Source organism: Paramisgurnus dabryanus, chromosome 8 (genome assembly GCF_030506205.2).
Source record: "Paramisgurnus dabryanus chromosome 8, PD_genome_1.1, whole genome shotgun sequence".
Taxonomy (NCBI): domain Eukaryota; kingdom Metazoa; phylum Chordata; class Actinopteri; order Cypriniformes; family Cobitidae; genus Paramisgurnus; species Paramisgurnus dabryanus.
The window spans coordinates 21,363,038-21,651,395 of NC_133344.1; the positions used below are offsets into that span (position 1 = coordinate 21,363,038).

The 288,358-nt window shown below is 37.9% G+C and overlaps 13 protein-coding genes and 2 long non-coding RNA genes across 33 annotated transcripts; 7 read left to right on the top strand and 8 right to left on the bottom strand.

Annotated features, from left to right (window-relative positions):
• Positions 1-16,399: 16,399 nt before the first annotated feature.
• Positions 16,400-24,035, bottom strand: LOC135770967 (uncharacterized). Of its 3 annotated transcripts, none has more exons than XM_065280948.2 (5): positions 23,879-24,035; positions 19,366-19,595; positions 18,817-19,266; positions 18,662-18,715; positions 16,400-18,520 (listed from the first exon to the last, which is right to left on the bottom strand). In XM_065280948.2, exons 2-5 carry the CDS (start codon positions 19,502-19,504, stop codon positions 18,027-18,029), a joined length of 1,137 nt encoding a protein of 378 aa, XP_065137020.1. In that variant the 5' UTR covers positions 19,505-19,595; positions 23,879-24,035; the 3' UTR covers positions 16,400-18,026. The 3 variants fall into 3 exon arrangements, with proteins under 3 accessions (XP_065137020.1, XP_065137019.1, XP_065137021.1); XM_065280947.2 differs by having other exon boundaries at positions 23,875-24,035; XM_065280949.2 differs by lacking the exon at positions 23,879-24,035 and adding an exon at positions 22,693-22,783.
• Positions 24,036-24,821: 786 nt separating this feature from the next.
• On the bottom strand, positions 24,822-32,197 carry LOC135770970 (synaptosomal-associated protein 25). Its single transcript, XM_065280952.1, has 8 exons — positions 31,995-32,197; positions 30,194-30,277; positions 28,224-28,265; positions 27,269-27,317; positions 26,198-26,309; positions 25,652-25,789; positions 25,368-25,512; positions 24,822-25,237 (listed from the first exon to the last, which is right to left on the bottom strand). The coding sequence occupies exons 2-8, from the start codon at positions 30,263-30,265 to the stop codon at positions 25,172-25,174; spliced, it is 624 nt and encodes a 207-aa protein (XP_065137024.1). The 5' UTR covers positions 30,266-30,277; positions 31,995-32,197; the 3' UTR covers positions 24,822-25,171.
• Positions 32,198-32,337: 140 nt separating this feature from the next.
• Positions 32,338-37,821, bottom strand: capns1b (calpain, small subunit 1 b). 2 transcript variants are annotated; one of them, XM_065280950.1, is made up of 11 exons: positions 37,626-37,821; positions 37,163-37,244; positions 37,006-37,042; positions 36,666-36,758; positions 35,020-35,077; positions 34,840-34,904; positions 34,664-34,732; positions 34,391-34,469; positions 33,017-33,133; positions 32,878-32,936; positions 32,338-32,773 (listed from the first exon to the last, which is right to left on the bottom strand). In XM_065280950.1, the coding sequence occupies exons 1-11, from the start codon at positions 37,801-37,803 to the stop codon at positions 32,747-32,749; spliced, it is 864 nt and encodes a 287-aa protein (XP_065137022.1). In that variant the 5' UTR covers positions 37,804-37,821; the 3' UTR covers positions 32,338-32,746. The 2 variants fall into 2 exon arrangements, with proteins under 2 accessions (XP_065137022.1, XP_065137023.1); XM_065280951.1 differs by having other exon boundaries at positions 37,163-37,219; positions 37,626-37,749.
• Positions 37,822-39,936: 2,115 nt separating this feature from the next.
• Positions 39,937-51,752, top strand: LOC135770972 (transmembrane protein 87A). Of its 5 annotated transcripts, none has more exons than XM_065280957.2 (21): positions 39,937-40,311; positions 40,624-40,696; positions 40,789-40,886; positions 41,024-41,143; positions 42,090-42,140; positions 42,447-42,509; positions 42,986-43,054; positions 43,133-43,244; positions 43,374-43,435; positions 45,265-45,448; positions 45,790-45,889; positions 47,227-47,320; positions 47,873-47,941; positions 48,390-48,498; positions 48,957-49,015; positions 49,114-49,217; positions 49,310-49,383; positions 49,652-49,713; positions 49,852-49,904; positions 50,945-50,975; positions 51,441-51,752. In XM_065280957.2, exons 1-21 carry the CDS (start codon positions 40,174-40,176, stop codon positions 51,480-51,482), a joined length of 1,767 nt encoding a protein of 588 aa, XP_065137029.1. In that variant the 5' UTR covers positions 39,937-40,173; the 3' UTR covers positions 51,483-51,752. The 5 variants fall into 5 exon arrangements, with proteins under 5 accessions (XP_065137029.1, XP_065137028.1, XP_065137031.1 ...); XM_065280956.2 differs by lacking the exon at positions 47,873-47,941 and adding an exon at positions 47,455-47,526 and having other exon boundaries at positions 39,941-40,311; positions 42,989-43,054; XM_065280959.2 differs by lacking the exon at positions 47,873-47,941 and adding an exon at positions 47,455-47,526 and having other exon boundaries at positions 39,941-40,311; positions 42,453-42,509; positions 42,989-43,054.
• Positions 51,753-52,866: 1,114 nt separating this feature from the next.
• On the bottom strand, positions 52,867-58,625 carry LOC135770971 (uncharacterized). The gene is made up of 3 exons (XM_065280953.2): positions 58,422-58,625; positions 54,464-56,465; positions 52,867-53,757 (listed from the first exon to the last, which is right to left on the bottom strand). Exons 2-3 carry the CDS (start codon positions 56,286-56,288, stop codon positions 53,753-53,755), a joined length of 1,830 nt encoding a protein of 609 aa, XP_065137025.1. The 5' UTR covers positions 56,289-56,465; positions 58,422-58,625; the 3' UTR covers positions 52,867-53,752.
• Positions 58,626-63,842: 5,217 nt separating this feature from the next.
• On the bottom strand, positions 63,843-69,059 carry LOC135770973 (uncharacterized). Of its 3 annotated transcripts, none has more exons than XR_010542819.2 (5): positions 68,528-69,059; positions 66,080-66,175; positions 65,423-65,552; positions 65,281-65,340; positions 63,843-64,755 (listed from the first exon to the last, which is right to left on the bottom strand). It is a non-coding gene; the product is annotated as an uncharacterized lncRNA (long non-coding RNA). The 3 variants fall into 3 exon arrangements; XR_010542818.2 differs by lacking the exon at positions 68,528-69,059 and having other exon boundaries at positions 63,843-64,349; positions 64,453-64,755; positions 66,080-66,479; XR_010542817.2 differs by lacking the exon at positions 68,528-69,059 and having other exon boundaries at positions 66,080-66,479.
• Positions 69,060-71,183: 2,124 nt separating this feature from the next.
• On the bottom strand, positions 71,184-100,906 carry LOC135770974 (nesprin-2). Its single transcript, XM_065280960.2, has 13 exons — positions 100,651-100,906; positions 88,613-88,887; positions 88,372-88,522; positions 87,630-87,812; positions 85,838-85,975; positions 84,499-84,693; positions 80,311-80,530; positions 79,996-80,102; positions 79,328-79,379; positions 78,757-78,920; positions 74,994-75,158; positions 74,630-74,694; positions 71,184-72,504 (listed from the first exon to the last, which is right to left on the bottom strand). Exons 2-13 carry the CDS (start codon positions 88,864-88,866, stop codon positions 72,258-72,260), a joined length of 1,941 nt encoding a protein of 646 aa, XP_065137032.1. The 5' UTR covers positions 88,867-88,887; positions 100,651-100,906; the 3' UTR covers positions 71,184-72,257.
• A 4,760-nt stretch (positions 100,907-105,666) lies between these two features.
• Positions 105,667-106,589, top strand: dharma. The gene is made up of 3 exons (XM_073815467.1): positions 105,667-105,979; positions 106,192-106,376; positions 106,476-106,589. The coding sequence occupies exons 1-3, from the start codon at positions 105,667-105,669 to the stop codon at positions 106,566-106,568; spliced, it is 591 nt and encodes a 196-aa protein (XP_073671568.1). The 3' UTR covers positions 106,569-106,589.
• A 766-nt stretch (positions 106,590-107,355) lies between these two features.
• Positions 107,356-121,747, bottom strand: clip3 (CAP-GLY domain containing linker protein 3). Of its 3 annotated transcripts, none has more exons than XM_073815603.1 (14): positions 121,598-121,747; positions 118,821-118,970; positions 118,576-118,715; positions 114,072-114,165; positions 113,691-113,852; positions 113,373-113,491; positions 112,295-112,531; positions 111,648-111,783; positions 111,404-111,550; positions 110,708-110,842; positions 110,444-110,567; positions 110,070-110,131; positions 109,508-109,580; positions 107,356-109,385 (listed from the first exon to the last, which is right to left on the bottom strand). In XM_073815603.1, the coding sequence occupies exons 2-14, from the start codon at positions 118,948-118,950 to the stop codon at positions 109,331-109,333; spliced, it is 1,614 nt and encodes a 537-aa protein (XP_073671704.1). In that variant the 5' UTR covers positions 118,951-118,970; positions 121,598-121,747; the 3' UTR covers positions 107,356-109,330. The 3 variants fall into 3 exon arrangements, with proteins under 3 accessions (XP_073671704.1, XP_065137035.1, XP_073671703.1); XM_065280963.2 differs by having other exon boundaries at positions 107,356-109,388; XM_073815602.1 differs by having other exon boundaries at positions 107,356-109,388; positions 118,821-118,992; positions 121,598-121,737.
• A 2,267-nt stretch (positions 121,748-124,014) lies between these two features.
• On the top strand, positions 124,015-138,666 carry LOC135770977 (cytochrome P450 2M1-like). Of its 2 annotated transcripts, none has more exons than XM_073815604.1 (9): positions 124,015-124,280; positions 125,090-125,252; positions 125,458-125,607; positions 126,255-126,415; positions 127,731-127,910; positions 131,849-131,990; positions 135,791-135,978; positions 136,151-136,292; positions 137,604-138,666. In XM_073815604.1, exons 1-9 carry the CDS (start codon positions 124,089-124,091, stop codon positions 137,699-137,701), a joined length of 1,416 nt encoding a protein of 471 aa, XP_073671705.1. In that variant the 5' UTR covers positions 124,015-124,088; the 3' UTR covers positions 137,702-138,666. The 2 variants fall into 2 exon arrangements, with proteins under 2 accessions (XP_073671705.1, XP_065137036.1); XM_065280964.2 differs by having other exon boundaries at positions 124,017-124,280; positions 137,517-138,663.
• A 3,181-nt stretch (positions 138,667-141,847) lies between these two features.
• Positions 141,848-153,891, top strand: LOC135770980 (cytochrome P450 2M1-like). Its single transcript, XM_065280969.2, has 9 exons — positions 141,848-142,071; positions 143,240-143,402; positions 143,612-143,761; positions 144,543-144,703; positions 145,239-145,418; positions 146,466-146,607; positions 149,954-150,141; positions 151,026-151,167; positions 151,373-153,891. Exons 1-9 carry the CDS (start codon positions 141,880-141,882, stop codon positions 151,555-151,557), a joined length of 1,503 nt encoding a protein of 500 aa, XP_065137041.1. The 5' UTR covers positions 141,848-141,879; the 3' UTR covers positions 151,558-153,891.
• Positions 153,892-153,903: 12 nt separating this feature from the next.
• gipr (gastric inhibitory polypeptide receptor) lies at positions 153,904-186,981 on the bottom strand. Of its 3 annotated transcripts, none has more exons than XM_065280968.2 (14): positions 186,961-186,981; positions 163,952-164,109; positions 163,746-163,842; positions 163,110-163,217; positions 161,537-161,658; positions 160,880-160,986; positions 160,106-160,259; positions 158,205-158,364; positions 158,033-158,093; positions 157,858-157,927; positions 157,357-157,445; positions 155,493-155,631; positions 155,289-155,330; positions 153,904-155,121 (listed from the first exon to the last, which is right to left on the bottom strand). In XM_065280968.2, exons 2-14 carry the CDS (start codon positions 164,006-164,008, stop codon positions 154,768-154,770), a joined length of 1,560 nt encoding a protein of 519 aa, XP_065137040.1. In that variant the 5' UTR covers positions 164,009-164,109; positions 186,961-186,981; the 3' UTR covers positions 153,904-154,767. The 3 variants fall into 3 exon arrangements, with proteins under 3 accessions (XP_065137040.1, XP_065137039.1, XP_065137038.1); XM_065280967.2 differs by lacking the exon at positions 186,961-186,981 and adding an exon at positions 186,098-186,410; XM_065280966.2 differs by lacking the exon at positions 186,961-186,981 and adding an exon at positions 185,259-185,503.
• LOC135770978 (uncharacterized) lies at positions 171,620-176,975 on the top strand. Of its 3 annotated transcripts, none has more exons than XR_012337207.1 (3): positions 172,094-173,562; positions 173,765-176,072; positions 176,720-176,975. It is a non-coding gene; the product is annotated as an uncharacterized lncRNA (long non-coding RNA). The 3 variants fall into 3 exon arrangements; XR_012337208.1 differs by having other exon boundaries at positions 172,095-173,192; XR_012337206.1 differs by having other exon boundaries at positions 171,620-176,072.
• A 24,705-nt stretch (positions 186,982-211,686) lies between the features above and the next one.
• Positions 211,687-230,933, top strand: eml2 (EMAP like 2). Of its 2 annotated transcripts, XM_065280971.2 has the most exons (22): positions 211,687-211,866; positions 215,046-215,231; positions 215,493-215,619; positions 216,721-216,825; positions 221,283-221,311; positions 222,645-222,774; positions 223,075-223,224; positions 224,097-224,166; positions 224,360-224,470; positions 224,621-224,716; positions 225,058-225,192; positions 227,058-227,157; positions 227,263-227,417; positions 227,723-227,848; positions 227,963-228,094; positions 229,006-229,073; positions 229,326-229,414; positions 229,515-229,612; positions 229,703-229,790; positions 229,872-229,967; positions 230,084-230,214; positions 230,302-230,933. In XM_065280971.2, the coding sequence occupies exons 1-22, from the start codon at positions 211,797-211,799 to the stop codon at positions 230,425-230,427; spliced, it is 2,418 nt and encodes an 805-aa protein (XP_065137043.1). In that variant the 5' UTR covers positions 211,687-211,796; the 3' UTR covers positions 230,428-230,933. The 2 variants fall into 2 exon arrangements, with proteins under 2 accessions (XP_065137043.1, XP_065137044.1); XM_065280972.2 differs by lacking the exons at positions 211,687-211,866; positions 215,046-215,231; positions 215,493-215,619; positions 216,721-216,825 and adding an exon at positions 219,548-219,677.
• A 10,934-nt stretch (positions 230,934-241,867) lies between these two features.
• On the top strand, positions 241,868-287,122 carry gpr4 (G protein-coupled receptor 4). Of its 2 annotated transcripts, none has more exons than XM_065280137.1 (2): positions 241,868-242,123; positions 284,798-287,122. In XM_065280137.1, exon 2 carries the CDS (start codon positions 285,165-285,167, stop codon positions 286,254-286,256), a length of 1,092 nt encoding a protein of 363 aa, XP_065136209.1. In that variant the 5' UTR covers positions 241,868-242,123; positions 284,798-285,164; the 3' UTR covers positions 286,257-287,122. The 2 variants fall into 2 exon arrangements, with proteins under 2 accessions (XP_065136209.1, XP_065136210.1); XM_065280138.1 differs by lacking the exon at positions 241,868-242,123 and adding an exon at positions 254,550-254,723.
• Positions 287,123-288,358: the final 1,236 nt, after the last annotated feature.

The following is a 288,358-nucleotide window of genomic DNA, read 5'->3' on the forward strand; positions in this document are numbered from 1 at the left end:
TGCTATTTCTTTCACTATAGAGTCTGCCCTCTGGTGGTTAGAAGATAAAGTTGATGTTTCAGCACAATTAAAAAACATATATTTTGTTAATTGAAAAAAATGCCTGTGGCTAAAACAGTATGAAAACAGAAAACATTTGACCTCAATATAAAAAGATAACGTTAAAAACTGTATTTTCCTATTAAAACAGAAAACCGTATGAAACTCAGTGATGGTAGTTACCTTTCTGCGTTTGGGTGATGATGGGGAGAGATATCCCATAAATTTGGTTATTTTACAACAAAAACATATCGTCAACTACTTTTTGCACTTTAATCACCTGCCAATAGAAGGAAATAAGAGTGTGGTTAGAAGCTATTTATGGACAAGATGTAATGAAACACATATGGAAATCTCAGCATGCATGTCTGCAGAAATAAAAATATTACTAGTACAGGTAAAATACAGCAAAATTCGGAGCATCGTACCGGTTAATGTTTCTCTAATGTTTTCTTTAAATGCAGAATTTTCCCAAATCATTATCACGTGTCGCCTTACAACCAGACTGCCTTTATTGACCGCGGTCAAGCCAGCCGCTGTTCGAAAATACATGGTCAAGCCAGCCGCATTTCAAATTAAGCGTGTGCGCCTATTACTATACATACGGTAATTTCAAGAAAAGCAGAAAGAACGCGCTTTTCAGAGCGCTTGGTTTCCTCTCGCTCGCTTTCTCTCTCTCTCGCTCTCTCTCTCTCTCTCTCTCTCTCTCTCTCTCTCTCTCTCTCTTTGTCTCTTTCTTTCTTTCTCTCTCTCTCTGTCTGTCTCTCTTTCTCTTTCTTTCTTTCTCTGTTTTTTTCTCTTTCTTTCTCTCTTTCTGTCGTTCTCTCTCTGTCAATTTTCAATTTAAAGAACTTTATTGGCATGATTGTGTCACTTACTATATTGCCAAAGCATTATACATAAAACAAGAAACATACAGTAACACAATATTAACAAACATTAAGGTGCAATTAAGCTAAGGTGCTGGGTGATGGATGAAGTACTACTGCAAATAAAATAAAGTAGAATCAGAGGATATTTGCAATATAAAGTAGACTTTGAAATATAAACATATGAAGTATACAAATGTACATTTATGGAGGCACATGAGAGGTAAAATAAAAGTACTGTACAAGATCAGGGCTGTAGATTATTTCTGATGGTGTGTAACTGATTAATGAATTTAGCAGCAGCTGATGGGTGTCTGTCTTCCCCCAGTAACATCTTCATTTGATCTGAATCTGAAGAGCTATGAAACTCTGCTATGAGCTTTGAGATTTTGTCTCTCTCTGTCCCTTTCTCTCTCTATCTCTCTTTCTTTCTTTCTCTCTCTCCGTCTCTCTCTCTTTCTCTCTTTCTTTTTTCTCTTACTTTCTTTTTCTTTCTTTTTTCTCTCTTTCTTTTTCTCTTTCTTTTTCTCTTTCTTTCTCTCTTTTTGTCTTTCTCTCTTACTCTCTCTCTCTCTCTCTCTTCCTTTCTTTCTTTCTCTTTCTTTCTCTCTTTCTGTCTTACAGTATAAACACTTAATTTAAATAAAGTATAAAAAAAACTATGATCTGTTTTTGAAGGGGACGTCCCATACAGTATGCATAGCTCATATTTAACCATTTCACTGCACCATTTTCGAAATATATACCATCACTCCACTTCAGAGGCCTATAAACACTTCATTTCAAAAGAGTAGAAAAAAAGGATGATCTGTTTGTGAAGGGGACGTCCCATAGAGTATGCATACTTCATATTTAACCATTTCACTGCATCATTTTGGAAATATATACCATCACTCCACTTCAAAGGCCTATAAACACTTCATTTCAAAAGAGTAGAAAAAAAGGACGATCTGTTTGTGAAGGGGACATCCCATATAGTATGCATACCTTATATTTAACCATTTCACTGCATCATTTTCGAAATATATACCATCACTCCACTTCAAAGGCCTATAAACACTTCATTTCAAAAGAGTAGAAAAAAGGATGATCTGTTTTTGAAGGGGATGTCCCATACAGTATGCACACCTCATATTTAACCATTTCACTGCACCGTTTTGGACATACTGTATATACCATCACTCCACTTCAAAGTCCTATAAACACTTCATTTCAAAAGAGTAGAAAACAATTATGATCTGTTTTTAAGGGGACGTCCCATACAGTATGCATACCTCATATTTAACCGTTTCACTACACCATTTTGGAAATATATACCATCACTCCACTTCAAAGGCCTATAAACACTTCATTTCAAAAGAGTAGAAAAAAAGGATGATCTGTTTGTGAAGGGGACGTCCCATAGAGTATGCATACTTCATATTTAACCATTTCACTGCATCATTTTGGAAATATATACCATCACTCCACTTCAAAGGCCTATAAACACTTCATTTCAAAAGAGTAGAAAAAAAGGATGATCTGTTTGTGAAGGGGACGTCCCATAGAGTATGCATACTTCATATTTAACCATTTCACTGCATCATTTTGGAAATATATACCATCACTCCACTTCAAAGGCCTATAAACACTTCATTTTAAAAGAGTAGAAAAAAAGGACGATCTGTTTGTGAAGGGGACATCCCATATAGTATGCATACCTTATATTTAACCATTTCACTGCATCATTTTGGAAATATATACCATCACTCCACTTCAAAGGCCTATAAACACTTCATTTCAAAAGAGTAGAAAAAAGGATGATCTGTTTGTGAAGGGGACATCCCATACAGTATGCATACCTTATATTTAACCATTTCACTGCACCATTTTGGACATACTGTATATACCATCACTCCACTTCAAAGGCCTATAAACACTTCATTTCAAAAGAGTAGAAAAAAAGGATGATCTGTTTGTGAAGGGGACGTCCCATAGAGTATGCATACTTCATATTTAACCATTTCACTGCATCATTTTGGAAATATATACCATCACTCCACTTCAAAGGCCTATAAACACTTCATTTCAAAAGAGTAGAAAAAAAGGATGATCTGTTTTTTAAGGCGACGTCCCATACAGTATGCATACCTCATATTTAACCATTTCACTGCACCATTTTCGAAATATATACCATCACTCCACTTCAGAGGCCTATAAACACTTCATTTCAAAAGAGTAGAAAAAAAGGATGATCTGTTTTTTAAGGGGACGTCCCATACAGTATGCATACCTTATATTTAACCATTTCACTGCACCATTTTCGAAATATATACCATCACTCCACTTCAGAGGCCTATAAACACTTCATTTCAAAAGAGTAGAAAAAAAGGATGATCTGTTTGTGAAGGGGACATCCCATACAGTATGCACACCTCATATTTAACCAATTCACTGCACAATTTTGGACATATACACCATCACTCCACTTCAAAGGCCTATAAACACTTCATTTCAAAAGAGTAGAAAAATAGGATGATCTGTTTTTTAAGGGGACGTCCCATACAGTATGCATACCTCATATTTTACAATTTCACTGCACCATTTTCGAAATATATACCATCACTCCACTTCAGAGGCCTATAAACACTTCATTTCAAAAGAGTAGAAAAAAAGGATGATCTGTTTTTTAAGGCGACGTCCCATACAGTATGCATACCTCATATTTAACCATTTCACTGCACCATTTTCGAAATATATACCATCACTCCACTTCAGAGGCCTATAAACACTTCATTTCAAAAGAGTAGAAAAAAAGGATGATCTGTTTTTTAAGGGGACGTCCCATACAGTATGCATACCTTATATTTAACCATTTCACTGCACCATTTTCGAAATATATAACATCACTCCACTTCAGAGGCCTATAAACACTTCATTTCAAAAGAGTAGAAAAAAAGGATGATCTGTTTTTTAAGGGGACGTCCCATACAGTATGCATACCTCATATTTAACCATTTCACTGCACCATTTTGGACATATATACCATCACTCCACTTCAAAGGCCTATAAACACTTCATTTCAAAAGAGTAGAAAAAGAGGATGATCTGTTTTCTAAGGGGACGTCCCATACAGTATGCATACCTCATATTTAACAATTTCACTGCCCCATTTTCGAAATATATACCATCACTCCACTTCAGAGGCCTATAAACACTTCATTTCAAAAGAGTAGAAAAAAAGGATGATCTGTTTTTTAAGGGGACGTCCCATACAGTATGCATACCTTATATTTAACCATTTCACTGCACCATTTTCGAAATATATAACATCACTCCACTTCAGAGGCCTATAAACACTTCATTTCAAAAGAGTAGAAAAAAAGGATGATCTGTTTTTTAAGGGGACGTCCCATACAGTATGCATACCTCATATTTAACCATTTCACTGCACCATTTTGGACATATATACCATCACTCCACTTCAAAGGCCTATAAACACTTCATTTCAAAAGAGTAGAAAAAGAGGATGATCTGTTTTTTAAGGGGACGTCCCATACAGTATGCATACCTCATATTTAACAATTTCACTGCCCCATTTTCGAAATATATACCATCACTCCACTTCAGAGGCCTATAAACACTTCATTTCAAAAGAGTAGAAAAAAAGGATGATCTGTTTTTTAAGGGGACGTCCCATACAGTATGCATACCTCATATTTAACCATTTCACTGCACCATTTTCGAAATATATACCATCACTCCACTTCAGAGGCCTATAAATACTTCATTTCAAAAGAGTAGAAAAAAAGGATGATCTGTTTTTTAAGGGGACGTCCCATACAGTATGCATACCTCATATTTAACCATTTTACTGCACCATTTTGGACATATATACCATCACTCCACTTCAAAGGTCTATAAACACTTCATTTCAAAAGAATAGAAAAAAATTATGATCTGTTTTTGAAGGGGACATCCCATACAGTATGCATACCTTATATTTAACCATTTCACTGCACCATTTTCGAAATATATACCATCACTCCACTTCAGAGGCCTATAAACACTTCATTTCAAAAGAGTAGAAAAAAAAAGGATGATCTGTTTTTTAAGGGGACGTCCCATACAGTATGCATACTTCATATTTAACCATTTCACTGCACCATTTTCGAAATATATACCATCACTCCACTTCAGAGGCCTATAAATACTTCATTTCAAAAGAGTAGAAAAAAAGGATGATCTGTTTTTTAAGGGGACGTCCCATACAGTATGCATACCTCATATTTAACCATTTTACTGCACCATTTTGGACATATATACCATCACTCCACTTCAAAGGTCTATAAACACTTCATTTCAAAAGAATAGAAAAAAATTATGATCTGTTTTTGAAGGGGACATCCCATACAGTATGCATACCTTATATTTAACCATTTCACTGCACCATTTTCGAAATATATACCATCACTCCACTTCAGAGGCCTATAAACACTTCATTTCAAAAGAGTAGAAAAAAAGGATGATCTGTTTTTTAAGGGGACGTCCCATACAGTATGCATACTTCATATTTAACCATTTCACTGCACCATTTTCGAAATATATACCATCACTCCACTTCAGAGGCCTATAAACACTTCATTTCAAAAGAGTAGAAAAAAAGGAGGATCTGTTTGTGAAGGGGACATCCCATACAGTATGCATACTTCATATTTAACCATTTCACTGCACCGTTTTGGACATACTGTATATACCATCACTCCACTTCAAAGGCCTATAAACACTTCATTTCAAAAGAGTAGAAAAAAAGGATGATCTGTTTGTGAAGGGGACATCCCATATAGTATGCATACCTTATATTTAACCATTTCACTGCACCATTTTGGAAATATGTACCATCACTCCACTTCAAAAGCCTATAAACACTTCATTTCAAAAGAGTAGAAAAAAAGGATGATCTGTTTTTTAAGGGGACGTCCCATACAGTATGCATACCTTATATTTAACCATTTCACTGCACCATTTTCGAAATATATACCATCACTCCACTTCAGAGGCCTATAAACACTTCATTTCAAAAGAGTAGAAAAAAAGGATGATCTGTTTTTTAAGGGGACGTCCCATACAGTATGCATACCTTATATTTAACCATTTCACTGCACCATTTTCGAAATATATAACATCACTCCACTTCAGAGGCCTATAAACACTTCATTTCAAAAGAGTAGAAAAAAAGGATGATCTGTTTTTTAAGGGGACGTCCCATACAGTATGCATACCTCATATTTAACCATTTCACTGCACCATTTTGGACATATACACCATCACTCCACTTCAAAGGCCTATAAACACTTCACTTCAAAAGAGTAGAAAAAAATATGATCTGTTTTTCAAGAAGACGTCCCATACAGTATGCATACTTCATATTTAATAATTTCACTGCACCATTGGTATGCATACTGTAAGGGACGTCCCCTTCACAAACAGATCATCCTTTTTTTCTACTCTTTTGAAATGAAGTGTTTATAGGCCTTTGAAGTGGAGTGATGGTATATATTTCCAAAATGATGCAGTGAAATGGTTAAATATAAGGTATGCATACTATATGGGATGTCCCCTTCACAAACATATCGTCCTTTTTTTCTACTCTTTTGAAATGAAGTGTTTATAGGCCTTTGAAGTGGAGTGATGGTATATATTTCCAAAATTATGCAGTGAAATGGTTAAATATGAGGTGTGCATACTGTATGGGACATCCCCTTCAATAACAGATCATCATTTTTTTCTACTCTTTTGAAATGAAGTGTTTATAGGCCTCTGAAGTGGAGTGATGGTATATATTTCGAAAATGGTGCAGTGAAATGGTTAAATATGAGGTATGCATACTGTATGGGACGTCGCCTTAAAAAACAGATCATCCTTTTTTTCTACTCTTTTGAAATGAAGTGTTTATAGGCCTCTGAAGTGGAGTGATGGTATATATTTCGAAAATGGTGCAGTGAAATTGTAAAATATGAGGTATGCATACTGTATGGGACGTCCCCTTAAAAAACAGATCATCCTCTTTTTCTACTCTTTTGAAATGAAGTGTTTATAGGCCTTTGAAGTGGAGTGATGGTGTATATGTCCAAAATTGTGCAGTGAATTGGTTAAATATGAGGTGTGCATACTGTATGGGATGTCCCCTTCACAAACAGATCATCCTTTTTTTCTACTCTTTTGAAATGAAGTGTTTATAGGCCTCTGAAGTGGAGTGATGGTATATATTTCGAAAATGGTGCAGTGAAATGGTTAAATATAAGGTATGCATACTGTATGGGATGTCCCCTTCAAAAACAGATCATAATTTTTTTCTATTCTTTTGAAATGAAGTGTTTATAGGCCTTTGAAGTGGAGTGATGGTATATATGTCCAAAACGGTGCAGTGAAATGGTTAAATATGAGGTGTGCATACTGTATGGGACGTCCCCTTAAAAAACAGATCATCCTTTTTTTCTACTCTTTTGAAATGAAGTATTTATAGGCCTCTGAAGTGGAGTGATGGTATATATGTCCAAAACGGTGCAGTGAAATGGTTAAATATGAGGTGTGCATACTGTATGGGACGTCCCCTTAAAAAACAGATCATCCTTTTTTTCTACTCTTTTGAAATGAAGTGTTTATAGGCCTCTGAAGTGGAGTGATGGTATATATTTCGAAAATGGTGCAGTGAAATGGTTAAATATGAGGTATGCATACTGTATGGGACGTCCCCTTAAAAAACAGATCATCCTTTTTTCTACTCTTTTGAAATGAAGTGTTTATAGGCCTCTGAAGTGGAGTGATGGTATATATTTCGAAAATGGGGCAGTGAAATTGTTAAATATGAGGTATGCATACTGTATGGGACGTCCCCTTAAAAAACAGATCATCCTCTTTTTCTACTCTTTTGAAATGAAGTGTTTATAGGCCTTTGAAGTGGAGTGATGGTATATATGTCCAAAATGGTGCAGTGAAATGGTTAAATATGAGGTATGCATACTGTATGGGACGTCCCCTTAAAAAACAGATCATCCTTTTTTTCTACTCTTTTGAAATGAAGTGTTTATAGGCCTCTGAAGTGGAGTGATGTTATATATTTCGAAAATGGTGCAGTGAAATGGTTAAATATAAGGTATGCATACTGTATGGGACGTCCCCTTAAAAAACAGATCATCCTTTTTTTCTACTCTTTTGAAATAAAGTGTTTATAGGCCTCTGAAGTGGAGTGATGGTATATATTTCGAAAATGGTGCAGTGAAATGGTTAAATATAAGGTATGCATACTGTATGGGACGTCCCCTTAAAAAACAGATCATCCTTTTTTTCTACTCTTTTGAAATGAAGTGTTTATAGGCTTTTGAAGTGGAGTGATGGTACATATTTCCAAAATGGTGCAGTGAAATGGTTAAATATAAGGTATGCATACTATATGGGATGTCCCCTTCACAAACAGATCATCCTTTTTTTCTACTCTTTTGAAATGAAGTGTTTATAGGCCTTTGAAGTGGAGTGATGGTATATACAGTATGTCCAAAACGGTGCAGTGAAATGGTTAAATATGAAGTATGCATACTGTATGGGATGTCCCCTTCACAAACAGATCCTCCTTTTTTTCTACTCTTTTGAAATGAAGTGTTTATAGGCCTCTGAAGTGGAGTGATGGTATATATTTCGAAAATGGTGCAGTGAAATGGTTAAATATAAGGTATGCATACTGTATGGGACGTCCCCTTAAAAAACAGATCATCCTTTTTTTCTACTCTTTTGAAATGAAGTGTTTATAGGCCTTTGAAGTGGAGTGATGGTATATATTTTGAAAATGGTGCAGTGAAATGGTTAAATATAAGGTATGCATACTGTATGGGATGTCCCCTTCACAAACAGATCATCCTTTGTTTCTACTCTTTTGAAATGAAGTGTTTATAGGCCTTTGCAGTGGAGTGATGGTATATATTTCCAAAATGATGCAGTGAAATGGTTAAATATAAGGTATGGATACTATATGGGATGTCCCCTTCACAAACAGATCATCCTTTTTTTCTACTCTTTTGAAATGAAGTGTTTATAGGCCTTTGAAGTGGAGTGATGGTATATACAGTATGTCCAAAATGGTGCAGTGAAATGGTTAAATATGAAGTATGCATACTGTGTGGGATGTCCCCTTCACAAACAGATCATCCTTTTTTTCTACTCTTTTGAAATGAAGTGTTTATAGGCCTTTGAAGTGGAGTGATGGTATATACAGTATGTCCAAAACGGTGCAGTGAAATGGTTAAATATGAAGTATGCATACTGTATGGGATGTCCCCTTCACAAACAGATCATCCTTTTTTTCTACTCTTTTGAAATGAAGTGTTTATAGGCCTTTGAAGTGGAGTGATGGTATATATTTCCAAAATGATGCAGTGAAATGGTTAAATATAAGGTATGCATACTGTATGGGACGTCCCCTTAAAAAACAGATCATCCTTTTTTTCTACTCTTTTGAAATGAAGTGTTTATAGGCCTTTGAAGTGGAGTGATGGTACATATTTCCAAAATGGTGCAGTGAAATGGTTAAATATAAGGTATGCATACTATATGGGATGTCCCCTTCACAAACAGATCATCCTTTTTTTCTACTATTTTGAAATGAAGTGTTTATAGGCCTTTGAAGTGGAGTGATGATATATACAGTATGTCCAAAACGGTGCAGTGAAATGGTTAAATATGAAGTATGCATACTGTATGGGATGTCCCCTTCACAAACAGATCATCCTTTTTTTCTACTCTTTTGAAATGAAGTGTTTATAGGCCTCTGAAGTGGAGTGATGGTATATATTTCGAAAATGGTGCAGTGAAATGGTTAAATATAAGGTATGCATACTGTATGGGACGTCCCCTTAAAAAACAGATCATCCTTTTTTTCTACTCTTTTGAAATGAAGTGTTTATAGGCCTTTGAAGTGGAGTGATGGTACATATTTCCAAAATGGTGCAGTGAAATGGTTAAATATAAGGTATGCATACTATATGGGATGTCCCCTTCACAAACAGATCATCCTTTTTTTCTACTCTTTTGAAATGAAGTGTTTATAGGCCTCTGAAGTGGAGTGATGGTATATATTTCGAAAATGGTGCAGTGAAATGGTTAAATATAAGGTATGCATACTGTATGGGACGTCCCCTTAAAAAACAGATCATCCTTTTTTTCTACTCTTTTGAAATGAAGTGTTTATAGGCCTTTGAAGTGGAGTGATGGTACATATTTCCAAAATGGTGCAGTGAAATGGTTAAATATAAGGTATGCATACTATATGGGATGTCCCCTTCACAAACAGATCATCCTTTTTTTCTACTCTTTTGAAATGAAGTGTTTATAGGCCTTTGAAGTGGAGTGATGGTATATACAGTATGTCCAAAACGGTGCAGTGAAATGGTTAAATATGAAGTATGCATACTGTATGGGATGTCCCCTTCACAAACAGATCATCCTTTTTTTCTACTCTTTTGAAATGAAGTGTTTATAGGCCTCTGAAGTGGAGTGATTAGGGGTGGCACGGTTCACAAAACCCTCGGTTCGGTTCGTATCACGGTTCTATGGTCACGGTTCTCGGTTCAGTACGGTTCTTGTTGTTATTTTTTCTTTAAATTTTTAACACTCCAGAAATTTATTATCTTATTAATGTATTAATTATCCATAATTTAGGATACAGTATTAAAAAAAAGTTATATCATGTAATCATGCACAAACTGAATTTGACTTTAAGCACATTATTGGGACCATCTCTGAGGAAAGCCAGGTGAGATTTTGATAGAGCAAGAGGGAAGACATTGATGATTTCAACATGCTTTTCATTTATTTGGCAAAAAAGAGAATGTGTATTGCCATCTACATGAACTTTATGTGCATTTTTAGCACACAAAGATAACTTGCATTTATTAAAATGCCAACTTCAGTGTAGCTCTTAGATTTATCACTGAGAGGCTGCTTTAATACTGAGAGTATATGTGGACGAGAGAGAAACATAACCTTTACACCTGTAATATTTAAATCCGTCTCTTTTGTCCACTTCTGTCCTGTTCACTTTGAGGGGCAATTTCTGAAATAAGATCGCGCAACTTTCACACGCTAGCAAAATGAAACTACGCGGAAATCAGCCGCTTTCGCTTTATCAATGAAAGGCTAAAAATAGCGCTGAATAGGAAAAGACGTAAAACATTGTGTTCAGTACCTCAGATAAATGGTCGGAGAGAAGGCGATCTCCTGTGGCAGTTCGAGCACATTCAACCCATAGACTGCAGTTCAATCTATTGTTTTATTTCCGATGTCATCATGGGTAACATGAAATAAAAATATGTTTCCACACACCAAACTTATACGACGCTGGCGCATCCTCCAACTGCGGGCAGACTTCCTTTTCTCTCCCACTTGCCATTTCTACACGTAACATAACCTGCAGTACTTATACTCCAAACCAGTCACCTCTTCTTTCGCGCGAAAGGGAAACACGCAATCTGAGGTCACATACAGGGCATGAGACTACATTGCGCATGCCATGAACCGTTGAACCGTGCGGTACACACGCGCTCCGAACCGAGACAAGCGAACCGAACGGTTCGGATTTTTTTCATGGACCGTGCCACCCCTAGGAGTGATGGTATATATTTTGAAAATGGTGCAGTGAAATGGTTAAATATAAGGTATGCATACTGTATGGGACGTCCCCTTAAAAAACAGATCATCCTTTTTTTCTACTCTTTTGAAATGAAGTGTTTAAAGGCCTCTGAAGTGGAGTGATGGTACATATTTCGAAAATGGTGCAGTGAAATGGTTAAATATAAGGTATGCATACTGTATGGGATGTCCCCTTCAAAAACAGATCATAATTTTTTTCTACTCTTTTGAAATGAAGTGTTTATAGGCCTTTGAAGTGGAGTGATGGTATATATGTCCAAAATGGTGCAGTAAAATGGTTAAATATGAGGTATGCATACTGTATGGGACGTCCCCTTAAAAAACAGATCATCATTTTTTTCTACTCTTTTGAAATGAAGTATTTATAGGCCTCTGAAGTGGAGTGATGGTATATATTTCGAAAATGGTGCAGTGAAATGGTTAAATATGAGGTATGCATACTGTATGGGACGTCCCCTTAAAAAACAGATCATCCTTTTTTTCTACTCTTTTGAAATGAAGTGTTTATAGGCCTTTGAAGTGGAGTGATGGTATATATGTCCAAAATGGTGCAGTGAAATGGTTAAATATAAGGTATGCATACTATATGGGATGTCCCCTTCACAAACAGATCATCCTTTTTTTCTACTCTTTTGAAATGAAGTGTTTATAGGCCTTTGAAGTGGAGTGATGATATATACAGTATGTCCAAAACGGTGCAGTGAAATGGTTAAATATGAAGTATGCATACTGTATGGGATGTCCCCTTCACAAACAGATCATCATTTTTTTCTACTCTTTTGAAATGAAGTGTTTATAGGCCTCTGAAGTGGAGTGATGGTATATATTTCGAATATGGTGCAGTGAAATGGTTAAATATAAGGTATGCATACTGTATGGGATGTCCCCTTCAAAAACAGATCATAATTTTTTTCTACTCTTTTGAAATGAAGTGTTTATAGGCCTTTGAAGTGGAGTGATGGTATATACAGTATGTCCAAAACGGTACAGTGAAATGGTTAAATATGAAGTATGCATACTGTATGGGATGTCCCCTTCACAAACAGATCATCCTTTTTTTCTACTCTTTTGAAATGAAGTGTTTATAGGCCTCTGAAGTGGAGTGATGGTATATATTTCCAAAATGGTGCAGTGAAATGGTTAAATATGAGGTATGCATACTGTATGGGACGTCCCCTTAAAAAACAGATCATCCTTTTTTCTACTCTTTTGAAATGAAGTGTTTAAAGGCCTTTGAAGTGGAGTGATGGTATATATGTCCAAAATAGTGCAGTGAAATGGTTAAATATGAGCTATGCATACTTTATGGGACGTCCCCTTAAAAAACAGATCATCCTTTTTTTCTACTCTTTTGAAATGAAGTGTTTATAGGCCTCTGAAGTGAGTGATGGTATATATTTCGAAAATGATGCAGTGAAATGGTTAAATATGAGCTATGCATACTGTATGGGACGTCCCCTTCAAAAACAGATCATAGTTTTTTTTATACTTTATTTAAATTAAGTGTTTATACTGTAAGACAGAAAGAGAGAAAGAAAGAGAAAGAAAGAAAGGAAGAGAGAGAGAGAGAGAGAGTAAGAGAGAAAGACAAAAAGAGAGAAAGAAAGAGAAAAAGAAAGAGAGAAAAAAGAAAGAAAAAGAAAGTAAGAGAAAAAAGAAAGAGAGAACGAGAGAGAGAGAGAAAGAAAGAAAGAAAGAAAGAGAGATAGAGAGAGAAAGAGAGAGAGAGAGAGACAGAGAGAAAGTGACATAGAGAGACAAAATCTCAAAGCTCATAGCAGAGTTTCATAGCTCTTCAGATTCAGATCAAATGAAGATGTTACTGGGGGAAGACAGACACCCATCAGCTGCTGCTAAATTCATTTATCAGTTACACACCATCAGAAATAATCTACAGCCCTGATCTTGTACAGTACTTTTATTTTACCTCTCATGTGCCTCCATAAATGTACATTTGTATACTTCATATGTTTAAATTCCAAAGTCTACTTTATATTACAAATATCCTCTGATTCTATTTTATTTTATTTGCAGTAGTACTTCATCCATCACCCAGCACCTTAGCTTAATTGCACCTTAATGTTTGTTAATATTGTGTTACTGTATGTTTCTTGTTTTATGTATAATGCTTTGGCAATATAGTAAGTGACACAATCATGCCAATAAAGTTCTTTAAATTGAAAATTGACAGAGAGAGAACGACAGAAAGAGAGAAAGAAAGAGAAAAATACAGAGAAAGAAAGAAAGAAAGAAAGAAAGAAAGAAAAAAAGAAAGAAAGGAGAAAGAGAGACAGACAGAGAGAGAGAGAAAGAAAGAAAGAAAGAAAATTATATATTAATGAGTTAGCAGTGTTACTGGAACAATCCAGCACACCCGGCCTCATCCTACACAACTCAGAGATTAAAGCTCTTCTGTATGCAGATGATCTGGTGCTATTGTCAGACACTGCACAAGGTTTACAGCAACACCTGGACCTGCTGGAGAAATACTGTCAAAATTGGGCCCTGACGGTCAATCTGAAGAAAACTAAAATTATGATTTTCCAGAAAAAAGCAAGATTACAAGATAACAGATACACATTTATTCTAGGAAACACTGCACTAGAACACACCTTACACTATGACTATCTTGGGTTAAAAATCAGCGCATCAGGCGGTTTTGGTCTCGCGGTAAATGCACTTAAAGAGAAAGCTAGACGAGCATTCTATGCCATCAAAGGCAAATTTAAACAAACAGACATTCCTGCTACAGTTTGGTGTAAAATATTTGATAGTGTAATAATGCCCATAGCTCTGTACGGTTGTGAGGTTTGGGGTCCACAATGCCTAACAGATTACTCCAAATGGGACAAACATCCAATGGAATCCCTGCATGCTGAATTCTGTAGAAATATTTTAAGAGTTCAGAGAAGAACACCTACTAATGCATGCAGGGCTGAATTAGGCAGATATCCCCTAATAATACACATCCAAAAACGCTCCCTTAAATTCTGGTCACACTTAAACTCAAGTCCCCCGAACACACTTCAATATGAAGCCCTTAAAACCCAAGAGAAGAGACCTAAAACCAGTCCCATCTGTCAACTGGCTCTAAAACTCCAGACCAGCACTAATGAACGCAAACAAACCACAATAAACCAAATCATTAAAGAAAGTCAAACTTTATATTTGGATCATTGGGATAATGAAAGTAAAAACCAAAGTAAACTAGAATGTTATCGGGCACTAAACAGAAAATACAGTCTGTCAGAATATCTCTCCACAGTTAGAGATGTAAAGCAGAGACGAATCCTCACTAAATACAGACTCAGTGATCACAGTCTGGCAATAGAGAAAGGCCGACATAGACAAACATGGCTCCCAAAAGAAGAGCGAATCTGTGTCCATTGTGACAGTGGTGAGATCGAGACAGAGACACACTTTCTCCTTTACTGTGGTAAATATAAAGAGCTTAGAGAAAAACACTTTGACAAAATCTCAAAGCTCATACCAGAGTTTCATAGCTCTTCAGACTCAGATCAAATGAAGATGTTACTGGGGGAAGACAGACACCCATCAGCTGCTGCTAAACTCATTTATCAGTTACACACCATCAGAAATAATCCACAGCCCTGATCTTGTACAGTACTTTTATTTTACCTCTCATCTGCCCCCATAAATGTACATTTGAATACTTCATATGTTTATATTTCAAAGTCTACTTTATATTGTAAATATCCTCTGATTCTATTTTATTTTATTTGCAGTAGTACTTCATCCATCACCCAGCACCTTAGCTTAATTGCACCTTAATGTTGGTTAATATTGTGTTATTGTATGGTTCTCGTTTTATGTATAATGCTTTGGCAATATTGTAAGTGACACAATCATGCCAATAAAGTTCTTTAAATTGAAATTGAAAATTGAAATTGAAAGAGACAAAGAGAGAGAGAGAGAGAGAGAGAGAGAGAGCGAGAGAGAGAGAGAGAAAGCGAGCGAGAGGAAACCAAGCGCTCTGAAAAGCGCGTTCTTTCTGCTTTTCTTGAAATTACCGTATGTATAGTAATAGGCGCACACGCTTAATTTGAAATGCGGCTGGCTTGACCATGTATTTTCGAACAGCGGCTGGCTTGACCGCGGTCTTTATTGTGACTGAAGTTAGGATGTGTATCAGACCAGCTGCAGAACTTTCTGGATTATTGAAATTCCTGCATTAACAGCATAGATAGATATACCTGCACATAACCTACTACAGTAACCACTGCGTAGCGTCTGTACACCCCATGGTAGCCAATACATTTAACATGTTACGCTTCAAAGAAACAGCGGCAATGCACATTTTAAGAAATGTAACTGAATGTTCTTACCATCTCAGGGTTAATGTCCGTGTGATTAGGATTGTACATTTATATCCTTTTTCCTATTTATTGTCCGCTGAGAACATGTGTTCTTCGTTCGGCACAAGAACTGACAGGTGATGACGTCAAAACATCGCGAGAGCTATTCGAAATAAGACGCCTCCGTATGATTCCTCGAATCGCTCTCGTGGTAATTAGACGTCATACGCCTGTCGGTTCTTGCGGTGTCTCACGAAGTTGAACACAGCCATTTCGTTCTAGCTGTACTCATTAGATTCCCTAGTGAAGCCACATTATCCAATCACAGGTTAGACCTAGATTTCGACCCAGCCCATTGGTTGAAATCAAACCAATAACAGCACTACTTTCTTGAAAAACATTATTTAATTAAACAAATGTGTAAATACATAAGTCAAGTGCAAGACTGATAGATGTCCGATAAAATTCTGCAGGCAGGCAATTGTACACACGAGGTGAGTTTCTGGATAGGTTTCGTATTTATTTAGGAGAGCTTCAGGTATGCATAGCGTAAAATGTAAAGAAACAAAAGTCACACAAGCCCATTAGTTAAAGCCATTGACACAAACAGTAAAACACTTTTGTTACAGTGACAACTTTTTGTTTATCAATCTTTAGTGTTATATATTTAACTTACTCTAGGAATCATTCAAGTAAAAACTTCAAGCGATATTTTAAATTATGTTTATTTATCATCATCATCTTTCACACAGGATTTTGATCTAGGAGAATTTTTTTAACAGTGTGCCGACTTACTTTTCGGGAGATTAAAAACAGATTTATGGGTTTTAAGGTAAATTCACCTTCATTCAATTTTAGGAAAAAAACCGTTTAACCTCATAGGAGGCAAAGTACAGCACTAAAATGAATCACAGAAAATTCAAGTTATAGAAACTTTTACAGCAGATCTGTTAAATAATTATTTAGGCAGAAATTAAAATAAAATGTGGAGAACAAAATAAAACAATTGCAATTTCATAAACAGCACCACATATATATAGTTATCGGTCAACTTTTAAATAACTACGCAATAGCACATAATTGGTCCACAAAAGTCTATAGCTGGCTTTCCATCACTGATTTTTTGCGCATTTTGAAGTATCAAATAAAAAACGAGTGATGTAAACGCCAAATTTAGGATTAAAAATCCCTTAATTTGCAAAGCCATCACTGATTTTTTGCGCATTTTGAAGTATCAAATAAAAAAACAAGTGATGTAAACGCCAAATTTAGGATTAAAAATCCCGTAATTTGCAATAAAGTTTTTGCGCCTGCTTGAGGTTGGTATTACAGAGCCCCTAAGGGGACATGGAGCAAAAATTAAATAAAGTTTGGCATCACATGCGCACGCAAAACTAAACTTTAGATTTTTTCGGTAGGTTTTTGACTTATACAAAAAAAAAAACAAGTAAGAGTAAATGTGAATAATGGGAGATGGAAACGCATTTGCCGAATAAATTCTGATGTAGCAAACATTAAACCCACGTGACGTTGTCTTTCCCATATATGGGAAAGCTGCAAGTGCCAGCATCAAAAATTCTGGATTTCTTTTTTCTGTGCACAGCATATAAGCTTTACTGCTAGTAAATTTATAACTTACTAAATCGTAACTAAATGCAGTCCTGTCTTCATTTTCTAAGCGAGCCTTGTTTTGTTTACAGTTGGTTACCAATACCAACCGTTATTCGTTCAAACAACTTGATGGAAACGCACATAATTTGTATTTGTTTTCATTTTTTAAGCGAATTTTGAAAAGATTCGCTTCACGTTTCGATGGAAACCCAGTTTATGTGGTCTAGGCGTCAACTAAAAATATTCAGAAGGTACCTAGGAGGAAAGAACCTACAGGTGTCAATATTATTCCAACTCCTAATGCATTTCACTTCGAATGCATTTTTTATTTTGTTATCATATAAATAGATACAAATTTTCGCAGTCCTGTCCTGACTTTCATAAAGATTCAAAGTAGGACTGCCATAAACTCTAGATTATAATCTCACAATATTTTCGTATAACTTTTTTGTAACTTTCTGTTACCAGTAGTAGTTCTAAATGGCCAGAAAACTTGTTGGTAGTTCACGGATTACGGATGGCCATTGGTCTTGTCTTGAAGAAGAGTCAGGGCGCTGGAAGAGAAGTCACGCAGGACATGTAGCGTGTTGCGCTGCATCTGTAAGCTGTCACGTGAAAACTGCTTCTGGGTCTGAACCAAACGTTGCATTGATTCTGCAAGGGACTCAAGGGAGCGAGAAAGCGACCCTATCAGCTGTGTAGTGGCCTGCTGCTCCTGCAGGCTGAGTGAGGCACTTTGGGCTAAATGCTCCCGTAGGCTGGGCTGATCCGTGGGAGATGGCCGGGGAGGAGGTGGAGGCGGAGCTGGAACTGAATGTGATGAGGATGCTCCAGAGGGTGGAGTCAGGGTTGCAATACCGATTGCTGGACGACCGTTGAATGTGCTGTGATTTGGTTGTTCTCGCATATTGCTTTTCTCACCACTGGGATGGCTGAGGAATCCAAGAGGATTTATAGTATTCTGATCTTTTTGGCATCCTGGTTCAATAAATGGCATGATAGTGTCTGGATCAACAACAAAACAAAATGTAGGCATATGCATTGTAAATACACAAAGTATCACTTAATGTTTAAACAGTAGTAGCAAAATTTTAACTAGTAAAAGAATATACAAATATTATAGCGAGTATTCCTGTTGTGTCCTACCTTCCTTTTCTAAGGTGTCCGTCTCGAAGTCCGTAAGCGGCACTGCTGAATCATCTATTATTTAATTTCAAAACAATTATATTTTAGTGAATCGGACATATAACAAACACGCAGTAAATAATTTACTTATTCAACTAAAATAAAACGAAACTCACAGCTATACATCATATCTGTAGGTGGCACAACATCTCTTTTCCCTGGGATCCTAGTATGGATAGGAGGTGGCATTGCTAGGCCAAATGAATGAGGCATACCATTTGCAAAGCCCGAGGAGCTATGTGGTATCTCAGAAACACCTAGACTATCCTCATTGTCGTCATCCATTTGCTCATCAGTTGCCATAGCTGTCATGTTTTTGCTAGACATCTGAAGGATCTGATGCACCATGGCTTCCACAGGTGAAAGCTCTTGCGCAATATAGGCAGGCGTGGCTCCCGCCGCCTTCATGGCTGCCACTCTCCGCTTGGTATCGCATTTGAGATCGGCCCATTTTTTGATGACTTCGATGACCTCTCTGTGACACTCGCTGACCTCATTGATACGGTCCGTCAGAGCAGCCCAGGTATGGTGTTTGAGTTCCTTCGAAATGCCCCTGTTGAACCGCCCTGTTTCAGACATTAGTATATTAGACTATTTTAAAGGTAGAGAGGTTCCTTATTAAAACTACACAATGCATAATAATGCTGAAAATCTAAACGCCTTACCAACGAGAATGTGCCGTTTTCTCTGTACCTCATTGAGAAGCAGCTCAACCTCCTGAAACGTGAACCGTGACTTTCTTTTCTTAAACCGTGTCAAACTGCCATCTGGTCCCCTGTAGTGGTATGGTAGAAACCCAGACATTCTCCTCTGTGTAAGGTCTCAGTGGTTTTCATTCACAATTAAACAGGGCTTCTAGATAACATCCATCAGAAATATGGCTTGAACTGTTTGTCTGAAAAAATAAAAACAGATGCAATTTACATTTCTCTTTGAACAATTCGATTAATTACTTCCTCTTTTTGCCTTGTTCAGCTAATGCCTAAAATGATTAAAAACAACATTTAGACAAATATAGAAATTTGTCTTACATTTATTTATATACACACATGCAGCTGGCACATCCATTTATTTAAAGCAAATAATATTGCAATTAATCTACAGACGGGTTTTTTTTCGGTCTGTATTTATTTATCGTCTGGCTAGTGGCTAAACTGTTCTCTGAAACAATCCCATGTCAAAAATAAAATATGTTAGTTTGCTAAAGACGAGGGGAGACGGCGAGCATGGATCACAACTGCGAAGAGGTAGATTTCAAAGACCTGTGGCTAACATTGTATACATTAACTTAATATTAAAGAGTAACTAAACCCCTGGTCAGAGCCTGACTCCACCCACTGGGAATATTTGAAAAATGCAAGAAAAGTGGGCAGATTCCAACGAAGATATAGGGGACGAACTAAGCTCGTATCAAGTGTGTAGTGAGATCGTAACAAGGGCGTGGTGAGAATCAATGAACAGCATTAATAAAGCATCATTCTTACAGATCATTTACTAAAAAAAGTTGGTTTAGGGTTTAGTTACTCTTTAACTCAGTGTGATATGGTATATAAACGAAAGTAATTTACTTGTCATTTATTTCCCTTATCATCGGTATTAAACTACTGTAAAATGACTTTGTTGTTATTGATTCTATGTGGAAGTCTACCAGAAGTTGCATTTAGTCCACAAAAGCCGTTTGTTTATGTTGTTGCTGCTGAAACCGTCTATATACATTTCCTTCAGTATGCGTGTTATCTAGTATCGAACCTACACTGTTTTGGAATCCTACCATAGTTAATATTAAAGTATATTGCAGTATTATTAATACAATTTAATAAATTCACTATCCACCTTATTTTTGACATAAATGTGGGCACTGCCATTTTTGGGCTCCTTTGTGTAAGCCACTTCCGCTGAGCCACTAAAGCTATGGTAGTCGTATTGCAAGGGACACGAGTTTGCCGCTTTAACAGGCTTTTTAATATTCATTATGATATAAGGGAAGACCGGCGTAATTTGAGAAGTTAGGGGTTCCTATAATAGCTGGTACAAATGCAGTAAATTTCAAACAAAACGTTTGTTTTAACAATAATCCACACACCAGAGCTGAATGTGTATGTGGCACACGTGCACCCATGATCTGTAACATCCATTGGTAAAACCTTTCATAGAAACGGCCACTACACAATAAATTAGGGATGCGCGATAATTCGCATGTGATTGTCATTACGCATCTTGTAGGTGAAGCCGGTTCCGTGATTAGTAGTAAATCGCCATACCCCGCTTTCAGATGGAGCAGCATTTACTACACAAAGCCGTAGTTCACTGACAATCGAGGCAATTTTGCACTAATTATTGTGGACATATTGCCCACGATATGTATGCAATATGGCCCAGATTGTCAGTGAACTACGGCTTTATGTAGTAAATGCTGCTCCATCTGAAAGCAGGTGATGGCGATTTACTACTAATCAAGGAACCGGCTTTACTGACGAGATGCGCATGATATTGCATGTGAATTATTGCGCATCCCTACAATAAATACAATAATTGTTTATAAAACTAATATTATGCTGATAAAAAATGCTGATTAAAGCTGCATTCAGGGACTAGCAGTAGCAGAGCGACGCAATCTCATTGATTTCAATGGAAGATTGGCGACAAGAGCGACAGTGAGTGCGTTTACATGCACAGTCTTACGCCGATTATGCTTAATAAACTGATAAGATGTGGGGTCATGTAAATGCGTTAAACGGGTTTCCTTTATCGGGGAAAGCCCATAAATGGCGTAAGCAAAAACCGATCGGCACAGGTAGTTTTTTGCTCATTACGCCGATTTCACGTGGCATGTAAACACCTTAACCGTCTTTCTCACAGTTTTGTCCATGTGCGCATGTCTCCGCGTGTGAAAGAAACGTCAGACGCGGAAGTAAGCGCAAAGTAACGCATAAAAGTCTCCGCTCGACTAAAGCAGTTGGCAGAGAAAATGTTAAAATAGAAGCTCATATTACATTTACAGGTTCTGCAGACACGAGAAGAGATAAAACAGTACAGCTTAAGACAGATATGCCGTTGGCTTTTTGAACGACTATTGTGTACTACAGGTGGTGACGTCACTGCCTGCGAGAAAACTGATAATTCTTCAAGTCCCTAGTAAACGCAGTTATCTGCATAGCCGGCTTATTGATTTGCATGTAAACGCATGAAAACAGTTTTCTGTAATAAGCAGATTTTTGATAGTTATCCACTTATTCTGTGCATGTAAACGTACTCAGAGACCGTTGGCAACTAGATGGGGTGTGTCCAGTCGTGCAACAAAGTTGAGAAATGTTTAAATTTATGCAAATTATAAGCGACTTTCGAAAGCGACTACCAAGGAGAATGAAGCAGTAGAGTTCACGTCATCGTCAGTTACTGGAGTGGACGGTATTCATTTGTTTACGACAACCAAATTTAGAAACGCCTCTTTTCAAAGAGACAAGCAACACACAGCGACAAAGTCGCTTATAATGTGCATGTACCTTTAGTTGGTTTATTATTCTGCATATATTTTTATTTATTCTATATATTATTACAGTACAATATATACACACAAAATAAAATGCTTATTAGTTAATGTTTATAATAGTTCTTAATGTGTTTGCACATAATTTTGTTATGTTTTAAATTAAAACGCAAATAATTTTTATATAAGCAAATAAGCAGCTCATCTCCATCTAGTGCATAAGAAGCGATGTAATAATATTTTCAAAAAATTAAAACAATACTGAATAAATGTATTAGTTTAATGTTTATAATGGTTTGTTCAAATAACTAACAATGCATTAAATGAGAAAGACGCTGCTGACTGTCGGACCGTGTGAAGCTTGATGTGTTGCCATAAAAACTCAAACAAGTCAATTAAAATTGTTGTCACATCGGAGGGACAACTCTGACATTTACAACCATTGCCTGAAAAGGTCAAAAACACAAATTGTTGGTCTATTTTGATGTACAAACACTCAACTGACTTTCTCACTGTCCAGATACTGGTATGCCTCTGTGATTTTATAGTTGCGGACTGAAGACCCGTCACCCCAGAGCAACAACACACAATTATTGAATATATTGTCATATGATAAAACAGGCCATTTCTTAATTTCATCCTCCCACTGGTTCAAACATGGCAGGTGTAGTAAATATTTACCATAACTGTTTAAATTATGTTTTATGCGTGCTCCCACTACACTATTATTGAAACGGACGTCTCGCACAAAAAAGGGAAACAGGTAACATTACTTACTTCCGCGTTTGAAAATATGGTTAACACTACAGAATACTGTACAAAGTGTAGTAAATACTATCATATACTGAGGTACATTTCAATTTATTCAAGTTTACCATGCAAACACAAAAGAATAGTACAGTATTTTTTCCATATATAAGGTCAAAAGATTATAACCATCAAGTTACAAACAATAATTTAATTCTAAATATTTATCGTTATTCAAGAATATAAAGCACACATACATACAAGATGGTGTCCTAAAATCAGATAACTAACAAAAATCAGCATTACAATTTGAAGGACAACTCTGAAAAGTCGCACGCACACACCTAATAATAAATCATTAGATATAAACACAACATGAAGCCTCAATAGTGATGCTCTTGTGACGCGTGCCCTTTAAAAAGACAGCACAGGCAGACAGATCCAAAAGGAAAAGACAGATCCATATTTTCTAGGCTCCTTTTACTTTAAATTAACTGTTACAACTAATTGCAGTGTGATCTCACAGCGCCTCGCCGGTGTCTCCATATGCTTCCTGCTTCTTTGTTGTTTTCCTGTCTAATCTTTGAGGGCAACCGAGAGAAGCGAGCGAGCGAGCACAGAACACATCACGCGTCTCACGTATTCATTTCGCCAAATACGCATTAATACAGAAAATATATTTTTTTGCACGTCAATAACACGCTTTACGCGTACATATTTATGTATTTCTAGTAATAAGCACGAAGTCCTTCCGAATGCACAAACCGAGTCGTATTTTGTAGCTTTAGCTAGCAAGCCTAGTGGAAAAAGGGAGTACGCAAGCTTTTCGCAGACGCGTTAACGAACGAGTTTTACGCAAATCTGAAAGACGGGCGTTGAAATATGGACCCTTGTCGAACTTTCTTAGTATTGATATAGTGATAGATTAAGTTGTATTTACCTACATTGAGGCCGAACGTGTCCTAGGATTTGTCGCTGTAGTGTTGGCCGATAAACTTCGCAGGCGGCGATCCCCTGCGTCGCGCAGACTCAGTTTACGTGTTTTTCCCCCTCCGCGAAGATAGTTCGCCAACATTCTATAGTAATCCTGCCCTGTGCCTGTATGGAAGCAGACCTAACAATTATATGAACACTGTGGCCCGATCCAAACTGCAAACTATTTCACGTACAGTTAAATAGAATGTAATTTTAAGCACAATATAACGCGTATTTTTTTATTGTTTTTGTACGCATTTTTTTCCCAATCTAATATAGACCACATATGGGAGTAAGTTAGCAATCAAAGATGGACTTCTGTACCAATCAAATTTTGCTTATAGAATATATAGATTTGTGTTATACTGTAATAATAATATTAATGTATTATTAAATATAAAGTAAACTATAATGGATAGAGTTAACAGTGACATTTTGACTTTAAAAATATATATATTTTCTTCCCTGACTTTAATAAGGTCTCTGTTGTCATATTGAATTACTGGACGTTGAGTATAATATGCATAAATAAAAATATAATTTGGGTGGTTCCAAAAAAAACCCTGATATGTAAAATATGATCACCATTTATGCAGTTCACCAATAAAGTTGCCACGCAGTAACTATCGCCACCATTTTGAGCTTCTCTCCCAAAGCAGGGAAGTGGCATTGTAATTGAAACACATAACCTGTAGGTGGGTGTAGTGAGGCTCCTTTAAAATTAGTCTGAAAAATCTAATAGTTGCCTACGTTCTTTACTATCCAGGCTTGTTTGATCGATGTGTATCACAATAAAATAAGGTTTAAGGAAAAAATTATATTCTACGTTGATAAATTGAAGTATGCATTTTTAAATATAACAATTATGCAAGTGGCACATATAGCAGAAAAAACATTTTGTGCATCAGAAAAAACAATGTATAAATTGATTTATTACTTTAACGGTTGCTTAAAGCGGACAAAATACATTTACCAATACAAAGACACAGTAAAAGTGGTCATTTCTCATTCATGATGATGTGTTCTGCAGGTTTAAAAATCAAGAATCTAAAATTTTATTTACATACAATACATGCTTAAATTACAAATACAAGGCACACTACGATGACATAGGCATTATATTGGAATTCATTACATTTCTCTTTGTTTATAATTTGCTGTCACATCAATAGACAAACAATTACGGGAAAAAAGTTCCATAAAATCATTATGTGTGCACAAGAACATATATAACAAATTGTTTAATGGCTAGCATTCTGTTTTTATCTTGATATTAGCTTTGTGGCCCTCTGATTGGCCTCATTTATCCGGGATTCATTTACCATGGCCTGCCAAAACAAAACATAAAACAGCCATTAATATAAACTGAACCAAAGTAAAATTTATATAACTTCAGATTCTCTTGGTAATATAATAATTTCTGTTCAACAAACAAATAATCCCATTTCAAACACTGACCTTGTTCTGTATGCGGTCTATCTGGTCATTCTGAGTGTCGATTTCATTGCCCATGTCAATAGCCATGCTTCGGAGGTTGCCAAGGATACTGCCGACCTGAGCCAAGTTTTCTTCCATTTCGTCCTCTCTTGCATCATTTGTCACTCTGTTGAACAGATTCGGTGCACAATATTTAGGTTCACACACTGATAAATCACTGTCAACCCTTCATAGTTTATGTCCATAATTATATCTGAACGCTGTTATTGCATTAACATATTTCAATCTGAGTAAAAGTCTGGAACCTTTTTATGTATCCGCCACTCATGGTCATCTTCTCCCTCTCATCCACCACACGGGACGAGGGCTGGCTAGACACCACCCCATCCTGATTATTACCCCAGACTTTCTTATAGGCCCCACTTGCTTCAAAGTCCTTTAGCCTGTGGAAAGCCACGTGAGAAAGACATAAGGTTGAACAGATTAAATATATCTGTCCCCAAAAACCTTGAGAAATGATCTGTAAATGTTGGCTGTTATCGCATATGATTTAACACTGACTGCTGGAGACGCTATTGGTTTGTGTTGCATCCTTTCTGAATGAACCACACAAGAATCACAGTGCTTATTATTTGGATGAAGGCTCGGAGTTGATACAACCTTACTGCTGTAAGTTAGATTTGGTGAGGGCACACAATTTTTAGAGGCTTAAGGCTTAATTTATGACAAAAAAATATGACTGTGATTTTGTAAGTTCAAACATTTGCCACAAAATGACCAAAACATGCATGTTTTCGTGCAAGCACACCTACATGCCCCTGAAAGCAAAGCCCCTCCATCACACCACATACTTATCACAGGAGCACAGACCGCAGCATTTGCCCAGATCTGTAAGGTTTTTCTCGGCTTCCCTCATGTCCTGGTTGATCTGGTCCAGCCCTTCCTCAACCCGCTCCAGCTGCTCTGGATGACGGAAGGTGGGATTACAGAGTATGGAGGTTTCAGGGGTTAAAGTACGGGGATAAGATAAAAACACAACAACAGTTTTCTTAACAAGCGACACAAGCCCACAAGCAACTAAACGTTGTAGCTCTGACACAAAATGACAATACAAAACTAATATAAACTTAAAAAAAATGTGTTAGGAATATGACTGAAATGTGTTAAGAAAAACAATGGCAACTGTTATGTGAGCATGGGTTGTACAACAATTAGGTTAATTTTAAACAACAACAAACCTCTGCTCACATAACTTGTCCATGATGACAAGGACAAATCTAAAGGGAACTTCAATGCAGGACAGGTTTAGTGATTGGACAGAGGCATGGGCAGAGAGGTGGCATGACTGACAGCTTGATAGCCGACTACCAAAGCCCAGCCATGGCTCAGGTGTCTGGGAGGAGACCTACTTTGTACATGGCCAGATGCACAGACCGCAGCATCTGGCCATGTCAGTGAGATTTTTCTCAGCCTCCTTCATGTCCTTGTTGATCTGATCCAAGCCCTCTTCAATGCGGTCCAGTTGTTCTGCCCATGCAAGGGAGACGGGGGCGGGTGTGGGAGGCAGTAGGAAGGGTGAATTGAAAGGGGTAGATATGTGCGAGCATGCACAAGCAAACACATACATTTTTGCATATGTACAAAATCATATAAAACTACATTTATATGTCGTACTGAAGAGACAAGTAAATAACAGAGGAGGAAGAACACAAGGGATGTTCACCCACATATGCAAGATTGTGCATAGTCTGTGTTATTAGCATAGAGATAATAGCTACCTGTCACACAGATGCAATTGCTATTACACGATTTAAATTCAGTGGCTGAACATCAAATGATGCATTTACAAGTTTTTAAATAAACTGCTGTAGATTCTTCATTTATTTATCTATAATACAATATCTAAGGAGATAACTCATTACCTCCCTGTTCATCCAGCATAACCAGTGTCCTGATTCCTGCATCTTTACTCTGTTGAAAAGCGTGAGGTAAAGAAATCAATATGAAAGCAGATCGAAGTAGACAAAGCTAAGATGAGAAAAGCAAATAATAAACACAACAAATAAAACTTGTTGGTACTCATCAATTTATATTGTGCCAGAACACTCTACCTGGTGCTCTTCTATTTTGAAAATACTTTTAAAAAATGTATAACGTTATATTAATCATCATGACCATTAACAAAGTAAAAAGTGGAATATCAGAATATCATAGAACATTATATGCTTTAATGACTTAGTCAATGTAGTTTGCTTTCATTGGGTCTCATTCATAATACAGATGTTTTAACTAACAAATTATAATTTAATAAAAACTTTCATGCTAAAATTTATTTTAAATGTATTCAAAAACGTAAAGAACAACTTAGACCACACGTTTGTTATAATCATGAACAGGGAAAAATATATAATATATATATATATATATATATATATATATATATATATATATATATATATATATATATATATATATATATATATATATATATATATATATATATATATATATATATATATATATATTATAGGGTTCTTTTTTCCTGTTCATGATTATGACTAAGTTGTTCTTACATTTTTGCAAACATTTATTAGAAATTTTAGTATGAAAGTTTTTGTTGATTCATGATTTGTTAGTTAAAACGTCCAAACGCATATTTCACAAACAAATTCATGCGTACGCATGCTTAGTCAATGAGACCCATTGTTTTGAATAAACCACTTTTTTTCGTATGTTATAATGTTTAAAATTCTTTAAATTCCTTTAACTAGACTTGCATTTTGAATCTTAGATTCTTGTGTAATCAGAGTAAATCCTATATGATTAGAGTCAGGGTACTATTTACTGTAGTAGCCTACTCCAGTTTTGCATACTCACCTCCTCTAACAGAAGCTTCATGTTTCTGGTGATCTCTAGAGACTGATGGAGGTAAAAAAAAACATTGTCTGTAAAGTATTTATTCAAACCTATATATCCTTCTCTATATCAACTTCAGAGCAATCCATTAAATATAACAAGTGGCAATCTAATACCACCTGCTGTCATTATTTGAAGAGCCCCTGTTTTACAAGTTAAGATAAAAAAAATGGTGTGTAAGTGTGTTACTACATGTTAGCGATCTGCAAAGTACACTTTACTTGAAGGGGTGTTCATAAGACTGACATGACACCTTCATAATCATGACATGGCACATGAACATGAAGGAGATTTTATGCACATAATTATTTAATTAATAATGTAATTAACTGTTTTTTTTATGGGATATGGACCCAACGCTGCATGGCTTAACCCATCATTGTACCTCATTGTACCTCATTGTACTGTTTTCATTAATTTTAGGTGAATCAGTCTACAAATATTAATTATAAAATAAACTAAAGTAATAAAATATGATTTTATCAATTTTTATTTTTATTAGTGGATGGTTGATTTTATTTGTTAAACATATGGAGCAAACTAAAAAAAAACACTATGAACTGAAGAATATTTATGATGCTGTTATAAAACTGTTTGACTGAGTATTAACACTTAATGACATTTTAATGACAAATTGTATTTGTACCACTGTAGTTGAGGTCAAGAAAAATATTTATGATGCTGTTATAAAACTATATGACACAGTATTAACACTAACTGATATTTTAATGACAAATTCAATTTGGATCACTGGTAAAAAGTGGTCAGTTATGTTGTGTGTTTATGTGCCTACAATCTCTTTCATGTTCATGACGTGTCATTTCATGATTATGAAGGTGTCATGTCAGGTAAAGTGTTACCAAAATCCCTTTAAGTTATCACCTATAACTGACTTCAAATGTCTTTTCTTGGACTATAATGAATGCAAGGATTGTAGGCAACAGTTTACTTCCACAGCCGATTGATGTGGACTCCATGGACATTATCTTAATTCTGCCCACTTTTGACTCACAGCCTGTAAGTACCCTATGTTTCATATTTAAAGAATTTACTAGTGACTATTCAAACCATGATTTAAACATGAGTTTTCAGCAGTGCAGAGTAGCACTTGTTGTTACTATGATCACAAATGCAGACATGGTTTTATGTTTTAGTATCTTTACCTTTCCAATTTAAATGTTCTGCTCAAGCCACGCTGGCAAAGTTAATCGATCAGCTTGGTAATCTGCATTTACTATATTAGATTCGGGCTCATATTGATAAGGTACTCAAGACAAGATTATCTCCTGTTTGAAACTGATCTTTCAAATATGGTAATGAGCATTACATTTCCTTTACTCACTTGAGGTATTCAGCCAATCACAATGCACTAGATAGCTGGCCAGTTAAAACACCGCGCTTTTCAGAACGATGAGCTTTGAACAATTCCACACGTTTCAGAAAGGCGGGGCATAGAAAAGCAACAATAATTTACGGTATGTGGAAAATTATTGAACCATAAACCATGTGAACACAATGGATTACTCCAAATACACAAAATAATGTTCTTTTTAGCAATGAAATAGGGGCTCTTTAATACCAAGCAGAAAATCAGGCATAATAAATAAATTCATTTATAATTTACATAACTTAGTCACAACAGGAATCAATAATACTGCATGCAAGTGCATATATAACATGTTCAGCGCCATCGTCCTAGCAGCTATGTACCATGGGGATAAGAGTGACCTGTAGCAACCTTAACAGGATAACAGGGAAAATGTTTGATGTCATCACTGTACAGCTTGTTGATAAGTGAGTTGAGGTTGTGCAATGTCATCAAAACAAAAACAACACTAACAGGGCACACACTGTTAGCTGAAGATAAGTAAGAATCAATACCACAAGCTAAAAGTTTCCTACTTTTAACATTTGTTTGTTGATGGCATTACCTCATCTGTCACCTGATTGGCTCTCCTCTGCAGCTCCTCTACCTCAGACCTCACTGTGGAGTCAGCAGCCATCCCAGCAGAGTTCTGCAGTGGGGGGGGGGCAGGTTGAGGGAAGCAGTTATTCTTAGAGCAAAGGCTTTATAAACTCAGCATGCCTCAGACTGACAGCAATAATTGGCATACTATGACGACGAAGAGAAGAGAACACATGCTGAAATTGTTTGCATAAAATCTAATGCGGGCAAATCTCCTTATGCAACACCGAAACCATTATTCATTAATTGCTAGGTGTACATCAAAATTAGCATGCCTTCAGAGCACGAGGGTGGAAAATTATATAGCGCTACAAATCTTAACCAATCCTGGAACAAACCTCTTTGGAGGGTGTGCTTAAGTTGTCAAAATGTCTTTCACACTGTGTGTGTGTGTCTAAAGGATCACAGCAGCATGTGCTTTTAAAACAAAGCAGATGCATTTGTTGAATAATTTTGTTGGTTCTTTTAAGGAGGCTGATGAAAATTAAAAATGAATATGAAAATAAATATGAATACAAAATATGAAAAAAAAAACACACACACATTTTCCTCAGAGGAAACAAACAGATTCTGCCTCGTTGGGCAGTTTTAATTAGTACATCATAAGCTTATTTATAGTCTATGATTTTAAGAAGGCTTTTTTTTCTTTTTGCAAACACCTTGTGCAATCTGGATGGAAAATAATTATGCAAACTTTTCATAACTCATCTAAATTATACCTTATCTTAGATAGCTAATGCTTAGCCTGCAAGAAGCTTTTGATTATACTGTATGCTGTCCAATAAACAATTATGTTCACATCTGAGGTGGTATACAAATGATTAAATTATATAATTATTCTAAGAAAGCATGCTTTGCATTATTAGCTGGAAATTGTAGTCTATCTTTAACTAAAATTACTAATTAATGTTTATACATATATTACTAATGAGCAATAAATAGATTACCTGTAAATATAGCCTACCAATGCAGAATATGAAAGTTTTCTCCAAAATGTATATAATAAAACAATGAAAATAGAAACTTGTTGCTGAACAGTACAAAAAGCACTGTTGTTCCACACAGATAATGTTATGTATTATTATAGGTACAGTAATAATGTTTTTATTGTAATATTTGTTAAAATAAAAGATAAAAGTTATTCATATGCATTTTCCATATGTCATTTTATATATGCTAAGGAGAAGGAACATACTAATACTAAATATCTAAGACGTGTAAATGTCAAATGACTCTGAAAATGGTTAACAACAAGCTTACATGAGCATACAGAAGAGATTTCATCCGTACAGTACATCGATGAGGGACTGTTGTTCAAAGTGAATGACAGGCAGTGGACCTACCGTACCAATTTTTAAATCAAAGCGCAAGATAAATTGTTGTTTACACATGAGTATATGACTTTAAAAACAGAGATACGATTTGTATTACTATTCTTAAAGTACGGTTTATAAAAATCCTTTATTGTAACCTAAAGTACCAAATTTAACCCGTTGTTATGTAAGGTAACGTTAATTGAACATTTTGAGCTTGAATAATTGGCAACGTGCCCGACGAACTTCAGGTGAACACGGATAAAACCTGTCATCAAAACATGTGCAACCTCAGAAATCATAAAACAAACACGTAGCTTGTACTTTTTAACCTACTAGGGTATACAAACCCAATCAAATTGTCAACATATAAAGTAACAACTCCAAACACTACACATATAAAAACGCCTTTCCAACTTTCAATGAAAATTTCTTTAATTTGACAAAACTTACCGTACGAGAGAAATTACAGGTTTAAGTTTTTACTTCCCCGGAGAATGGCGCAAAAACAATGCCCGCTTTGTTCACCCGGTTGCGCTTAACACCTGTGTTTGCTCATTGATCTGATTGAGCATCATCTCTGCGCAGCAGCCAGTTCTCTCAGGTAAATCAGTGGGCACGCCCTTTTGCGAAGAACTGTCATGCTATTGGCTGCTGTAGGAATATTATCTAACGCTCGATATTTTAAATGGCTGCTTTAACTGTCAGTCATTCTCAAGCCCAACCTCCCCCCAAATGAGGATAGCTTGCGTTGCTCGGGGCAACCGGTGTTTGAACACGTAATGAGTCAGTCTGCTTTTGTATGTCCAGAACAAATAATGTTTATTTGTGCGTCAGCGTAATAAAAACCACTTTAAAACTTTATTAATTCATATCTTCAATGAACTTGCATGCTCGGTCTTAATATATATTATCTCTAAAAGGATAGATTTTCAATCTTTGGTTATGCACTTCGTTAAACGATGGTGGTTGTTAAACAGAAGACAATAACGCAAATGCTTTGTAACAAAAACTGCGGTAAACTACACATTTAGAGGTCAAAATGCTAACAAGTATCTTATTGCAGCAAAGCTGCCACCTAGTGTCAGTGAAGCATGTTTATTTCATGCTTTTTAACTAACAATAAAACAAATAATAAGGCATGTTATAAAAATGACAATGATATTCCACAAGGTAGGAGAACAGACTGGAGTATTCCTGTTTGTTTAGGAGTACATAGTCAACTGCAACCACTGTGGATGAAACAAAAGACAGAATAAATGAAACATAAAGCTAAGACTATAGATTATAAATGAATTATGAAATGCAATTAAATAACAATTTGCAGTTTACACACCTCCTGAATGTCAACTTTAATGGTACCATTGTTGTCCTTGTCAAGTGTCTTGAAGGCACCTGTAAATGTACATAAGTAAGATACATCATGCCAAATATGAGCACTAGAGAGAATAAAGACAAACAGAAGTTTAACTTACGGCACATAGCATCTAGACGAACAAGACACCCAATGAAATTGTCAAAGTCCATGTTGCCATCAGTGTCACTGTATCTTCTGACAATCATCTGGAAAAGCTGATCATTAAGTGGGAAACCTAAACAAAGGAAGATTTTTTTAAATTAGAGATTAGACCCATGAGATATCTATTCCACGTTGAGTCATACATTGTCAAGAAAAAGCTTATGATGGCTAGGAAACCACTTCCGGTGAGTCACTAAAGCTAATGATAGTCGTATTGCGAGGGAGCCGAGTGTGCAGTTTGACTGGCTTGTTAATGTTTATTATGAAATCCTGGAAGACCGGCATAACTTGTACAGTTAGGGTTTGCCATAATAGCTGGTACAAATACAGTCAATTTCTAAAAAAACATTTTCTTTTAACCATAATACACGTACAAGAGCTGAGTGTGTATGTGGCGCAAGTGCACCCATGATCTGTATCCACCTATTTTTTTACAGTCTATGGTATCCACACATCCATCCAGTAAAACCTTTCATAGAGAGTGCCAGTGAACAATAAATACAGTAATTACAGTTTTCAAAAATATCTAATATTATGCTGATAAAATATGCTGATTTAGCTGGCTTATTTATTCTGCTATTTTATAATGTTTAATGTGTTTGCACATACTTTTAACACACATGTTTAAAAAAAAAAAGCAAATCATTTCATAAGCTCGGGTCTTACCTAGTGCGTAAGAAGCGATGTAATAATATTTTTCAAAAAACGAAAACAATACTGAATAAATTTAATCACTTAATATGTTTATTTTGGTTTCTTCTAATAACTCACAATGTGTTGAATGAGACAGATACTGCTGCTGACTGTCGGACCGCGTGAAGCTTGATGTGTCGCAATAAAAACTCTCAATTAAAAAGTCAATTAAAAAATGCAGTTTTAAAAGAAACTCACACCAGAGGGACAGTTGTGACATTTTAAACCATTGCCTGAAAAGTTTTTAAAAAATAATTCTGTGTCAATTCCATATACAAACAATTGACTGACTTTTACATTTTAAAGATACTGGTATGCCTCTGTCTTATGTATTTGCTGATTGAAGATTCGTCACCACCGAGTAGCAACAAAAAATTATTTAATATATCTTCATATGATATATCAGGCCACTTCTTCATTTCATCCTCCCACTGGGTTATACATGGCAGGTGTGCTAAATATTTACCATAACTACTTTAAACATGTTTTATGCGTGCTCCCACAACACTGTTCTTCCGGCCGGCAATTGAAACAAACGTCTTGCACAAATAAGGGAAATATGTCACATCACTTACTTCCACGTTCGAATATAAGGTGGATAACTTCATACCTATTTTAGCATGACAACACTTCTTACCTGCTTCTTTGAAAGCTCCGGGCAGCTCGGAAGCTCCAATCATACCAGAGCGGTCTGCATCAAAATTCTTGTAAATGCCCTGGATTTAACAAAAAAAGGTTTATAAGAAACTCAGCTTTTTTGATATACAAAATGGAAATCTGTATGACAAACCAGAAAGCTCATTACATTATGTAGACATAGGACAGAGGTAGTCTGTTTTGCACACAACCATTCATTCAAGATGTCAAAAAGTCAATTACAGCTTTAAAAATACTTTACGAACACTTTTACCTGCCACCTCTTGATGTTATTCCAAAGATACTTGAACTCCTCAAAGCCTAGCTTTCCAGTACTGTCACTCTGAGAGAGCAAACTGTCAAGGCGAATATCAATGAATCTGATACTTTGCTTAATGCAGCAAAATTACATTCCCACCCCCCCTCTCTTGATATTGTACTGAAGGATACATCCATTACTGCCACCATGCTCCTACAGGACTCAATACTGAAACCATCTGTCCTGAGATCACCACCTAGAGAAGAGAATAAGTAAACATTTTAACATCTTTAACATTGGGGCTCATTCATGTCATCTATACATGTAAAGAAAATGAATCTTAACTTGTTGTAAACATAAGATAGACTTACGTTTGGTGATAATCTTGTTAAGAATATTCATGAGTTCATTAGGGCTCACCTCCATATCCTATTATGAGGAAATCAATATAAGATGTAAGAACGTCCTCTCTGCTTTCACAACATAACAGCATTTTTTTATAATTATCATAGAAAATACAGATATTTACTTCAAAAAACGCTTTCTCAATCAGATTTTTTTAGAGTAAACACAACGCCATTGCTGCATCCCAATTCACCTACACTATGCACTTTAAGAGAACATATCATAAAAATCTGACTTTTTTCATGTTTAAGTGCTATAATTGGGTCCCCAGTGCTTCTATGAACCTAGAAAATGTGAAAAAGATCAATCCAGTAACTTAGTTTTGGCAAAACATTCTCTGCAAGCATGTGAAAAAATAGGTCATTGAAATTTGGCTTCCCCTGGGATGTCATACAGCCCCTTAATCTGCACTATCCAACCATGGCACTGCCATTTAGTGCAGAGATCAGCTCATTTGCATTTTAAAGGACACACCCAAAACCGGCAAATTTTTGCTCACACCTACAAAGTGGCAGTTTTAAAATGTTATAAATAATAAATTATCTATGGGGTATTTTGAGCTAAACTTCACAAATGTACTCTGGGGACACTAAAGATTTATTTTACATCTTTAAAAAGTCTTCTGAAATTTTCCTTTTAAAGTGTCTATTCATTTCTGCATACTTATGCATGCATGGAGAAATATTATGCATGTACTGGTACATATTAATGCATAAGTGACCACTGTTTATAGCTTTTCTTCATTCATTATTTCTTATGTAATTTATTCAATATAAAGTTAATTTTAATGACCACACATTGGTATTACTGCATCATTTTGGTGATATTTTTGATGTTGTACATCATACAAAATAAGAATGAAAAGTCACTTTTAGTACAAAATACCTGATTTACTCAAACTTTTCATCATACAACAAGGAAGTATGTCTTTACGTTATAGGGCAAACCACTTTAACCAATGCCTCATATACTCAGCATGCATGCACACCCCTCTATGACTCAACACAACCCAGCGATACAACCTCCAAAACAATGGCAGGAATGTACAAGCGGAAGAGCCAGTCATGTTGCTTGACTGTATTCAGAGACAAGCCGCCATATAATTTTGTATGATATAGCCACACCTCTGTTGTCTGTTGTTGGATCAGAAACTCTGAATATGCCCTACTAAACTGTGTGTCAATAAACTGTTCTGAAATCAGAAGAAAAGGCACACACATGCTGGGTGGAGCAAAACGGTGGAATGTAGACAATCCCTTGGTGTGGAAGCTTCTGGCTTTAAACGTAAATGTGTTCACCTGACACATTTCACAACTTTTTTGATTAGTGACACCATACTTAAGATACCTCAAATACCTTGATGATATGCAGGGACAAAGGGAATGATAAGTGTTCAGACTTTAGAGTAGTAAAACTCCCAAAAGGTGGGGGAAGTGAATATAGCCCCTGGGCATAAACCTGGCTGAGCCTAGCTATGATCTTGTAAGAAACTGCACCACTGCTCCCTTAATGTGAAGCAGCCCTGAGAGTAAATACTTTGTATACACCATCTGGCAAATAGATATACAAATATAAAGAGGGAATATTATATTCTCCATAAAAGCCTACTCACATCCCCTGCAAGTTGTTGAAAAACTTTGCGAAACTGCCTCTCCTCATCAGTTTCATTGGGATTGGCATATGCTAGTGGTCTTCTGGGAGGTGGCTGGAACAAACAGAGCGAACACTTTGAGAAATGCATTTAACATTTTCATATGCCATAGCAAGAATCAATGAACCACTCTATCTGAACCTCAGGATTACATTTACATTAACACTTATGCATTAGGCAGACATTTGTGTTTTATTAAGATGTGTGTTCCCTGGGAATGTTTTTACTGCTATGACATAAAAGCTTTTTACTCTTAACATTACCATTATGAAAATAACAAAACAATTATACTCAAACTTACAGGATCAGATGGAACAAATTGGGCTGGATCGATGTTGCTATGATGCAAATATGGAAAGAGGCAAGAAAGACAAAAATAAGACTGCTGAAAACACAAATTTTGCATGCTATTGCAGACTTACGAATTATGTTAAAGTTAACACTGGCAGGTTGCTTACCTTACAACATCGATGAGCCCTCCAATAAGTTTTTTGGCCAAATTCATTTTGAGAACTCTGAATAAGGCACAAATGAAATGATCTAAAAAAAAAAGTCAAATATGACAAGTTTTTTCACTTACACAACTCTCATGCACTCGATTAATATAAACATTGATACTGGGAAAGTCAGGACACTACAGTATTCCGTAAAGTATGGGGGTTGCCCTGATAAAACAGATTTGTAAGGGTTAACACGACTGTCCTCCATTAAAATGCTTGCCTAGTTATGTGATTATTTATAAACACTTTAACCAAATCACCCTTACGTGAATTATAACGCATACGACTATGCGGTTGTACTGATTTTGTTACAACGATAATAATAATACTCTATTTCAGGCCGTGTGATTAAATCATGACGCATACAAAAAATAGCAAACGTATCGTTTAATACAGGGTTAGGTGAAGTATGAAAACTTACTAGAACAAAGACGTTGAAGAGACCCACTGGAAAGTAACAGAGAAGAAAAGGATCTGTTCCTCAGGTAAACAGAAAAGTAAACCTGTTTCCAAACTGCAGTCTCATATGGATAGAACAGCGCTCCACACCCAGTATGCTCATCGGTAAACGTCTGGGTCCTAAAACCTGCCTCGTTCATGAACGGCACTGGATGAGAGGCAGGGTACTACAGCATCTATTATACACTTTTGGTATAATACAGCTGAAATAACCAATCAAATTGTATCATTTGTCAGATTTCATGAAGGAAAAAAATACAGAATGTCTGTTCTCCTCATGGCTATTTTTTTACGAATCACACTATTTATCCGAATAATGTAGCTTCGTTGCTAATGTGCTTCCACATGAAGAATTTTTTTGGTATTTAAAGTTTCTAGTATACACATCCAAGTATACAAGCAGTACATATTATAATTAAAAAATATTATTATTAATATTATTATATAAACATAATTAACATATAATACAATAAAAATAAAGAGCAAAATACATATAAATATTTAAAAAGGCAATTGTACAGAACAAATATATTCTGTGAAAATATATAAATAAATACAATAAAAATGCATTGTGTGTAAAAATGTTTAAAAACCTCTAACAATACCAGCAATATCACTTAAAGGGGTCTATTTTCCATATTTAAGTGCTATAATTGGGTCCTCAGTGCTTGTATAAACCTAGAAAATGTGAAAAAGAACAACCCAGTAACTTAGTTTTTGGTGTGAAAAAAATGTAAAAAGAAAAAAAAAATTAATTGAAATTTGGCTCTTGTGATGTCATATACCGCCCCCTAATCTGCATTAAACAACCATGGCACTGCCATTTAGTGCAGAGATTAGTTCATTTGCATTTTAAGGGACACCCAAAAACGGCAAATCTACAAAGTGGCCATTTTTGAGCTCATATGGGTAAAACTTCCGGTGAGCAACTACAGCTAATGGTAGTCCTAATTTGCGAGGGATACGAGTCTGCTGTTTTGACTGGCATTTTAATGCTTATTATGAAATCCAGGGAGACCGGCATAACTTGTGCAGTTGGGGTTGCCATAATAGCTTATACAAACGCAATAAATCTCTACAAAACATTTGTTTTAACCATAATACACGCACAAGAACTGAATGTATATGTGGCCAGTAAAACCTTTCATAGAAACTGACAGTGAACAATAAATACAATAATTATTCAAATACAACTAAATTTATGCTGATAAAAATATGCTGATTTTGCTGGTTTATTTATTCTGCTACTATGTATTGTTACAAAAATGAGATTACAGTACAGAATATATAGCCTACGACATAAACTGCTTATAAGTTCATGTTTATAATAGTTTGTGACGTGTTTGCGTGTAACGTTACTTTTGTTATGTTTTTAATGTTTTTTTAAATAAGCAAATAATTTTATATCTACTGCATAATCATTTTCCATAAAACGAAAACAATACTGAAAACATGTAATAGTTTAATATGTTTATTACAGTTTGTTTAAATAACTTACAATGTGTTAAGTGAAAAACTGGTATGTCTCTGTGCTTTTATATTTGCCCATTAAGACCCGTCACCCCCGAGGAACAACATGAAACGATTGAATATATCTTCATGATGTATCAGGACACTTCTTAATTTCATCCTCACATTGGCTCATACATGAAATTATGACCGTAATCATCATGGAAAATGCTGGTTCCGTTCAGTGACAGTAGGCGCCGGAAGTGGCGCCCATAATTCGCGCAAAGTGTCATGGGGCATAGGAATAGTGGATAATAAATTATCTATATGGTATTTTGAGCTAGAACTTCACATACTACTCTGGTGACACCAAAGATTTATTTTACATCTTAAAAGTCTTGTAAAATGTCTCCTTTAAGAAACAACATCCAAAACCAGGCGTCTCTGCTTATGACACATAGGCCTGGTTTCCCAGACAAGGCTTAGCTAAAGCCAGGACTAGGCCTTAGTTAAAATAAGATATTTAAGCATCTTTAATAAACATGCTTAGAAAATGACATTACTGGTATGTATACAAATTAATGGGATTGGTTTATTTTAAGATCTGTTGAGACAGCTCAAACATAGTCTTCTAGGTCTGTGAAAACAGGTGATATGATGTTATGAGCAAAACATGCAAATGAATGATCGAGTACGACCCCGCCCACGGTGGGGATGCCAAACCGCCACCGGAAGTATCGCCGCATCGGGAAGTAATGCTGCGTTCCAGGCAACCTGTAACCCGTAACTCACGACTTCAAAACCACGACTCACGACTTTGAACTGGGAGTACATCGATCTAGTACGAGTTCACGGGTGGGAAGTCACGGGTTTGACTGCCGTTCCAGAGCACTTTCACCGGTAGAAGGTTGTAAAAACACGAGTTACAGGCTGCCTGGAACGCATAGGGTCGTGAGTCGTGGTTTTGAAGTCGTAACTCACGGGTTTAAAAACCTGCCTGGAACGCACCATAAGCTGCTTGCTTGCGCAGGAGTCGTCACGTCAGTTGCTTCCTTATAGCAATGGCGACCGTCACGACCGAATTATTGGTATCAACAAAACTTAGAGGAATATTACTAGTCGCAATTTTTCATTTCGTGTTAATTCGACCGCTGACTGCTATATCCGAACCGGGTATATGGATCCTAGACCTCGACAACGTAAGTGCATCTCTTGCTTGACAGGCGAGAGTGAGGTCTTGACTTCACTTTGACTAACGACAGACAGTTCATTGTCTTTAGAGGCCCTTTAAGAATCAGCCAATATTGACAAAAATGTTTGCTAACATGGCATTATACATGTACCAGTCAGCCCTGGAAACTAAAGAATAGATGTCTGTCTGTGTTCAAGCTGTTTTCTTGGTCATGCCTTAGCAAGCTAGTATTGCTAACTTACACAGTGGTCATCACATTTTATGTGTAATAATATGCATCCTACTAATAACTGTTTTAAAATAATGTTGTCTGTTTCAGGAAATCTTAAAGAAGCAACAACACTTTTTGTTTCCCAAGACCATGTTCAATAACACTAACATTGAACTGAAGTGTGAGTATACGTTTTTACATTTCTTTTTCAATGTTAGTCATTTTTAATGATGAAGTTTGTTGTATTGCTGGGTATGTTTGCTTTGTCTGCAGTTGTAGCGCTTAGTGAAAAGTGCAGCACCCCTGTAGATCTGAAAATATCGTGGTATTTGCGAAGTTCCCCTTGTCACGATGAAGTGTTTGGACTAGATGTAAGTCTTCTGTTTATCATACAGTTTAATGTAAATTTTCTGCAGCTGTTTATCATCTAAAAAAGCTATTAATATTATAATATTATGAATGTATTAACAACATATTAATGTGCATTATTTTCTGCTCCTCCGTACAGACTGTAACGGCACCACAGTATTTTGACAACGAACATGTACTGCGAGAAGGAGGCACTGGCTTCTACATATCCCACAAGTATTCTCCAATAAAATGCCAACAACACATGAAAGGAAATGTGGTAACCTCCCTTTATTATAAGTGGTTTACATGTTGTTTTTGTTTATTGCTGTAATAATGGGAAGTTGTGATGAAAATGAAAATCCTCTCATAATATTCTCACCCTTATACCATCCCAGAAGTACAAGACTTCCTTTCTTTAGTTGAACACAAACAAATGATTTTATATTAAAATGCTATAATGTTATACAGGATGAAAATGACAAAGCTCCAAAAAGGACACATATTCATCATAAAGATATTCCAGCGACTCCATGACTGTTTTCATATAAATGTACTATTTTGTGTTCAACCCATAAAAGGAAGTCATACATCTGGGATGGCACTATGAATGTCTTGCTTGAGCTATAAAGTTATTATTTGTTTAGTTAAGTCAGATCAGACTTTGACTGCAACTCATGAAAGATAATTTGATTTAATACTTACAGTATTTTTTATTTACATAAATAGCAATAGATCTGTTTTTTTTTAAAGGGGACATATCATGAAAATCAGACTTTTTCCATGTTTAAGTGCTCTAATTGGGCCCCCAGTGTTTCCATCAACCTAGAAAATGTGAAAAAGATCAACCCAGTAATTTAGTTTTGGTAAACTATTCTCTGCAAGCATGTGAAAAAATAGGTCACAGGATATTGGGCCCCCTTGTGGTGTCAGAAGGGGATAAAACCGCCCCTTTATCTGCACTTTCCAACAAGGACACTGCTATTTATTGCAGAGATCAGCTCATTTGCATTTTAAAGGACACACCCAAAAATGGCACATTTTTGCTCACACCTACGCAGTGGCAATTTTAACATGCTTTAATAAATTATCTATATGGTATTTTGAGCTTGAACTTCACATACATACTCTGGGGACACCAAAGATTTATTTGACATCTTAAAAGTCTTGTAAAAAGTCTCCTTTAATGTTTGTTCCCTTTTTTTTGTTTTGTTTGGACACCACAGTTTGGAGTTAAAGATCCTTATACTCCAATAAAGTTGACTCCACTAGAACAGGTGAGATAAACTTTACTTTAAACTTTATGTGGGTTTTGGATCTGTCATGTTGATCATTCTTTTTTTGAATTACGTAATTATGTTATTACCCTATAGCTGATAGAGAGTGTTTGACGAGCAGGTTTTTATGCTCGCCTGAATAACCAGTACCATGTCATTGTTAATTTGATTGTCTGGTTTAACTAGTAGATTATTGGTACTTGATCTTTTTTGTCAGTTGCTTAGTCACAACAAGGGTTGGATATAAAACTTATGAAATAGGTTAAATAAATGCATGCAATTTCTGATTATCCCTTTTTGTTGTAGTTTCAGGCAACCCCAGAAGAAAAAGGCAGACGAAAGAGAGATGAGAAAGATGAAAACAAAGATGTTAGTTTCACAACAGTTCAAATGATTTTACACTTAAGGTGTGTGTACACCAAAAGTGAATTTATTACTTGCGTGAGTAGATCACATACAAAGTCAATATAAAAAGGGCGCCTCAATTGGCTGACATGATTGCGTAATACTAAAATACTCAAAATACTTTAACTCGTGCGTGATATTCTCATGCTGCTTTATCATGGCAGCCAGTCAGCAAAGAGCTTATTGACCTATCCAGTTTGACATGTCCAGTTGTATCAGAAAATTTGAGTAATATATTGTAAGTAACATGATGCGCATATTCGCTTCGCTTTAAGTGCACACACACCATTAGACCATTAGGGTACGGCTGGGTAGATACCATGTTTGACAAATATATATTGTGCATTAGTGAGAATTTGTCAACGGGTAGCGATCCAGCTATAGCATTAATAGCACATACAACATTGTTTTATATTTATTATGCCTTTTTCCAATGTTAGCAGAAACCGGCTGCTGCAAATCCACAGACCACTGTAGTAAAGACCGATTCTTTATTACCAGTTACACTGGTGAGTATTATAGCACAAAATCACGCTTCACAAATACATTTTAAATGCTTCTGTTTACAGTATTTTTTGTCGTGGCAGGTGCACAAAACCGAAAGCACGGTGGCACAGACCTGGGAGGACAGTCCTTATATGTTCATCATCCACATTGAGGGAGATCAATCTGCCACAGAAATTCCATGGAGCATACAGCGTAAGATTGTGATTGGACTTACTTTAAAAGCAGTAGTACTTTGTGCAGAGTCAGATTTGAACTCTTACTGTGCTTCTGCTTAAGAGCCCACCTATACAGTTTGTTGTCTTTTTATTTCTCAAATCACAGTGAAGGTCAGCATGTTTGGCCCCTATGAATACATCTCAGCATCTGAGTGGCCGTTGATGATTGTAAGTTCACTTTGTTTTTTTGCTTATTTGTATAATCACTATTATATTAGAGATTATTTTTATAACTAGCCACGACAATGATGAGTAACAAGACAATTGTTTTGATAAATCTGTTGGTTTCGTGCTGCCCAATCCTACACTGTGTCACTAAACATTGCACATCAAATATGTGACCCTGTCTGTAAAATCCAGGCTAAAATCTCAGAATCTTATTATAAGATTAGGAGCATCAAAGTTTGATTTTATTTATTTTCACTTTAATTTTAATCTTTGACATGGCCTTACTCAGTCAGTATTATATCAGGACATTGGGATTATTACGTTATTTAGGATGATTTTATGCAGAAAAGAGAAAATCACAAAATTCAGCTCCCTTGTTGTGTAGTAAGGGCACTTATCAGGCAGTCGTCCATTTTAATCTTAAACGCAAAATCTTTCCAGTGCACTGGAACAATCCTTCCTAAAATGTATTGAACTTTCATTTATAAAGACGTGAAACTCACCGAGTGGTCAGGGGTGTTCACTGATATGCTCACACAAAAATTGCTGCAAAAGATGATTTCCAACAGCTGTTTGAGCATTCATTGTTAACTTGTGGACCTATTTTTCCAAACGCCTCACACCCGTATATTCTTCCGTTGAGAGCTTGAATAATAGACACTCCAGCCCAGTTGGTGGCGCTAATCCGCCATTGCCGATTGCAAGAATAGAAACAAAGTTCCCGGCGCGGAGTAATACCATACCTCACAGCACATCTAATACAAGTCAATGGAGTTGGACAAAAACTACGATAAAACCTGTTGGAAAGCATCTTTTGCAGCGATTTTTGTGTGAGCATATCAGTGAACACCCCTGACCACTCGGTAAGTTTCACGTCTTTGTAAACGAAAGTTTTATGCATTTTAGGAAGGATTGTTCCAGTGCACCTATGCAGCCATTGTAGAGGTGGGGGGTGATACAACAAACACCCGAAAATTCACGGGCCAGCATCATATGTCCAAATTTCAGTCAAAACTGTTCTATTTCATCATAAACAATCTGAAAACAGGGCTTTAAGTGTAAAATACCGAACTTGTCCTTTAAAAATTCCCACAATGCAACTCATAAACCAGTGAGCATTGATGGTCCCTAGGTTCCCTTACCGGAAATCAATTGACCTTTTCTAAAGCTCTCCAACTAAAATCATGCAACCCTACTCGATAAACTTCATGAAACTTTTGAAAAGACAAATATTTGTTTTAGTTTTAATATAAACACACTTTGCTAGACTGGAAGGGGCCGTAATCTATTTTATATTTATATGTAATATTCCCCCAAATTTAGGCGCGGGTATGTAAGAGAATAATTAAACAAGTGTTTAAAAATTAAGTCAGAGAGATGTTGGCTATGCCGGTTGTTGATGAATTACAGCTGTGAATTATCACAGCGCACTTAAGCGGTCACATCATAGGAAAATAAGTGAACACTGTGCCAATGAAGAGTGAGCTGTGGTCCTTACCAGTGCCTGAACCCATGTACACGATATACTGATTCATGACCTCTGGAGCTAGGGAACTATTTGAGACACACCCGATGATGACTTACGCTAGGTTTTTACAGACTGAGTCACATATGCTGTGATTCAGTGTAAGTGTTTCACCCCAAGAAGTAGTTTCACAAAGTATTTGCTGCAAAATATGTTACGTTGTGGTTGGATTGGATTGTTTCATAAGTTATATAAAAGTTTAATTTGCAATAAGTTGCACATCTGTGTCTTGGGTATTGTATGGATTTTTTTCTTTTACCAAAACTCCCTCCTCACTGTGTATATCAATGGCTGTTGTCCTCAGTTTTACATGGTGATGTGCATCATCTATGTGCTTCTGGGCGTACTTTGGTTGGTGCTCTCGGCTTGTTACTGGAGAGACCTGCTGCGGATTCAGTTCTGGATTGGTGGAGTGATTTTCCTAGGCATGCTGGAGAAGGCCGTATACTACGCTGAGTTCCAGAGTATACGTTATGATGGCCACTCAGGTGACACAAGGCTTTCAATGAAATGGATGTCGCTCTTTTTTTAAAACCGGTTTATCAACAAGTTATTCATTTCTTTCTCCTGGCAAATAAACAAAGCAAACACTAAACACAACTCTGAACTAAGACAAATAAAGATGTAAGATATGGATTTGAAATTCTTATATATTATGTAAGAAGAACAAAGAGATAAAGCAAACCCAGTTATGTAAAATAGTCCATTGTGTGTGAACTATGGGTGCTTATCTTTGATGCCCCTGGTTGTTCTTTAATAGGTCCTGATATATTTTGCTAGGATTACTACTGTTAATGTAATCATTGTGTGTAATTGTTTGTGTGTACAGTTCAGGGTGCTGTGGTTTTCGCTGAGGTGCTTTCAGCTGTAAAAAGAACCCTGGCACGAGTGCTTGTTATCATCGCTAGCCTTGGATACGGCATAGTCAAGTAAGTTATTTATATCTAGAAGTAGTTGCCTCATACTTGGAAAGACATTAATGAACCATATTGTAGATTAAGCTGTTAAATGCAGGCGTGTTTTTTACTCTGATTTTGAGTAGGAAACCTTTTACCCTGTTAGGAGAGATGGCATATGGGTGATTCTCACGAAATACAGATTTAGAAAGTGTCCAGCATCAGAATTTTTTTTGCACATTTAAGATTAAGGTCTTAGTATAACCATTATTTTTAGAGGATTTAAAAAATATTTCCTATAGAATTATATACATATTTTAGATTATCATTATCAAAAATCATATACTCACCACCATGTCATCCAAAATGTCTTTCTTTGTTCAGTCGAGAAGAAATTATGTTTTTTGAGCAAAACATTGCAGGATTTTTCTCATTTTAATTGACTTTAATAGAGCCCAACATTTAACACTTAACTCAACACTTAACAGTTTTTTCAACGGAGTTTCAAAGGACTCTAAACGAGCCATAAGGGTCTTATCTAGCAAAACGATTGTCATTTTTGACAAGCAAAATAAAAAATATGCTCTTTTAAACCACAACTTTTCGTCTAGATCCGGTCGTGATGCGTCAGCGTGACCCCACGCAATACGTCATGACGTCAAGAGGTCACAGAGGACGAACGCGAAACTCCGCCCCAGTGTTTACAAGTGTGTTGAAAGAGGACCGTTCCTACGTTGTTGTATGTCAACTGATACTAATTATTGTCTTTGTGTCAGTTTATTGTTACTAATGGTCCGCAAATGTGCGTTTTATATATGTAACACGTGACCTCCCTACGTCACTACGCATCACGTTAGGTCACGCTGGACCGGATCTAGACGAAAAGTTGTGGTTTAAAAGAGCGTTTTTTTTTTTTTTTCTTGTAAAAAATGACAATCGTTTCCCTAGATAAGACCCTTATGCCTCGTTTGGGAACCTTTAAAGTCCTTTGAAAGTACGTTGAAAAAACTGTTAAGTGTTGAGTTAAGTATTCAATGTTGGGCTCTATTAAAGTCCATTAAAATGAGAAAAATCCGACTGAACAAAGAAAGACATCAACATTTTGGATGACATGGTGGTGAGTAAATTATCTGGACTTTTCTTTTAAGAAAATGGAATATTCCTTTAAGTCACTTTGGATGAAAGCATCTGCCAAATGCATAAATTAAAATAGCTTAACCATTTGTATTTAGTTATGATGTTGGTAACACCAACAAGGTAATACTTTCAAAATCATTTTAAGAGTATGAAGTACTGTATGTTTTGTGTGTAACATTAAGTCTGTTTTTTTTACATTTGTATTTGCAATAACTCCTCCTTATACGCTGCAGACCAAGACTAGGAGCATTGCTGCACAGGGTGGTGGGAGTTGGACTACTCTATCTTGTCTTTTCTATCATAGAGGGTGTCCTTAGAGTAAACACGGTAAGGAGGAAATCACCACAATAAAATTATAAATAGATACTTGTAAAACAACCTCCAACTTTGCAACAGAATTCCCAATTAAATGTGATGTGATGCACCAATGTCACGTGAAGCCTAATATTTCTCTCTCGCAGGAGCATGGCGGTTCAAGCAGACTGCTTTGTGACATTGTTATGGCCCTCATTGATTCTTGTATAGTGTGGTGGATATCCTTTCACAAGTCGATCGTCCATTGAGGCCATGTGTACTGTTAATGCAGTTCTCATTTTGTACTGTTGGTGCAGGAGTGCATGCTTGCACGGTCTACATTAGGACAGATGGATAGGAATGTAGAATGAGTTTATTTATAAATGATCTTTGAGGATATACAGTTTGGTGATATTGTTGAATATTCCCCTCTTCTTTACTGTCTTTCTTGCAGCTTACCTTGCAAATAGCATGACACCTTTCAGGAAAATGGCTTTGGTTTGCCGGATGTGAGCATTGATAGTTGTGTGTATGATGGTCCTTCTCTTCTCTTTCCTGTTTCTTCCCCCTATGTTGTTCTGCCAGGCTGAAGATGACCTGGTGTTGCTGGCTGCAATCCCTTTGGCTGTTCTCGACTCTACCCTCTGCTGGTGGATATCCTACGTTTTTTCTCCCATTGCTCTGTTGGTGCATTCATTTGCCTTTCTCTCTCCCTCTCTTTCTCTCTCTCTCTTTGTAGCAGTGGCCCTGTATATGGGAATATCAAATATCCCTCTTTTTACCCTCTTTCTGCTTGCAACTCCAAGGATTTTCTTTTCTTTTTTCACAAAGCTTCAGATCAAAGACACGTAAGGGACAAACTCATCTACATTATTGTCATTTGGTCTGGATGACTCTACAATGGCTTTGTGGCAATCATTGGGGGTCATTAAAATGTTATTATCTAGCGATCTGTTTTTATTTTGTTTCTCTGTTATCACCAAGCTTGTTTAAAAAAAAAAGATTTAATTATATATTTTTTTAACTGCTAAGTGATGTGTATATTAATGTTAGAAAGATGATAAGCTCAGGTTCATTGATGTAGTCCTTGACACCCAGTCACATCTTCATAAGCCTGGCCCAGACTATGAAGCTCCTTCGACTGAGGAAAAACTTGGTCAAGCTTTCCCTTTACCGACACTTCACCAACACACTCATATTCGCTGTCATCGGTAAGCTTATGTTTTTTTATTACTCTACTGTGTGAAATATTTATGGTTGCCAGTTTCAATTAAGTTTCTGATGGCTTAACAAACATTTATATAGCGTGCTACATCTGTTAATGTTGTAAGATTACATGTACAGTATATGTTAAAGTTTAATACAGTTAAAAATCTCCTATTGACTTTCAATTGACTTTTGCATGCTGAAATCGTCTGTCTATATAAAACATTTGGGTTACATGATTTATAATTGGAACGTGAACCACAATTGAAGTGGCTCAGTGTCTCTACCTCTTTTTATCTATATTTAGGACTAATGTTTTATACTAGAATTTTACCTAAAACTTCATCACTGACTTTTCTGCCTTGCAAGCACAGGTGTTTCTTAATTAAATGCAAATTTAGTTAAAGAAAAAAATTAGCTTTTCCCCTATGGTTCTCATTATGGTATTCTGATTCTCTTTTAGCTTCGGTTATATTCATTATATGGACAACGAAGACATTTAAGATGTCCAAGTGCCAATCTGTAAGCATTCCTTATTTATTTAAATCTCTGGTCCACACAACCATTTTTCCTTATATTTAAATTCATGTGTTGCTTTTTTACTTTATCTGCTCTTATAGGACTGGAGAGAGCTTTGGATAGATGATGCCTTCTGGCGCTTCCTCTTCTCCAGTATCCTGCTTGTCATTATGTTCTTATGGAGACCATCAGCCAATAACCAGAGGTAAAAAAATGTTTACCTCATCTAAGCAAATCATTTTGGTACATTAGTAATACAGCATCGATTTTAGATCACTGTTTATCTGAACTTTTCAGATATGCCTTCACTCCACTGGTGGATGAGGATACAGAGGAAGAGGAGGAAGAACAGCTTGTGAATGAAGCCTTTGGTAAGAGTCCTCATTAACAAATTAGCAGGTGTTAGATTGCACTCTGTATTTAAGGATAGGGAAAAACATGGTCTGTTAAAATGCCGATATATTTTGACATATTTGGCGAACATGTCAGAAAGACATAGAGAAAACTAAGAAAGTTTTCATAGCTTCAGATGAAGTCAGGACACCTGAGTCCGGCCTATCAAGTCTTTAGATTTCTTTGTTCCCTTTGGTTTTCTTTAACTGTTTGGCCGGTTCTAACCAGTTATGCTTGAATCCACAGAGGGTGTGAAAATGAGAGGAATGAAACCGGAGACCAACGGAAATGTAAAGCCTAACAAAGTGGTAATGGATTCCAGTATTGTTCCTATAAAAATGAAATTTTATTATGAATAAGCTATTGTTAAGTGTTATGGTCATATCAGAATTCCTCTCCTGCCCCTGCCTTTTGTTCATAGTAAATGTGCTTTGTGGTCCATTTAGGATGAAGATCTCAAATGGGTCGAGGAGAATATTCCCTCTTCAATGGCTGATGTGTAAGTCTAAAGATCCTATTAAGACCACATCTGCGAACACTATATATATATATATTATCAAAGTTTTAATGCCCATCCATATTTATTTTTATATCTTTTTTATTAAGATACAAACAGAAAATACAGGAAATATGTACACAAAATTAAAAACAAAACAATTTTCAGAACTAAATGTCGTCTTCAGGCATCAGTCAGTATTTAGTGTGACCTCTCTTGGCACGAAACACATCTTGAGCTTTTTTGAAGAGACTGAAGTACTGAAGAAATTTGATTAGGATTAGAAATTAGGATTTAATTTTATTTAGGTTTAATAGATCCTGCAGCTGCCTGCTATTGCTCAAGTGGAAGGGGAGTTTATCCTAAATACTTGACACTTCAGCTTATACTTTTATACTGTTTTTAATACTACATAAACATTTCCTTTATTTTCTGGTTTTATTCTAATAAAGAGACTGAGAAATAAATATAATATGATCACTATACAAGTGCATAAACAACAAATCTAATGGTAGCATGGTGCCCTAATGCTCTTGCAGAGTACTGTATTTTAACTAAAAATGTAATTTTTAAAAAATTTCTCGTATTCAGTGTGCATTAGGAAAGGGATCATGTACATCCAGCTGGTATATCGCTGGATATAAAGGGGTTTATTTTGCAATAACATCGGCTACATGTACAGTATTGCTCTTATTCCACGGCTATTTATCACATGAGTGTAATAAGCAAGAAATATTGATTTGAAGTATTTTATTAGTTCATCTGAAACAAATTCAAACCTGTCATGATGTAGCAAAGTGATTTATTAAACATGTAGTACCCGGATGAACGGAGTGTTATCGGTTTTAGCGTTGTGTTGACTGTATAACAACAGACCAATCAGAATCAAGTATTCCAGAGAACTGCGTATTTTGTAACTGTGGACATTGTTAGAAATAGACGTTTTACATAATAATATAAACATTATTTGTTTGTAATTCATTATTAGCTTGCATATTAAGCTTCCAGTATTCCACAAAATATTGTTGTGATTTGTTTTGCAGTGCGCTGCCGCCTCTGTTGGACTCAGATGAGGTATGTGTGTAATATTCTGACACGTCAGCAGTGGGCGCTCGTGACGCTTCATAAACAGTCCGTCACGTCACAGTCTCTCTCTCTCTCTGTCGCGCGCACACTCCCTCACTTTCTCACTCCCTCTCTCTCTGTGGGTTGTTTTTATTCTACGTGGAACAAAAGGAGCGCTGGGGCTTTTGTGGTTTTGTCTTGCTAATATGAGCTCACTTGAGCTCATGTTCATTTCACACGCAGACAATATGGACAAACCTCTTAATAGAGGAGACTCGGTACAATGCATGCTGACTACATGCATATGCGGACTGTTTATACGCGTTTACGAAACCGTGGTGGTAATTTAGAAAATAGGACTTTTGTATACAGTAATTATTGAATTAAACAATTTTTTAAAGTGTGCTGCTTGTTTGAAAATCTGTTTTATGCCACTACTAATGAATTAATACAATATTTTGTCTTTTTCCTCAGGAGATAATGACCACGAAATTTGAGATGTCCAAAATGGAGTAGGTCTATAAAGCTGTATTGTATTGTACATAATGTGTATGTCGGTGCACAACTGCTTTATCCCAAATGTTTGAGATTTTCATAAGCGGTGTGTAAATATGTGGGATGATGAGGTAATGCACTAAAGCACTCCGTTTTATTTTTAATTGCTTGTTTGTATTTATATTTTCAAAAAGTATGGTGTAAAAGTTTCTTAAACTTAACTGTAAAATGCCTTTGAATGTTGTATACATATCTAAAGTACAAAATGTGATTAAAACTCTTTGGTTTGTGCATAGTGCTTTTTCAGTATGAGGCATTTGCACAACAATCCTCTTATTAATCATAAAAAGATAGGAAGGCATGTAAGATAAACACTCTTTTGTGGGTTTTCTTTCATTTGTCAGTGTGCTTTCACAGATTGAGTGCCTCACTGACCTACCTGATGATATTTTCAGTAAAAGTGACCATTAAGTGTCATCTTGCTGGCTTGTAAACCATTTAGCAGATTGGCTTTCAGGGGATTTTTTGTTTGTTTGTTTGTTTTAAAGCTCTGTGTGTTATGGTCAGTACACACTCACCTGCTGTTTTGTGCAGTTATGACTAGGGGAATATTAGTTTGCAGTGTTTTGACTGTGAACACTGACAGGGCAGAGATGGTTGTTTTACCAGCTGATTTTTAACACTTTTGTCATACAGTTTAATATGTGAACATTTAGTTAATGCTATAAATATACAGTGTTTATTATATAATGTAAATTTATGCATAATGACTTCATATAGACAAATGAATGTTAATGTCTTATGATTAAACATTAACAATATACATTTAATTTTATGTATAAACCTTCATTAATTTACACTAATAAATTTGCATAATTTTTTTTATTTCAGGACATCCAATGTATTAAGTCATGTTAATAATTTTTTATTTTATTGTAAAGTGTGACCTTAAGAAACCCTTAAAAAATATTTGTTTTCTTTGACCCAGTTAATCTCCTGACCAAAGAAAGATCTTGCAATATGTGCAGATGTCTGTTTCATATTTAAACCTTTTTATAGCCCGGAGCAAACAAAGTGATCACTGTTGACTCTTGTTAAAATATAACAAGAGATTTATTGCTTTGACAGTATAAACCAAAGCCTGTAAAGTCCATCTGGCTTTTGCTGTTGGTACATATTGATTTAGTCTCAAAGCCACATTCATTGTCTTTTATACGGATTGTCAGTTTCACCTACTTGCCAATACAGTCTGAATATCTGTGAGCCATTCTGTCTCTGTTAAGTGTGGTCATTATCTGTTAATAGTTCCACATTAACCCCCACTGTGTGTGGAGCTATTAAAAAAACCTGTTGTGATACCTTTTACGTGGCATTTTGGTAATCTGCAGTTAACATGCTAATGATAACATCATCCATGAGAATTAGGACAGGTCGACAATAATGCAGTCATGATCACCTATAAATTTAATATAAATACTACAATTAGAAATGAAGTGGTATATGCACAACATTGTGATTAATTATGAGGTGTGTGTAATTCAGTGTGTTTTAATGTAATGTTTTTACATCAATGTATTCTTTCATTGATATGAATATATGGATTTATGAATAATATCAAGCAAGTTTTTGTTGGAGGGTATGCAATTTACTATTTTGCTTTAGCAAAATCACTCGAAATGCCAAGATGAATAAATTTGTTATTACTTGCCAATTCTGCCATTTTCAAAAATCTACAAACAAATGCATAATTATTTTGCAATAAAACACAGAATTATTTACAGTTTAATGGAGGTTTATTCATGTACACAAGGTAACAGACTAAAAACAAAAACACAGATTAGCGCACATTCCATATTGAATTCACAATTGATGGGGCAATCTGGCGGGCTGTTATTTCATATGTGTATCACATAGGTATATCTAGTAAAAGGAAAACTACAAACAGAATGGCAATTAATATAAAACTAACAGTCTTTATGATCACGATACCTTGTGATCACTGAGATTAACATTTCAAAGGAATGTCATTTATGACAATATAAAATCTCACTAGTAGACAAGCAAAACATTTACAGTGACGGAATGGTAGCAAAGACTGCACTGATTGATGAATCTGAATTATTGCTTTCAAGATTTTTTTTTTACTACGTGGATTGCATCTCTCACCATGGTGAATCGTGGCGTAAACATGTGATTACTCCATATTTTGGGGGGAGGGGGAAAAGCTCCTCGCTGAACGAATCCCATGCAGAATTAATCCTCTTTGTGTGGCGTCACACGTTTCCCGCCTTTTATTCTGGTGAACGATAACAGAAAAGATGAAATATATTACTATGTAGTTGTACATTTAACATTAAAATACGTTTTACCAACACATTTGGTTACAGAGAAGCTAAATTTTGACTTAAAAATAAATTGTGAAAACAGACCAGCAAACGCTACACAAATAAAAGTGACAGCATTTTTTGCTTAAGTAACACTTAGTTGTAGTTGACTGTACTGTAGTTTCCCTAAATAAATTCATTATATTGCACCTGTACCTTCCTTTATGTTCACTAACCCTAAATTCACAAGTTTTTAATATGTTAAAGGGGTGATGAGATATAGCATTGGCTTTTTGTGTACACAAACACTAAATAAAGGTGCTCAGTATCACCCAGATATCCCTGATTCAAAGTAATATAAAAAATCTGTGTAACTGCTACTGTTTTAAGGTTAAAAACAATTTAGACTAGTGTCCAGAAGGTCATTTTCCTTGGCTAACTGTTCAGTGGCAGAGGACAAAACTGTACGAACGATGGAAGCTGCAACCTCATAGACCATCCTCTTCAAAGCCTCCTCTTGGTCACCTGTATTGGTTGCCCCTGACCCAGAAAGAGACCCTTCACATTGAGTTGCCCCATCCTCCCCAGTCTCTACCTCAACACTAGTACCTAGTCTTACTTTAGACTCTGATTTGTCATTTCCATTTTGCTGAAGATCTCTTGGTGCTTCAAACTCACCGCTTTGGGCAACTGCATTGACCGTATCACACTTTCCATCTTGATTGAGAACCTTTCCATCCTTCGGACAAGATTTGCCACTAGAGTCTATAGTCTCTTGGTTGGTCTCCTCATCTTTCACATCATTCTGGGTAGTTGCATCATGATTGTGTGCTGTGGTGTCTTCTGACGTAGCATCCGAGCATCCGTTCTCACCGTTGGCTTTAGGCTCTGTCTGGCAGCCGTCCTCTGATGATGGATCTACGGGATGAGACTTGTCTGATGGCTCAACAGATGGTGTGCCAGTGTGGGACTTCTCTTCTCCATCTGAACTTTTGTGCTCGTCTGCCACCTGAGCTTCATTATTGCTCTCACTCTGAGCTTCAGTCTGTTCCTCCGATACAGTCTGTGGGACATCGGCTGCCCCAGTTGCATCATCAACACCGTCCGTGTCTTTAGCTTGACCCTCGCCGGTACCATCACCCTCCTTCTGCACAGTCGAACCCTCCCCCATGTCCACGCTGGTACTCTTCCCCTTTCGCATTATGAAGTTCTTTAGTGACACAGCACGGTTAAAGTGTGTCCTTTTTGCCTTGGCTGTCTTGCCCGAGTCTTTACCCGGCTGTGGTTCATCGGTCTGCTCATGCTCACCCGCTGGTTCCTCCTCTGTTGCACCAGTGTCAGCTGCCTTCTTTGACTTGGGAGTAACTCGTTTTTTGAAAGAGGTCCAGATCTCATTTGCATGATGGTCCGCAGGTTTTGCATGCTGTGTAGTAGCAGTGGCTCCTTTCTCCTCTTCACCCTCAGCATTAGTCTTCTCCTGTGTTTCTGCATCGCTGGCTACCTTTACATCTTCCGTACCCTGTTCTTCCTCGGCTGCATTTTCATCCTTCACATCCGAAGTGTCTTTATCTTTAGGCTTGTGGATCCCAACAACTGATGAATCTCTCTTTATGCCTTGAAATGTCCAGGATCTCTTCAGTTTCCACCTTTTTTGCCCAGTGGGTTCTGACTTTGTGGTGGAATCCAACGTACTAGTGTCACCTGCTCCATCTGTGCTGGTTCCGTCTGCCCCCTCTGCATCCTTGGGATCATCTGTGCTTTTCTTGTGACTTTTCTGAGCCATAAGTTTCTTAAAAGAGTGCCAGCGTCTCACATGTCTTGTTGTTTGAGAGTTAGACTTGTCTGGCTCATCTGCACCCTGAGTGTCCTCTGTTTGATCTGCCACAACTGCGCTGGCATCAGCATCTTGCAGCCTGTCTAATGATTTTGACCGAACAGGGGCGGCCTGTTTTACATCACCATCTTTCTTCTCTGTGCTTTTGTGTGAGAAAATTTTAGCAACAGGGTTGCGGATAAAGTCCCTAACGCTAGACTTTTCTCCTTGCTTTGCCTTGGCACCAGCTTCTTTTTGCTCTTGGGAAGCCTCTTCACTTTCTGGTGCTTTTTCAATAGCCTGGCCATCAGCTGCAGCCTCGGCAGCCTCTACTGGTTGACTAGATGCCTGGTCTTTGGGCTCTTCAGCATCTCCTTGTTCGTTCTGAATTGACGTCTTATCCTGCTCCTCACCAGCGGCGTCCTCAGGTTCTGTGTGCTGCTCTTTCTTCTTCTTACCTCCCATTACTTTTCCAAGCCCACTTTTGTTTAAAAAAGAGTCCCATATATTCTCAGAGGCTGGCTTAGATTTGCTATCGGTTGGGGGCTCTGTGTTAGTGGTTGGCTCAGTTGTAGGCTGGGTTTCCTCTGTTGAAGCTGGGGCTGGCTCTGCATTTGTGGTTTCTACCTCAGCTTTGGTCTCAACGACGTCCGCTTGGACAGGCTCTGCATTAGCCTCAGTTGCTGCCATATCCAAAAATCAAACTCAAACTATCAGGTTTTTCTCGTTGAAAAATACTTTGTTCTTTAGGGAACTGAGTTCATTGATAATCTGCCAACAAATCAGAGTGTTTCCTTATCCAGTTTATTTCCAGAAAAATTGGGGAATTCTGCATCATATTCCGTGTGGAGAAGAGGAACCTCAAAACTGGAAGGAGAGAGAACAACAAGTTTTAAACTGACTGCATTTCAACACATTTTTTAAGGATGTATGTTAGTATGTTGTGTTCAACATGGGTTAAAAATAAAGTATCCACTTGACAATCCGAGTCCATTCACTTTGACACCACTGCTGTACCGATGATCAGTAATTTTATCTACCAGTTGGGTAGTTTTTCTCTTTTTTTCTGTCATCCTATCCAAAAGCAGCGCACTTTTATGAAATTTAACTTCTTATGTCATTGTGCACGTACGAGTTTTCAAGCAAGGGCATTAAAATGACAAAATAAGTCCTTATTTCCTGTATTATGAATAACTATTTTTAAAACTGTTAATCTCTTTATCTTGAGTCGAATAAAACTGGTGCTGTTTTTAAATCTCCACAAAGGATTCTTTAGTGATTAAAAAAAAATGTCTTCTGTCAAGCTTTCATGACGCTTAAAGCAATTTAATGCTTCATTTGAATGACCCACTTGTGAATTCAAAATCATTGAACGTCATCTGTTTGGTCTGGGATGGTAGAGGTGAATCAAATGCGACTGACAAAACCGGTTTAGTCAAGAAACCTTATGACTGTATCTACCATAAAATGAGTACAGTAGCATAAAAACAGAAACAATATTCATCTCCTTGTGAAAAGCCTGGTCGAAACAACATGGCTTAATTGGATTTCACCGTGACTGAGTCTGTTTACTGATGGGGAGCAAGACCCTGCTTGCCCATCCGACTGACACTGGGACAATTGAGCTTTGACGGTTTTGTCCTCTCTTTTCATGAACAAAACCCTTGCCCATTGTTATGCTAACGCAAGAGAAGAGATTTGGAGAAGCTCCTTCGACAAAGCCCAAAGTGTGAGCTCAAACATTGCTTTGGAGAAGTAGAACATCATTCTAATGAAAAACGAGGGAAAAGCCAATGCAAATGCTCGAGACAGCAGGTGCCAGTGCTCTTCAAAACCTCATTTGCATTGCTAATGTGTCCCTAACCATATCCTCCATTTTGTAAAAAAAACGTCTTTAGGTGGTATCAACATCGCTTAAGTTGTTTTAATTGACGCCGTTACGACAGTAATGGGTTGTTCGCCACAAAAAATACAGACAAAACACGAGACGGACTTCTCCTGTTGTGTCTGGAAAACCTGAACAATGCTCTGTCACTTGTTTTGATTTGCATCACTGCTTTTTAAAACCTCACAAAAAATAGTTTTGTAAAAGAAAAAAAATACTTAGACTTAATGTGTCGTGTAACACGTCTGTCACCTTGGAAACGTGTGATGATGTGGAAATTATGAAATCATCATGCAGCGGGAAAACAACAACCCGCGCTGGCGCGCTCGCGCATGAAGCGTCTATTGTGATAAAGCCACGCTGGTTACATTCTAGAAATCTCTGCCGCATTTTATCATCTAGTTTTAATATTAAGGCTAAAATATTGAGAACATGCATGCATTATACATATATAAAACAAGACTGGGCGCAATCTGGAGCAAATTCACACTTGAGTGCCTCACATTATAATGTGCAAGAGGGCAGTCTGGTACGTTTGGCGAAGAAGTTGATCGCATGAATGAATGAATGAACTCTTAACAGTTGCGTTTGCAAACAATTGCCAATCATGAAGCAGATGTCCTTCCTTGCTCATAAACATAAACACAAAGCACTACAAGCGGTAAACAAATTCATCAAACTCATCATGCCTACAAATTCAAATACAGGGCGCAGTCATTGAATGTGCGCCTATTGTCCTTTCTATCCAAATCTCTGCACTTCCTCATAATATTAGCAGCGTGTGAAATCATACCCCGACTAAATCCATTGTACAGGCGAAGCACTCATAATACAAACTAAACATATCAGTTCAGTACAACAAAATACTCCGTTCGAATGCTTTAATTCACAACAAATTCACTAGCCAAATCCAATATAAGAAAGGAGAGTGTCCAAACCTTGTTTCTCGTGTGTAAATCCGTCCCGTGTATTGTAATAATCTGCTGGAGACTGGAAAAGACGCTGAAACTAAATCCCCGCTCGCATCTTCCTGCCTTGAGCTCAGTGTGTGCGCGTCCCTGTGTGTGTGCGTGTGGAGTGAATTGCGCGCGCGGGGACGTCGAGGGTCGAGCGCTGGTATTAACAGACGCGCAGCTGCGGCTCCATCTATCTCGCCCTGTTGCCCTTAGCAACCAGGGGACCACCCCCCACCCTGAGACTGCCACCATACATACCCGCCCCCAACAGAGTTATACTGTATGGAGTTAAGATGCTTTCACTTACTTATGATGAACAACCAATTCCCATGATTTGCGAAGTGTGGCAACGCCATTGCATCATGTCACTTTAAATCACGTCTGTAAGTAAGTTACTTCATTTCTGTACCCAGTTGAGACCGGGCAACAGATTTAATAGCACCTCATGTGTGGATAAATGGGGGTGTTTTTGCATCCGACCACCTGATTATGAACGTTTACGCATTTGACAGACGCTTTAATCCAAAGCAATTTACAGTACTCCGGGAGTCGAACCCGGTGCTCTACCAAATGAGCTACAAAAACACTTTATGTAAATCAAATTGCTTACGTGGGTTGGCGCAATTAATGTTTCGGAAGCATTTAAGTATTTACGCAACAGAAATTCCTCCAGAGGCTTGGCGGCGAGGGATGAAAAAGCATTTGGGACAGCGAAAAGTGCATACTTACATACCCTAATTTGAGCTTCCTTATGGAGGATGCATTGCATGACCACGTTGGAAGATTAAAGCGTCATAACAAAATCATCTTCATTCAGAGGGGTGGAGCATTGGTCAGGTTAAGGAGCGAATGGAAGAAAAACAGTTTAGAGGATGTGTAGTATGCAGGGGTGCGCAAAAAAACATTTATTTTTGTTAATGTTGCACTGCACGTTTCACATTTTAGATTAGTTGGTGATTGCGTTCTCCTAATTCTGTTCAGGAACTAGGGCTGATTAATTTAAACCTGCAGGGTTTCATTAGGGTTAACAAACTGATTCATTTGGAGATCTTAATCTGACACTTATAGCGCACTGTCATGAGGAACTGCACTGAGAAAAACAGAAATGTCAGCTTTTGGTTGTGATCAGACAGGTGATCAGTTCCCCCTTTGTGTCTAAGCAACATTCCTTTAGAAAAAAATAGCCATTTTCTTATAGCCAGGGCAACTTAACAGCCCACACTATGCCTCTTTAATGCACATCTAATGTCACATCAAGCATCTTGGGCGGAGGGATGTTGAAGTGCTGTTGTTGTGAACGGCTCGGAAGGTGCGAGCGTGTGTATTTCTGCCACACTAATGCCTCGCGACAGCATGCGTTTTTGCGCGAAAGGAGGGGTGGGGCTGCTTCTGGACTGACAGATTCTGCTGAAGCCCGCGTCATGCTCACGGCTCTAACTGTCAAATCCATTTCCCGCTCTCTCATCCACTACACAGAGGTCTTATTTTAAGAAGCAGGATGAGCAGCACGTGCATCTGTAAACACCGAGTTAATGAGTGAGCTGATCAACTTGTTACCCAACCATCTTCTGGGGTTAGGTAGTTGATGGGAGAGAGGTAAGAGTGGTTTACTTATTCAGTTTTTGCATACTACAGAGAGAAAATATGGAAGGAAAAGACAACACACATACAGATTAAATTGTAATGTTAGCCCTCGGCTCTATAACTCCCAGGCCTAGTTTAATATTTCTCAGAGGAAAAGGCGACGTATAGGCTACAGGCTTAGGCTGTTAAATAAATATTTGGTGTCAGCAGAGCACATCTATGAAGTTTTAGCTCAAAATACCATATTGATAATTTATTATAGCATGTTAAATTTGCCACTTTGTAGGTGTGAGTAAAAATGTGCCATTTTTGGTTGTGTCCTTTAAAATGCAAATGGATAGTGCAGATAAAGGGGTGGAATTATCCCCTTTTGACATCACAAGGGGAGCCAAATTTCAATGATCTATTTTTCCCATGCTTGCAGAGAATGGTTTACCAAAACTAAGTTACTCGGTTGATATTTTTCACATTTTCTAGGTTGATAGAAGCACTTGGACCCAATTATAGCATTTAAACATGGAAAAAGTCAGATTTTCATGATATTTCCCCTTTAAGATGCACTTTGGTCGATCGGATGACAAGTGGGCAATGCTTAATACCGGGTGTGAAATATTTTGAGCTGGTCCACTTTTTACCACATTCAGAGGTAGTCAAAACGCATTCAACCGGATTGCTTTTGTGGTGTTGACTCACATGTGGTTGAATGTGTTTGAACAGCCACAAAAGACCGCCTACTGACATAATGTGTACCAAGCAGGGATGCGTTTCTTAAAAGCAAATATGGTCGAAAGTTCTGTCGTTACCAATAGAGTTCAATGGTAACAAAGACCATAGTTAGCTAACAATGCTTTTGGGAAACATACCCCAGAATCCATCGGTCCTGACTTATAGCACAAACCTGCAGTGTTCGGCTCAGCTTTTTGGGTGTCATTGTTAAAATGAAAGCGGTTTCTCCCCGTCTCCTTCATGTTTGCAAGCTTAAGTTGCGCAAGCTTAATGCATTTATTTCCCAGAAATATCTGAGAAAGTTTACTGTTTACTCTTCATAGACCATCCTCTCTAAGTAATCAGTACAGAAGCGACGGACAGAAAGTAGATAGAATAGACGGATTAAAACACTAGGGGGCCACTGTAGTTTTATTAAAGAGCACCTGTTGTCCAAATCATGTTTTTACATTTCCTTTGGTGTGTAAGTGTGTATCAGTACATGTTAACAATATGCAAAAGGTACAAACCACAAAGTAAATAATGACGCGAGTTATCGTCTCCAGCGTAAATCTCTTTTCTTGGACTACAACAAACACACAGATTTTAGGCAACAGTTTACTTCCTGAGATTGATGATGCAGAGAAGACCGACATTATCATTATTCCTCCCGTTTTGACTCACAGCCTGTAAATTAACAGCTGTTAGTATTGCATTGTGAGCGAATCTTTCAAACATGGTAAGGAGCGTCACATTTCCTGCTGACGTCAGAGGAATTCAGGCCAATCACATTGTAAAGATTAGCTGGCCAATCAGGGACACAGTGCTTTTCAAATCTGTGCGTTTCAGAAAGATAGGTAAATCTGAAGCTACACACATGTACAGTATGTGGAAAATAATGTGTTGTTTGCCATAAACCACACAAGCAAGTCTTATACCAAATACACAAAATAACCAAGGAAATAGGTGCATTTTAATTTAAGCCTAAAGACCTGGTTCGTGCTATAAGTAAGTAAAAACATTGTGCTTGATACATCACATTAGATCAGTAGGCAGAGTATGCAGTCTTTTGTGACTGTTTGAACACATTCTCGCATCTATACCACAAAAGCAATCCATTCGAATGCGTTTTCGACTTCCTCTGAATTTGGTCGAAAATGGACGAGCTTAAAACATTTCACACCCCATTTACATCTGTCTTAAACGTCGTCCACTTGTAATTCGTTCAACCAAAACACGTCTTAATACCAGGTGTGAACACTCTCTAGGTGTGAATGGGTCTCTCTCGTCCAGGGGAATTTAAGTGGCACTCAAAATCTTACACTGGAGAAAGTCAGGATATACATATTGGAATCTAGATTTGACGCATCTATTAGCATTCAAACCGAATATTTGAAATGAAGTCTTCTTTTATAGGAGCTAGGCTATTTAGGTAATAGCACCTTCCATGGGACATTAATCTGTGTAATTAGGTTTCGGCTGCGCTGTGCGAGATAGATCGCTCTGGCATACTTCACTCCTCTGCAACCTGTACCATGGTGAAGTTTATTGGATTGAGCATTTTTTGGCTGCCTGCTTTTGCCCACTTCCACCAACCTGAAACATCCATCAGCTCCAGCTACATTAAAGCTGATCTGAGCTTCAACAAACTAAAGGGGAGCTCAAGACTTAAGCAAGGTTAGCTGCAAGGTGATGATGCAGCAATGTCAGGGTTTTTGTGCCCGGCAAACTTCACAAGCCAAGTCATGTTAATTCCCACACTGAATTGAATTTACACATCAAACTCCTTTACAGGCGACCTGGACAAACTGCACTACTCTGTGACCTTTTTCAGGCGTGCTGATTGGTTAATGTGTCCCTCGTGGCACAGGGCTAACGGTAACATTAACTTCACGCGTGGACAACCTCTGCAGCTGTTTTAGCTATCCAAACGCACGCTGTCCTGAAGTGTTGGCTTCGGAGGGATTTCCATGTAATCTCTTTATTAGCGCACAGCCTGTCAATCTCAATCACTGCTGTTGTTGTGACCGAGCCCTGCTGTGTAGGAGGGGGGCAGAGGGAGTCAATGGTCCATGCCATCTCATTATGTTACTTTAGTACCTTTGCCTACTTATGTTGGCAGAGCATAGAGATCGTATTGTCAACATAAACTGCTTGTTTGTTTTATTGAGGACTTGATGCCGGGTGGGACAACTAAAATTCTTTCTTATTGAATTCATGAGATGTCCATTGACTTAAGCATTTAGACAAAAGATAAGACCAAACATGTGTGTAACACGTCAGTGCTGTATTATTAACTTTCTGCAGCTCGCAGGAATGTAAAAGATGAGTAATTTAGCCACATGGTTCAGATGAATGGTGCACAAACAAAATATTCTAACCCACGGCACTGTCACAGTCAGTGGTGTCACATTCATTTAAAATAACCATCTCAAAACTGAATTAGTAATTGTACCAAATCAGGGTCAGGTTGTCTCTACTTACATTTTTGAGATTTTCTTACAAGGATTCAAGGATAACAGCTGCAAAAGTGAGTTGGAAGGAAAAATAAAAATGCGTTTATAAAAACAAAATCCGTATTAATATTATATGGACGTTTGCTTTAAAAGAGACATTCCACTTTTTTGAAAATATGCTCATTTTTCAGCTCCCCTAGAGTAAAACATTAGATTTTTACCGTTTTGGAATCCATTCAGCCGACCTCCAGATCTTGCGGCACCACTTTTAGCATAGCTTAGCATAATCCATTGAATCTGATTAGACCATTTAGCATCGCGCTCAAAAATAACCAAATAGTTTCGATACGTTTCCTATTTAAAACTTGACTCCTCTGTAGTTACATTGTACACTCTTAAAAAAAATGGTTCTATATCGGACCAGAAATGGTTCTATCACTCGCTTCATATATGGAACCCCCAAATGGTTCAATTTAGAACCACTTTAATGGGTTCATTAAAACGAACCCCAAATGGTTCTTTGAATCAAAGTTAGATGGTTCTATTTAGAACCATTAAAGGTTCTTTATTATTATGAGTAATTTAATATTGATAAGAAATTATAACCAAACCAGAAAATTATAAAAGTTTACTATTTATTAATTGTATTATACAGAAATATAAATCTATAAAAATTACTTAAAATCACATCTCTTTATTCTGTATTAGACAGCAAAACTTTAGTTTACATTTAAAATGTCTCATTTCATTCAACCATTTAGTTATTTAATTATTTCCCTTAAGCATTTTCACTTTTTAATAAACATACATACGTTTATATATTATAAATAAATAAATATATATAAAAAAATATATTAGTATTATATCTCACAATCTAAAATGACAGATACCCAGTTAACATTACAATTAGATCAAGTAAAAAGTTGTACAAGTAAGGGATAATGTATTGGCAGCATGTCATCACAGAAAAAAGCCCCAACAGTTTCTTCAGGACAAATGTCACGAACACATTTAATCATTTGTAAATTTAATGTTGGATATGTAATTAATAGACATTGATATTTATTTTTTGTGTAATATAAAACTTTACCTGTCAAAATGATTTGCAACATTGGAGTTTTTAGTTTTGAGCAGTAGTAGAATGTCACGACTGGCCAATCAGAATCTAGCATTTTAGAGAACCGTGTAATAAGAAATGGTTAATGTAACACATAAGATCAACACTAAGTTGCACAAACAGTCAATATATGATCAACATGAGTTATCACCTTAGCATGACAAATAACTACACAGACTTCTTATAGAAAGGGATTCCGTTCTTGGGAGTTTGTAAACAACAGTCTTCAAAAACACCAACACTGATGTGCACTGCTTAGTAAAATTAATGTCCAAAAAATAAAAAAAGTTTAAAACATGTCAACATCACCAAGGAGGGTGTATTGCTGGAGTGACTGTCTGTCAAAAACAAAGAAGGCTTGATGGCAGAGATCGCCATCTTCCAATCCAAGGACAAATGGGAATGGTTTTGTCACATCAGGCTCTCAGAAGAATGCAACCATGTTGGTCCCAACCTGTTGAAAACAGACAAAACACTTGTTAGAAAGCAGGCAAAGACTGTAAATGCATGATGCAGCATTATTATACAAAACCAAACAATTCATATTTCATACACACAAATGTAGTATCTAGTTTAATTGTAATGAAATGTATAAATTTCTGTTTTATTTCAATAACCTTACAATATACTGTTTGTTCATGACAATAACTCAGATTCACAGTAATTTCAGATTCTGCCACGTCACTTTACCTGGCAGTAAGCCCAATTTTTTAGATTTTGCAACAACCTGCATACTTGCCCTTATTACTTAATATAGCCAACACTTTATTAGCATATATTATGTAATGAATACATGGCTGATCATTAACGTTTGTCCCTAAAGTTAATGTTTTGGATGTGCGAGTGAAAGACAATTTTTCTTGTCCGAGTTTTAACTCTATTCGTACTTGTAAACATGTCTTCTTGCTAGTTCACAAACAAAATATTAAATGTTTTAGGTTGCTTGCAAAGCAAAGTGTGCAATACTTCCATTACTTACATAGACTTAAGATTTTCTTCCCACTTTTGTAGACAGGAGTTGGAATATCATCATGGGGTTCTGTAGAGATAAATGTTTAGGTTAAATTAGTAACTTTATTGTCATAAAACACAGCAAACAACTATTGTATTCCCAAGTGTACCTGGAGGTGATTTGTTGATGCTCCTGGTTCTTGGCTGGGAAGTGCAGGATTCTGTCTGGAAAATGCAATGCCCAAGTTTCAAATAGCTTTTCGGCATGGTCAGGGAATACACATAGAAGTCTTGTGAACTCTGAAAATGACAAATCATGCATTCATTTTCAATAAAACTTTAATGTAAATTTATGCGATAATGAATGCTATATGGGCTAGCTTGTCAGTGAACTACGGCATGTAGTTAACGGTGCTTCACCTGTTTTCAGATGATGGCAATTCACTACTAATCACAGAACCGGCTTTAACGATTAGATAGGCTTGACAATTTTATACAATTAAAGAGATAGTTGGGCCAAAAATGATATTAAACCCATGAATTACTCACCTCCAAGCCGTCCAAGATGCATATGTCCATCATTTTTCAGACTAACACATTTTCAGTTATTTTAGAAAATGTTTTAGATCTTAAATCATGAATTTAATATAATATAATTTTTGGGTGAACTATTCCTTTAATCGTGCAACCTTACATACCACTTTTGAAAATGACATACTCACAGCAAAATAAGCAGGGATTCTTAATAAAGAAATGCTTTGATATGCCTCATTGTAATATCAACATATCACTTTAAATAATAAAAAACAAGTGCATTTTCATGTTACCTGTAAATAACTTTGTAAAAGCTGGTATCAGAACCTCAAAGTTACATTGTTTTAGCTTCTCCAGGAAAAAAATATCCATCTTTTATCCATCAGGGTCTGTGGAAAAGAGCCAAAACTGTGATTTAAGTGGGCATCATCAAAAACATTTGAAAAAGATAAAAATGTCTGTAACTTACACAGACCAAATGAGAGTTCACAATATGTGACCCTGTCTGTGAACTCAAGGCTAAAGTTTCATGATCTAAACATGATATTAAAAGCATCAGTTTGATTTCAACTTTTACAACAAACGATTATTTATTTAAAACGTACACGTTTCTTCCTCATATTAACGTTATCTGTTTTAAACTGAATTTCTAAACCATTAAAATACGTTACATTGTAACGTTTCTAAAATTATTAAAACAAGCCATGTTTTAGACATATTTCATAAAACGTTTGATCCAGAGTCGTATAATAACAGAGTTACGAAACGCTTTGATCTCGCCGCCGCGCGGTCACGTGATTCATGTAACGTTCTACAGTTCCAAACCAAGCAGGGCTGTCAATCTGTTTGCATAGGTTTTCAGCTATTTTAGGTAAATTTTAGCCTGGGTGCCAGCCGATCTTAGCCCCGCCCACAACATTTTGAGGAACGGGAAGATCGGTCTGGAGTTTCACCGTTGAGTTGCTACTATGCTCGACCCAAAGCTGGTCGAACCAATCAAATTGTCAGGGCGGGCTTTATATGATGATGGACAGATGATCAGTAACGTAAATCAACCACGTCACCAAAGAGCGCGTGTGTTGAATCTGTTGTTTACAACGAAATGGCTGCCGCGGTAGAAATCAGATGTGTGGACTCTGACATTGAGTCTGTTCTAAAAGATATCGACAGAGCATTGATTTTAAAAGAGGAACAGAGAAACGCGAGCAAGGCATTTGTTGATGTTTTTGTCGTCCTACGGGATTCGACAAAAGTTGTCGCACTTATGAAAGATCAAGTTAAAGAAGCAACTAAAATGGGTATCACGGCGATGCAACTCGGTGTGCACGACGAGATGGATATAACAAGCAAACGTAATGGGTATCGTCGTGGATGAAGTTCAACTAATGTACAAATGGTAAGAGATAGTCTTACTGTATGACTTAATGTGATATAAATGAAATGTTGTAAACATAGTAGGTGTTGATGTACGTTCGCAAACTCAGACTTGTAGTGTGTGTCGTAGCGAAATAACTAGCAGTTCGGTCAAGCTGCAAATACGTCATTTCAACATACGTCTCACACCCCGTTGCTCTGATTGGTCGTAGGTCTATCCAATTGAGTGCAGAGGCATTTTTCGGTTGAGACACGCCTCATAATTATAGCTCAATGGAGCGGTATCAGACTCAAATTCTGACTAGAATTGAGTATGACAACGTCAGGCTAGGTAAATATTAGCTTGTAATGGGAATTGATGACTATACTTACTGTGTTTATAACGTTTTTTTTTTACTAGGGAGTGATGGAAATACAGTACATCAGTTAATAAAGATAAACAGTTAATTGTGACCCAAATATAACTGTGGTTATCTATACCAACTACAGCAACACAGTTTATCTTTTATTTTTGTAGCAAAATATGGCTATATAAATAGGTATCAATCTGCTAAAAACATAATTCCTACACTTTTACTATATTAAAATCACAAAAAAGATCGCCAACGCGGTTATTTGTAACAGTGAAGCATAACAGAAACACACTAAATTCATATTTTAAATTCACATTAAATGTTAATATAATCATACATGATTTTCGAGGATACATCACTCGTATTACTTACCAAACACAATGAAACACATAGCAGCATTGTGAAGCAGTGTGACTTTCTTATAAGGCATTTAGCTTGTCGCTGTTGCCCCCTAGTGTTACTCGTAATATATAAATAAGATAAGTATAAAGTAGATGGCCACCAGTAATAATTAAACCATTAAATCTATATTATTCACACATTATACACAACTCATTAAAATATAAAAATTTTACTAGTTATTATTAACGATAATCATTACCTACAGCAGAGTTCATAAAATATCACTGTTGACTATATTAATGAAATGTCCGAAAATGTAAAGAGAAACGGTAATTTCATCGATTTACCAGCAGGTGCCATTGAAATGAATGGGCTTTAGTGCTGCGTTTGGAACTATGCGTCACTACCAGTCACTACATGAAACGCTGTTACTTCCGCATTCCATTCTTACAACGGACGTCTATGTGAGTGTCGTAACTCTATTATTATACGACTCTGGTTTGATCAAACGAAATATTTAAATCATTTAAAAGCAAGCATAAACATCGTTTAGATTTACTGGGCATTACAGACTAGCCAACGGAAGCTAATAAAGCTATGTCATGTGAACCGTAATTTTGCATACTTTTGCATTCAGAAATAGTTTAAATGATTAAAAACAATGATACAAACCTTTTCCTTCAAATAAATCAAAGATAAGTCGATGAAAAACCGTTCATGAATCCTGAGGTGAATTAGTAAACTCCCGCTTCAGGTATCGTTGCAGTGAGAGGCACTGACGCGTCTGTGTGGGGGAAGGGAGAAGTTCTCTCTGGGGAAGAACAACACTGACACCCGGTGGTCACGCCGGTAACATTCCGACTTTGTGTAATTAAACTTTAAAATTGGCATTCACTTTACAAACCGACTGCAAATTTGAACATTATACATATATATTCTCGCCTGAACTTATGTTTAAAATACATTTTGTGGACTAGAGAAAGTAATATTGAGAAACAGCTATGTATCTATTAAGCTGGCTCTGCTTCAAAATTACCCAACATATAACCCAACAAGTTGGGTTACACAAAAACTACCCAACACTGATAAAACAACCAAACAAAATAACCCAACTTTTAGAGTGTAATATCGTTTCAAAAATGTAGAAAGTTTACTTACCTCAGGGTACCAACAAGCAGAAATGCCGGTCCGGAGTCCGAACTCCTCAGTTTGAAAAAAACCTGTCAGGTCTGGAGGCTCATCGCTTATAGTGCAACGCATATATACGCCACCAGAGGGCACTTTTGCGATTATTTGTATTTAATGCCCCTTCAGGTTAAATTAAACATTGACAATATAGAATGTACAAAGTAAAGAAAACACCTGGTTATTCACCAAAAACGCAAACTGCACTGTTAGTTTCATGCTAATGTACAAACTTGCATAAAAAAGCTCACAGGAAATAAATCATACAATAAATATGAATAGCCTATTTGTTGACTCTCTCTTTATTTGACCACAGCCTATTGACACAAAAAGGTTTGTGAATGAGTTGTGTAGGTTTGTAAATGAGTTGTGTAGGTCTGTTATTATTGTGTAATCTTTAGTTTACACTTCAGTCACAAACGTGAATTATAGAACCATTTTAATAAAATGGGTTCTTTGCCCTCCAAGGGCTCTATATGGAACCCTTTTTTTGGTAAAAGGTTCTATTGGCCAAGTAAAGAACCCCATGGTTCTATATAGAACCTCAAGGAACCTTTTTTTTTAGAGTGTAAGATCGACAGAAAATTAAATGTTGCGATTTTCTAGGCAGATATGGCTAGGAACTATTCTCTTATTCTGCCGTAATAATGACTTTGCTGCTGTAACTTGGCTGCCGGAGGGAAATTATATTTTGCAGTGCCTGAAACTAGTCCCCTGCCATTGAAAGTTACTAGGGGACTATTTTCAGGCGCTGAGCAGTGTTGGGGAAAGTTACTTTTAAAAGTAATGCATTACAATATTAAGTTACTCCCAAAAAAGTAACTAATTGTGTTACTTAGTTACTTTTCATGGAGAGCAACGCTTATGTTAGTTTTTAGTTACTTTTTCTTGGCTGAGGCTTGATCTCTTTCAGGCCTTGCAGGTGTTTTATGACTGAAAAGTTCTGCATTCAGAAATCGCATAATTCATCACAAAAAACGAGCTCTGGCCTGCCATCTAAGTTTCTGACTCAAACTGTTCCCACACAGGCGTATATGCATAATGTGACTACGTTTATTTTAATTTAGTACATACATTTTTTTTAATCGAATTAATTCAACTAAAAAAGTAACTTGCATTACTTTTTTAAAAAGTAACTCAAATATTAATGTGTACATTTAAAAAGTAATGCGTTACTTTACTCGTTACTTCAGAAAAGTAATATTATTACGTAATGCACATTACTTGTAATGCGTTACCCCCAACACTGGCGCTGAGTAATATAATTGCGCCTCCTGTAGCCATGTTACGGCAGCAAAGTCCTTGATTATTACGCCAGAATGAGAGTATAGTTAATAGCCATATCGGCTTAGAAAATCTTTACATTTTCTGTCTGTCTTAGTATATGATGTAACTAAAGAAAATACCCGAGGTGGCTCATTCGTACGTTGTGAAAAGTAGAAAAACTTAAGATTGTTATAAAAAGCAATAATGAAGCTCCACCCATAAACCCAACATCACTGGCGAGTCGACCAGTTCACAATAAGATATCAATTCTCACAAAGTAGCCATCTTGTAAAATAGTTACGAATTGCCATGAGATTGCAGTTCTACACTCTTTATGTTAGCAATTACTGATATTGAAACCGCAGCAATCCCATTTCCACCGAATGCTTTATTGCCACAGAAATTCTCCACATTCTTCTATTTGTTTACGTCCTCCTCAGGCACTACCAAAATTTATATGCTTGTGGTTTATAGGCGCTTAACTTGCAATGGGATATGGCTCAATTTGATGCTGTTCCCGTAAATAAACTAATCTCCAGACAAAAACATCCATGTTTACCTGGTAGACAGAACATTGCGTTTCTGCAGCGTCGACTAGTTCAGCTCCCAGTGGTCTGAATGGACAGAGATGAGGTTGAAAGGCCATCTGCAGACTTTTTCAGTCAAGACTATTTGTGCGCTAATTGAATTTGAAACATTCTTTCATAATCTTTGAATGTTCATCTCTGGCAGCAGCACAAAAACGTCTTTCAGCGTGTCCACTAGCCCAGACACACAGAGAATGACACTGACCGGACCCCCAATGAGATTCACATGCCATATCGCACTCTACATGCATTCCAGATTCACCAAACACAGCAGGCCACTTGTTTTCAACTCATCTCTTTTATTTTAGAAGTCATAAAATATTACATTACAGTGCAAAACTGTCATTTATTGAACGGATGTCATTTCCAAAGTGCCGAATGCCCTCTTTTAAAAGTTCAGTGATTACAATATTCAATACATTCGTTCATTATGAAATCATTGTAATCTGACTGTTATGAAATATACAATCATTTTAGTTTTTTTTTTCCATTATAAAAAATATTTTATGCAGTTTTTGAACAGCAGTTTTTAAAGCAACTGCAGGTGTAGACATTTTTTTCTTGAATACATAAATACAAAAGCAATTTTTTTTATTTACAAGTCATCTGCACTTTAAATGATTTTATTTGCTTCCATAATAAATCTATAAAGTGTCAACAACCATTAACATATAACTGTGCAAATATATCAGTCAGTCTGAAACATGCACAAACATATTTATATAGAAAATTCAAGTAAACATATTTGACAAGGCATTTTTTGGACTTAAGGAATTAAAGGTATGGTTTACATTAAGAAAATACTGTGATAATTTTCTCATTCTCATGTCGTTACAAACCTGTATACATTTATTTTTTCTTATGACACGATGGAAAATATTTTGAGGACCAATTTTGAGTCCCATTCACTGCTATTGTAGGAAAAAGAATACTATCGAAGTCAGTAGGGCTCATGAACGGTTTGTAAAAACATTTCTCTTCCTTCGTGTTTATCAAAACAAAGAAATTTATACAGGTTTGTAACAACATGATAGTGAGTAAATTATGAATTTTAATTTCTGGGTAAACCATCCCTTTAAGTGCACTTTCTCATATAGTTTAAACTCTTGGCCTGTGATTACCTCGAGTTCAACTTTTTTAGGCCTTTAAAAGGATACCCCTGTATAATTCCTTATGCAACACTGTTCAACAAAACAGATAACAAAGCTTTTCCTTAACTCAACTCCACCACACCACACCACACCTCTGGGTGAGATGTGGTTTCATAGAAATGATTGATGACTTCATAGTACACCAAATAAATCTACCGCATTGGCCACACATGCACCAAACTCACTGCTGTTACAGTACTGCATTCTGCATCATCAGGTAGGAGGTGGGCCGTTGTAATGTAGGGCCAGATGAAATGACCGGGTTAGAGTATTGGAACGATGGCATGGGTTGCTATGGAGTGAAAGGAGGGGCCAGACCACCACAGCAAGCAGGAGGGCAAACAGGATGACAAAAAGTGATGCTAAGGCCTTTCGCACTTTAAAAAGCTTAAGGGGCCCCAATGGCCATGGGCCACTAGGCCATGAACTGCCAGCAGGGCTCTTCAGTCCACACGGGTCACTGCACAAATGAAAACACACTTTAGATTTAGTTTGACATACAATTAGTAAATAAATGCAAGTGGGTGATTCTCGCGAAATTAGACTTATGGGGTGTAATGAAACATTTTGATAAATAAAGTAAATGCAAAGTAAGAGTATCAAAATAAGAAGCATACAGCTACAAACATCTCTACATGTACTATTTTGCACATGATTTCAAATGACATCATGCAAACCAATTTTGTTTTTTTCCACATTTAAGGGGAAATTTTTCATTACCGCAACGTGTCCATGACTGGATTTGGGTTCTTTGACATGGAAATATTTATAATTAAAAAAAATCTAAAAAATAAAACGCTTCAGTGCATGTTATACTATAAACATTTAAAGTAAAGAAACATGTGATATTTGGTGATCATTGTTAAATGTAGAGACAATAATAAGGAATATAAATGTGTCCAAGAAAATTTTCTCATCCTCCACAACAATTTTCATTTTCAAAAAAATATATTGTTGGAAGGGACATAATTGACTGTGACACTCAAGATGGCTACCAGGTAAGCAGTTCTTATTTTTTCGCTCCATATAAAGAAGACATTTTGTTTGTCATAGTGCCTAGACAACTTTTTAGTTCTCATTACTGAAACATGAGTTTGTAAATGCATATATTAAATGTAATATCATGTTGCGGTAATGATCATTTTTGATAATGATAATCTAAATAATGCAAATAATTCTACAGGAAATATTTTTTAAATCCACTTTAAAAAATGGTTATAGTAAGTTCAGACCTTAATCTTATATGTGCAAACAAAAATTGACTTCAATAGCTTTAAAAAAAAAAAAAAACATCGATGCTGGATTTCGTGAGAATCACCCAAGTAAAACCATTCTTTTTATTAAAAAGTTGGCAGAAATGTTGTCTGTAGTTGACAGAATGAAACAAAAATTATAATTTTATTTAAACACATACCTATAAATGGTAAATCTAGGGAATACCGCGAATGTGCGCATCGCAAATACACATTTAGTGATGGTTTGCAATAACTGAATGATTGTAATACCTTAAAAAGTTTTGCATAGTCAGAGTTATATAATTTTTTGTTTTTAAATAAATTTTTATTATTATACAAATTCATATATAACATAATCTAGCAAGTTATTGCATATCGCATTTTCCCTTTAATATATTGCAGCCATATTACTAGGTGTGTAAATCGAATGTATAGCCACGATATGATATCTGTTCTACCAGACGGCAATATCCTCAAAAAAAAAAAAGGCGTGACACGATTTTAAGTCAATTCAGGGGTATATCGATCAATTTATCAATATTTTAGACAGTGTCTGATTGCAGACACAAAGTTTATTGCGTCTGTCTTTTTGCTGCTCCCAGCGCTTTGTTGTTGCATCGCAAATTAAAACGTGCACTTGACAAAACGCATAGACGGAAGTTATGGATGTTATACCTCGCATCAATATTTTACGTATGGCATTGTTGCATCTTTTTGCCAGACATTTGATTGATGCATCAATCCATATCCATGTATTGTTACGTCCCCTGCTTATTACATTACTGATTGGTCTCTGCTCTGGTTATAGTTCGTTGAAACTATTTGGAGTAATTTGATTCAAAAATTTTAAGAGTTTAAAATTTAGAAGAAAAAAAAACACTTTGCAATAAGATTGTTTTATAACTAACACGAACAAACAATGAAAAATAAGCCTATAGTTATTTAACACTTATTAATCCATGTTCATGTTAGTTAATGCCAGTATAGTTGTTTGTGTTAGTTTTTGACATTACCAAATGTAAAACGTTACAACTTTTGATTTCAAAAATGTAGTAGTAAATACTAAAATGAACATGAACTAGATAAATAAATGCTGTAGACGTTATGAACATTGTTAGTTCATGTTAGCTAATGCATTTATTGTAACAAATACAACTTTAGTGTAAAGTGTTACCATCATTATGTTTATGCATTGTGTAAAATTTCAATTATCCACTAAAGTTAAAAGCAACCAATAAGTAAATAAAGTCTTTTCACTATTGCCTTTTCTCATAATCAATAACCAGTAAAAGGCAAACAGCTTATCGATCTATAAATTCAACCCAGTCTGGATAGTAAACACTTTCTCACCGATTCGACTTTGTGCAGCTGTTGTCCTCCAATGACTCGGAGAAACAAAGTCTCTCCTGCAGCCTCTGGTGACAGAGAGAAACAAGATGATAATGGCTGGAGATTAACAGAGGCCTACAGGGACTCTATTGTTTACCACGTCTTTGGCATTGGAGCACATTACAAGCATAATTATGCGTTGAGTGTGTCGAGAGGTGCAAAGTACATCATGAAAGGAGCCCAATTCGCTCATTTATAGACCCCGGATGATCATAAACAGCCATAACAAAATCACTGTGGCACTGCGTGTAGATTATGAAATGAAACTGATGCTGTGAAAAATGGCAGTAAAGGGGGCGTGCGTGTCTGCATGCGTGAGATATACCTGTGGGTCTTCGTGATGTCTGTAAGAGTGATGCTGGATGTCACATGATGTCACAGACGGGCGGGGATAGGAGCACGTGTTTGGGTGGGGGTGCCTCTGGGGGACCGAGTCCTCATGATACTTCACTCCCTCCTCCTTTTTTCCAGACGGAAAACTGGAGCATGCCTGCGAAGATTCACAGAAGCAACAAACACATTCAATTGCCAAGAAGAGGACAGTGCAGTCTTTGCTAAATGTGACAGCTTTGGACAATTGTAAATCAAGAGAGACAAGCTCCATTAACTAATAGGGGGGCACTATCGTTATTCCGTTCCTCTCATTTGCCCTCTTCTTTAGATCCTGCAGATAAGCTGCCTTGTCTACCTTTCTTATATAGGTTTTGCTCTTGGACCTTTTGCAGCTTAGGTCTCTATGTTTGCGCTCACAATTACAGCAGCCATTAAAGAGCCTGTTAGTGCAGCGGCTTCATTTCCCATCCCTGTAAAGCAGCCAATTAGCCGTGAGCACTGAGAAATTACTGGAGCCTCTTTGAAATGGAAATGGTCTCTCTCTCACATCAATGTTTTCCAAAGGTGCAGCAGGCAATCGGCCTCTGGATCATCGTACAAGATTCTCTTTCCCAGAAACTGAAAACCCCTTCGACCCCCCTTTGAAGCAAGTCCTTAGCTTTTTTAAGACAAGATGGTACGGATTCATTCGGGATGGGTTCATTAGTAGCGCAATATATTCTTCGTTAACATTTCCTTTCATGGTGTTCTTTAAGTGGGCTTTAACACACACAGACACCGATAAATCAGATTTATAAATATAGATGTGTTTACCAGCAGATCGAGACGGGAAACAAGCCCTTCAAGTCAATGTGACGGGCATTAAAATGGAGGTGGGAGAGAGTCAGTGACCAAAACAAGTGAGGTTTATTATAATGCTCACAGACTGCTGTGTCTACACTCTGTCCAGTTATAATGAGATCTGGCGACAATTCTCCATGCGCAATTGCCCCGAGCATCCATTCTGCATTTGTGATACTGCAATACTAAAGACCTACAGAATCCTAATACAATCCAGAGCAAAGCTACAGAATTAAGAGGGCATGCTGAAGCTGAGCATTTGTCAAACAATACATTTTGTAACATATGGATTGTATACATTTATATTGCCTATAGAACGCAATCACATTTAAAGAGTAACTTAACCCTAAACCAACTTTTTTTAGTTAATAATCTGTAAGAATGGGGCTTTATTAGTGCTGTTCATTGATTTTAGTACATTTTTTGACATTTGGGTATAAAGTGTTTCAATACTACAATATATGGTGTAAAAACGTCTGAGTGGCGCCCGCTTCAGGTTGAACGGTGGCTACTGCAGTTGAATTTTCCTATTGGATGTTAGGTCCAAAAAATATCTCGTGACGTAAGCAGGTTCAAGATCACCACGCCCTTGTTACGATCTCACCACACACTTAGTTCATCACCTCTATCTCCGTTGGGATCTGCCCACTTTTCTTGCATTTTTAAAATAATGCCAGTGGGTGGAGTCAGGCTCTGACCAGGGGTTTAGTTACTCTTTCAATAACGATTTAAACAAGTATTAAATGGGTAGCTTTACTCAGTGATATTAACTAAATACTCTTGGCACATGTTATATGTTCATTAACCTTTTCCTCGCCAGCGGTCGAAAAAAAGTTGCCAGTCAGCGGCAGCATTTTTATGATTTTCACAAAAGTTTAATGTCTTCCAGATAATTTTCTTCTTTTAATATATAAACATACAATATTTCAAGAACAGACCCTCTGCTTTCAAACTAAATAAACATTGTCATCCTTCATTTGTTCTCTCTTTATCACCTCTCAAATATGGATAGGTTTCTTCAACATTCTGAGCAAAAAGTTGAAATAATTGTATTTTTGTAAAATAATTTTGTTAGAGATCAGATTCAGAGCAATGATCAAAACATACATTGAGTTTTGTGGACGCTTTAGTTTTTATAACCTGGGTAAGAGCGCCACCTATAATAGCAGAAATATGGATTGCCGTCAAAACTCGTCATTGGCAGGGAAGCGTTTTCTCTTAATTGAAGATAAATTGTCAATGGTGGGAAAAGATTCAAATACAGTCATATCTGCTCAATCCCAGCCTCAGACCATTCAGAAATATGGCATAGTTGGCAGAATCCGCTAAACGCCGCATCGATTTTTCAGCAAAGTCCTCTAAGTGCACGCAAGATAAATTTGATGAATGACGGTATGTGAAAACTTGTGTCCCTTGTGAGTACTTGGACCTGGATTCAACCTGAATGTGGCAGTGACATGGATCATAGCGCCCCCTAATGTGTGGTTCAGTTTCTTCATTTTTACAATCTGACTTTCATCATTCGCAATGTTTATAGTTGCATCTTTAGTAATTTTGCAACGGTTTACTATGTCTTATCCAAAGTGGTGGATTTTTGCAAAGTGACATTTAGGAAAGATAAGGCATTTTAATTACTGACTAATAACCTTTTCATTGCTTTTAAAGTGAAATTGCTGAACCTAAACATAGGTTAAAAAAAAAGGCCCATTTACAAGAAAACATGTCAACCGGTTTACGTGCTCAATTTATTTCAAATGTAGGCGCGCGGTATGCACACTCATAATGAAGCAAAGCGCACGCGGTGCGACGTGCTTGTTATTTCCAGGCGCATTTGCACCGCATCGAGTTAAAAACATCTTAACTTTTCAGAATGCCACAAGCGCACCCAGATCATGTAACAAGAACCTATGTGCCTAGCGTTTTCCATGCGTTTTTAGGCGCGACATGTGAACGGCCCCTTAAAGGGACATTAAGTAGGTTTTAAAGTGTTTTATTAATCAAAATCAATGTCTTTATTCTTAAATATGTCCTCGTTGGTGTCAAATGATCTCTGCCAGTGATCTGACTTTTCTTTGTAAGCTTAGAATTTCTTTTCTTTACTTACATTGAACGGGTAAGTCCAAGAAGGCTTCTATGTCGTTCCGCCATACTGATAAACTATAATAGCAGAGAGGGACAAAAAGCACTAACCTACCAACACGTTTCCACAACGCGTTTTCATTCAGAACACGTGAACCAGCTGAAACGGACAAGGAGATCAGTGATTACATAAAGGCTACCGTAGTTGCAACACACAATTGGAAAAGCGAGGCGCTAAAGAGCACTATTCGTTTGAATGCAAAATACAATTTCCCCACTAGATGGGGTAAATCCTACTTATTGTACCTTTAAAGGGGTTTGCCTTTGAGCTCCTCATATGCTTTTGCTATTTGTACCATTTCATCGGACACACGTGCGGTGTTATTGATATTGAGTTTTAGCGGAGTTTACCAGAATTTACGTGTTTTCCACGAAAGCCTTTGTTTATGATGTTACTGCTGAAACCGTCTATAGGAGCGGAGTGGCCCTAACCCCATTGCAGGGGCCAGGGACTAATTCCCTGACTTTTTGTATAGAAAAACATACAAACTGCCACATTTATATATTAACATGTATTTACTTGGCAAACATTTGTATCCAAGCGATTATGCATTCTAGAATTCACACCTGTGATACTGGTGTTGCTAGCACCATGCACCTAACAGTGTCTCAATCTCATTTGGTAGAGCAACGTGTCAGGAGTTCCTAGGGAACAGTAACACACATACTGATACACACACTGTAAGTTGCTTTGGATACAAGTGTGTGCCAAAAGCATATATGTGAACAGCTGAGCAGAAAAGCATATAGATATTAACACTGCAAGCAAAGTGTACCTGTTGTGTATGCTCTGTTTGAACAGCTTTGGTACATAGTTGATGCGCCTGGCCCAGCCAGGCACTGATGCGCTCCGGGTCAAAGGTCACTGGATCAGAAGACCTAGTTTCAGGTGTGGATGTTTTAAATGATCCAGCATACTGGGGCTTACAAGCTCTGATGACTGCATACCAAAACATGAAAGGGTATTAGCAAAGTCTTTTAGGATAAACAAATCAAACATAGACTATGAAAAGACTACTAATACATTTGACTGTGGATTACAAAGACATCGACCATAAAATGTCTAATCCCTGGATAAGCACCAAGTATAACATTTTTAAAAAGTTGTTATACAATACATTGCCAAATCATCGTACAGACTGCATATCTGAAAGTTGTTTTGAATACATCATGAACCCTATATGAAATATATCCAAGGGCCAACCATAACCGTTTTTAAGGATATTAGAAAACAAGCCAAATTGAGAGCAGCTCTTTCATGATTATCAAGTGATTAAGCTGTGAGAGAGACACTGCCTTCACTGGATGGCATCAATCAAACTGACCAATCAGGAGCCACGGCTTTACCTGGCACCGGGGTCTGGGGTGGAGCCGAATGCTCTAAGCTCTTCTCCGTGCCCTGAAAGAAAAGCACAGCTACACTAAATCTGTACATATGGTTTATACCCATTTTTAAGGAGGTTTATTACTATACACTGCATGCAAAATATATTATGCATATTGAAATACAACGGGCACCAACTTCTGAGTGCATTGAAAACATTCATGTGAAATAAAAAAATAATATTTATAATGTGACATTGTGACACATGCAAATTTGTGTCATTGACTATGTTATATCATCTGTTACTTAAAATAATGCTAATAACTTTATTTGTAATTTTACAATTATATTAAATATTTAGTTAAAAACCTTTTAGTTGTCTCGGATTTTTGGAGATTTTTAGAAAATGTGAGAAGCAAGATGGCCAATACCGAACTAACCAACAAATTTCCAAAACCTGCAAGAACCATTTACATGTTGTAGCAAGCAGGGTACGTCACATGTGCAGACACAACCACACACACACAGACACTCAGTGAGCTCATTGTGAACACAAGCATGCAATCCTCTTTTGCATTTTGTTTGACTGAAAACGTATGGAAATCATTGTTGTTAAATTACTGTCTGCACGCTGACTTCATCTTAATGTCAATAAGAACTGAATGAAGTTTAAGCCGTCTGGCGGACTCACATGGTGTTTAACACTGACAGTTGCATTGTCTGGTGGCGAGCCCACATGTGTCACGCAGACCCTTCTCCTCAGCGGATATCTGTCTGGTTCCTCTGTGCAAGATACACCTGCGAGAATAAAAGACAACTCTGAGGCCCCTATTTGATAAACAGAACACTCCTTGTACATGCATCTAATGTATTCTTTAAAGCATACAGGAAAGCTATTGTGAATGACATCAAATGGCTGTAAATTGCATTAAAGCATGCACAATTAGGGCTTGCAGGTAACTATTTTTAAATAGTAGTTCATATTACAGTCGACACTGATTCCCACCTGCAGTTGCGCTGAAGGAGGAGGAGTCTGTGTCGTCATGGGAACCGCCAATGTCCACTGAAGGATCCCACTCGAGAACCAGATGATCGTGACTGGACTGAAGGAGGCAGGACTGAGACTGACGTGCAGAGGTGGAATCTACAAAACACTCATCCTCCAGCATACTTTCAGAGGGACAGCCGGAGTCGGGGGCACACAGAGCCCAGTCGTCCTCAAAGACCTGGAGCCACACGTGACAATGATCATATGAATAAATTATCTTAAAATAACTACATCTTCATTTCCAGTTTCTGCCAGGTTTGGTGAATTAGGGTAACTGATATTGAACTTAAAAAAAAAAAAAAAAAAAAAAATGCAGGCCTAAGAAATTACAATTAACAAAGATGGAATCAAAGTTTTGGGAACCGGTCTATGAAATCCAGGCTAAAGTCTCCCAAATAAATTATGAGATTAGGAGCATCAAAGTTTGATTTCACGCATTGATTTCACATGATCTGAGTCAATATTAAAGAAGTCAAGGTTATATTTTCACAGAATTAGAGATGCACCAATATATCGGACAATAATTGATATCAATTTTCACACTTTTATGTATCGGCCGATAGTTTAAAAACAGCTAATAGTCATGGCCTATATATCCTGTCAATCAAAAGAGAACAGTAAATGCAATGAAATTTAGCTCTGTGTATAGTCCGTTTCAGCGGACGCACGTGCGGTGACGCGATTATGCATCTGGTCGGAACTTTACTTCTGGTTTCAGTTTTTTTTTTTAATGGTCTGACTAGTTGCCAAACTGAACTCTTGAACAAATACCTCGTCGGAAATAAAAAATGTTTTGGTTTCCTAGGTAATCTACATATTGTTTATTTTGCTTGTTGTATAAATAAACTACTTTAAAAAGGACTATTTTGTTATACCAGAAGTTACGTGTTGACCACGAAAGCCGCTTGTTTATGTTGTTACTACTGAAAATATCTATAGAAACCTTTTAAGAAATTTCACTAGTTTAATAAAATGGTCATTATGGGACGGTTTCCCATACCGGGTTTAGATTAAACCAGGACTAGGCCTTAGTTTTATTAGGACATTTTAGTAATTTATAAAAACAAACCATACAAAGAAAACAACACAGGTGTGAATCTTGAGACAAAACAATGGCACTGATATGTTAAGATTTCAGTACAATGTTTTTTTAAAATTAGGACAGCTCAAACATGCATTTTAGTCTGAGACTAGGATAAGCCCTGTCCTAGAAACCTCCCATATATGACTGAATAACAAAAAAATTGATCTTCAGAATTTAGCTAATAATGCAAGTTAATATAACCACCAAACTATTGGCAGATATCAGTATGAATAATCGGTCTCCATTATTTTTTTTTATATTGGTGAAGCTTTTCACAAAATGTTATTTCACATATATAGGATGATTTTATGTAGAAAACAGTAAATTACAAAAAAGGAATTTAGGTGAATTTTTAGACATGGTCACATATTAAACTACTGGCATTTATTTTAAACCACATAAGACTCGATTTTCCTGTATAGGTTATAGTAAATAAAAATGATCCAAGAGATTAAAATGTGTTGTTTTCTTTGTATGGTTTGTTTTTATAAACTACTGAAATGTCCTAATAAAACTAAGGCCTAGTCCTGGTTTAATCTAAACCCGGTATGGGAAACCGTCCCATAATGACCATTTTATTAAACTAGTGATATTTCTTTAAGTTTTCTATAGATATTTTCAGTAGTAACAACATAAACAAGCGGCTTTCGTGGTCAACACGTAACTTCCGGTAAACTCCGCTAAGAATAAATAACAACATCCTTTTAAAGTACTCTATTTATACAACAAGCAAAATAAACTATGTAGATTACCTAGAAAACCAAAACATTTGTTATTTCCGACGAGGTATTTGTTCAAGAGTTCAGTTTGGCAACTAGTCAGACCATTAAAAAAAACTGAAACCGGGAAGTAAAGTTCCGACCAGACGCGTAATCGCGTCACCGCACGTGCGTCCGCTGAAACTGACTATACACAGTGCTAAATTTCATTGCATTTCCTGTTCTCTTTTAAAAGTGTGAAAATTTGTTTTATCGTCCGATATCGATTATTGCCCGATATATTGATGCATCTCTAATTCTGTGAAAATATACAAATAATATATCTTTTTTGTTTACTTCCCATCTATACATTAATGCTGTGTTTTGGGAAATATGAAGTACTTTTGTACCAGTTTACCACTAAATTCCTCAACTACACCATTAGCTTGCCTATAAAAGATCAAATTTTTGTGAAAAGTTTCACATAAATTATGATCTAAATTTGATTTAAATAGTTTTTATATATTGATCTAGATGTTATGTGTTGAATTCAGTCATCAGGTGTTTAGAAAAAAACACAACAGAATTACAGTTTAGAAAATAAATCATTTCGACCAGCAGATGCCCATATAGACATTCGTTTCACTGGATGTGGCCAACTGCTCAAATCACCACTTTAGTGATACATTTGTTGAATTTATGTTTATATAAATATTAGAAAACACATAAAAAATAAATATTATTTCAAAGAGTAGAATTTTTTTGTAGTTTTTGATGCATTTTGAAATGTCTGTTTTTACAAAATCACACAGAAATTTGACAGTGTAAGTGTGTGTGTGTTTGTGTGTGTCTCTGTGTGAGTGTTTGTACGTGTGTGTGTACATGTGTGCGCGTGCATGTATGTCTTTGTGCATGTGTGAGTGTTACTGTGACTTTGTGTGTGTGTCTTATGAAGGTTAAATATAGACAGGCCAAGCATACATTTAGTAAAACACTTTAAAAATAATAAAACCATACAGATTAGGCAGTATAGGCTGTTAAACATTGGAACGTATACCGAATACATGTGATAATTTTACATACACTTTCAGAAAGGAAAAACTTGTGACCAGTCAGCAAAAAAGTAATTGCAAAAGTAGCTGAAGAACTGAAGTTAGCTCTGAAATAAATCTCGAATCATTTTTTATTTCATCTGTCTCTATAGATCCACGTTTTACAGCTACTGTATTTAAAAAAAGATATCTGCAAGAGGAAACACAAAGTACTGCTGCAAATTACAGGCACCGCATGGGGTTTCTGAGTTATGTAAAACACACATTGACTCGATTCATTATGATGTGTCCGGTGTGAGACTCTATAAGCGTTCCATATTTGACAACTGCATAATGAACATAAGTGCACAACAGTTCCAGCATGTCTTTACATGAGCCCCTTAGACCCAAAGAGACAAAGGCTCACACAAGGGACTTGTTCAGATGGACAGTACATGTATTGTACAGTGGCTGCTTGGCTACAAAACAACTATTCAGGCTATTCAGGGGGTGTTTTCCTGACTTTTCTGCCAGAACGTTTAAAGACGGATGCTTGACTAGCTTTCCCTTGGGATAATTATTTCCTAAAAAATGCAACAGCCCCAGTGCCTAAATCTGAACTTGAGATGCCACAAATTCAATTATCAAACTAAAAATATAAAGCTACACAGTCACAAATAAAAAAAGTTTAAAACTGTACCTTTTCTGTCACTGGGGTGGTACCCTTAAAGGTTCATTTTAGTATTTTGTACTTGTTGGGGTACAGTATTATAACCCAAGGACCTATTGTGCACCTTTAAGCACCAATTTTGTACCAGTTTAATGTTAGGGGTGCAAAAATGTAACTGTACCTTTAAAAATGGTACACAATAGGTCCTTAAGATGCAGTAATGGACCCAAAAAGGTACAAACTTCTATTACATTTTCTGTAAAGATACAAAGCCAAATCTTAGGGTACAGAAAATGTATACTTTTATCTTTTTTCTGACAGTATAACAAGGGAATTCAGAGAGAGAGAGAGCTCCTAAGATTTCTAAGCCATTTGTGCATACGGTGTGTGATAATAAAGATATATGAAAGATTGACCATAAAAATTGGTTTGCAGATCTAATAACTTCCACTGCAGTGGTTTACAGCTACTGCAGAAAGACAATCAGTCATCCGCTTGGTTGAACAACATTCTGGGTGAAAAAGTATCAAATAAAATGGATCTTGACTTCATCTCTTGAAGCAAATTATTTCTGAGTTGAGAAAAGTGTTTTACACTTAAAACTTTCTTCACATCTCGACCAAACATGGAAAATCTCATTTATGGATGTGCATGAATACGTACCAGTCTCATGCTGAGCAGGCGTGTATGTAGGTGGCCCAGGCCCTGAAAGACGCGGGTACAGTGGAGTAGAAGTTCCTGCAGCTGGTTCTCGATGGCCTGGGCATCGGCCGGCTCGCTCCTTTGGATCAGCTCTTCTCCACGCTGAAGCAAATCATTCAGTCGGCCTGCGCTCTCCCCAACTGCTTCCTGAAATCCCTGAAGGAGAAATACGCACATGAACAAAACACATAACAAAAAGCACAAAAGTGCTCAAAAGTAATGACCAGTTTTGAACAACTTACATCTTCTCTCTTGATATTTTGTGTTGCAATGGTGTGTTTGGAGTATAAACTAGAGCCTGTCCCAATACCTCTCCTTCCCTTACATTTTTGCCCTAACCCTCGCCCAATACTTTAGGGAGCAAGACGGAGTGCTATTTTCCCCTAACAATCGACCCCTCAAAATGTAGTCAGGACCGATGTAGGCTTAAAACGAAGTGAGAGATGAAATTACCCAGGATGCCTTGCGAGACCGGTAAATGCATCGGCGCTGCGCATGACGTAGGTAAGCACTCTCACTTTGTTGGCTACGCTACTTTTTATATAGTGGTGTCGCATTACATAGGGAAAGATTTTAACCCCAACTTCCCTCGTTGAGGAGACTTTACTGTCGAGGGCACTCAAAACCATGTGGAAGTTTTAAGGGGGTAGAAATGGGACGGGCCCTAAAGCTCAGGTTTTAGGAAGAATTTAAGGAGGCTTGGCAACACATGTGCAAAGTTTATTAAGACATATCCCAAGACAATGATTAGAAAATATTACCACAAGAGGATAAATATTCATAGCAGATAAAACTGTAAGCTTTGTGAGCATTATTTGTATATTTAAATAACACCCAAATTACATAATATGGTGTGGCTTGCCTCTTCACCAATTTATTTTGTCCAATAAATAGCCTAAATGTTTAGTATTCTGTCCAATTTGTACAATACTGCTCATATTTGATAGTTTAATTAAACCTGAGACATTAAAAATGTCTGGTCTCTATTGTACATGATGGGTAATGTGTGTGTTTAAATAATGCAATGAAACTAAAAATTTGATGAAAAAATTTGGTGGCGTGAATGATTTAATTTGGTAGTGAAATGTGACCTTGGATATGTTTTTGAGATTTAAAGAAAGGGGGAAGTAATAAGAAACATAACTTGCATTTTTTTATTGTGCTGATATTTTATTAATTTACAATACACTTATCACAAGGACAGTAGCCTGTGATTCACTACTAGGAACATATTTATGCCACTTTAATACAGTAACATTCCTTATACTGTAGATCTACATTTCCTTGAAAGTAAAAGTACCTGAAGCTGGTGCATCTTAGAGCAGGTATCTTTGCCTGAGAAGTGCTCAACTTCAGTCAACCGGAGGTCCATATCAGTCAGCCACACAGCCATCTCTTCCCTCTGCCTCTCAAAATCCTCCCGCTGATGCACAAAATGCTGCAACAATACACACACACACACACACACAGCATGAATCTGTCTGACCGTCTACAACCTGATGCTGTTTTTAGCACAGGCAGAGAGTGACAGCAAGCCACATCAAAATTATACAACAAGAACGTCAAAGTGCTGAACGGAAATGGACATTAACAATACAATGACATTGAACCCCATAGAAAGGGGCAGACAAGCGGTGTGCAGGGTCACTGTGACTGATGGGGCAGAATTATGTAAGCTGAACACAGGAAGAGGAGAAGCCTGTTTGGATAAAGAGTTAATGGGATTAAAACCGAGAGGAAAGGGATGAGACTTAAGAGAGACTTATGCGCACTGCGGTATTGAATCGAGTCTTTTGTGTGTGTTTCATATGTTGTTTTAGCACTATAGTATTATGTTTTGAAGGATAATGTTAAAGCTGAAGTGTGTAATTTTAAAGGTTAAATGCTTTCTCCTATCCCAGCTTAATTTAAAAAGAACACAAGAAGTGGGGATGGTAGATATATCGAAAAAAACACATGTGTGCATATCATAATATGTTTATGGCATTTAATAACTGAATGATTTTGATACTTTAAATTTTGGGTCGAGGTAGACAGCAGAAAGAAAGAAAGAGTGTTGCTATCTATGATTGATTTTACCAAGCGTTATTGTATATCACATCGTATTTTAAGCAAGTTATCACATATCTTGCACCCTTAACAACAAGCCATTTGTAAATTGATTTGGCGAACACTGTTATCATCAGCAAAACCGCTCCGTTTGATTCACCAGACTGACCCAGACACAAATCCTGAGTATAGTGTGATTTTTTTTACATATACATGAGTGTACGTGCATGGTTAAATGCACAGCCTTGCAAAGTACAGTTTATTTTGACTGGTACGTGTACACAGACTTTCGATGCATGTGCATTGCAATAAAATGCAATGCATCTCAGGGTTTCCCGCAGAAAATTTGTTAGTTAAGGTGGTAGGGTTGTGCAGGTGGGCGGGCCGGGGGCATGGCAATCAAAAGGGCGGGGGCATACACGTCATGATGAATATATTTTTATTTAAAACACTCAAATAAAACTCAATTTTGAAGAAACTATGACAGAAAATGAACACATACTAGATTATTAATTAATTAAATGCATTTGACGGCCTTTTGTGCAGCAAATCTTTTTTTGGGACGACCTAGTTAAGGTGGTAGGGTATCCCAGCTTAGGTGGGCCGCCCGAACTGAAAAGTGCTGCGGGAAACCCTGCATCTCCTGGGCTACATACTCCATTTTCATGTATGCACATGCGCAACCCATGTACAAAGTATGAGCTGTTACAAATGTTGGTGACGTTGCGCTAACGTGTGTCACATACAAAGCCTCTGACTCAATTGGTGTCATCATCGTACAGTCTGCATGCTTTTCGTACCAAAGTTTAAATGAGCCATGGCACACAGTGTGATAAGGTAATGATCTTATAGGACTGTGAAAACCCTGCAGTTTATCCCAGGCTGGCTTCAGTCTCAACCAATGATGGACAAAGTATTCTTGAAGTTTTTTTGCATTACGATTCAAATTTGCAAAAATAAAGTCTCACACATTTAATCTTAAATCATCATTTAAAGCTCGACCATCCGTTTTTATGGCATCTGACATAAATGGATTACTTTACCTTCAACCGCCGACAGACTGTGTCCACTACGTTGCTAAGCTGGTCCCAGCGCTGTCCACAATCCTTGGTCATCTCCACCAATCGTGCACCCATAGAACCTCTGAACAGGCCAACCAAAGTTCGGCTCTTCTGGCTCAGGCCATCCAGCTGGGACAGACGTATCCTGGCTTCAGTACGGAGGCTCTAGGATGAGGTACAAAACAGACATATGGCCTTTAGTTAACATCTTCCATCAGTTTAATTGGAAAGAGGTTAAAATAAACTTTCAGATAATAAATTCATCCTGCTGGTCTCTAAACAGGTTTATTTTAAGAAATCTGTGTGAGGAGCTGAGACAGAAGGAGGCGCAAATGAGTTCCTGCAGTTAACTGAGTGGGACTGGGCTTAGAGGGAGAGCCAAAGAGTTTGACGACCATTTGGTGTCATTTATCTTCACTGGCGCGGGTCCCGGGCTTACAGACAGTGTGAGTAAATGCGCTGTCTGCACTCATGTAAGTGTGTCTATGTGTTGTTGATTACACTTTCATTGTAGATAGTGTCAAAATGCTGGCCACCATCCACCAAGAAACAGACACCTGTATACATGACTAATCATCCATGGCCTGGCTCATATCTTATGCAATACAGCAACAGATTAAAGAAATCATTCACCCAAATTGAAAATCCTGTAATTTTTACCCTCATGTTGTTTCATAGCTGTAATAAAGATAAAACGTTTGCAAATATAAAAATGAGACATTACCTCATACTTCTGTAACTCCTCTTTTGCTACATCATACAGCACATGACTGGAGTTAGGGGATGCTGCTAGTTTTTCGGCTGATCGAAGCCAGTCATCCAAGCAGGAATGTTCTTTCATGAACTCATACCATAGCATCCATCTCCTCTCCAATCTGATGAGAACCACATAAAGAGGTGGATTTGGATATATTTGTGTGGTATACAATAAAATAAACTTGCTTCTGTGTACACTTCATACTCACTTAGCACAACCATCATGGTAAAAGGAAGCATCTTGGCTTAAGTCCCCAATGGATGACCAGTCATTAAAGATGTCTCTTAAATCATCATGTAGTTGGGAGTTTCTGTCTCGGAAGCAGGACTGTGGGTGCAGACCGATTTGGGGGTTCATATCAACAACACACGTTCGCCTCTCTTCCCCATCTTCATCACTTCCTCTAGGGGCAATTCTGGTGTTTCCATGGTGACTGGCTTTGAGTGACGTCGTTCCCAACATCCTGGCATCACCGAGTGCCACCTGTTTATGAGAGCATAAAGCGAGGCTTGTTCGTTAAGCTGAAACACAGAATGATGCACAGTCAAAACTCTTATTTATAATGCCTTCCTTACAAGACATGCATTTCTGCATCAAACAAAGACCCAAAACATAAATGGTTAGCAAAACCTGAAGTTATCCCACCCGGTTTACAAAAAGGAGAGGGGTGTTTTGGGTGCTTGTTATCTTTATCTCTTTATCATGTTGTTAAACTGTAAAACAAAACAATTACAGTGCATTTACATGTTTTAGTGGTGTCTGACTAGGGACAAACTTGGGGTGAGAAAAAATTGAAATGAGATTTATTTTTTCTTAACTTTTTCCCCGCCATTGACGAGATATCTCGTCAATTAAGAGAAAACGCTTCTCCGCCAATGACGAGATTTTCCGTCTTTCCGCAATACCGCTATTATCCACCAGGTGGCGCCCTTCCGAACTTTTTAAAACCGGAAGTATTGCCCTATGGCAAGCTGCTGCATGTCCGTGTCTGTTTTAAAGATCGCTCTGAATCGGATCTCTATGAAAAGTCTGTCATAAATATGGAATTATCTCTGCTTTTTGCTCAAAATATGGTGTTTTTGCAAAAACCTACCCATATTCAAAAGCTGATTACAAAAGAACCACTAAAGGTAGGATGAAACGATTTTTTTTGTGTGAAAGCAGAGGGTCGGTTCTTTCATTTGGTATATTGTATGTTTATTTATTTAAAGAAGAACATTTTCTGGAAGGCATTAAACTTTGGTGAAAATCATGAAAAACGCTGGCGCTGGCTGGCAACTTTTTTTAAAAACGCTGGCGGTGAAAGAGTTAAAGGTGCAGTGTGTAATTTTTAGAAGGATCTCTTGAAAGAAATGCTAAATAATATACAAAACTATATTTTCAGTGGTGTCTAAAGACCTTTTATAATGAACCGTTACGTTTTTATAACCTAAGAATGAGATGTTTTTATCTATATACACTGAGGGTCCCCTTACATGGAGGTCGCCATTTTGTGCCACCATGTTTCTACAGAAGCTCTTAACGGACAAACGTTTTACCAAGTTGTCTCCGACAATGAAATGTTTGTCCGGTGGTGGCTATCGTAGCTTCTTTATGCATTTTAAAAGCGAGGGTTGGGCAGTGGGCTGAGCCGCTGGATGCAATTTGCAACTTCACCACTAGATGCCGCTAAAATTTACACACTGCACCTTTAACTCTTTCCCCGCCATTGACGAGATATCTCGTCAATTAAGAGAAAACGCTTCCCCGCCAATGACGAGATTTTCCTTCTTTCCGCAATATCGCTATTATCCACCAGGTGGCGCCCTTCCGCAACTTTTTAAAACCGGAAGTATTGCCCTATGGCAAGCTGCTGCATGTCCGTGTCTGTTTTAAAGATCGCTCTGGATGGGATCTCTATGAAAATTCAGTCACAAAAATGGAATTATTTTTGCTTTTTGCTCAAAATATGGTGTTTTTGCAAAAACCTACCCATATTCAAAAGCTGATTGCAAAAGAACCACTAAAGGTAGGATGAAACGTTTTTTTTTGTTTGGAAGCAGAGGGTCTGTTCTTTCATTTGGTATATTGTATGTTTATTTATTTAAAGAAGAACATTTTCTGGAAGGCATTAAACTTTGGTGAAAATCATGAAAAACGCTGGCGCTGGCTGGCAACTTTTTTTTAAAAACGCTGGCGGTGAAAGAGTTAAACACTTCATTCAAAGAAAATTCTCTCACCCCATTGACAGATATTTTTGCTTGGTTCAAGCACAAATTCACTTAAATTGTATAGTTTTTGTTTAAAAAGTAATTTTGCTCATCAAGAAAAAACATATTTCTACAGAAAACAAGACAAAAATACTGTTGGAATGTAATTTTTTGCAGTGTTTTTCCATTTTTATCAGAAATAAACTACTGTAATGTTGTTCTAGACCTGTATGAATTAATTTTATTTTGAAGAACACAAAAGATGATATTTTGGTAAATGATGGTAAGCACACTGCTGATTATAATTATTGACTTACATAGTAGGAAAACAAATATTAATGGAAGCATTTTCATTTTTGGGTGAACTATCCCTTTAAATCCCTTTATTTCTTCTTAGTTAGGTTGCAAAAAGGCAGTCCACAGCATTAACAACGACATGTAACACAAGCTCATTCTTTGTACGGTTCAAAGTCATGCAGTTTACCCTTTAAATACTACTAACTCAAAAGAAGATCAATAAATCATTCCCAGTTTAAAGCAGCCCATTACTGCAGTATCTGGTCAGGAAAGCTATACGTTTTTTGGCATGATAAAGTGATTCAAAATGTCAGACAACTCAGACATTGAGAAAAGGCTCCTTTGCTCTGGGGTAAAGCTTCAACTATCAAAGACCATAAATCAGTTTTATGCCCGTTACCCGTAGGAGTTACGAGGCTGCCACCCCAACCCTGGCAGAGAAAAAAAGCCAAATAGATTTCACTCAGTTATAATCCGCCTGGCAGAGCAAGGTCGGCTATGCCAGGCCATGGCGGCTGTCAATCAAGAGTGATGCTTGCTGAGGCTAACCTCACTTTTGACCTTCTGAAAAAAAACACCATTGTAAAGCTTGAGAAAAGCTTAACGTCCCCAGTCTTAGTCTGAAATAACAGAATGGACCACATACGTATTTATCAATGGGCCTGCCTTGTAGATCACTCACTTTCAAACCTTTAACCCAACCACCATATAACTCAAATGTTAGACGGGCATATTTCCTTGCAACCTTGCAATCTACCTCAACGGCTTCTACCACAGGTACACATCGGCTTCAGGCTCCGCCGAAATGACAGTCATTTCTCAGGGTCTCACCGAGCGGAGGGCATTAAACTACTGGACTGAGTCTCAAAGCAGTCAGGTTGAAAATCGAGGGCAGGCTTATTGCTTTTCTTAACCTGCAGAGGTGTTGCTCATGTCAAGGAGCAATCCATTCACTGTTCCTAACCTTTTAAAGTTACAGGAGGCTGCAGGCCACTTCTCAACTCACTGGTGATTTTGTGGCACGTCTCGCAGGTGTATTGGGTTGACAGCCTCTCAATGTCAACAGGTGTGGCGTCACACAAAAGCAGTACATCAAGAATCTGATTTCACCTTCTCATAATTTGCGCCCAGTGGGCATACATCTCAGCCCTGACAATAGGCCAGCTAAAGTTACGGTACATATCATACTGTACTGTTGCTTCACAAAACCAAGAGCTTCCATTTATGGAGATGTTTTTCGTAAGTCTGATACCCAGATAGATTCAGCTTTGGTCTTAAGTAAGAAAAAACAAGACATTGATATGTTACATGATCATAGCTTTGTGAATACTCCATGGCAGGAGTTAAGGGACACAGATAGGTGATTTTCGCCAAAATTTGACTTGAGGTGCCATGAAACATTTTGATTAAAAAAAAAGTAAATGCAAGAGTATCAAAATATGAAGCACAAACATCTCTTCATGTACTATTTTGCACATGATTTCAAATGACATCATACAAACCAATTTTTTTTCCACATCTAAGGGGAAAATTTACATTACCGCAACGTGTCCATGACTGGATTTGGGTTCTTTGACATGGAAATATTTATAATTTAAAAAATCTAAAAAATAAAACGCTTCAGTGCATGTTATACTATAAACATTAACAGGGGCGGATCTAGAAAATTATTTATGGGGTGGCAAGGGGGTGGCATGAGAACTACAAGGGGTGGCAATGAAGTAAGCGTCCTTGCATGGTTGTCGTGGATTCAAGAAATTATATACTGTATATACTATTTTCGGTGAACACTGGACCTCAAATTTTTATAACATTAATAAACGCAACAACAAATGTTCCTATAAGTAAGTACCCAAGCAGCTACCTTTAGCATCTCTGTAGCACCCTTTGTCTTAATACTAAGTTAATACATACAGCTTATCGATATCTAAAAACACTGACTGGTTGAACATAATGGTATAAAGACAGTTATATAAATAAAATAGGATTGCCTAGTTTATATTCATGTAAAACATATTTGAAAGGCAAACATCTCTTTCTCTCATAACCCTCATCTTTAATCCTTTCACTCACTTCATGATGGATTTCTGTCTTTTCACTTCTTTTTAGCTCTTTGCCATCCATATGTTTCTTTCCTTCATGACTTCATCTACTCCTCTTCCTTCCACAACATATTTTTCTGTTTTATTTGTACCTTCCACTCCCATAGTATTTGATTTTTCTAATATTTTTGGTAAAAAGAATGGATATCAGCCTTTCTTTTCATAATATCCTGGAAAATGCGGCATTAAGTTGTCTTTCAAGCTTTCTAAACATACACAACACTGAATAGTTTTGTCTCCTTAACGAAGACAAATAAAAACATCAGACTATATCATAACGAGCGATTTCATATGCACGTATGGAATATTTTGATTGCTGCAGTAGCTAAGACATGACGGGCTAACTCTAGAAAGAACTGCTTAAAATATATTTACTCCTTACACAAACCTGCAGTTCAGTTGTTTTAACTACCAAGCAACTACCTCGTGCAATATTTAACATCAGTTTAATTTTTGTATTTTTATCCTGATGCAACATTTATCTATAAAAATGACCGTATTCAGTACTCTGATTTGCTGATGTGATGCTCAACTTAATCACTTTAAGACACTAAAGAGAATTTGTTTTGGCAGCATGTGATGATGTGAGGCGCTTTATTAGATCAGAATTACTCTTTCCACCTCAACGATGGAAAAGTAACGTTTGTGCTTTTTATACTTTGTGTTTGCGTCCGCTACCTTTGTTTTGAGATCGTTGTACTTGTCATCGCTCTGTTGTTGCGGGTTTGTGCGACTCGGAAGGGATGGGCTGCAGCGCGAGAACCGGGCTGCATGTGAGTGCCTTGGATGGGGCGATGCATCCTTTCATGGTAGTTTCCAAACGTCTCCAACCACGCCAGAAAAGATCGCTAGATTTGTCCTAGTCGCTTTTTTTAATAAAGTCGCTAAAGGGGTCTAAAAGTTTCTTAATCTAGCGACAAAGTCACCAAGTTGGCAAATCTGCGCGGACTTTTTTTTACACTGTAAAAGACTTTCTGCTCGGACTGACTGCATGCTTGTGTATGAACTCTGCTGCCTCTGGTTGGCTAACGATGGAAATTAAGCCAATCACCATCAGCCATGTGGTTGTCCCACCCCGTCTAAGACACACACACCAATCATCGTCAGATATGTGTCTCCCACCCCCAAACACACGCAGAGAAAAACTCCATTGCCTTTCTAGTTAAAAGAGCCTACTCGGGTATAAATTATATATATTAGGATACCCGCGCTGGGGTGGCATATGGGGTGGCAATGCTTTTATTTAGGGTGGCAACTGCCACCCCGTGCCACCCCGGTAGATCCGCCCCTGAACATTAACAGTAAAGAAACATGTGGTATTTGGTGATTATTAGTAAATGTAGAGACAATAATAAGGAATATAAATGTGTCCAAGACCAATTTTCTCATCCTCTGCAACAATTTTCAATCATTGTTTAAGCCTTCAAAGAACTAACATTTTCAAAAAAAAATTGTTGGAAGGGACATAATTGACTGTGACACTCAAGATGGCTACCATATAAGCAGTTCTTATTTTTTCTCTCCAGATAAAAGTTACAATTTTGTTTGTCATAGTACCTAGACAACTTTTTAGTTTTCATTACTGAAACAAGAGTTTGTAAATGCATATATTTAATGTAATATCATGTTGCGGTAATGATAATTTTTGATAATGATGTAAAAAATGTAAATAATTTTAAAATATTTTTTAAATCCTCTAAAAATAATGGTTCAGACCTTAATCTTATATGTGCAATACAAATTGGCTTCAAGGGCTTTTTAAAAATTCTGATGCTGGACACCTTCTAAATCTGGATTTTGTGAGAATCATCCAGATTTTAATATTATCCAAAATTATGTGGAAATAAATCCTTTATATCTTTCATATTGCCACGTCAAAGATTAAAAAAACAATGCACGCTCAATGTGAAGTTGATAAGTAAACAAACTCTCATCAAATTCTGATAAAATTATGTTTTTTAGCCTGGATTTCACAGGCACGGTCACATATTTTTAGCCAGTTGCTCAGTTGCTGATTTTATCTTCCAGCTCCGAATTTGCATCCAACTGGCCAACCTCCAACCCATGATAAGTCCATCTCACAATTCATGCTGCTCTAATACACTAAATTAAGCAAAGACCAGTGCAAAAATGAGAGTGTACAGTACATACTTTTGTAGTGCATTTGATATTTTATGCAAATGGCAGTAGCTTTTATCGAATACGACTTGCAGGGCATTACAAGCTACATAATACAATAAATTTTTTCATGAGTATGTCGTGAACCCATGACCTTTTGTGCTTCTAACGCAATGCTCTACCACTGATCTATACATGCATACTTTGTTTATTTACGAGTATGTAAATGTTTATGTGGAGCAAAACCATAAATGTTAACCATAGGCCTAAAAAAAACTGCTATTCTACAAATCCACTAAAAATTCCCAAGGGAATCCTAAGGTGAACTCGCTCTCTGGGATGGCTTACAAACATGACTGAACAGCTCTGTATGGAGGAACAAGTTCTTGATCATGTCGGGTCTACGATTAAGTGACATGACTGATACATTGGTAGACTTGCCACGCATGCAACACTGACAGCCAATTTTCGAGAAATTTATAGAGAAATTAATATAGACACCAGAATCAGAAAACATCACGAGAAATTCAAAGATTTCAATGACAGATTCTATTACATATGTCTTATGCTTAGTCATCCCATTCAGCGTCAGATGTTTGGCCAGAAACAGACGAGGCAGGTGCATCTGAGACCTTTACATAACACGGCACACATTTAAATGAGCCTAAGCTGAATAAACATGCAAACTACTCCCTGCGACAGGGAATAAAAGGCTTCCATTTAGGCATAAGGTGATGCAGGGAGTCCACATGTGGAAGCAAAATGAAAATGTAACGATGCAATTAATATATCACTGAAGCTCAAATCGCTCTCGGCTCCTCATTCAGGTTTCATAGGCCTGTCCCAGCCATCTTTCAAGATCACATGCCACCTCAGAACAGGCACAAACACCCTCCAGGAAAATGGAGAGAACACGGTTTCTCTTTCTTAACAGGAAACAAAACCGAACTCGTCCTTCTGGCATGAAATAAACCCCACGGGAAACGAAGGTGGTGTTACTCTTTTTGGCATCCATTGACAATTACTTCAGACCAGCCAAAAAAGGTTAACACCTTAAAAGCTCAGACGGTTGCCGTTTTCATCGGAAGTTGTAAACGGAGACTGGGTCTGTGAATCTCTGGACAAGCTTGGGGGATGTGCTGCATCTCATCTCACACACTGCCAAGCAAAAAAAGTCTAATCTCCAACTGCTGCCCCCTTTCTATTGATTAATTTGAGGTTAAGGACAAAAAATGAGTTTAATAGCGTGTCTAATGACTCTAATCAATCACATCGGTGAAACGGTTGCTAAAAAGCTCTATAGAAAAAATAACAATTAAATTCATAGATCAACATTACCAAAGTAAACTAAGTTTGCCACAACACAAACTATGAAGTGAGATTCTTCATTTTTCAATTTTTTGTCCTATGCTGCCTTTCCACAGTACCTGACAAATGGACAAAATGTATGGATTCGATACGAACTTGAGACTAAACTACATCATTTATTTATTTCACTTTGGGGAATGTTCGCAGAATGAAGGCTTTGGGTTGTGACACAATTATGATCATAATCAAACTTCTCCATTTGCCACTTGGTGGCGTAATCCAACATGTGTGTCCGAATGTCGTGTGCTATGGAAAGGCGACGTTATGCATCACCAATGCTTAATCTGTAAGGCTATAGAAAACTTTCATCAAACCCCAAACCAAATTTGTGTGTACGCATGCTTAATGAATGAGACCCAGTAGCTTTACGTATCCAGGAAAACTTGACAGTAACATGTTAAATGCTTATTGATCTATTTAAAAAAACTCCTATTTTCCTTCTCCTTTTCACCAGATTTAAAATTGTACAAAACTTTGAAAACTCTCACATTATTACCTCCATAAGAGGAGTCACTTTAATGTTTTCCTCACTGTTGTTAGTCAGTGTGGATAAAAGCATCCGCTAAATTCCTAAATGTAAATAACAAATTGCCTGGAACCAGCCTAAAAACCCTCTGAGGAAAATGTACTCTCAGTTATAAATCACTGGACTGTGAAAGGGACTGTATGCATAAAGTACAAAGATTAAATGACACAGAACTCCAATCCGTTTTTGTGATAACCAACAGAAACTGCACAATTTTAACACCATTTGCTCAGTGGGAGTACTAAACTACGACTGAAATAGCTCCGCTTGATTGGCTCAAGCTTTGAAAATGTATTTTTAATCTAAAGCGCATGCACAGTCTCCCGGTAAGGTGACGGCGTTCCGCCCACTCCCGTATGTGCCGTCCCATGGAGGCGGTTTGAGCGACATCCGTGTTTCTGTTGATGGATGCTCGCGAAGTCAGAGGAGATAAGGACCGCTCTTCTGGTCTCGCTCATCGGTGCTTAGCTCTCCCTGAACCCAAAACCCGTCTCCCCCATCCTTACAGAGACTGCACTCATTGTCTCTTTGGTGCCACAGGCCTGAAATCGCAAACAAACAGTTCTTTCTTAGAAGCCGGATAGAAGATGCTAGTGCCAGGACACCTGATCTTATCCACTACATACAAAGCAGGAGATGAACCGACCCCCTTCTTTCCTCAGGCCCCGTGCTATGTGAAGGGCAAAGCGGCATCCGAGAAGTATAGCAAACCAACCTCGGGTCCTCTGGAAGTAACATAAATGAAATAAAATGACTTGAAATGAATTGGCTATTGTCATTTAACCTAAACCGCACCCGAGTTTAATAAACCGCACACCCACTCTTAATAAAGCTGAATGCTTTACTAGAATGTCAGTGAGGTCATTATGGCATCAGCCTTCAATTCCAATTCAGGCATCTTCTAATCCCCTTTACAGCACTTGCAAGCCAGTGAGATTTCCTAAACGGCATCCTCTTGGAATTGCACTGACTTCCCAAGCTTAAAACAATTCCAAATCTCACAGAAAAGGTGTCGGACTGTGATCGTATCAAAAGGTAGAACTAGCTTGCCGCCCATTAATCGTAACATATAGCCACAGGCAAGCACGCCAACAAGCACTCTTGTTAAAAAGATGAATTCTGTTTCCCCCACATGAACACATCGTAGCTGGAGATGGAAATGATTGTTTTTCGGCTATGACTCCCCAGCTAGAAGATGCCTGACAGGTGTTGTGCTCGGGGAGAATAACAGAGACTCATCCATATGATGGATTCATTCAAGGACAGACGACAGACGTTTTACACGCTACAATTTCTGTCTGAAACATCCCTGTTGTGGCCTGAAGCAAGGTCATTCTCTCAAAAGAAAGAGGAAAGGATGCAAGCTGTAACTAGGGGAGTAGGCTTTAAAAGGGTCCTAATATGTACCATTTAAGTATGCATTTGGTGCCAATATGTACCTTTGAAGTACTAATATTGTCTTTCTGAGGTACTATTATGAACTCTTAAGGTACAAATGTGGTGGTGGTGTTTGTTTTTTGAATGGGAACTGCCCCATTGACAACTAGGGACCGGGTTGCATGCATACTTTAAGATAAAGGAGAGACATCACATACTGATAAAAATGTATACCTTGAATGCACTGCAAGTTGCTTTGGATAAAAGCTGCTGCCAAATGCATAAATGTAAAAGATACAAACTATACAAAATTAAAAATAACTAAACCTAAAGGCAATTCATATTGGTCCCTATTTGCTCTCGTCACCGGTGTACGCAGGAATACAAAACTGTCATTCAGTCTTTACAAGTGCTAGTGAAATCTGAGTCATGGTTTTCAAACAAAGCTCAGCCCAGGGGGAGAGCTGCAGTTTCGGCAAACGAAACTGGCCAGTAACAACGGCGAGGAGAGAGTATAACAATGAAAGCCAGGAGCAGCATTAGACTGAATGGCCAATTACTACCGAAGCATGACGCCATTCATCATTAAACTCAGCGTGGTGTCATTCTGGCATAGAAGTGTGTTTTGTTGAGTATATTTATACCCTGCCTTTAACCATAATGGCCCGTGGAGAGGACATTTTTAAAGTGTAGAAAGCTCTCGTTTGCCATTAACTTCAGTGCACTTGATTTTTAACCAGTGCCCTTCAAATAAAATCACCTCTGGAGTCTGGCTAAAGAAGGAAGTGCAGAAGTCTATGATGAGGAGAAAACAGGGAATGTCTAAAAACTGTTTGGTAAAAGCTTTGCTACTTAATTTGGCACCATTTAAGTGACTGAAAATTCAGATTTAGAGAAATGAATTTAAGCTAGCAGCACAAACATAAATGAATACATTTTAACAAGCTATATTATTGGAAGACACCTGCAGATTGAGATAAAATGATGTCTAGGTCAAAAACAAGACTGATTTAGTTCTTGAGCAAGAGCATTCTCAAAAACCCTTCGGATGAATAGGAATTTATGATTAGGTGAACACTATAACGCCATGTAAATGTTTCATTAAAATAAAAATTGCATAACATTTCTCACATCAACACAACAATATTGTGAGACGAGCAAACAACCACAGAGTTCAGAGATGTGTACCCTGTAAACAGCATTATTATGCTAACCCTTACGAAAATTAACCATGGTTTTACTACCGTTAAAACCAAAAAAACATGGTTACTGTAGTAAAACCATAGTAACTACAAAATAACCATGGTTTTGACAATCATGGTTTTCAAAAACCATAGTTAAACCATAGTTAGTGTAGTAAAACCATGGTTTTGCTGATAGTAATCAATACACCAAAAAAACATGGTTACTACGCTTTTACCACAATATAACCATGGTTAATTTTCGTAAGGGAATGCATTATGGGAAATGAAATATGATGGACAGACATGTAAGGTTATGTTAGAAGAACATGCATTTAAATTTACATTTATATAACTAGCAGATTATGTTATTTAAAGTGGCAAATTACAGATTTTTTCACTGTGTGCGTTCTTGGGATCGAACCCCTTGACCTTTTGTTTCGCTTACACAATGCTCTACCAGCCGCCCATATATGGTGTCAGAGACTTCTAGAGAACTAACGAGGAATGAAGTACACTGCAATGTTTCTTACTAGTGACTTAAATGAATAGGCAGTATAATAAACAGGAAAAGCTTTTTGTATGACTGACTGACGTCATATTTTATGTGCAGTACGTCCGAAATATTTATAACCCCCAGAACACTTTGCGCGCACGGGGGTGTCATTGTGGGAATAATCAATGGCCACGGAGTATGAGTATCACATTAAGCAAGAGTAACCCAATAACCTTGTTGTCAGTCATGCATGCTTGCCACAGACAACAACATATTTAAAGTCTTCAAAAACAATTATAGGTAGCTATAGAATCAAAACAACCCCCTTGCACACAATCAATCACGTGTGCTAAGCATCAGTTGGACGTACGTCTCTTACGTTTGTACAACAATAACTTTTTAATTATTATAACGATTTTGAGTAAGAATGTTTGCGGGCATTTTCAATTAACCTTACATTTGTGTGTTTAACGTTACATATATTTGGCAAACGCTTTAATCCAACGCGATTTACATTTTTATGCAACGTGTTCTCAACTAACTGTTATCTGTTAATGGCTATTGGGGTTAAAAAGAAACTTTAATGACTTACGTGCAACTTAGTCTGACTTCAATCCACTCCAGCTTCCTACTTCACGGATCTCCCGAAGTTTAGGATAATCACACAGGTGCACACTTCATCCTCAGGGTAAATATAAAACTCGCGAAATGCCACACGGGCTTTTACAGACAATTTTTATTGACTGACTTTCCCAATTTGTGCTGTAAAGAGCGTGTCAGGTCCAATTTACTTTAAATGTTCACTCTTTTAGAGTTGAAGGTAAATTGAAACGTCACCTGAAACAGGTGATCCAAACCACGCCCACCAGCAGTTTCCACACGCTCCGCCTCCTACTTACTTTTACAACCCCTTTAAATGTGATTTCAAGCACGTATATGTTTACAGTGATACATCTACCACCAGAACATAGAGATCATTAAACTACTGTACGTGCGTACATTTAGATGTGTGACGATGTAGGGCTATAAGATATTATGCTAATTATATTTTTTGTTTGAAGGAAGAAAATGTAAAACGTCATAAGACTAATTAAAATATAAATACAACTTTCATGAAGGAGAAAATTCACTCATTTGAACACTATATGCATATTTTATTATTATTTTGTATTATTTTAAATTTTATTATATAATTTCTTTATGTATGTTGGATGGAGGTTGAAAGATGGATTAGCTCACTGTTTATGAATTGGCACATCTCCCAACGGAGCCTTTGTTCATTATGGGAAACAAAGAAAAGGCCCCATCAGGGACCAATGCACTATCTGTTGTTTGACGACTGCTAAATATGAACTTGGCAGTCACATGGCAGGACAGAGAGACACAATTCAGACCCTTAAAAAAGCATGTGTGAGCAGACGGTGCTCATACACAAGGGTACGACCATTTGCCATGCCGGCCAACCTTCACTTGTGTACCCCAGCCAACATTTGTCTCTTTCTAGCCACAGTAAGGAGGAGTTCATGCATATGTTCATAGCGGTGGGGAGGGGTCCATGTTCATGTCAGAATGGATCAGTCACCCTGTTAATGATGTATAAAACACACAGCAATTAAGCAGTTTAGTGTATTCATTTGTTGTCCATTCAGTTAGGAGATCCACACAGATTTGCATGTTCAGAAAATAATGTAGTTGCTAAAGTTAGATTTGGTTTGGATATAAAAGAGATACTATAGTTTATCCAAAGCATCCTTTTGTAAGTTTACACTCTTGACCTCTTATTAATACGGTATTATTTTTTAATTATATATAAATATTCAGCTTTGCTTCTAGTCCAAGTGGCTGCTGCTTTCTACAGCTAACATCCGATATGACACAATTATGTCAGTATGCATAAATTAAGTCTATTCATCCAATGAATCATTCAGTGTTATTGTAATTATGTAATGCCCTAGGCCAAATGCAAGTCTTTTAATAAAATGTCTCCCTCTGCTGGTTGTTTAGTAAACCATTCAACACATTCATTCAATCCATGTCCTTTGATCTTAGGCTTTGTCAATATCCCTCTTTTATACCAGTACTGTAAGCATCAAAGCATGCCGGATGAGTGTGCTGATACAAGAATGGGGTTTTTTAAGGAACATTAGTAGCTTTGTTCACATTTGCAAGCTTATGAGATGCGATACAGAGAAAATTAGGTCACCGCTATCTTTAACCAGCAAAGAATCTGTGTGAAAATAAGCCTCAAAATGTTCACTTAAATACCTCATGATTTAAAAGCCCACAAGTACAAAAAATAAAACTGTGATTTTCTGAATATTGTCTCGGGTATTACATATTTAAGCTCTCTTTGCGGTTTACTATTTGACCTTGTGTGCCCTCCACAGTCTGCTGAACATGTCTGGCCAGAACCAATGCTTGTGGAAATATATGATTCTGATGGGGTAAATGATTAACCAATTGCTTTAGATAGCAAGTTAAGGATGCAATATCATTTTCATTCATTGTTCAAAACCTCACTTATGTTCAGAGAGGTGTAATACGAGCAAAAAAACAGTTATTACACTCCAATGTTGGGTCAAAAGGATGGGGGTCATAAATAGTTTTTGTTAGCTTCATTTACTCAGTGACATTTGATCTGCTCTCACTATATCAGAGGCAGCTGGTACAGAGCTGATTTAAAAAAAACTTGACCTTCAAATGCTTGACTGAGTCCAAGACACAGTTCATAATTCGAATTACTTTGTGAAGGCGTAACAAACTTCAGTGACCTGATACAGAGACTCTAACCTGGGATGAGATACAAGATGCTCTGTGGCCTTTAATACAGCCAGTTCAGCTTTAAAGAATACCAGTGAGGTAAAAGGACTCGCTGATCCATTTCTAGCATGTGAATAACACCCTGGGTTGGAAACAGGTGCTTCATGTGTTTCAGTAGTGTGCTCCAGACTTCTGTTGAAGTTTGCATCATTGGTAGCAAATAAAGCAACACATTTATTCTCCAACCCTGCCTGATGAAATCCAAATGCCGTTTTTGCAGAATGCACACCATAAGGGCCGTGAAGTTTCTTGTTTAAGTTCTAGTTGCAGAAATGACTCAGCTAATCTTAAATCAAAGCACCATCTGCCTGGTCTGCTGCTCAGACGACTACAGCTGTTGTGGCCTGAATATCTCTACAACAGTGTGTTACCTCGGTTCATAAATCATTTGATTATAGTATGCACACTCATTGAGAAAAATGAGATTGCAAATGAGTAATCGCCCTTGAAACTATGCTTTTTAGGCGGTTGCTTCGAAATATTTCCCTTTGTGTTTTTGGGATGCGTATATTGGAGCTTGGGATTCATTTGACTGAGCTATTGTTATGAGTTCTGAATTAAAGCATGCTCTGTTTTGAAGAGGTCATGCATTTGCTAATTGCCTATTGGCCCAAATCTTATCAATGCTTGTCAGTAGCATTGTATAAATCCTGCCCGTACAAATGGATGCTGGATGTTCTATAAATATGCAAGACAAGACTAAATATGGGTCAAACTTTAATCATATTTTAATGTGAAAGTCTAAATCAGTTTTTTTAAATGCAAATACATGCTGTTGATTATTTAGTTCTTATATTAATACTTTTATTTCTTAAAATGGTACTTCACCATACACCAGTGGCCAGGGCAATGAAATGTATATCAGCCTGCATGCCAAATTTTTGCATTGAAGGCACAAAAAACCCACAGTACATATTGAAGGACAAGGCAATATTTTGATTTTTGCTGTATATAACATGTACTGTGTGAGCCATGGAGATTATTAAATGATCCCATCTGCCAAGAGGCAAAACCAATATCCGCTCAGTGGGATTTTCATATAATTTCTTTGTAAACCCTAGTAGCTTAAAAGAAATCAAATATTAGTGATGTAAGCTGAGTTACGTTGGGAATCTGCTGGCTTGTTAAACACCCATTCTCTCAGACATTACCAACTAACCACATCTGTCATCATTCCTAAGCTATTGGAGTGGGTTGTGTCTTTCAAATAACCATGATCAAGTTTAATTTGCTTTGATTTATTGGCATGCAGTATATAGCACTAAAGGTATGTTAATGATTTATCTAACCACACTAGATACAGTGTTATTTTAGTTATATAATAATTCAGCCTGCATACACCTTATTCGATGGAATATTATTAAATAATATATGTTATCTTTTTATTGTCTATAGTGATAACAAAAATGACCATAAACCCGGGGCAGTTGCTATTAGCCCATTTCTAATCAGCACAAGGGGAAGATAGTAGTTTCCATATAAAAGCACAAGATGGCGACATTTACACTACTCAGGCCTGTTTTTCGTTCATTATGGGGCACTTTCCTGAACTAATCCCTTAGTTATTTTAAGACATTTAAGTTGTTTTACAAACAGACCTTACAAAAAGCAATGATGTCACTGATGTATGTTAAGATGTGTCAGTACAGGTGTTTTTAAATTATGGTATCTTAATTTTAGTCTAGAACTAGGATAAGCCCAGTCTGGCTAACAGATCCTAAATCTGTATGTGTTATATTTATGCTATTTCCTTTGCTAAATTAGCCTAATTACAATGAGCAACAGGTTAGGCTAAATGAGCAGGTATGTTTTAATGTTTCTTTTAATACATTTTTACTCAAAGAACATGATACCACAGCACTCTCGATCTCATTTCTAAGCAGCATTAACATGACTTTCATCTGTTTCAACTTCAGAGAACTCAAACGATGACGTCACAGCTTCAAAGCTCACGTGTATGTTTGAACAAGCGTCATCAAAACCCAAATTATGTATGACGAAAAAGTTCATCCAAATCTAAGATCATTTACAAATGCAACATTTTCTTAGCTTGTAGCATGTAGCTTGTTACATGATTAAAATAAATTATAAAAATGCTTTTAAAGTAACAATATTATTTGTTTAGGACGTCTTCCTCTACAGTTTTAAACAAAAGGACACTTAGGCTATATGAATAAACATTGTTTTCCAAGAAGCATAAACTTCTTGTAGCTTTCAAAATATTTTGGTCGATAGAGTCTAATAAATCAGCAAACAAGTTTATTTACCCCTATATAAAATAATATTACTTTGATTTAATATATGGGTAATGAATAATTTAATGACATATAAATGCGAAATAACAGCACTAATCAAGTAAAATTTAACTTAGTTTAAAAAACCTATAGGCCTAAAATAATACTAATTGAGTCGCCAATTTTAAAATAATCTCCACGGAATTTATACAGTTACCCAAAATCAGTTGTATAAAGGAAGCTGTTTGATGACTTGTATCAAAGTAGCCTATTGTATGATCAATAAACATTCATATTTGAAGTGTCAGTTCAAATGGTTTAAGTCTCTTCAAAGTGAATCCTCAAAAGTTAATTTCCTTTGACCTTCTGAACTTACATCACTTCAACAAAGAGGTGCTAATGGACCAACAATGATACATTAATACCCAGTTTAATCTTAGTTTTGAAGTTGTTGGTACAAATACAACTCTCCAGCTCAATGCCATTACTAACAGAGAGCAAGAGAAGAGACATACATGCTAACATCAGCTCCCGTGGACTGCACTGGAGACAACATGGCAAGTCAGAAGTTTTCAAACTTCTCTATTGATTTCATCCTGAGCGACACAAGCAATCAAACACCCACAGAGGATCATCCATCATCTCCGCGGGATTTCCAAGGGCACGTAACCAAACTGGATCAGCTCTATCAGGATGAATGTGGAGTTCAGCATGCGGCCCTGATGATGAACCATCACCCATCATCCTCATCATCCTGGACGGGCATGTTCAACTGCTGTAGCCCGGTCTCATATTATCAAATGACCTTCAATTCCAACTACTACACGGCTCAGCAGTGGCCCTTTAACACAACAGGTACACTTTTTTGTCATTATTTTATCATTTAAAAAACTGAGAAAGGATTGTGGACAAATTTGTGGTGTGGACAAATTTGTTAGTGTAGATATTTATCTTATTTGGAACTAAAAATTATAACTTAATAACATGTTTGTTTGTTTTATATATTGGGCGGTTTTCTTTTTTTAAATTGACTATTGTGTCTGAAAATTTTTAATAAAATATTTTTTTTTTTACTTCAGGTGACCCAGTTGAGCATCAGTGCCACCGAAACGCATCCCAGCGTCAGCGCAATCGAGTACGCACTGTATTCACAGACAACCAGACACAACAACTCGAGCGATTATTCGCCATCACCGACTACCCGACCGTAGATGCCCGGGCGGAATTAGCCAAGAGTACCGGCCTCACCGAGGAGATTGTACGGGTAAGAAAAAGCTCTATACATTTAATATAAGCTTTTAAAAATTATTTCTATTGACGTTTCCATCTAAATAATCCTAAATCCATTTTTTCTGTATTTTAGGTGTGGTTCAAAAATCGACGCGCACGAAGAAAAAGACAATCGAACTGCAAAAACGCAAAGCCCTCTCCGGATCACACACACGACTCAGATTAATTTATTATTAAACATTGACTTAGGCTATTTGTATTTTGAACATTGTTACAGACACTTTCATTTAGTTGTAAACAGACAGACGGATTTTTTTAAATAAACATTGTTTTCTGCGATTCAAGAACTTAAGATTCATGTACTTTTTTACAATAAATTATTGATAGCAATTTTTGTTCCCGTCGAGATGTTATTTTTTAGTTGTAAAAATAACCTAAAATAACTATTACCTTTTGTGGTTTATGTATAAGGTTATTCAAGTTATTTATAGGTTAAGAAATATGTTTTGTGCATAAGATTTATGCCGCTAAACATATATAAATGGTTTTCTTTGTATCTTATGTTGAATCTTAAATTCTGAAAATAAAGTGTTAAAAATACAAATTTCAAGTGTCTTTTTTCCAAATAAATCACAATAATTTATGTCCGATAGTTAAGAAGCTGCAAACATTTTAGTGTGGGCATTTCATTTTCATGGTTGGTGGTAATAGGTTAAAAATTTACTTTACGGGGATTCGTAAGTATTTTACGAATTAGCTAATGCGTATAAAATAGTACAAAGCGAATTAAAACGTAAAATAAATATAAAAAGTAATATATAATTAAAAAACAAACAAATAATAAAACCCCACCCCTAACCCTATACAGAAACGAATTTCTATTAAAATTGCATTGAACTTTACGTTATTTAGTTTCTCAAAAATAATCAAACAGGAATCAAATATAAACATTTGAGGAACGTTTTATATTTCATTGGAATATACTGAAAGGTACAATCACGAAAAACACAAACTAAGTATAAAACACTAAATGTTTATTAGTCATATATCCGACCTTCAGGATAGTTTCACTTGAATTAATAAGCTTACTCATGCTGAAACACTGTAGGAAAATGAAATCTGCAAATGTATACACAGCATGCAGTACAATTATGCTGTCCATCAAAATCCAGAACTGAATTCATGAAGAATAGTTAACATGAAAACACAATGCACTAGATGTTAAGAAGTGCCTTGTAAAACTATTAAAATATAGATATTTTTGAACAAAAAAAATGTTTACAAATGAGCTGTACCAATTCCACAACAGGATAAAAAAATTATAATAAGGTTAGCTCATATATGCCACACACAGACCTCAATATACATATAGCTTGTAAAATTGGAGTCAGATTTACTTACAAATGAAATGATAATTTATACATTTTGCACTGAATGTGACCGTAGTTCTGAAATATTTGATATAATAGTGAGACATATACTGTATGATACGACTTCAAGTCACAATAACGAAAGAAGTACAACAGGTTTTATCAAAAAATGAGAATTCACAATTTAAGGTTTGTTGTAAGCAGATGTTTGCACTCCATCAAAACAATACTATTCTAATGACTAAACCTATATCACACAAATCCAGTAGTTCTTCAATGACACATGACATGACGAGTGAAGAAATCAAAAGCGGATGAGACCTGTTTAAGCAGTACATCTTCAATTTTGCAAGTTGCTCTTTTTTGAAGATCAGTGAAGTTCACCAAGTGTTTAAGCTTGTTTAGGAGAATATGCAAAGCTGTTGTTTTTTTATCTCCTTAATCTTCCCTGGGATCAGTTAAGAGATTTTCTCTACTATTAGTTGATCCCAGGTCATATAAAAGCAGCCACTTGTATTCATGCTGTGCTTTTAAAGGTGGTAATGTCTATCCATATTCATATAGGAAGTTGACATGAAAGTAAATGTTGTTATTACTTACACATTTCATTACAGTACAGTAAGCACATACTTATCACGATCAGAGTTGTATAGAAGAGCATTCACAAAACCGATCAAAGCTTAAACCGGACAGGAGTTGGGCAGGCGCTTTATACAGTAGACTATAGACACTATAGTGTTGATATAAACACTTTTGTCGAAAGAAGTTTTTTACTACAAGCAAATGATACTTAATTTTTAAGTATACTAGATGAAGCACACACGCTTGATTTTCTATATATTTGGTGAGAGAAATATGATTGTTACTGACTTATTATTTAGATTTATAAAATATTTATAATGCCACACACATAATGCAAACTTCAATGTAATTAAAACATTGGGCTCAGATGGACAACCCTGTTCTTTTCCATATTGGTAGTATTAACATTTTCAGACTACAGTGTTGTATAGTTAGACACATTGTCATGAAATGTGAAACGAATAATGTTGTTTTTCATGAGCATACAGAAATATGTCACCTACAAAAATGAACAAATATAAAAGGCATTTAAACTCAGGAACCAAGTTTGGTTAAGCTATTAAATACTGCAAAGTAACCCAGCAGAGGTGCGTAATACAGCAGCGACATGTTTTTAAAACAAAACTAAAAGCACCTTTATAAATGAACACAGAAAACAAGCCTACTCTTTCTATTATGAATACTGCCAGTAATCTACCCAGAGTGGTTTAGCAAAAATCCCGAACAGATACAGAGATATGAATGGCTTTAACCGGGGATCATTTTCCCTTGTTTTGTTTTAGTAAGTTTGTTATTTCTCTGTAATTTAATTATTGGAATGCAGGACATTAGTTACTTCACAAGGCACTATTTTTTTGCTATTGAATTGCCATAGGAGGAATGGGAGGAGGTGGAGATGTTTCAGCTGTCCCTCTGACAGCAGTCGGGGACGTTCACAGAGAAAAGCTGATATGAATAATAAAAGTACACAGAGGGGAAGACATTATCTTGGAACTGAAAAAGAGGGAGATGAAAATTAAAGACGAAACCAGTGGATTTATGACTGCATCTCTGCCCGCAGCATCCAGGGGAACCAGCAACAAAACAGCAACCTGCTAAAACAAAAATAAAATCTAAATGTAAACATATATACATATATATTTATATAATTGTTAATGGGAGGATATTATGTTGTTTTTTTTGGTGCACAACTGTACATGCTAACTTTACATACCTGGATATGGTATTCTCAGATGTTATGTCTTTTGGAGACCGCATGGCATTAAAATTACGCTTGGGCTGGGACACTGCAGAGAAAAGAGGACATTCATTTGCTTTTTTGATAGGCCCTGTTATTAAGCTAAATAGTTTTTTATATTTAGCTTTAATGGGTAACCTATATAGTTTTTTAGGCTATTACATGCTATGCCTTATGAAATGAACAGTTAATAAACATGTCAATATCTTAAGTTTCCCCAAACGGTAAACAGACAATACTCTTATAAATGATCACATATCCTTAAACATATGTTCTTTAAATAAAAAAACTCTAATATAAATATATAAAAGTACAGTGTTTCTTTCTTGCCAAATGGTGCTATTACATATTATGGACACTAGAGGCCACTGTATACCCAACAAACCAGATATACACAAGATGGCACGTTGCAACCAAAAACAAATAGTTTAAAACCAGTGCACAGATACTTGATCTAGTTGTGAAAAGCATATTAATGTTAAATATGTTTATATCTGAGAATTTAAAACATAGGGATATGCCTTATTGCTGTACTTACTAGTCACTTGGTGGACTTTCTTTACTAGTGTGCCATCCCCCGGGTCTTTGGGCCCTCCAATTCTGCAATAAAAAACAGAAACTAAATTATATAACCGATGTTCAATAATTAAATATGATTCAAGCATCTTTTTTATTTCTCTTCACAAAATCCACTGTTTTGCCATTTTTATCTCATCTTACAAGTTTCACAAATATTTCATAGCTTGTTTCATAGCTAAGCTCCGTCATCCATTGTTTAAACACTGACTGAAACCCAGAAACCACTTTGAATGCATAGGCTTAAACAACAACAAGATCAATAAAGCAGATGGTTCCTCTGCGCTTGTTGTCTACAATACCAAAACAAGTTAGTTTACCACAAAGGTATTTTACCTCTGAACTCTGGATGGTGGTGCAAAAACCCCATATTTTGGCAAACAGTGGAAATAACGCACTCCAAATACACTGCCATCATGTTTCCCAGTGGGCTGTTCCAACTCCACACCAAACCAATACCCTGATCAGAAAAACACACAAACACATGATCCAGGACAGATCAAACGTTTAAAAGATACATGGACATTAATATACGTATTAGGTCTCAAAAAATACTATTGTTCCTCTTAAACAACAGCTTAGGCCTTCACACAGACATACCAGGAGCGAAGTCTGTCTTTCCAAAAAACCGAACAATCCCTTGCTTTTGGCCTGCCACCAACACCTGATCCCCAACCTCCACCTTTACGCCATCAGGATCCAGACTCATTCCGGTGAGAGACTTCTTTCTTGGTGCTGGCAGAGAAGCAAACCATAAATATCTTCTGATGATTTCATAAATATCAGACTACTTTTATCAGTCACACTGAAGTGTTTACATGACATTTAAGACAAATAATCGATTAAGTTTGAATTAAACGTTAAAGGTGCTGTAGAATGTTAAACTGCATTTACCTATGCATAAATGAATCATAGGAGTTCTGTACATTGTAATGACATGTCGTGAAGCTCATACGATTGTTTCCTCCTTCTAATGTAAACCTTGTGCATGCAAAAGACCGCTGGAAAAAAGGCCAATCTCAATAAACACAACTGTCGTTATGAACTGAGTTAGCGATATGTGCTAGCTAATGCTATATGCTAGCCTTTAGACTTACATTTCGCAGGTCAATACCCATAAAAACCTCACAAACTTACCACGAAATGTATCTTCGTCTGTTACAGGTTTAAACATAAGGTCTGTTTGCACTTAATGTAAATATGAGACAACAATGTAACGTTATATCAATGCATTCTTTGGCACCTTTAAAAGTTGTGATTGCAACTTAAGATATTTCTTGAAATGACAGCACTCACCCTTCTCCCGATCTTTCTCTTTTTTCTCTTTCTTAATCTTGCCGGTTACACGGAACAAATCCATGCGAGGGGATTTGGGGGTGGATGTGACAGAAGAGGGGGGTTGTTCAAGAGCTTTGCTGATTTTTGACACTGGGGCAAAGATACCTGAAGAACAAGTGTACACCATACAAAGGCTTAAGTCGTCTTCTTAGATTGTTTTAAGAAAAAACTAAAGTAATACATGAATTAGGAAAACACATACCGTGTTTTTGGGGGCAAATAAAATAGCGGATCCCACCCACACATCCATCATTCTTGCCTTCCGGCTCATCCAGCTCTACACCGACCCACTGACCGCTGGCAAACTCGGTGGTGCCACAGAAACGGAGGGTGCCAGCCTGCAGGAGAGAGGTTATCATTGGGACTGAATGTCTTGGTCTCATGGTATACAACAAGTCTTAAGAATGATTAGCTTTGAAGCTGTACACTATACTCTTAAAGGTTTAGCAAATATAAGCACATTGAAATTTACAAATGCTTTTGGGAAAATTATCTAAAAATATTAATGACTCATCCTGTACTCCACACCTTTGTTCAGTGAGAATTCCCCTCACCTTACTATCAAATTGCAATTCCCCCCCTTTATCATTTTCTCTGACACATCACGGTATGTGTAGAAAGGACGAAGAGGACAACAGGTAGCAATAAACATATATAACTATAATTCATAGATTTTATATTTGATGATGATGTAATACACATAAAACGAAGACAAGAACCGACAATGAATGAAGACGATGGTGAGTATAAATAGAGTCCGGTAAGTGAGGGCACATGACAGGGGAAACGTTACATAACATCTGTCCACATCATACACAAACAATCTCCCCAAAGTTTAATTTTTTTTACCTTTGTGTCATCCAGCAGCACGCGATCCCCGAGCTTCAGTCCAATCGATGAGAGCATGAGGTTGCCGGGGATGTTGTCATAGTTGGGCAGGGTGGCCCGAGGCAGATTGCAACTGAGTGGCACGGCATCCAGCAACACCTGCTTCATTTCTTTAGCCACCATGGCAGCCTCAGCTTTATCCAGACTCATGTCCATGGGGTCGGGAACGACCTCAGCAGGGTCTTGACCCTTATCATTCTGTAGTATACAGAGGTCAGATAAAGAGTTTATGCTTGTTATTGATGGAACAATAAATTAACCAGACCATATATCATTTAGCATTTAATTACTGATATTGTTATGTGACCCTGCCTTTGAAATCCAAGGAAAATTGCATTATCTAATTAGAAAAGATTGATTTCAATCATTGATTTCAATCTTTGGCCTTACTCAGTCAATATTAAAAGATATTAAGGTTAAATTTTTTACAGAATGTTTTTTAAATTAGGATGATTTTATATAGATCAATAAAATTACTTCAGCTGGGTTTTCACATGCAGGGTCACCTATTTATACAACAAGAATGATTCAAATTTAGAATGGAATATAATCCATTTTAAATACCACATTAACAATTAAGCAAATAAATGCATTACATGACATGAAAATGTGTTAATATCTATTAGCTTTTAGTCTGCTGTCTGTTAAATGTTGCTAAAATAAAACCTTTAGCAGATAAACTGTATGCAAATTTGTTTAGTCACATATTATATAAACATCTATATTATTTAATTACTATAAAATTATTATCAAAACTTACATTGTAAAAATTAAGTCTATATTTATTAAAACTATTTGTACAGTACATAATGTGCACACACAAACACAAAACTATTATTATTATATATAAAGTAAATTTTATAATTAAATAAAAGAAATCACTAACATTATACAAACAACTAAATATATTAGTGGACCACTATAAACAATATTATCAATACAGATGTCGATAACTTTAATATAAATGAGTGGGTTTACGGCAAAGTCAATTAAGCTGCTGAACATAATTAAATGAAAGAGTTTTATTAATCATGCTTACTCTGACACTGGGGTTGGCTCCATGCTCCAGCAGACATTTGACAGCACCCAGGCAAAGGTTGGAGGCGGCGATATGCAGCGCTGTTCCATGATAAAAGTCACTGCAGGTGGAGTTGAGCACTGTGTAGAGAGATAAACAGGAAGGACACACCACTTCATTAGTGCAAAATGGGATCAGATGTCCCACAGTCTCAACCCCTCATTATTCTTTTCCTACGTAACATTTGATATACTGATTAAATCTTTCAGGTGCTGGTGAATTAGATCTCATGAATACACTTTTGTGCTAAGTTAGGGAAACAAAAGATATGGGAGTAACCTTTGGGTTTGGCAGCTTTGAGTAAAACACGAATCAATTCTGGCACATCAAAGTAAGCTGCGTAATGGAGCGCGTTCATGTTGGTCCAACGACTGCGCAGACTGACGTCAGCACCCAGAGCTATCAGCTGATTGGACAGGCGGAGAGCTGCCTCAGGATCACCTTCAAGAAAAACACATTGTTACTATAGCAACAGTTACAGTACATGCCGCAAGCGTATTTCTCATTATAACCTTCATTTTGACAGATAAGTACAGTTGTGTGCTCTTAAAGGGATTAGATTTAGAAGTTAATACATTTTTAATGAGCTTAATGCTGGCCTGCGATATGCCAGGCAAGTTAAGGCAAAGACTACCAGCTGCCAGCTCCAGTAACACTTACCCACTCCATGAGCACCTGCTTTGCAGCAGTAGTGAAGAAGAGTCATGTCTGTCAGGCCATCACGATCGTTGACATGGCAACCTCGCTTCAAAATCTAAAAATCATAAAAAGAATGACATGAAGGAAAGCATTATCATTTGATTGACAGCTGTGCATCTGGAATTTAATTAAAGGGATAGTTCACCCAAAAATGAGTTTACCACTCATGTTGTTACAAAGCTGTACATTTCTTTGTTCTGATGAACACAAAGGAAGATATTTTAAGGAATGTTTGTAAACAAACCGATCAGAGGCCCTGTTGACTTCCATAGTAGGAAAAAGCAATACTATGGAAGTAAATGGGGCTTATGATCGGTTTGGCTACAAACATTCCTTAAAATATATAGCAAAGAAATGTATACAGGTTTGTAACAATATGAGAGTGAGTAAATCAGGGGTCACCAAACTTTTTTCTCTGGGGGCCACATTATCGTTCCTGACTGTGATGGGGGGCCGGGTCAGCTATATAGAATTGTATGACCCAGACCAATTGTATGACCACCAGCAGTAGAGATTACTGGCCTGGCACAGCCAAAGTCCCCATCAGTAAACGGCTTTCCATGGGTAGCTAGTAGGTGAGCTACCTTATAGCTAGTTCGGACAGCAGCCTGGTTTACCTGAGTTTGTTGAAGGAATAGATTCTTTTGTGCGGCCAGTACGCCTTTCATCCTCCGAATCCTTTCTTCTATTGCTAACCCTCGCTAGCTAGCATACTCTTTGTGGCGGGTTTCATGATGATGAAGATTATATTCTTTGAAAACTGCCACACTTTCTTTACATATAATACAAACTGCACGGTCCTTACACTGAACAAAAAAATAATCGTTGGTCAGCTGTTCTTTGAAAACTCTCTTTTTGTTTAAACAACTTTTAGTTTAACGCTAGCTATTTTGCTGTCCTGAACACTTCCAATTCTGTGACAGTTTTCTGCACGTGCGTTGTCTGTCACTGCTTGATCATGAGCATATAGTTAATTTTATAACTAAATATAATTTTTCAACTTAAAAAAATCAACAAAATACCAGATGCAAACATGTTATTACTTTCCAAAAAAGCAATTACAAAAATAAAATTGCCTCATAGGGCCGGTTCAAGTAGTGGGGGGCAGAGGGGCTGGGGGGCAGGTCAAAGGGGGGTGGCGGGCCTGATTCGGCCCGCGGGCCTTAGTTTGGTGACCCATGGAGTAAATGATGAGATAGTTTTTATTTTTGGGTGAACTATCCCTTTAATAACTTATGCAGACTAGCAGACGGTTATAGGCTTAAGCAAATGCAGCATTTTCGATAGCAAATGGCCACTCAAAGCCAGACTAGAGGCCTATTAGTGAGATGCACTTTAATGATGAACAATTAGGTCAGCTGGTATTGATGATATGCAATAGAAAGTCTTACTGCTGAGTCAGCAAACGTTGCATTTACTCAATGTAAAGCAGCCATTTTGTGATGGAAGAACTGTACTGTTACAACAGGGTGTATGTTTGTTACAGACTAAAACTTTGCATTTTACAGTACAAAAAACTACATCGAAAATCTTAAAACCTGCGTAGTCTGAATTGTGACTTTTAAAGCGGCAGTGAGGTACACTTAATGTCCCATGTGAGATAAGATTGGCATATAGGGGGGGTTTCCTGGACAGGAGTTAGATTAATCCAAAAATACATCTTAATTATATTAGAACTTTTAAAGAGCACCTATTTCATTGTTAAAAACAACGTTATTTTGTGTATTTGGTATAATACAATGTGTTTGCCTGGTTTATGGATAAAAACACATTAGTTTCCACATACCATACATTTTTGTAGCTCCAGATTTCATTCTCTTCCCGAAACGCACGGATTTGAAAAGCTCAGTGTCCCTGATTGGCCAGCTAATCTATATGTTGTAATTGGCCTCAATACGTCTGACGTCAGCCGGAAATGTGACGCTCCTTACCATGTTCAAAAGATTCGGTTGCAAACAGGAGTTTACCTACAGGCCAAGCGGGAGGAATTATGATAATGTCGGTCTTGTCTACATCACCAATCCCAGGAAGTAAACTGTTGCCTACAATCCGTGTGTTTGTTGTAGTCCAAGAAAAGAGATTTACGTTGGAGACGATAACTCGCGTCATCGTTTACTTTGGGGTTTGTACCGTTTGCATATAGTTAACGTACTAATACACACTTACACACCACAGGAAATTTTAAAACATGAATCGGACAATAGGTTCTCTTTAAGTAGTTACAAAAACATTACTGGTGTGAATTTTGGGACCAAACAAGCATTTTAGTTTTGGACTAGACTTAAACCCTGTCCATAGAGTTCCTAGTCTAAGATAAACAAGATAAACCAAGCAAAACTGCAACTAAACTAAAGTAAACCAGTTATAACGATGCACTTAGCATAATAAATGTAGCAAATTTGACAAAATAACCACTTGAAGACTGAGTTGACTACATTTATATAAAAATGGTTGTTCACCTGTTTACATTTGAAAAACACTGTTTTCCTCTATGAAATAATAATCATATGTAATCATAATCATAATAAAATTAATCATAAAATGTTGTTTTTCTTTTTTAAAGCTCCTTCCAAAATCCACAGGGCTCCAACTAACCTAATGCATAAATGCAAATGTGATTAATCATCATCACAAACAAGGCTTCCGACACTGTCAGAAAAGTGCACCCTAGCTGTTACAGGGGCGTTACCCTTTTAAAAAGTCCACAATTCATAAAAGTACCTCAGACACACTGGTACCAAGAAGTGCATATTAGTACCTCAAAGGTAAATATTGGTACCATGTTTATACCAAGCGTGCCGCACAAGCCCTGAAAAGTGAAGCCAAAACGTCTCGATCGCCCCCCAGTGACTGGTCCCAGTATAGGTCATAAACCCCGCCTCCCCATGTTATTCAATGGGACTTGAGACCAACTAAAAAAATTAATTACACTTCAATTATCTTTTTTCCTAACCTGGTTTCTGTCATTTATTGTAGTTTTTATCACACTGATGTTGATTCAAATGTTTGTTTTTAAAATAAGTTTGTGTTTAGTTAGTTATTTAATGATATAAAAACGGTGGTACATGTCATGATTGACAGCTGTGATATCGTGTGATATGCGCATTCTGCGAGAGCGAGGGTGGGGTTTTGATTTTGCGGCTTCACTTCCTGCTCACTACTGCGCATGACTGGTCCCGAAATCGCTACTGCGCAGACTCAAGACCCAAGATGTCAGCGCCATATCGGGACACTGGCGGCTTCACTTTTCACCAATGGAAGGGAGCGAACAGGCGTCGTCCATCTTTTTTTACAGTCTATGGTTTATACAGTACATACTGTATCTGCATCTAAATGGTACATATTAGGACCTTTTTAAAGGTTATTGCCTCAGTGACAGCTTTGGACCAGTTTTGACCACTTTTTCTGACAGCGCAGACTCATCCTGTTGTAGCAATCCCTGGTGGGCGGTTTGCTGTAGTGTAGAGAGATGCTCCTTATAAGGTGACAGGTGGAGTTCAATGAAGAGATTAGCCTGAAGCTTATTTCGTTTTCCATCAATCCTGTTGACTCCACTACTGTACCTCTAGAGAGACTACACCCTCATACCACTTCATTCATTATCCTTTACCCACAGACCACCAAAACACTGGGTATATGAACATAGGTTAGTTTAAATTACATCAAAACCACTACAGTAGGTTAATCTAATACAGAGTAAAGCCGGTAACATGTTGTGCTTATTATACTTTTGAAATGAAAAATATATACACAACATGAATGTGTGTGTGTTTGTATTGTACATACTGTATAAACTAGTAAGTTCTAGTATAAACTAGTATATAGTATATTCACTATAACTTTGCAGAGGTTAAATAACAACTTTCAGGGGCAGTTTCCCAGACACAGATTAGCTTAAGCCAGGACTAGACCTTAGTTAAATTAGGAAATATAACTCGTTTTAACAAACATGCCTTACTAAAAACATTGTGTACATTTTGAGGGATGTATTTAAGATATGTCAGTACAAGTTGTTTTCAGTTTGGACAGCTCTTAAATATTTTTTAGTCTAGGACTAGTCTAATCCCTGTCTGGGAAACCACCCCATGTGTGTTAGAAGTACAGGACTGTATGTCTGTACTAACAGTGAACAACAGTTAAGCTGTTGCTCTGATCTGCATGAACAAAAAGCCTTCCCATGACAAAAACATAGGACAAAGTGTTCAAGTCTAAACACAACACATTCCACATGGGATTATACGATAGAAATGTTCTGATAGGTCAAATTACATTTAAATACCAGGAGGTACATGGAAACTTAATCTTCTCCATTCATGCAGGATTACACTGTTTACATGTGTCATGGTTTGGTTTCAGAAGGTCACTGTCGGGTATGAAACAATTAAAAAGTTTCTACAGGACGTTAATATTTGGTAGACTGGTAAACATTCAAATGGTTTCCTATCTATGCTGTTGTGGACCTCACCTCATTGCCTATAATGTCAATCTTGTGCTGAACTTGTGGGACCCACTGGCGGATAATGGCAAACAGCTCTGGGATTGTGGTCCGAGGGTCTGTCAAAATCTCCATACAGGCTGGATCATTTGGATCAAAGAAGGTAAACGCTAGAATAGGTGAAAGAAAACAGGGGGATATATCACTGTACATCAAACAAAATCCATATTTTATACGAAGGGTTAAAAGCTTGTATCCTTTGTACAGGAACCCACCATAGTCTTTGGGGAGTGGAGCCTGTGCGGATTGATGCACAATGGGTTTCTTGCGTGGTTCATGAACGGGACTGATGAACTCGGAGGCTGGCTGGGCCTCTTCCACCTCTGACGTTTCCTCTTTAGTCATTCTGTTGTATGTTATTCGGCCTGGATATTAAAACGGCATGCTTTAGAAAAATACACAATGACATTTCATAACTTATAGACATCAGATGTTAAGCTGTAGCATCTCACAACAGAGATCTATATCGGATTGGTATCAGCTTAAAACATGGATGACAATAAGTGATGCTCTTTCACAGATAACTGGTGGTTGTCAAATCTCTGCCAGGCTCTAAGTTTAGTATGTGAAGTCTGGGGGGAGTAAAGGCATGACTCACTTTTTCCTATACTAAAACAAGGACATTTACATTCACTGTGTTCACAAACATTCAGAATATGACAATGATAGCTTTACGGGAATGAACATAAGTGGATTGCTTCTAGGGCTGTGCAATGCATCGTTTTTGATTTTAAATTTACATTTTTAATTTAAAATATAAACTGCATGCCGCTGGACCGATTTGTTTGTAAGGCACTTCTGAAGGCACCACTGCTTTAAAATGTGTAGCCTATTGCAACACTTACTTAAAGGAAAACACCACCTTTTTTATATTTTACTATGTTCTTACCTCAACTTAGACAAATTAATATCTTTTTTCAATTTGTGCACATATAATCTTTGTACAGTGCGTCGTGAATGTGTTAGCATTTAGCTTAGCCCCATTCATTCCTTAGGATCCAAACAGGGATGAATTTAGAAGCCACCAAACACTTCCATGTTTTCCCTATTTAAAGACATGAGGAGTTACACGAGTAAGTATAGTGGCACAAAATAAAATGTGGCGATTTAAAAAAAAAGAGAAGTATATTGTATGGCGGAAGAGCACTTAGTTTGCAGCACTTCAACCTCGGCGCTCAGTAATATCATCACTCCTGACTACTCTGCCTCTCGCTCAAACTTCCGTCAATATTTCTGCGCCCAAGGTCAAAGTGCTGCAAAGTGCTTTTCCGCCATACAATATAGTTCTCATTTTTATCCACTTAAAAAATCACCACGTTTTATTTTGTGCCACCATGCTTACTCGTGTAACTAGTCTTTAAATTGGGAAAACATGGAAGTGTTTGGTGGCTCTGTTTGGATCCTAAGGAATGAATGGGGCTATGCTAAATGCTAACACCTTCACGACGCGCTGTACAAAGATTAAATGCACACATTGAAAAAAGATAGATATGTATTATTTCATCTAAGCTGAGGTAAGAACATAGTAAAATATTTAAAAACTGTGGTGTTTTCCTTTAATAAAAAGGTTAAATAAATGTATGTTCAAAATCACTGAGTTATCATGTTAAACAATCGTGATTATGCTTTTTTACCAAAATAATCACCAAAATAAAAACCACCAATCTATGCAAAAAAGAATTCAGAAACTAAACAGGAGAAACTTAACTATACTACATTGCAAACTTAACTATACAATTAACATTCCATTGAAATGAACATCTGTTTTATTTGAGAATATTAAAATGCATACTAATCTGGAATTCCCCAAATAAAATAATCAATAACTTTGTACTTTCCCTATGATGAGCATTATATAGTCACCCTTCTACGGTGATGCCATTCTTTTAAATTGAGTTTGGCTTGAATACTAGCACTTATGCCAAATTGGCTAACCTGTTTTGGTCTGTGATTTATTTAGACTTATCTGCATCAAACCCTGTTTCCCGTCATGTCTTGGTTATTTGGTAGATCAAATAAAAGATTTAATATCTTTCTTTTAAATATATTCCTGCTAATGTTAAGCCCACACATTAGATGTCTGTTATACTGCAAGGCTTCAAATTGCATCAGATGGAGACTTTAGTAGGTGTTTACATTATGCACAACTAAAAGTGCAATTCAATAACACCAATAATTGCAAAAATAGGCAATAGCTTTATTTTTCAATACCAATCTGCAAGACTTTCCCAAACCTTCCTTTATTTCTATTCATATGGCAAGGTTATGTTGAGAAACCATTTCATTTGTAATAACTAATGCACTGACAATAATATAATGTATATATAATTAAAAAAATATATATAATAAAATATAATCATGTGATGTTAAGATTTCACTACAGTTGAATCTGACATTTCTATGTAAAGTGAAGAATTGCCTTCTTCAAAAATGACCTTGCTTGCACAACTAACTTAACAGTAACATTATTCTATGGTTTCGTTTAGTTAATTTGCTGAGAAGGAAAATCACATAAAAAACAAAAACAAATGACTCTCTATTGTCATTTACCTAATCCATATTCTGTCACCCTGTTAGAAGTAAATATGATACACAGTTTAACAATGTTTACCCAAACCAAAAACCTTAAAAAGATTATAAATCGTATTTTACTGTATTTCGTTCTTTTCAACAAAAAGGGGCGTAAGCAGAACTGGATCAGACACAAATGCAAAGGACACACTCTCTAATCTCCCAGTATTGTCGAATACAACACATATAACGTATTTATCAATTAAATACTTCTGAAATTATATCAAGCAGGTGCATTAACGCGAGAATATTCATGTTGTGTGATAAAGCGTGTCAGTCTTTCATAGCCTGTGTCAACAAGAAAACATGGACGCCCCATCACGCAGCACATGAAAAACAAGCTGATTGTCACGCTGAAAAAGACGATCGCCATTTACATCCTGCACATGTCTTTATTACACTAATGTAATATTCGCCTCACCTGATAACAAGCCACAAAAACGATTTCGTTTCCTTTCTTTGTCAGTCGTTGTTGTTAGCGTCGGATGGGGAGAAATACTATGGAGGATGGAGGGATGCTGCGCCTTGTCTTTTAGATGTGCTCGAATTCATGCTGCGCTGCATAAACCGTTTGGCCCATGACATCACAGTACCGCGAGATCTGCTTCGAATGTAAAGCTTTTGAATCGCTCTCGCGGCACTTTGATGATATACCTAATCTGCACATCGCCGTATGAACTCGAATACGCCTCCTCTCTCTGCTGCGTCACGAATGTGACTCACGCGTGGACCACTCTGCTCTCAGCACCATTCACATCCTCAACTAAACATCATGCTGCTTCTAGAAGCTTGGCAAAAATTGTACTGAACAAGGACATTTTTTTCCAGTAAAGTGACTGTAAGAAATGTAAAACGGTTGATTCTGTCCAATATTCATTTATACGTTAAAACAACCCAACTGTTTTATAGTGATAGTATTATCAAATATTGTATTTATAATATTATTACAGAATTTTTATATAGGTTTGGAGTTAAATTTACCAAAATACGCGCACAGTTACATTTTACACATAAGAGGCATCTAATGCAGAAATAAAATTAGTTTTTTCATATTTGACATTTTAGTCTTAACAAATGTGGAGAACATCTAAGAGTTAATTTGCAGGGTGTAACATATTGCTTATGTAGCCAATAACAGCCTATATATTCATACACATAGTCATAAAATACATAATAACCAGACAAATCACATTTTTAATATTTCAAAATCAACATGATCTCACAATTTTTCCGTGGCATTCTCACGGATCTCCACATATTTCCGTGGCCCTGCCACAGACTTTCTTTTCCGTGGCATTCTCATGGATTGGTTCCTCAACCAGGCGACAATTGTTTAAAGTTTAGAAAATATAAAAGAATACATCAGAAAAAATAGTATAAACCAATAGTTAAAGTGACATACTAACGCAAACACCAAATCTAACCCTAAACCGAAGTGACAATGGTTTGAAAATAGGAAAAAGCAGTTAGTAACCAATCCGTGAGAATGCCGAAAAAATGAGCAAAAAATTCCGTGACTATCCCACAGAACTTTGTTCAAAATATGCCCAGATTGCATTTACAAACCTGATAACTGAATGAAAACTAATATTTACTGCATGTTTGGCTCTGATCATAGACATGTTAAGTGATGGTATTTTACAATTTTGTTGAAGAATTCTTTATTGTAAAGGAAATGGTATAATTATACATATTTCTAACAGCAATATTCATTTTGAGACTAATAAAATAGCACTTATATCCCCTCCCCCACACACACATTTCAAAACGTTACCTGACCCTCTAGCAAACAAATATTTGGGCAAACAAACAAAACCCAGAAATGAAAACAGGACCATCTAAGTATATTTTATAAATAACAAGATACAGATAGCTTCAAGTACTGCTAGATAATTAAAGTAAATAACTGATTTCTTTAAAACTTATTTAATAATCATAAATAATTTTAATTTAAACTTGAAATGGTATCAATGAAGACACGTACAATCAATAAAATGTAAAAAAGGTAAATTGTTACATAAGTACAGCTAATCAATAAATTGTGCAAGATACACATAGTTTACTACCCTTTAGACACAATGTTGCGAAATCACAACATTGACATAACAATCTCAAAATCTTATGAAAACAGCTGTATCTTAAAATCTGCTTGATCAAGACCAGGGGTCTTTAACTTTTTGTGAGCAAGGGCTACCACAATGGATAAAACAAACTGGAGGCCTACTTTAAAAAAATAGTTTTCTCAAAATGTTTTTGTTTAATTTGTTGATTTTATTTAATTTTACTTGTTGATATGTATTATCATTGTTTAAAATGTTAATATACATAAAAGAAGCCAGGCTAATATAATATATACATATTTAACCCAGGGCTGGGTAACTATAGGACAGAACACATTTCTGGGTTAAAATGACCCAAATAACGGGGTTGTTTTAACCCAACAGGTCACTTTAACCCAGAAATGTGTTCTGTCATAGTTACCCAGCCCTGGGTTAAAAACAACCCAATATTTTGTGTATGTAATAAATAAATAAATATTAAAATTGAGGTTAATATTGCTTTGGCGGGCAACCAATAGACTACGTGTTGACAACCTGGTGGCCGCGGGCATCATGTTAGAGATGATCACAGAAAAAAATATTTTAGACATTTTACTTACGTGATTGATGATTACAGTATATAGGGATCATTATACAGTATGCACTTAAAAATAGCCATAAAACTATAAAACGGCAAAAATGTAAGGATGGCTCCTCCTCTGCTCTGTCCCACAGTCCTGCTGGAAAGCCAATGCGCAAAACTGCTGTTTTTTGCTCCACAGGTGGGCATGGCTTATGTACTGCATATATACAGTTACAATTACATAAGAGCAACCAACACCATACTGAGCAGCTGTGCATTCACCATCAGACATGGATATTTTTTTAGCATTGAAGACAAATGTATTATCTATTGTAATGGCTGTATTGTTTCTGTTATTGTTGTGGAAGAGTCGAGGAAAGCAGAGTAATTTCAAACACTTGCCTCCAGGACCACGTCCCTTACCACTGGTTGGGAATATATTTCAGTTTGATGGGAAGCAAGCATACAAATATTATCTTGAGGTTAGTAGTCAATGTATTAATGTAAAACATTTTTTAATTTAATTTTAAGATACTAGGTAAATAAATAAAGTTCGATTTCAAAGGATTAACATGTTTAAATAAAAATGAGAAAATTCATATTTGTGGCACAACACAAATTGATGTATTGAGGACAATCTGTTGTAGAGTTCATTGTGTCCTCTCACCCAGTTTTTATCTATACATGGCTGCTGTACACGTGGGAAGCTTTGTTTACTTACAGACCTACTGTACAATAACCTTGGCTTGTATAGATTTAAATCACTCAAAAACAACTGTCATAAAAATGTATATGTTACTCACTGCTATTTGAACTTCATTTTTGTTCAGTTTTTGGGATGTATGTTGTAAATGTCTTTTATAATATTACACCACTGCGCAGTTACTAGGTGGGTGTCACCATTCTGGGATTTGTGCACCCCAGAGAGCTCACAAGAATAAAAAAGCTAATGCTTATTGTATTGATGTTGCTCAAATACAAAGATAAATTGTGCTTTTACTTTTTTCCAATCTCTAAATTGCAGACAAAATAATAACTTAAAGCTATACTACACATTTGAATAAAAAGTAATATCTGTATTTACGCTGTATAAAACAAAAACATGAACACAACAATGCTGGCAGTATAGTCCATTACAGCAAAATGGGATGTCAACTAAATTTGGGGTTTTGTTGGATACATTTTAAATGTAATCCTAATTTGAGAAATTTGAATTTGAACTGTATATGTAATTTAAATGCAAAGCTTGTATTTTATGAAGTCAACACCTCATAACTCCTTTTGTTCTCAGCTCAGTGAAAAGTACGGCTCTGTGGTTACCATCTGGTTGTCGACCACTCCTGTGGTGATCATTTCTGGATATCAAGCCCTTAAAGATACCATGATTGGTCTCAGTGAGGAATTCAGTGGAAGGCTCAACTATCCCATGATCATGAAGGCCACACTTGGATATGGTGGGTTTGGTGCCTTTTTTCTGTGCCTAATTTTTTTTTTTTAATGACTAATATAGCTAAATTTTTTCCTAGTTAGAATGAGAAGATACTGTGATTTATAAGTATGAAAAATAAGTAGAACAGAAATGTGTAGTTCATTCGAAATTTAAAATATGCTAAAAATGTACAACATTGAAACTACATTGAACATTGTCCCTTTGCACAGGCGTTTTATCCACCAATGGACACAGGTGGAGGGAGATGCGCAGGTTCTCACTCATGACCCTAAAGAACTTTGGGATGGGCCGAAGGAGCATTGAGGATAAAGTCCAAGACGAGGCTAAGAATCTTGTGAAAATGATGAACAAATATAAAGGTATAATTATTTGATCTGTTTTCTTGTGTGTCAAGGTTGTTATGTTACTCATATGGTTGTAATATAGGTTGTGTTTAAGTTGCAAAAACCAAAACAATTGATGCACCATAGGTTAGAATAAAAAACAATCAGTTTTTTGGTATTACAAGAATATGCATGCTAGGCCTGCTAAGAAGCAGAAGAACCTGTCCTAAATCATGTATGCTACCTAATGTCAACCATTTTACTAAATGACTGTGGTTTTAATTTAGCAGATGATGATAAATGAAGATAGGAGCAGGCTTCACTCAATGCACATATAATAAAACTGCTGGCCTGGCACAGATAATCAAAATTCAGAAAGTGGAGAGGCAGCACTATGCGCATAAATACTTTATTTGCACAAGCGCGTTTCGGCGCGTGTGTTCTTCATTGTGCCCACACTGGAGCGGCCTCTCTCCTACTTTATGAATTTTAATTTAGCAGATAAAAGTTTTCTTTCTTTAACTGTGTACGGTCTCAACTGATGATTGAAACTTTAAACCTTTAATTTTAACACTTTCACTTCAGCAGTTAAACCACTTGTCAGCTTTTAATCTCATATTACAGAATACTCAGTGCTAATTTGACTCGATCTCTGAGCTTTTGCCTTTGGATATCTCTTAAAGGTCTTGCATTCAACCCTGCAGACATGGTGTCTAATGCTGTGGCCAATGTGATCTGCAGCATTGTCTTTGGTCATAGGTTTGAATTTGAAGATCCACAATTTAAGTTTTTGCTTCGGACAGTAAATAATTACTTCATCATGCTCAGTAGCCCCCTTGGACAGGTATGTTAACAAATCATTTTACGTAAAAGCTATTTATTTTTTTCTTAAAGCAAGAACTAAAACATTATTGAACTTAAAATGAATTTTATAAAGTATAATAATAAATATAATATATAATAAATATAAATAAGTCCACACAAAATCTAAAATAGATAAGATAGATTTTAAGTTCACTCACAACGATTGTAAGTCGACCCCAAGTAAAATCCAAGGTAACACTAGCATTAGTTGCTGTAGCTAACCTGAACTGACTATGAACAATACTTCTAAAGCAATTAATCTTAATTTATATTAAATGTAACATTTACTACACTTTGAAAAAAAGTTGTAAGTTGTAACTATTAGAATTAGTTAATGCACAATGAACACATGAACAATTGTAATAACATTAGGCTACCTAACATTAACAAAGTTTAATAAATGCACTGTAAAAATTGCTGGGATAATTTGGGTAAATAATGGACAGAACACACAACTGGGTTAAAATTGACTCAATGCTGGGTTGTTTTAACCCAACTACATGGTTTCATAACAATAACCCAACATTGGGTAATATTTAATCAAGCATGGGGCAATTTCCAATATTTACCCATTATGGGGTGTTAGAATGTGACTTCTAGCCAGGTCTAGGAATATGTTTCGTAATCTGGAGGTCTGAACTGAGCAGCAGAGAGTTCTGATATATACAGTACTGTATATCAGGGACCATGACAGACACTGACACTGAGATGCAGTTCAAACATAGACCAAAGTTTATTAGACAGACTTAAGGTACAGAAAAGAAGCACTCGTCACCTGATAGACGTTAGATAATGTCTAGAATAATCGCATGAGCAGCTATTGAGCAAACATGTCTCAAAAAAGTCAGGATACGGATACAGAAATAATCATGCTCAGACAGTTGTATGGTGCAAACGAGGAGATTGAAAATGGTCGAACTTCTTGACCTCGACTGATCTTCCCATGTTGAGCTTTTATGTATCACCAAAGGAAATGTCACAACTTAGTTTCAATTTATTAAATGCAAGCTAAGACAAATGGCAGTTATCGTTGCTTCATTAGTCATACAAGGATAACAATAAAGAATATACAGGGTTATATGAAAAGATATCAAATATTTAAATGTGGGGGAACAACATTTAAATACAATAAAAATTGAAAATTTTAATTATTTAATGTTAGTTCAGGTAAGTTAATGTAGTGTTTTACGAATATTAACAAATACAACCTTATTTGTATTGTTACTAATTAATTTATTCATATTATATAAAACATTCGTACAACAATCTAATATAGCTTTTTCTTATCTTTGCAGATCTATAATATTTTTCCTAGGCTAGTCAGTCTTTTCCCAGGTAAACACCATGAGCTATTCAGAGACTTGAAAAAGGCCAGAGAATACTGTATTTCTGAGACCAAGGCCCGAATAAATAATGTGGAGGATGCCTCATGCCCAAAGGACTTCATTGAGGCGTTTGTGTTGAAAATGGAAGAGGTAAATAATTGTGTTGTTCCCTTTCACGAATTGGGAATTGGGAACTCGCTTAGAGAGACCAATCTGCTTCGAATACTACTAAAACGCCAATGAACTTGGCATTGAGATATTTGCATAATGCTGGCGCCGCCCCGCCAGGTGAGTATATAAGCAGCAGGTGCAAATATGGAAATTAGCTGCTTTTTATCGCTTCGAAAGCCGGCAGTATTTGCTACTGAGAAGCTACTCTACTCTGTTGGGATCGATTGCTGAAGTGAGATGGACTGGCAGTACCACAGCGGACACTCGCAGTATTCCACGGCTCTGCATCTTTTTTGTTTTGAGTTTGGTGTGTGCGTTGCCTTTCCCTATGCGCATCATCAACTGAGCATCTGAGTGAATTTCCCTAAAAGAGTAATACGGAGAGCTTTGTGCCTTGTTAAAGGCAGCCACTCTCTCATATGTTTGGAGATCAGCGTCCTTTTCAGCATGGCTTTTCGTCCTTGGGATCTTGGGTGCGGAAAGTACATGGGTCCGAAGGACGGTCACGAGTGTTGTCTCTCATGTTTGGGCATCGAGCATGCGGAGGCAGCATTTGCTGAGGGTAAGTGTTCTCACTGCGAGGGCATGTCCCGTGCTTGCAGACAGTCGTCCGGTTTAACGGGCGCTGCCCACCAGGCATGCGGAGAGGCGGCTTCAGCCCTGCATGCCATGGCGTTGCTGCAGGTTCATCAAGCGAAGGCCTTGAGGGATCATCACGAGGGAGGACACGATTCGCCTGTCCTTTCGGAACTCCGGGCTTCCTCTGATCTGGCTCTTCGTGCTACGAAGGTGACAGCACAGGCGATTGGTCGTGCCATGTCCACGCTGGTGGTCCAAGAACGCCACCTATGGCTGTGTCTAGCGGATATGTCGGACGCGGATAAGAACAAGTTCCTAGACGCTCCAGTATCCCAGACCGGTCTCTTCGGCGAGTCGGTGGAGTCCTTTGCCCAGCAGTTCTCCGCAGCCCAGAAGCAGACGGAAACGATCGCCCAGATCATGCCCCGGCGCTAGCGACCTGCATCTCGCCCCCTGGCGCCGGACGGCCCGTCTGCTCCTCGCCGTGGGTGCCCTGCGGCGGCTGCCTCCGCCCCCCCAGGACGTCATCCAGACCACGGAGGGGGAACAGCCTTGACAGCCCGCCCCGCCGGCCCCACCCGCTTTCCGTGGCAAACGGAGGTCTGGATTTGGATGGGATCTCTCTTCGGGAGACGGTGAACGCACCGCTCCCTCCCAGGGAGGAGGGCCGGGTGGAGAATCTTTGGTTTCGTTTTGTTTCTGTTCCGCCGGCTGTGATACTGCTCAGGCTGCTCCATATGCGACCGCTTCAGCGTTGGCTTCACGATCGAGTCCCGAGGAGAGCGTGGCGTGCCGGCATCCACCGTGTAACAATTACACCTGCTTGTCGCCTAACATTCCCCCCGTGGTCAGACCCCATGTTTCTCAGGGCTGGTGTGCCCATGAGACAGGTCTCTCGGCATGTTGTTGTCCACACAGATGCATCTGACCATGTGGACAGCACCCCAGCTGCACTGGCATATCAATTGCCACGAGTTGTGGGCTGTATATCTGGGACTTGTACGCTTCGCTATGGAGCTGCGAGGGAAGGATGTACTAGTACACTGTGACCATTGCGTATATCAAACGTCAAGTCGGTTTGAGCTCTCGTCACCTGTCGCATCTCGCCCCTTCATATCCTCCTTTGGAGTCAGAAGTATCTGAGGTCCCTTCGTGCCATTTACATCCCGGGCTCGCTCAATACAGTGGCAGACACGCTTTCCCGAGCTGTGCGCCCCGGCGAATGGCGACTCCACCCCCAGACGGTTCAGCTGATTTGGAAGAAGTTCAGTCGTGCGCAGATAGATCTGTTTGTGTCGCTGGACGATACTCACTGTCGCCTATTCTATTCACTAACCGAGGGCAGCCTCAGCCTGGATGCGTTGGCACATAGCTGGCTGCGGGAGATGCATTCTCTGTTGATGATTTGTGCCTTCAGATTGGTCCTGCTGTCTCGAGCGTAACACTTAGACCCAGGCCAGGGTACGTGCCCAAAGTTACCACTCCCTTCACAGATCAGGTGGTGAGCTTGCAAGCGCTGCCCCCGGAGGAGGCAGACCCAACCATGGCTTTGTTGTGCCCCGTATGCGCACTGCAACTCTAAGTGGATCGCACGCAAAGCCTCAGGACCTCAGACCAGCTCTTTGTTTGTTACGGTGGTCAGCAGAGAGGGAAAGCTGTCCCTAAGCAGAGGATGTCTCATTGGATAGTTGATACTATCGCCCTGTCTTACAATCTGCAGGGTATCCCTTGGTCATTTAATTTGAGAGCGCACTCCACACGGAGTGTTGCCTCAACTTGGGCTCTCGCTCGTGGTTCCTCGCTAACAGACATCTGCAGAGCTGCTGGTTGGGCGACACCTAATACGTTCATTAGATTTTACAGTGTTCGTATCGAGCCTGTATCCTCTTGTGTTCTTTCCTCAGACGCACGGAGAGCAGACTTGCATGTCGGCTTGCAGCCTCCGACTGATGCTTCACAATAGTGTCAGTATGGAAGGCCTTCAGAACAAAAATGCATAATGGTTTAATTTGTTCTTCCTCCGCTGCCTTGGCAGCCTATGTTGCAGAGCATTGGCTGTCAGTCTCTCACTAGCTGTATCCTCGTGAACATACGTGTCTGGCTCGGGCTCCACATTGCGACCCTTAAGCGGGGTTCCCTTGTGAGTATTTTCCGTGGGGTTAATCCTACCAGCCCACGTTTCCCTTAGCAGAGCACTGCTTTGCTTACACAGCCACGGCTGTCCTTTATCAACTAAGGTTGTCTTTCGCCCACCATTAACCCTTAAGAGGGGCGGTGGCTTCCGCAGCACCCCTATCCCGCTCAGATAGAGCGCTTCCCAGTCGCTGGCACTACTGTGGGGTTAAAGGAACATCTAGTGCCCGGCCTCCTGCCCTATACTATTTCTCCACCTCCTTAATTGGAACCGGAGGGCTTTTGGCAGACACTGGAAGAGGTCAGCTCCTAGTGGCGTTTTGGTAAGGATTTCCCAATTCGTCGGTCACGACGTGAAGTCGTAGTGACCGACTGAAAGGTAACGTCTCGGTTACGGATGTAACCTTGTTCCCTGAAGGAGGGAACAGAGATGTCACGTCCCGTCGCCACAGGTGTTGCTCCCTGCTGTTAACTGCCGGTCACTTTCTTCCGGCTTTCTCAGCGAAAAAGAAGCTAATTTCCATATTTGCACCTGCTGCTTATATACGCACCTGGCGGGCGGCGCCAGCATTATGCAAATATCTCAATGCCAAGTTCATTGGCGTTTTAGTAGTATTCGAAGCAGATTGGTCTCTCTAAGCGAGTTCCCAATTCCCAATTCGTCGGTCACAACGTGACGTCTCCGTTCCCTCCTTCAGGGAACGAGGGTTACATCCGTAACTGAGACGTATGTCCATGTTTTCCCCGTTCCTTAACAATGCATACATTTCTATGAAACTTTAGAAATGATATTTCACCATTACTGTTCTCTATTATACATTGTTAAGTAACTTTAACAGGTAAAGGAATCCTGGTTGTTTCATCAATGTCTCCTCACAAATTAATTACTGAAACACTGTTAAGACTCAGTATAATCTGGTTTGACCGCTAAAGGACCTCTTTAAATGGTGTTGTCTTTTTTTCTGCTCAGCCTATAAAAACATAAACCTAGTTGGATCTTCTCTGCTCTTGTTTGCATAGCCTGAGAAGTTTTAAGGGGAAATTTGGAGTCATCTATCTCTAACATGTCTTTCATTGTAAATTCAGATCTTCAGTTTAAAGATCATTTTTGCAGCATTCCACAAATAAATGCATTTTCTTGTCATGGTTGTCTGAGATTTAACTCTTTATAGACCTACAGTAGTTTATGCTGCTCTCTTTTGCAGGAAAAAAACAATCCTGACACAGAATATAATGTTGAAAACATTGTGTCACTGATATGGAACTTTTTTAGTGCTGGTACAGAAACCACATCATCCACCATCAGACAGGCTCTGCTTCTTATGATGAAGCATCCAGATATTCAAGGTAGGGGTATGAATCTTTCATGATGAACCGCTTTTGGTTTGCGAATATAATTAAATTCGATTTGGTCAGATAAAAAACTATTTTATCCAATTAAAACAGAAATTTATTTTAACATTTCAGTAACTTTTAAAGCCTTAATGTATTGTAAAAAATGTTAACAATAACCCAGGCTCCTACTGTCAGGATTCTGCCACGAGAGTCTGTTTTACAGTATATTTATGTTTTATTGTGGTGGCAGAGTTCTGACAGTCTCTTGTTTCATGTGGAGGTTCATGCCTTGTTAAGTGTGGCATGGCCTCTGGTGTCTCGTCTCTAGTCCCGCCCCCTTGTTCTCCCTGTTAATTATTCATTATTAGTTCATTCCTTGCACCTGTGTCATCCTTGTTAAGTTCCCTATTTATCTCCTCTTGTCTCTTGTCATGTGCTGGATCGTTGTGTTGAATCGAGTCATGTCTTGTAGTTTATCGTGTTTATTCAGTTATAGTTTTCATCAGTATGTTTCTTGTCTAGTCAGTGCCGTTATTTCATGTTTCATTGTTGTGTTGCCCCCTCGTGGGCTTTTTGCAACCAAAAACCTACAAACCATTAAATGTAGGTATATTATACGTATGGAATAGTTACTGCTGATTGGACGACACCTCTGTCAATCAAAATACACCGAAAGTATAGTACAGCTATGGCACGTTCAAGCTCAAAGGCCCTGTCCCAAATGGCGCACTTCATGTGGACTTTCGGTCTCGTGGCCTTAAATTGCGCGTTCTCGCTAAGGTCTATGAGTCCGTAGGGTGTCCCATCTGTCATTTTTACGCTTTGAAGTGTGCTCATCAGCGCCTCCTTTGCCCCCTTGATGCGGTCTTCAGCGAAGCCCGCACTGCAGCAGGCTTTGCGCACTTTACCAACCCAGAAGTCCTTGGGAAAGGGCAATCAGACTAATCAGACGATGGAAGGGAACAGTTCACACTGACGGGCAACTTCTCTACCTATTTCCGGTGTGATGCTCGAGTCTGTCCCAAAATACGACTCCGGTGCACCCACGTGGACTCACATCAAGGGTCCCTAAAGTCTGGACTACATTATGTCATCAAAGTGTGGACTCTGACGAGGACCACAAGTTCGAAGTGTGCCATTTGGGACAGGGCCAAACTGGTGCACAGCATTTTGTTTCCGAGTTAAACGACATGCTTCCTGGAAATGGTGTGCACCGTTGTGCAACTGATTTGAGATATGTTTTCTCTTTTTTGGTGGGTGTGTCAAAAATGCCAGCCCAATCAGCAGCAACATGATATAAACCACAACGTACATGTATTAAAGAGACAAATCGCACCATGGGTCTAAGTAACGTCTTTTACAGATGTGTTATCTTTTATTTTAGACGGCAGAGGAAAGTAACTGAACATTAAGTGTATTAAACACGTATTTAAAACAATTTCATCAGCTGCCATAGTTGCAACTCTTGCGTCATCAGAATGTCTGCCTGCCTGTTTTCCCTTTATTTCCCTTGTCATCACCCTGTGGACTCCAGTTCCCAGAATCCCTCTCTCTCCCGCACTTGCTCCTCATCTTGTTATCATCATCACCTGCCAGCCATTACCCTCATCAGGTCCATAATATAAGTTACATTATAGAAGTTCTTCTGTTTTCCCCTGTCCTTTGTCCGGTATTGTTTATTGTCATGTAGTGTGGTGTTATTCCTAGTCATTGTTAATTAAGTTTATCGAATATGAGTCTCTGCTTCGTTTCCTTCCAGCACGCACCATGACAGAATACAGGACTTAACAATGGAATCTCCAGAGGACCACCTCTTTTTTCCTGTAAGGCAGATTGGACGGCCTCTGAAACACTATACTGAGGTTTTTGTGGACCTCATACAAATGGTGAGCTGGGACGACACCAAGCTAAATGCATGCTTTCGGTTGGGAATGGATGATCCTTGGCTTCGCATTGCTACACGCAAGCTTGTTTGTTTACCTCGTTTACCTGGATTTTCTAAATTTTGTCCTCCAATCCACTGGCTCTATTTTCGAAGTTGAGATTGCCAACGATTTAATTAGAAAGTATCCAGTTCCAACCCGAAACCTATCCAGTGCTCCAGCTCACTCTTAGACTGTCCCTTTGTCCTGCACCTCACCTGAATGTTGCCATGTTGCTTATCAGAGTGCCACACTCTCTCTCAAATTCCCCGCGAGGTGCACACTCGTTATCTTGGCTCCCCAAGAGATGCACACTCGCTCTCCAGGTCATTGCGACGTGCGTATTCATTCTCCTGACTTTAGTGAAGAGCACACTCCGGAACTCTGCCCAACACCCAAACATCCTCATGAACTATGCCAAGAGCTCCTACACTACCCTGAACTCTGCGCAGAGCTGGAGCTAGAGCTGAACTCAGTCCAGCACTCACTGGCTCACCTGAACTCAGCCCAGTGGCCCCTGTCTCTCCTGAACTCTACCACGAGCCCCCATTATACCCCCATGGCCACAGTGGCTGTATTCCTTTCCTACTCTCCTGTCTTATGGGTTGCGGCCACTGTGGCTGTTATCTGTGTAACCTATTTATCTTTCCCCAGGTTTCCAGTAACTTTATCGTTCCCTTTCGATATGGTTCACTTTGGGTTGCGTCAGTAAATGATGTTTGGGGAACATTTTCTCTTCACACCGTGCTTATAATGGACTTAAAGTGCCTTTTTTGTCTGCAGAGGGGAGAGCAAGCAGAGAAACCACTTGGAACCCGAATGGTCTTGGAAGGACCTTGTTGACGTATCCAACCTTTGAAAAGTAGGAAAAAACTATGAGAAAACAATACATAAAATGACATGAGAAATCTGTGGGTCAGATTGGGGAACCACGGCTGGTTCTACCATAGAGGAATGATCAGGAGCACTGGGCATCTGTCCTCCATGATCCTGGCGAGGATCGGCGGCAGCAGAGCTAAAGGGGGAAACATGTTGGGCCGGCGTAATCACCATCAGATTACCGTTCAGGGCTCCGCTGTTTCTTCCATCTCGGTGCGAGAGGGTTGGGTAGGGGAGCACAGAAAGTGGTGCCATGGAAGATGACAATTTGGGTATGCAGCACAGCGAGAGGAAGATGTTCGCAGTGGGGGCAGCCAGAACCATTGAACACTGTCCCAGCTTGGGCAGGGATCAGGCAGGTGACGCACTCGAAGTGGAAATCTTTGAAGGGCAGGGGGGCTCTGGATGAGCCACAGTGCCTGAGTGACATTATAACAACACGCTTAGCTCTTTAATTCAGGAAATTAATCTCTTTCTGAAATAGCGGCATGGAAGTTCGCTTGGAGATTCGTTCAGCTGCAGGGCTTCTTCGATGCCGTGCAAAGGCTGCATCTTCAGAACAGCTAGGTTATTGCCCTAAAGGACAAAATGATACTGTGTGGCATTTGCCCCTGACTTATGTAGGGCATAGTCCCACCCATTTCGGCGAGCTCAAACGCGATAGTCTGTGGTTTACACAGAAGTTAAACAATAGGCTTCAATTGTGGAGTAAACAGGAGTTTGCCACATAGCGTCAGCTACAGACTCAATGCGAACTGAACTGTATTGAAAAGAGAAATGCATGTCAGATAGAGTTCTTCTTTTTTTAAACATAGTATGATAATGTGCTGAAACTAGACCTTGAAATGACTTTCAAGAAAGGCTACAATATAAAACACTTCTAAGAAACAAGTAATAGATTCCAATAAATTAACCAAGCCCTAATGTTAATGTGCAAGCTGATGTATTGGTTGATGCTAGCTACATTTCATGAATTTGACTGGCACTACATCTGTCATTTGTTCTGTACAGAGCGTGTTCAACGGGAAATTGATGGGGTTGTAGGACAGGCCCGTTGGCCTTCCATTGAAGACAGGCATAACCTGCAGTATACAGATTCTGTTCTCCACGAGGTGCAGCGCTACATGGATCTCACACCCATCGCTGTCCCTCACCAGATGATGTGTGACACTAAATATAATGGCTATGTCATTCCTAAGGTATAAGGTTGACACTATGAAAATTTGCCAGTGAACATTGTCAGTGCATATACCCTCACGATCTATCTATCTATCTATCTATCTATCTATCTATCTATCTATCTATCTATCTATCTATCTATCTATCTATCTATCTATCTATCTATCTATCTATCTATCTATCTATCTTTAGGGAACTGTGGTTTATCCACTGTTATCCTCTGTGCTTTCTGACCCAAAACTCTGGAAGAACCCAAGCTCCTTTGATCCAGAGAACTTCCTGGATGAAAATGAAAGATTTAAGAAGAACGACGCATTTGTTGCATTCGGCATGGGTGAGCTTGTTGTTGTTTGTGCTTAGTGTTACAAAAATAAAAATGTTATAAAATTTTTATAAAATGATAATTGCTATTTCGATACACATTTAGGTGCATGCTTGTGTTAAATAATTGCATTGACAAATAACATTGCGGAACCAATGTTTTTTTGAAAGAGCATTTACAGTTTTTCTCATTCGCTTTGATTCATTTCTCGAATCATCCTTGACATTTGCATTCCTCAAAGCAATTCATACAAATAGCAAAACACCATGGATTAGCTGCAAAAGCCAGTCTGTTGCTCAAAATCTTTAGTTTATCTCTCAAAAGTAAATATTTGTTTCAATGAACATGTCAGTGCTATCAGAATGATAAGTCCTTGTGTCATTGTGTACGGATAATACGGTTAAGTTGTTTAGTCATGTTGTCAATATAACTGTTTACTCTGGATGGATATTCTGATGTAAACTATGGCTAAAGTTTTGATGACAGTTATTGCAAATTGTAGGTTACACCTTAGTTGCAAGGGACTGGACAAGATTTACATTTACGCTTTTACTGTTTGTACTGTAATTCGTTGACAGAGCATGTCATTGCGATTACAGAAAGGAAAAGACAGCACTGCATAGCACAAGTGAAAAACAAAACAAAAGTGGAAATGTGAACATATGACAATCTCCTTAGGGAAACTGTACATGCAGTGCCCTAAGAAAGTGAAAGTCTAATAGACATCTTACCATAGCCTAAGAATAGACGATCGTTGATGCGTTTACTTTTAGAACAAGAAATGAAAGCAAACACCTTGAACACCTGTTGACTTTTTTGCTTGCTGGGGACGTTTCTGTCTGTTAGAGAAAGTCAAGATTCACCTGTGAGCAATTCACCAATTCAGGACAAATTTAGAAAAAAAAATGTCATGGAAACGTATAGAAATATGTTTGACCAAACCCTGTATTATGACAACTTGTTCAACCATTTTGCATGTAAAAACTTGATCTAATGCCTAAATGTTGTGGGGGGTGAGACTATTCCACAGATACCCATTATAATACATTTTGATCAACAAGACATGAGCAACTGATAAAGTGCATAAACTGCTTTTTTGATGTGCATAAGGGACACAATGTAAAGATTGAACAGGTAGTTTTGAGAATTTCGATTCTGCACTGAGAAACGTACCAAAGTGACTGAGAAAAAAATGTAAATACAATTTTCTGATGTGAAGAGTATTTTTACTTACAGGTAAGCGAGCGTGTCTGGGTGAGGCTCTGGCCCGGACAGAATTTTTTCTAATCTTCACTACTCTGCTACAACGCTTCACCTTCAAAGCCACAGTGCCACCAGAAGAGCTTGACACAACCCCCACCAACTGCAGTTTTGGCCGAATGCCCCGCATATACGAGTGCCATGCTATTCCTAGGACATAGAGGGTGCAAAAGTCCACATCCAGGATTTATCACCAAAATGAGTGTAGGATAGAGATTACCTGTAATTTCTTTATTTACATTTTTTCCATATTTTACATTGTTATCATAACCTCAATAATATTATGTAATAACACAAATGTTACTATAAGAATTATGTTGTAATTTAAAGGGGACATATCATAAAATATGTTTAAGTGCTATAATTGGACCCCTATCAACCTTGAAAATATGAAAAAGAACAACCCAGTAACTTCGTTTTGGAAAATCATTCTCTGCAATCATTTGAAAAAATTGTTCATTGAATTTTTGCATTTCATCAGCTCATTTGCATTTATAAAGACATTTTTTTAATACATGATATAAAACATCTATAGTATTTTAAGTGAGAAATTGACATATGTACTCTCGGAACACTAAAGATTTATTTTACATCTTTAAAAATTCTTGCAAAATGTCCCCTTTAAATGCATTTTATAATTTACTTTGTTGTTTTGTTTTAAACACATTTATTGAACACATAAATTTATTATTTTCATAAAATATATAACAACTTTGTTCAACAATTTTTTATGACATTGGAGATTTTTACAGTATTTTTTATAGTCTTCTACAAGCAATTCTGTACGTCTGCATATTAGTAAATCTTTTGGCACACACAACAGATCCAAAAATCAATAAGGAAAAAAACAATCAACACACTCTGTTTGATGCCTTTAATGAAATAAATAAATATGCCCAAAACTGACTTATTGCACAAATGTTTTCTGTCAATTACAACAAAACATACGGTCCAGCCAGTTAACAGTCACGGGTGAACTTTTTTGGCAGCCTTCCTATACTTTTTATGTTTCTTTAGTTGTGAATGTGGCAACAGGTGTGCTAAAGCATGTGTGGAATGCTTTGGGATAATCATGAGCTACTGTTTTACATTGATAATATATCTCAATATCTAAGACAGCACAGTAACCCTCACACTGAATCCTTACCAAAGATTACAAAACAAGAAGAGTAACGTGTGTCCCATCAATAATAATGTTTGTTTACGTATTAAAATGACCTCACGACAGTGATATTTGCCAATATATTTACCATCACAAATTCACACATGACCACCAGTGCTTTTAAAATGCAATGTGAGAGATGTGATTCAGAAAATGAAGTTCGGCTTTAGATGTCCATTAATGGAATGAGACACCTCCAACATCTTGGAAGCTTTTAAGATATGACATAACATGTTCTTTTTATTTGCCAGGGATAAAATTACCTTTGTGCAAAGACTATTTTCACTCCCCCGTTTATTTATTCAAGAAGAATGTAGAACAACAGAAATAATCCAATGATGTGATTTTAACAAATAAAGAGACTAAGAGGTATAAAAATAGATTTTATATAAAAACACAATCATTTAATTTTTTTTCCAAATATTAAGTATCTGTTGTTCCGATGACGTTTGTTCTCTCGTGAGGACGGAAAATTTAGGAAAGAAACGGTTTCCAAGTTACCTGCTAATCCGTTTAGCAAACCCAAATACTTATGTAGAAACACAGATCACAGCTTGGTATCTGTCATGGCATTACATGAAAGGGGATATTACTATTGGCTGGCCATGCAGAGCCATAAAGGAATTAGATTTTCTGTTGTTTAAGAGAATACCTTAAGCATGCAGACCTTGTTGCTCCCTAGGCTACATAAAAATGATACAACAACACCCCCACAAAGACATCTAATACCTAGAGGCATAGATATGTATAAAGGCTAGATGTCTTACGGCCGAGTCCATAACGGCATCACCTGGCGGCCATCTTACCACAGGGCGCTCGCTCACTCGTAGCATTGAGTTTAATGGTGCAGGTACTTTTAAATGACCATAACTTGCTCAATTTTCTTCCGATTTTCAAACGGTTTGGTTTTTTTTACAAACGTTATTAACGTGGCTATAATTCTGGATGCTTTAACATGTTTCATGAATTTTTTTATTTATTTTTAGTATAGGTATGGAGTGTCATAGGTACATATTTGACGTTTATAACAAACCAAACCGTTTTAAAATTGGTAAAAAAATTAAGCAAGTTATTGTCATTTTAAAGTACCTGCATCATTAAAACGCAATACTACGAGTTAGCGAGCGTCCTGTGGTAAGATGGCCGCCAAAATGCGGACGTTCCACTCAATTGGCCAGCAGCGCGGACGAGACATCTAGCCTTTATACATATCTATGCCTAGAGAGGTATGAGTTCGTTTGCAGCACTTCAACCTCAGCGCGCAGTAATATCATCACTCCTGACTCCTCCCCCTCTCTCTCAAACTTCAGCCAATATTACTGCGCCTGAGGCCAAAGTGCTGCAAATTGCTTTTCCGCCATACAATATAGTTCTCATTTTATCCGCTTAAAAATTCGCCACATTTTATTTTGTGCTACCATACTTACTCGTGTAACTACACAGCAAAATCACGTGTTAAATCTACACTGCTGGTGTTTATATGGGTAATTGCATTCTACGCCTCCTCTCTGCTGCGTCACGAATGTGACTCACGCGTGGACCATTCTGCTCTCAGCACCATTCACATCCTCAACTAAACATCATGCTGCTTCTAGAAACTTGGCAAAATTGTACTGAACAGGGATATTTTTCACAGTAAAATGACTGTAAGACCAAGGAAAAAATAAAACGGTTGATTCTGTTCTTTATTTATTCACCATGGGTTAAAACAAAACTTTTATAGTGGTACTATAAGCAAATATTATATTTATATAATATTATTACAGAATTTATTGTACAGTTTTGGCCAGCAAATGTCTATTCCATTAAGAATTTTTTAAGGGTTTGGAAAGAAATGACCATCTTATACATTCCTAAATCACGGAAATTCAATCCACCAAAATACCCACACAATGACGTTTTTCACCTTTTATATGGTGTTATAGGAGGCCTCTAATGCAGAAATATATATAAAAATGTATACTACTACTAAGTTTTTATAGAAATGTTGTAATATTACAAAATTTGGCCTTCGGGGTAGCAGAATTTCAGTGATTTCACTTATTGTCTAAACAATTGTGGAGAACTTTAAATACTTTTAAATTCTCAAATAAATAATTATTTTCTTAAAAATGTATCATTTACAGTAATAATCGTAAAAAATATTAAATATTAAATAATATTAAAACTCAAAATGATATCAAAGATGAAATGTAAAATCAATATTATATTGATTATATTGATAAAAAAGTTAATTCTTAACAGGTACCTTAGCATACAAGTAGGCTGCATGCAAGATGCCCATGCAAGTTTTGTTTTCCAATCCTTTAGACCAGTGGTTCTCAAACTTTTTCCGTGTGCGGCCCCCCTTGTGTATGGTGCATTCCTTCGCGCCCCCCCAAATAAAATTTATGACAAAAAACTGTTCTAAAATTTAACATTTTAATTAAACCAAACATATTAAGTTATACAAAGTAGTGCTGTTGCTTAGTAGCCTTATTTTGGGGGGCGTTTAATTACACATAATTCATGATAAATGAATGTATTTTATAAAATGTCATAAAACTGGGGCCCCCCTGGCACCATCTCACGGCCCACAGTTTGAGAACCACTGCTTTAGACCCAACGATGCATTGCAAAATCACAACATTTTAACAAGCTCAAAATCTATAATCAACAGCTGTATCTTAAAATCTGCATAGACATATTAATAATCACAGAAAAAACATCCCTGCTGAAAAAAACAATAGACACCATCACAGAAATTCTATTGATTTTATTGGGAATTTTATTGGTTCTAATGGAATATGGCCCAAAACACTTTTAATGGTAAAAGCTAATGGTTCCTATTGGTATTTTAATGGAAACTATTAGAATTTTCTGTAATGGTTTTATTGTTTTGTTTTTTCAGCAGGGATTATAGGCATTTTATGTACCTGATTGCTGATTCACCAGATTTTATAACAGTATACACTTTATACTATAAAAGCAATTAACCTGTAAAACCATTAAGGAAGGCTCCTCCTCTGTCCCACCCTGTCCTGCGGGAAAGCCAATGCGCGGAACTTTTGTCTTGATTTACAGGTGGGCATGGCTTATGGCTTGCGTATACAGGTATTTCAGTTAAAACTGCAACAAGTGCAACAAACACCACACTAAGCAGCTGTGCATTCACCATCATTCATAGAATATTTCGACATGGATATATTTTTGGCATTAAAGACAAATGTATTATCTATTGTAATGGTTGTGATGGTTCTGTTATTGTTATGGAAGAGTCGAGGAAAGCAGAGTCATTTTCAACGCCTGCCTCCAGGACCGCGTCCGTTACCACTGGTTGGGAATATATTTCAGTTTGATGGGAAGCAAGCATACAGATATTATCTTGAGGTTAGTATTCAATGTTTGCATAAATATGAATAGCAAGGATGTGCACACAAACCTTAATACATTAACATGACAAAAATTGGATTTAATTTTAAGATACCAATTGTTAAAATTCAAAGGATCAATAAAGATGATAAAAGTTTTATTTGTGACACAAATATGTGACATTTTTACCGTCCTGGCATGTTTAAAGGGATAGTTCACTTTAAAATGAAAATTCTGTCATCATTTACTCATCCTCTTGTTGTTCTAAACCTGTATGAATTTCTTTTTTCTGATGAACACAAAAGAAGATATTTTGAGAAATGATGGTAAACACACAGCAGTAAGTGACCATAGACTTCCATAGTAAGAATAAAAAATATGATGGAATTGAATGGGTACCGTCAACTGTGTGCTTGCCATCATTTATCACAATACTTCCAAAATATTTTTTTACCTACTATGGAAGTCAATGGTCACTTACAGCTGTGTGTTTACCATCATTTCTCAAAATATCTTCTTTTGTGTTCATCAGAAAAAAGAAATTCATACAGGTTTTTAACAACATGAGGATGAGTAAATGATGACAGAATTTTCATTTTAAAGTGAACTAGCCCTTTAAATCAGCATTTAATAAAATTTAGGTATATTATATAATTTAGGTCAATCGGTTGAAGAGACTGTGTGCAGAGTTTGTTGTGTCTTCTCACCCTTTCACCTGTGTACGTGACTGCTGTACACGTGGGAAGCTTTGCTCACTTGCAAACTGCGAGAACCTTGGATTAATGTATAACTTTCAAAAAAATTATATGTTTATCACTGCTGTTTGAACTACATTTGTCCTGTTTTGGGTGTATGTTGTATTTTTGTTTAAATAATATTACACGTAGTTAGGTGAGTGTCTGGGATTTGTGCACCCCAGAGATGATACATGAGTACGCTTATTATGCTGATGTTATTCAAAGATAAATTGTGCTTTTACTTATTCCCATCTCTAAATTGTAGACAAAATAATAACTTAAAGCTATACTACAATATACAGAGTCCATTAAAACAGAATGAGATGTCAACTAAATATGGGGTTTTGTTTTAAAATGTAATCCTAATTTAAGAAATTTAAATGTGCACTGTACATGTAATGTAAATGCATAGTTTGTGTATGAAGTCAAAACCTCTCTTCTGTCTTCAGCTCAGTAAAAAGTATGGCTCGGTGGTTACCATCTGGTTGTCGACCACTCCTGTGGTGATCATTTCTGGATATCAAGCCCTGAAGGATACGTTGATAGGTCTCGGTGACGAATTTAGTGGCAGGTCCACCTATCCCATGATCATGAAGGCCACACTTGGATATGGTGGGTTTGCTGCCTTATAATGTTAAAAGATGTACACTTTTTTAATCAAGCAGAATTTTTCCTTGCTAGAATGAGAAGATACTGTGATTTATAAGTATGAAAATCCTAAACTTTACCTATAGAACAGAAATGTGTAGTTCATTCGACATAGAAAATATGCTGAAAATGTAGTACATTGAAAATACATTGAACATTGTCTCTTTGCACAGGTGTTTTGTCCACCAGTGGACACAGGTGGAGGGAGATGCGCAGGTTCTCACTCATGACCCTTAAGAACTTTGGGATGGGCCGCAGGAGCATTGAGGAAAAAGTCCAAGATGAGGCTAAGAATCTTGTAAAAATGCTGAACAAATATGAAGGTAAAATTAACTGATCTGTTCTCTTCTGATCTGTGTGTCAAGGTTGTTATGTTACTCATATGGTTGTGATGTAGTTTGTTTAAAAGTTGCAAAAACCAAAACATTTAATAAATGTACCAATGGACACTTTGTACAGAAGAACCTGTCCTGAATTATGCGTGCTTCTTTAAAGTGTCACCTAATGTCAACCATCAGTGAATGTTTTACTGAATGAATGTTTTAATTTAGCAGAGAAATTTAGTTTTCTTTAACTATCTACTGTCTCAACTGTACACTGATGATTGAAGAAACAAATGAAACTTTGAACATTAAATGTAAACATTTTAACCAAGCAATTAAGCCACCTGTCAGCACTTAAAGGGATAGTTCACTTTAAAATGAAAATTCTGTCATCATTTACTCATCCTCATGTTGTTTTAAACCTGTATGAATTTCTTTTTTCTGATGAACACAAAAGAAGATATTTTGAGAAATGATGGTATACACACAGCAGTAAGTGACCATAGACTTCCATGGTAGGAATAAAAAAATATGATGGAATTTAATGGGTACTGTCAACTGTGTGCTTACCATCATTTCTCAAAATATCTTCTTTTGTGTTCATCAGAAAAAAGAAATTCATACAGGTTTAGAACAACATGAGGATGAGTAAATGATGACAGAATTTTCATTTTAAAGTGAACTATCCCTTTAATCTCATATTATATAACATACAGTACATTTTTACAATGCACTAATTTGACTCGATCTCTGAGCTTTTTTCTCTGGATATCTCTTAAAGGTCTTGCATTCAGCCCTGCAGACATGGTGTCTAACGCTGTGGCCAATGTGGTCTGCAGCATTGTCTTTGGTCATAGGTTTGAATTTGAAGATCCACAATTTAAGTTTTTACTTGGGACAGTAAATAACTACTTCAAAATGCTTAATAGCCCCCTTGGACAGGTATGTTAACAAATTATTTTCCCTAAAGGTTATTTATTCTTAAAAAAAACATTATTGAACTAAAAATGTATTTAATTTAGTTAATTGGTCCACACAAAATCTAGCATAGATAAAATAGATTTAAAGTTCGCTTACAAAGACTATTCAGTCATTGTAAATCGACTCTACTGTAAGTAAAATCCAAGGTAAGACTTTAAAATAAGGTTGTATTTGTTAGCAATAATTAATGCGTTATTGTAGCTAACATTAACTGATAATGAACAATACTTTTACAGCATTTCTTAATCTTAATTCATATTAAATGTAACATTTACTACACTTTTACTATTAGCATTAGTTAATGAACAAACATGAACAATTATATTAGTATTAACAAAGTTTAATAAATTCTGAAAAATATTATTCATTGTTAGTTCAGGTTTACTGTAATACTATACTAATATTAACAAATACAATCTTGTTGTAGCGTTACTAATTTATTTATTCATATTATATAATATATTCTTAACAATCTAACATAGCTTTTTCTTTGCAGATCTATAATATTTTTCCTAGGTTAGTCAGTCTTTTGCCAGGTAAACACCATGAGATATTCAGAAACTTGAAAAAGGCCAGAGAATACTGTATTTCTGAGACCAAGGCCCGAATGAATAATATGGAGGATCCCTCATGCCCAAAGGACTTCATTGAGGCATTTGTGTTAAAAATGGAAGAGGTAAATAATTGTGTTACAGTATCCATAGTCCATGTTTTCCCCCATTCCTTAACAATGTGTATATTAACTTTAGAACTGACGTTTCACCATTACTGTTCTCTATTATACATTGTAAAGTAACTTTAACAGGTAAAGGAATCCTGGTTGTTTCATCAATGTTTGAAGAAGTTCTGTTTCATAACACCTTAGATAACCAGTCTCCTCACAAATGAATTACTTGAACACTGTTAAAGTTCCACTGTGTACTTTTTTTAGTTAATTCTTAGAAAAACCGATGTGTTCTTTCAAAAGTATGTGCTCAAGCATGTGTAATTACTTTTACCCACTAATCAAAGTATTCTTGTAAGTGTAGAATCTGCTATTTAAAATACATACGGTCGAGTCGCTCGACTGCCTGAATCCATGTTGTGCCTCCATCTTTGAAATACATTCGCCGACGAAGGACATTCCTGAAATTCCTGCTCCGCCTTTGGCGCTTTAGACTACACTCATGATGGCCGCTAGCTGAAGCCTCCCGAGGTTGCATGTGTAGGCGGTATACGTCATCAAGACAGTCTTATTTCAGAATATTAACAATTACAAAGCTGACAATTATTCTTAGTTAATTGTAAATTGATGTAATATGCTTATGACTTGCGAATGTAATGCTTAGTTAATTTAAATAAACCAGGCTTGATGATGTATGCAGCCTGCATATGCGACATGTGTAGACTAAATCCTTTAAATTCAACAACAGCTGCAAACCGTGATGATCCCGCAATCTAATGCTTTGATTTGAGGCAGATTTGAAAGCCTGTTGAAGACCTATTTTTGTGGACATTAAAACATGTCGCCAAGGAAGCGAAAAGCTTTTTTCATTGCTTTTGCTTTGTAGCTACTGGAAGCCATGTTAACCTTGGCATGAAACGGCCACCGTACGAGTTAAAACAACCCAACATTTTTTAGAGTTTTTTCCGCATTCCACAAATTAATGCATTTTCTTATCATGCTTGACTGAGATTGATCTCTTTACAGACCTACAGTATTTTATGCTGCTCTCTTTTGCAGGAGAAAAACAATCCTGACACAGAATATAATCTTGAAAATATTGTGTCACTGATATGGAACATGTTCAATGGTGGCACAGAAACCACATCATCCACCATCAGACAGTCTCTGCTTCTTATGATGAAGCACCCAGATATTCAAGGTAGGGGCTTGAATCTGTGAGTAAACAGCAAATTGACATATTTTATGATGAACAGCTTTTTGGTTTCATAAAATTATTTCAGATTTGGGCAGATAAAAAACAATTTGATGCAATTCAAACAAAAATTCATTTTTAACAATTCAGTAACTTTCAAAGCCTTAATGTATAGGAAAAAAAGTTCACAATAATCTAGGCTCCAACTATTAGTAAAATGTTGTTTGAATAAAACACTAAAAAGTGTACAGTGGCAGAGAATTGCACAACAAAACAATTAATCTAAAATCAATACAACCAATTCAAAACAAAGGCAAATCTAAAAACAAAATGCCAAGTCAAAAAACACAACGTCAAATCAAGTGACAAAATAAGTCAGAAAAAAAGAACAAATCAGAAAACAAAATAACAAATCAGAAAAAAAATAAAAAACACAACAACAAATTCACAAACCTGAAAATATAGGTATATTGTGCGTATGGAATAGGTACTAGTGATTAGATGACACCTCAATCAAGATACTCTGAAAGTACCGTACAGCTGGGGCACGTTCAAACTCAAAACGGTGCGCAATGTTTTCTTTGGTTTCCAGGTTGAACGACATGTTTCCTGGCAACCTGATCTCACAAAATTCTGTGGCATAGTCACGGATCTCCGCATTTTCCTTGGCCCTGACACAGACTTTCTTTTCCGTAGCATTCTCACGGATTGGTTACGCATACTTTCTTTGGTCTATTTTCTTACCATTGTCGCTTTGGTTTAGGGTTCGATATACATAAGATGACATCCAAACCAAACTCTAACCCCAACGCCAGGCGACAATTGTTAAAAGTTTAGAAAATATAAAAGAATACATCAGAATAAATAGTGTAAACCAATACTTAAAGTGACATACTAACGCAAACACCAAATCTAACCCTAAACCGAAGCGACAATGGTTTGAAAATAGGAAAAACTAGTTGAGTTACCAATCCGTTAGAATGCCACGGAAAAATGCAGAGATCCGTGAGAATGCCACGGAAAAATTAGCAAAAAATCCCTAACTAGCCCACGGAACTTTGTGAGATCATGTTGATCCTGGAAACGGTGTGCACCGGTGTGCAACAGATTTGACATATGTTTTCTCTTCTTTGGTGGGTGTGTCAAAAATGCCAGCCCAATCGGCAGTAATATGATTTAAACCATGAGGTATTAAAAAAGACAACTCGCAAAATGGGTCTAAGTAACCTTAGAAGCTTGGAATGGCCTTCTCAGCTTCCATAGTTGCAACTCTTGAATCATCAGAACCGGGTGTTCAACGCACCTGTCATGATCCCATTTTGTCTGCCTGCCTGTTTTCCCTTTTTTCCCCGTCATCTCCCCATGGACTCCCTCAATCTCTGGCACCTGCTTTTTGTCCTGTAATTATTGACACCTGCCAGCCATTATTCTCATCAGCTCCATTATATAAGTTTTCCTGTTTTCCCCTTTCCTTTGTCCGGTATTGTTTATTGTCATGTAGTGTGGTGTTATTCCTAGTCATTGTTAATAAAGTTTATCGTATTGGATTCTCCTCGTCTCTACTTCGTCTCCTTCCAGCACGCACCCTGACAGAATACCGGACCTAAAAATGGAAATTCCAGCAGACCACTTCCAATTTTATCTAAGGCAGAATGGACGGCCTCTGGAGGACTACACTGAGGAGTTTGTGGACCTCATACACATGATCAGCTGGGACGAAACCAAGCTATAGGCATGCTTTCGGTTGGGACTAGATGATCATTGGCCCCGCATTGCTACAAGTCAGCTTGTTCTTTTACCTCTAATGGATTTTCTAATCTCTGTCATCCAATCTACTGGCTCTAATTTCGAAGTTGATATTGCCGACAATTTAATTAGTAATTATCTAGTCCCACCCCGAAACCAGTCAAGTGCTTTAGCTCACTCTAAGACTGTCCCTGTGTCCTCCACCTCATCTGAACGTTATGAGTGCCATGCTCATTCTCCATCTGCAAGTCCCTGCAAGGTGTGCGCTTGTTATCCTGGCTCCCTAGAGGCGGACACTCGCTCTTCAAGTCCTTGCAATGTGTGCGCTCATTCTTTTCATCCCCAAGAGGCACACGCTCGATCTACAGGTCATGGCAAGTTGTGCGCTTGTTCTCCTTACTCCAGCGAAGGCACACTCCTGAACTCTGCCCAACGCCTCTACGCCCTCATGAACTAAGCCAAGAGCTCCTACCCTACCCTGAACTTTACCCCAAGCCCCCACTCTATCCTGAACTCTACCCCAAGGTCCTATGCGTTCCTGAACACACACCCCTGGGCTTGCCCATAGCTGGAGCTAGAGGTAGGTGTTTTGGCTGTGATGGTGCTGGCCTTGGGTTGCATCTGAGTCGCACACTTCCCTAAACATTCCCAATGAGAGCCACGCTCACACTTCAAAACCAACATGAACCACTCAACCACTGCCGCCTTCTAAACTTATCCCAGCACCCACTGGCTCTCCTGAACTCTGCCTAGCACCTGCTGGCTCTCCTGAACTCAGTCCAGTGCCCGTTGGCTCATCTAAACTCAGTCCAGTGCCTGTTGGCTCTCCTAAACTCAGTCCAGTGCTCTACCCTAAACTCTACCCCAGGCCCCCACTCTACCCTGAACTCTACCCCAAGCCCCCACTCTACCCCAAGGTCGTACTCTTCCCTAAACACCCCCCGAGCTTCCCCCCAATTTTTTTTAAAGGGGTTATACCTCTACGGCAACAGTGACTGTCTGCCTCTCTTACTCTCCTGTCTCAGGACAGCCAGCGGGAACTGGGTAGAGTTCAGGAGATCCAGAAGATGCTGTGCAGTGTTCAGGAGAGCCAGGGTTGATGAATTCGGAAGAGACAAAGGGCACTTTGCTGTATTCAGGCCAATGTGCATGCACCTTGCGAAAACTTGGAGTGTGGGAGTGCGTCTCATTGGGAATGTTAAGGCAGGTGTGCGACTCAAATGCACCCTAATGTGGGAAGGACCCAGGCAGGTGACGGACTCAGAGTGGAAATCTTTGAGGGGCAGAGGGGCTCTTTAAGTTAACCAGTAAGTTTCAATTGCAGAGTAAAGAGGGCTTTCCCCCATAGCATCAGCTACTGACACAATGCGAACTGAACTGTATCGAAAGAGAACTACATGGCAGAAAAATATATTTTTTTAAAAACAATATGATAATACGAAGAAACTAGATCTCAAAATAACTTTTAAACTTTAAAAAAAATAGGCTACCACATAATAGGCTTCTATTATGGTTTCCAATAAATTAACCAAAACCTACTGTAAATGTGCAAGCTGATATATAGGTTGTTGGTAGCTACATTTCATCTGTCATTTGTTCTGTACAGAGCGTGTTCAAAAGGAAATTGATGGGGTTATAGGACAGGAACGTTGGCCTTCCATAGAAGATAGGCAGAGCCTGCCGTATACAGATGCTGTTCTCCACGAGGTGCACCGCAGCATGGATCTTGCACCCATCGCTGTCCCTCACAAGATGATGTGTGACACTGAATATAATGGCTATGTCATTCCTAAGGTATAAGGTTGACACTACTACTGAAAATTTGCCAGTGAACATCTATCTATCTATTTATCTATCTATTGGCGCTTTTCCATTGCATAGTACCCCACGGTTTAGTTTAGTTTGGGTCGGGTCAGCTTACTTTTGGGAGCTTTTCCATTGGGTGCAGTACGTAGTACCCAATACTTTTTTTCGTACCACCTCGGTTGGGGTTCCAAGTGACCCGAGCTGATACCAAACGTGACGCGAAAACACTGTAGATCACTGATTGGTCTGAGAGAATCGTCACGTCATCGCTATAATGTAAATATTAGCTTTAGCTTACTGCTAGCTTGCGCTGTCTCAAGCAAACATGTTGTTATCTGTGTTCTGCTATAAGTTTCCAAACACCCTTTTAGCGATGAAAAACATCCACAGGTTGAAAATCCGGGACACCATAACAGTTTGTTCCAGACTTGCAGTTTGTGGCGGCACATTCGCGACGTGCACGTCCGCATTATCCTTAAATGCAACTTAAATGAGGCTCAGCGGAGCGCCGTCGACTGACGCCACAGGTCGGGTGTTTGAACAGAAACTGTCACGTGAGACAGAGGTAGTTATAAACACGATGTGCAAACATCTATTTGTGGTGGCCAATTTTAATTTTGTGGCAGACTGAGAGATAAATGAATGTATGGGAATATACAACAACGCTCTCACGTGTATGATGTCACAGCAGTAGGCAGCGTAAATATAACGACACGCCTATAATCCCTCCCACTCCGAAGTGATACTAAACTCGATGGAAAAGCTAACCACGCCAAAGTGAGGTGAGCTGACCCGACCCAAACTAAACTAAACCGTGGGGTACTATGCTATGGAAAAGCGCCATATGTATCTTTCTATCTATCTATCTTTAGGGAACTCAGGTTTATCCACTGTTATCCTCTGTGCTTTCTGACCCAAAACTGTGGAAGAACCCAAACTGCTTTGATCCAGAGAACTTCCTGGATGAAAACAAAAGATTTAAGAAGAACGACGCATTTGTTGTATTTGGCATGGGTGAGCTTGTTATTGTTTGTGCTCAGTGCTACAAAAAGAAAAAAGGTTATAAAAAACAATAATTGCTATTCAGATAAACATTTAGGTGCATGCATGTGTTATATATAATAATATAATAATTCAGTTGACAAATAACATTGCAGAACCAATGTTTTTCTGAAAATGTAAATACAATTTCTGATTTGAAGAGTATTTTTACTGACAGGTAAGCGAGCGTGTCTGGGTGAGGCTCTGGCCCGGATGGAATTTTTTCTCATCTTCACCACTCTGCTACAACGCTTCACCTTCAAAGCCACAGTGCCACCAGAAGAGCTTGACACAACCCCCACCAACTGCAGTTTTGGCCGACTGCCCCTCATATACGAGTGCTATGCCATTCCTAGGACATAGAGGGTGCAAAAGTCCACATCCATGATTTATCACCAAAATGACTGTAGTTATCATAAACTCAATTAAATTATGTAATAACACAAATGTTACTATAAGAATTATGTTGTAATTTAAAGGGGACATATCATAAAATATGTTTAAGTGCTATAATTGGGCTGCCAGTGCTTCTATCAACCTAGAAAATATGAAAAGAACAACCCAGTAACTTGGTAAACCATTCTCTGCAAGCATATGAAAAAATTGTTCATTGAAATTTAGCTTCCCTTGTGATGTTAAAAGGGGATCTTTTTGTAATAATACTGCCCACTAATCTGCACTGTCCAACCATGGCACCGCCATTTACTGCAGAAAGAGTTCAGTTTTTTCAATTCAATTTTATTTATATAGCACTTTTCACAATTGTTTAATTGTTTCAAAGCAGCTTTACATAAATAGATGCAGGAAAAAACACAGAAAAATCATAAGATTAACCATACTAGCGAGCATAGTAAAAATGTAACGTATGTAAGAGGGTGCTTAGTTAAGCCAATGTCAGCAGAATACCCAGGGGTAGAAAAACCCCTTAGGAGGAAAAACCATGTGGGTGAAAAGTCCTAGGAGGGGAAAAAACCTTGGGAGAGAGCCAGACATAGCTGATTCTTTAGATGATATTTTATATATTACAAAATTATTGCCCACAATTGAGTTTCATTTTCAGTAAACCACCATCATGGCCAGTGTTTGCATTTGATCAGCTCATTTGCATTTATAAATAAAAAAAATTTAATACATGTTATAATACATTATTTATAGTATTTTAAGCAAGAACTTGACATATGTACTCTCAGGACACTAAAGACTTATTTTACATCTTTAAAAAGACTTGTGAAATGTCCCCTTTAAATGCATTTTATAATGTACTTTGTTGTTTTGTTTTAAACACATTTATTGAACACATACATTTATTATTTTCATAAAATATATAACAACTTTGTTTAACTATTTTTTATGACAAAGGAGATTTTTACAGTCTTTTTTATAGTCTTTTACAAGCAATTCTGTACGTCTGCATATTAGTAAATCTTTTGGCACACACAACAGATATAAAAATCAATAAGGAAAAAAACAACCAACACACTCTGTTTGATGCCTTTAATGAAATAAATAAATATGCCCAAAACTGACTTATTGCACAAATGTTTTCTGTCAATTACAGCAAAACATACGGTCCAGCCAGTTAACAGTCACGGGTGAACTTTTTTGGTAGCCTTCCTACACTAATTATGTTTCTTTAGATGTGAATGTGGCAACAGGTGTGCTAAAGCATGTGTGGAATGCTTTGGGATAATCATGAGCTACTGTTTTACATTGATAATATATCTCAATATCTAAGACAGCACAGTAACCTTCACACTGATTCCTTACCAAAGATTACAAAACAAGAAGAGTAACGTGTGTCCCATCAATAATAATGTTTGTTTACGTATTAAAATGACATCACGACAGTGATATTTGCCAATATATTTACCATCACAAATTTACACATGACCACCAATGCTTTTAAAATGCAATGTGAGAGATGTGATTCAGAAAATGAAGTTCTGCGCAGTTCTGTTTATATCCACTAGGTGGCTTTAGATGTCCATTAATGGAATGAAACAATCACCTCCAACATCTTGGAAGCTTTTAACATATGACATAACATGTTCTTTTTATTTGCCAGGGACAAAATTACCTGTGTGCAAAGACTATTTTCACTCCCTTGTTTATTTATTCAAGAAGAATGTAGAACAACAGAAATAATCCCATGATGTGATTTTAACAAATAAAGAGGAGACTAAGAGGTATAAAAATAGATTTTAGAAAAACACAATAATTTAAACATTTTTCCAGACTACCATATTTAGTATCTGTTGTTCCGATGACGTTTGTTCTCTCGTGAGGACGGAAAATTTAGGAAAGAAACGGTTTCCAAGTTACTGTTGCCTGTTAAGTAAATTACCTGCTAATCCGTTTAGCAAACCCAAATACTTTTGTAGAAACACAGATCACAGCTTGGTATCTGTCATGGCATTACATGAAAGGGGATTAGACTATTGACTGGAATGCAGAGCCATAAAGGAATTAGATTTTCTGTTGTTTAAGTGAATATCTTAAGCAGGCAGACCTTGTTGCTCCCTAGGTTACATAAAAATGATACAACAACACCCCCACCAAGACATCTAATACCCACAGAGGCACTTCACAATGAGGATGTGCTTAAAGGATAACACCACAGTTTTTTAATAGTTTACTATGTTCTTACATCAACTTAGATGAGTGAATACATGCCTATCTTTTTTCAATGCATGCACTTAATCTTTGTACAGCACATTGTGAATGTGTTAGCATTTAGGCTAGCCCCATTCATTCCTTAGGATCCAAACAGGGATGAATTTATAGAAGCCACCAAACACTTCCATGTTTTCCCTATTTAAAGACTGTTACATAGTTACATTAGTAAGTATGGTGGCACAAAATAAAACTTTGGTTTGAAGCCATAGGAATGAATGGGGCTAAGCTAAATGCTAACACATTCACAACGTGCTGTATAAATATAAAGTGCACGCATTGAAAAAAATAGGGAGGTATTAATTCATCTAAGTTGAGGTAAGAACATAGTAAAATATTGAAAACGGTGGTGTTTTCCTTTAACTATAAACATGTTTGATGATGTTGTACTGTTAATCTATGGTTTGTCCTGTTGTTGGTCCGTGCAATTATGTATGCTTTATGTATTAAATCGAATGCTTGAGACCTCTGGTTATTATTTGATGACCTTGCAGGCCAGGTGATGTATGTGTGGCTTACCTGTATATATTGGTATGTTTACTTTCAACAGATACTTGTTCAATGAAAACATCTCATTAACTATATGTACACATTTTTGAGTTGATCCCCAATGTTGGCACATAACAGACTTTATCTGGTGTCCAAAACGAGGTATAGAAGTAAAGCAGAGAAATAGCTGGGTTGCCACGCATATAGAAGCCCGTTTCTGGGTATTCGCCACACTCATAAATTATTAAAGTGCACATATTTCTGGAGTAATTCCCATTGGGTATCTATACACTGTATCCATCCCAAAAAAAACATTCCATTTGGGTTAGAGGGCTCATCTTCCAAGACACCATAATATCCGTCTGGCCAATCAATGGTCCCATCAATAATATGTGAACTTATCCACAGCTGTCAGCAGTAGCTCTCTGAATATCCCACTTCACCCTCAGCTTCACACTGGGGCAAAGCTGGCACATCAAACCCGTTCGGATCCTGCTTTCTGGCAGATGAGTAGCTGTAGGCTTTGTCTTTCTTTGATCCAGGATGGTAATGATGCTGAGTGCTCGGTTGGCTGGCTGTGGGGGTTGGATCAGATGATAGTTGGCTGCCACTGTCCAGCGGGCACTCTGGAGAACATGGTGGGTCGTGGTGGCACCGGGACCCGGTACCTCCCTGCTGCGTGTTGCTACCTGTGTTACGTTGATCATCTAAACTGCTTATTCCCAGTTTCCATCGCTGCCACTTCTTTTTGATTTCCGACTGCACCTGGAATCAAAGACAGGACATAACGTATTAGGACACAGTGCAAATGAAGAATTCGGTAGAATGTGATGCTAACAATTGAGGTCAATTATACATTACAAACCCATGACCTTTGCACTGTCAACACAATGCTTTATCAATTGCAGGAACATAGTTGCAATTTCTCTTACCTCTTTATTGACAAAACAGTATAATATGGCCACCAGAAAACCCTGTGGGTAACAGATATATCAAATAGAATTATTTTTAGGAGCATGTACCTACAGTAACACAAACATGCTACATTTAAAAGCCCATGGCTTTATAGATATACTTTATAAATATTAGGTAATGACACGGTCTGTTTCTCATGAACCCTGAAAGAGTTTCTGTACCTGAAAGGAGTTGAAGAAAAGTTCAAAGAAGAGATTAACATTGCGAAGTACACCCTCCGTTTCATCGGCTGTCATCAGGGCAAACACCACCTCATGAATCCCTAACAGGGGAATGAGGGTCAGCGTGGACTTTGCTAACCTGAGGACCCAAGAAAATTTAAAGACACAGATCTTCCAAAACACAGTCATATCCATCTCGCTTCTATGTCAACTCAAATATTTTTAATAACAGATTTATAAGCAGTTTTTCTGAACCCAGATTATATATTAAGTTAAACTGGCTTTAGAGTACAAAGGCAAACATCATTAATGTTCTCATTGCTGTGTGATAAACTTTTAAATCTGCTGAAACATCAAAGGATTGTAAAGTTGTGGTTAAGGAAAGAATTAAAACTAAATAAATTGGTAGAGGGGGTGAGGAAATGCTTAAAGGATTAGTCCATTTTCTTAAAAGAAAAATCCAGATAATTTACTCACCACCATGTCATCCAAAATGTTGATGTCTTTCTTTGTTCAGTCCAGAAGAAATTATGTTTTTTGAGGAAAACATTGCAGGATTTTTTTTATTTTAGTGGACTTTAATAGAGCCCAACATTTAATACTTAACTCAACACTTAACGTTTTTTTTTCAACGGAGTTTCAAAGGTCTATAAATGATCCCAAACGAGGCATAAGGGTCTTATCTAGCAATACGATTGTCATTTTTGACAAGAAAAATAACAAATATGCACTTTTAAACCACAACTTCTCGTCATGTAGATCCGGTCGTTATGCACCAGCTGACCCCACGCAATACGTCATGACGTCAAGAGGTCACAGAGGACAAACGCGAAACTCCGCCCCAGTGTTTACAAGCATCTTGAAAGAGCACCGTTTCTACGTTGTTGTATGTCAACTGATACTAATTAATGTCTTTGTGTCAGTTAATTGTTTACAATGGTCCGCAAATGTGCGTTTTATATATGTTACACGTGACCTCTCTACGTCACTACGCATTTACATTAGGTCGCGCCTGGACCGGACCTACACGAAAAGTTGTGGTTTAAAAGTAATTTTTTTTTTCTTGTCAAAAATTACAATCGTATTGCTAGATAAGACCCTTATGCCTCATTTGAGATCGTTTATAGACCTTTGAAACTCCTTTGAAAAAAACTGTTACAGTAAGTGTTGAGTTAAGTATTAAATGTTGGGCTCTAATAATGTAAAAAATCCTGCAATGTTTTCCTCAAAAAACATAATTTCTTCTGGACTGAACAAAGAAAGACATCCACATTTTGGATGACATGGTGGTGAGTAAATTATCTGGATTTTTCTTTTAAGAAAATGGAATATTCCTTTAAGGATTGATTCTGACAAGCTAGAACATAATAAAAAATAAAAACAATGCAATAAGCTGCACCTTATAAAAGAACAAGTAATGTTAAAAATATATTTGTTAAAGGCGGGGTGCATGATTTTTGGAAAACTTTTTAGAAAAGGGAGTCGGTTCGAGTACCAAAATACACATGTAGCCAATTAGCGGTAAAGGGCGTGTCTAATAACCGACATCGTTACCTGGGTTGCGTATGTGTGGGGCGGTTCTATCAAAAGAAGGTCCAAAATCTATTGGGGTAAGGGCGTGTTTGTTTAGGTGATTTCAAATATCAGCATTGGCTTTCAGAGATCATGCACCCCACCTTTAAAAGTCACCTAATATGCCATTTTCTCAAGATTTAATATTAGTCTCAGGTGTCCTCAGAATGTACCTGTGACATTTCAGGTCCAACACTTTAGATAATTTATTATAGCATGTTAAAAAGGTTACATTTTTAAATATATATAAGTAAATGTAAATAAAAAAGTAAATAATGGTGCGAATTCTTACCTAAATTTATAATCTGTATATCTCATCTGATGTGCTTTTAATTTGGAAATGAGGATCTGAATAATCCTTAAAAATATGAAAAAGTTCACCTGCAAAAAATATATTACATACAGAAAGTTCAATAAATGTCAGTGTATTCATTAACAATTCCTTAACATAAATTCAACGCAGTCCAAGTTCAATGTGACTGATCTCCATAAAACCCTTGTTTAAACCATAAGACTTTCAGGATGCTATAAAAGACTTCCTCTACCATCATCAAGAATGCTCTGGAATAATGAATCATTCATGTATAATTCATGAGGGAGAATATATTTAACTGGTTATTTATATTGCAAGCAGAAACTGTAATGTGAAACCAAACAGGAAATGCAAGAGAAGTCAGTACAAATATGACAGTGCTAAACTTCTGCTTGGTAACAATTTTTAAACATATAAAAATAAATCTACATGCATTAACTATAAATGAAATCTGAAGAGAAAATACAAAAGACAACTCACAAAAATTGCCAAGAGTATTGGTGTTCGAATGATCCACCAATATGCCCTGTTCTCATTGATTTCCCAGCACCTTGAGAATTTATGCACACTTGTTTAACCATCTTAACCAAAGTGTTTAAACTTTATCCAAGTGAAAGAATGTTGTGTTGCCTCAAGACAACAGGTGCAATTGTACCTTGTGTTCTCATACAGGTAACGCACAACAATCCAAGGTACAACAAACAGCACAGGTGTTCCTGTCAGAAAACATAAAACATCTGCATCAAATTCTCTACTGTATGTTTAAAGTTTGATCTACATTTGCACTGAAAAGATGATCTATCTTTTGTGTGAGTGTGTGTACACACCCCAGCCGATGAAGACGTATACGCAGAAGTAACTATTTTCTGAGAAGACCATCAGCACCAGAAGATTGTGAAGATACAGACCTTCAACCAGCAGCCAATAGTAATTGGCCCCAACACAGTACTGCATCAGGACCTGGGCCACACGGCAACTTGACATCACCTGCAGAAGTTTAATGTGGGTTTACTCTATGAAACCATATTTTGTAGCTTTACACTCACCTAAAGGATTATTAGGAACACCATACTAATACTGTGTTTAACCGTCTTTCGCCTTCAGAACTGCCTTAATTCTATGTGGCTCTGATTCAACAAGGTGCTGAAAGCATTCTTTAGAAATGTTGGCCGATATTGATACGATAGCATCTTGCAGTTGATGGAGATTTGTAGGATGCACATCCAGGGCACGAAGCTCCCGTTCTACCACATTCCATAGATGCTCTATTGGGTTGAGATCTGGTGACTGTGGGGGCCATTTTAGTACAGTGAACTCATTGTCTTGTTCAAGAAACCGATTTGAAATGATTCGAGCTTTGTGACATAGTGCATTATCCTGCTAGAAGTAGCCTTCAGAGGATGGGTACATGGTGGTCATAAAGCAATGGACATGGTCAGAAACAATGCTCAGGTAGGCCGTGGCATTTAAACAATGCCCAATTAGCTCTAAGGGGCTTAAAGTGTGCAATGATCACCCACACCATTACACCACCACCAGCAGCCTACACATTGGAAACAAGGCATGATGGATCCATGTTCTCATTCTGTTTGAGCCAAATTCTGACTCTACCATCTGAATGTCTCAACAGAAATCAAGATTCATCAGACCAGGCAACATTTTTCCAGTCTTCAACTGTCCAATTTTGGTGAGCTATTTGTAGTGGAGATGAGTGGTACCCGGTGGGGTCTTCTGCTGTTGTAGCCAATCCGCCTCAAGGTTGTGCGTGTTGTGGCTTCACAGATGCTTTGCTGCATACCTCGCTTGTAGCGAGTGGTTATTGTAGTCAAAGTTGCTCTTCTATCAGCTTGAATCAGTCGGCCCATTCCCCTCTGACCTCTAGCATCAACAAGGCATTTTTGCCCACAGGACTGCCGCATACTGGATGTTTTTCCCTTTTCACACCATTCTTTGTAAACCCTAGAAATTGTTGTGCATGAAAATCCCAGTAACTGAGCAGATTGTGAAATACTCAGACCGGCCTGTCTGGCATCAACAACCATGCCACCATTAAAATTGCTTAAATCACCTTTCTTTTTCTTTCACCTTTCCCATTCTGACATTCAGTTTGGAGTTCAGGAGATTGTCTTGACCAGGACCACACCCCTAAATGCATTGAAGCAACTGCCATGTGATTTGGTTGATTAGATAATTGCATTAATAAGAAAATGAAAAGTTGTTCCTAATGATCCTTTAGGTGAGTGTATATTATAGCTTTGGAAAGTTTGCAGGTCATAATACATTTTAACACAGCGCTTTTGAATGCTTTATTCTGGTTGAGAAATGTCAAATGGGTATGCATTATTTTTCAATAAACACACACCTGACCTCTCAAATGTCTAAGTATAACCACCAGACCAATGTCTGTGATAAAAGTGGTATAAGTGGAATAATTGACTTCGGTCCTTTGAATTATTTGAAAATAATGCACACCCGCTGTGTGATGATGCATTACCACCTTTTTTTCCGAATAATTCAATGGTCTGTCATCATTTATTCCTTATAAAAGTAATTAAGAAGAACACAGAATTTTGTATCGTATCTCAGTATATTGATAACCAACATTACTCTCTTAATTGTCCATCATCTTGAAACCATTGAACTACAGACAGCTCACCAAATACAGAACAGAGGTAAAGCTACGAATGTGTGTGTGTGTGTGCTGGTTTATCACGACATGTACGCATACCTGATCACTTAGCACAATGGAAACATCTTTGTTGTCTCTGAACTCAGGAACGTCTTTCATGAGAAGGGCATCTCTCGTGAGGATGGACAGAGCTCGCAGGATAAATGAGGCAAACAGGTTGGTGTGGATGTAGTTACGTGTGCAGTGAAGCTTCCTATGATATTACACACAAACACATACAGGAGAGTCGAAAAGTCTACATTGAAAACAGCTGTGGATGCTGAAACACAAAACGTTACACAAAAAACATAACAAGAAAGTAAAGGAGTAAATGTCTTCAGGAAAATTATAAATATATGACACAATTTGAGTGGATTTATATATTTGACTCTTTCTGGTAACTATGAGTGTATTGTAACTGGGTAACACCATTAAACATTTTTTTATATCTGCATTTGGAGAACAGCAAAGGAAATTGGGGGTTCAAATGCATAAATAGCGATGAAGTTTTGATTTTCGGTGAATTGTTCCTTTAATTCCTGTATGAATATCACATCATCAAAATACAGACAGATGTGATGTGATATACTTTTCACATAAAAGCAAAGAATGCATTATCCTCATGTTAAATCGAGTATTTACAACAGAGCGTTGATAACTATACGATACACTGGTGTTTTCTTCACATGCAATAGTCATTTGGCACCTCCATAATGCTATATTTCTTCTGACATCAACAACATTTTCTGTTTTTGTAATTTGTGACTAGTCAACCATGGCTTTGGGCAGTTATGATGTTTTCGTCTCAACTGAAAGAAGTGACCTGTTACTTACCTAAATATAAGAAGTATGACTAAAGCTAAAGACAGGCTGGCCAAAGACAGTGAGTAGCCAATTGTGTATATCACCCTGAAATAGGCCAAGATCAGCATCTGATTCTCCTGTGAAGACACACGGGTAACAGAATGACACTATTAACACAAGCCAGCTCTGTGCTGTAGAGTTATGAAGTACTGTAATACTTTTGAAGGCATGGCAAACATCACAAGGTATCAGTTTGCAAGTGCAGCTGTGCTTTAAACAGACCATAATGCTGTTATAGGTCTGACATTAATGCATGTGGTGGTTGCTTTAGATAAAAGCATCTTAGGGTACAAGCAAGTATTTACATAAATAATTGAAGTGTTTGTTTTTCCCAAGGCTTAGCCAACCATGCTACCGTTAGATTTGTTGTTTTAGTAATGCTAAAGATTTTTATGCAGTATTAAGACATCATTATGCTTATATAAGCATAATAGCAAGAATAACTGAAGGCTCTCTTAAACCTAAACTAAATTTTTAATTCTAATCTAATGACTTAAAAGACTTTAAGACGTGCATAATGCAAAAGACGTTACACTAATACTGAAAAAGCCAGTTTGTTCCTAAAATTGTGGAAACTATGATGCTCATTAAAAGCTGATGGTGTATAAGAATATTAGTCTGTTGTACCTGTTCTGTCTGCTCTTTGATGTCTGCCTTGCATTGTGAGTGATCTCGCCAGGTGCGACTGCTGTTGACAGTGAGCCACTGGCCATCTGGACCACACTCTCTCAGCACAAATCCATTACGCACTACAGAGAATTTTCCAGGGCAGAATAGCAACACATTAGACGTTATTTAACTGTACAATTTTTTACTCGAGTGAACACAGTTACATCTAACCAGCTGATAGCTGTCGCTTTAAAGATTTTTGACTAATAAAATCCATCCGGTACAGAGAACCTTCTGGAGATCTTAAACTGATTTATTAAGATGACATTGTTTGAGATGTCTTTGTCATTACAACTTGACAATGACCAATACATCATAACTTGATATTACCAAGACAACATAAATGACCACTTTTTTTTACCAGTGAGACAAATTGAATGTGTCATTAAAATGTCATTAAGTGTTAATACTCTGTCATATAGTTTTATAACAGCGTCATTAATATTCTTCAGTTCGCAAAGTTGCCTCGATGTGTTTAACAAATAAAATCAACCATCCAATAGTAATAATAATAATAAAAATTAGAATTGATAAAATTATATTTTATTGCCTTTGGGGAGAGATTCACCTCAAATTAAATGAAAACAGTACAATAATGGGTTAAGCCATGCATCATTGGGTCCATATCGCTGAAAAATCAAAGACATTAAATTAATTAACTTGTTAGTTTTTTCTTCTGGGTCAGAAAATTTCTGAATCCTCTGTGTGAGGAAAAACCAGCTCTGTTAGTTTTTTATTGTGCACGTACATAAAGTTAAGTATAATCTTTTGACCTGTCTGTTGCATTTTGTTAAAGTATTTAAAATTATTTGACATAGTATTAACACTTAATGACATTTAAATGACAGTTTAATGTAATGGTAAAGCTAATTAGTTTCTAAAGTTTGATAATTATTCTGCTATGTCATGTTGATGTTTATGACAGATTTATGACAAGTTATGATGTATTGGTTAATGTCAAGCTGTCGTAACAACACTGAAAAAAAGATGCATTCAATTTACTCAATTTTTTAAGGTAAGTGGTCCCAATCAATTTATTTAAGCTACATTTAAAAAAAAAAAAGAAATTAACAGAACATCAAGTGGGACCACTTACCTTAAAAAAACTGAGTAAATTGAATGAATCTTTTTTTTCAGTGAAAGTGATTTCAAACAATGTCATCTTTGCATTAAAAATGACATAATTGAACAAATGACACTTAATGACAGTTGTCATAAATGTGCTTAAGGTTATATTGTTATGAACACCCCTTCAAGTAAAGTGTTACCAACAATTTAAATAATATTACACTAGATGTACAATCAGATGACAATACAGTAGCATACGTACAGTGTGTGAACCTGTCTGTGAAATCCCGGCTACAATTTAGGAGCATCACCTTACTCAGTCAATATTTAAGATATCAAGGTTATATTATCACAGAATGTACAATGTCTATGGCGATTTTATGATTTTATGAACACAGTACACCACAAATTTGATTTCACATGGACGTATTGTTTGTTCTAAGCCATTGGATGACATCTATACCTTGATCATACCAGGGTAGATACCAGGGGCAGGGTACTTTAACAGTTGTGTTGGGAATTCCATTGGTCCAACAAGCGTACATATCAAACATGGATTTGCAAAACAAGCCTAATGGAGAAAAAAGAATATATGTGAATATGAAATTGATTATGAAAGTGGTTTGAAAACTCTGTAGACCTGTGCTTATATAACGAAAATGTATACATGTTAATATCTTTATAAAAGTGTTACTTTGCCAAACTAAATTTCTTAAAGTATGTAAACATTTGATTTATATATTGTAAAAACATTAAATTCCATGTAACGGCAGATATTAAATGTGTACTGAGTTTGTCACACCACAGAAAAAAGTGTAACCAAATTTGAATAATGGAAAAAACGGCAAGTAAATAAAATAAAGTTATCAAAATCTTGTAAAAAGAAGCAGGACTCTCTGCTCTCCACTGTAGGCACTGAAACCACACCCACTTGCAGGAAATGTCCCATCTCTCTCAACTTTCAAATACAGCTACAATCTGAATGGATGCTCACAAATGCGTTAGGGATGGGGCCGTGTATGGTGGCTTAAGTGCATTATCGAAATCTGGAATATTATCTCTGTAAATTTACATATAGATGCAATAATTTGATGCCTACCTGATGGGGTGGGTTGTGCGCTTATGGTCCTTAGACACTCGTTTCGGTACCTGCTCCATTCTTGAACCGTGTCCTTCACCGTCTTACCACTCACGCTCTGAAAGAATATACAGAACATATGTACAATTATAGCCTTACTCGCGTTATATACAATAGTTGCACTGCAAATTCAATAAACTTGACTAAAAATGTATATTGATCGATACCTCAGCTCTGCACAGGACAGATAGAGTGAGGAGGAAGATGGTAGGGGTGCTCTTCATCACTGAGACAGGTACTGGGGCAGGGGGTCAGGCATCTTAAAGCTTATTTAACCAGACCCAAAGTAACACATCCTTCCAGATCAGCATGCAACCTTCTGCACCTTCAGGACCAAACATAGAAACTTTATTTCGATTTTACTAACTATAAGTAACTAAGCAACTTGCTGTCAACTGCCAGTCTTTACAGCAGTGGCGGCCGGTGACTTCTTTTTTCAGGTTCTTCACATCATGTTTGTAGCCCGTAATGTGTGTGTCGTATTTCAAAATATGTGTTCTGCGCGTCGAGTGATCCTGTGTGTATCACGTGTCTTGTCAAAATAAGTGGCTGCTGCAGACGCGTCTAAAGGGTTTATGATAAAAGAGACGCTCGAGTTTGCCAGATACTCGCATAATCTCATGCGTAATCATAGTTTACTGTTAAGGGAGTGTCTTGAGTGTATTTTGTGAACGTGAGCATCTCTTTTATCATAAACGGTTTTGACGCATGTGCAGCAGGCCCTTTAAGTAAAAGTAAAAAAATACTACATGTTTAATGTACTTAAAGATTAAATATAAACCAAAAACTTGAAATTATGAAATGTAGTGGAGTAAAAATTATAATTATATGCTTTAGAATGTATGCTGATAAAACTACCGATAAACACTGATAAAATACGAATACTTAAAGGAACAGTATGTAGGATTGTGGCTAAAACTGGTACTGCAATCACACAACTGGTGGCCAATACACAAAATCACAACATAAACATCAGTTGAGGGCTGCAACTCCACTTTTTACATGACAATATACTGGCCAGACCACTGTTGTCAGTGATATAAGTATTTGAAATGAAAATGATTTCTTAATGTCTAGTGATATATCAGGGCCATTTTATGATAAATTGATATACATTTCTTACATACTGTTCCTTTAAAAATTTACTTTTATGTAGAAAGTTAAAATACTTAATTAGTGTACGCCTCTGCCCACCGACACTTCAGCTAGTTAGTGTGTAAACATCATGTCGAGAAGACAGTTTTCAGCTGTAAAGGCAACTTTGTGTTGTTTTCACAACAAACGGATAAAGATGTGAAGAATCAGTGTTTAAAATTACTTTTTTTTTAAGGCAGGATGCACCCACTTTATTTAGAACAATACAATATGCGCCTCCTAACCACGATCTGTAAGTATGATTATTACGTTATGTGTTTATTTTCCACTGTGTGTTCTGAATGTCTAGTTTTCTGTAATGTCTTATCAGTAAGTCGCGCTACCAATGCAGTTACTGTTTACAGTTTTGCTATGGCCCGGTTAGCTTGCATACTTGCTTAAATGAGTGTAAAAATTTTAGTGTCTGTCGTTGTTTTTATAAATTGGACTAATGATGAATGATGCGTATTTATGTCGGTTTCTAAACTCTTAATATCTTGTTAGTGAGTCACGTTAGCAAGCGGCTAACGCATGTTGCAATACCGTTTACAATTTTGCTATGGCCCGTTTTGCTTACATACTTGCTTACACAAGTATAAAAATGTTAGTGTCTGATGTCGTTTTTAAAACTTGGGCTAATGATGAATGATGTGTATTGATGTCGGTTTTTAAACACTTAATATCTTGTCAACATGTTACGTAAGCAAGCGGCTAACGCATGTTTATGCTTTATACTACTGTTTATGGTTTTGCTATGGCCGGGTTAGCTTACATCTTAAAATAGAGTCTGAGGCACTCAGGAGGATGAAGATTAAAAAGCCTTTATTAATCCATGGCTAATCTAGTAAAATAAAAACATGCCTACGCGTTTCAGCCAACAAGGCTTTCGTCGGGGCTTCTCTGCTTTTCGGGTTAGCTTACACACCTGCTTGAATGATTGTAAAAATGTCGTTTTTATAACTTGGACTATTAAAAAATGATTTGTATGAATGTCAGTTTTCCAACTCTTAATATCAGTAAGTTATGTTAGCACTAGGTCAATGCATGTTGCACTATTGTTGGACTGTGTGGAGACTGTGTCAGTTGACCAATCAGAGCAGAGTAGGCTACCGAAAGATTTGGTTTAGGCAGACTGAGTCGTTGAACGGCTTAACACGAATCATTTGGGGATCTCTTGGGGTAATATTTCTCATTATTTATATTTAGAGAAAATAACAGTGTTTTTTGACCTTGCATGCATTTAAATCTGTTGTTTGGTGCTCCTCAACAATATTAGGAAGCTTAGAACGGGACTTTAAAATACACATACCGTACATTTTTGTAGCCCCAGATATACCGCATTCCTCAAACGCATTGATTTTGTACTCAACAATTAAAAAATGGGTTGTGTCCCTGATTGTCCAGCTAATCTGTACGTTGTGATTATCCCAAATACCTCTGACATCAGCCGGAAATGTGACGCTCCTTACCATGTTTGAAAGACTCGGTCACAATGGAAAGCTAACAGAAGTTAACTTAATGGCAGGAATTATCAAAAAAACTTTTTTACAAATTTGTTTAAACTGTCTTTATATACCAATACATAATTAAAATGTAAGTACTCTGAAAAACAGAGTATAAAACTCGAGTGTCTTTAGACCTCTCACGACTATTTTAAACACAGCATATTTTTCCATTCGGAACGAAACAAATGATTGGCTTGCGCGACTATCACTCTCTCGCGCGACCATAGCACACCCCTGTTGCTATGGGATCTGCCCACACATGCGCACACCCGATTGATTTGAACGTGCACGAGGCAATCTAGGAAGAGCAAAAGTATGGCAGAGAAAGTGCATTCAGAACTCACAGTACCTGCATATGCAGTCAGCGAAGGCAAACAAGGCAAACAGAATAAACGAAGCAATCAAACGAGAGTAAATATCGCGTGGCTTTTCCTCGAGTCGACGATGCGGTAGCGGTATTGTCTCGGGAGTGTAGTCCTCAGAGTCAACAATGCTTTCATCACGGAAACTCTTCCATGCAAAACACTGGCTTAATAGTGAGTACTAAAAGCCATCCTATTTGTTTATATTCATAGTGATAAAGTTAGGTTCATTATTACATGTGATTGTGACATGATGTTACTACATGCAACCACGCTCCCAGCAGAGACGGTCAGCGCCGTGCGTTCATGTGTTTTGGGGGCGTTACTTTAGAAGAAACCAGAAGGGAGGGGGTGGAGTGAATGGAAAAATGAGCTGTGTTTAAAACGTGTGTTTGTTGTAGTCCAAGAAAAGAGATTTACGTTTGAATCAATAGCTTGCGTCATCGTTTATTTTGGAGTATGTACCTTTTGCATATCATAAACATGTATTAATGCACACTTATACACCAAAGGAAATGTAAAATCATGAAACGGACCATAGTTGCTCTTTAAATATAATAATAAGCACCCCTTTTGACTAAAAAATGCATTACATTGATCCTGAGTAGTAGAGTCTGGTATGTTTCCTTAAAAAATCTGTAAACTGAGCCTCTCTGCATTTAATACATCTCGAGTAAGTCCAGACAGGGTGTTAAATCTCAGCTCAATCGATGGTGGTTCAAAGAGGACGGTTATTTTACCTCATTTCCAAAGTAGAGCTGACTAATGTCTCTTTAAGTGTGCTCAAAGGGGAACAACAAAATCCCTTATCTAGATGATGTCTAAACAAAAGAGTACATGTTGAATAATGTATGATCAGAATTGTATTTTATTTAGTGTGTTGTGCTAAACCGACTGGAAAATGCTGAACACTAAACACAAAGGCAAACACAGATACATTAAAGAGCTGGTTAATGCAACTCACTTTAGCAATTATTCATAGTCAAGTCTGTAATGTCTCAATGCTTTAGTTTCTTATTAAAGAACAGTAAAACAGACTTCTATACATCATGCAAAAATACACTGTAAAAATTAGCTGTAATTATGCAGCTGGTTGCCAGTAACTTACTGTAGAAGACTGAAAGACTGAAAATGTTTCATGTTCATTTAACTTTGAACAAACTGTTGCAAGTACATAACATAATGTAACATCTACAGTAAGTTACTTGCAGCTGGTTGCCAGTAATACCCAGTAATAGTATAATTTCAACAGAAATTTTTACAGTCCAATAAAACGTTGACCCTTCAGAATCGTATACTATTAGAAATATTTTATTTGTTTTTATTAAATCTTTGAGTAATGATTATATTGTCATGGTTTTTTTCTAGAAAACATTTCAAAATAAACTAATAGTTTCTAGGTATGGTGTACCCTGGGACTCCTATATAGAGTTACCCAACAATTCATTCCTGTAAGTCAAACACAATTATTAAATGTTTTTATTGCATCACCTTTAAAAATCCTTTTGATTATTTATAAAGCATATTCAACCCCATCCACTTGTGCATCCAGCCAAACATATATTTACACGAAATCAAAACCTGGAAATTATGTGAAAACATTCAGATGACTCTAAATCATAAATCTGTCCTGCCAAATCTTATGACACATCAACCAACATTTCTCAAGCAACCATTTAAGGACAAAAGAGTGGTCTTGATTTAGACATCTCCTAAAGGCAAGTGGAAAAACATTCCTCGTCTATAGTTAGGTTGGCAAGTTTTTTTTTAATTTCCATTAGAAATCAAACAAGATACATTATACGCACAATACCGTGAAGTAATCTGGGGTTAAGTGTCTTGGTCATATAACTCACATTTCGGGCTCAGACCACCAACCTCGTTGCCAAATCTGAGCCTTAGCGGCTATGTCACATCATTCCACTATGACACAGAATTGTTTCTGGGATATATTCATTAAGAATGAATTACAGCTACTGATTTATTGTTTATTTCCATGTGCTGTCAGCACTAGCTCGGTCGGCCCCAAGTTCATTTCTTACTTTTGCAGATGCTTTCATCCAAAGCGTCACTTAAAATTATGCAAATCAAACAAAACACTTGCTGAAGGCAATTTGCATGCCGTAATTCCAGAATTTGAGGATCCGATGTGAGTTATGGTGGATGCACCAATCCACCAATGAAATTCAGGGTTTCTTCATCAATTGTAGGCATGGGCCGGTATAAGATTCTGGCGGTATGATAACCTTTAGCAAAAATACCACGGTTTCACGGTGTTGCGGTATTGCCATTGCAACACTAAAATGTGTTATTTTCAAATGCCAGGTACAATAAAGCCTTTAAATTATAATATGCTTTCAAAACATATATAATATTTTCGTAATATATATTAAATGTAAACATCAAATCAATCACATGACTTCATGATTTAATGAATTTTGTATAAACACAGCTCATACCTTGGAGACGGTATCACAGAACATTTTAGTGGTTTTGAAACCTTGACTGTTTTAAACCTCGGTATACCTTGAAACCGGTAATCGGCCCATGCCTAATCAATTGATGAATTAATTGCACAATAACGTATGCAAATCTTATTTAATATGTCATTTTCATCTTGCTGTAAACAAAAATGTGCAGGGGCGTGTTTACCCACCACGCAATTCCGTGGGGCCTCGCGGGCTTGGGGGCACCCTACTGACCACAAGGTATGCGAAAGTATGTTACATTTATTCAGACCCAAATTTAAGGTACGGATAAAGCACGCGCGAGAGAGAGATGTGCGAGTATGCACGCAGAGTATTTGCGTGCATCCTCGCGAGGGCACATACTGTATAATGTAGGCTACTTTGTGAGCGAAACTCTACAGGAAAGCGCACCTCTGCTCAGCGCGCACAAATGCAGCCACACAAGTGCTGGAATGAGCGCTCGCTCAACTCTCTCTGTGGTCTCGTTACTGCACAACATTCACTCGATTGTCAAGTTTACTTTAAAGACTTTGGGCTTCACACCTGTGATTGGTGGTTTGGTTTGATCAGTGACAACCATCTTTTGTTCCACGCTCGCTCGTACACGTATAAACATGATAAAGACACCACGCAGGGGTTTAAATCACATAAAAATACATAAATCATATTCTGTATCTCATCATTGTCATTAAAATCTCATGTCCAGTGTATGTCTAGTTTATATGCTTGTATCTCACAGTAAGTTTGTTTTTGAAATATGAACATGAGAGTTATTTGATTCCCATCCATAAATTCAAGCCATAACCAAATAACAATGTTGTTTGCTGGTGTTTAGTTTGTTAGATCAGTCTGAATCATAATCTTATGCTTCCTCTTTTCCCTCATTTAGTTTTTTTAGTAAGATGTCAGACACTGAAGTTGCAGTATTAATTACATTGTTTTAAATACATCCTATAAGACATTTGCAACTAAAAGATATATCTGAGAGGGGCGTGAAACATTTTTTTAAACCAAGAATTTTTGTCATACCAAACTGTAACAATTTATTATATTTGTTATTTTAAGCAGTGTAAAACAAAATAAACCTGGTTTATATATCTCACTTAATTCTATATACTGAATATTATTGTTGTGCAATTCAATTGAAAAACCTTGGGCAATGCTGGGGCATGGGGGGCCTTGTTCTTGGACTTTGCATAGGGCCCCCAAAATGGTAAACACGCCACTGAAAATGTGATCCTTCCTGTTCCCTTATCTTTGATAAGGTCATGTCAAAAATTCTAATTAAAGTGAAATCAATAAATGAAATCTGTCTTTGATGATCCTATAATTTACTTAATATAATATGAGAATTAAGCCTGAATTTAAAGGGGACATATCATGAAAATCTGACTTTTTCCATGTTTAAGTGCAATAATTGGGTCCCCAGTGCTTCTATCAACCTAGAAAATGTGAAAAAGATCAACTCAGTATCTTAGTTTTGGTAAACCATTCTCTGCAAGCATGTTAAAAAATAGCTCATTGAAATTTGGCTCCCCCTGTGATGTCAGAAGGGGATAATACAGCCCCTTAATCTGCACTTTCCAACCACGACACTGCCATTTAGTGCAGAGATCAGCTCATTTGCATTTAAAGGGAAACACCCAAAACGGCACATTTTTGCTCACACCTAAAAAGTGGCAATTTTAACATGTTATAATAAATGATCTATGGGGCATTTTGAGCTAAAACTTCACATATGTACCCTGGGGACACCAAAGATTTATTTGATATCTTAAAAAAGTCTTGTGAAATGTCCCATTTAACAGACAGGGTCACTTGCAGCCAGTAAACTGTGCTATACTAAAAAATGTTGGGTTTTATCAACTCATGGTTGTGTCAAATATGCATATTTTCTAGGTTAATATAAAACCATGGTTGGGTTTGTTCATATTTTACCCAACTATGTGTTAAACTTAAATTGAATTCAGATGTTTGTTGCTATCACTGCAGATAATGTCGAAATCCTATTGTCATAAAATGATTAATCTAAATCAATGCTTCCCACAGGGTTACCCTTCTCATTTAAACAAATGACTAACCAAATAAGTTGAGAAAGATAATAATGTAGACTTAACTCTCTCCAGATGGAGGCTGTTTGTGTGTAACTGTCTCTTGTTAAAAGGCAAGACAACAAGTGACATGAAAAATAAAAGTGAAATTCAAGACAGCTGTGCTTGGTCCATAATGTTTTCTCACACATGAAACGGATGAACTCTGCAAACTTCACTTAAAAAACTCCCTAAATATTATAATATTTCTCTCTTGCTGCCTTTTCTGTATATTCTGTATATGGTGCACAGCATACTGTAGCATATTCCCAGGTAAAAAAGTAGTATACTTTAGTGTATTAGAAATATGATTGAAGTACATGAAGTATAAAACAAGTATGCTTCTACTTGTTGTACTTAATTTAAAGAGTATTTAATATGTACTTTTTAAAAGTATACTTCCAAAAAGATATAATTAAGTTCAACTTAACAGTCCAAAAAATAAGTATACTAATTTACCAGTAATTCAATTATCTTTTAAATGTACTTTTTGAAAGTATACTTCAAAAAATATGTAATTAAGTTCAACTTAAGAGTCCAAAAAATAAGTATACTAATTTACCAGTAATTCAATTATCTTTTAAATGTACTTTTTGAAAGTATACTTCAAAAAATATGTAATTAAGTTCAACTTAAGAGTCCAAAAAATAAGTATAATGAATTTACCAGTAATTCAATTATCTTTTAAATGTACTTTTTGAAAGTATACTTAAAAAAAGATGTAATTAAGTTCAACTTAAGAGTCCAAAAAATAAGTATACTAATTTACCAGTAATTAAAATATTTTTTAAATGTACTTTTTGAAAGTGTACTTTGTTGTCAATGTATTTTAAATTGTATAGAAGTTTATTTTTTTTAAGTGTATTAAATTTGACATACTTAGAGTGACAATTCAATATACTTATGGGAAGTATATTTTTTGGAAATTAATTGTTAATTTACTTTTTTAGCATACTAGGATCTCACTTCATTAGAAGTGTGACTTCTGTACACTTTATACAGTACACTATAAAATAAGTGTATTTTTAGTTGCATATCAGAGTACTTTCATAAAATACGTTAGAATAATAAAATGTAGGCTATACACTGCATGAAAAGAGCTGTATCCAGACAAATACGGATGGGAAATCCCTGCTAAACTTTAGGTTTGCCAGATAAATGAGGCAGAGTGCTTGGAAACGTAATACTCAGAAGTAAACTCGTGAAACATCCAGAAACCTTGTGTATATGGATGTATACTGGTGGAAGTTTCTAGGAATCCTCACAGCTGGTTGTAAGGAGTGCTGGTTGTGAGGTGTGAAGGGTTAATGACAGAGTTGCTGTCTCTGTTTTCAAAGCTGGGTGGGGGGTTCAAGGCAGCACATAACATAAAAACATTATATATCTACAAGTGTGTTTACTAAATACATGTATTATTATGCTAATGTAATTTAATTGATAAAGGTTTTTTTTATTTAAGAAAATCTGAGCATCACTCAAAATAACTGTCAACATGTTTGTCAACTAAACATGTTTTGTAAACGTTATACATTTTATAAAAATATTTAATATTTTTATTATTGATAAAGTATAAAGAACAAATCAGTGTGAAAACGCAGATTATAAAAAGTACATAAAGTGCCAGCAGAGGATCCAAAATAATGAAAAAAAAAAAAAAACATCCAATGCAACTTGGAAATTGTAGTCAAAATACATCTACAGCAGCATGCTAAAGCAGTACCAACGCCAGGGCAAAAGACTCAAATTCCCAGAATGCACCTGCACCCACCCATTCATTCCCACCAATCAGGATCAACGGCATTTTTCAAACCGCTACTGACTCGTTTTCATGCTAAACAGTACGGCTGAGGTAAGTTTGACTTTCATTCCTTTACATCGCGCAGATCTGTTCCATATTTGTTCCTATTTTGTTCTTCACTGTGATTATTTTTGTCTTTATGCGAGAAGTGTTTTAATTTAAAGCACACACAGGAAACATTAAGAGTAAGTTATACACTGTACACAGTAACGTTAGGAACTTGAACATGCGGTTTTTCAGTGAGCAAAGTAACATGCAAAATGCCTGATAAACGAATCAATTCGATGTTTAAAACTTTAAAAATAAAACGGCAAGATTACTTGTGTTGGAGATGTTCAGCTAACTGTAGCAAATGGCTCTTTCTGCTATTTTAAACGATAACCTTAGACGATTTCTGTTGTTTAAAAGCTCATTGCTGTAGGTAAGTTCTGATAGATGCTGCTTATTTTGCAAGCCTGTTTTAATAGCTTTATTCTGTTTAGTAACCAAGCCAGCTTCACTTTAAGTTTAAGATAAACTAACGTTAGATGTTGTTGTAAAGAAGCTTGGAGTCAAAATATATTTTAAAGTTGTATGATTGTCTTCTTTTTTAATATGATGTCTATCCATGTTTGTGTTTACAGAGGTCATGTACCATGTGGTCGACCTTGCTGACGCTGAAGAGGTTTCTGTGTAAAAATGATGTAAGTTAAGTTTAATCTTTTAATTTAATATTGTTTTAATTCATGCCCATGTCATGCTGGCTACCAGTCAAATATCGCATACAATTAAAAATACTATTAATCACCAATAAAACCTTAAAAGGCCCAGCACCTTCGTATCTTAGAGAATTAATATCAGAATACAATCCAACACGTACACTGCGGTCGCAAAATTCTGGTCTCTTAATTTTCCCTAGAATATCAAAAGTGTCTAAGCTCTGAAATGATTTGCCAACTGGTATCTGTGAATCAGACACAGTCAATCACTTTAAATCTAAAGGGACACTTCACCCATTTGTATTAAGCTTTGTATCTTTAGAACCCCAGTCATGTTTTTGAATGGTCATGCATCATTTCCTGAGACAGGAGAAATACAGATTTCAGTGTTGCACTTCCTTCTTTCAATGATGTAAAAAATTATAATTTTGCATCATTGAAAGAAGGAAGTCCAATATCTTTGTTGAGGTGGTGAGACTACAAACACCCCTTTTTTAGTCAAATAGGCACCAAATTCGAAATGTATGTTACATTTCCACTACAAATATGAGACACTTTCAATAAAGATTAATGTTTCTACAGGTGAAATGCTCCATTAAAGGATAATTCTGGTATTTAACACTTTGAGTCTTATTTCTGGTTTGTTTTGGATGAATTACAGTGATGGACACTGTAATTTTGACAATGGGTCGTGTCTTTTTTTGACTCGTTTAGAAGCGTCTCTTCACTGCTTCAGAGTGGAAGTCAAGGGTCATGCACAAACATGTCATTAAAACAACACTTAACCTTCATTTTCAAAACTGTCCCTTACGAATATTAACCATGGTTTTATTGTGGTAAAAGTGTAGTAACCATGTTTTTTTTTGGTCAATTGATTACTATGAGCAAAACCATGGTTTTACTACACTAACCATGGTTTAACTATGGTTTTTGAAAACCATGGTTGTCAAAACCATTGTTATTTTGTGGTAGCTATGGTTTTACTACAGTAACCATGGTTTTTTTGGTCTTAACTGTAGTAAAACCATGGTTAATTTTCGTAAGGGGTGCTACTCACCGAGTGGTTCTTGGTGTTCGTTGATGATTAAAAACAAGTAGTGTAGCGAAATACAGTTTCTGTGGTGTTTTATTTGGCATTTTGTAAAATTCCATTGACTTCTCTTGGAAGACTCATTGCTCGCTGATATATCACTCTGCCGCCGGAAATGGAAAAGGGTCTGTTTACATCTGTTTGTAGTTTTTTCGCTCGGTTTCTCTCAAAAGGCTAGCATGAGCAGAGCAACTGTGCCCTCGGAGTAGGGCACAAATTTTTCCCATATTTGATGGCTCAGTGACCAGCCTTAGGTTTGAATTTGAGCTCGATTGTGACTGTCTATACGCTAGACACCAAGTTCCGTTCAGCATCCTTGTTAGGCAAAGTGGTTGTCGCCATCAAGTGGTCAAGAGTGTGCTAACGCTTCAGACTCAAATATAGAGCGGAAGTATATACGTGGTTGTGAGGTGTCTGAAAAAATAGATCCACTATAGCAAATAACACGGATTGAAATCATACATTGCTCTGATATATTTGTTTTTAATCATCAACGAACACCACAAACCACTCTGTGAGTAGCACAGTTTTGAAAATGAACGTTAAGTGTTGTTTTAATGACATGTTTGTGCATGGCCCTTGACTTCCATTCTGAAGCAGTCAAGAGACGCTTCTAAACAAGTTAAAAAGTCAAGACACGACCCATTGTCAAAATTTCAGTGACCATCACTGTAGTTCATCCAAAACAAACCAGAAATGAGACTCAAAGTGTTTAATACCGGAATTATTCTTTAAGACTTTTTTTCTTTAACAAAGCATTCACATAATTTGTCTAGTAAATTATACTTATCTCGCAAAAGTTAGCTTGTACGGAACAAAGCATTCACATAACTCGTCTGGGTAATTTACTAATGCCGCAATAGCTAGCCTGTCTGGAACCGAGCAGATATTAAAACACAACACTGTGTGACACTGCATTACATGTGAATGGCCCCTACGCTAATAGGATTTTGTTTCTCTCTCCCTGTCTCGTCCTCAAACCCGAGGACATTGAGACAAACAGACCAGTTCTGGCTGCCGTGGAGGTCAACACACCACTGATCTACTGGCTGCCCTTCAACGTGATGCCCAGCCGATGCCTGACCACCGACGGAACTAGGGCTGCACGATAAGTCGCATGTGTTTGTCAGGCGCATCTCCTCAGTAATGCCGGTTCCTTGATTAGTATTAAATCGCCATCAGCTGTTTTCAGATGTAGCAGCTTTAACTACACAGAGCCGTAGTTCACTGACAATCGGGGCAATTTCGCATTAATTATCGCGGACGTATCGGCTGCGATATGTATGCGATATGGCCCAGCTTGTCAGGGAACTACGGCTCTGTAGTTAAAGCTGCTCCATCTGAAAACAGCTGATGGCGATTTAATACTAATCAAGGAACCGGCATTACTGAGGAGATGCGCCTGACAAACACATGCGATTTATCGTGCAGCCCTAGACGGAACCCGTTAAATCTCCTTATCCGTTTACATCCCATATATATATATGTGTATATCTTTTCCTCCTAGGACTTTTTGTTCCTCCCTGAGGTTTTTCTCCTAGGGTTTTTTTAACCCCGGGGAGTCAAGCAACATTGGCTTAACTTAGCACCCTCTTGTATACGAGACATTATTAATTTGCTCACTTGTAAAGTTTATTCATAGCCGCTGTATTTTGCTACTTATATTGTCTGTCGATTTTTCTGTTTCCCCTGCTTCTTTTAATGTAAAGCTGCTTTGAAACAACTACAAATTGTGAAAAGCGCTATACAAAATAAAATTGAAATTGAAATGTCTCTTTCCTGTTTTACAGATGCAGTGAGGGAGTGATTCCCCAACATCGAGGTGGCAGAGATCCGGGACCTTCTACGGAGGAAGTGCAACAATGCCAGTTACAAGGCCTCCAGTAGTTCAAATCAGAGCTAGATGTCCATATAGTACAAGTTGTTCGCAATTGTTCTCTTCCCGGCATTTCAAAGAAAGTCGACTGTTTAAGGTTCCCCATTTTGCCAATATCTGTTTTGTGTGTTACTTTTGTGTCATTAATAAAGATCCTTTTTTGAAATGCAGTTTGTAATCTGTTTGTGTGCATTTGAACTGAATTGTTATATTATACACTTGTAGTGTAACAGCAATATTCATGCTTAAGTATAACAAAATGGGGATAAAAGTACAAATTAAATATACTTAAAATATAAAAAATACACTATAATAATATTGCACTGAAAGTACGTGTCTATGATGTTTAGGTTATAATTGAAATTCACTTTAAAAACATTATTATTGTCATAGTGGGACACTTTAAAAGCACTAAAAATAGTTAGGAAGTGCATTTGTAGAGCACTTGAAATATTACAGAGGCATACTAAATTAACATAGTTTATACTAATTATAAGTATGATAGCAGTATGCACAAAATGTACTTAAACACAACTATAATTTGTGCTGCAATGGCTTTTTAAGTGTATTTCCATTAAAATTGCAATACAATGCAATTGTACTGTAAGTGTGCTTAATTACTCATAAATCTTGATTTTCAGGAGTGTATTTTAGTGCACTTGAAGTTTAAAAAAAGTTGTTCCATTTTAGCATACTATTTACACTTGAAGTGTAATCAAATAGGTGTTAAGTTGAAGTTAATACATAATTGAGTACACTTAACTATACTTGGATTTGACGAAAATAGTACAAAATCTAGAAAATATACTTAGTACACTTTTTTAAAGTATATTTTTAATAGAATTTTTTTTCACCTGGGTTGTCAGCAATTTATCTAAGGTTTTTCTTCAGTTAATAAGTTGCTTACAGAAACTAACTTATCTACATACATTGTGTTTAGGCAATTCAATAGCCGTGTATTATGTTCACCGCAAAAAGTCGCAACACAACCTACACACCTAGACAGAAAGAGACAATGCACTCATGCAAAAGCCGTTAAACGACACCCCTGCCAAAAATGAGGTAATGATATTAACCAACATTATTATACGTTCATCAAATACTTTTGCTTTATATCCCAGCTTCAGGTCATTCACAAATACTGCTTTGTTGGCAGAAACCATTTATAGTCTAATAAAAAAATGCTAAACATGTCAGATGCACTTACTCTTCAGCTGAGCTCTTCAAATGCATTCAGTGCTTGTTTGTGAAGTAGCAATGCCTCTACATTATGTTAAAACCTCAGACTAATAATGTCTCAGCAGTCTTGCACTTTCTAACAGTGTGTCACTAATAAATGCAACACTAGCCAAATGTTAAAAGCAGCAGCAGCAGCAGCATTAGAGGAAAAGATTAGCTTAGGCTGTAAATTTGCTTATATTACTCACTGCCTGTCTGCAACCTGACCTCTAATGTAGCGGATATCTCTTATCATTCACGTAAGTGGAGTATATACGTGTTGCAAATCTTTGACATCTATGCACTTTCATATGTTTGTTTGTTCATTTTTCACCTTATTCCAGCGTCTATGGCTATATTAATAGCAAGAACTGGTCAATACACAAATGAATCCATAAACATGTTGGGGGAGGGACATTTTGGTATATCCAATATATTTAACCTGCATGTTTTGGCCTGTGGGAGGAAACCAGAGTACTCAGAGTAAACACACGCTGACTCTGGGAGAACATGCAGACTTGACACAGAAAGGCCACTTGACCTAGCAGGGGCTCAAACCGAGGTTCTTCTTGCGCACTTTCATGTGATTTATTTTTGTTTTGCATCTGGCTCAGTAAACTGTAAATCTATGTTCCTGTAGCTCAATTAGCAGTGAAAAAATCTGGGTTTGATTCCAATAGAAACACCTACTGAAAATATGTATACACTACCTTCAATGCATTGTAAGTTGCTTTGGATAAAAGCATCTGCCAAAAGCATGTACATACAGTATTAAGCAATACTACTGACACAATCAAACAACAGACACCTTCTAGCATGTTGTGCAAATGCTGATAGGTTTACGTTTATGTTAGGGCGTACTTTGTAAGAAACACAACTTTATTATTTTTTTGGTTCTGCATTCTTCATTTTGCTTAATTTTTAAAGTCTTACATCACAGTGATGAGTTACACATACAGTAAACTGTGCCACCACCATCAGACTTATTGTTTTAGAAGTTTTCCATCCATATTTATTTTTCAATCTATTTTATTATTTATTTATACAGAAAATACAGGAAATATGTACAAAACATTTAAATATTTTTTTTTAGGACTAAATGTCTTCTTTAGGCATCGTCGATGTTTAGTGTGACATCTCTTGGCACTAAACACATCTTGAGCATTTTTGAGCAGAATTAGGTAAAAATATTTATTTCTTAAAAATTGCAAATTAGGATTTACTTTTATTTAGGTTTAAGAGATCCTGCAGTTTTCTGTTATTGCTCAAGTGGAAGGGTAGTTTACCCTAAAAAAACTTGACACATCAGTTTACGTTTTTATACAGTTATGTATGGATATTTTATTAAAGAGACTGAGAAACAATTATATAAGACCACTATAACATTGCAAAAACAACAAATCTAATTCTGGCATGGTGGCCTACTTTTGCACAGTACTGTATGTACTCTACAAAAACAGTCTCTCTATTATGAATGCACAGAATGAAAGATAACAAAGCACTTCATGTTATTGCCACTTATTTTGCTTAAGAATATAACACATTTTATTGTTTATTAATAAACTGTGCCACACAACTCTGCAATGCTATTTGTGAATATTCGTTTGGACTATGGTTTCGGCAAACACCAAATGCCGTGGGAAATGACACAAATGCCTAAAAGCACACTAATCCTTGTATATTCAGTTAACGAACAACAACTGCAGCATCTCAATAAACAAATTTCTAGCTATTTGCTACTGTGCATAAAAACAACCCTGTAAAGCCAGTGGGCAAAGCTGACAGCAGCTTGCCATGTGGTTCATTCAATAAAGGTTAGATATCCATAAGACCTCAGGCAAGTTTGATTTAGATGCATTTTCCTCATATGTAACAGCCAAATACACCACATAAATCTTCAAGTTTTGTGTTTGATGCGCAACTGTCGGTCTCAGCTCAGAGCATTGGAATGTAGAATGAGCATATTTGGAGATCCTTTAAACCTTAAAAAGGGAGAAATTGTGCAGATGCATTAAATGGCATTGGTTCTCTGTTTGTTTAGCATTCTTATACTATATCTTTCAATGTGATCTATGAAAATAATAAGACTTGGGCTTGTAATTGTTGGATTTTTCAGAACCAGCCCCGAAGCTTTTTAAAGTTGGAAGGGGAGGATATTTTATCATACACAGCTATTTATTTATGTGAACGTGTAATACATTCTGTGTGAGCCAGACACTGCCACTCAGTGATTCAGAAATGTCCAAAATCAAGTTATATTTAGACCAGATTCCCATTATTTGTTTAGTCACGCTGGATGTACTTGTCTTGCCTCAAATATTTCACAGATCAGATCCAGGATTTTGGCTTATAACAATCCAGTTAAATTACAACTCAACGGGTTGGGTTTGTCCCTTTTTGATCCAACGCTTTGCTAAAAATAGCCCAGCGTTTTTTCAATTGTAGCTCAAAAGAAGATTTCCATCTTTATTTTGACTTCATTACAATTAACTCTTTTTAAATTTATTTTTAAATGATGGGGGTCTAATAGTATTTCATGCATTCTGTCTTATTACGTAACCTAGGTAAAGATTTGGATTTCATATGCTAAACATGGGCAAAGGTTAAAAAAACTGTATTTCTGTACAAGTTTCGCAATGTTTTTTTTTTTCGACTACAGAATCTGTAGCATAACCAGTGCTGGAAGTACAGTGGAAGTCCTTAACCAGTCTCACAAAATGACGTATAGACCCTTTTACAGCTCACGTGATCAAATAGCCTGCGCGTGCATTTAGGCAACAGAAGTGGTGTTGTTCCCCAGTGGTTCTAATGTGTTATCAACTCAGAAAGTTTATTAAAACGGTTTCCCGGCATAAAATTGTCTGGTTGTTGCGTTTGGTTGCACTAATATAATTTACTAATATACGTATATATGTATCTGGCCACTTTATTTTTGGTCATCTGCTAACGTCTTCTATCCACTCCACTATCGTACACGGATCTGGTAGCTGTGTTGAAAAAGTTGAAAAAGTCAACTTTTTAAAATAACTTTCTCTGTCTGTGATGCTTCACTGTTGATTCTTATCATACTTCCGTTGCCAAAATGTGTGTGCATAAGCTGCCACGTCATCATTGTGTACAAACAGTAAAAGGATCTATAGTCACATAAATTTTTTATTCTTTTTCGTGATACTGTCATGAATTTCCATGTTTTTCGTGACTGTATCACAAATTTCTGTTTATGTGTCATTGTCACGTATTGGTTACTCAACTGCTTTTTCCTATTTCCAAACCATTGGTGTTTGTGTTAGGATGTCACTTTAAGTATTGGTTTATACTATTTTTTCTGATTTAATTTTTATATTTTCTAGTGCTGGGCATAGATTAATCTAAATTAAACTCATAATAAAAAATTAAAAGTAATGCATTGAATAATATATGAGTTTGTGCTGTGTAATTATTTTGTATATATAAATACACACGCATTATGTATGTATTTAAGAAACATTTACATGTGTGTATATATATATTTATTTATATTTTTATATATTCTATATTTTATATAAATAAAAAAATGATATATAAATAAAACATTTCTTAAATATATATATATATATATATATATATATATATATGTGTGTGTGCTTTTAAATATACCTAATATTTACACACAGCACAAACTCTCATATTATGCAAAAAATTACTTTTATTTTCTAATCTATGCAGCCCAGCACTAATATTTTCAGATTTTTAAACGTGACACTGGGCTGTAGTCCTAATATGGGCACTTATAGTGCACGCACACACCAACCAAAACCTGACACAAATTCAACATCAACAAGAAGTGGTGGTGTTGTTTGTGAGGGAAATTTAAGCTTGTTCAGCTTTCCAAAAGAATCCAGTATTATGGGAACAATGGATGTAGTTTGTTTAACTATAAAAGCGGAGTTGCGCAAGTGTGTTTGTTTAATGGTGGATTTCATTGAAATGGGACGGTCCCAGTGATAAACAATCAGGTCATGAGTTGCAGACGGTAAGTAAACTGCAATAAATGTCTGTGTTTTGTTGGCAATCGTCACGTAGGTGCATATACAGTAATGTAAACAACATGACCATAATAAATCGTATCCAGAGATAGTGGGATAATATTTTGTGTGTGTTGCCTACTTGTGACTTGCTTTTTTGGAAAGTAGCAGTAAAGCTGATCTGTCTTTAATAAATCTAATAAAACTAAAGACTTTTTGGAGATTTCAAGGATGCAATACTATACTGAAGGTACTCACGATTAAAGGTCACGTTCTTTCTGATCCCATTTTTTAAACCATAGTTAGTGTGTAATGTTGCTATAATAGCATAAATAATACATGTAAAATGATAATGCTCAAAGTTCACTGCCAGGCGATATATTTTCTTTAAAGCCTACAGCGAATGGCCGGTTTGGACTACAGCTCTCTACTTCCTGCTTTAATGACGTCACTAGAACAGTTTTTTGACTAAACTCCGCCCACATGAATACGTAAGTCGCCAGCTAAGCTAACTGCAAGCTAAGCTGCTATCGAATCACAACTCAAATAAACAAGCTACACAATCAGAACTCTTTACGTATTTCTGAAGGAGGGACTTCATAGGACAAGAAAGACATCAGCCCATTTTGAGGACATATACAGATAAGTAAATTGTGTGAAAAATACTGCGTTTTTTACACATGAAACATGAACACATGTTAAAACACGGAAAGAACAGGACCTTTAACATAAGATTAGCAGAAACAGCGTTCTTCCTTGAACCTAAGCATCTTATAATTTTTCTCATTTGAATTGAATAATTTGTTATGTACCTTTATGCCAAGCTCCTTATTACAGTACAAACTGAAGAAAAATGTGACATTTAGTGCTCTTAAACTACAGTCACATTACTCTCATTTACCCATTAACTGCAATGTGCTACACATCCACTCTCTCCAAACACACATGCATTTCCCTACGGTCAATATTACAGCATCTGAGAATAGACTGTTTCATAATACGTTTAAATAGTTTCCATTTCAGGTACGTGCAAATGCAAGAGTGCAGCTGAGATCACGGCTTTAAGAAAGTTATAGTTGTTGTGGTCAGAACGGAATCAGTCTGGCATAAGAGGAAGTAGAGAAATATAAAGACAGCATGACTATCAAAATAGCGCCACAAATAACTCAAGTTCTGTCTGATCTAGATCTACAGGAAGGGCACAAAGCTACAAAGCATACATTCAAAAAGAGATAAATCCAGCATTTGGGTTAAATTAACCCAGAAAATATATATATTTGACCCAGAATTTTGAGTACAAACAGCCCATGATGAAAAAGCACAGCAAGATGTCCTGAATGGTGTAATTCTGTCTTTTTTACTAATCAAATCACTGACACTCGCTGTTTCAGTGTCTACTTGTTTCCTCTAAAAATGGGAAACCAATGAAAACTGCTGATTATACAGTGTAGTTTAAAATTATTACTGTACTACTGTACTGTTTGATCCTGTTTTAAAGCATATATTATCACTAACAAGTCTGACGTTAGTGTGACTTGAACGCGCTCATGACTGTGTTAGCAACTCAAGGATTACTTCACAGTCTACCGGATGACATGTACACAAACACACACAGTCCTATTCATTATAATGACTGTGATTGAATAGTGTATGTTTCTGCCGTTGCTGAATGCCAAGACCTTGCCCTTTAAACACTCTCTTAAAATGAATGAGTTCATATTTTTACTTGAAGAGCATCAAGAAAGACTTAAGTAGGGGACAGGAAAATATCAATAGTTATATATATATATAATCTAGGAAACTCATAACTTCATATTTATTTAAAATGGCCTTGCTAAGAAATAGCTTTAAGAAGACATGTCTTCCCACTTCTGTCCAAAGGGCCTTCATTAGGAAAATGCTTATATATTGACCAGGCCTATGACCACCGGGGTCTACTAAAGTCCTTTGTGGAATATAAGTGATGCTTTGTATTTCACATTTTAACTTTATAACAGTATGTTTGACACTGATAAACTATTTGAACTGAGGTAATTTATGTAATGTTATGAAACAGAAATGTAAAGCAGAAGACAAATACTCATTATTATAACTTTGATATGTTTAATACCGACTTAGTAAGGTCATGTCAAAGATTAAAATTAAAGTGAAATAAATGGTTGAAATCAAACTATGATGTTCTTAATCTCATAATCAGATTATGGGACTTTAGACTGGAATTCACAGACATGATCAGATTTAGTTAAAGATTTAAAATTGAAGCTGTATAACAATCTTTAACATTTATGTAAACACTTCATTTGTAAATTATTCACACTTTAACCAGCTGAAGTTCAGCATTGTTGATTTCTGAGTTATTTATAATGTTGATATTTTACAATCATGGGGCATTTTATGCGTCATCAAGCACTTTCTTTATTAAATAACATGGGTTTCCTTGCACAATACACTATTTTAATTATCTATAGGACTGTGAAAAGACATATTTCTTATCTATTTAGGCTAGCCTACTCTTTACCACCCAGACAGTCATTTGAGGTCGTGACGACTTATTGACGATAATATTGCAATTAAAATAATCTGGTCAACAGACGAGGTGTATGAGCGAGTCTTAAGGCATTTTAGTCTCGTGACTTGCTATAGTTGTTAATAAATTAACGAGTTGCACATCGCTCACTGATTTCAAGCACTGTAAACATACTTTAAAGCGCATAATGCACAAGAAAAGACGACTTGATACTTCGTTGAGCTGGGCGTTTTTACGCGCATGGTGCCCATGCATGATGCGTAAAGATAGAGATCAGTAAAACACTACAGCAGGATTGTAATGTAATTCACAAAATCACAAACTAAATTAACTAAAACAAACACAGCGTAAATCACGGGGGCTACTTTTAATAAAAATAATAATTTGCAGTGGTTGATATCAATGTTAGAAACTCATTATAAATATTTCACTTTTTGAATGCCACGGTAGGCTACAGAATCAGACCGAAAGACAATAGTAGTGAGTATCGTGACATCTTCGTAAAGCATACGGACAAAAATATAATCAGTACGCAGTGATTTATGTTTTTAACCCTCAGATGCAAAACATATGCCTGTAGTAAGTCAGGTGCTCATGTCTAGACTTCAAACGAAGCATACAGCTTTAGCATATAGAACAAAACAGACATACAAAACAAACAGACAGAGTTAACACAACCGGTGTTGTAAAAATCAACGTCTTACCTCTCAGGTATGTTGACTGATAATATGGACTGAATGTGAAGTCCTTAAGTTGAGCTGAATTGAGATTTTAGCCAAACCAATCTATTAAGATAACTGGAAAAGTTGTTTCGCTTTGATTCTGTGCAAAATAAATCATTTTGAAAGTCAGAAATGAAACTGAGCCTCCTCGCGTCCATCACATAGTCTATGAGAGCGCGCACACACGCAGTATCAGCTTGAAAGTGCGCACACCCGACTGGGTCACCTACAAATCCATTGTGATAAATAGATGCTCGTGTTTCTTAAAGGCACAGGAACCACAACCTACATTTTCTACTACCAAACGCATTAACACAGCATTTTGTTACAGAGTTATATTTATTAGTCAACCAACAAAAGTGTGGTGAAAATGGTAAATGGATTATGATCCCAAAAAGCTGCTCTAATGAAAACATTGAGAACCTGAAATGAAAACCTGATATGAGCTATTTCATCTTTAATAGTTCTTGATTTTGGTTAAATAAAGCAGTGTAAGTCATCCAATTGTTAAAAGTTGCAGTAGGCTACTTTATAGGAAAATATATCATTATTTTATCATTGTGTCTGACTTGCCATTCAAACAGAAAACAATTAAACAAAATACACATAAAACAGAAAAACATAAATCACACTCTGTTTTAAATGTTTGCAATGTTAGAAAACGTTTCCTAACATGGATTAGGCTTCTGATTGCTTGCTACACCGAAGGTTATCATCATCATCAGTAAGTAGCAATAACTTTGTTTAAAAAAATAACAAATTTATTTGACAAATTATAAAACAGCCAATCAATTGTGCTATATAATTTTTATTTACTGTACCTTAATCCAGTGGTTCCCAAACTTTTTCAGCGTGCGGCCCCCCTTTTGTACGGTGCGTTCCTTCGCGGCCCCCCAAAGGAAATTTGTGACAAAAAACTGTTCTAAAACTCAACATTTTAATTAAAAAAAACATTAAATTATACAAAAAAGTAGTGCTTTTGGTTAGTACCCTTATTTTTTTTAGGTTTAATTACACAGAATTCATGATAAATTAATGTATTTCATAAAATGTCATAAAACTGGGGCCCCCTTGGCACCATCTCGCTGCCCCCAGTTTGAAAACCACTGCGCTTAATCAACACAACATTTAGATGTCAGGTTTAATCTACCTGCTAATTATCTTTCTAAATTTAAACACTGAATTTGTGACCCTCCCTTTTCAACAGCAGATTTTCTGGTGTAAACACTTAGTCACACAAAGGAATCATGTCTATTATTAATCACACCCAGAGCAATAACAACTGTTTAAACTGTTAAGAACCGGTTTTGATTTGTCAAGATTTCATGTTTGTTAAAACTTGAAATTGTCTCTATAAATTTAAGGCCATCTGTGTAACATTTACCTAAATACCTATTGGCTTTTCTACCCGCTTGTATTGGTTTGTATTTATAATCTGTACGTTTGGTTTTATCCAAACACACAGATCGCAAAAGACTGACTGTGACTTCACAGTCGAAATGTATGCCCCAACATTAAAATACACATTAAATTAATTACAAAGTTGTTAAAATGCTAAAGACAAAGTTGTGACTGCTGAGTTAGCCAATTAATGTTATATGCTATAGCGTTTAGGCTGTTGTTCTGCTATTGATGTTACAGTTACGTTTTGCAGGTATATACTGAAAAAACCCCACAAACTTACCACTCAGAAACATCCATTAATAATCTCCAAACAATGATACAGGCTCAAACATATAAGGTCTGTTTACTTATGTGAGCTAGGCATGAGCCAATCAGAGCAGAGTTCAACATTATTATTTATGACCCTTCCAAATAGGGCACAAATAGACCATTTAATTCAAATTATAAATCCTAGGGTTTAAAAATGAATAATTTTTTGCACTTAATAAAGTTACATCTTCGTAAATATCAAAGAACAATTTATCATTCAAAGCATTCTCTGGCACCTTTTAGATTTGATCATCAGTTTACATTGTTACCTGGGGACAAAAAATTACCAGGTTGTACAGATTAACCTTCATACATTGTCACAAACAATGGCCAAACAAATTGTCCCAAGCCGTCACTAGGGCAGTACCTTTTAAAAATATCCTAACATACCATTTAGAGGTATAATGTACCTTTGATGTATATATTTGGTACAGCAATACCTCTGAGGTAGGCCTATTTGAACCAGATAGATCCAAAGGGGTATTTTTTTAAAGGTTACTACCCAAGTGACAACTACTTTTCTTTGACCTTTTTTATATTTCATAACTGAGTTTAATTCAGGCTGATATTTGTAATGCTTCAGTGATAGAGAAACAGATTTCATTTAATTAATGGTTTCAACATGAGATGAATTATCATCAAGCCAAAGCCCTAACATGCAAGTACAGAGTAGATGAAAGATTATGGCAAAACAGGTTTAGAGTTTAACTATCTTCATTAATGATTCTATAAGTTAAATGATAGCATAACGCTGGGAAAGAATTACAGGCAAAGAGCCAAGTTAATGCACAATTCACATTTCTCAACAAGCACAGCAGTCAAGGTTTGGGTTATCGGGTTTTGTACTGTATGCAGAAAGTAACATTTCTAAATGCATTTTAGATTCATACAATATCACATTTTGCTACTGTAAGTGATAATTCACTGGATAATTTGATGGAAAGAGGAATGGATGATACTACTTAGCTGAGGCTGGCTTTTAAAACAACATTTAGACAGTGCATCAAAATCCCCCAAGATCTGAATTCTGCTAAAAGCTGGTATGGTAATCTCTATAGTATTCTATTTTTAATACACAGTTTTGTCTATTTTTAACTCTGGAGGGGGGAACACTCAAGTCCTGTAAAAAGTTAGTGTAAAAGTTGTATCTGTGGCAAATTTAAAACCACAGATACAAGGGCCTAAATAAAAGTTTATCTCTATATGGGTGAAGAAACATAACTTTCAAGTTAATCACAAACTCTTCTGTTAATGAGTAATTTTGTAGCGATTAAGTGACCTTAATTTTTTATTTAGATTCACTGCAAACAAGCTCATTGTAAATAAAGAAAGTAAAATATCTACTTTATCTTGTCATCCTCAGTTGACAGTTCTCAGCAATTCTACTGCATGAGAAAGATTATTGTGTTACCATTTCTTGGCACACAGTGGCCTAAAACTATTTTTTAAACAGCTGTTTAAATTTAAACAGTGTCCTAGAAATCTCCAACTCATTCGATTGTTTGAATTGCTCTGTAGGTCACTTTACCAGGATCTGATAAATGCATACATAATACATAATAAATGTAAAATAATACAGAGGCAGCCTGATTAATAACAATAGTTTTCTTCTCCCATATACATCATTTAAAAAAGAAACATTTGGGCAGTGTGTTTGTGGTGAACCTATTAGTGCGAGGAAATCATTTAAAAACTAAAATATTTCAGACAATGACGCAAAAGAAAACTAGAAACATATTTAGGTATAGATAACATTTGCAATTATAATAAGTTCTCATTGATAAGCCCGATCACCGTGCAGCCTTTATTTTGGACCCATCAGCCTAATCCAAATTTATGTTGGCCTGTGCTGCAGGAAAAGGCACGGTGAATATAGCAGTACCCCAGAACAGTGTCCTTGTCCAAAGGCAATTGCAGCCACTGACATATTTACAATGTGTTTAAGAGCTGTTAATAAAGACTGATAATAAAAGTATTCCTAAACAGTAAAGACATTTTGGGGTGAACCTGGGTGCTGAAATGAAGCACCGTAAATATGGTGGGACACGGGACAAGCAGTGCATCAATGAAAGCAAGGTGAATTTACAATAACAAAGCTGCACAAGCTGTTAATAAAGGTAGTTTGGGAAACTAAAAATTAAACACTTAACCTTGTTGGCTCAGTAATAAAACAGAAGATATTAAACAGCATTAAAGTCATTAACTTCAGACTAATGCAAGTACTGTAAATACATCCTTCATTCTTATTAGGATTGCATAATGATTGTAGAAAAACAGCATTAGGCCTACTTTCAAACCCTGTGTTTCAGGTTTGTTTAGATTTAAAATTAAAACAAAATCTTTCAATGTAAAATATTTCAAGTTAAATTGAAATAAAGCTGCTGTCTGGACTTTGATAAGAAAGGCTATTTTGCCAGATATGCTTGACTTGTAACTGGCATTGGTGAGAGGGATGAGATCCAGAGACAGGTGTTTGGCTCCGGCACTTGAGGTCTACATTCCATTGGCTAACACTTTCTCTTGGGGCTGCCAATAACAGCTGAGCTTTAGGAGGATATGATCTTATCAGAAAAAATATCTCTTCATAATAATCAGTGACAGTTATACATTGGTTTTGGCAGCAGTAGCTTAATGCTAAACGTTCCAGCTACTACTGTAACACATTCTAGGGCAGCCAGATCTTTGATGGTGGCATTCATGATGTAATTTTGTCTGTAATACTGAGTGCACTCTCGAACCTTCATCCCAGCATTCATTTTTATTTACACAGGCCACCAAGTTTCTGTTTTGAGACGGAGGCTTTGACAGACATTGGTGTAAGTTTTATTTTTACTGTATATGGCCACTGAAGCTGGATGTGATGCGACAATATTTCTCTGTGTTGGTTAGAAGAATATTTTAGGGATATAAGCTTCGCAAAACTCTGACTTGTTATTCTACAGATGTAGTCAAATATTTAAAAACCACTTATAACACTTTCAAGCATCTGGAAACCTGAACTGACAAATGGAAATCGTACCGTCAAGTCTGTCTGCCTGCCTGTTTTCCCTTTGTTTTTTTCCTGTCATCTCCATATGGACTCAGACGCTGCATTCTGCACCTGCTCCTCGTCTTTAATCATCCTTACCTGTCAGCCATGCTCCTTGCATGTATGTTTATTTTGTTCCTTGTTCCATTAAAGTTTATGTGTTTCTTGGAATTCCCTCGTCTCTGTCGTCCTTGCCAACATGCATAATTATACCTCCAATCCTTTCTTCCTGTGTATTTATAAAAATGTTGTTTAATTTAATTTTTAAAGGAAATTAATGACTGCTAGTGATACTCAAACATGCAAAAACCATTTAAGAAGTGGTGCTGTTATTATGTGGATGCCCTCCACAGGCAAGGATATTGAGATTTTCTGGTTCATTAATCCCTTTGTATTTTTTTAAATAATAGTAAAACCTTAAACAAACTGTTGCATAATAAAGATGAGTGGCATTAGTTTAGCTGTTGAAAGATTTGAACCTCATGCACCTAATACAGTAAATCTTTACAGGTACCCATCATTCCTTTTTTTTTTGTTTTTGAGGATTTAAATTTCACTATAATACCTTAAACTTGTAAAGAATTGTCAGAAGCTACACCGATAAGAACGAGTAAACTTATTAAATCTGACTGAGGCATAACATACAAGCCTGTATGGAGACACAATACAGAGAAGCTGTATGTTGCCAATTTCACCCGAATGTTACAGGTATAAACATGCATGATTTGCATTTGGTTTACTGAACCGGAGTCTGGAGCAGTTTAATTCCTCACAGTTTGAGGTCAGTAAGGTTGACCAGTATGAGTGTTTGTTTATCCCACTTTAGCTCTTTATTGTATTCCTTCTGGATTTAAATGAAATAAGAGTTAAAAACAGCTCACATGGCTCTACAAAATAATGGATTCAGAGGGAAAGCTTTGCATTAAACTGCAAATTTTCTAAAAGACTTGGTCAAGTCTACTTTAGTATCATTACATACCCCCCCCCCCAAAAAAAAACTGTATATGTGATCCCGTCTATGAAAATCCAGCTAAAATTATGAAATCATAACATTTGATATCTTTATCTGAGTAAGGCCATGTCAAAGATTGAAATCAATGTGAATGAAATCAATGAATGAAATCAAACGTTATGATCCCATCATTAGATTAGCCTGGATTTGACAGACAAGGTCACATATTTTAAAACATACAAGCTCATAGTATTGTCATGTTCAGTGGTTATTATTAGACAGATTTTATTTGATTGAGTGGGTTTTGTATATTAAAAACAATAAATTAAGAAATTTCAATAAAAAAATGTGTGAGTAATGAAGATTGTAATTCATGCCAAATACAGTACTAACTAATAACTTAAAATTGTTAAATTGTTGGGTTTTGACATCCGAATGACGTTGGGTTTTGACGACAGGCTGATGTTGGGTTTTGACGTCAGAATGACGTTAGGTTTTTTGTTAAATTGACGTTAGGTTTTGATGTCAGAATGATTTTGGGTTTTGACCTCAGAGTGATGTTGGGTTTTGATGTCAGTATGACGTTGGGTCTTAACGTCAGGTCGACATTTGGTTTTGACGTCAGGCCGACGTTTTGTTTTGACATCAGGCCGACTTTGGGTTTTGATGTCAGAATTATGGGTTTTGACGTCAGTGCGACATTGGGTTTTGACGTCAGTGCGACGTTGGGTTTTGACGTCAGTCCAACGTTGGGTTTTGACATCAGTCCGACGTTGGGTTTTGACATCAGATTGACGTTGGGTGTTGACGTTAGATTGATGTTTGGTTTTGACGTCAGAATGATGTTGGGTTTTGATGTCAGAATGACGTTGGGTTTTGAACTCAGTGCGACTTTGGGTTTTGACGTCAGTGCGACATTGGGTTTTGACATCAGTCCGACGTTGGGTTTTGACATCAAACTGATGTTGGGTTTTGACGTTAGATTGACGGTTGGTTCTGACGTCAGGCCGATGTTTTGTTTTGACATCAGGGCGATGTTGGGTTTTGACGTCAGAATGACGTTGGGTTTTGACGACAGGCTGATGTTGGGTTTTGACGTCAGAATGACGTTTTCGTTAAATTGACGTTATGTTTTGATGTCAGAATGATGTTGGGTTTTGACGTCAGAGTGGCGTTGGGTTTTGATGTCAGTATGACGTTGGGTCTTAACGTCAGGTCGACATTGGGTTTTGATGTCAGAATGACCCAGTCTCACCCCATTTCGTCAATATTTGACGACACTTGACCATTCGTCATATGTTGACGTGAAGGGTATACCTTTCGCGTCATTTTTTGACGAACTGGGGACTTCAATACTATTACGTCCGTTGCATTCTCTTTCCTATTTTATTACCATTTGCGCGTCGATTTAGGGTTAGATTTACATAATGACATCCCTACCCAAACCTAACTCTAACCCCAACGCCAGGTGACAACTGTTTCTAACCCCAACGCCAGGTGACAACTGTTTAATTTCGCGTACACTGTTTAATTTCGCGTACACTGTTTAATTTTGCGTAATCTAACCCTAAACCGACGCGCAAATGGTAATAAAATAGGAAAGAGAATGCAACGGACGTAATAGTATTGAAGTCCCCAGTTCGTCAAAAAATGACGCGAAAGGTATACCCTTCACGTCAACATATGACGAATGGTCAAGTGTCGTCAAATATTGACGAAATGGGGTGAGACTGTGTTAGGTTTTGACATCAGTGCGACTTTGGATTTTGACCCAATGTCAGTGCGACATTGGGTTTTGACGTCAGTCCGACGTTGGGTTTTGACGTCAGTCCGACGTTGGGTTTTGACATCAGACTGACGTTGGGTTTTGACGTTAGATTGACATTTGGTTTTGGACGTCAGGTCGAATTTGTTTTTGGACGTCAGGCCGACGTGTCGGTTTAACACACATGACAATTGACTGCAAATAATAAATACTGAATTACAGTGCTACCCTTGGGTCCCATGAGTGCATATTTGTACCTCAAAGATACATATCCAGTATCTGCTTTCTGTTTCCATCTGTTCAAAGACCAACTGACTGGCCAATGATCACCCAGTTCCCAGGCTTATTACTGGTCTAAGCAAACTATGAGTCATACAAACAACTCCAATTCAGAGGTGCCGTAATCTCTGCATTCATACTGTACTATATCTAAAAAGCTCAAAGCCTTTGTGTTTTGTTTCATAGGGCAAATGAGGACATGAGGGGAAGCATAATGATTAACTGAAAATGTTTGCTGAAAGGGGAAATAATACTTCTGTAAACAAGCATTAAAACGGCATTACTATATAACTTTAAAAAATAGCTACCTGGGATTGTAAATAAAGTAGTCACGCAGTTGAAAAATCTGTGAAGTCTGTTACATTTAAGTACCTTGTTATTTCACAGGTCTCCATTTAAAATGTGGAATAAAACCTTAAAGCTTACTTAATTCTCCTTTTTTACAGAAAAGCTGCAACTTGGAATGACATAATGCCGGAATTGTCCAACGCCAGTGGCTGTCTCCAGTTTGGAGGAAGGACGCTAGACTGAAGGACTCAAGGGAATAATTTTGTATTTGTTCCACCCGTACATTCTGTAATTGATTATGTTTACGAACAAGTTAAGAAGCAAAATCTGATGGATGACAATAGTGGAATGAATATTTGAGTTTCCAAAATGCCTAAATCCACACTGGCAACCATTAGTAGCTGTATTTTTATTTAGGGACAGAGATTTCTGTTTAAGCCTGATGCATTTAACTCCATAGAGAAGCTTGTATTGTAGCATTGCTGAAGGATCCTAAACAGCCAGTGTGTTCTTACAAATATGACAGCTTGTAATACAGCATCCATCCATTTCCACTATATTCTCTAGATTTAATAAACCAATAAGCAAGTCAAGTTAATAACACTCCTACACTGAGTGGTAACTGCTGTTTTGTTTATGAGAATAAAATGTAATTTCAGATAATCATCATTCCTTAGTTGCAGACCTCCTTAAGCAAATACTGAGAATTCATTAACCAAATGAAATTTAACTCACACTCTGTAAAGCACTCCCAAAGAAAATTGCTTTCCACAATATATAACCCAGCTACTAAAAACTTTTGAGAGTTTTTAATTATTGTTATTGTAGCCCAACTACTAATATGTATTCAGTATCAAATATTTTTTCTGTGGTTTGATCAATTGTCAAGAATTTAATACTGAATCATAAATGACTGATGATGACCTCATAATGTCATCTGATTTTTGTTTATTTATCCACCACACGAACACATGCCTGTTGCCATACCTAAAAGTAATCTAAATGTCTAAATTCATAAAAATCCAAATATCATAGTGTGACAACAGAACTGCTTCGATTGAATATGCAATTCAGTGCTCAATTAAATCTAAGCTGAAAAACTAACTGGAACATATCTGTAAGTCACTGAGTTGACCTGATGGGTCTAGTTTGCCAGCGGAGATTTACTGCATTCTTAATTCCCATTACCTCAGTATCTGGCACTATTATCCCTGGCGCCCAAACAAATCACCAGAGCGTGCACTAACAAAAATGGACTGCAATATAAATAACTTTAAAATAAAACCAAATATGAAGTTCAAAATGGAATTTTATTTCTCTAATTCAAAACTTTTGAAAACATTCAGTGATTCTGGTTTTATTAACCTTATTCACATGTTCTTTATCATCTGTTGGAAAATAGCAGCATGGACTAAACAAAGTCTCAGTCATTCTTTTGAATGATATGTCAACCCAAGCTTATTGTTACAATTAGGCAGTTACACAGCCACTACTTTTATTGTGATGTGGGTTCCTTTATTTTTAATTGTTCACTCCAATCATAAATATTGTGTGGGGGGGTTGACTTCTTGTTCTTTATAGATGGTTTTCACAGTTACGCACCTGGCCTAAAGGCCTTATAGGTCTATATAAGTATTCTGAAACGCTACTTGCTAAATGAACCTTTTGCAGAATGTGCTCCTTGATAGGGTTTCAATTATATAATACAAAAAGGCACTTCTTCTAGTGAAAAAGTAAAAAAGCCTTTATTTACAGTACATAGTGGCTAGTCACACAAAGACATTAAAAGCAATAAAAGACTGCACACTAATGCATTTTGGCCATCAGCCTTCCTCAGGGTGTGTCAGGTAACTTTGGTCTGTGTTTTGTTTATCAGTCTGGATAGTGGCTAAACTGACCTCTGGAACAAATACCTTGCAGAAAGTGAAAAAATAAAGTTTCCTAAAGACGAAGTAATAATATGGATTACCGCTGTGTGAAGAAAGGTTAGGCCAGGCAAGAATTCAATGATTTGTCGCCAACATTATATACATTATTTTTCACAGTAATGTTAGCTCAGTGTAGTAGTTGATTAGCTTTGATTTGAACTTAGGTTCAACAAGCTTGTTTGAGATGAGCAAATTCTGCACAGAATCGATCACCGGTGATCGCTGCGGGTTGCATGCCGGTTAGAAACGTGTATGAGTTACGTCCGACTTGCTCTGATGTCACGCTGACGTGTGCCAAAAAACTCTTGCGATGGTGAGGCGTGCTTATCGAATTCTGCAGGTGGTCGCAGTTGCTCCACCGACTGTGTTGACAAAAAGCAAGATGAAAAAAGACTTGCTGACGACACGGCTTAATGCTCGTTGGCCCGGGGATGTCGGCTGATGACTTCTTAATTTTGAAACTCCACTTAAAGCAACACTATGTAGTTTTTTTTACCTTTAAATAATGTCTCTAAAATTATTTCAGTGATAGAACAACTTTTAACTGGACAAATTGTACTGTTGCTGCAACCTGAGCAGCCTCCTAGCTGCTACAAGCACACTCTGAAAGTGGCGGTGGAGGGGAGGAAACACAGCCCCGCCCCTCCCCCTGCCTGCAGAAGAGTGTCTGATACCAGGCACTGTTGCGCTTTTCAACCACAGGGGGGAGCTGTAAGTCATTTTTACATGAAAACTACATAGTGTTGCTTTAAGTAGTTTTTATATTTTTTCAACTTCTTATTGACTTATGACATTTCGATTTTAATGCATTTCTTTAAACTTTTGTAATGGTGCTGAATTATTTGTACTGTGAGCTGTTTATATTTCACACAACAGAAAATAATTTGTAGTACCACTAGACTTTAATTTCCCAACTTTTACTAAGTATCCTTTTCTAGTAATAAACAGATCACCTTATAAACATTTTTATGTAAATGCATTTATTGGTATTTCAGTTGCATCTATTTTATCCGCGATAAAATATGTGATCTTTTGACTCAGGTCTTGACTGGACTGTGAGATTGATGAAGTGTCCGACTTATAAGCTCTTTTTTTACTCCTCCCATCACTGCAGCCTCCTGCTATCCTCTAAATTTCAGGCGAGGTGAGCCACATCTCAAACAAGCCTAACATTAACAAACGGCTTTCATGGCACAAACGTAACTTCTGGTAAACTCTGCAAAGAATCAATAACAACAGTGATGATGAGTCCCTTTAAAGCTATTTATTTCTGATAACAAGCAAAATTAACAACAAGTAGATTACCTCAGTTCAAATTATAGCTAAAGCCTATTAAAAAACTACACTGAGCTAACAGTACTCTGTAAAATGTGTACTATATAATGTTTATAAAATAAAACTACAGATCGGTTACCAAACTCCCTTCACATAGCAGTGATCCATCGCAGTCTCTCCTCATCTTTAGGAAACCAAAACATTTGTTATTTTTGATGAGGTATTTGTTTCTGAGTTCAGTTTAGCAACTAGTCAAACCATCAAACAAACAGAGACTGAAAGATAATTTCCTTCCAGACGTATAACTACGACAACACATGTGCATCCAATGAAAGCATTTATTGATGAATATCAGTCATGTCACCTTTTACTTCATTCCATTTGCCTGCCGCCATCTTGAGTACCTACCGAGTACCAGTAGGCTACTGACAAGCATTGGCTAGCTTGCTACGATTTACGGATTTCTTATCTTTTACTGTCTATGATTCTTAAGAATTCAGGAAATGGCTACGAAAGACAACATTTCGCACCTCGACTGTAATGAAAAGAAACGCTACTTTAAAAAAATATCTTAGTTAGACATAAAGAATCGATTTCCGAATGCGAAAGAATGAATCTCATATGAGGCTCCTTTTTCAGCTAGAAGGTCAATATTGTCACTTGCGACAAAACAACGAATTGTCCGTGAATTTATATGGAGCTATGCTTTAGATGCTATCCATCTTTACTTTCCTCCCTCCTTACATCGCATTCGGAGATCGATACATCTTGACTGACAAGATGGCGGCGAGCGGACACCAAAGACAACGTCTCGGTTACGGATGTAACCCTCGTTCCCTGAAGGAGGGAACGGAGACGTCACGTCGTGACCGACGAATTGGGAACTCGCTTAGAGAGACCAATCTGCTTCGAATACTACTAAAACGCCAATGAACTTGGCATTGAGATATTTGCATAATGCTGGCGCCGCCCCGCCAGGTGCGTATATAAGCAGCAGGTGCAAATGAGGAAATTAGCTTCTTTTTCGCTGAGAAAGCCGGAAAGTGTGACCGGCCGTAACAGCAGGTGGCAGCACCTGTGGCGACGGGACGTGACGTCTCCGTTCCCTCCTTCAGGGAACGAGGGTTACATCCGTAACCGAGACGTTCCCTTTCAGTCGGTCACTACGACGTCACGTCGTGACCGACGAATTGGGAATCCCTACCAAAACGCCACTAGGGGCTGACCTCTTCCAGTGTCTGCGTAAAGCCCTCCGGTTCCACTTAAGGATAAGGAGAATTAGGTTTTAAGGCAGAAGGCCGGGCACTAGATGTTCCTTTAACCCCACAGAAGTGCCAGCGACTGGGAAGCGCCCTACCTGAGCGGGATAGGAACGCTGCGGAAGCCACCACCCGTCTTAAGGGTTAATGGTGGGCGAAAGTCAACCGTAGTTGAGGTAAAATGACAGCCGTGGCTGTGTAAGCAAAGCAGTGCTCTGCTAAGGGAAACGTGGGCTAGTAGGATTAACCCCACGGAAAAATACTCACAAAGGAACCCGGTGGGACACAATGTGGAGCCCGAGCCAACACATAGGTTCGCGAGGATGCAGCTAGTGAAGGCTGACAGCCAATGCTCCGCAACAAAGGCTGCCAAGGCAGCGGAGGAAGAACAATTCAAACCATTACGCATTTTTGTTCTGAAGGCCTTCCATACTGACACAGTTATGAAGCATCAGTCGGAGGCTGCAAGCCGACCTGCGAGTCTGCTCTCCGTGCCCTCCCTGGTGAGGAAAGAACACGAGAGGATACAGGCTCGATACGAACACTGTAAAATCTAATGAACGTATTAGGTGTCGCCCAACCAGCAGCTCTACAGATGTCTGTTAGCGAGGAACCACGAGCTAGAGCCCAAGATGAGGCAACGCTCCGTGTGGAGTGCGCTCTCAAATTAAAGGGGCAAGGAATGCCCTGAAGATTATAAGCCAGGGCGATAGTATCAACTATCCAATGAGACATCCTCTGCTTAGTGACAGCTTTCCCTTTCTGCTGGCCACCATAACAAACAAAGAGCTGGTCTGAGGTCCGGAGGCTTTGCGTGCGATCCACGTAGAGTCGCAGTGCGCGTACGGGGCACAACAAAGCCATGGTTGGGTCTGCGTCCTCCGGAGGCAGCGCTTGCAAGCTCACCACTTGATCTCTGAAAGGAGTAGTGGGAACTTTGGGCACGTAACCTGGTCTGGGCCTCAATGTTACGCTTGAGGCAGCAGGACCAAACTGAAGGCACGAGTCGTCAACAGAGAATGCATGTAAATCCCCTACTCTCTTCACTGAGGCCAATGCTAGCAGGGTCAGAGCTTTCATTGATAAAAGCTTCAGACTCACAGACTGCAAAGGCTCGAACGGGGGGGCCTGCAGGGCTTTCAGCACCATGGACAGGTCCCAGGGAGGAATAGAAGGAGGGCGCGAGGGGTTTAGCCTACGAGCGCCTCTTAGAAATCTAACAACCAAATCATGCTGGCCAACTGTTCTGCCGTTAATAAGTGAGTGATGAGCAGAAATAGCGGCGATATCAACTTTAATGGTGGAGGGTGACAGCCTACCGTCTAACCTATGTTGAAGATATAAAAGCACGGTGTTAATAGGGCATTCTCTGGGGTCCTCGCGTTGCGAAGAGCACCAGGTGACGAAAAGGTTCCATTTAAACGCGTAAGCCCGTCTCGTAGACGGAGCTCGTGCCGCGTTGATTGTGTTAGATACCGCTTGTGGTAAATCACTTAAACCTTGCGCGCGCTCAACGACCACACATGGAGATCCCACAGGTCGGGGCGCGGGTGCCATAATGTGCCCCCTCCTTGAGAAAGAAGGTCCTTCCTCAGGGGAATCCGCCAGGGAGGGGCTGTCGCGAGGAGCATTAACTCTGGAAACCAATTCTTGCTCGTCCAATATGGGGCGATCAGTAAAAGGTTCTCCTCGTCCTGCCTGACCTTGCACAGTGTCTGTGCGATTAAGCTCACTGGGGGGAATGCGTATTTGCGCATCCCCCGAGGCCAGCTGTGTGCCAATGCGTCCACGCCGAGGCTGCCCTCGGTTAGTGAATAAAACAGGCGACAGTGGGTATCGTCCGGCGACGCAAACAGATCTATCTGCGCACGACCGAACTTCTTCCAAATTAGCTGGACCGTCTGGGGGTGGAGTCGCCATTCGCCGGGGCGCGCAGCTCGAGAAAGCGCGTCCGCTGCTGTATTGAGCGAGCCCGGAATGTGAATGGCACGAAGGGACCTCAGATGCTTCTGACTCCAAAGGAGGAGATGACGAGCGAGATGCGACAGGTGACGGGAGCGCAAACCGCCTTGACGGTTGATATACGCAACGGTCGCAGTGTTGTCGGTGCGTACTAGTACATCCTTCCCTCGCAGCTCCGTAGCGAAGCGTACGAGTCCCAGATATACTGCCCACAACTCTCGGCAATTGATATGCCAGTGCAACTGGGGTGCTGTCCACACCCCTGAAGCCGTAAGCTCGTCGTACGTGGCACCCCAGCCCGTGTCGGACGCATCTGTGTGTACAACAGCATGCTGAGCGATCTGTCTCATGGACACACCGGACCTGAGAAACGCGGGGTCCGACCACGGGGGGAATGTTAGGCGACACGCAGGTGTAATGGTTACACGATGGATGCCGGCGCGCCACGCTCTCCTCGGGACTCGATCGTGAAGCCAACGCTGAAGCGGTCTCATATGGAGCAGTCCGAGCGGTGTCACGGCCGCTGCTGCAGCCATATGCCCCAGGAGCTTCTGAAATTGTTTCAGCGGGACCGCATTCTTCCCTCGGAATGAACCGAGGCAAGTCAGAATTGACTGGACGCGCTCTTCTGTCAAACGCGCCGATAAATCGATCGAGTCCAGTTCCATCCCGAGAAAAGAGATCCTCTGCGTGGGGCAGAGTTTGCTCTTTTCCCAGTTGACCCGAAGACCCAAACGGGCGAGATGCCGAAGCGTTAAATCTCTGTGCTCGCACAGCGTCCGTCGAGAATGCGCTATTATAAGCCAATCGTCGAGGTAAGCCAATATGCGAACGCCGCTCTCTCTGAGGGGTTTTAACGCCGCCTCCACTACTTCCGTGAACACACGGGGAGAGAGGGATAGCCCGAACGGTAAAACTTTGTACTGGTATGCCCGTCCCTCGAACGCAAACCGGAGAAACGGTCTGTGACGAGGGATTATGGACACATGAAAGTACGCGTCTTTCAGGTCTATTGCCGCAAACCAATCTTGGGGGCGAATTGAATTGAATATTTGCTTCGGTGTTATCATCCTGAAGGACCTCTTCTGCAGAGATTTGTTCAGAACGCGCAAATCCAAGATCGGTCGCAACCCGCCGCCTTTTTTGGGTACTATAAAATACGGGCTGTAGAAGCCCGATCTCATCTCGGTTGGAGGGACCGGCTCGATCGCGTCCTTCGCCAACAGGACTTCGACCTCTGCACGCAGTACGTGTGCATCGGACGCTTTCACCGTGGTGAAACGAATGCCCGAGAATTTGGGTGTGTGCCGGATGAATTGAATTTCGTAACCGAGGCGAACAGTGCGTAAAACCCAACGAGACGGGCTGGGAAGCTGAAGCCACGCCCCCAGGGACCGTACGAGGGGAATTAACGGCACTGTCGGGGTACCCGCGGTGGGGCGGCTGAGCGGGACAGGTGGTACTGCCGGTACGTCTGCTGGGACAGCATAAGTATCTACAGTATGTGTGTGTGTGACACTGACCTGAGCCCGCTGAGGGTGACGGTCGTCTGGTCTCCTCAGCGGAGAGCACAGACTCCGAGGAGGGTGCTGGTGGTCCCGTCTCCTCAGCGGAGAGCTGGAACTCCTCAGAACACCCGCTGGCGATAGAGGAGAGGGAGGAAGAGCATGTGAATGCCCGCTCACATCTCTCTCGATCCTCTGAAGACCTGGAGAAGGAATAGGAATGCACTCTTTTTGTGGTTTTGTGGGTGCCGGCTGAGAAGCCGGCGGAACAGAAACAAAAGGAAACCAAAGATTCTCCACCCGGCCCTCTACCGGTGGAGGGAGCGATGCCATCACCGTCTCCCGTAGAGTGATCCCATCCAATCCCAGGTCGCCCGTCTCAGGGCCGCTTCGTCTTCCGTTTGCCACGGGAAGCGGGTGGGGCGGGCGGGGCGGGCTGTCGACGGCTGTTCCCCCTCCGTGGCCTGGAAGATCTTCTAGTGGGGGGGGCGGAGGCAGCCGCCGCAGGGCGCCCTCGGCGAGGAGCAGACGGGCCCGCCGGCGCTGGAGGGCGAGATGCAGGTCGCTTGCGCCGGGGCATGATCTGTGCGATCGCCTCTGTCTGCTTCTGGGCGGCGGAGAACTGCTGGGCAAAGGACTCCACCGACTCACCGAAGAGGCCAGCCTGTGACACTGGAGCGTCCAAAAACTTGTTCTTGTCCGCTTCCGACATGTCAGCCAGACATAGCCATAAGTGGCGTTCCTGGACCACCATCGTGGACATGGCACGACCAATCGCCTGCGCTGTCACCTTCGTAGCGCGAAGAGCCAGGTCAGTGGCAGCCCGGAGCTCCGAAAGGACAGGCGAGTCGTGTCCTCCCTCGTGCAGATCCCTCAAGGCTTTGGCTTGGTGAACCTGCAGCAACGCCATTGCGTGCAGGGCTGAGGCCGCCTCTCCACATGCCTGGTGGGCAGCGCCCGTTAAACCGGAGGACTGTCTGCAGGCACGAGAGGGGAGGGTTGGGCGGTCCTTCCAAGAGGGAGCGTGTGCCGGACACAGCTGCATCGCGACGGCACGCTCCACGGGAGGGATCCCCGTATAACCCTTAGCGGCTCCGCTGGTGAGGGAGGTGAGGGGGGAGGGCTGAAACGGCCGTAATCTCATGGAAAACGGCGACTTCCAGGTTCTAGTCAGCTCCTCGTGCACCTCGGGGAAGAAAGGCACCGGTGGAGAGGGTTGTGAAACCCGGGCAGCTCCAAAGAACCAATCATCCAGGCGGGACGGTTCGGGCTGAGGGGGGGGAACCCACTCTAACCCTACGGTCTCCGCCGCTCGAGCGAGCACGGCCACCATCTCTGGATCGAACTCCGGCGTCCCAACCCGACCAGAGGGAGGAAGGGCGTCGGGGTCCACGTCAGGGGGAGGAGGCCCACCCTCGGATGCTGCGGCGTCGGTGGACCCGGAGGGCGGCACGATGGATTCTAGAGTCATCGTAGAACACGACGCTGAAGTCTCCATCGGCACATCAACCGGCTGTGGACGAGAAGGCTGAGAGCCTGAGGACGAATCCCCCGCTCGGCTCAGCACAGTGATGCGCAGGTCGTCTTTTGAGAGCTTGACAGCCGCACCGTGGCGGCGTTCAGCACTCGCATGACGAGGGTTGCGTTTTTCCCGGAGGAAAGACAACCGTCTGCGCAAATCCACAAGGGACATGTTCTCGCAGTGAGAACACTTACCCCCAGCGAACGCTGCCTCTGCGTGCTCGATGCCCAAACACGAAAGACAACGCTCGTGACCGTCCTTCGGACCCATGTACTTGCCGCACCCAAGATCGCACGGACGAAAAGCCATCCTGAAAAGGACGCTGATGTCCGGATATACGAGAGAGTGGCTGCCTTTAACAAGGCACAAAGCTCTCTCGTATCACTCTTTTAGGGAAATTCACTCAGATGCTTAGTTGATGAGCGCACAGGAAGGCAACGCACACACTAAACTCAAAACAAAATAAAGATGTAGAGTCGTGGAATTAAGCGAAGCGTCCGCTGTGGTACTGCTAGTCCAACCAACTTCAGCAATCGAATCCCACCAGAGTAGAGTAGCTTCTCAGTAGCAGATACTGCCGGCTTTCGAAGCGATAAAAAGCTAATTTCCTCATTTGCACCTGCTGCTTATATACGCACCTGGCGGGGCGGCGCCAGCATTATGCAAATATCTCAATGCCAAGTTCATTGGCGTTTTAGTAGTATTCGAAGCAGATTGGTCTCTCTAAGCGAGTTCCCAATTCGTCGGTCACGACGTGACGTCGTAGTGACCGACTGAAAGGGAACCAAAGTCAGTTGTTCAAAAACTTTTTTTTTTGTAAACTCTGTATACACAAACAATGTTCTCAATGCTCGAGTTCATATGTAGAGACCAGATGAAATTTTGAGCAAAGCTCATATTGAAGGCATAGCTTCTAGTTCTTTTGCGACCACTTCAGGTACTCAAAATGGCAGAAGGCAAGTTTAAGATGTGAATGACGTCAGCTGATATTCATGAATAGGCTAAAACAGTAACCCTATGGTCAGTTTTCGCCTGCATGCACCAACATTTTCTTCTACTACAAGGACACAACAGTAGGTTGGTGTCATTTACAACATTAAAGCTTTATTTTGGTTCTTAATGAGTGTGGCAACACAAGCAGGAAGTAGCCTTCATTTAAGCATTTAGCAGATGCTTTTATCCAAAGCGTTGATATCAAGGTATACATTTTTATCAATATGTGTGTTTCTGTTTCCTGGGAATCAAATCCACAACCTACTGGAGCTACAGAAACCAAAGTAGCTTGGGAATTTGTTGAAATGACTCAAAAAAAAAAGGCAGGTACGGGAAGTGTGGTTGGCATGTTGCAATAGAGAACTAAGATAAATAATTATTTTGGTCTTTTTAAGAAGGCCACAGCTGATCCTCCAAGTCTACTACAGCTGCTTGATCTTATGTGACAGGACAGAGCTGTGAATTCAATTCAACCTGCCCTTTTCATCAGATTGATTAAACAAACCCAACTGGTGGGCCTGGTAGGTCACGCAACAATCTGTTTCAGGAGCTGTGCATGTTCTGCCAACGGGAACTTGAGTTACCGTAAATTTGGGAATCAAGACATGCAGGTTTACAAGTGTTTTTAGTCATCGCTTGGTGAGTCTGTTTGTTTACCATTGCCACAGTGACGCCTTCATGTGCACAGAGACCATGTTCAAACAAGCACTGTATATATAGAAATAGACAACAGCAAGGCTAATAAAAGAGGGATCCTTCATTTCACCTCCACTTCCTTTTGGGTGTGTATGTGTGTGTTGATTGAGACTTGTATTTTTATTATACAAACATGACAATCATCCAAAAATGAAAACTTTGGCATCATTTTGTTTTTCCAAATCTGCTGGCTTTCTTTTGAACAATGCTAATGCCACTGTATTGTCTCCTTTTGCGTTCCTATGGGTTTGGACCAATATAAGCATGAGTAAGTAATGACAGATCTTCATGTTTATCTTAACTATTCCTTAAACAAACAGAGAGAGAGAGAGAGAGAGAGAGAGAGAGAGAGAGAGAGACAGAGGTCAAGTCATAAACATCATGTGAATCAAGACTGCAGGAATGCAGAGTCCGTAGGTGCATGAGTAACCCAATCACCTAAACCTAATCTTTGAGTTCAGTCCAGCTTCCCCAGTTGGATACAGCTTTGCTCTGATTTTCATAGCGAAATGGAAGTAGGTTATATAAACATACAGTTAGACTTACTGATTCATTGACTTGAAACACGTTTTTATCCAGTAGGCATTACTTTAAAGGTGCATTGTGTAACTTTTAGATGGATCTCTTGACAGAAATGCAATATAATATACATAACTATATTATCAGTGGTGTACAAAGATCTTACAAAATGAACCGTATTGTTTTTATCACTTTAGAATGAGCTGCTTCTATCTACATACACCACAGGTGTACATGAAAGTCGCAATTTCAAGCCCCCATGTTTCTACAGCACCCCTAAGGGGTGGCAGTGGCTCATGTAGGTTGTCTACAAACTGGAAGGTTGGTGGTTCAATCCCTGGTTTCACCTGACCAAGTGTCGAGGTGTCCTTGAGCAAAACACCTAACCCCAGCTGCTCCCAACGAGCTGGATGATGCTTTGGATGGCCATGGGTCAATATAAATTTACCATTTACCATTTAAACAGACAAACTGTTCTATAGGGCGCTTTTTGTCACTACATTGTTTCAGGCGATAACGTATTTGTCCTGTGGCAGCTGCCATAGCTTCTCTATGCGTTTCGAACAACATGATTTCACGGAAAGTTGTGTTATGGTTGCAAAATATTTTATTAATTTATTCATGTCCAAGGCACAAAATGTAACTTTTTTCATGCCATGTATTTTTCTGGTCACTCGCTCAAATTTCTAGTAATAGTTTTTTGTGTCTGTGGCACGACTTTCTTTTTCGTGTCATTTTATGTATTGTTTTCTCATTTTTGATCATTGTCGCTTGGGGTTTGGGTTAGGATGTCTAAAAATGTATCAGAAAGTAATTCTAACTCCAACCGGAAGCGTCAATGATAAGAAAATAGAAAAAAAAAAATACAATACATAAAATGAAACGAAAAAGAAAGTTGTGTCACAGACACGAAAAACTATTTATAGAAATGTATGCTCAAGGCACAAAAAAACCTGAATTTCGTGCCAAGGACACAAATAAATTAATGCAATTTTTTGTGACTATGACACGACTTTTTGTAAGGTCCGTTGCAATTCACAATCTTCGTGCTAGATGCCGCTAATAATTCTACATTTAAACATACAGTATAGGGCAGTTTCTCAGACAGCGGCTGTTTCTCAATGTCAAGGAAGGATCCTCGGAAGCCAGAATTTCGAGGATGCAACGTCATCGACATCCATCGAAGGACTGTTCCAATGTTGAGGATCCTCGGAATTGCAACCAAGGACTGAGTCCTTCGTCCGAGAAATATCCCATATACAGGAAAGGATGCATATGTGTATCTTTCGCTCTCTCAAATCACCCACAATCCTATGCGCGCAACGCCGAAAGCACACATTTTTACTGACGTGATGACGCAATGACGTGCACTTGCTAGCCTGTTCCATTTACGTGTTCTCCGAATGCTAAAGAGGATCCTCGCCTAGCCTCTGAAGGAAGTGAATTATCCTGCAAAGGAAGTATCCTTGACATTGAGAAACGGCCAGGTTTTAGATTAATCCAGGACTAGAGCGTATATAAGGACACATAAGTAGTTTTTACAAACATTTGGTACCTTACAAAAACATAACTGGTGTTCATCTTAAAATAAATGGTATTTGATACAGTACATGTGAAGATACGTCGGTGTAAGATGTTTTCTCTAAGAAACATCTGGGCTGCCAAGAATATAATATTTCAGTATGTAAATGTGGGTTCATTAGGAATAAATCATTAAAATGTGGCAGACAAGCATGCATAATGTAAAAGTCTTTAACAGAAATGTTTTCTATACGGTTCTTCTAATATGATTGTTCCCCATGGAGTGCTGTTTAAACCACTTATAAAGATACAACACTCATGCCCCAGGGTTTTGTCTATCTGCATATTCACTTTTGCAACCACTGAACAAATGCATTATAAAAACCACATGCTTGGTAAATGTATGACAAACAACTTCAAAAGCAAATTTCAGTGAAATGAATGAAGAAGCTATTCCTGCAGGTGTATTTTAAATGTCAGTAGGATGTTCACAAAAAGAAAGGAAATGCCCACAGGGTTATCCCATGTCCAGTCCTGTTTATATACAGCTGGGGTTTATGTCAAACAAAGACACTAACATTATCAAGATCTACAGTGCTGGTGCGTAAAGAAACATAAACAGTCCACCTGTTAGGCCAAACAGCCACATCCGAAAATATCTTTTTCAGATGTTAATGCTGGTAGTGTAAACAGATGCTTGTTCAAACACACCAGAGGACTGATATTTTGAAATGAAATAAAAACTAAACATTTTTTTTTTTTTAATACAAGAGGTGGATATGTTCATACAGTTGCGGGAACTTCTCACATCCTCAAGTCAAAGCAAATCTTTATTTCTTTCTTCTTCACTCTATTCCAGCATCTATATTAAAGGCGGAATTTTGTACACAAGTTGAAGTAAATCCATACAGAGTTTGGGGGAGGTGCAATTTTGGTATCTCCAAATCAATGAACTTGCATGTTTTGACCTGCGAAAGGAAACCAGAGTGAACTCATGATGACACAGGAAGCCCGCTTGACCTAGCTGTGCTAAAACTTTCCCACTGAGCCACCACGCCACCCTCAAAACAATTTAGTTCTGAATCTCCTTAGTAGAAAATGAGTCTATTCATAAACAAACTGTTCATGCTTGGTCTCTCGTGACTTGTAAAGAAAATAAGACTCAAGAGTCCTTTGAGATTTATTATGGTCACAAATCATTTCTAGATAGGAATGTTTATTTTTTGATACTTTGAAAGTGGATGGGGAGAAGCAGCTGTCCTCCAAAAAGGACAAAAGGATAAATGTAGTCCACACAAACTATTTAAAGAGCTTTTGTTATTTTGTGTATTTGGTATAATACACTGTGTTTGCGTGGTTTATGGTTAAAAACACATTATTTTCCACAAACAGTAAATTTTTGCAGCTCCAGATTTTACTCTCTTCCTGAAACGCATGGATTTAAAAAGCTGTGTCCCTGATTGGTCAGCTCTGTACGTTGTGATTGACCTGAATACCTCTGACGTGACCCAGAAACGTGACGCTCCTTACCATGTTTGAAAGATTCGCTCACAATGCAATGCTAACAAGAGTTAACTTGTTATGATATTAGTCCCTTTCACACATACAGTCTTTACTGGTAATTTACTGGTTAATTGCAGTTAACAGGTCATGTATGAACAGAACCTTTCTGGTAAACTAGTGCTCCCAAATTACCAGTAAGACAGGTTGTAAGATTACCAGTAATTTCCAATCAGAATGTTTAGCATGGACGTTTCCACACACATGCTGCTTAAAGTTCATGCTCACCTGAAGTTTACGTCCAAATTTTTTCACCAAAGTTGTTTAAAACAGCTTACTATCTATTTGCCAAATTCATAACCATCATAACCACATTCTCTGTGAAGCCTAATGTGCAAACCCAGGTTCCGTTTGACGCCCCCTAACGCAATGTTGTTTGGTCACGAGCAACTTCGCAACCATCAGCATTTGCCATAAATGTTAAATTCAACAAAATACGGACCGTGGATATTAATTCATAACCCGCCTTTTTTACAAATGCTCACCGGCCGCACGCCATAACTTCAGCTTTCTCTCCGAGTTTACCGGTATTTTAATACTGTTGTGTGAATGATGTCTTACTGGTAAAAAGACGTAACGTCACTGCTTGTGTGAACAGCACATTTTTGTATTTACTGGTAAATTCTTTCTGGTAAATTCATGGTCATTTACCGGAATTACTGTGTGAAAGAGGCTAATGTCGGTCTTGTCTACTTCACCAATCCCAGGAAGTAAACGGTTGCCTACAATCCGTGCGTGTGTTGTAGTCCAAGAAAAGAGATTTACGTTGGAAACGATAACTCGCGTCATCTTTCACTTTGGGGTGCTGTTGGGGTTTGTACCTTTTGCATATCGTTAATATACTAATACACACTTACACACCAAAGAAAATGTTAAAACGTGAATCGGACAATAGGTGCTCTTTAAACTCATCTACCCGTATACAGTAAATGCTTTGTGTTTTATGGAAAAAAGTCATATAAAGTCATGATTTAATACAGAATTATTATTTTGAAGTGAATTATCTTAAATGGTAAAATAAACATGCAAGTCTCAGTTTCTGGAGAGACACATTTGTTTTAGCGCAATGGACTAAACAAATGTAGCAGTTGTAACGACTGAGCCAGATCAGACACACAATAACTTCTTGTATTTCATAAATATAACTGCAGACCCTCACCCAACAAGCAGGTCTGTAACACTACCCCCAAAACTGCTTTTAACACTTCAAAGCAGAACAGACCTCTGGTGACTATGGCAACACATCAAGATTACAAGTTTTATGACCACAAAAGAATGTGGGAGATTCTGGGACAGACAAAGAAACTTTCTATTTAGTCATGCATGTATTCACTAATAAATGCATTGGGAATGGTCTTAATCAACTATTTCTAATCTCATCATGGATTATGTTCTTGGTGTTTATGTTATATTAGTATATCAACCCAAACTAGTTTAAATGAATGTTTAGTATTACTTACTTAATCCAAATCATATCTAGTCCTTGTTCGGTATCTATGTAATCCATTTTTGATTTCCTGAATGATAATATTCTTTATGTTTAGGAAACTCTTCTTCATAATAACATTATGAAACTCTTTAACATTTCCACCTTAACATCGAATCCAATTCCATATGCAAAACAGCATGTTGGAAGACAAAGACAGTTAACTTTCCCTCTGAAAGTGTGACCTCTGATTGGGTCAGACACATCTTAAAGGTGTGACCTCTTAACAGCTTAAAAACCCCTACCCAAGAACACACCCAGAGTTCTGCCGAGTTCTGAGTCTTGGGTTGAGTTGCGAGATGAAGTTCTGATGTGGGAGTTGTTATCTGAGTTCTTATCTGAGTTGTGTGTGTGGAGCACACACATCTCTTAAGTTTTTCTTTCTGGATACATTCGAGTCCTTTCAGGACTCTCATCAGGATGAGGATGCTAAACTAGACGTTTCCAGCATACCTCTAAGTTTGTGCCAGGCCTAAGGCCTTGTCTTTTTCATTTACCAAGGATCATCTGCATCAAGCTGGTTTTTCTATCATCAATCCTTTCAGCCAAGATCAACTGAAGCCTCACCAAACTACATCAGGACACTTTCTTTTAATGGGCAAGACATGCAAGTATCATACTTAGTCTTATTCACTGATGCATCACGCATCATTATTCCCTTTTAACTAAGGTGCATTCGCATTAAGTAACTGATGGTTCGTTTTAGGCTTTGATCTGCTGAATTACAAATACTGCCATAACTTCATTGCTTTATTCTTTTCTCTACTTAAACCCTTACCTTCTTCCAATGCTGAACTGTATGTATGTGTGTGTGTTTGTATGTTTAGAGTGTGTTTAGTTAGTCAATAAAGTCTGATTTGTATCACACATGATGTTGTTTGTAGTTCATGCTCATAATCTGGAGTCACTAATCATTAAAGGTATCGCTACCTGCTCTTAAAGGTGTTGGATCAATTTTAGGATATTCATCTCCTTAGCCAAGAGAGCTATATCCTAATTTAGTCTTTAGTGTCTTACTAAACATTCGCTGGACGAGTGTTGGCCAGACACCCAAGACCTTTATTTGATCCACATACTTATAATGGATTACAACCCATTGTAAGTACTTTACATTTGAGCTTATGTTTGTTTCCCTTAATTGGGATGGTGGAGAATGTTTTTAAAATATTAATAATTAATATTATTAATTATTATTTATCATTAAGCCCCTCCTTTAAAATCGCTACACAGTTGATGCATCATTGTCAATAAAACTCTCATCTCACTAAATAGAAGTTCAATGAGAAAGCAAAATACAGGTTAAAACATTTACATTTAATTTGAGGGTATATTGTTAAAACAGGCCATATAATACAGACTGCTTGACTGAAATATCCATTGCTCATGCATGCATTGTTTTTCACACACATAAACAATAATGTGAAATTATTTACTCACACATTTTTGCTTTTACCTCTATAAAGAGTTTGACCTTCACTCTGTATAATATCAGTCAACAAAATAATATACCATGAAAGCCAGAATGATTTTGGATGTTGGTAGTGCATCCTTATAAAGTGTGTGTAAATATTTTTTCCTGACCTTTATTTGATCTTTACACACGTGTATATGTAAAGTGCATATTAGAATGCAAGTTAATTCTTCTACCCATTCATTTATTCATTTATTTATTCATTCATTCGATACTATTTTTAACAATACACAGTAGGTTTACGTTCTAATGCAGAAATAGAAATCCTTATAGGTTGCAGCCACACATTCCTTGATTTTGTCTACAGGTCTATACTGCCCTCTGCTGTAAAATACTAGAAACAGTACAGGTTTTATTGCAAAATACATAGGGTTTTATGAAACCATTCCATTAGAAAATAAATTTCCTAAGACCAACATCTCTATATCGATAACACCAGGTCGATAATGATCAGTTTATCTCATACTGTACTGTATTTGCCAATGCAAAATAGTCTTGCCTTTGCCCTTATGCTTAACAATTTGACTAATCTATCTTAGATATCTTTATACAATACAAATATATTCACGGTGGAAAAAGCAGATGTATATTATTATGGGACTCCAAGAGTCAACACGCTCTCATTCCCTCTGGGTAGCAGCGGTGAGGCTGTTGCTATAGAAACGCAGGCAGCACAGGTTGTCGTTGACTGCTCGCTGGAAAGGTATTGAAGGTTCACTCGTATGTCAGGAAAGTGTCGGGCTGGCGGATCTTAGGATCGGAGAGAGCATATCTAGGTGTTGATAAGAAGAGGGGGACATGTCGGAGCGAGTAGCGTCATGTGGAAACCTGTACGATACGAGCACGCTTCTGTTGCGATATTGCAACGGTAAGTTTGGCAGCGGCTTGAGTGAGCATGCATAATGAATGCGCGTGCCAGTGTTTGTTTTCGGTACGGGTGTTTGGTTTTTATTGCTGTTTCGATCATTGCGATTTTGTCATGTTATGACGTCATTCGCAATGTTAGATTGACATTCCACCAATGTTATGGAATTGACGTGTCAGTGTGCATCTTACGTGTGGAGGATCCAGTAAAAGTATTCAGTGCTGTTTGTGGTGAATACATTTGTTTAAATTACCGAGCAGATTAGGATACATGGAAATTTTACATTTATTATCGCACATCTGCACCGTGCTGTGTCAGGTGCAAATATATATGGCTACAGAGACAACTAAGGAATGATATTAGAAATTTCTGTTTACAATTAATATTATATATATCTTGACATATCCATAAAACAAGATCAGATTGCTTTTTGATCAGATTCCAGTTTTTATTATCCCAGACAACGCACCTGATTCAGCTTGGCAATCATTGGGCCTTTAATAATTTAATTCAGCTGTGCTGATGGTGATAAGAATGCAATGCAATGCAATGAGTTACTTATTTACCAGTGCATAATATTTATATTACCCAATATTAACATGGATACAGTAGCCTAGATAACAGGCACATGTCTGCTGATAACAATGTTTCGATGGTCAGCTGTAAGTAAACACAATGTGTCAATACAGTTTTCATATATACTAGCACCCCAGATCTCAAGTAAATTTTGATTAATGTTTAGTTTAATGTTACGCCAAAGCAATCTTGTACACAGTAACGTAATAATAAATGAGCAAATCTTATACAATATTTTTTGTAAAACACATTTAAAAACAACAGAGGAAACAAAGCGCACTAGTTGGGACAAATACAATATATAAGGGAATATGTAGTAAATGTAATAAATTTAAAAAGGCATAAATAATGTCTTCATTTACTCCATCTCAAGTACAAAACTGTACATTTCTTTGTTTTGATGAAAGTGAGGGAAGGTATTTTAAGAAAGTTTTGTAACAAACCTGTTCATGAGCCCCATTCACTTCCATGGTAGGAAAAATAATAAAGTGAATCGGGCTCATGATCGGCTCATGAAATGTGTGTGTGTGTGTGTGTGTGTGTGTGTGTGTGTGTGTGTGTGTGTGTGTGTGTGTGTGTGTGTGTGTGTTTATTAGAATAAAAACATTTATTCAGTTTGTAACAACAAATTTTTGGGGTGAACTATGCCTTTAGGCAGCACCTAAGGCACAATAAAGAGGCATAAATGAATTAATGTTAATTTATTTAACGCTTTTCACAATACACATCATTTCAATGCAGCTTTACTGAGAATTCATGTTTGTACACATAAAAACAAAAACCCATTAATTATTATGTTCATTTTAGTTATTTTTTATTATCACCATGGACTCTTCTTGCGAGCAACCATTGTACACAGCTTAGCTGCATAGCAACCATCAATGCTTAGAAACATCTATCTTATAAATACAGGTTTCCCTACGGATAGGTATCTGGGTTTAAGTGTCAGTGAGTCTTTGTTACACTGTCGGTATTGTGGTCATTGTTTTTCATTGGGTCAGTTTCTGTGACAGATGGTTTGGCTAAACGACAGATGGAGTTGTAAACCGTATATGATTAGACAAAAGTCTACTGGGTCAGAGATTGTCTGTGCTGTACAGTACCATTCGGTGTAAAACAAACATGGCACATGATATGTGGTGGGTGTCAGCATCACGCTTTAGGTTGCAGGCCAAGACCGAATATAGATATTAAAATATATAGATATCATAATAAAGAATCCATCCCAGGTGTTTTAAATAATTTGCATTTTGGAAACTTTTATGTGTATTGTTGGTTGACAAGCTGGTCATTGCACTTCCTGGTAACGCCTGACCGATGCATCAGATAGGTCTGGATTCCAGCCAGTCTGCCAACAGCACCACCAGCAGTTTTATACCGCATAGGGGACGGCTGTGTTGAACAGCATCCTGTTACAAACATCACCCTTCACTTTACTCACAGTAAGGGTGGGGGAGGGATAGGAAAGGGAGGTCCAGACACGGGATCAGCCATCCAGCAAGCGAAGGGGAAGGTGGAAGAAAGAATCTTAACACCTTTAGGAATCCCCTAGAGAGCTAGAGAGGATCAGGCTGTCTGAGTAGGTGATTGACAGGAGGACGTAGTACTGGCTGAAATGGCAGGTAGGAGTGAATACAAGCAGAACGTTATCAATGAATATTTCAGCAGACTCGGTCACTGATGAGCATACGGTTTCATCCAGGCTGCTTTTGTCTTACAGCACCTTCATCTTCCATCCTTCTCTACTTTTGCCGTCCTGATGTCACTTTTGTTATTCTAGTTTCTGTGTATGCCACCTGCCGATGGTACTTTACGCTTTGGATATCTGTGTTTTAGCACGTGCAGGAACATAAACTGCTTTATTAAATATGCACATGTAGCGTGCAACCTTGTCCATAGCCTTCAGGGGTGAGACAAGCAGGCAATGTGTTTACTATGAGTGTTTACTATGAAATATGATGATGTTTTAAAAAAATGCACAGATGATAAATAGACTTGTTTTGTTTACCATGGCATGTATATTTATGTAGTAAAGTTTGTTTTGGATTTAACTGAAAACATTCTGATGAAGGTCAGTGAGAATCAGCAGCACAAGTTAGCATTTTAAAACTGAATGAGTTGTTTGCGGATGCTGTCGGCTTTCAAATTGCTTTTACATAATTGTTATGAATTGGTCGACTTTTTATTGATAAATAATGTTTTTATAAATATTTGTAATTATGTCCAACAATATGAAAGGTACTCTCAAAATGACTGAATGCCATTGCATTAGATTAATATATGGTTTAAAACGTTTGATAATCCTTTTATCATAAAGGATAAAATGCCCCCCTCTTACAGAGTATTACTTTATTATTCACTGTGGACATATTTCACATTTGTTTTACTTTGCAAATGTTTTTGTGCTATTTCTTGAAATTAATTGTTTTGGCAATTGGTTCAAAGTCTTTCGGGGCCACTGTAAAATATAATGGGCTTTTCACTTTCCACTAATGTAATGGCTTTTTGGACAAAATCCATCACTTCATTCCAATTGCATGGTTCAGAAACTTTTCACTTATACTGTTTGTACTAATTCAAAAACTGTCCATCTCTTTCCCACTCAGATGATAATCTCTCTGCTGGCAGTGGGATGGAAATGGATGACCGTCTTTCCCACCTGGAGCAAAGGGTACAGTTGCAGGAGGATGAGATCCAGCTGTTGAAGGCGGCACTGGCAGATGCTTTGAGAAGGCTGGGTTGCTGTGAGGAGATTACGCAGGCCAGTAACAGGAAAGGGGGACCTACGAAAGGTCAGAGCTTAAAATGTTACATTTCATCACATTGACGGTCTGGCAGGGTCCACACTGAAATTCATTCAGGCCTTTTTGTTTTAATCATTATTTTATAAAGGTCAACAGGTGTAAGCTTTGCTTAAAGCCAAGAAAAAATATTTTTATTTTCAAGCAACTTACAGTGTAATGGCTGGACAATAACCTATTGAACTTCCTTGTGAGAGGTAAAATTTGCATGTCATCACACCTGTGTTCTTCCGACTTCCTTGTATCCTATAGTTCGACAAATAATGCAAGCTCTGCCATCCAAGCCTCTGACCAATGGGTACGTTCAAATAAAACGCTTGAGTGGCTATCCATCCTCCCCTTCTTCTCCTAAAAAAGATGCGATCGCATCTATCAAAAGGTGAGATTTATGCAGTCATCTCCACAATTATTTAAAAAAGAGCTCTTATTAAAAGTCAGCCCAGTATTTTGAAACAGTGCTTGTTGAAAATATTCTCACTTTCTTACCCATACTCTACACTGTACAGCATGTGTGAAAAAATTGAGAATATTTTCAATAATTTTCAAATGTACTGTACAGTGTACTGTGTGAGATTAGAGCAGTATTACTGCTTGGCCTGGGGGTGGCAGTGTTGAGTAATTTAAACTTGCATGAAGGATTTCCATGCAGATTAACAGGAAAGTTTCGTCCTGTAGACGGCGCTAGAGGTGGACATCTGGGGAATTGAGCCTTGAATGTTATAAAGCCCAGTTTTTATGTCAGGCCATTTTTGTCACCCTTGAAATAATTCAATTAAATTCAAATGTATGCATTTTACAGTTTTGCATTGCAGCAAATGCGCTTTATAGTGGCTATTTAGTAGTAAAGGGGAATATATACATACCTGTTTATCAAAAAGAGGCTTGTGAAATAGCTTATTTATACCATAATCTAACCATAATTTATTCTGCACTGAAGACGGCACAATAAAGATCTTTGCATTAAAATCACCAAAAATGCATATTTTGTTCAGTTACAGTACATCATCCTAAATGTTTTCAACAATGTTTAAATAATAATTTTAACTTGTGCAACATCCATCCTTTGTCACCTTTCAGTGGTGTTATGTCCGTGTTTTCCTCGGTTTCCACTTTTGCTTCTGTAGAAATCATAGGTGTTCATATAAGTGCACACAACATTTTGTTTTTTTATTGCAACCTAGCAGCAGTAAATGGCATAATGTATTTCCGACAGCCTTGATGAAAGTTAAAGATTTGTCAATGTTTTGGCACCATCCAGATCTAAGAAATCTCAGAAACTTTACTGACTTAAGTAACACTACTGTAAATGTATATACCTTGTGCTCTAATGGACAGGAACCCTTTAAGATATGATATGGTAAAAACCTTTGAACTTTGAAGTCCTCCCCGTATCTGTTTTTCCTTTTGTGTTTAAGTATTTCTAAATCAGAAGTTGGTTTTCACTGGTTTTCCAATTCTTGTTGTGGTTTCCATGGGTCAGGAAGAGTATGTCAACGGAACGTCTGTCCACTGTGAAGAAAGAGGCAGCAGACTCCCGCATCAGGACCATCTCATCCAGCAGCTCATCTGGTGGAAAGAGAGACAGGTATAGTAATGACGAGAATGCACTGACATTTAATGAAGAGTAGAGTACAAGTCAAGCTGCAACAGTTGCCAGAATATCTATGATTATTAAATGGGTTCTTGGAATAATGCTTTCTGATTGGTCAAGCATAACATTCATATCTGTTTAAAAGACTGTCGTCCATAGCAACCTTTTTTGTCTCTTATACCGTAGGGCTGTGTATCGGCAAGAATCTGGCGATAAGATGTGTATCCCAATACAAGGGTTGCGATACGATTCAATTTGATACATTTTGATACTGTAAGCAAGGCGATATTTTGTTGAATATTCTTATTTTGGGAATAGAATAGAATATAATTTTAGGAAAGCTATCATCAAAAACACACCACCATGAAAACCTTAGCAAACAAAAAATTTACTTTTTGTGTGAACTTGCTCCAGAGTGAGTAAAAGCTCCACTGTGTATGATCTGCTCCCATCTAGCGGTGAAATTCTATATTACAACCAACTAAATATTACTTACAGCCACCCCTCATTCAGAACGCGTTTTAACTCGTACGGTGGCCGTGTCATGCCAAGGTTAACATGGCTTCCAGTACAAAGCAAAATATGAAAAATAATGAACAATTTACAGTGTCCTTTGCCTGTGATCCGTCATAGCACACAGATTTATGTTAAACATGGAAAAAGTCTGATTTTCATGATATGTCTGCTTTAAATCTGCTTGAAACATGAGCGGGAGTAATGACGGGTTTAAAAACACGTGAACTAATATTATGTCAGAGTCCAATGCTTGTGTTTTAAGTAAACATGTTACACAATGTTTTGTCCGTGTATACGTAAGAGCTTTCTCTGATATTGCTGAAATAAGATTGCACAACTTTCACACGCAAAGTGAAACAAACGAAAGACGCGCAGATCAGCCACTTTAGTTTTATCAATGAAAGGCTAAAAATAGCGCTGTACACAGTGTGTTCGTACTAGAGGTCAGAAAACATTTATCTCAGTTTCTGTATTTCTTTGAAAACAAAACCCAAGGTTTAAAAAATAAGAACAAAAGTCAAGCAAGTTTTCTTTTGTTGTTAAGGAAAGTGCACGCACACAACCGTCTGTTCTGGTGGGACATTCCATATATTTCGTAATTAACAGCGGTTCACTTCCGCGATTTGGTACGATTGCGCTCACATCAGCAGCGAACCGATCTGGAGTTCACATGAACCAGACCCCAGACTTCCCTTTTTAAGCGGACTGGAGTACGTTTCGCGGGTGCGCACCCGAGTTCAGAAGACAGCGTTCACATCATCCAAATGTACCGAACTCTGATGTCAATCGAACCCGGGTGTGCACCAAAAGTGCCAATGTGAAAACACCCTAACAAGTGTTATGCATAACCATGCTATAGTTAGCAAAGGAACTATAAAACTTTGAGTTTTATAGAGCCAGTTGTTGTCAGTCGCCATTGAAAACAGGGAAGTAAACTGAAAACGAAACAACTGCCATTAATCTTGAAAGATGTAAAAAAAATCTATACTGCGTTTTTAAGAATCGATACAGAATCAGCAAAAATATTGTGATACACTATGTGTCTCGATATTTTCTTGGACCCCATAACTTTACTGTTAACGACTGGAAGATCTAAGACATTTTCTAAAAAAAACTGAAAATGTGTTAGTCTAAAAAAGGATGGACATATGCATCTAGGACGGCTTGGGGGTGAGTAAATCATGGGTTTAATATCATTTTTGGCCGAACTATCCCTTTAAGATGTTAAGTCAAGGCAGATTAAAAATAGACTGTTGTTCAGTGTCTTTTTAGATGACAAACCCAGACTATTGGTCAGGCAGACACCCAGCATTTACAGTCTTAGGTTTTCTCTTTAAAGCTGTAGTGCCAAAACCCTGGGAGGATTTTCTCATCTGCATGTTAGAACAGATACTGTTTAATTTCTTATTAGGAAAGACATGTGATTTAACAACTACTGTTTAGCTTTTTTGTCCATACACTAAATGGGATCAAATAATCATAAATAATTTAGAATGTGTATACACTGAGTACCACAAAATAAAGTCATCAATATGGGGCAGTTTCTTGGACAGGGCTTATCCTGGTTCCAGACTAAATTGCATGTTTGAGCTGCCTTAATTAAAAAACACCTTGTATTGACATATTTTGACATATATCAGTGCCATTGTTTTGTCTTAAGATGGACACCAGTTATGTTTTTGTAAGGTATGTCTGTATAAACTACGTAAATGTCCAAATATAAATAAGGCCTAGTCCTGGATTAATCTAAACCCTGCCCATAAAAGAGTTAACAACTAAACACTATAATTTATGAGCTCACTACTGTAGCACTTGCCCCCAAATCTAATTTATTGACAAAAAGCAACACAACTTTTGATTTCTTAACGGATCCATCGTTGAAAAACATGATTAAGCTTTTGTTGGTACCACAACACAATAAAAGCTCCAGTATAATAAAGGGTTAACTATCCATTCAAACAAGTTTCCCTCTGCACACCTGCGGGTTATTTGTACAGCAGATAGTCCTATTTGATAGTGGTGTTTTATCTTTGGCATTGTGATTGTTTGAGACTAAACTTTGTTCAGTCACTTGTTGGTTAACACGGTCACCACTGCAACAGCCTCTTGACTGAGGAGTGTATCATGTTACTGCTTTAAAGCACTAAGGGGTGGGGTCACCCGGAAAGGGGCTGTCATGCATAATGAGGAAGTGTCCTGCTATTGGTTAGTGAGGTCCAGGGCTGAAGTTAACTCAAACAAGGAACTCAGTCTTTTGCGTGACGGTTCTTCAAATCCCAACCAGCACTTAAACTGCGTAACGGAACAGACAACATGAAGAGATCAACAAGGTAAAAAACTTTACCTTAGTGGGTTTCATTGTAGATCAGTTTTAGCATGAACCGGCTGATTTCTGCTTCCTGTAACAAAGCAAATAGTGGAAGGTAAACATAAATGTTGAGAGCAGCATCCCAAACAGCTTCTTTACTGTAGAGAAACCAAAACATCTTGAATGACTTTGATTAAAAAAAAATGTCTTTAACACTTATTAACAGTCTTACAGTTTTATGCTTAATCTTCATGTGTTACATTTGCTGTTGTAATGTTTGTCGACTTTTGTTTGTTTGCTTTGCCTGAGGTTTTGTGCGTGAGTTGTGTAGCCAAAATGTGCATGTATCCATCTGGCTTTAATTTTCTAAAATTAATCCTAGTTATTGTGTTCCCAACTTCTATTGATGTTGACGAAATGTGACTTTTAATATGCTTTACTGTCTCTGTTCAATGTTTGTATGGCATTCTGTGCTTTTGTACTCATGAGCTATTGATGGTCAACCAGATGTATTAAACATGAAAGTCACAAACACACAACTCAAGATCTGAAGGCAAATTAGATTAAGTGCTCTACAGGAAAGATAATGGTTTGGATGAACATTAGTTCCAATAAATGCGAGCAAATATTTGTATCGCTTCCCGTAGTGGTTTGACTTGATCGGTCAGAAACACTTTGCTTGCAAATCTTTCTTTGGTGGTTTTTGCTAGAACATCTACTAAGTGTTCAATCTGAACACCTTACTAGTAATATGTGTTTGGTTTATTAGTATATGGCTCTTAGTTTGAGGTCAGAAACATTACTGCTATATACTTGCACCATTATATTAAGTGTTCGCTACATAACCTAAATTGATCAGTGGCGAAATGGATTTTTCTAGGATGTGCTAATGGAAAAATTGATTTGTTGCCAAGCTTGCAGCCTAAAATCAGGTGTGTAGATTGCTCATACAGTAAAATAAATATGATTAATGCAATGTTGCATGGACACAAACACAATATTGTTGAAGTGTTTGATTCAAGGCCATCCACAATCTGTCAGTCTTCAATTTACATAACAGCCTCATTTGGCCCCTCGCACATTCAGTTTTTGGCAAAAGATGCTGTTGGCCATCCAACTAGCCTCTCATTTGGATACCTCAAGTAATTTATTTTCATCAATACCAGATTGATGGGTCTAATTTATTATTGATATACACTAAAGCTGCTTCAGACAGTCTGTCAGTCAAACCTTGCATCAGCATACAGGAAGTGAAAAGCTGTGGTTAGAAAAAGCTTATACAGAATGCACGCACACAAACAGGCAGAAAATGTTTCATGTGGGCTATTTATTGGCAAACAGCCCACCTCGCCCTGCTTTGGTCGTGCAAACCGGCTCTGAATCTGCCTTTCCAGTGCAACAAACTGAGTCCTCTCCACATACACGACTCTACATGAAAGCAGAGTCAATAATAAAAGCTGAGGGCACACAATTAGTCATCTCCTGATAGAACACATTGTCAAACAAAAGTTAAAAAAAAAATTGTGTAAACATTTCGTTTAGCCGTTCAGACATTTTTAAAATAAAGAGTCATTTGGTGCATGAAGTTATGAATGAATGACCAACCTTTTTCTTTTCTGTCTTGCAGCAAAACCAAAGAATGTACTTTCAATGCTGGTAAGTTTTTTTGTTTTCAATTCTGACATGAAAATATTGTACAAACCATAAAATACTCACAAAGGCCCATCAACCATCTACACTAGCAACCATTTGGAACACCTTAGCAACAGCAGTGCCTCGGCAATCACTTACAACATTTTTACATTTTGGTGGTGGCTAGGTGTGCATGGACAAGCACCATTTATTTTTATTTATTTATTATTTATTTATTTATTTGAGCCGTAGCTATTATGCTCAAAAGGAGTGGGCCGTAGCAAAAAAGCTTATAAACGCCCTCTCCAAAAATTCACATTACAGTAATACAAAAATCATAATACAAAACAACACAAAACCACGATACAACATCAAACAAAAAAACAAATCAAACAATATGCAATAAAACAAAAATGTATATACACTTGCAATATCTAATTGTACAATACTCCTAATGGTAAATCATTTATTCTTCTTTATACTTTTCAAAAATCTTTTGTTTGTATTTTAATTTAGATTTTATTTTGTAAATGTTACCCGTCTGTAAAAACCCAGTCATTTTTGTCATTTAGTTTTCTAAGCTCAAAATCTTGCACAAAGTAAAGAACATTATGTGAAAATATAACCTTGATATCTTTAATATTGACCCAGTAAGGTCATGTCAAAGATTGAAATAATGACTGAAATCAAACTTTGATGCTCCTAATTTTAAGTGTTTTATTAATCAAAATCAATGTCTTTATTCATAAATGTGTCCTCGTTGGTGTCAAATGACCTCAGCCAATGATCTGACTTTTCTTTGTAATCTTAGAATTTCTTCTCTTTACTTACATTGAACGGTAAAGTCCAAGGAGGCGTCCATGTCGTTCCGCTGTATTGATAAACTATAATAGCAAAGAGCACTAGCCTACCAACGCGTTTCCACAACGCGTTTTCATTCAGAACACGTGAACCAGCTGAAACGGACAAGGAGATCAGTGAGTTCATAATGGCTACCGTAGTTGCAACATGCATTTGGAAAATCGAAGCGCTAGAGAGCACTATTCGTTTGAATGCAAAATACAATTTCACCACTAGGTGGGGGTAAATCCTACTTGTTGTCCCTTTAACTATTCTACTACATGCATTGCTTTCTTTTTCAAGTAAAGCTGTATAAGATTTGTTTAACTGTGGTCAGTACATGCAGAGACTCCTAGTATGTCTGTTCTGATCCCATTCTTGTCTACATTACAGATGAAAACTATTAATGCATCCAATCAGGCTCATTTTTTAAGCTGGTCTCTAAGATTTTACAAACCAGCGTTTTATTCTGTATCTGTTTATGCAGTCTCACGTTTCTCACGTCTTTTTCAAACAGATGATGGTTACGTGAGGATGTTTCTACGTGGCCGTCCAATCACGATGCATATTCCTGACCAGCAGAGGGACAGCTACAGTCTTGACAACCGGATTGCCCTGCCAGAACGCAAGCTTAAGCTTCAGTGGGTGTATCCTTACTATTGTCCTGGTAATGGAGATGTGTGCAATTTCAGTGAATAATTTAAATGCTGTTTGTTTACCGGACAAATCCACTCATTAACATTTGATTTTAGCACTGAATCAATCAATAAAGTGTACATGGATACAGAAAGTTAATTAAACACTTATATTGTGATTTTAATTATTAATTAAAATGCATCAGTGAACTTTAGTTGAACTTTAGGGTAAATGTATTAAATTAAAACCATGTTAACTTCTTATGTGGCACAGAAAACTACTGCAAGGGTTTGCTTAACACTCTTCATCAGGTATGGGTATAGGGGCAGAGACTGCCGTTCCAACCTTTACTTGCTGCCGACAGGAGAGATTGTGTACTTCAATGCTTCTGTAGTGGTGCTGTACAATGTAGAGGAACAGCAACAAAGACACTATCTGGGCCATAATGATGACGTCAAATGGTAAATATCATCAAGGCTTGATTTTAATTATTAATTTTACATTAATTTCAATATATGACTTGACCTTACTTGGACACTATTAAAAATATCATGTAGGATGATTGTTTTTGGTAAAAAAAAAACAATCACAAAAAAATTTATTTCCCCATTCATTTTTTTTCTACAGATATGTAAAAATTATAGATTTTAAGTTTTTTGCAACAAGCATGTTTATACTTATATAAGTGGTGTAGTTTTTGTTAAAAAAAAATTATTTTATATATATTATACAGTGAGTCTGTCTTAAAGGGACACTCCACTTTTTTGAAAATGTGCTCATTTTCCAGCTTCCCTAGAGTTAAACAGTTACCTTTATGTAGGGCGAAATAAACATCTTTAAAACAGACAAGGTCATAATTCAAAGGTCTATAAACTGTTAATACAGTATGTCCCTATCATGGTCATATGATCTGCATGAAAAAATGCATTGTTCTACTGCCTAGCATGTTACAGAAACAGTCGGTGTACTCCGGAAGTATAAAGCAAATTTGCATATTAGGGTCATATCTTCCTTCAGTTAGCCGACTCTTATCTTTAAGATAAACTTATCTCACGGTATATTCAAATATACCTGCAATCAAACCATATCGCTTCTGCGTTCCGGTTTAACATTTTTGTTTGATTGCTTGGCACTGCTTTTACTATAAACAATATAGACAGTATTGCAAACATGCTTTTCAAAGTAAAACTGAATTTTGTGCAACCCTAATGAATATGCAAAAGTTTAAAAAAAAGTGATTAAAACGCTGTGATTCATCCTATGGTTCCCTGAAGAGAGAGTAATGGGAAAGCTTTTCTGACAAGCAGTAATCCTAACAATGTCCTCTTTGCAGTTTGGCCATCCATCCAGACATGGTCACCATAGCAACTGGACAAGTTGCCGGTACATCCAAAGATGGCAAAGTAAGTTAACTATTGCATTGTGGAGTAGTTTGTGTTGATCATATGGCTAAAAAGCACTTTGTGCACTTTTCGGTCTGTGTTGGATAATCAAATAGAAGTGCATTAGAGTGGTCAAATAATCTTAATCTGTAAAAGAAAAGATTTTAGATGAATGTAAATTGCTTTTGCACATAACGTTTTGTTTTCCCATCAGCCTTTGCAGCCTCATGTTCGTGTTTGGGATTCTGTCAGTTTGAATACGCTGCATGTGATAGGAATGGGTGTGATTGACCGTGCTGTCACCTGTGTGGCCTTTTCCAAATCGGTAATAGTTTTTTGCCATTTTTGTATAATTAATCTATGTATTCTGATTGATTTTAGTAATGGTCGTTGTTAATATATATAAGAATGCACAATGGATATACAGAATAAACAATGGTGTTTTACATAGCTATACTATCTTCCCCCTTCCCAGAATGGTGGTGCTCATTTGTGTGCGGTTGATGATGCAAATGACCACATTTTGTCTGTTTGGGACTGGCAAAAAGAAAAACAACTAGCTGAAGTTAAGGTGAGACCGGATGAGTGTCATACTTTAGAAACCAGTACTGTATTTATGAATTGTGAAGCAGTCAAATTTAGTGTAAACACATAGTGTGTTACATTATTTATGATATGTACAGTAATAAAGCTAATGTTTGTTACATCAAAGCATTTTGAGCATTTGATCACTATAAGACCGCACAAAGCTTTCCAGATAATGAACTCTTTTAGTATAGCTAACACACTATATGTGTGTGCTTGCTGGGAAGTAGTTCCTCTTTATATTAGAGAAAGTTGAAACGCACCAACCTGGTTTTTAAAGGAACATGTAGCTAATATCTTTTGTGATATACACTTGTCACTTTGCAGTGTTCAAATGACTCTGTGCTGGGTGCTGTCTTCCATCCTATGGAGGCCAACTTGATTGTCACTTGCGGGAAGTCTCATATCAACTTCTGGACAATGGAAGGAAGCACATTAACCAAACGCCAGGGACTGTTTGAGGTTTGCAAAATTTACTTATCTAAAATATCTTATCTGACACTGTATTGCAGGAAGATTATTTACATGAGACATTTTAACTTTGTGCATGTAGTGTGTTTAGATTCTGACCAAACATTGTGTAAATACGGTGAGAAAATTCTTGAATTAAAAAAGTTTTATTTTATGATTAATTTTCTCACTCCATTGGCAGATATTTTTGTTTGTTTTAAGCACAAATTCACTTAAATGTTTTCTTCTAAAAACTAGACTTATTTTATTAGGTCATTTTGCACATCAAGAAATTGCAATCAAAAACAATTCTTATATAGGCCAACCTACAGTAGAGAATTTATCAAACCGTGTGATTTAATTATAGTTCCTTTATGACACTTATTAATAACGATTCATTATTATTATTATTATATTTCTAAGTCATTTAAAAAATATTATTCTCTTGATTTTGTTTTTTCTTATGCCTTCTTATTGTCAATTTTAAAGACAGATGAATATTTGAGTACCCTGTTGTGTTTTTCACAAAATAAAACAATACAGAAACCATAATTGTATAACACTGCACTGTTTTAAACCCAACTCCTTTTTTAAAACATTCCTTATTAAAATTATATTCAGTATTTGTAATGTAATGTCATGGTAAAAAATATAAGTAGTTTTAATATAGCTAGCAACTTTTTTATAGCAACTTGTAGTGTAGCACTGCAAAAAATGACTTTCTTACTTAGTATTTTTGTCTTGTTTTCAGGAGAAATATCTAATAATTCTTAAATTAAGATGTATTTTCTTGATGAGCAAAATTCCCTAAGAAAATAAGTCTAGTTTTTAAACAAACAATATCAAATTTAAGTGAATATAAACAAATCTCTACCAATGGGGTGAGAAAATATTGCTTGAATTAAGTGTTTAAGAAAAAAGAAAACTTATTTCAAGATTTTTTGCTTATTTCTTACCCCATTGGCAGATAGTTTTGCTTGTTTTAAGCACAAATTTACTTAAATTTGATATTGTTTGTTTAAAAACTAGACTTATTTTCTTAGGGCATTTTGCTCATCAAGAAAAAAAACATCTTAATTTAAGTATTTTTTGATATTTCTACTGAAAACAAGACAAAAATTCTTTTTTTTTATTTGCAGTGCTACACTACAAGTTACTATTAAAAAGTTACTTTTTTTACCATGACATTATATTAAAAATAATATTAATGTAATTTTAATAAGGAATGTTTAAAAAAAGGAGTTAAGGTTTAAAACAGTGCAGTGTTGTACAACTATGGTTTATGTATTGTTTTAGTTTGTGAAAAACACAACAGGCTGCTCAAATATTTATCTTAAACTGCAGTCTTTAAAATTGACAATGAAAAGGCAAAAAAGAAACTACTTTTTCAGATGGGTATAGCTTGGCTGTAGTTGAACTGATAAGCAGCTTGTAGCTTATCTAACTACAGTTTCAAAGTACCTTCCCCAACACTGGAACTGTGTAGTATTCAATTGTGGAGTAAGACAGTTTTTTCTTTCTTTTTTTTTTACAAATTCTGAGGTCATTTTTTTGGGGGGACTAAAATTATGGCTCAGTGACGCACTGGAGCCACTGGGAATGGCCCTTAACACAATTGCAAGTATCTGTTCAGGTTGTAACAGCATTTGAAAGTTGAGAGAGACAGCAGCTTTCTTGCAAGTGGGTGTGGTCTTATCGCAGACAGCGGACACGCCCTCAGCATTTGAGAGCAAAGAATTCTGCCTATTTTTCTAAGATTTTAAAAACTTATTTCATTTACTTACCAGTGTTTTTCTTCATTCAAATTTGGCTGATGTGACAAATGAAGAACAGATTTAATATCTGATCCACTTGTGCATTCATATTTTTTATTCCAGAAACATGAGAAACCCAAGTATGTGCTTTGTGTTGCCTTCGCTGAGAATGGAGATGCGATTACAGGGGATTCGAGTGGAAACATCTACGTCTGGGCAAAAGGTTTTTAACTAACTTATAGTTGCTTCATTTGATTGCTATCTGTGAAATGACTTCGACTTCCTCGGTATATTACTGAATGATTTGATCGTGACCATTGTTTTAAAGGTGGACAGAAGATCAGCCAGGTGGTTTCGGGAGCTCATGAGGGTGGGATCTTCTCTCTGTGTGTGCTGAAGGACGGAACGCTTGTGTCCGGTGGAGGAAAAGATCGCAAAGTGCTGCTCTGGGACCATGATTACCGTAAAAAGAGCGAGATTGAGGTACATTTGATTTTGTATGTTTTCGTAATTCTACAGAACACTCATAATTAAACCCAGAGAGCAAAATGGAATAAAATACCCCTTTATAAATTTCCATGCAACTTCGAAAATTACGCATGCGGTTTTGATCTTCGTGTATTCTTGGTATGAAAATGTATTCCAGACATTGCTGTTTTCTTTATTAAACCCAGATACATCAGCAATGAATTCACTCTGTTTAGAACATTGTGTACAAATCTTATTTTAGCTGACCTGTACAGATCTTAATGATGATGACGTTCCCTAATTATGTTCCATGTAATCAGGTTCCCGAGGCATTTGGCCCCGTGCGCACTTTAGCGGAAGGAAAGCAAGATGAACTATTTGTCGGAACGACACGAAATGCTGTTCTTCGGGGTTCCTTCTCTGGTTCCCTCACGCCCATAGTTCAGGTATGCATTGGAGGAAATACAGTGTGTTTTTGAGAAAATCAGCAGGCATTCAATTTTCTTCCTGTAATGAAGAGTTGTCATTCTTATCCTGTGTATGCATTGTGCTTTTGAAAGGGTCACACTGATGAGTTATGGGGTCTGGATGTTCATCCCAGTACCGAACAGTTTGTGACGTGTGGTCAAGACAAGCAGGTTCATCTCTGGGATACCTGCACTCATCTGCCTCTGTGGAGCAAGACCATTGAGGTTATTTCAAACATTTAAAACCATTATGAGAAAAAATATTACTTCATATACTGTGCAGTAAAGTCACAATAGCCGCATGTGCACTACTGCGCCTATAGTGGGTGTGCTAATGTTAAGACTTTGGTCCCCGTTAGGAGGCATGCAAACCGGCGGCTATGTTTTCAATTGTTTCCTATGGAAGCGTCACGCTTTTTAAAAATGCCAGCAGCTGGCGGGTTTTGTCAGCGCTGAACACTGCCACTCTCAATTTTTTAACTTTGGGTGACACTCAGCCATCCAATCACAGTGGAGGAGGGGCGGGACAAATATTAAAACAACCAACCGGTGCATCGTTCAAAGACTGATAAACAAAGCAGAAGTATCATAGCAACCAAACTTTGGGCGCAACTTTTGGCGTTAAACTATCTCATATCCATAAGTTTTATAAGACCAACCTGCTAGGTATAAGTACAATTAATTATAAATGGTAAGTGGTATTTATTAATATCATATTGTCATTATGCCTGTACTGTGGTTGTCACAGTGCCACTAAGTTGTGTTGCTTTTCAATATCAATATACAGTTACTAGTTTAGTTGCATAGCTTTCAGCTGTGTGCATATGTACCCGAAAAAAGTTGTATACGTCTGAATTTATGTCGCTCTGCATAAGTCATCTGGTATAATTGAAACGATTGGCTATATTGGCAGATGCATTTTATAGAAGTCGCCGGAAGTTGCCAATCTTCCATTGAAATCAATGAGACCACATCGCTCTGCTAGTCGCTGCTAGTCTGAAATCAGATTTAATCAGTGTCCGTTTGCCTTTTTCAGGCGCTTCTAAATGCTTTGGTGTACACGCTCCCTTACTTGCTGATATCTATTTGAATTCGTTGTTTTTTTCTTTTGCTTTTTTCATCGATGGGGACTTTAGGACCCTGGTCGTTCTGTTGGGTTTCATCCCAGTGGTGCTGTGCTTGCTGTGGGCACTATGACAGGAAGGTATGTTTGCACATGGAAACTTTACAATAAGGTTTGACTTTACAGTTTAAATTGGGAAATCCTCTTTTAAACTAAAAATGTATGTATTCCCAGGGAACACACCTACTGATAAAATGTATAGCATAAATGTACTGTAAATTTCTTTTGGATTAAATTGTCTGTCAAATCCATAAATGTAAGATTTGAATAGATTTCATCTGCAGTTTTTTACTTAGCTGGTGCCAAAATGTGTAAACTTGTTATGTTTTTAAGGTGGCTGGTGCTGGACACCGACACACGTGATCTTGTCTCTATGCATACAGATGGCAATGAAATAATCTCCAATGTTAAATATTCTCCTGGTGCGTTGGATTGTTTGTGTGCTTTTAGTCATAACTTGGTTTCATTCACTTTAAATATGAAATATGTCTATCAATCATCTGTCTCTTTGTCATACTGTAGATGGGGCGTACCTGGCCGTAGCATCCCATGACAATTTTGTTTACATCTACTCTGTTACTGAGAATGGCCGGAAATACAGTCGAGTTGGCAAATGCACTGTGAGTTTTATAAAAGAGCAGACATGTCTTTCTCATCTTTTATACTCATTTTGTAGCATTCATTCAATCCTTTGTGTCTCGCATCCATAGGGACACTCCAGTTTTGTAACCCATCTCGATTGGTCCGTTGACAGCCAGTTCATCGTAACCAACTCAGGCGACTATGAGATTTTGTTCTGTGAGTTGTTTGTTCTAACAGTTAAGCGAACGGAGATCACATATTATTGTCATGTTGACCTCTATCTTGTCCCCTAAATAGGGGAGGCATCCAGTGGGAAGCACATCACAAGTGCAGATGCAGTACGTAACCTGGAGTGGGCCACCTCTACATGTGTGCTGGGGTTCAGTGTGTTTGGTAAGTCACAAAATAACCTTACAGCTCACCTGCTAATCTCAAATTTATTATGTTTTTTAATATCAACTTAAATTAAAAGCAGTTTTCTTCTCATTTGTTATTTTTTGTTTCTCTAGGCATCTGGCCAGAAGGTGCTGATGGCACAGACATCAATGCTGTGTGCAGGTCACATGACAAACAACTGCTTGCCTCAGCTGATGATTTTGGCAAAGTGCACTTGTTCTCCAACCCCTGTTCCCAGCCAAGGGTAACATTCTTTATATTTTTTTCTATCGTAGCCCTTGCATAATTTTTCATACCCCTTAACAAACCCCTGTCCTGTCTTTATGCTCAGGCTCCCAGCCATATCTATGGTGGGCATAGCAGCCATGTGACCAACGTTGCCTTTCTCCATGACGACAGTCATCTTATTTCTACTGGTGGGAAGGACACCAGCATTCTTCAATGGGTGCTTGCCTAGCAATACAATACCTGAGCAATCCTGCTGCAACCTCACTGTAGATTTCTGCCCAGTAGAGGGCAGCACTGCTGTGCCTAATCTCCTTCTTCACTTTTTCATCTGCTGTACTACTGTGTATGTTATTGGGTTTTCCATTAAGAGGCCAGTTTTGTCACTTGTCCAGGTGTAAGTAATGTGATGATCTGAGGGTTGGAAGCTGATCTTAATTCAATGCTAAACTCTATAATGAATTGAATCGTGTACTTTGCTCACCACTAGAGGGTGCAGGAGAATTTAAGCATGAGATGTTGACACTATTTAAACCTATTTAAAGAGTTTTAGCTGCTATTTGTGTTGCTGAAGCATATAGAAATAATTAATGCAGTTACGTAGTGGGAGTTGTATTTTATTATCAGAAGTACATACAGTAATAATGTTGTGGCACTTAGCTTTTGATGCATATACTGTAGGGGTGAACTTAAGCCGTGCTTTGCCTTTTATTTGTTAATAAAGTTTCTCATATAGCATTGCGTTTTCTCTCAAAATGTGTGTTTTTGTTTTTGAGAATGTTAAACTTTGAATTGCATTATGCTTTGACCACTATTAATGTTTGAACCCATTGAACTCTAACCATGTTATCTGCAGTGACTTCTTAACAAAAATGTCGAGAGTATATCTGTGTCTGTTTATTAGTCATGGCTCTTAAGTCATCTCACAGTAGAAGAATATTTAGGACTGCATACTGTATTTACAGCCAACATTTACGTGGAGAAAGTCGAAAAGGTCATCAGATAAGAACCAACAACATAAACAATCACCTGAGCCATTTTAAGATGTTAACATCCTGTCCAGACCATAAACAGTATGACTTTCTCGATTTGTTTCGACATTAATGAGTCACGTTAGGATATTTACTGTAGAGTGAAAGTAATTTTTTTATAGGGGTTTTCACAATGGTCTTGCGGTGTATTTATACATTTTATCAGTGTGTTGGATTAAAATTTGTATGTATTACCAAGTGAATTACTAGGACATGTTTCATTAAAGGGACACTCCACTTTTTTTGAAAATATGCTAATTTTCCAGCTCCCCTACAGGTAAACATTTTATTTTTACCGTTTTGGAATCCATTCAGCCGATCTCCGGTTCTGGCGCTAGCACTTTTAGCATAGCTTAGCACAATCTATTGAATCTGATTAGACCATTAGCATCGCGTTTAAAAATAACCAAAGAGTTATAATATTTTTCCTATTTAATACTTGACTTCTCTGTAGTTATATCGTGTACTAAGACTGACAGAAAATAAAAAGTTGCGATTTTCTAGGCAGATATGGCCATGAACTATACTCTCATTCTGGCGTAATAATCAAGGACTTTGCTGATGTAACTTGGCTGCATCAGACTTAGTGATATTACGCACTGCCTGAAAATAGTCCCCTGCGTTTGAAAGTAATTTGCTGTCGGTCTTAGTAAACGATGTAACTACAGAAGAATCAAGTTTTAAATAGGAAAAATATTAAAACTCTTTTGTTATTTTTTAGCGCGATGCTAATGGTCTAATCAGATTCAATGGATTATGCTAAGCTAAGCTAAAAGTGGTAGCGCCAGACCCGGATATCAGCTGAATGGATTTCAAAACGGTAAGAATCAAATGTTTAACTCTAGGGGAGATGGAAAATGAGCATATTTTCAAAAAAAAAAAAAAAGAAATGTCCCTTTAAGTTTTACAAAATAGCAAAATATAGAACGTCAACCAAAATAAAAACAAATGACACATACTGTAGGAATAAGTGGCAGTGATATTTTTACACCCCTTCACCTCTTTGTGCTCTCTCAGCGCTGAGCACCACAGACTGAGATCTGGCATCAACTTACACCTAGAAAACGCTCCTGTTTTTCGCTTTTTTCTAATGTTTAATAATTTATTGAGCACTGCAGCAGTCTTATTATCTAAATAATGTCCACCACATTAAAATCTCTCTATGCTCACATGCGTGGTATCGAATGCTGGAGTTATATGCTTCAAACATTGTATATGTTAACAGCAGATAAAAAAGTCTTCAAAAGAGGAAATCTTGAATAATTGGTTGCCTAGCAACAGGACAGTTGCTATTGGCTTTTAACACCCTTGTGTGTGGGAGCGAAAATCTACAGCTCTCCATCTAGTCAATGAGGTTGGAAAAATATCTTATTAATATGAAAAGCCCCCCCCCCCTTTCATGCAAACACTTCCTAAGAAAAATAAACCGGATGGAGCGTTCTTTACAGCTGGGATGAGAAGCAGTTTCAAGTGTTATTAGACCAAGATTAAAGCTCTTTGAAGCTCAATATAGACATGCTTTCTAGTCATTAAAAAATTATTTTTGTATTATATGTGGCTTGCTCTTTAAATAGTAGCAAATGGCTTCTCTTAACCTCTGAAATAATTTGTTATGTCTTTAAATGGTAATTGTAGTCTAAGAAAAACAACAAGATTGTTTTGGTTGGTGATTTCAGATAGTTTTCTTCTCTAAAAACGATAGTTGGTCTGGCCTGAGGCAAAGTGTTAATTGAAAAATGCACAATGACAAACTTCTTGATTTATTAATGCTGGGTTATCAAAATAGCAACATTTCCGAATGTATTTTTGTCCGGGGTTGCCATTCAATTTAACAGCATGCAAAGAAATCTAATATAATTTTAATGGATTTTCTTTAAAATGTTTAAAACCCAAAGAGAAATTTAGGAGCTGTGGTTATGTCTATTACAATTTTAAGACTATTCCACTATATTGTAGGCTGCTTTTCAAGATGTGTTCATGCTGTTGACACTGTTTATCAGTAAAAGTGAAAATAAATTTTTTTTATAAATCCTTTATATCACAGTTTGCCATGGTATATAATTTATCACATATTTATGCGTTCGACAGACACAACGACAGTGCATTCAGTCTATACATGTTTATCCTTATGGGTGTTTCAACCCCATGACCTTCATGTTGCTAGCACATTCTTTTAAAAATAGGTAGAAAAGCTTACACTGGGACAGTACCCTTTAAAAAGGCCATAATATGTACAATTTATGTACAAATATGTACCTTTGAGGCAGTAATATGCACCCTTTAGGTACAAAGGTGTACTTTTTGAAGGGGTACCACCCCGGCGACAGGTTTTTTCTGTACCCTTTGTTTTGAGACACTTTAAAAGGTACATTTAATACAAGTAAGTTGTACGTTTTAAAATACTGCCCCAGTGACAACCTTTATCTGTGAGTGTGCACAATGCTCAAACTGAGCTACAGGAACAAACATTAAGCAGGATCAAATCAGGAACAAATATCATTAACCTTTGGCTTATAAAAAAAAAAAAATGTTTTGGTTGGCAAAGTAGTGCACAAATATAAATGGATATAATTTTTTTTTTTAACTGTATTTATGTTTTGTACTGCATACAAGTTACCAAATATATAATAGACTTAAAAAATAAACACATAATGCAGATTGTAAAATGCTATTTAAATAACTACAACATCTATTCAAACATCCAAGCTTTGTAGCCAGACAGACACGGGTGTGACCTGATATTCAATCCTTGTCTCATTCACAAGCCACAGTTTTCAGTTGTCTCCTTGGACTCGAGGTGACAGAACAGAAAATAAGCAAAGCTGTCTTCTGGGATTGCAAGTCAACATTGGGGGGGGGGGGGTGAATTTGTCCCAGATGTCTCTAAACAAACTGTAGCCTAATGTAAAGTATACATGCATAATAGTTTCTGACCATCACATTAGAATTCCCATTCCCAACAGCATGTTTTCGATGCACAACTGATTTGCATCTAGCATGCAACATTTGCTGATGCATCAGTTGCATTTGAAATGAAAATTCACCACTTGCAGTTTCTGTATCCGCTCTTATTTTTTGCCTGAACACATCAAAAATATTTTATGGATCTGACAATGGGGGTCGATAATGGTGTAATGGAGCACGGCATGCTCTGGGACAGAACTTCAGCGATGATTAATGTTACGCAATTTATGTCATACTATCTCTTTCACTTAAATCTAGTGTATCACAGATTATCAGGAAAAAAATGTTTGGCATGAACAACATTTTTTATTATCCAGTATAGCTACACTTTAACTGCACACTGTGGTAAAAAGAAATGGTCCCAAGCTGTCAACAGGGCAGTCCCTTTAAAAAGGTCCTTTAAAAAATGTTGGGTTGCTTTAACCTATTGTGTTAAATATGGATAATCCCAACAGTTTGTTTATTTCATCCCAAAGTCTGGGTTGATTTACAGTATCACCCAACAGTTGGGTTTGTCCATATTTGACCCAATATGGGTTGAAACAACCCATCATTTTTTAGAGGTTCAGATATGTATATATTTGCAACAAATATGTACCTTGAGGTACCAATATGCACTCTTTGGTGCCAACATGAACCTCTGAGGTACAAATATGAACTGTTTAGGTGCAAATGTGTACTTTTTGAAAGGGTACTGTCCCAGTGACAGCTAGATAACATTTTTGACCATTTTTTCCGGGCAATATGCTGAAGTAACACTAGGCAACAAACAATTTGATAAATATGAATTATAATCTCTACATGAGACACAAACTACATATTATACTGGTACATGTACAGATTTACTCTTTTAGAATTAAATGTACAAAATTGTACCTTTTCTGTGGCTGGGGTGGTACCCTAAGATTCTGTTTTGTACCTTTACAGGTATAGAAAACATAATGCAATGTTGTACCTTTTTGGGTACATTATTGTATCTTAAGGACATATTGTGTATTGTTAAAGGTACAGGTAAATGGTTTGTACCCCTAACATTTAACTGGTACAAAATTTGTCCTTGAAGGTACATAATACGTCCTTAGGGTATAATATTACATTTCAATGTGTTATACCCATAAAAGTACAAAAATGAACCTTTGAGGGTACAGTTTTGTACCTTTATTTCTGACAGTATAGGCATTTATCAAACAATTTTAATCAAAGTGATTTACAAAAGTGAGTATAGTTTTTGGAATGCCATGGCTGTTAAAGTTTTGGCATTTGACTTAAACAGTAAACTCCAGTGAAACTAAAGGTAAAGAGTGCAAGGTATTCTTAGAAGCAATTTGTTATTGTGTTGGTGACCGCTGTGAACAAGCCTACATGCCTCGGGGATTGTACTGCATTAACATATAGAAAATTTCAGGGCTATAGCCTTGCATTTTAACAGCCACTTGAGACCTTGTATGTGTCAAGGACAGAGCACTTACAGAGAAAACAACAACAAATGAATCTATAGACCGGAAACAGACTTTGTTGTGGGACGTATTCTGCAGGTAAATTAAATCTCTTACTGATCTGATACAAGACAAATTTAAGCAAGAAAGTGCAAATAGTGTTTAGTACAGTGAACAGATATTTGTGTATAGGATGTGTTGAAATATAATTTGAAGTCATTGTTTTTGTTTTGTTAATTATTATCATATGTATCAGTTCACCTAAATATGAAAGAAACAGCAAGGTAATGGAAGCTATTAGCTGGAATGCATGCCTCTGTTTTTACAGGACATATTGACCATTTGTTATCTACTCAAAGGGGGATGATCTGGGATGCGTTTACACAGACCCCATCCTGCCGTAATGGTTATCTGATCAAAGGGGGATGATCAGGAATGCATTTACAGCTGTCCTTTCTTGCCTGACTGTAACCTCTCTTTCATGTTTATATTGTAATCTAAAGGCATTGTTTCCATCTGAAGGGACTGCCCCCTTCCAATGGCTTTAAATGTAATGCATGTATACCCAAAGTCAGACTTGGTTACTGCAGCTCCCCGAGCTCTATGCTCTGATTCCAAGAACGCTTTCTGCAATAAAGACTACTGCTCGAGGAAATCCAAGTCTCCTGGTCTTCGCTAAAAAAGTTTCCAACAGATGGTGCCGTGACCCGGATAGAGATTCTCATTTCACCAAATGTCTACAAACATCACTCCAGACTGATTTTTCAGCTCAACTTTGATTTGGTGAGTGTCACTCTATCAAAAGAACCTCTACAGACCAGTACATGTGGTTAAGTGTTAACAAACAGCTGCAGGGTTCTGTTAACAAATGTTGGTTTACCCTCTGTTTAGGCAGGGAAGATTAGCAGAACGTGCTAAAATTTGTGTTATCCTCTGTTTATCAGAGAAGAAATTTTGGTTATCCTCTGTTTAGGCAGAGAAGAATTTGGTTATCCTCTGCTTGGTCAGAGAAGAAGCTTGGTGTATCTTTTGTGTATCAGGGAAGAAGCATTTTCGTTAACTTCTGTTTAGCCAGAGAAGTTTGGTTTAACTTGTTTACCACAGATTGTTAAAAGAAATCCACTTTAAGGAAATAATGGTTAAAAGGCATCCTAGACTGATTCCCACAACTGAGAAAGGTGGACTTGCAACCCCTTTATGGTCAGACAATGAGTTTAGCTCAATCCTGAATAATCACATGGATTCTATTGTGTCAGAATCAGTTAGACAGAATCTAACACAGAAATTTGGTATTGATCCAGATAGGACGTGGACTTTTGAAGAGTGTAAGAAAGTTTTGGGGGCCTGTGTTAGAAAGAACAACACAAAAGGCATTATCTACTGTTACAGAGAATACAGTTTGGCTTTAGCTGCAAAGCAAACTGAGTGTATTGCAAAACTAGAGAAGAAAATTCAAGATTTTTGTTCTCATGCTATCTCTCCTAATGAGAAGATAGGCCATGACATGTCTTCACTAGAAGACAATCAGAAACAACACTCAGATGTTCATCCTGACTTACAGTCTGTTAGACAGGAACATAGTGTTTGTGTTAATCACAGAAATAATACAATTGACAAAGCATGTGATTCAGTCAAGGTGTGTGGAGCAAGGAAAAAGGCTCAAAGTGAAAATGTTGGAACTGCATTTCCTTCAATGTCAGTAGTCCAGCTACAAGATGTAGCACCAGAAACAATAGATAAACTTGCTGAGAGTTTGCCATCAGCATATGCTAATTTTTCTGAGTTCAGAGGAGCATTGTCCAGAAAAATCCGTTTGTATGACTTGTCTTTAGCTAACATCATGCAGCTTATGTCACAAATTTTGTCTGAATCAGAATTCAGTACTTTTGAAACTGCTATTAAAAGTTATGAGTTACAGGATGCAAATAAAAATGGGTTAAGAGAAGGAGTGTTAGCCATACTGACGGACATTGTTGGACCGAAGGTTGATTGGACTAAGATCACTAGTTGTGTGCAAAGTAAGAATGAAACTGTGAGTGAATACACAGAAAGGTTTTGTCAGTCAGCTGCAGCATACAGTGGGATAGCAAATAATCCTGAGGATGTATTAAATGATAAAGGACCACTAGTCCGCTCATGGTTTGATGGCCTTTTATCTGAATACAGAAATGCTCTGCCCTTCCTAGACCTAACATGGTCTAATGCAACTCTGAGAGGCAATTTGGACAGATTAACCACTTGGGAACGAGATTCTGATGTTAAGACAAATGTCAAAATAGCAGCAGCATTGCTGAATAAGGCTAACAAAGAAAGTGGGCCAAATAAATGTCTTAGGAGAGAAATCAAATGTCACTACTGCGGGAAGCAAGGGCATTATTTAAAAGAGTGTAGGAAAGGCAAAAAGATACTTGGAGAAATTAACAGTGTTTCTCAGCTCTTACAGAGCCTGCTCACAATACTAAAGCAGCCCCTCCCTTCTACATCTAATCTGTGGGGTAACTTGCTAAGGGTCTAATCATTAAGGCTGTGAGAAGTTATTGTTGTATAAAATTTTACAAGGATGAAATCTGGATGATGTTTACGATGACTGATGTTTCTTTAGAGGATTTTGTTGTTGTTTAAGAATTGATTTTACAGTTTAAAAGGGGGATGAGGGACAGACTAGGACACATGGACCAGTGAGGAGCCCAGGGCAGAACCGAATGCAATAAGCGTCGGGGGCCAAACCCTGTGGTGAAGATTCCCTCATAGGTTTTTCCCCTCATGTAGTTCATCCTCACCTCACCTGGTCCTTAGGTGTCAAACTAAAACAGACTAGGGTAAAAAATAAAAATCTATACGATCACAAGGAAGTTAGAATGATATGATAACAAGGATATTTTAAACATAAAATGTAGTATGAGAGTACTGCTCTTTCGTGTCTTTCTTTTTGTGTTGCAGATACTGGACATGACAGTGACACCCTGGTGTGAGTCACCCTGTACAGCAGTGTGGACAAAAGAGTCATCTCGCTAAGAATTTGGAGTGTCAAAAATCTACATACTGTAACATCTGAAACGACTGTTAGCAGCAAAACACAACGCATCTACATTCAAGGACTGCAGAACTTTCAGTATACAGTTTTGGTTCCAAAAAAAACAAAAAAACAGAATCATGATATTCTGTACCAATTCACACACGTCAAATTTAACTGTAACTTCCAATGTTACAAGACTAGAAGATGGGACAGTATGTTAACCAACATATGTCAAAGAATGGACTTATGAAGGTTTAGAATTAAATTATGTGAGAGTTATTTAGAACTCTCAAAGGGGGAATTGTTGAAATATAATTTGAAGTCATTGTTTTTGTTTTGTTAATTATTATCATATGTATCAGTTCACCTAAATATGAAAGAAACAGCAAGGTAATGGAAGCTATTAGCTGGAATGCATGCCTCTGTTTTTACAGGACATATTGACCATTTGTTATCTACTCAAAGGGGGATGATCTGGGATGCGTTTACACAGACCCCATCCTGCCGTAATGGTTATCTGATCAAAGGGGGATGATCAGGAATGCATTTACAGCTGTCCTTTCTTGCCTGACTGTAACCTCTCTTTCATGTTTATATTGTAATCTAAAGGCATTGTTTCCATCTGAAGGGACTGCCCCCTTCCAATGGCTTTAAATGTAATGCATGTATACCCAAAGTCAGACTTGGTTACTGCAGCTCCCCGAGCTCTATGCTCTGATTCCAAGAACGCTTTCTGCAATAAAGACTACTGCTCGAGGAAATCCAAGTCTCCTGGTCTTCGCTAAAAAAGTTTCCAACAGATGGCATACAGTATAGTGAATCCATGTTCTTTTCAAACCTTCCAAATGCTAATGCTGTTCCTCTTATCTCTTTGGAGATTTTACTGGCTGTGTTGTTTACAATGCATTTGACACATTCCATTTGTCACAGCAGCAGGTTGGCTTGATATAGCACTACCTCATTACAAAGTTTTTGTGGCCTATTGTGAGTGTGAATTATGGAGTCCAGATGTAGGGCAATGCTCTTTGTACTTTCAAATGCTTAATTTCTGCTCATGAGCATACAAAAAAAATGTCTGGGTTATTTTTTACCAATAATAAATATTGGACAGAACACACCCCATTATATTTTACTCCATGGTTGCAAAACAACAACCTTAACCCAGCATGTGTTCATGTGTCCAATATTTTCCCTATTATGGGTAAAAAATAACCCAGCCATTTTAGAGTGTATTATTATCTTGATATAATTTGCATAACAAACGTTAGTAACAGTTTAGTGTGATGAAAAATCTCTACAATTTTAAGTTACTCAAAACTTGATGGGAAATTCCACTTTTTTGAAAATATGCTAATTTTCCAGCTCCCCTAGAGTTAAAAATTTAATTTTTACCGTTTTGGAATCCATTCAGCTGAACTCCGGGTCTGGCGGTATCACTTTTAGCATAGCTTATCATAATCCATTGAATCTGATAAGACCATTAGCATCACGCAAAAATATCTGCTAGAAAATCGCAACTTTTATTTTTCAGTCGATCTTAGTTCACCAAGTAACTACAGAAGAGTCAAGTTTTAAATAGTAAAAATACCAAAATTCTTTGGTTATTTTTGAGCGCGATGCTAATGGTCCAATTACATTCAGTGCATTATGCTAAGCTATGCTAAAAGTGGTACCGCCAAACCCAGAGATCGACTGAATGGATTCCAAATTGGTAAAAATTAAATGTTTCACTCTAGGGGAGCTGGAAAATGAGCATATTTTCAAAAAAGGGTAGTGTCCCTTTAAGTGACCGGAGTGTTTCTAAGACTGACCAGAAGTGATGCATTACTTGTTTGTTCATCCAACTGCTTCATACAGGTTTTTTACAGTGTTCAGTTTTTTTTTACCTGGCGCTGCCTCTAATCATGTTTTTTTGGAAGGAGAGTGCAGTTAGGAAAAGCAAAGCATGACTTGTGATGGACTCTAATGGGCTTGTTAGGCCCTGGGGAAATCCATTGTGATGCAGACAGTACACGGAGGTAATTCAATCCCACTCACAGGTATGTTCGGTTTTAAGTGATTTTCTAATACTATATAAGTAGCTGAAGACCACTGTCGTCACTGTATTTATACTGAATTATTGTGTTACACCTATTGTAGAGGATAACACAGCCTCGTTTCCAAGAAATGAATCTAACAGTATACAATTTGTGCCTAGTTGTGTGTGATTTTAAGTCAAAGATTCTTAGAAAAGCGTAATGAATATGCTTGCTAGTAATAATAGAGAATTTAGATACTTTTACATTTATGCATTTCCCTTACGAAAATTAACCATGCTTTTACTACAGTTAAAACCAAAAAATCATGGTTACCATAGTAAACACAAAATAACTATGGTTTTCAAAAACTATAGTTAAACCATGGTTAGTGTAGTAAAACCATAGTTTTGCTAATAGTAATCAATACACCAAAAAACCATGGTTACTATCTTTTACCACAATAAAACCATTGTTAAAGGGATAGTTCACCCAAAAATGAAAATTCTGTCATCATTCACCCACCCTTATGTTGTTACAAACCTGTACAAATTTCTTTGTGCTGATGAACACAAAGGAAGATATTTTGAGGAATGTTTGTTACCAAACTGTTTGTGGACCCCATTGACTTCTATGGTAGGAAAAAAGAATACTATGGAAGTAAATGAGGTCCACGAATGGTTTGATTACAAATATTTCTCAAAATATCCTCCTTTGTGTTCATCAGAACAAAGAAAATTATACAGGTTTGTAACAACATGAGGATGAGTAAATGATGACAGAATTTTCATTTTTGAGTGAACTTTCCCTTTAATTTTCCTAAGGGTTGGACTTTTATCCGGTCCATTCAGGGTATGCATTTTTCATCCATGTGTTTGATCCTTAAGTTTAGCCTATTTACTGTAGCCTATATATATATAAACTTAAATATTTACTCTAGTTAAGGGTAGCAAATTGTACACTCTATACTTATGTATACTACAGTATAGTATACAACTATAATGAACTGCAGTAAATACTGTAGTTATTAACCATTGCTTAGAAAACCAATTTTGCTACAGTTAATTATATTTTAATTAATATGTTTAAATCAACGTAAAGCAGGAAACAACTGATGTCTAATAATATCCTTATCGTTTTGTGGTGTCCTGTCTTGACCCAGCCAATATTTGATGGGACGGTCAGCGTTACACGTCACAGATCTCTGCTGTACACGTTCATTGGCGCTTTAACTTCGCGAGTATTTATTCCTTTCCGCCGGTATGCTCTGACCTACACGTAAGACATTTGACTCTGTGTTGTATATCGAGCTAGGTTCTGGTGTCATCACTCAGCTAAGGTGAAACGAGTGTTTTTGTGAGGTTTACCGCGGCGGTTTGGACATACAGGAGCGTCTGTCAGTTGGAACGCAGAGGACACGCGCTTGTTTGCAATGGTAAATGAGTTAACTATGGACACACAGTAATGTGAGTATAACGATTTTGGGCTTTTCTTGGAATGTTTGAGCCTCAGGGAGACTCGATTAGCTATATTCGCGTTTACAAATGATAAACAATGTAAACAATTAAACGTGCTTTCCCAAAATGATACTTTACTGTCTTTAAATCGCATGCGCATAAAGACTCGAAATGCAATTGAGGGTTTTGCAACAAAAGCGTTGATTTGCAGCAAACTTTTACCTGATAACTGCATCACTTAACAATGTGAACCCGTGAATAATGCAATATACTGAAGTATTGCTATAGTAAACTGTAGTAAAGTGTTATACTGTGGTCTATTAATATGTACGTAATAACAACACGTGCGTATACTGTATTATTCTGTAGTATTAACTATAATCAGTTAATAATGTGTACTGTAGTGTAGTACATACTGTAGTATAATATTTATATAGAAATAGTATTTAGGAACACAATAGGATCAAGGAATTGGACAGCAGTTTAAATAAGTAAGTTACAGTGTTTTGTATGTAGTTAACAATTAACAATTATTTAAGATGCAGGTCTGTTAAGCAACCCATATTGTGATGTTATATTTACATTAGGGTACTAATAAAATGCATAGATTGAATGCACTGTAAATGACTTTGGATAAATATACATACACTTAGTTAAACCACTTTAAGGAGAAATGATTTAACAATGCGCCATAACTGTAAAAGACAACAGTAGTAGTAATGGCTTATGTATTAAACCATTTAGTTTAATGGTTGATTGTTCTTTCCACTCAGATTCTCTGTTGGACACACACGGCTTTTACAAACAATTTAACAAGCTTTAAATAACCTAACAAAATGTCTCTTGTATTATACAGCACATCACATATATTGAACAAGATGCTTCGCTAATAATAAAATGCCTCCCTTTGCAAACGCACTTTGTATGCCATTTTTGGCTGTGAATGATAAAAATACTTGCATGAATCCAATACTAAAGTAGTTAGGTTTTATATTTCTCGATAGGTGTTATATGTAATACAATCTAAATCCAATAAAATGGCTTGGTGTGTAAGTTTAGCTCTTGTGTGTATTCTCGACCACTTCCCCGGGCGAGTTGCGGTTGACTTGTGTCTTTCTTGCAGCCAGCATCTGATCTCATGTGGATGAGTTTCAGAAGCGAAAGGGCAGTGTGACACCTGAAATGGTTTTCTGGAATGTTCCCTTGTGCTTTATCCTGATATATATAGCTTTTTCTACGTATCGGTGTGTTAGGAAACAAACGCACCATTTAATCATGGCTTTTGAACAAACAGTAATTGCCCTCGTGGGGATGCCAGATAAGAACTAACATTAAAAGCATGACGCGAAGAGGAGAGTAATCGTGGTGTAAACCAATAAGATGTCTCCTCCGGTGTCACCCGCCTGAGCTAATAAGGGTGTTTTGCGAGGGTAATGTCTGGTTTGAGCAGCAGATTGTGATTGGTGACTATAACCCAGCAGCCTGGTGACTCCACAAGTGCTTGTTTTTAACTTACTAATGAACTCATACCATTTAAGTGTATCATTAAAATATGTGGTGTAATTTGTAGTTTGAAACATGGAAGAATTTACACAGAATATAAAGACCAATTTGCATCATGTGGTCGTTGTGGTATTCCACGACAACAATAGATGTAATGCATTGGCATGAAGGAAATAAATGGGCCGCCTCTGTTGCCAATATAAAGTGCACAGCATGCTGAGCGTATTGGATTGTATCGAGCAGTTTGATCTGGAATGCAACCTGATGCCTTATTGTACATCAGCAGTAATACTATGCCATATACAGTATCATGCTGTTTCATATTATAAGTCAAACACATGCCTATCTTGCATACCCATCAGAATCCAAGGCTCAACCCGGATCATAAATAAAACAGTGTTTTAAAATGGCCAGATCTGTGTAAACTTTGTTTTAAATGTGGTATGTAAATTCACCAGGTCTTTGAAGCTGCTGTTTGTTTCTCTTCATTCTCGACTGTGTAATTCAACCCATCCTGCGCTGGCTGTAAGCTGCCTCTTGTGGTCCTCAGGACAAAAGCAGTAGCTTTTAGTGAAGCTGCTGGTGTGGCCACTTGTGGTTGTATTGATGAAATAGCAGGATGGGATTAGGTCATTGTGTACGATTTAGCCAGATTAGAAAAAAACTCATTTTGGTTTTACTGTTCATCAGGCTTTCACTGAGAATCTAGTTGAAGATGTTTTGGAAACTTCAGGTCAAAAACATAAACATTTGAGAAACAAGGACCTGTTCTTTAGTATTTTGGCAGTAGCGTGGATGTTCTTAAAACCTTAATTAACAAGTAGCTACACAGTGTTCCCATAATTCAGTGTTCCCTCCATTCAGTGTTCCCATAGCTCAACTGGTAGAGCATTGTTTTAGCAGTGCAAACGTTTGTGGGTTCAAATCCCAGGAAACACATACTGATAATACATTGTATGTATAGCCAAAGAAATTGGATAGAAGAACAAGATTGAGCAGTCCTATTACTATGAATAAAGGACAGAGAAATGCTCAATATGACTGCTTTCTGGCAACGCAAGTCCCTCCTTCCAGTTAAAGAACCAATCATCAATCGATAAAGACTTACCTCATTCAAATTGGCAGAGAGGCTGTGTGAACGCCAACGCAACCCGTAAATTATCTGGGATCGCTCCTTTAAAGAGGACATAGTAACATTACCGTAAGATACATGGAAAGCGGTGTGTGTGAACAAGATGCAGAAACAGTGCCGTAGTTAGGACATGCAGAGAATTTATACGCAGATCTACATTCACAATGAGAAATATTGGTAAATTAGACTGAAGCAGAAATCAGGGAGCTCATCACTATCCGCCCTGAAGCTGAGATCATTCACCGGCATGACAGTACATCGCATTACATGCTCCTTATGATCTTGTTGTAAACTAATATGCACAAGTGTGGTTTCTCGAAAGATAAATCATGGATAAATAGCAATCTTCAGACTCTGTTGACAAAATACGTCTTTACGGTATCTTTATGATATGTGTGTGAATGCACCGGTCCAACCCAAGACCGAGTGTGTTCAGGTCTAAAAGTTTCACGTGTGCATCGGACACGGGTCGGGTATAATAATAGCGGCATCGGGTCTTGCTTAATTTAAAATTAATCTTAAAGACGATCTTGCGTGTGTGCATTGACTCCTTTTCCTCCTTTCCACACTTAAACAATTTTAAATGTAAATTTTTGCGGTTGCCATTGGTGTTGTCTTCAGAAAGCAAAGTAAAATAAATGAAGCCCTGGGCAAAATTGGTTGTGAGGCCACCAGGGTTTCTTTCTATCTGACAGGTGCAGACTGCACGCACGACGGTGCTGTAGTGTTTAGATTTGGGTCCAGCCAGGTTTATAAAAAATTGCCACTGGTTCGGATCAGACTCGGGTCTAATTTTCATGGGTTTGTTTTGGGTTGTGTCTTCCTTTTCAGGGCTCCAGACTGCCACCAAAATTTGAGAGTGTGCCACTGAATTTTACATCCAGTCGCACATGTGCGACCAATAAATTTGACCTTTTTTTTGATGTGACACTAAATTTAAAACAGCACATTGTAATTTCTGCATCTATCATCAAAATATTTATTAGTAATACAGTGTATTACTTAGTAGAAATGTGAATATTTGTTTAGCATGTTGATTTACGGAATGTGCCCCTAAATTTTCTGGTTGCGCCCCTAAAATTTTCAGTTGGGGGCCACTGTGCTCCTAGTGAAAAAAGTTAGTCTGGAGCCCTGCTTTTAATAAAAATAATTTATGCAAGTTGGGTTCGGGGTAGGGCTGCACGATTCAAGCTAAAATGTGAATCACGATTTTTTCCATGGGAATTGAGATCCCGATTCTCTCACCCGATTCTCTTTTTTTTTTACAAAAACATTTATTATGCACTTAATTTAAAAAAAAAAAAAACGTGCTACAGGACTTTCAGTTATAATAACGTGTCTTAAAAGTCTCTTTCTTATTTTAGACCCCTTAAAATTTAGAGTAATTTAAAATTTGTTAACGTTAGCTGTTAAATTGCACCTGTGCTTTTTGTACTATCAAACTGGCCAACCTTAAAACTTTAAAAACACTAACGTTAAACCTTTAAAAGACTAAACGATCAACATTTTGAGGCATCAGAGAGAAACGCAGACATGTAACAATGTTCCCCTTATGCTAAAAACCCTTTCTAATGGAGAACTTGTGGCGGTGACACAGAGGCCGTTTCTCAATCTGAAGGCTGCAGCCTCTATGGAGGTCGCATTTCTAAACTGCGCATCATAATTTCAGAATATTAACAATTAACGTTATAAAGATGACTAATATTTTTAGTTAATAATAAATTGTTGAAGTATGTTTATGACTTGCGAATGTAATGCTCCGTTAACTCAAATGAACCAGGCTTGATGACGTATACAGCCTGCATATGCGACCTCCGGAGGTTCCAGCCTTCCGATTTAGGTAGGTCCTGAGGTAAATAATTTCCTTGCCTTCTTTCGGAATCATTGTTGTTGCATCTTCAGTTTCTCCGTCGCCACCAGGATTTTCCACAATAATGACGCTCGTTAATCCTCTCTTTTTGGTGAAAATAGCCGCTCCAAATCCACCAAGTAAACGACTGTGTTTAGGTCTGCCACCTTGTTATACGTCACGCGAGTGACAGCGGAACGCTGCAAATGAGATGAGAAAGAGGAAAGAAACGATCGGGTCTGATTGGTGAATGAATAGGGTTTGGTTTTACCCTGTATGAGTGTGTGTTAGCAAGTTTGACTGATATTCTTGGATTGTAATCTAAATACGTGAACACGTAAACGCAGAATCTGAATACAGGGAAATACTGTATATGCAAGTGAATCGCCGTCATTTAAAATGAAGATCGCATACATGTATGAATCGAGATCGTGATTCTTTTTCGATTAATCGTGCAGCCCTAGTTCGGGGTAAAAAATGATCCGGGTCATTCCGGGTTAGGGTAAGTTTTTTTGGACCTGAGATGACCTCTAATGCATGCACTGATTTTGGAAAATCGCTGGCAATGTGAATGAACCAAAAATCTAATGATCCCGGACAAATCCCAGAGGCATTTTCCGTGTATTTTCCGTAATCTCTGTGTGAAAAGGGCTACTGATGATTCTCTGGGAAAGGGGTTATGTAAAGAGTTGCTTGAGGTGCGTCTGAAATATGTTGCTTAATTTAATTTTAGCATGCAATTTTAGAGATATCCGTCTTTCCCTTATTCAAGTAGATAGGATTGAAATAACTGCCTGGAGGCGTTGCAGATATGGCCGCCTAGTGGCACGACTTCCATAAAGGGACTTCAGTATGTTGTAGCTTGAATGCACTGTAAGTCACATTTTTTATGAAAATGTCTACTAAATGCGTAAATGACCGCATGTTTGACAATGAACTGTGTTCCCTGAAATAAATATATTGGCCTATATTCTGTAAGTAGGCTAATTATTTTGGTGTACTTGTAAACATTGAACTTATTTGAACCCTTGCAGCTTTTGAAAATTAAACTCTTTCTGCAGACACAGACTCATGCACCCATATACACACATCCAAGCGAATGTAAACATAGACAGGGACTCATAAAAAAATGAACCTCTGTGCTTAGGTCACATTGACAGTAAACTCTGTATCAGTTATTGCGAGAATGCTGCGTCTCTTGAAAGGGATTTTCTCATCCATATTAATAATTATTGACGTTCTTCTCCCTTGTAAAGTTTTATAAGACATAAAGCTTTCCAACTATTTACAACATCCTTACCCCACAAAGCTTTTAGGCCTCTTCGGTGTCACATAAAGCTATTCCTGAAGTTTCTTATTCTGAAGTTTCCTCAATGTCTGCATCTAGAGTTAACTTGCTAAACATTACTCAAAAACAGGTGCCAGCAATTTTCTTCCATACTTGAAATTGCTGCCAAATTGCAGCCTGTCAAAACAATCGCAGGCTAAGCAGAACAATAGCAGAAGTGGACCGGATGCATCAGATGATATGTGGAGGTGTTTCCTCTGAGAGTCATTAAAAAAACCTGCATGAAGTCGGCAGAGTGAACTACAACCAAAATAACCAATAACCACACCACTACCTGTCGTTTCTGTCTTCAGAAAACATTGTCAGGTTGATACATGTTCTCATTGCAATCTGGAACAAAGGTGATTAGCATTTGTGACCCCGCCTAAAGCAGCAGGTCAGTTTAAGCCAAATTAAACCTTACCAATAAAACTCTTGACTGGGGTTGAGTGGAAAACGTGGCACTTTTATTGAAGTCATTAATTCGCCTTGCAGGATGCCTTCCCTGGTCTCTCTAGAGACACACGGCCGCCTCTCCACTGGAGCATAAAACACAGTTAGGAAAGAATTAAATACCTGCCCTGAATCGATACCAGGGGAGACAGGCAGTTCTTACTCAGCTCATCTGCCATGGTCGTCCTGCTATGTGAACACGGTGTACTGATAGACCACTCCCTGTAAAGCACATTGTCACAAACTTTTATTAATTTGTGATTCGCAGTGGCGGCCGGTGACTTCTTTTTTCGAGAGCGCTTGATGCGAAGTTCGTCACAACATGCATGTAGCCCCGTCATGTGTGTGGTTCGTAATTTAAAATGATGTGTTCTGCGTGTCGAGCGATCCTATGTGCATCACGTGTCTTGTCAAAATAAGTGCCTGCTGCGCGTCTAAACGGTTTATGATAAAAGAGACGCTCACGTTTGCCATCTCATGCGTAATCAGAGTTAACTGTTAAGGGAGTGTATTGCGTGTATTTTGTGAACTTGAGCATCTCTTTTATCATAAACGGTTTTGACACGTGTGCAGCAGGCACTAATTTTGACAAAACACGTGATGCACATGATTCACATGACGCAACAAACACATATTTTGAAAACGCAAGCAACACACATGACACTTCGAACACTTATTTTGAATTAGCGCCCCTCAGATGAGCAGTCTTGAGCCGCCACTGGTGATTCATCAGAACAACTATGAAGATTATTGGTTACAAAGTTGGGCTGTACAGTATAATGACAAAATATCTTACCAGTGTGAATGTGCATGGCTGCAGGAGGCACAATAATATTACGCAGTGCCCGAAAGTAGTCCTCTGCTATTGAAAGTTACCAAGGGGACTATTTTCAGGTGCTGCTTAATATCATTGCGCCTCCTGCAGCCATGTTACGACAACAATGTCCTTAATTATTATGCCAGAATGAGAGTATAGTTCCTAGTCATATCTGCCTAGAAAATCGCAACTTTAAAATTTCAGTCGTTCTTAGTACACGATGTAAGTTTTAAATAGGAAAAATATTGAAACACTTTGGTTATCTTTTTGTGCGATGCTAATGGTCTAATCAGATTCAATGGATTGTGCTGCTAAGCTATGCTAAAAGTGGTACTGCCAGACCCGGAGATCGGCTGAATGGATTCCAAAACGGTAAAAATCTAATGTTTAACTCTAGGGGATCTGAAAAATGTGCAAATTTTCAAAAAAAGTGCAGTGTCCCTTTAAAGCAGGGGTCGGCAACAGGCGGCCCGCGGGCCAAGAGTGGCCCGCCAGCAATATTTTCTGGCCCGCCGGATTATTTTGGAAGTCCGTTTTTTATCAGACTATTTTTATTTTACAATAACTGTTTACAAATATGGCTCCTATCCTTCCTTCATTCGTTTTTTCAAATAAAAACCAAAAAGAAAATAAAGAAAAACGACTTGTTTTTCTATTATTTATTTTCTGAACTAAAATGAAAAAAAACAAATAGGGCTAACGACTCGTTTTCCGATTTTCTGATTGTGCGCTCATATCAAAAATAGAAAAAATTAATGAAACGGGTTAAGCCTTATTTTTATTTAACACCTTAGCAGACATATACCAATGAAATAATTTTAAACAGATCAGGTACTATTGTGGTAACAGATTACAGCCGTTTTAATAATGGTTTGAATAGGAACCATGCGCCAGTTTTATTCGCTTACAGTCCGACTTTTGAACTTTTTTCATTATTATTTATTCGTAATAAATAATATGTATTACCTGATAAAACATATTTGCACTAAATGCTGCACAAAACTCTTCCACTAGCTTACTTGAGAAAAGCCGTAGCCGCACGGCGATTTCCCCGCTGCATACTGTATGAAACGCCCAAAAGGATTCATGTGGCGCATGATGAAATTTTAAAGTATAAAGACGGTAGCGGAACTCTGGGGTACCTATACTTTGGATGGAGCTTGTGGTCTGACTGACAATAGCCCTCTCTTGACAGCGTATCCGCACTTCATTCTGACCACCTGTACAGCTTTAGGAGCTGTTTGGTACTGAAATCATTGTCAGCCAACAACATTATTTTTGTGCAAGTATGTTTGAAATAGTTTGGCAGAAAATAGCTTACTTCATTTGTTAGTAGGGAAATATGGTTTCCGTTTATGTTGGTTAGATATTTGAGTGATAGGCTTTGTCCTATTTAATTGATGTTATTTATATTTCATTATTTTTTCTGTGACATTTTTTCTCTGCTGACAGTACAATGTTAAAATAATATTTATATTGACACAAACACAATTTTTGTATAGCATTTATAATTGTTATAGGATACTTAATCTCTCTCTTTCAGTTAGAGACATTTGAATTTGAGATTCTGGAAACGAGATTTAGGTTTTGCGGACCCGTCAGGTCGGGAAATAAAGCGTGTGAACACAGAGTGTATTTTAAGCGTTGCTGAATAGAAACTTGTGGGAGCTGGACGAAAAAAAAAACAGTCCCGCGCAGACCTCCTTAAACCTTAGGTGTGTATGTGTGTGTCACGAATAAATGATAATTAAAAGAGAAATAAAGTTCAAAAGCAAGAGACTGTTATGGGAGCATAAATGCCTGTAAAATGTTACCACTATAGTACTTGATCTGCTTAAAATGATTTCATTGATATATGCATATAAAGGTGTTAAGTTCAGGAATAAACAATGGAAAAACAAGTTGTTGTTTTTTTTTCATTTTTTTATTTTTGTTTTTAATTTGACAAAAAAACGATTGAACAAAGTAATACACGGACCCATCATACACTGTTAAACCTTACCAGGCTTTTTAGGAGTAAATTACTGGCAACACTGTTGCCAGCTAGTTACTGTACAGCATCTATAACGGTGACTTACTGGCAACAGTGTTGCCAGTATAGTACTGTGTCTATGACAATACAGTGAAAAACTGGCAACAGTGTTGCCAGTAATTTACTGTCTCTGTACCATTACGGTGTCTTACTGGCAACAGTGTTGCCAGTTTTATACTGTAGGTTAGTAATTACAGTTAATAACTGGCAGAAGTGATTTCAGTTAATTACTGTACAGTACCACATGCTTCAGGTATAATACTGTATAGTATATAAAATGCCGTACTCATTGTGGTACTCTAAAACGTTTGAAAGATTCTTTTTTTTATGTTACTTTATTAAAAAGGGAGAAAGAACCCCAAAATATTTAGTCAAATACACTTTATTACTGTGGCAAAAGATGTCAGGATCAGAGGACGGATTAACCCAATCGCAGACGAAGTCGGGAAAACAGAAAACACTTTATTTACTAACATACAACAAATCCCACGAGGGTGTACATGTCATGAAACACTGTAAGCAGATAGATAATACTAAACTTGACAAGATAACTCGGCTAGATAACCACATGAACACGAGAACAAAACAAAACGAACCTGCACAGAACTAAGGACACAATGACATTATATAGAAAAAACAAACAAGATAACGAGGGGGAACAGGTGATGGAAGAAAACCAATGATTACTAATAAGCAGGAGAACGAGGGGGCGGGGACAAGACACAAGACACCGAAGGCACATGACCAAATAAACAAGGCATGAACCTCCACATAGAGCAGGGATGGGCAACTTCGGTCCTGGAGGGCCGGTGTCCTGCAGAGTTTAGCTCCAACTTGCCTCAGCACACGTGCGTAAAAGTTTCTAGTATGCCTAGTAAGACCTTAATTGGCTGCTTCAGGTGTGTTTAATTAAGGTTGGAGCTAAACTCTGCAGGACACGGCCCTCCAGGACCGAAGTTGCCCATCCCTGACATAAAGCATGGGACTGCCAGAACGCCAAACTGCCATCATAACTAGATATAAATACAAAACAAGACTCCTTGGCAGGATTGTGACAATAGATAAATGCATAGCACAAGGAATCACAAAATTAAACTAAACAGAACAAATTTTCTGTAGAATTGGCAAAATAAGATAAGATAACAAAAGCAATAATATAAACAAAGAACACTGCCACTGCATGACAGTTAAACCAAAACTAACAAAATCATACTCCAAAACAATGCAATCAAATAACATTCAGGTTATTTATTGGTAGTGCGACACATAGCAAAAAAAAACACATATGGCAAATTGTGTGGTTTACTTTCAGTGTAATAGACAAATTCTTTTAAGACACTTAACAAAATAATGTCAAATCCCATCCTCAAAAAAAAAAGATCTCCGTTGTCACTGTTGACCGTCAGGTTATTCCAAACCTGCAGTTATTCAACATAATTTTAATGACCTTCTTATATTCTTACAATTCAAGGATTAACAAAAATGCTTCATATAACACGAAGTAGAAACCAGAAATTAAGCCCTGTTTTTTGCACAGGCCTACTAAGGGGTTAATGGTGCCACATGGTGATCAACAGTAAAAATTACAAATTTTACCTTTTTGGAAAAGGAAAAACCATCATCAATCAAAAATGGCTTTGCAATCAAAAAATGTTGCTATAATGGAAGTCAATGGGGCAAAAATGACCACAAACCATAAATGAGGAAGAAAAAAAATTTAATCTGATGCTGCACAAAAACTAAAAATTCATCAAAGCCAATGTTTTTTCTAATCGTTGAAATGCCCAAGACTGTGAAAAGGGTTTTTAAAAAATCCAGTCCAAAGTCACTTTTTATATTGAAAATAAGTCATTTTGTGTTTTTTCCCCAAATACTTATTTGGGAAGTTCACTTATAAACTTTTTAGAGAGTTACAATCATGGAATTTTTGTAAATATTTGGTACTTTTGATCAGTATTGATGTTGATTAACAGATTAATATTTTTTTATATTAATCTGATACATTTTTACAACAGTTTCATTTAGTGGCATTTTTTGGCCATGAACATAAACAACACGAAAGGGCAATGCACAAGGGTTAACGTTGATAGGAGATGCTAAAAACTTGCTAATCAGGAAGCTATTTGGAACCTTAACTTTGTGTTTTAAAGACACTCACAAATATTTTAACAGTTTACTTAATCATTTTCAGCTTTTAAACATACAAATCCACTATTATATTGTTCAACACAGCACGAGTAAACAAACAAACAAACAAACAAGTTTATCAAGGCAAATTGGTGACACCTGCACCATGCATCTGGTAAATTACTGGAACACACACATACACACATACACAATGTGTGTATGTGTGTGTTCCAGTAATTTACCAGATAATATTACAGTTATTTTCCTTAATTGGTGCAAAGAGTAATTTACCGTAGTTTATTATTAGTGCAGCATAACTGCACCTCATATCACAGTAAAATACCTTTCACCAATGTTAAAGCTAAATACTGCCAATTTTACAGTTATTTACCTAGAAATCTACAGCAAGGTTTAACAGTGTATTCCATGATTATAGGCCTATTGCGGGTGCAAACAAGCAGAACAACCATGTTTTAAGCAATTTTTAATGCCGTCTTTCGTCTTTTAAATAGGAAATAAGAACAATGTTGCTTGACAAAAGATCAGATTAAATTCAAAATTAAAAAAAAAAATCAGCTGGCCCATCTACTGGCTAAAAAAATATTGGCCCGCGGCCAAAGTTACTTGCCGACCCCTGCTTTAAAGCATCATTATATTGCATATCGAACACTGCATTACTTAGAAAGTTTTCGCATATCGCACATTGAATATCACGCAGGTGTAGTTCAAATTCAGATTTTTGTTTAGATTGAAAAGGGGGGGGGGGGGTTCAGTTTGACAAATGTAATTTTGCATTTAAAAGATGTCTTATAGTCATGAAGCCATGTAGCACTCCAGTAATATAAACCAATTGTTCTTCACGTTTCAGAATCTGACATCCTCAAGTAACTTTCTTTTTCTTTAGTTGTTTAGACAAACTGTTCCTTTAAGAACTCATGTTGTGTTTTAAACTTGACAATTTGTTAGTCTAGCTGTGAAAATTGCTTTGAAAACCTCAGTCAGGTGGGCACAGGCATGGTGGGGAGAGCGATCGCCTCAAATGAAAACTATAAGTTAGTGTCCTGCCTAGCTACCTGCTTATTCATCATGCTGAGCAGTTTGAAGGCCAATTGAATTAGTTCCCTTTCAGTTGCCCAATGTTCTCATGATAAAAGCCTCTGCTGTTTGAACAGTCAGGTGCATCCTGGTAGTAAAAACGTTTACTTATGCTTCTGCAACCGCAGCCCTATCATCCCACTAAAACCAACACGTGACGCTTAAAGAAGCCAGGTTTAAAAGAAAATGACCATAATATTCATCTCTCGTGACGACATCTTCAACAGCTCTTTTGTACTGCTGGCTAAAGCGGACTTAACAAGACCAGAATGCTGTAAGTCAATAATTAAATTTGTCTTTGCGTGGTTCTGGGTTTCTCCACTAAACTGTCACTGCCCGCGTAATGTCTGGCTAACATCAGAAATGTATCCAGGACTGTGTTCAAGATAGTTTTTGGCAAAAAAAAATTATAATGGAGTACTGAAGTCCCAGTTACTTTATGTTTGACTGTTACTGTGGTTTTGTGTTTAATGGTTTAATGGTTAGCATATCAGGAAATGTAATATGTAAATACCAAGTGCAAAAGCAGATCTGCGATCCGATACATAATTTCAGAATCGACTGCTTTACTTTGAAGGCTTAAATAGGATGAAAATAATTGCGTGAATATTTGCTTTCTTCACTTGTATGCACGATTTATCTTAATTTACATTCTAACATTAAACCTATGCATTGCTTTCTGTACATATCGTACTGTGCATACCGGAGAAATGAGTGTAGATTTTTAGATTTAACATAAAGAAACAATGCTAAATTTTATTAAATGACACAAGGGTGTGTTTAACTAGAAATGAAGGAGAAATTGGTTGGATAACTGCAGAGGAGAAGTGTCAGATCTCACCAGGCGACATTCTAGAAACAGCAGTTAACCACAGGACTTAACCTCATGCTTGCTGTATGCTTTAGGGCTGTACAAAGGCATGAGCATGTTATGAAAGCAGTGAGTGTCATCCAGATGTGCTTCTTTCTTTGTATTACATTATTTTTATTAGTATAAAATTAGGTTTATTCTGTGGCCAATGTCAATAGCTAGAGAGCCTGATGGCCAGAATAATGTTGATGACAGTTCTTCTGGATGTACGAAGAGTACTTCTGAAATGTTTATTTCATTATTATACTTGCGAAACCGAAAAATGCGATTTCTGAAAAAGCTGTTGTCGACGTGTGTTGTTGTTTAAAAGATTTTAGAAACAGTACTTAAACATTCAGCCAATCGCTGAACTACCACTTTTTGACTAAAAAAGTGTATCAGATGGAGACTTGGGGGAATTGAAACAAAATGTGTTTAATCACATTCAGCTTACTCAATTGAGAAAAAGGGCTTTGTAATTGTTTTATTATGTGAGATGTCATAAACAATTTCTTGTGCTGTTTTGAAACCTTTGAAGTGATTTTCTATAACAGCTAAACAAACTCAGTTACATAAAAAATGGTGATCTAATTAATTTCGATAAAAATGTGTTTTCTAAACCAAGAAAGTGTCAAGATGAAAACCACTATTTTCTGTTACAAACTTTCACATAGCATCTTTAGGTTATAATAACATAAAAAAATTCAAATCCATCATTTAATTTTCAAAGATTTATTAAAAAAAATGATTTTTTTCCACAAAATGCAATAGAGTTTTTTCTTCAAAATGTTATATATCTATTGATTCCATAAATAAATGTGCATTCATCTTTGTCATGTTATATTCATTTAGTTGACTAGTGGTATACACTGATTAAAAAAATAAAAACATTAATTGCATTTATCAAAACCTTACTTTGCAATATTAAGAACACTGTCATTGCTGCTGTTATCACTGTCATTGCTGTGTTAGCATGACAAAAGCTTGATACTGTCGTGTCAGAACAAGCAACAGCCGACATTTTTCTGTCTCTCGAGTGCCTCTAACATAAATCATTAGATTTTGTTGGTTTACGTTTCTTCCCCGCCACAGGTTTATCAATGCCATCAAATAATTATTTTGTTTTTGTTTGTTTGTTGTAAGGAAGTACAAAGTAGATGAGGAAAACTAGGATTCAGTGCACTGTAAAAAATACTTTGCTGCCTTAAAATTTTTTGTTGAATCAACTCAGATTTACAAGTCATTTCAACTAACTATTATTTTTCTTGACTAGAGATGAGTTGTTATAACTACAGGTCAGTTGTTATAACTTATAAACTTAAGTTGACTTTTCTCAACTTTGGGCCCTATTTTAACGATCTGAAACGCAAGTGTGAAGCGCAACGCGGAAGTGAGTTTGTGGGCGGATCTTGGGCGCTGTTGCTATTTTCCCGGCGTGAGAAATAACTCTTTTGTCGGGCGCAAATCAATAAGCGGTTGGTCTGAAGTAGGTTCATTATTCATAGGTGTGGTTTGGGCGTAACGTCAAATAAACCAATCAGAACGCTATCCAACATTCCCTTTAAACGCAAGGGCGCAAGTTCTATTGCTATTATTATGACGGATTTACCAGGCGTACGCCAGGAGCAGTTTACAGCCGAGGAGACCGACGTTCTTGTAAGAGCAGTCAAAGACAGAGTTGTTTTATATGGGGATAGGAGAAACCCGCCCAAATCAGCGTAGACTAAACAGGCGTGAGAGGAAATAGCCACAGCCTCATCAGCTGGCATCCCCATCGTTGCGCCAAGCACTACAATGATGTCAGGAGACGGGGGAATCCCAAGCTTGCCAGCATAAATCGGGCACGCCGTGTAACGGGAGGTGGATCTGCCTCTACACAGACGCCAGCAGAGGACATCGCTGCGTCCACCCTCACCGCTGAAAAGGTTTGGGGGCTTTGAAATCGGACCCAAGAAACGCAAGCAAGTTTCTTATGAAAACATTTTAATTATTATTTACATAAAATAAACGTAATACAGCCACACAACAAACTTATGAAAGTATTTTAATCGTTATTTGCATGAGAATTTTTTAACGCAGCCACACAATAAATAAAAACTATCACCACAATGCTCACCACTATGATTCCCCTTATCTCGTGTATTAATATTTTTAAGTGTAACAATTTATGATTTGCAAAAATAACTGTTGCATCTGTGTAGATTAGATAAGCAAAGTGTGTGCGCGTTGTGCACGCTATACATTATGGTTAAGCATATGCGACTGACTTTAAACTTTTTTTTTCTGGTCAGTGGCGCAATTGTTTTTTGAAACTGCAAAATAGCATCAGGGTTGGTTTGCGCCGGAACACGCCTCTTTTTTTGCGCTGAACCGCCCAATGAGCGCAAGTTCATTCCCTAGTTTGCCGACGTGTGTCTGTGGAGGGAAAAACCCACTGTGCGCCGATGCAAAATACAAATGATACATGGGTCACTTACAAAGTCAATTGCACTGGGTGCAAGATAGGGCCCTATATTTTATAAGTTGTGACAACTAATTTCTGTTGACATGACTCGTAAATCTGAAGTGATTTAACAAAAAATTTTAAGGCAGCAAAAAATTTTTTTACAGTGTGTGTATTCAAAGTGGCGTCATTGTTGTTTACAATGCGTGGAATAATGCGCTGTGATTTGTTGAGCGGATTTATTGCATTCTGCAGAAAAGAAGGACTGGCGTTTATCTCGTTTTGGAAAAAAAGGGCGAAAAGACGACAGAATAACACTATTGGATTTGCATAAAATTAAGAATTAACTTCTTAATACTGACCTGACACAAAACTGATTTTGGCGGTTTAAATGTTGTTTATAGCATTTTGGAACCAAACTCTTCATATGCAACAAATGCATATTGTATACCTAAACTGTGATGTGCCTGTTTTGTATCTGTACTATCTGTACGTTTTAAAGGAACACGCTGACTTTTTGGGACTATAGCTTATTCACCGGGCTTCTCAGGTGCTGCAAGCAAATCACTCTGACCAAGTAGCAGTACTTCACCTTCTGAGAATATAGTTTCCAGTATGTATACGGTTAAAAGAAGGCTGTGTCTCATATGACCTTGTTATTTGTACACACTGTGACTATACAAATCACAACATATAAAAAGTTGTCATTATTTTGTCACTTATTAGAGCTGAAGATCTTTGCCCGAACCCGACGGGACCCGTTGGGACCCGACGGGCTCGGGCGGGTTCGGGCTTCATTTCTAACATTTTACACGGGCTCGGGGCGGGCTCGGGCTTCCGCTCCGGCTTTGTGAGGTAAATGAGCGGTCAAGTTCAAAACAGTAGCGCAGGATCGCGCTGAATTCATTTACAGTGGATTTAATGATTTTCCTCATCAAAAACATGTAGCCTAATCTTGGTGAGTAGGTTTTTCAATGTATAACTAAATATGAATCGAGTCTTACATAATTTAGACAGAGGATATAGACTAATGTTGGCAGTAATGGAGAGAAGTGCCGACGCAAATCCCGCGGAGCCTGCCTCTTAATTTCGTTATTGCCAAATACCCATCTTAATTCAGAATGTATTATCTTAATTTAATTCGTTAAGAAATAATAATTTTATTGGCATATTTATAGTGTATTGCATAAGCCTATTTAGAATGAGATGTTACAATGTTACAGATTACTTATTTCTTTGTTTTAACTTCCAAGTGGCGTGTAGATTATTAGTCATGAATAAATAATGTTAAAACCTGTGTAAATTTCTCATTCTTGACAAAAGCTGTGTGTGTGCGCACATTTAAATAATGTCGGGCTGTAAACGGGTTCGGGCTTTTAAAAAGCTGTCAATCTAAATGTACGTTCGGGTTCGGGCTGCATTCTGTCGGGCTCCGGACATTTCGGGCCTAACTTTTAAGGCCCGATTACAGCTCTATCACTTATTGGGAGCAGTATGCTAGCTGGAGCCATTTACTTCCAGTCTTTGTGCTAAGCTAGGCTAGCGGTGTGTGTGTCAGACAGAGTTACGACAGGCACGGAGATGATAAAGCTATGTGTTGAATTTTTTAAATCTGGGGGAAATGGTGAATAAGCTAAAGTCCCAAAAAGTCAGCGTGTTCCTTTAATATGGGTCAGTGCCTATTACAGTACATTTGTCCTTTTGTCCTTCCCATGAACATTTGCCCTCATGCTAATAAACCCTGTTTGAGAGTAGATGTACTACACCTAGGCAAAAATCATTATGTGGAGACATTTTTTCGTCCGGTTGAAGATGAAGCCAGATTGTGGTGTGAGAAAACCACTAGGTAAACATTTTTTCTGATCACAGGAAAGAGGACAGCATTAAAATCTACACAGTCATATTTTGCTATAATGAATAGAAGTCCAAAAAAGGTGGACAGTAACTATGGGTACACTGAAATATAAAGCAAAAGCAGATTGCAAGAGACAACTGTTGAATGACTCATTTTATGTTCTTCCAGCTGTAATTTTTAATAGACATATAAAAGAGATATTGAAAGAGCCATTGAGCAACTTGTTATTGATAAGTCTACATCAGACTTTTAATGTTTAACATCCACTGGTTCCTCTTTTTTAGACATTACTTAAATACACAGCTATGGGGGCTTCTGATTTCTGAGAAATTCCAGATCTTTGGAAAATATTGTTGTAGAAATGTTGGCATCATTTTTGTATTGTTTCAAGATTTAGACATTTTTAACTTGTTTCATCAGTACTTATATTATATAACAGTTAATCTAAAGTTTACAATATCCTTTAATGGTAAAAGCTTTGGATTTCCTGGATCGTAAGGACAGTGTAATGACTTGTAAAAGACGGAAGCAAACGCAGGTGAACAATATAACAATGTTTATTAAATGTAAACAAAGAGAGAGTATTCAGAGGTAATGCGGAAGTAATCCAGTCCGGTGTTGTTGAAGGCAATGGCGACGATGACTACGGTGGAAGTTGGTGCTTTGAGTGCGGCGTTGGTGGAGTAGTGAACAGTGGTGAAATCCAGGCTGACACGGAACATCCACACGAAGACGACGACGACAATAAACATCCAACAGTAACACGTAATCCAGAGAGCACGAAACAACCAAGCAACACGGAGACTGAGCAAACAATAGAATCTGGCAGGGAACAGAAAGTCAGGTGAGTATATATGGAGATGATGTAATGATGAACAGCTGGAGCGAGACAATCAACACACAGGTGAAAGGGATTGCTCTAACGAGCACATGGCAGGGGTAAGTGAACAACACACACACACACAAACATGACACGGAGGAAAACACTGGATTTTCCTACCGTGACAGTACCCCCTCCCCTAGGAACGCCCCTCGGCGTTCCCAGCCTGCTTTACCTGTTGATTGAATTCATCAATAAGGCGGTGATCCAGTATGTCCCGAGCAGGAACCCACCTTCTCTCCTCCGGACCGTAACCCTCCCAATCCACCAAGTACTGAAATCCGCGTCCCCTCCGTCTGGAGTCCAGAATACGGTTAACCGAATATGTGGTCTCCCCATTAACGATACGAGGCGGAGGGGGAACCGGGGCAGGCGGATTAAGACGGGAAAAAATAACCGGTTTAATTTTGGAAACGTGGAAGACGGGGTGTACCCTCCTGTACGCAGGAGGAAGACTAAGACGCACTGTTACCGGATTAATGATTTTGGTAACAGAAAACGGGCCAATAAATTTGGGAGCAAGTTTATTCGAGACGGAACGCATCGGAATATTCTGGGTTGAAAGCCACACTCTTTGACCGACGACGTATCGGGGAGGCTTCGACCGGTGGCGATCGGCCTTGGCCTTGGTGCGTGACCTTGCCTGGAGCAGAGCTCTGCGAGCTCTGGTCCAGGTGCGGTGGCACCTCTGGACTAGTGCGTTTGCGGAGGGAACCGACACCTCGGATTCAGTACTGACAAAATTAGGTGGTTGGTACCCTAAACTACACTTAAATGGAGACATGCCCGTAGATGACACCGGCAGTGAATTGTGTGCGTACTCCACAATTGAGAGTTGCTGACACCAGGACGAAGGATTCTTGGAAACCAGACATCGCAACACCCTTTCGACGTCCTGATTGGCTCGCTCGGTTTGACCGTTGCTCTGGGGATGAAACCCGGACGAAAGACTAACAGTCGCCCCTAGCAATTTGCAGAACTCTCGCCAAAATTTGGACACAAACTGGGGACCCCTGTCAGAGACCACGTCTGTCGGGAGGCCATGTATTCGGAAGACGTGGTCAATGACAGCTACCGCTGTTTCCTTGGCTGATGGTAATTTGGGCAAGGGAACGAAATGGGTCGCCTTCGAGAACCGGTCCACTACGGTCAAAATCACCGTATTCCCCTTAGAGGGTGGGAGGGCGGTAATAAAATCTAGCGAAATGTGGGACCAGGGTCTCGAAGGGACAGACAGCGGTAAAAGTAACCCATCCGGAGGACGATTGGAAGTCTTACCAACGGCACAAACCGAACAAGCCAAGACGAAGTCGTGGACGTCACGAGCCATACCAGGCCACCAAAATCGTTGCTTGACTAGAAACCTAGTTCTACTAACCCCTGGGTGACAAGCAACACTGGAACCATGACCCCACTGGAGGACGTCTGACCGTAACCCTTCCGGCACAAATAAACGGTTCGGTGGGCAGCGAGCCGGGGGCGTTACCCCTTCTAAGGCTGTCAAAACCTTCGATTCGACCTCCCATCTGAGCGCGGAGATAATGATTCTCTCCGGTAAAATGGGCTCGGGAGTAGCAGTACGATCGGAACGCTCAAAAAGACGGGATAAAGCATCGGGTTTGATGTTTTTGGAACCCGGCCGGTAAGAAAGTGTAAAATCGAAACGACCGAAAAACAACGCCCACCGAGCCTGCCTGGAATTAAGTCTTTTGGCAGTTCTAATGTATTCGAGATTCTTATGGTCCGTCCACACAATGAACGGTACACCCGACCCTTCAAGCCAGTGACGCCATTCCTCCAGTGCTAGCTTGACCGCCAACAACTCTCGATTGCCAATGTCATAGTTAACCTCCGCAGGAGATAAACGATGGGAATAATACGCGCAAGGATGAATCTTTCCGTCTGAGGATGCGCGCTGGGACAACACTGCTCCTACCCCCACCTCTGACGCGTCGACCTCCACTATGAATTGACGTGAACGATCAGGGGTAACGAGAATGGGAGCTGAAACAAAGCAGCTTTTCAGTTTGGCAAACGCAGCCTCAGCTGCGTCTGACCACCTGAACGTCAAACCAGGGGAGGTCAAAGCGGTCAGAGGTGCGGCTAGTTGGCTGAAATTGCGAATAAAACGCCGGTAAAAATTGGCGAACCCCAGAAATCTCTGCAGTGCCTTGCGAGACTCTGGGGATGGCCAATCTACCACAGCCTTAACTTTCTCAGGATCCATGCGAACACCCTCAGTCGAAATGATGTGTCCTAAAAAAGAAACCGACTGTGCATGAAAAACGCATTTCTCCGCCTTGACAAAAAGCCCATTCTCTAGCAACCGCAGAAGCACTCGTCGTACGTGTTGCAAATGTTCCTGGAGAGACGAAGAAAAAATCAATATGTCATCCAGGTAAACATATATGAACTGATCTACCATGTCTCGCAACACGTCATTAACGAGTGCTTGGAAGACTGCCGGCGAGTTCGTTAGCCCGAAAGGCATCACGCAGTACTCAAAATGGCCACGAGGGGTGTTAAACGCAGTCTTCCATTCATCCCCCTTCCTGATGCGAACCAAATGATATGCGTTACGTAAGTCCAATTTAGTGAAGACGGACGCTCCCTGCAACCTCTCGAAGGCTGAAGACATCAATGGCAAAGGATAGGTATTCTTTACCGTGATGTTGTTCAACCCTCGGTAGTCAATACAAGGCCGCAAGGATCCGTCCTTCTTACCCACAAAAAAGAACCCCGCCCCCGCTGGAGATGAGGAAGGGCGAATGAACCCCGTTACCAGAGAATCAGAAATATATTTCTCCATGGCCTCCATCTCCGGAACGGACAGAGAGTATAACTTGCCCTTAGGCGGAAACGTACCTGGCAATAAGTCTATCGCACAGTCATAGGGACGATGAGGAGGAAGAGAATCAGCCCGCGACTTACTGAACACCTCCTTCAGGTCGTGGTACTCCGCGGGCACGGTAGATAAATCCACCGCCTTCCCCTGAAACACAGACTCAGAAACAGAAACACAAGCAGAGACAAGACAGGACTTATGACACTCCTCGCTCCAGCTGGTAACAGAACCCAGTTTCCAGTCAATTCTTGGGTTATGGGAATGAAGCCAAGGATGTCCAAGAACTATGGGGGAGAGAGCAGAGTCAGTAATAAAAAATGAAATAGTCTCTGTGTGGTTGCCGGAAGTGATGAGTGTGATAGGTGCTGTGGTGTACTTGATAGTGGGTAACTGATGTCCATTGAGGGCGAAGGGCGCAATCTGGTGGGTGAGTGAAGTGAAGGGTAACTTGAGCTTACGTGCTAGTGAGCTGTCGATGAAGTTGCCCTCCGCCCCCGAATCCAGCAGTGCGTGCCCTGAGTGTGACATAGTGGACCACCGTAGTCTCACCGGAAGGAGAGTAGATGTAGTAGAGGTCTTCTGTGCGGAGATCCTGCCCGATAGTAGCCTCTGTTTTACTATCGGGCTTGGTCTTTTACCGGGCACCTCTGGCATTGGTGACCCGACTCGCCACAGTACATGCAAAGACCCAAGGATCTCCGCCGCTTCCTCTCCTCCCTGGGTAACCGAGCTCGACCCACCTGCATGGGTTCCGGATCTGAGAGACCACCGGCGGAAATTTCGATGGGCTGATCCATGGACTCTGCCTGACGTAGGGACGGACCTCGAGTCTTCCTTCTGGCAGCGGTGGAGAGGCGTGCGTCAACCCGGATCGCCAAGTCCACCAACCCGTTGAGCGACTTAGGTAATTCCACCGTGATGATCTCTCGATGGATCCGATCCGCCAACCCATGCAGGAAATGATCCCACTGCGCTTCCTCGTTCCACCTGCACTCCGCCGCCAGGGTACGGAACTCGATGGCATAGTCCGAGACCGACCGCTCCCCCTGCTGGAGATCCGTGAGGAGACGGGCGGCCTCCCTCCCGGCGACGGAGCGGTCGAAAACCCTCTTCATCTCCTCTGCAAGCGAGGTGAACGAGGAACAACAGCTGTCCTTGTTTTCCCATACCGCCGTCCCCCAGAGGGCAGCCTTGCCGGAGAGAAGCGAGAGCGTAAACGCCACCTTTGTCTCCTCGAGGAAGAATGTCCGGGGCTGTTGGGCGAAATGTAGAGAACAATGAGAGAGAAAAGTACGGCAATAGTTGGGCTCACCGGCATATTTCTCCGGGATAGGTAGTCTCGGTTCCTGGATGAAACTACCCCCTGGAGGTGAAGATGGTGCGGGCGGCATGGGTGGCGCAGTGGGAGGCGTGATGTCCGGAGATCGCTGAGAGAGCTCGGAAACCTTCGCCACCATTACCTGGACGGCCTTCCGCATATCTTCGATGGCTTGATCCTGATGATCCATACGAGCCAGCGATCGTTGGAGAAACTCCTCCAACGTGGAGATTGGTTGACCACCTGCTGCTTCCATGTTGGCCAGATTCTTCTGTAATGACTTGTAAAAGACGGAAGCAAACGCAGGTGAACAATATAACAATGTTTATTAAATGTAAACAAAGAGAGAGTATTCAGAGGTAATGCGGAAGTAATCCAGTCCGGTGTTGTTGAAGGCAATGGCGACGATGACTACGGTGGAAGTTGGTGCTTTGAGTGCGGCGTTGGTGGAGTAGTGAACAGTGGTGAAATCCAGGCTGACACGGAACATCCACACGAAGACGACGACGACAATAAACATCCAACAGTAACACGTAATCCAGAGAGCACGAAACAACCAAGCAACACGGAGACTGAGCAAACAATAGAATCTGGCAGGGAACAGAAAGTCAGGTGAGTATATATGGAGATGATGTAATGATGAACAGCTGGAGCGAGACAATCAACACACAGGTGAAAGGGATTGCTCTAACGAGCACATGGCAGGGGTAAGTGAACAACACACACACACACAAACATGACACGGAGGAAAACACTGGATTTTCCTACCGTGACAGTACCCCCTCCCCTAGGAACGCCCCTCGGCGTTCCCAGCCTGCTTTACCTGTTGATTGAATTCATCAATAAGGCGGTGATCCAGTATGTCCCGAGCAGGAACCCACCTTCTCTCCTCCGGACCGTAACCCTCCCAATCCACCAAGTACTGAAATCCGCGTCCCCTCCGTCTGGAGTCCAGAATACGGTTAACCGAATATGTGGTCTCCCCATTAACGATACGAGGCGGAGGGGGAACCGGGGCAGGCGGATTAAGACGGGAAAAAATAACCGGTTTAATTTTGGAAACGTGGAAGACGGGGTGTACCCTCCTGTACGCAGGAGGAAGACTAAGACGCACTGTTACCGGATTAATGATTTTGGTAACAGAAAACGGGCCAATAAATTTGGGAGCAAGTTTATTCGAGACGGAACGCATCGGAATATTCTGGGTTGAAAGCCACACTCTTTGACCGACGACGTATCGGGGAGGCTTCGACCGGTGGCGATCGGCCTTGGCCTTGGTGCGTGACCTTGCCTGGAGCAGAGCTCTGCGAGCTCTGGTCCAGGTGCGGTGGCACCTCTGGACTAGTGCGTTTGCGGAGGGAACCGACACCTCGGATTCAGTACTGACAAAATTAGGTGGTTGGTACCCTAAACTACACTTAAATGGAGACATGCCCGTAGATGACACCGGCAGTGAATTGTGTGCGTACTCCACAATTGAGAGTTGCTGACACCAGGACGAAGGATTCTTGGAAACCAGACATCGCAACACCCTTTCGACGTCCTGATTGGCTCGCTCGGTTTGACCGTTGCTCTGGGGATGAAACCCGGACGAAAGACTAACAGTCGCCCCTAGCAATTTGCAGAACTCTCGCCAAAATTTGGACACAAACTGGGGACCCCTGTCAGAGACCACGTCTGTCGGGAGGCCATGTATTCGGAAGACGTGGTCAATGACAGCTACCGCTGTTTCCTTGGCTGATGGTAATTTGGGCAAGGGAACGAAATGGGTCGCCTTCGAGAACCGGTCCACTACGGTCAAAATCACCGTATTCCCCTTAGAGGGTGGGAGGGCGGTAATAAAATCTAGCGAAATGTGGGACCAGGGTCTCGAAGGGACAGACAGCGGTAAAAGTAACCCATCCGGAGGACGATTGGAAGTCTTACCAACGGCACAAACCGAACAAGCCAAGACGAAGTCGTGGACGTCACGAGCCATACCAGGCCACCAAAATCGTTGCTTGACTAGAAACCTAGTTCTACTAACCCCTGGGTGACAAGCAACACTGGAACCATGACCCCACTGGAGGACGTCTGACCGTAACCCTTCCGGCACAAATAAACGGTTCGGTGGGCAGCGAGCCGGGGGCGTTACCCCTTCTAAGGCTGTCAAAACCTTCGATTCGACCTCCCATCTGAGCGCGGAGATAATGATTCTCTCCGGTAAAATGGGCTCGGGAGTAGCAGTACGATCGGAACGCTCAAAAAGACGGGATAAAGCATCGGGTTTGATGTTTTTGGAACCCGGCCGGTAAGAAAGTGTAAAATCGAAACGACCGAAAAACAACGCCCACCGAGCCTGCCTGGAATTAAGTCTTTTGGCAGTTCTAATGTATTCGAGATTCTTATGGTCCGTCCACACAATGAACGGTACACCCGACCCTTCAAGCCAGTGACGCCATTCCTCCAGTGCTAGCTTGACCGCCAACAACTCTCGATTGCCAATGTCATAGTTAACCTCCGCAGGAGATAAACGATGGGAATAATACGCGCAAGGATGAATCTTTCCGTCTGAGGATGCGCGCTGGGACAACACTGCTCCTACCCCCACCTCTGACGCGTCGACCTCCACTATGAATTGACGTGAACGATCAGGGGTAACGAGAATGGGAGCTGAAACAAAGCAGCTTTTCAGTTTGGCAAACGCAGCCTCAGCTGCGTCTGACCACCTGAACGTCAAACCAGGGGAGGTCAAAGCGGTCAGAGGTGCGGCTAGTTGGCTGAAATTGCGAATAAAACGCCGGTAAAAATTGGCGAACCCCAGAAATCTCTGCAGTGCCTTGCGAGACTCTGGGGATGGCCAATCTACCACAGCCTTAACTTTCTCAGGATCCATGCGAACACCCTCAGTCGAAATGATGTGTCCTAAAAAAGAAACCGACTGTGCATGAAAAACGCATTTCTCCGCCTTGACAAAAAGCCCATTCTCTAGCAACCGCAGAAGCACTCGTCGTACGTGTTGCAAATGTTCCTGGAGAGACGAAGAAAAAATCAATATGTCATCCAGGTAAACATATATGAACTGATCTACCATGTCTCGCAACACGTCATTAACGAGTGCTTGGAAGACTGCCGGCGAGTTCGTTAGCCCGAAAGGCATCACGCAGTACTCAAAATGGCCACGAGGGGTGTTAAACGCAGTCTTCCATTCATCCCCCTTCCTGATGCGAACCAAATGATATGCGTTACGTAAGTCCAATTTAGTGAAGACGGACGCTCCCTGCAACCTCTCGAAGGCTGAAGACATCAATGGCAAAGGATAGGTATTCTTTACCGTGATGTTGTTCAACCCTCGGTAGTCAATACAAGGCCGCAAGGATCCGTCCTTCTTACCCACAAAAAAGAACCCCGCCCCCGCTGGAGATGAGGAAGGGCGAATGAACCCCGTTACCAGAGAATCAGAAATATATTTCTCCATGGCCTCCATCTCCGGAACGGACAGAGAGTATAACTTGCCCTTAGGCGGAAACGTACCTGGCAATAAGTCTATCGCACAGTCATAGGGACGATGAGGAGGAAGAGAATCAGCCCGCGACTTACTGAACACCTCCTTCAGGTCGTGGTACTCCGCGGGCACGGTAGATAAATCCACCGCCTTCCCCTGAAACACAGACTCAGAAACAGAAACACAAGCAGAGACAAGACAGGACTTATGACACTCCTCGCTCCAGCTGGTAACAGAACCCAGTTTCCAGTCAATTCTTGGGTTATGGGAATGAAGCCAAGGATGTCCAAGAACTATGGGGGAGAGAGCAGAGTCAGTAATAAAAAATGAAATAGTCTCTGTGTGGTTGCCGGAAGTGATGAGTGTGATAGGTGCTGTGGTGTACTTGATAGTGGGTAACTGATGTCCATTGAGGGCGAAGGGCGCAATCTGGTGGGTGAGTGAAGTGAAGGGTAACTTGAGCTTACGTGCTAGTGAGCTGTCGATGAAGTTGCCCTCCGCCCCCGAATCCAGCAGTGCGTGCCCTGAGTGTGACATAGTGGACCACCGTAGTCTCACCGGAAGGAGAGTAGATGTAGTAGAGGTCTTCTGTGCGGAGATCCTGCCCGATAGTAGCCTCTGTTTTACTATCGGGCTTGGTCTTTTACCGGGCACCTCTGGCATTGGTGACCCGACTCGCCACAGTACATGCAAAGACCCAAGGATCTCCGCCGCTTCCTCTCCTCCCTGGGTAACCGAGCTCGACCCACCTGCATGGGTTCCGGATCTGAGAGACCACCGGCGGAAATTTCGATGGGCTGATCCATGGACTCTGCCTGACGTAGGGACGGACCTCGAGTCTTCCTTCTGGCAGCGGTGGAGAGGCGTGCGTCAACCCGGATCGCCAAGTCCACCAACCCGTTGAGCGACTTAGGTAATTCCACCGTGATGATCTCTCGATGGATCCGATCCGCCAACCCATGCAGGAAATGATCCCACTGCGCTTCCTCGTTCCACCTGCACTCCGCCGCCAGGGTACGGAACTCGATGGCATAGTCCGAGACCGACCGCTCCCCCTGCTGGAGATCCGTGAGGAGACGGGCGGCCTCCCTCCCGGCGACGGAGCGGTCGAAAACCCTCTTCATCTCCTCTGCAAGCGAGGTGAACGAGGAACAACAGCTGTCCTTGTTTTCCCATACCGCCGTCCCCCAGAGGGCAGCCTTGCCGGAGAGAAGCGAGAGCGTAAACGCCACCTTTGTCTCCTCGAGGAAGAATGTCCGGGGCTGTTGGGCGAAATGTAGAGAACAATGAGAGAGAAAAGTACGGCAATAGTTGGGCTCACCGGCATATTTCTCCGGGATAGGTAGTCTCGGTTCCTGGATGAAACTACCCCCTGGAGGTGAAGATGGTGCGGGCGGCATGGGTGGCGCAGTGGGAGGCGTGATGTCCGGAGATCGCTGAGAGAGCTCGGAAACCTTCGCCACCATTACCTGGACGGCCTTCCGCATATCTTCGATGGCTTGATCCTGATGATCCATACGAGCCAGCGATCGTTGGAGAAACTCCTCCAACGTGGAGATTGGTTGACCACCTGCTGCTTCCATGTTGGCCAGATTCTTCTGTAATGACTTGTAAAAGACGGAAGCAAACGCAGGTGAACAATATAACAATGTTTATTAAATGTAAACAAAGAGAGAGTATTCAGAGGTAATGCGGAAGTAATCCAGTCCGGTGTTGTTGAAGGCAATGGCGACGATGACTACGGTGGAAGTTGGTGCTTTGAGTGCGGCGTTGGTGGAGTAGTGAACAGTGGTGAAATCCAGGCTGACACGGAACATCCACACGAAGACGACGACGACAATAAACATCCAACAGTAACACGTAATCCAGAGAGCACGAAACAACCAAGCAACACGGAGACTGAGCAAACAATAGAATCTGGCAGGGAACAGAAAGTCAGGTGAGTATATATGGAGATGATGTAATGATGAACAGCTGGAGCGAGACAATCAACACACAGGTGAAAGGGATTGCTCTAACGAGCACATGGCAGGGGTAAGTGAACAACACACACACACACAAACATGACACGGAGGAAAACACTGGATTTTCCTACCGTGACAGACAGTTGCTTAGTATAGACCTATTATTCATAGTTTTGCTTCTGTTCACCTGTTTTTGTCCTCGTGTTTTGCCTTGGTTCATTGTCAGTTTGATTGTCTTCACCTGTTTTCCATTAGTTTAATCATCCTATATTGTCTTGTGTATTTAAAGAGTTTGGTTCCAAAACGAGATAACTCAGAAATCACGTTTTTTGATTGTGCATTCCAATTAATATCAATCAAACTGCAGTTGGTTTGTTTTGCTTTAAGCCTTCATAACTAAAAAAATAAAATACAGGTAAGTAGCACAATAAAACATAATAAAACATGATAAACATAATAATAAACATGTTTTGACAAAAATAAAAAAAATTGGCTTATCTCGTTTTGGAACCAAACTCGTCATTTATATCCTTGCCTTTGTTCCAGTCTTTTTCCGATCTCGTCAATGTTATGTGTCAATGTTATGTGTGACTACAGCCCATCATTCTGTTTGGTGTTTTGATTTTTGTCCTCCTTGTCTTCTTCTACACGCACCCTGACACTCACGTAGTCAAAAATTGTATCAGTTAAAATGCATTTTTGAGCATCATAATAGCATGATTTCTTCATGCTTTAAAATAGTTTGAATATAACTACACCCTTGCCTCAAATAGGATAGGTGGATCTATTAATATGAAAATTAGTCCCCGCCTCTATTCAATCACACAGCTCAGACCATAGAAACACTCTAAAAATGGCTGGGTTATTTTTTACTCATAATGGATAAATATTGATCAGGGGCCGTATTCACAAAGAATTTTAAGGCTAAAAGTAGCTCCTAACTGGCGAATTTAGGAGCAACTCCTAAAAATAATGGGCGTGTCACTCCTAAATTTAGGACTCCTAATTTTTTTCACTAAGAGTAATTCACAAAGCATTTTAGCCCTAAAAGTAGCACCTAAGTCTGGGACAGCTTAAAAGAAGTCGAGAGGACTCCTAACTCACTAAGACCTATTCACAAAAGATCTTAAAATGCCTTAGGTGCTGATCCTCCTTAACATGGACAGTTTCACCAACTCAAAAGCATTGCACATACTTAAAAGCACACTTTAATGTAAGCATATTGTTTATGACATTTGTTTCATAATTCATTACATTCATGACAAGCAGGAAGTTTTTTAGAATTACATGAAACAATAATGATATTAAATAGTGCTGCACAATTAATCGCATCGCAATCGCAATCGCAATGTCAGCCTGTGCAATTATATGACAGCAAAATGTTGCAATTATATTAAATAAATAAATGTGTGGACTTGTTAACACAAACTTTCTGATAACAGTTTGAAGATTTTCCTTGCTGTTTAAAAAAGAAAGAAAAACTAACAAAAAAGGCAGTGCATGTGTGGCATGCATGTGTGTGTTGGGTGTCGTCACTTGTGTGTGCGCAGCGTAGAAATACCAGAGCGAAGATGGATGCAGAGGAGGTTGACAGTGATCTGGTAGCTAAAAAAAACTCTATGTCTGTTGTATGGCGGTATTTTGGATTTAAGATTACTGACACTAGTTTTACAAATACACATTTTAGCATTATCACTAAACTGTGTGTGTATTTTCCTTAAAACCCATCAAGTTGACTCATAATACAATTTATTATAATCGCAACCGCACATCGCGATATTACCACGAATAACCGCAATGGGAAAAATTACCCAAATCGTGCAGCCCTAATATTAAATATTTAATATTATAGGCATACCTGTTGCCATGCTAGTCTGTTTAAAGGCTGCAATCTCAACCCTCTACTGCGATTGTAATGCATACCACCGCCTCTCGCAGTCGTCCGGGATCCGCGACATAAGCGGGAATGTTGCATTGATCTGCAACAAATCCTCTCCCCAGTGATGCGCGGGTTGATCCGAAATGAGCGGATGCATGCGGTCGCGGTCACGAGTCATCCAAAAATATTTTTTATGATTCGGGTCGCGTTCGGTCGGGTCGTTTGAAATAAAGATGGCAATTAACTATTAAACAATTACTACTTTAAAAAAAATGCTGGCCAGGGAGCGGGTCGGGTACACTATGTATTTTTTATTTTTGCGGTCCGAGTTGCGGGCGGGTTAGTTGAAAACGTTGGTCGGGTGCCAGTTGTTTTGTACATTGACCCGCGCATCACTTTCTCGCATGTCTCACGCTTAGTTTTGCTTGATATCTCAGTGCCGAATTTCCCTTTTATTACGTTTCTTTTTTCCAGCACCAACTGCCAGCAGCAGTAAGTTACTGATCCTGCATACATTTGGGCTTTCTTTTTCGTTTTGGCGAGTTCCACCATCATTTATTTATTACATTAGGCAGGCTTCTTTAATATGGGCAACATTTCCTTGCTTTAAGTAGTCTATTTAGGCTAATAGGATGTACATTAATCAAGCAAGTGTTAATGCAATGTCGTTTTATTATTAGGCAATTGGCGGTTTTCATTTGTATTAGGCTTGATTTAATTTAATTCACGACTTTTCTTTAATATATGCATTTCGATGGCATTACTATTATTATTATTTTGTATAGGACACAGACATATTTCGATATTGTAATTCCATGATTTGGTGCGTCTGTGTTCCGCATGACAGCCCTGTCATCTAACAACCAATCACCGTGGTCATTGCGAGGCAGCTCGTGCATGAGAATTGACGTCATCCGTAGCAACGAAGACTCACTCTTAGTTTAGGAGTTATCATTTTTCCTTACTAAAAGTAGGTCTGAAAGGCGTTGTGAATAACTTTTAAGAGAAAACTCCTAGCTAAAATCTTTTAGTGCGATTTAGGAGTAGGCTACTCTTAGTGATAAGATAAAATGCTTTGTGAATACGGCCCCTGAACACATGCTGGGTTAAAATTGACCCAATGTTGGGTTGTTGCTATGCAACCATGGGGTGTAATAACCCAGCAGTTGTTAAAACAACCCAACGGTGTGTTCTGTTCAATATTTACCCATTATGGGTCAAAAATATCCCAGCCATCATTTTTAGAGTGTATGATGAATACGCAAATTAGTCCCGCCTCCACTTTTTCGCACCACTCTGGACCATTGATGTAAATAGATGCTACATTCAGTTTTAGATACATGACTGCTAAGTTCCGTTTTACACAATGCATAAGTGAACTGCATATATACAGCACTAATCTTTAAGCGCTAGTGTTAACAGGTTACAGTACTCACTCTGTTTGTGTAAGCAGCACAGAAGTAGAGCTGAAGCAGAGTCTATGTGGCATCCATACAAAATATCTATGACTCAAACTACTGATCTATGTGTTTAACTTTGTTGATATGATTGGTTACGTTTGTGATGTTGGAAACCAAGGCAATTTTAAACCTTGGGAATAAGACTGTCCAATTTTATGAAGAAAATGCTCAGCAATGGTGTTGAATGATGAATTTGCCCATGGCTTGTCTTAAAACAACAAAAACACCACATAGACATATTAACAAGAAAAAATGATTTCCCCCACTCAGTGCCAGTCCTTGATGCTGGGGGTCCCTAAGCAACTTTGTGAGGGGGCCCTGTCAGTGCCTTTATTAAAACCATTCACTGTCTCTGCTCAAATGTAGATATAAACAAAATGTTAACTAAAAACATGTGGTATTATCTTATAGCTGTACATTTTTGCCAGATGGACATTACTGTGACACTCATCAAAATATTTTCTAATTATAACATCGAAACGTGTTTTCTGAAAACCCTATCTTTACAAAAATTATCTATAGTTTTACTACAATTGAAACTTAAATATAAAAAACATGGTTACTGTTGTAAAACCATGGTTACCACAAAATAACCAAAACCATAAACAAAACCGTAGTAAAACCATACTGTAGTAAAACCATTACTGTAGTAAACCATGGTTTTGCTAATAGTAATCACACCAAACAAACATGGTTACTACAGTTTTAACAAAAAAAACATGGTTAATTTTCATAAGATTAATCTGTTGCATTGATATTAACAAAAAAAGATCTACTGCCAACTATATTATATAAGAGATGCAGAACATCAGACAAGCAAATGAAAAAATATGGATAAAATAAAACCAAAACAGCTTTTAGAAAAACTTTAACACAAACAACTCAACAGATTTTCCAATTTGCTTAAAACTAAGGCATGATCAGACTCCAGAGGTAAACAAACCAAAATACATCAATAATTCTCTAAATATACAAACTTTAAATGTAATGTGCATTGTTTTAAAATGCTAGCATGAGTCACAAATGTGTTTATTTGTTTAACACATAAGTTATGAAATAGTTTGATTATTCATGTGTACATTCAAAACACACAGGACTGATGTTGAATCTGGGTATTTGGACTGAGTGTAATAAATCATTGCATGGTTTGTCAAGACTAAATAGGAATTTAAAACATTAATGGCGCGTCAAATGCATGCGGAGCTGCACAGACCGACTGACAACTTGAATTAAAGTATCGTGAGATTATACTGCTTGTTATGCTTTTGAATGGCTCTCTCGGCACAATGATGTCAATCGCCATCTGGTCTGTGCAGCGCCGGATGACATTAAGAGCAAGGGGGCTTCCTAGTGGTTCGGGGCCCTACGCACCTTGCGTACTCTGCGTATAGGGAGGACTGGCTCTGCCCACACTGTATGGCTTTCAGAAGAAACAAATAGGAATATTTTTTCACATGTTCATAGCTGTCACCCACCTTCACTAAAGAAATGTCTTCCAGTGAATCAGCTACATACACTATACTGCCAAAAGTTTTGGGACACCTGCACATGAATCTTAAAGACATCCCATTCTTTATCCATAGGGTTTAATATGGATGTTGGCCCACTCTTGCAGCTATATCAGTCTTGTAACTTTCTACAAGGTTTATGAGTTTGTTTATGGGAATATTTGACCATTCTTCTAAAAAGCACATTTGTAAGGCCAGACACTGATGTTGGACGAGAAGGCCTCGCTCGTAGTCTCTGCTCTAATTCATCCAAAAATGTCCTATTGGGTTGAGGTCAGGACTCTGTGCAGGCTAGTCAAGGTCCTCCACACCAAACTCGCTCATCCATGTCTTAATGGACCTTGCTTTGTGCACTGGTGCACAGTTATGTTTGAACAGGAAGGAACCATCCCCAAACTTCCCACAAAGTTGGAAACATCAAATTGTCCAAAATTACTTGGTATGATGAAGCATTAAGAGTTCCTTTCACTGGAAGTGATTGGAACACCTCAATTCAATGATTTGGAGGGGTGTCCCAAAACTTTTGGCGATATAGTGTATAATGAATTAATAAATTAAATTAATTTGAGGCCACAAAAAATTAGATATGGGAAAAAATTAAGGATACAGCCTATATATATAGATATAAAGATTGTGCAGAAGAAAGATTTCAAGCAGTTAAGGGAACATTTAGTTGATTCTTCTGTCAGTACCATTCGAACTACCAAACGGAGCAAAAACCATGCATTTCATCACCACATAATGTATACTCCTCAAGCTTCAGCACTTAAATTGTAATATTATACAAAAATATAAGCTTATTTTAAAATAAGACCAAGACCTTTTAAGCTTTATTGAGCATATTTTGTCCTTCCATGCAAATAATATAAATTACTCTACAGTTAGGGCTGATTAATAGTATGCATAATATGCAATATATTTGCAAAAAGTGTCATCACCTGTAAATCACATCATGTTTTTAATGCTTTATGTTGCCCATGTGGATTGTTGTTTGTTGGTGAAACATGTAGAGAATTGAGAACACATTCAGTGCTAAGACATGCAAATGTTAGTAACTTTTTAAAGAGTATTCACATCAGTTTTTTGTTTAGCATTGAACAGGTTTTTTCATTTAGGGTGGAGATATTGATGAATAGTGTAGATCTGGGGAAACTTTTCCAACGTTACTTTGGATAGCTATACTCCCCAAAGGGCTTAATCAGGAAATGTAATATGGTATGTTTTATTGATGCCTTGTCCTTTTCCTCTTAATGTTGTTAGGAAGCCATTCCCACAAAATAGTTGAGGACACCTGTTGCTGATTGTAAGGGTGTATAAACAAGTGTATAGTTATCTGTTTCTGATGTCTGATGAAGGCATTAAAAAAGGTTGAAAAGGCTCTTGTTTTTAATCAACGAGTGTGTTTACATGTGCTGTCTTACTCCAATTATGCTTAATACACTGTTAATGTGTCATGTAAATGTGTAAAACGTTTTCTTTTTGCTGGGAAATGTCTTAAACGTCTAAAGCAAAATCCGATCGGCACAGGTACACTGTAAAAAAAATCCATAGAAATTACAATGTTATTGCAGCTGGGTTGCCGGTAATTTACCGTAGATTTAAATTTATGTTATTTACTGGCAAGAGTTTGTTCAAAGTTAAATCAATTTTAAATATTAACAAGTCTTTATCTTTACAGAATAAAACTATACAATTACAGCCTCATGCAAAGCATTCTGGGAACCAGAAATCATCATCAACCTTTTTCTGTTTTTTGCTTCAGATTTTGTTTCCCAGAACGTTTTCCTTAATGCTGTTTTTTTTTAGTTTTACTCTGTAAAGACAAAGACTTGTAAATGTTAAATGTTCATTCAACTTTGAACAAAATGTTGCCAGTAAATATCATAAATTTAAATCTACAGTAAATTACCGGCAACCCAGCTGCAATTTCTACTGATTTTTTTTACAGTGTAGATTTTAGCCCATCACTCCAATTTTGCATTAAATGTAAACATCGTTACCATCTCTCGCACAGTTTGTTTATGTGCGCATGTCTCCACATATAAAAGACAAATGTCACAAACGGAAGCGTGAAATAACCTATGAAGTCTGCTCTCGACTCATGCAGTTGACGGTGAAACTGAGAAATTAAAACCTTTATGAAGGTTCTACAGACATGAGAAATATACAACAGTATGACGTTTGGCCAATTTATCACCGGCTATTTGAATGATAAGGCGGCCTATAGGCAGTGACATTACTGCCAGCAAAAAATCTAACAAATCTCCAAATTCCACGTAAATGCTGTTTTCTTCGTAGCCACTTTTGTGCACTCAATAATGCTGCGTTAACACCAAACGCGTACCATCGCGTTACTCGCTCTAGATTACTCGTGGGATTTAACTTTGTGTCATGCGAATTTTTGTGTCATGCGGTATATTTTCTACTTGCACGAAGGCTCGTTTGAGGTGAATAGCGCGTGTTTTTTTGTCAATCGCGCTGCCCAATTCGCGTCATTCGCATCGCCCAGCACGAGGAAGCGTCTGATCGCGTCTTTGCATTGACTTTGTTTGTAATCTACTTGTGCAAATCGTTGAACTTGCACTTGGTGTGTATGCCCCATTACTCTATTTTTTCTCTACTGATGTACCTTTTATGAACTAAAATAAACCCTGTATGACCCTAGCTGCCCAGGATTTCTGCCAGAGTTTGCCGTGGTATCTTTGATATGATCTCCTAATGAGCTCTTTATAATCAGCTCTATTTTAGATTTAGCTTTTTTTGGATGCCTCTCTCTTATTGTCAGTCGTCTCTCACTTCATCTCTTTTATTAGAAGTTAGCGGAAAGACTTGTTTCTTATCAGCTTCTGATTGGAAAGCTGCCAAAGCTCCTTGGCTCTTCAAATACTAACTCTATTTAGCCATCTTTCCCATCAGGACATGTGTAACCTTCTGTCACAAAATAGAAAGCTGTTAATAGCTCAGACAAAATCCATATGGAAGAGTTTGAGCTTAATTCATTCTGCGCTGAAAAATGCAAGTAATGTAGCTGTATTGTGTTATAAGGTGTTTCCGCATATGCATTGTTAAAAGAATGCATGTTGTTACTTTGCAAAAACTAACAAATTCTTTGAGCTCGACAATCACGGCATTTGTCATTTCAAGTGCCATTGCCATGGGACCTCTGGTGACTCAGGGGTCAAACGTCCAGAGCCTTCCTTTTCCAATTCATTTTCCTTGCATGTTCTATGTCGAATACTGATTATACATACAAGAAAGACCTGCACTTAACAAACTGAAATTCACATTAACACGGTGGATAACAAAGCTGATATTTAGGATTTAGGCTGTCATGATTGACTTGAAACACCTTATTGACTTATTGACTAGCAATGAACCATTGAATCAGTTTAAAGCGCCTTCCTGTAAACATTTAGCAAGAGTCGGTTAACACTTATTTGTTGGTAAATGTCCACTACTAAATATTTCTTATGCAACACACGCTGCATTCCACATTTTTATTGTTTCTATGGGGCAGTACAGATGTTCAAATAATAGTTCTGCATGTTCTGTACAGTATCTTAGCCATTATTGCGAAAGTCCACTCTTTGGGTTGGTCAATAGTGCTTAGGCTTTCCCAATATTTAAATCTTAAAATTGAGTTAAAGTTCAGCAATACATTTAAAACTGATTATGTATGAAAGAGTTATGAGTTTAAAACTACATTTTTTATTTAGGTGAACAGTTTTACTTCCATCCCAACAGCATGGATCTCAACATCAATAATAATAAATAGAAAATGCTCGTTCAGCTTTTCTTGAACTAGGTTATTTTCTCCCAGAGACTAGTAGCCTGGTACTGCTGATCATAAATTGCAGTGTCTGCGGCTCAGCAAGTCTTGCTAAGTGCAGTTTTCTGACCTGGTGAGAAAAAATTAAATCATTTTAATTAAAAACACACCTGGACGTCATTGTCTAGTTTTTGAACTTATATGAAGGTGAAATGAAGGTAAAATAAGTGAATGTTACTGCGTGCAGATGAAAACGTTTGATATCATTCCAACATTGTTCAGTCAAGCAACCTAATACGTTTCCACATGATTTTATGAGATTTTACAGTCCGAAGTCCGCTCGTTATTAATTTTCAGTTGATTAATATAATATTTGATTCATAATAATTATTTATTTATTTTGCATACCATTAAAAATCATGTAATGTAAGAAATACAGTAAGTCAGTCAAGTCTATGGCTTAAGGGGATTTTTAATCAGTGGTGGGCCGTCAAAAAAAGACTTATTGTTGTGTAACAGTGATCAAACTCTTCTTAAGGAAAGAAAAGAGGATGGTTTTTGTGTACAAATAATTATACTGGTTAATTTGGTGAGTTTAATGCATTTAATTTAGTAAGCAAATAATATTTGAAAAATGTAAATGTTGTGAATATCACTTTTTTAATAGTAACCCTTTGAAAAACTTTTTGCATTATATTTGAATAATAGACTGTCAACAAAGTAATTTGTTATACTTTTGATTCTTCAGAACACTTGGTAAGCTTTTTCAAGAACCATTTATGCAATTTATTTAGCAAAAAAAAGAGTATCATTTCGAATACCATTCAAACGGGTTTCTGTATAATATTCGCTGCATAACATTTTGTAGTGTCATTTTATAATAAAGTAAAATTTGCCTATTATTCTTTGAGGTGTAAAATACCATAACTTCTATTTTACTTTGCAATTAATCTGTAGATGGATTAATTCAGATAGGACACCACTGAAGGCCTAGGTGAAAAATGCATGGACCGCCACTGCTTCGATAAATTAACAAGCATTTCTAAGCGTACTTAACACATAATTTATTCAGTTTAATAATTTAAGTACTTCATATATTTTGAATGTTCATGAATAATTTATTTGTTTACTATAATAAGGACTAGATAATTAGTGGCTGTTAATGACAGCATGTGATCTATGACCCATGTTGTCTTGTGTGCTTTAATGGAGCCAATGAAACATAACCTTTTGTGCAAAGTGGGTAATATGTTACAAATGTGCCTATTTGGTTAGTGCATAATGTTAAATATTTAAAATTCATTTTATAAAATAATTTTTTCAGTGTTTTTAGACTAACCTCATTGCATGCTTTCTACCAATGACAATCATAGGTCTTGTAAGTCCTCTTTGTAGATGACATTGAGACGTGATTATTCATAACCTTATTTCTAGTGTTACTGTAGATCAGGAGTGGGGAACCCTGGGTCCTGGAGGGCCACTGTCCTGCAGATTTTTGTTCCAACCCTAATCAAACACACCTGAATTTCATTTCCAAGTGATCCTGAAGACTTTCATTAGATTTTTCAGGTGTGTTTAATTAGGGTTGGAACAAAACTCTGCCAGAGAATAGCCCTCCCGGACCAGGGTTCCCCACCCCTGCTGTAGATTAACCATCTGAAAGCTTTGTTTTTATAATCTCCACCTGCTTTTAGCGTAGCATAGGCATTTATACCACACCACAGTGATGCATTATGTTACCATCACAGAGAGGGTCAGATATGTTTGCTTAAACAGTATTAAAAGATCTGCTTAAAATGCACACAAACTACTTTTTGATCTCATGCGTTTTGTCACAACCACCTCCGTTGCCCCTCACTTTTTTAATCTCCTCCAGTCAGGTTGACCGCTTTCCACAGGTTTACATTCCATCATCTTTAGGCTGTGGTTCTTTTCATTTTCTCTGTTAAAGGATACATTGTTATCTGCCACTGTAAGGTATTGATATTGGAGCTGAATGACAGATTGGATTAGGGAAGCGATTTTGAGGCCTCTGTTAGCCGCGGGCAGATCAGTCAACCGCCGCTGTTATCTCATATTTCCTACTGTTTGGAAAAACATTAAGCTTATAAGCAAAGTCTTAAAAATAGTGACACACCAGGGAGGCACTGTCACTATGGCATATTGTATCTGAACTTTTTATTTTACTGTTTTTGACTGAGCTCACTGATGGTGGTGTTTTTGGAAGTCACTTATCTGCTCAATGAATACATGTAAATGATGATGGGTCACACAAGTTTAACATTTCACTCATTCCCCCCAGCCTTTTTTAAAGGTCAAATTCTTTCTGTGTTTTTGAAGTTTTGATTGTGTTTACAGTGCGCAATATAACACGTGTTCATGTTTCACGTGTAAAAAAACGCAGTATTTTTCACACAATTTACTTATTTGTATATAGCACTGTTTTCACTGTCCTCAAAACACGCTGATGTCTTCCTTGTTCTATGAAGTCCCTCCTTCAGAAAAACGTAACGAGTTCTGATTGTGTAGTTTGTTTAGTGTGTTGTGATTCGATAGCAGTTTAGCTTGCCGTTAGCTTAGCTGGTGACTGATGTATTCATGTGGGCGGAGTTTAGTCAAAAAACTGTTCTAGTGATGTCATTAAAGCAGGAAGCAGAGGGCTGTAGTCCAAACCGGCCGTTCGTTGTAGGCTTTGAAAGGCAAATTCTGTTAAAGAAAATATATCACCTGACAGCGAATGTTGAGCTTTATCATTTTACACTAACTAGGGTTTAAAAAATGGGATCAGAAAGAACGTGACCTTTAAAAAGTTGGCCGGCATTGATTTTTTGTAATTTTCACAAAAATTTCACTAAATACCTTCCAGGAAAAAAAATAAAACATATAAATATTTCAAATGAAAAAAACAGACCCTCTGCTTTCAAGCAAACAAACAAAATGTGAAAAAACGTTCTTCATTTGTTTACATTTTATAACCTCTAAAATATGGGTAGATTACCTCAAAAATACAAAATTTTGAGCAAAAAACTGAAATAATTGCATTTTTGTAGAGGAATTTGGTTCAAAACAAAATCAAAACACAGAGTTTTAAATGTTGAAAAATTTGTTTTTGCTTCAGTTTTTCATTAGTGGATTTTTATTAGTTTATTTATTAGTTTTTTATTAGTGGATAGTAGCGAAAATTACAGATTACCATAAAGAAAACATCATGAAAGGGTTGTTTGCAGGGAAATGTTTTCTCTTAATTAATGAGAAAACTTGTCAAAAGCAGGGAAGAGTTAATATGAAGACTAATATGTCAATATTTTGATATGTTTAGATGTCAGGCCATATACATTAGTTGGCTGATGTTATGTACATGTTGTGAACATTAATAAATATGCTGTAATATTAATACTGAAGTGCATAAAGTAATAATTTAGAATAATACATTGGTGGTTGTGGTGGTGTTTTATAGATATAAAAGTTAATTTGTAAAGTCTTGCATACATTTGGTTCATTTTCATGATTGTTAATCCTGAGGAATCTTTGTATTGCTGTTTTACCCTTAGATTGTCCTCATGGGTTACTCAGTACAAAAAAAATCACACTTTCCCAGAAAAACATTGATCTTTAAGTTTAGTTACAAATGTAAATCATTTTCTGCTGAATTCCAATAGAGTAATGTTATAAAGAAAAACTGTCTGGTTTAGAGTTTTGGTATACATGAATCAAATTTAGTAATTTCTTCAAATTGTTCATGCATTTCCTTTGTTTTGTCTATTTTTATTTCCATGTTTAAATGACACTCACTGGCTTTGAAATGATAAAACATACAGTTACATACAAAACAACAAAGCTTTTGTTAAATACTATAATAAGCATTTTGCATTTTGATAGTGTGTGTGTTCACTGGTATCGAACCCATGACCGTTTGTGCTGCAAACACAATGCTTTACCAATGAGCTACAGGAACACTTGAAGGAGAATTTCCTAATGATAATCACATAAATTGTCCCGCATGTCCTGTTTATTGCCATTGACTACTGCAAAGCATCTTTCCAAGTTTCTCTGAGAATCTATAAACAGTCTCAAGCAAACAGCAATCTTGGTTTCACTCCAGGCACTGTAGCTTTGATAATGTACAGTACATCACTACGGCTTAATGACAACAAAACTTCCTGCTTGTTATTCTTTGTGTGCACAGTAGCTCTGTTTGACATACAGTATGATGTACCACGTGAATGTGGAAAATACTGGACATATATTTATATTATAAGTTAGTATTTGCTTACACTCCATCACCCCCAAAGAGTACAAATGGAAAAAAATGATTAGTGCGTTGTGCATCTTTTAGTCATTCTGCATGAATCGTTTTTGAAAAAGACATGCGTATTAAAGGTCAATTATGCAGGACTTTAAGGCTTAATATCATTTAAACCGATGAGTTACCAAAAAAAAATCCCCCCTCACAGTTGTCATGAAAAGCTATACAAACCAAAAACAATTTTTTGTTCCAGACTGTAAACATATTATTTTCTAGTGTAAAGTTGGGCATTTTAACATGAAGGTCTATGGGAATTGACTCCCTTTTGGAACCAGCCTCTAGCAACCAGTCGATGAATTGCAGTTTAAATTACTTCCGTATTGGTTTCATCAGAGAGATCGGAAGGTTGCCCCTTGGTTGTGATTCGATAGCAGCTTAGCTTAGCAGAGCCGTTTTTGAGTTGGAGACTAACATATTCCTGTGGGCGGAGTTAAGTCAAAAACTCTTATATTGGCATCATTCAAATGGGAAGTAGAGAGCTATCGTCCAAACCGGCTGTTCGCTGTAGGCTTTGAAAGGGGAATTCTGTTAAAGAAAATATATCGCCTGGCAGTGAACTTTGAGCTTTATCATTTTGCAGGTATTATTTATGCTCTAACAGCAACATTACACACTAACTAAAGTTGGAAAAATGTGATCACGAAGAACATGACCTTTAAAGCATTAGTCCATTTTCTTAAAAAAAATCCAGATAATTTACTCACCACCATGTCATTCAAAATTTTGATGTCTTTCTTTGTTTAGTCGAGAAGAAATTATGTTTTTTGAGGAAAACATTCCAGGATTTTTCTTATTTTAATGGACTTCAATGGACCCCAACACTTAACAGTTTTAATGGAGTTTCAAAGGGCTCTAAACAATCCCAAACGAGGCATAAGGGTCTTATCTAGTGAAACGATTGTCATTTTTGACAAAAAAAATATGCACTTTTAAACCACAACTTCTTGTCTATCTCCGGTCCTGTGACGCGCCAGTGCGACCAGTGGAAAGGTCACGTGTTACATATATGAAACGCACATTTGCGGACCATTTTAAACAATAAACTGACACAAAGACATTAATTAGTATCATTCGACAATCGACATACAACAACGTCAGAACGGTTCCTCTTTCTCCACACTTGTAAACACTGGGGCGTAGTTTTGCATACGTCATCCGTGACTTCTTGAAGTGATGACGTATTGCGTGAGGTCGCGCTGGCACGTCACAGGACCGGAGATAGACGATAAGTTGTGGTTTAAAAGTGCATATTTTTTATTTTTCTTGTCAAAAATGACAACCGTTTCTCTAGATAAGACCCTTATGCCTAGATTGGGATCGTTTAGAGTCCTTTGAAACGCAATTTTAAACTGCATTAAAATATTAAGTGTTGGGGTCCATTAAAGTCCATTAAAATGAGAAAAATCCTGGAATGTTTTCCTCAAAAAACATAATTTCTTCTCGACTGAACAAAGAAAGACATCAACATTTTGGATGACATGGTGGTGAGTAAATTATCTGGATTTTTTTAAGAAAATTTACTAATCCTTTAAATCTCCCCTTGTTAGCAAGCACATATATGTGACCCTATCTGTGAAATCCAGGTTCATAATCCAAAAATGAGATTGGGAGCATCAAAGTTTTATTTTAATCATTGATTTTACATTTATTCATGTTGATCTTACTTACGTCAATATTAAAGATATCAAGGTTATATTTCCACCATTAATAATTTTGCAATGATTCATAAAATTGTAAAAAAAATACCTAAAGCATCTCACACAATCACTTTCTGTCCTCTTTTGCAGATGGATGTGGTTGGACACTCCAAAGAACATTAGTCATTGTGCAACCTTCAGAGAAAGTTATGGAAACGACTGCTGACACCTAAATAAAACCACGGTGATCCGCGGGGATCATTTCACAAGGATTAATGGCACGCCTTTTTTTTATTTACTTCTGTGACCATGAGTTTATGGTTAATAGACTAACCATGAAATATTGTTAAGAAATGTGACACAACAGACCCACCATGCTAGACCAAAGTGGGCTACAGTGTCAGTACAGGAAAGCTAAAATGAATCTTTCTTCCACTTAAATATGGCTTGAGTTGGGACCATAGACGGCTCAGCCAGTTTCCATGATTATTTAAGTCTCAGAGGAAGCAAAGAGACCATGTGTAACATCTCAACCTCGTGCAATGTTGACTCGAATATAGACCAGTTCTTCCAGCCGGTGCTATACATAATTGTCATTGTACTCGGCTTCCCCACCAACTGCATGGCCCTGTGGGCCGCATACATGCAGGTAAAACAGAAGAACGAGCTGGGTATCTACTTGATGAACCTCTCTGTGGCTGACATCTTGTACATAGCCACTTTGCCGCTGTGGATAGATTATTTCGTGCATCATGACAACTGGATCCACGGCCAGGTGTCCTGCAAGCTCTTCGGTTTCATCTTTTACACCAACATTTACGTCAGCATCGCCTTTCTTTGTTGCATATCCGTGGATCGCTACTTGGCCGTGGCTCATCCTCTCAAGTTCGCTAAAGTCCGTCGGGTCAAAACGGCCGTGCTGGTCAGCACGGTCGTCTGGGTGACTGAAATAGTGGCTAATTCTGCACCTCTCTTCCACGACGAACTGTTTAAGGATCGCTTTAACCATACCTTCTGCTTTGAAAAGTACCCAATGCAGGACTGGGTGGCTGGTATGAACCTTTACCGAACTTTTTTGGGATTCCTGGCACCTTGGGGTGTGATGCTGGCAGCGTACAGAGGTATCCTGAGAGCTGTTCGAGGTAACGTCTCCACTGAACGACAGGAGAAGGCCAAAATCAAGAGGCTGGCCCTCAGTTTGATCCTCATTGTTCTCCTCTGCTTCGCTCCCTATCACGTCCTGCTGCTGTGGCGTAGCGTGATGTTCCTCAGCGATCCCTGTGACTGTAGTGCAGAGGAGGACTTGTTTGGTGCGTATCATGTGGCTCTAGCACTCACTAGTCTCAACTGTGTGGCGGACCCCATCCTTTACTGCTTTGTGAACGAAGGGGCCCGTAACGACGTCACACGGGCTCTGACCGCCCTCATGGGTCTCTTCCATCGTGGGAAAATTGACGCACTGATAGGGAATTCCCTCACCGTGGAGACGCCTCTAGCAGTGAAGAAGCCTGATTTGTATAGTGGAGTCAAGGCTAATGCATACAAAACGGACATTGAAGTGCTCAAAGACGAGTGCCTTCAAATGACCATTCTCAGTGTTAGAAAGTGAAACCAAACAGTGGCCCAAGACCAATTTGGTTAAGTAAATGCGGTGTAGGTATTTTATCCGCTTGTTAAGTCATGACATAAGGAATACTGTTTTACTCATTTAAAAGAGGATATAATTTAAACAAAGCACTATTTATTCATATCACACATTTAAGTGAAAATTTTATAAACAATTATAAGCTCCGACAGCAATATAATTCGGATTTTGTTATGAGGATAAAAAGTGTATATTACCGTGATTTTTTTATTTCCCTATGGCATTTGAGATCGGTTGGACCCGGAAGTGCTACATGACGTCAGACTTAACAAGCGGATTGCATTGAAAATTTCAAAATATCAAACCAAGCGAAATCTAAACAAATTATGCTGAATGTTTTCTCATAACTAATTTATTTAGATTTTTTCATATTTACTTTGTTTTTTTTTGGATGTATGGTGTCTCCTACCATTTCCTAGCAAAATACAGGGACGTTTATCACAGGTATACTGTCAAAATTTAAGGTACAAAAGCTGTCACTGGGGCAGTACCCTTTAAAAAGGTCCTAAAATATGTACCATTTAGGTACAAATATGAATATTTGAACTTACAATATGTACCTTTGAAATACTAATAAGCACTCTTTGGGTACAAAGGTGTACCTTTTTGAAAAGGTACTGTCACAGTGACAACTTTTGTACCTTTATTTCTGAGTGTATAGGTTAAGTTTATTTACGCATTTGGCAGATGTTTTATCCAAAGCGACTTATAGTGCACTGCAATGTATACATTTTAGCAGGATGTGTGTTTTTTGGGTTTGAACCCATCATCTTTTGTGCTGCTAACACAATCCTCTACCAACTGGGCTATTTATAATGATATCCCAGCCCAGTCTCCTGAAGATGCGTATAAATAGCACGAAGTGTAAAACTCTTGCAATACATACGCCAAATTCCACTTTGGCGTGCATATGATACGCCAATCCTTCCCATTCACTTAAAAGGTGCATCTTTTTTGTCGTTTTATTTATTGGTTTCTCAATTTTTTTGCTCTTTTTTACCATTTTCGCTTGGGTATAGGTTTAGAACAACTTTTTGTTATATAAAAATGACATCCTAACCCCAACTCCAAGCGACCATGGCTTAAATATGGACAAGAACATGGAGAAACCTGTATATTAAATAATCTCATTAAGCAAATCTAAAATCTAACCCTAAACCCAAGCGAAAATGGTTTTAAAACAGAAAAAATTGAGAAACCAATAAATAAAACGACAAAAAAAGATGCACCGTTTAAGTGAATGGGATGGACTAGCGTATCATATGCACTCCAAAGTGGAATTTGGCGTATGTATTGCACAAGTTTTACACGTCGTGCTATTTATACGCATCTTCAGGAGACTGTATTGGATATCCAAAATACTCTTAAAAATAAAGGTGCTTCACGATGCCAAAGAGGGGCCATTATTGGCTAAATGGTACCACCCCAAAAAAACTTAATGATATAAAACATTCTAATACTTAAAAATTGGATTAAACAAAACATACTAAATTCTACAATGTGTAGTAGCCTTATTTTTCCGAGGTATTTAAGATAAATGAATGTATTTTATCAAATCTCATAAAACCGGGGCCCCCCAGCACCATTTTGTGCCCTTCAGTTTGAAAAACTTGCAATAAATAACCTTCACATTCAAAGAGGTGAATAAAGGTTTTCAGATTATTAAAAGGTACGAAAGAAATAAAGATCATGTTAAACCCTTTATGTTAAACTTTGTTTTCTTATAAATTGGCTTTTTTATCAGACTTTTAATGGATTCTGCCAACACACCCATAGTTCTGAATGGGCTGAGGCTGGGATTAAGCGGATTTGAAGCTTAAGGGCCCTATTTTAACGATCTAAGCGCATTGTCTAAAGCGCACAGCGCAACATCTAAATGGGCGTGTCCGAATCCACTTTTGCTAATTTAACGACGGGAAAAATGGATTTTGCGCCGAGCGCATGGTCGAAAAGGGTAGGTCCTATTGTAATGGGAGTATTTTGGGCGTAACGTGCAATAAACCAATGAGAGTCTCTGCTCTCATCCCCTTTAAAAGCTAGTTGCGCTGGCGTTATGTCTAATCCCT

What these genes read in the sequence shown, in the direction of transcription:
- LOC135770974 (XM_065280960.2), bottom strand. Translation starts at nt 88,866, where the DNA reads ATGTTGGGAACGACGTCACTCAAAGCCAGTCACCATGGAAACACCAGA. An exon ending in AGGAGTTACAGAAGTATGAG is followed by an intron (nt 87,813 to 88,371) that starts GTAATGTCTCAT and finishes ACCTCATCCTAG; the next exon opens with AGCCTCCGTACTGAAGCCAG. An exon ending in AGCTGCACAAAGTCGAATCG is followed by an intron (nt 72,505 to 74,629) that starts GTGAGAAAGTGT and finishes TCATTTGTGCAG; the next exon opens with TGACCCGTGTGGACTGAAGA.
- gipr (XM_065280968.2), bottom strand. Translation starts at nt 164,008, where the DNA reads ATGAAGAGCACCCCTACCATCTTCCTCCTCACTCTATCTGTCCTGTGC. An exon ending in CCATTGTGCTAAGTGATCAG is followed by an intron (nt 158,365 to 160,105) that starts GTATGCGTACAT and finishes AAACTTCTGCAG; the next exon opens with GTGATGTCAAGTTGCCGTGT. An exon ending in ATACGTCTTCATCGGCTGGG is followed by an intron (nt 158,094 to 158,204) that starts GTGTGTACACAC and finishes GTTTTCTGACAG; the next exon opens with GAACACCTGTGCTGTTTGTT.
- LOC135770980 (XM_065280969.2), top strand. Translation starts at nt 141,880, where the DNA reads ATGGATATATTTTTGGCATTAAAGACAAATGTATTATCTATTGTAATG. An exon ending in GAAGGCCACACTTGGATATG is followed by an intron (nt 143,403 to 143,611) that starts GTGGGTTTGCTG and finishes CTCTTTGCACAG; the next exon opens with GTGTTTTGTCCACCAGTGGA. An exon ending in ATGGCTATGTCATTCCTAAG is followed by an intron (nt 150,142 to 151,025) that starts GTATAAGGTTGA and finishes ATCTATCTTTAG; the next exon opens with GGAACTCAGGTTTATCCACT.
- capns1b (XM_065280950.1), bottom strand. Translation starts at nt 37,803, where the DNA reads ATGAACGAGGCAGGTTTTAGGACCCAGACGTTTACCGATGAGCATACT. An exon ending in CGGAGCTTTCAAAGAAGCAG is followed by an intron (nt 33,134 to 34,390) that starts GTAAGAAGTGTT and finishes TCCTTTGTTTAG; the next exon opens with GTTTCCCACTTAATGATCAG. An exon ending in TCGTCTAGATGCTATGTGCC is followed by an intron (nt 32,937 to 33,016) that starts GTAAGTTAAACT and finishes GTACATTTACAG; the next exon opens with GTGCCTTCAAGACACTTGAC.
- LOC135770967 (XM_065280948.2), bottom strand. Translation starts at nt 19,504, where the DNA reads ATGTCTGGGTTTCTACCATACCACTACAGGGGACCAGATGGCAGTTTG. An exon ending in AAAACGGCACATTCTCGTTG is followed by an intron (nt 19,267 to 19,365) that starts GTAAGGCGTTTA and finishes TGTCTGAAACAG; the next exon opens with GGCGGTTCAACAGGGGCATT. An exon ending in GGACACCTTAGAAAAGGAAG is followed by an intron (nt 18,521 to 18,661) that starts GTAGGACACAAC and finishes TTGTTGATCCAG; the next exon opens with ACACTATCATGCCATTTATT.
- LOC135770977 (XM_065280964.2), top strand. Translation starts at nt 124,089, where the DNA reads ATGGATATTTTTTTAGCATTGAAGACAAATGTATTATCTATTGTAATG. An exon ending in CATACAAATATTATCTTGAG is followed by an intron (nt 124,281 to 125,089) that starts GTTAGTAGTCAA and finishes TTTTGTTCTCAG; the next exon opens with CTCAGTGAAAAGTACGGCTC. An exon ending in ATGGCTATGTCATTCCTAAG is followed by an intron (nt 135,979 to 136,150) that starts GTATAAGGTTGA and finishes ATCTATCTTTAG; the next exon opens with GGAACTGTGGTTTATCCACT.
- LOC135770970 (XM_065280952.1), bottom strand. Translation starts at nt 30,265, where the DNA reads ATGGCTGCTGACTCCACAGTGAGGTCTGAGGTAGAGGAGCTGCAGAGG. An exon ending in CCAATCAGGTGACAGATGAG is followed by an intron (nt 28,266 to 30,193) that starts GTAATGCCATCA and finishes TACCTCCATCAG; the next exon opens with TCTCTAGAGATCACCAGAAA. An exon ending in AGTGGCGGATACATAAAAAG is followed by an intron (nt 25,513 to 25,651) that starts GTTCCAGACTTT and finishes TCTGTTCAACAG; the next exon opens with AGTGACAAATGATGCAAGAG.
- gpr4 (XM_065280137.1), top strand. Translation starts at nt 285,165, where the DNA reads ATGTGTAACATCTCAACCTCGTGCAATGTTGACTCGAATATAGACCAG.
- clip3 (XM_065280963.2), bottom strand. Translation starts at nt 118,950, where the DNA reads ATGACTAAAGAGGAAACGTCAGAGGTGGAAGAGGCCCAGCCAGCCTCC. An exon ending in GAGCCAACCCCAGTGTCAGA is followed by an intron (nt 112,532 to 113,372) that starts GTAAGCATGATT and finishes TGTATACTACAG; the next exon opens with AATGATAAGGGTCAAGACCC. An exon ending in TGCTGCTGGATGACACAAAG is followed by an intron (nt 111,784 to 112,294) that starts GTAAAAAAAATT and finishes TCTCTCCTGCAG; the next exon opens with GCTGGCACCCTCCGTTTCTG.
- LOC135770971 (XM_065280953.2), bottom strand. Translation starts at nt 56,288, where the DNA reads ATGGCAGCAACTGAGGCTAATGCAGAGCCTGTCCAAGCGGACGTCGTT.
- eml2 (XM_065280971.2), top strand. Translation starts at nt 211,797, where the DNA reads ATGTCGGAGCGAGTAGCGTCATGTGGAAACCTGTACGATACGAGCACG. An exon ending in GCGATCGCATCTATCAAAAG is followed by an intron (nt 215,620 to 216,720) that starts GTGAGATTTATG and finishes TCCATGGGTCAG; the next exon opens with GAAGAGTATGTCAACGGAAC. An exon ending in CATCTACGTCTGGGCAAAAG is followed by an intron (nt 227,158 to 227,262) that starts GTTTTTAACTAA and finishes ATTGTTTTAAAG; the next exon opens with GTGGACAGAAGATCAGCCAG.
- LOC135770972 (XM_065280955.2), top strand. Translation starts at nt 40,174, where the DNA reads ATGGCGACCGTCACGACCGAATTATTGGTATCAACAAAACTTAGAGGA. An exon ending in ACGTTATGATGGCCACTCAG is followed by an intron (nt 45,449 to 45,789) that starts GTGACACAAGGC and finishes TTGTGTGTACAG; the next exon opens with TTCAGGGTGCTGTGGTTTTC. An exon ending in GTGTCCTTAGAGTAAACACG is followed by an intron (nt 47,321 to 47,454) that starts GTAAGGAGGAAA and finishes TCTCTCTCGCAG; the next exon opens with GAGCATGGCGGTTCAAGCAG.
- dharma (XM_073815467.1), top strand. Translation starts at nt 105,667, where the DNA reads ATGGCAAGTCAGAAGTTTTCAAACTTCTCTATTGATTTCATCCTGAGC. An exon ending in CACAACAGGTACACTTTTTT is followed by an intron (nt 105,980 to 106,191) that starts GTCATTATTTTA and finishes TTTTTACTTCAG; the next exon opens with GTGACCCAGTTGAGCATCAG. An exon ending in TCACCGAGGAGATTGTACGG is followed by an intron (nt 106,377 to 106,475) that starts GTAAGAAAAAGC and finishes TCTGTATTTTAG; the next exon opens with GTGTGGTTCAAAAATCGACG.